Source organism: Neodiprion pinetum, chromosome 4, assembly GCF_021155775.2.
Source record: "Neodiprion pinetum isolate iyNeoPine1 chromosome 4, iyNeoPine1.2, whole genome shotgun sequence".
NCBI classification, from domain to species: Eukaryota; Metazoa; Arthropoda; class Insecta; order Hymenoptera; family Diprionidae; genus Neodiprion; species Neodiprion pinetum.
The window spans coordinates 42,442,456-42,684,869 of record NC_060235.2 but is presented as its reverse complement, the minus strand read 5'-3'; the positions used below and the strand labels follow the sequence as shown (position 1 = coordinate 42,684,869).

At 39.4% G+C, this 242,414-nt stretch overlaps 17 protein-coding genes and 2 long non-coding RNA genes across 55 annotated transcripts; 10 read left to right on the top strand and 9 right to left on the bottom strand.

Annotated features, from left to right (window-relative positions):
- The first annotated feature begins 7,089 nt into the window (after positions 1-7,089).
- On the top strand, positions 7,090-10,883 carry LOC124217815 (dnaJ homolog subfamily C member 11). 2 transcript variants are annotated; one of them, XM_046623896.1, is made up of 8 exons: positions 7,090-7,281; positions 7,760-7,889; positions 8,016-8,259; positions 8,341-8,654; positions 8,761-8,968; positions 9,084-9,645; positions 9,776-9,905; positions 10,008-10,883. In XM_046623896.1, the coding sequence occupies exons 1-8, from the start codon at positions 7,210-7,212 to the stop codon at positions 10,028-10,030; spliced, it is 1,683 nt and encodes a 560-aa protein (XP_046479852.1). In that variant the 5' UTR covers positions 7,090-7,209; the 3' UTR covers positions 10,031-10,883. The 2 variants fall into 2 exon arrangements, with proteins under 2 accessions (XP_046479852.1, XP_046479851.1); XM_046623895.2 differs by having other exon boundaries at positions 8,338-8,654.
- Positions 10,680-12,459, bottom strand: LOC124217819 (uncharacterized protein C1orf50 homolog). Of its 2 annotated transcripts, none has more exons than XM_046623907.2 (4): positions 12,189-12,459; positions 11,679-11,791; positions 11,267-11,485; positions 10,680-11,148 (listed from the first exon to the last, which is right to left on the bottom strand). In XM_046623907.2, exons 1-4 carry the CDS (start codon positions 12,199-12,201, stop codon positions 10,960-10,962), a joined length of 534 nt encoding a protein of 177 aa, XP_046479863.1. In that variant the 5' UTR covers positions 12,202-12,459; the 3' UTR covers positions 10,680-10,959. The 2 variants fall into 2 exon arrangements, with proteins under 2 accessions (XP_046479863.1, XP_046479862.1); XM_046623906.2 differs by having other exon boundaries at positions 11,906-12,448.
- Positions 12,445-13,494, top strand: LOC124217820 (transcription initiation factor TFIID subunit 10). The gene is made up of 3 exons (XM_046623908.2): positions 12,445-12,844; positions 12,910-12,974; positions 13,065-13,494. Exons 1-3 carry the CDS (start codon positions 12,725-12,727, stop codon positions 13,264-13,266), a joined length of 387 nt encoding a protein of 128 aa, XP_046479864.1. The 5' UTR covers positions 12,445-12,724; the 3' UTR covers positions 13,267-13,494.
- A 602-nt stretch (positions 13,495-14,096) lies between these two features.
- On the top strand, positions 14,097-28,027 carry LOC124217814 (GRB10-interacting GYF protein 2). 9 transcript variants are annotated; one of them, XM_046623894.2, is made up of 16 exons: positions 14,151-14,244; positions 14,917-14,961; positions 15,764-15,995; positions 17,747-17,920; positions 18,082-18,304; positions 19,150-19,363; positions 19,868-20,864; positions 20,989-21,330; positions 21,414-21,725; positions 21,826-21,918; positions 22,264-22,703; positions 22,819-23,017; positions 23,140-23,337; positions 23,561-23,999; positions 25,254-25,486; positions 25,658-28,027. In XM_046623894.2, exons 2-16 carry the CDS (start codon positions 14,930-14,932, stop codon positions 25,781-25,783), a joined length of 4,254 nt encoding a protein of 1,417 aa, XP_046479850.1. In that variant the 5' UTR covers positions 14,151-14,244; positions 14,917-14,929; the 3' UTR covers positions 25,784-28,027. The 9 variants fall into 9 exon arrangements, with proteins under 9 accessions (XP_068991774.1, XP_046479850.1, XP_046479848.1 ...); XM_046623892.2 differs by having other exon boundaries at positions 19,853-20,864; XM_069135670.1 differs by having other exon boundaries at positions 15,764-16,004.
- A 1,361-nt stretch (positions 28,028-29,388) lies between these two features.
- Positions 29,389-33,981, bottom strand: PIG-A (phosphatidylinositol glycan anchor biosynthesis class A). Of its 3 annotated transcripts, XM_046623903.2 has the most exons (7): positions 33,845-33,981; positions 33,383-33,539; positions 32,987-33,166; positions 32,604-32,838; positions 32,112-32,409; positions 31,675-32,035; positions 29,389-31,599 (listed from the first exon to the last, which is right to left on the bottom strand). In XM_046623903.2, exons 1-7 carry the CDS (start codon positions 33,868-33,870, stop codon positions 31,507-31,509), a joined length of 1,350 nt encoding a protein of 449 aa, XP_046479859.1. In that variant the 5' UTR covers positions 33,871-33,981; the 3' UTR covers positions 29,389-31,506. The 3 variants fall into 3 exon arrangements, with proteins under 3 accessions (XP_046479859.1, XP_046479861.1, XP_046479860.1); XM_046623905.2 differs by lacking the exon at positions 33,845-33,981 and having other exon boundaries at positions 33,405-33,540; XM_046623904.2 differs by lacking the exons at positions 33,383-33,539; positions 33,845-33,981 and adding an exon at positions 33,252-33,361.
- Positions 33,982-34,583: 602 nt separating this feature from the next.
- Neurl4 (neuralized E3 ubiquitin protein ligase 4) lies at positions 34,584-45,543 on the top strand. Of its 2 annotated transcripts, XM_046621867.2 has the most exons (18): positions 34,699-34,829; positions 34,934-35,069; positions 35,164-35,379; positions 36,212-36,652; positions 36,838-37,038; positions 37,121-37,346; positions 37,475-37,574; positions 37,709-37,885; positions 38,024-38,332; positions 38,510-38,703; positions 38,835-39,124; positions 39,213-39,606; positions 39,682-40,003; positions 40,134-40,327; positions 40,429-40,634; positions 40,716-42,184; positions 42,399-42,551; positions 42,641-45,543. In XM_046621867.2, exons 3-18 carry the CDS (start codon positions 35,164-35,166, stop codon positions 42,831-42,833), a joined length of 5,085 nt encoding a protein of 1,694 aa, XP_046477823.1. In that variant the 5' UTR covers positions 34,699-34,829; positions 34,934-35,069; the 3' UTR covers positions 42,834-45,543. The 2 variants fall into 2 exon arrangements, with proteins under 2 accessions (XP_046477822.1, XP_046477823.1); XM_046621866.2 differs by lacking the exon at positions 34,934-35,069 and having other exon boundaries at positions 34,584-34,829.
- Positions 45,544-46,171: 628 nt separating this feature from the next.
- Positions 46,172-49,555, bottom strand: Gbeta76C (guanine nucleotide-binding protein subunit beta-2). The gene is made up of 6 exons (XM_046621884.2): positions 49,344-49,555; positions 49,076-49,221; positions 47,996-48,295; positions 47,713-47,914; positions 47,112-47,328; positions 46,172-46,732 (listed from the first exon to the last, which is right to left on the bottom strand). Exons 1-6 carry the CDS (start codon positions 49,410-49,412, stop codon positions 46,626-46,628), a joined length of 1,041 nt encoding a protein of 346 aa, XP_046477840.1. The 5' UTR covers positions 49,413-49,555; the 3' UTR covers positions 46,172-46,625.
- Plod (procollagen lysyl hydroxylase) lies at positions 49,273-62,748 on the top strand. 5 transcript variants are annotated; one of them, XM_046621872.1, is made up of 9 exons: positions 49,273-49,306; positions 55,316-55,547; positions 55,627-55,967; positions 56,071-56,524; positions 56,837-57,064; positions 61,084-61,405; positions 61,572-61,676; positions 61,812-61,958; positions 62,361-62,748. In XM_046621872.1, the coding sequence occupies exons 1-9, from the start codon at positions 49,288-49,290 to the stop codon at positions 62,643-62,645; spliced, it is 2,133 nt and encodes a 710-aa protein (XP_046477828.1). In that variant the 5' UTR covers positions 49,273-49,287; the 3' UTR covers positions 62,646-62,748. The 5 variants fall into 5 exon arrangements, with proteins under 5 accessions (XP_046477828.1, XP_046477826.1, XP_046477825.1 ...); XM_046621870.1 differs by lacking the exon at positions 49,273-49,306 and adding an exon at positions 50,251-50,356; XM_046621869.2 differs by lacking the exons at positions 49,273-49,306; positions 61,812-61,958 and adding exons at positions 50,543-50,978; positions 61,993-62,139.
- Positions 57,181-58,413, bottom strand: LOC124216843 (immunoglobulin domain-containing protein oig-4). 2 transcript variants are annotated; one of them, XM_046621889.2, is made up of 4 exons: positions 58,277-58,413; positions 57,873-58,052; positions 57,592-57,741; positions 57,181-57,497 (listed from the first exon to the last, which is right to left on the bottom strand). In XM_046621889.2, the coding sequence occupies exons 2-4, from the start codon at positions 58,044-58,046 to the stop codon at positions 57,339-57,341; spliced, it is 483 nt and encodes a 160-aa protein (XP_046477845.1). In that variant the 5' UTR covers positions 58,047-58,052; positions 58,277-58,413; the 3' UTR covers positions 57,181-57,338. The 2 variants fall into 2 exon arrangements, with proteins under 2 accessions (XP_046477845.1, XP_046477844.1); XM_046621888.2 differs by having other exon boundaries at positions 58,199-58,306.
- LOC124216842 (immunoglobulin domain-containing protein oig-4) lies at positions 58,948-60,753 on the bottom strand. 2 transcript variants are annotated; one of them, XM_046621887.1, is made up of 5 exons: positions 60,616-60,753; positions 60,113-60,305; positions 59,900-60,049; positions 59,574-59,714; positions 58,948-59,293 (listed from the first exon to the last, which is right to left on the bottom strand). In XM_046621887.1, exons 2-5 carry the CDS (start codon positions 60,296-60,298, stop codon positions 59,291-59,293), a joined length of 480 nt encoding a protein of 159 aa, XP_046477843.1. In that variant the 5' UTR covers positions 60,299-60,305; positions 60,616-60,753; the 3' UTR covers positions 58,948-59,290. The 2 variants fall into 2 exon arrangements, with proteins under 2 accessions (XP_046477843.1, XP_046477842.1); XM_046621886.1 differs by lacking the exon at positions 58,948-59,293 and having other exon boundaries at positions 59,300-59,714.
- A 4-nt stretch (positions 62,749-62,752) lies between the features above and the next one.
- Positions 62,753-66,918, bottom strand: Vsp37A (Vacuolar protein sorting 37A). The gene is made up of 5 exons (XM_046621881.2): positions 66,556-66,918; positions 65,563-65,752; positions 65,360-65,477; positions 64,554-65,093; positions 62,753-64,459 (listed from the first exon to the last, which is right to left on the bottom strand). Exons 1-5 carry the CDS (start codon positions 66,642-66,644, stop codon positions 64,113-64,115), a joined length of 1,284 nt encoding a protein of 427 aa, XP_046477837.1. The 5' UTR covers positions 66,645-66,918; the 3' UTR covers positions 62,753-64,112.
- A 150-nt stretch (positions 66,919-67,068) lies between these two features.
- Positions 67,069-70,292, top strand: Arp8 (Actin-related protein 8). Of its 2 annotated transcripts, none has more exons than XM_046621876.2 (8): positions 67,069-67,309; positions 67,473-67,640; positions 67,983-68,474; positions 68,581-68,925; positions 69,031-69,177; positions 69,328-69,559; positions 69,645-69,773; positions 69,844-70,292. In XM_046621876.2, the coding sequence occupies exons 1-8, from the start codon at positions 67,280-67,282 to the stop codon at positions 70,014-70,016; spliced, it is 1,716 nt and encodes a 571-aa protein (XP_046477832.1). In that variant the 5' UTR covers positions 67,069-67,279; the 3' UTR covers positions 70,017-70,292. The 2 variants fall into 2 exon arrangements, with proteins under 2 accessions (XP_046477832.1, XP_046477833.1); XM_046621877.2 differs by having other exon boundaries at positions 67,080-67,309; positions 69,328-69,547.
- Positions 67,423-69,856, bottom strand: LOC138190811 (uncharacterized). The gene is made up of 3 exons (XR_011176899.1): positions 69,609-69,856; positions 69,319-69,525; positions 67,423-67,654 (listed from the first exon to the last, which is right to left on the bottom strand). It is a non-coding gene; the product is annotated as an uncharacterized lncRNA (long non-coding RNA).
- On the bottom strand, positions 70,268-71,971 carry LOC124216841 (uncharacterized). The gene is made up of 5 exons (XM_046621885.2): positions 71,710-71,971; positions 71,077-71,453; positions 70,831-70,966; positions 70,691-70,747; positions 70,268-70,606 (listed from the first exon to the last, which is right to left on the bottom strand). The coding sequence occupies exons 1-5, from the start codon at positions 71,710-71,712 to the stop codon at positions 70,346-70,348; spliced, it is 834 nt and encodes a 277-aa protein (XP_046477841.1). The 5' UTR covers positions 71,713-71,971; the 3' UTR covers positions 70,268-70,345.
- Dbp80 (putative ATP-dependent RNA helicase Dbp80) lies at positions 71,902-76,771 on the top strand. Of its 2 annotated transcripts, XM_069135238.1 has the most exons (9): positions 71,902-72,140; positions 72,451-72,580; positions 72,678-72,898; positions 73,073-73,165; positions 73,250-73,467; positions 73,551-73,728; positions 73,814-74,051; positions 74,234-74,396; positions 74,493-76,771. In XM_069135238.1, exons 2-9 carry the CDS (start codon positions 72,536-72,538, stop codon positions 74,744-74,746), a joined length of 1,410 nt encoding a protein of 469 aa, XP_068991339.1. In that variant the 5' UTR covers positions 71,902-72,140; positions 72,451-72,535; the 3' UTR covers positions 74,747-76,771. The 2 variants fall into 2 exon arrangements, with proteins under 2 accessions (XP_068991339.1, XP_046477835.1); XM_046621879.2 differs by lacking the exon at positions 72,451-72,580 and having other exon boundaries at positions 71,904-72,140.
- A 2,286-nt stretch (positions 76,772-79,057) lies between these two features.
- Positions 79,058-239,230, bottom strand: LOC124216831 (uncharacterized). 16 transcript variants are annotated; one of them, XM_069135232.1, is made up of 24 exons: positions 224,128-224,616; positions 214,151-219,945; positions 162,384-162,431; positions 141,161-141,459; positions 138,209-138,235; positions 137,513-137,684; positions 136,969-137,167; positions 136,688-136,883; positions 100,193-100,355; positions 96,393-96,518; positions 95,140-95,311; positions 94,342-94,482; positions 93,452-93,594; positions 92,597-92,650; positions 92,418-92,465; positions 91,725-91,814; positions 91,296-91,358; positions 90,563-90,788; positions 90,373-90,492; positions 90,144-90,251; positions 89,634-89,816; positions 89,339-89,525; positions 86,119-86,171; positions 81,833-82,112 (listed from the first exon to the last, which is right to left on the bottom strand). In XM_069135232.1, the coding sequence occupies exons 2-24, from the start codon at positions 219,912-219,914 to the stop codon at positions 81,983-81,985; spliced, it is 8,712 nt and encodes a 2,903-aa protein (XP_068991333.1). In that variant the 5' UTR covers positions 219,915-219,945; positions 224,128-224,616; the 3' UTR covers positions 81,833-81,982. The 16 variants fall into 16 exon arrangements, with proteins under 16 accessions (XP_068991323.1, XP_068991322.1, XP_068991327.1 ...); XM_069135234.1 differs by having other exon boundaries at positions 89,339-89,435; XM_069135235.1 differs by lacking the exon at positions 86,119-86,171 and adding an exon at positions 82,778-82,879 and having other exon boundaries at positions 81,979-82,112.
- LOC124216839 (uncharacterized) lies at positions 102,793-111,134 on the top strand. Its single transcript, XM_046621882.2, has 5 exons — positions 102,793-103,010; positions 107,058-107,902; positions 108,434-108,539; positions 109,495-109,703; positions 110,110-111,134. The coding sequence occupies exons 2-5, from the start codon at positions 107,711-107,713 to the stop codon at positions 110,803-110,805; spliced, it is 1,203 nt and encodes a 400-aa protein (XP_046477838.1). The 5' UTR covers positions 102,793-103,010; positions 107,058-107,710; the 3' UTR covers positions 110,806-111,134.
- On the top strand, positions 122,835-136,126 carry b6. Its single transcript, XM_046621878.2, has 8 exons — positions 122,835-122,965; positions 127,503-127,789; positions 131,732-131,837; positions 133,758-133,972; positions 134,042-134,141; positions 134,331-134,545; positions 134,645-135,031; positions 135,318-136,126. Exons 2-8 carry the CDS (start codon positions 127,526-127,528, stop codon positions 135,717-135,719), a joined length of 1,689 nt encoding a protein of 562 aa, XP_046477834.1. The 5' UTR covers positions 122,835-122,965; positions 127,503-127,525; the 3' UTR covers positions 135,720-136,126.
- On the top strand, positions 230,633-232,150 carry LOC138190833 (uncharacterized). Its single transcript, XR_011176932.1, has 3 exons — positions 230,633-230,647; positions 231,168-231,841; positions 232,040-232,150. It is a non-coding gene; the product is annotated as an uncharacterized lncRNA (long non-coding RNA).
- Positions 239,231-242,414: the final 3,184 nt, after the last annotated feature.

Sequence of the window (242,414 nt, the reverse complement as noted above, 5' to 3'; positions counted from 1 at the left end):
CCTGCACAGAATTTTGGTAAATTGAAGTTACTTTTTCTGGCTTTTTTCTCATAAATTTTAGTAAAATCAAAAATATTCATCGTAACGATTATCAACGTTATCGTCGCACAAGCATTAAATTTTCGCAACAGTTGCAAGAATATATAGCAACGGTGATCGTAATGAAAAAGAATAGCAACGGATATTAGAAAACTAATTTTCATTTTCTACCTAGAACTATATTTTTCGATTGTGGTAAAAAATGAAAATAGTTAAGGACCGAGCGGTGACCGGAACTGAAAATTTCTCTCAGTGCAAAGTCTTTTGTACGGTAAATACGCAATAATTTTTAACCGTGTGCATGTAATACCCTATATTATATACTTATATGATGTAATTAAGCGGCAATCGATACAAGCGTACACGTACAAGCCGCAAGCGGGTTATAATATATAGTAATATTGCTTACGGATGCAGTTGGCGCATAAAATTCCGGCGAATTGAAGTTGCGCTTGTTGTGCAACGAGTGTTTTCATTGGTAAATATACCTACGCGGCGCGGTACCCAGAATTTTGCAGAAAATTATTCAGGTCAAGAACGATTCGCTTTCGGTCTTTTGCATCGTGTACCTACTCCTGCAATCACATTATTACATGCCCATAGCGCCGATGGAATAAATTGCACAACGAAGCTCCGCGTGTTGTGCCTAAAACGATTCGTAATAACGACGAATGACGCAAACGATAAGCCGACGAAATTGAACCGCGCAAAGTAGATGCAAAAAATCGCGTTTTATTTCGGCGGAATTCGTTCTTTCCTCTCAATATCCGCACGCAGGCTTTACAGGAACCATTCCATACGTATAAATCGGGTCTTCCCTGCAACAGGGGTGAAAAAATTTCCGGATGAAACGAGCGGATTCGCAGCGACTCGGATACAACTGATTGTGAAATTAGAGATTCGTGCTACGGGGGTTGTGGGAATTACTATATCGAGAACCGGTTCGGATGGAGAAAGTGGGGAACGGAAACGGACGCCATGATGGGGCGGCGGCAAACTCGCCTCGGTTCCCAGGATTGGACGCACCTCCGATGCCCTCGACGACGGATTCGAAGCGACGCCTGCCTGCCCGCCCCCGCGACGCCCGGCGTCCAACTTTTCCCGATCCAATTCGCTTGGGTTCATCGGATATGGAACGACGCGGTTCGATCGCTGTAAAGATGCTTGATACGCGTAGCTTTAGGGCGCTCCTTGCTTACACCGAGAGAAATTTTTATTTCCGGTTACTTCGAATAATTAAAAAACAATTGTCAAATTTTTGTCACATTTTTACCTCAACCGTAAGACCGTAGCGCTTTGCGATCGAAGTTTTTTACGGAAATAATTAAAGAATAACTTTTTTTTTTTCAGTATATATTTTGCGGCGAGAGTTATAATGTTGGAATGAAATTCACGTCATCGTATCAGGCAAACTAAACGAATTGCACTTTTTCGGGATAACAAGAAAACTCAGATTTCGAGGGTGTGCAATTCGTCGAGACTGCCTGATACGATGATGTGAATTTTTTTTGAGATAGCATCACTAATTATCACTAAAACACAATAGGTAAAAATTTTTTTTCAACGTTATTGCTCGTACAATGAAATAGATACTGAGAAAAAAAAAGTTATTCTCATAGTAAACTTCGATCACAAAGCGGACTATCCTAAGAGTTGAGGTAAAAGTCTAAAAAAATTAGTCTTTGAAATGTTTGAAGTTGATTTTTGTGTCATTGTCAACGTATTCGTTTGGGATAAATCATAGCGAATTATAGTCTCAAGTTTACATACATATGTATACATGTGTATGTATGTAACGCATTCTGAAGATACATTATGCTGACAAAAGATAGAGAATTTTTTTTACAGTAAATCCTGTGGTGTTCTGATTGTGTTTTACGAGTTCCGTCAGAACCAAATTTGTCGGAACAGGATTTCGAAAATTTATTTTACGAGTTGAAGGTTCTTGTTTGCGAATATTGTACAGTCGCTAAAATACTAACAAAGAAACCTGCCGATCAGGTAGGTCCCTAACTTCGATATTTTGCAAAACTTTATTGCAGCACAAATGTTTCGGATCAGTTTAATTTCAAAACATGCTTCTTTCATCTTGATGAGACACCTTGTCCAACGAGAGTTACTAGAATTTATGCGCAAAATATACATATCGCATGAAACATCTTATTATTGACGCGCATTGCTCTGGGAAGGTCGGTTTGATGAGTTCTGACTTGGAAGTAGGAAGAAAAATGGGCAGTACGGAAGTCATTTATACTCTGCGATTCCAAAAATTACGAATCACTGCACCGAGATCTATAAATTCCTCTAAATTATCCGATTACTTGATCATTCGTCAGCCGTGTAAACAATCGTTTGTTCTCTTTCTAAAATTTTTATTCGACAAACAATTTAATATATATTTTATAATGACCGTTTCCTAGAACGAGATTATTAATACACTTTCTAAACTCGTATTTTAGGATAATGAGGAGTGTGAGTCAGTTCGAAAGGCGATAGTTTGGCAGTGCAGGGTTGAAAATGTTGACTGCAGAACAACGATCAGCTGAGGATCTGATTGCCTCTCCAGGCTTGACGTAAAAAAAAAAAAAAAAATAACAAGAGTGCAGATCGGCAAGCGTCAAGAGAAGGTAGAGAAGGAACCTGTACAATCGATATCTTATACCAAATATTCTTGGAAATGTTTTCAAAATATGTTATCCGGCACCTTGTCGCGGAACTCGAGGTTGTTGATTCGGTTTCGCGGATTGTAAGTAGCCGGACGATCAAACTACGAAACGAACTTACAGATGGTTGACATAAGACACCGACATCCCACACCGTGTTTACTATACCTACTAGAGTCAGATTCCTCCTGACAACGTACGTCATTGTAGTAAACTCTCATGGATTCTCAACCCTGGCATAACTGAAATATATTGCAGATTTGTTTGAAATAACCTTGAATGATTTTGGAGAAATTTTTTCACAACTTTTGCAAAGGCTTGTTTAAACTTCACGGAAGTATTTTCACCAGGGTTCCTGGTACAGTTGGTAACATGAACATTGTTAACGCGAACGTAAGTTTTTTCCTAAGGCTCGGCTGTTGAGATAAGGTGAGTTCACAAGTAAATGTCAGATTCCCCAAATCCGTTTAGATCATAGGTTCTCACGATCGGCAAATGAGAAGATTATTCTCCGGACATGGAACCGAGTTTTGCCGGGAACTTAAATTGTCTGCAATAACTTTTCCTTGTGAGAGAGATGCGACATCTAGCGGTGGTTCAAAAATAATATTTCGTACTTTCTCGTACATGTTCGTAATCTTACCGATCTAAATTGAATTCTAAAATTCTCGATCATCGAAATTATAAGTGAAAATTCATACTCCTTTATGAGAATACCTGAAGTTTACGAAAAGTTGTACTTTTCAACATTTCGAATTCCAAACTTAGATATTCGCAGATCGTCCCACTTTCTTCTGCTTAATCGAGCGAAACTATTCCGTTCGACTACGGAGGTAGTTTTTCGTAGACTTTCTATTTTATTTTCTCTAAATGTATGCGGAACTATTTGAAATTTTTTTTTTTATGTACAGTACAAATTATAGTTACGAACCTTCAGATGATGAATATCTAATCTCATTTGAGGGAGGCATTAAATAACTATCGTATGACTACGATTTTTTGATACATACAATATAATTTGTCATTTATAGTTTATAGTAAACGTAATTGGTACAGACATATATATACGTACATTAGGATGGTCCTCATTTAAAATGTTGACGAATTTATTCCGGATCACCGCACCAAATCAACTATAAATAATTCAAAAACAATTTACAATTTTTTTCAGATTTTTATATCAACTGAAACCCGTGCCTGTAAGAGAAAGGATTTCTGAAATTTAAAATACACGTGTTTCGCACACGTTCTCAGTATATATTTTACTGTAAGAGTAATAATGTTAGAAAAAATCCATGAATGTGAGGTTCTAATGAGCATTAGTGCTACTATCTGAGAAAAAATTCACATCATCATACCAGGTAATATAGACAATTGCATTTTTTTTAAATAAAAAGAAAAAGTCAAACTTCTAGGGTGTGCAATTCGTCGAGATTGGTTGGTACGATGATGTGAATTTTTTCTCAGATAGCAGCACTAATACTCGCTAAATCTTCGCAATTACAGATTGATTCGAACATCGTCACTCTTACGATAAATTACATGCTGAGAATGTATCTGAAACAGGTGTATTTTAAATGGCGATATCCCTCCATTTACAGGCACGGGTTAGAATTGATATAAAAATCTGAAAGAAATAGGAAAATGGTTTTTGAATTACTTGTAGTTGATTTGGGGGGTGGTCTGGAAAAAAATCATCAACACCCTAAGTAAGGATCACCCTAACTTACATGTAGTAGGGAAATTTCGATTCGTCATTTGATACGTAAATATTATGCGCAGTGGTAGAATATGGCGAGAGGCAGCAAGTCAGCGGCCAAGCCGGATATTTTTCAACACGGTCCGATAACTTGAAAGCTCGCAGATTGTTGACAAAAAAGCTGCAGTTACCCTCGGCAATGTTGGCAAGAACGAGGGGCATTGTTAGTCTCGCACAATGAGCGTGTTTTCCAACATGGCCACTCGATTGTTCGATTGTTTCTCTCCACCTTATATTTAACTTTATTGTTTATACGCTTCTGCACTCTCGGTTCATGCACGCACCAAGCCATTGTGTTTTACCCATACGGCAGCTTCAATCCGAACCTCTCATCTTTCTTGCCCATTTCTTATCCGTTCTGCAACCCTTTTCCTGAGATCATTATTTTCATTTTTTATTATAGCGTGTAATACGGAATTGAAAAGAATTCAGCAAGTGATCCACGCTACCTTTTACTTGATTGTTTTACGGTGAACTTTGCAAAATTGATGGATTTCATCGGCTTTTCACACCTTCTTACTCATGTTATTCAGAAAAATTACATTTCCCAGCGTTATTTATTCCTCCAGACTGAACCACTTATACCGGTAACCTATAATAAGCATGAAACGAAACACGATAAATAAACGCTGACAAAAAATTCGCCAGTGTTTAATACGCTGTTTAAAAACTGCCCTAAAGTGTTATTATTGCAATGCATTAGCTTGGCATGTAGTTCAAACAGACAACCGCAAGTTTCATAACATACTATATGTATCCCAACTTGATAAATCATTTAGCGGTATACGTGTACAAATATATTTTCACCCGTACACTTTGTTCCATCCATCCTTCCGCAATTTTTTTAAATGCTTGCTTGATTTCGTTTCGACTTACAGTTTTACGCGCATTATTTCCACGCTTACGCCGGTATATTGATTGGAATGAAATCATTAAATTATAATTCTTGGTTACCGGTTAGAAGGTCAACGAAACCGCGTGATACTAATTCCTTTCGAAATTTCATGTTTTAATTGTTCGTCTTCTGGTGTAATGGATTTGATACCCTACGGGATACACTTTTTTGTAAATCCAAGACCAAGAGCTACCGCATGGGTTTGAAAGTCGACGTGTAAGGCAATATCGTTCGATGGTCGGTCATTCGAGGAGAACCAAGAGCAAGAGCATTGTTAGCTGCTCGAATGCTCGATGTGGGTGTGGGTTTCATAAACGTGGCGACCTAAACAGCGGCGCCTTAATTTACGAGCGTTTTTAGCTAAGGCGGTCGTGCCGTATTAAGTTTTCGGTTTTAACTGCGGCATGTTCCGACTCGGGAGTCTAACGGAGACGGGATTAAGAAGAGTATAAAACGCGTATGTTGTACAAGAAAAATATAATGTATAATCCGCGTACGTTATAATGCATTATATAAAAAACGTTGTAAGAGTTAAAAAATTATACCCTGGACTAGAGAACACTGACTTGAAATATTGTGGTAGTTTGTCTTGGTTCACAGCGTTCAACCGTACGAAGACTTCTATAAAATATTTCATATTTCAGTAGATAGTAGAATGTTTTCCGAAATCATGTGACGGTTCGATGGCTGTACAATTTGGAAAGATCTGCGTGTAAAACCTTTCGCTGCAGCGAATTTATGATCCTCTGGTATAATCGCGCCTAATATAAGTACTATGGGAACAAACGAAGAACCATAAAATAGCGATAAAAAAAAATTACGTAGGGCAAAGAACAAAGAAGAGGATGAAGACGGGGTGAGAGAAAATATACATAGAGAAGGAGGATAAAGAGAGAACTCAGGACTCGGAAACGTAACGAGAGCAGCAGGACTATCACATTTTTAAATCAAAACAACTTTTTGCCGCGTTCGCGAAGTCTGATCACACGCTTGCTTTTTATTCTCGAGCTGAACTTTGTTCCCAGCTTTTGAGTGGAAAAGTTTTTTTCTTGTCTTATTTTTGCAGGATCTAATAGAGGTCAGTTTCTAAAATAAATATTATACCTAAAGTCGTCTCTGACATGGACAGTCCGGCAAACAAAAAATCTCAGTGACGTCTAAAAATACTTATCGAATAGACTTTGTAAGGAGCATCTTTGTAGATATTGATTCCAATATAATAAACAATAGATTTCGAGTACCGCCATTGCAATTTTTTTAAAACATCGTGAATTCAGCGGCAAAATGAGCTAAACGAGAAACTAACTTTCTTAATTTCCAAGACTTGAATTATAAATGAAGATGTTAGCCAAGATTGTTTAGTAGCGTAACGTCCTCTGTGATTTTTGCGCGGGTCAGTTGGTAAAGGAAAAATCATCACTGTCGATCATGCCGGTACTCCAGAATGCATCCTAACCGGCTCTCCTCTCTCAAGAGAGTCTTCCGACTCTGTGGGACTGTAGTTACTGAATGAATACCGTTCGTCAGTTACTGACCACAGTAGCTTTCGCTGCAAGATTTTCGAATAATCGAAAACGGCCATGCTGTATAAAATTTTGTGAATCGTTGTTAATCAGATGCATTTATTCAAGAATGGTTTCAGGAATCTGTAAGCTCGTCTACTTTGTCGGCATTGCAGTTAATCAGTAGCGCCACCTGTGCAGGAATTGTGAAACTCGGTATACCCGGCAGGCCCGGTCTCCGAATATTTCCGATTTCGTAACCTACGATACTCAGCAGAAGACTTGGAGATAGATAATACTTCTAGTGCCGTAAGAAATACTTGGGCTAATTGTAATTTTGAAAAGTTCAAAATGGATGACGACGGCGATCAAGATAATGTGATCGAAGAAGATTTTTACACTTTTCTGAACGTACCAAGAAATGTAAGAATTGATCATTTTACGTCTCCCAAGTCCTCGCTGGAGGCGAATCAATCTCTGCTCAAACCCCCACGTGATTTTCAGATTTATTGCATCAACCCGGGTAGTTTTACATATTTTCACTGGAATTTAAATTCCGAATTGAAATTAAAGCAGTCCTGATATCTTTTGGTGCTAATATACAATTAGGAATTTTTTTTTGAAATTTTAAACGTTTGACCGTTTATTCACGAAAACAACTCAGGCATTCCAAGCACCTGCAAGAAAAAGCCATAAGAATATTTAAAATGCAATGTTTCAAAGCTTGAGATTTTCTGTATGGGATAAAGTTTGCATTCATTTTACAGAATTTAGTATATAACAAGAATAATCACTCAAATTTTATTTCGTTGATGACCAGATCTTGAGATATGATTTTCATTGATCGTAAAAAAGGAATGCCTTGTTTAATTTTCTCGGATTTAATATGTAATATTCTCAGGCAACTGCCGAGGAAATCAATAATGCGTATCGCAGACAAAGCAGGCTTTATCATCCCGACAAGCACGTCGATCCAGTCCTGAAAAGAGAAGCCGAAACTCTCTTTACTCGTACGAAAAAAGCGTACGAAGGTCAGTGCTGCATATTATGATATTCTTAAATTACAAACAATTTAAAGAGAAGCAGTGGATAAAATTCCAGTGATGTATAGTTAAAATAAAATTGATATTAAAAAACATTCTACATTTTTAAAATAGTGCTCAGCGATGCGCATCAAAGAGCAATTTACGATTCCCTTGGTACGCGTGGTCTGGAAACTGAAGGTTGGGAAATAGTCCAAAGAGCTAAAACGCCCCAAGAAATAAGAGAAGAGTATGAACGTTTGGCGCGAGAAAGAGAGGAAAGGAGGCTTCAACAACGGACAAACCCAAAAGGAAATGTCACAGTCAACATCAATGCTACGGATATATTTAATAGATATGACGACGAATACGACGACATGTTTGTACTTACTTGAACATATTCACATTACTTATTAATTATCATTCATTTCACTTAACATCCTTCCATTTTCAACAGCAGTGACCGAATATTTCCAACAATCGAGGTCAGTGGGATGTCGTTCAGCCAGTCTATCGAGGCTCCTCTCACCCTTAGAGATACGGTGACTATGTCGGGCCAACTGGGTACACAGAATGGGACAGGAACAGGGTCTGTGAATGTTTCGGCAAGACGATTAATATCATCAAAGGGTTGGCTTGAGTTGGATGTTGGTGCGGGTAATGGGCCGATGTTATCTCTCAAGGGGTTCAGAACGTTAACAAAAAGGCTGTTCTGCAATGGCGCCACTATTCTCCAGTTCACGGCTCATGGGATAAGGCCCGGTCTTGTAGGAAGTGAGTCGATCAACTAGCGATACCCCAGTTATTTCACCCGTGTTATTTTCGATAATTCCGCGTAGGAATGAGGGTTTATTGTATGAGAATTGTTGTTTACTCGCAGCCTTAGCAATGCAATTGGATAAGCATGCCGTTGGATATCTCACGTATAGAGCTGGAATACAAAGCGCGATGAGCACAATGATTGTGAGAGACACGTCTATGTCTCATACATCATTTACAATGCAGTTTGGGATGGTTCACTCTTACATCAGTCTCAGTTATACTTATAAAATGGAAGAAAGACAGCTGAAACTACGTGGATGTGTTAAGTAAATGTCTATTCCTATTGTTCATTCATACGCTTCATTCATTACATGTGATACTTTTTTTGATAATGTCCAATGATGCAATGAACTGATCCGTACAAAATTGATAATTTTACAGAGCTGGTACCTTTGGGGCTTTTCTCGAGTATGGTGCTGAAAAAAAAGTGTCCCAGCACAGCTCTCTGTCAGCCTCTGTCTCAGTTGGCGTACCTACTGGAGTGATATTGAAAATAAAGCTGAGTCGAGCGTCACAAACATATTCATTTCCCATACATTTGTGCGAGGAAGTTGTACCTGCTCCAGTTTTTTACGCAACTGTCGTCCCGTTGATAACTTGGACTGTGATTAAAAAGCTAATTATAGATCCTGTTGTCCGAGAGCAAAAAGAACGAGACAAAGAGAAGCAGAAGGAATTGAACAAGACTAGGATGCTCGAAAAGCAACGCGAAGCCAAATCAGCTATAGATCTCATGAAGGCAACTTTTAGCAGAATTAGATCAGAGGAGGAAGCCAAACGGGGGCTTGTCATTACTAAAGCACTTTACGGAAGATTTGTCTACCCACAAGAACGCGCTCCAAGGGATGACGACAATGGGCCCAGAGACGAAGTCATAGATGTTACTATTCCTCTTCAATGTTTAGTCAAAGACTCTAAACTTGTACTACACAACGCGTCCAAGGTAAGATTTCGGTTTACTCTCGTTTGCCTGACAAACTTCGATAAGAAAAGAACAAACTATGACGATAATTAAGCCTGAAATTGAAATCCAAGGCCCATAATCGTGCTAACAAAACATGTCACTGCTACAGAGTCAGCTACCAGGATTCTACGATCCTTGTGTTGGAGAGGACAAACAGCTCTTGTTGCAATACTTATTCCACGCTCAAACACATGAGTGTATTATAAAAGATGCTGAGCCTCTCAGAATACCCAAACAATGTGAGTTAAAATAAGTTATGTTAACATGAAAGTATTTTCTCTTCTTTGTCCTACGTAGACAACTATTGTCACTGAAAAAAATAACAAATTTTTTTTCTACAGCGCACAGAGTGAACACCACATGACGCAAAAGACTCCAACACAGAGTCAAAAAAAGTGACTGTAAAGCTGGGTGGTAATGCACGTTAGTTTCTTGACATTTTGTTGATACTGACAGTTCAATTTGCGAGAAACAGAGTAGCGTCATTGAATATTTAGTAACGATTCATTAGTAACGCCTTGTATTATAATTCAACGTTCCTTTATTCAATTCGAAGATCTAATCTTATATTTGACGTTTACAAGCCTGGAAGATTAATTTTTTCTAATTTCGCTAGAGACAACTAACTTTGTTCACTGGCATATGAGGCGATGAAATAATATAAATTGTACTTCCATGAATGAATTGATCTTTCATCAAATTTTTATGCATATTTTACATAGTCATCACTTGTTCCCGAGTAAATGAATAGGAAAATATTTTTAGAAACTGTTAGCTTTAAATTCACACCAATGTGTGACAATTGCAGTGCTGTATAGTTGATCAACGACGCACGCGATTATCGAACACAAACTTCAGTTCACATTACAGGACATTGGTGTGTAAATTCTATAAATAGTTCTTTAGAGCAAGTTATAACGCATACATTGTTAGACTGCCACCAGGCAGAATGTTATGAAAGGAACACTTGTTACTATACAAAAACGACTGTTTCTTGAAATGAAAATACATAATTGTTAAAACATCAATCGATGCTGCATTGATGCCACATTGGCGGTGAGTGCATCATATATTTATACACAAATTAATATTTTACCGTCACATTTCATTGGTAATTGTAATAGCTGATTAAGAAGTCAAGCAGAGGTCGGTGCTTGTTCCAAGTACTGGAATATTCTCAAAGACGAACTCCGAGACTAACATTTTTTTCTGGTAAAGTATCAGGAAAAAAAGATTACCTTCGATAATCTTTACGTGAGGCTAGTTATGCTAAACGAGTACGTTTCTCCAAAATCAATTATCTATGTTCATTCTGTTAGGATCATCAGTTATTGAAAAGGTCTGATTTGCATCTAAAATTTTATGAATCATGTGCAGCTCGTCATCCTTGCTTTTCATCTTTGAAACCGGTGTCCATGACTGATCATGCTCCAATCTGTAAGATCCTTTGTAGGAATGTGGCGGACCGTCTCCACCCCATTCCTGGGAAAAAAAATTAGTTTAATTTAGACTACCAAATTAAATGAAATACAAACGATTAATAGAATCACAGTTCTTATAGAACTGCCATCAATCTTTGAAGTGAGGAAGTTTGTCCTACCTCTGGACTTAGCATAGAGAAATATGTCTGTTCAGATTCTCTCATATAAACGTGGTAAATGTGTCCTGGTTGCTTTCGAAAATTACAAGCTGCGTGATGCAAGTACGTATGCTGTTTCGCCTCCAATAAAACATTCTCGGCTTGCTTTTGAAGAAACTTCATTTGCTCAGCGATTATTTGTAACTTGTTGCAGGCGTTAGCCTTGACAAAATTGTCCGCCTGTTAATGACATACATAAATTATTACACAGAATCTTGATCGTATTCTAATTAGCGCCTTTTTTTGAATAATGTATCTTTAACATCGATGTGAAATGTAGTAAATATTCACTATTGTAATGCTAGACATATTTTGCAAAGCAAAATGATTCAACAACAAATTATGATGATATGACATGCATAGATTAAATTACTTTTTGTATCTCCAGAGCGAGCATCACTAAATCATTCGGTGCTTTTTTTGCAATAGCCGATGGATTAACCAATGTAACTCCTTGAGGCGTAACATTTCGTTCCACAAGACGAACTGCACAGTAAAGAATGACGCAGCTATAGAAAATATGATTCCCATGACTTGAAAAAACATATTTTTATATTATATATTACTGATGGAATTGATGTCATGTAAATATTTGCATACCTTTGGACGATGGAATGTTACTATAATTTTCTAGCTCCATCGCGGCGTGAACACGTTTCATGCGTTCAGCGGAATATAAAAATAGAAAAGATCATATAGAGTGATAATAACTATTGTGATTATTGTTCACGAAATAATTAAAAGCAAAAGTGGCGCGATAAATACGCAAAATTAACATGTGAAAAAAAAAAAACAATTTCCGGCCGCAAGTTCTCAGCGACTGATTTTTACCGCATGTGCTGAAAATCTTAACCTCAAATGAAAATATCTGTACTGAACGCACTCGCGTATTTCATAAAATGTCGGGGCCTTCCAACCACTGATTCCAACTAAGATGTGACAAATCTTATCTAATAAGATTCGTCGAACAACTCTTATTTTCATATATTCACTACGGATAAGTAATTATTTTGTGCTTGAGTCATCGGTAATGTCTTCATTCCCCCGATCGGTAATGTCGTGGTCGTCTGTTAAAGTGCTAAGTGCAGAAGTGCTTGCAGAGATTCGAGATGCGTTGATCTGCCGCCAACTTCACTCACTACCCACGAGCGACACTCAGTGTCGCCAATTTAGTGATTTTGTCGTTAGTCTGGAGTTTTCGAAGGTTTCTCTCTGCTTATTGTACTGCCAGAGAGAGGGATTGCAATATTTATTTACACTAAATTAACCTTTTTATCTATCCACGATAATCTTAACCTCTAGAAATAATTTCATGCTACTAAAGCCACAACTTGTAACCGTTTTTACGAGAAATCGAAACATCGTTCGTTACTAGAGAAATTGCAGCGGCTCAGATTTAACGAAATCTGAATTACGGAAATGGCAGAAGGTTACGGACGAGACACACCTCCGATATATTCGGGAACTAACGAAGAACCTCGATCAGCTGGGCAACCTTTATCCGATTTTCTACTGCAACTTGAAGATTATACTCCGACTGTACGTAAGTCGCTCTATGATATTGGAAGAAGTTATATCTTTGTAAAACAAGCAGTTTATTTCAGGTTCCAGATGCGATCAGCGCTCACTATCTCCATACAGCTGGTTTCAACACGACTGATCCAAGAATGTAAGAGTAAAACGAGAATTATTCGATAGATATTTTATTATTTATTGGTTTGTAATTGCTCATGGAACAATTCTATACTCCTTGTTTTAGTGTCAGGTTAGTTTCGTTAGCAGCTCAAAAGTTCATCTCTGAAATAGCTAACGATGCGTTACAGCACTGTAAGACGAGAGGAGCAAATCAAAATACTAAGACGAAAGGAAAGGATCGCCGCTACACGTTAACAATGGAAGACCTGACACCAGCTGTTGCTGAATATGGCATAGTGGTCAAGAAGCCGCACTACTTTGTCTGATTTATAATAATGAGTCCCTTTATCAGAGAGAAACTTAATTCTATACTGTATCTGAATGACTTCTCAAAGGTGTGGATTTCTAAAAAAATTCTTTCATGCAGTTTGCTTAAGCTCAAATGATTCACTGTTAAATAGCCGGTTGCACAGATCTGGAAAAAAGAACGTTTTATTGTTACTATTCTTTGTAACGACTTAAAATCCCTTTGAATAAACTGTCTTAAAATATAAGAGTCTCTTTCTTACCCTTTAGACACAATTGCAAAGAGAAATTAATTACCATTCAGATTTATAGTACTACAAATCGATACGATGAAAATAATAGCTGTTTTCGATTTCAAAACATAATCCGTAAATCTGTCGGTATCAGTTAAAACTTTCTTAAATTTTTCCTAATTTTTACAGCCAGCTTTAACCATATATGGCTTTAATCAGGAGTCGGTTAAGTCAAAGAGTCGGAACGGTAAAATAACTTGGTCGGTTGAAATGAATGTCTGTGTTGGAAAGTAATATATCAGACCGATATTTTCGTCACAGTTGTAACGTACATTAGGACATAAGTAAGTGGAAGGATTAAAATTGATGATATAATCTGTCAAAAAAAAATTGATAAACAAACCGGAGTTGGGTTGAAATGAGTTCCTATGTCTGGGTTTATTTTACTTGCCACATTTCGAAAACAAAAGAGTTGAAGAACTCGGTAACGACTCGGTATTCAAAGGTCAGCCAATCTGCAGTTTTTTCTTCAAAACTTTCGTTTAGGCAAATAAAAGGTACTTTTTAAAAGCAGGAAGCAAAAGATCTTCCGAGGTCTTCCACTTTCGTACAAGTGGCGCCTTGTACGGGGATTTGGGTTTGGCTTTAAATCTCTGATCACGTGACAAAAAACACTACGCATGCGTTCAGCGTTCTATCTCAAAAAACCCATCGGCCATATTGGTGTGTTGTTTCATTCGCCCAATAATTCCGAACCCCAATAAGGTATTTCAATAATTTATATAGCAAACTAGACGCTACTGGCAGTGAAATATTGCAACAAAAGCATTGGTGACAAACTTTTATCAAAGAATATGATGATCCGGTGGCATATCGTGATTTCTACAATCGAAAAAAGTTTGGTTAATATTGCCACCTTGGCTGCTGTGGGATACTACATGCATACATACCTACGTAGATTCTGCTCCGTCAAAAAATATGTCGTAAATAAACGGGAAGAATATTTCTGTTTTCGCGTCTTTCGATTCTGGTATTCGTTCCTTTCCGCGCAACGATATCGCAGTTTCATTTTCCGCTGCTCGACACTTTCGTGACGCTAATTTCGGCTCCTCTACGTTCTCCAGTCTGTTGCATCTATTGTGTATTCTAGGTATATTCTAAATCATCTGTTTCGTGTTCTAATTCATCAATCCTTTCAAACGCGAAATCATCCCAATACGCGAATTACTCGAGCTTTAACCGCGTTATCGAATGTCCAGGGTGTAAGTAAAACAGAAATTGAATAAAAATTCTCAAAACGTGAAGTAACAGTTAAATATTATATTTTTCAAATCCGGATAAAGACTGTTATTTATTATTTACTATTGTATTTTTTCTTTGCTGACCGTTTGTGCCAAACAAATACATGTATTCATGCTACTTTATTTAATTTTTCAGCTAACTTTGCGAGATGACGGAATCAATGAGATTTGGTCCAGAGTGGTAAGTTATTCCCTAAAAAAATTTCGCTGGCGTTATGATTGGGCAGCAGATTTTATCATTCAGAATCTAAATTTTCATTAAAATTTTGAGATACTATCATTTATACAATTTTAAGAAATAAATCCTGCAAACAGATTCTTTGGCATTTAAAAAATTTTGGTAATCTTGTGATTGGTATTTGATGAATCTAAGTGAAAAATTTCATTTTGAAGCGATGGTTTTATAACTATAAATGAATCTTTCTTTCACCATTGTCTGACATTTGCTTTCATTTATATGATGATTTTTAGATAAGACTATACTTTGTCATTATTGAAAAACCGAAAGTAAAGGTATTTACTCATCATAAAAAGATAGTGCATTTCACACTTGACATTTTTACTATGCTTAGTCAGTTAGAGACCGGACAAGTACTTTAAAACCCACTTCCACTAAAAACTAATAAAGCATAAAAAATTCGTAAGATACTCTGAAATTTTTAAATATTTACAATCAAAATTTTTGTGTACCATGAAAGACAACACGATCAAGTCAAAAAGTATATTCGGTCATTTGCTCAACAAAACGAGTTTCTTTTTTTCTTTAATCTTTTAGTCGCATCATTACGAACAACTGAATCTGAAAAATAATAAATAAAGTAGCTAAAGGATTAAAAGAGGAAGAAAGAATTGAATCTGGCACAATTTTATAATATATGTAGCGCATAAGTTATAGTTATCAATGTCTGCATGGTAAGCTATTCTCTGTTTCCCTGTTTTTTCCTTTCCTCACATCTCTCTGACAAAACTTTGCCATTGTACAGGTTGCGCAACTTGTCAGGAGACGGTTGCAATACCAGCGGAGGAGGGGGAGGGCCTAGTATCCTGACCACCCCTCGTTACCAGCTAGCTGAGCATAGATACGGTCGAGAAGAGATGTTAGCTCTGTTTGACCGGAATTATAAAGCACCCGAACCACTCGCTTCTTTTCCTGCCCTCTACATTATACAAGCTCAACAACCGCTGGCACTCACACCAATGACAGAAGAAGAGGCGGTAAATGTGGTTGTTATTACTATCATCATATTTTTGATAATTTCTGCCCGTTCCGCACATATACCTAACTTATTTCCTGCTCATCTTTTCTGTCCCAATGACTCGTTTCCTGTTAGAATCTCTTCTCGAAATTGAGAATCAGAAATGAAAAAAAAGTAAACACTAAGGTTACACACCATGCCAATGCATCTCATTGCAATATGCTTACTAGGAATATTTGCTTTGCTATCATTTTTGAAAATCTATCTTCGTTATGTTGTGTCTTTTGGAATGTACAAGTACAACTTGAATCGGTCTGATGGTTATAACTTTAGAAAAAATTTTACAAGTAAGCAACTAAACTTTACGGGTAAATAGTAGAATCTTCGTATAACTTTAACTTATGTTTCATTCAAAGTAAAACCTGGATTCATTATAATAAATAAAAGTAGATCTATTAACTTTTTTCATTATAGAAAAATGGTGATAATTATGGAAAATGTATATACATATATATGCGCACATTTTCCATATTTATCAACATGTTTCTGCAATGCAAAAAGTCAATATATCTACTAAATATATATACACCCACGCACACACACACACACACACACACACATATCATATACTATGAAATATTGCTGTGCTTGTGGAAAATTTGATAAAATCATTTACAGAAAACATCGAAATGACTTGTTCAAAAAAAAAAATAACAACAATGATACATGGCGTTAAATGGTAAGAAATGTAATGTTCAATGAGATTGAATTTGGTAAAAAGAATTCTTCTAATGCATATAATGATGTGTGACGTAATATTTAACATTCCATTTGCATATATATACGATGCTAAATATTTTCAAACTCGATATGACCTTGAACTTTGAATCACGGTATTTGTATTTGAGCAAACAAAATGTAGGTTGGATAAAATTGAAATTACGATTTTATGGATACTGCTACATGGCTTGGAAGATGTAAGAATATTTTTATTTCGAATAGATCGATATTTGACTAAAATGTAAGAAGAGATAGAATGCGATTCAATATGTGCACATACATATATTTTTGTATCGTCTTGTATTAGTGTCGTATCTTATATTGGGAACTGTGTCATTCTTGGTCGTGTTCTAAAAATATACAGCCACTCTCTGGAGCCCTTGCGCCAAACTTCCTGGCTTGTATAAGCCTCTGCACTTCAATTGCTTGGCCTTCCCTTGTCGTGAAAAAGATTCATCTCTATTGCGGTAATCGATATGTCCGTAGCCGAAGTTGATCAATTTTTATTCTGTAGCAACAAAGCGTTTGTAAGTTTATTACATAAAATCAGTGATAATGTGATAGTGAACCGCTGACTGCTACCGTTAAAGAGTTCACAGTTCTATATCGAAGACTCAGTATTATTAGAAACTTCTGCAACATACAGAGCTATAGGAAAAAATATTCAAATCGACTTTTTGAGACTATTCTATTTAAATACTTCATTGCAACAAAATCCTACTCAGTCTTACTCGGCCCCTTGTCGCTACTGGATCATGTTTCTGGATTAAAGAGTTTGAAAAACATAGGAACAAAACAAAAGTATATTATTAATCGCTTTCTCCAAAAAAAAAAAAAAAAATATTGCGTACATTCTACTCAACTCCGGTAGACTATCATGCAGCTAACAAAACCAATACCGAAAGTAAACCCTTTCGTTATTCTCACATTCTTTACCCAATTACCAAAATAGTGTTGGAATGCTCTGATAGACTGTATCCGTCATTTCAGCGCTCCTGGAATAGTGGTTTAACAAACAATGGGGGCAGAGGGAGAGGGGGCAGCGTTGATCGTGGAGGACGGGGCAGAGGTGGGAGAGGTGGCATTTATCCGACTCATTACTCCCGAGGAGCCATCTTTGACGAGCCAGGCGATGGACCGAGAATTGAGCCACAACCTTTTCCGGTAGATCTCAGTTTTATTCTTAACAGAATAAATGAAGATGTGTGACAATTCGGTAGCTGTGAACAAATGCCAATGATTTTGATAAGAGAATTTAATATCAAGTGCTTGCAACCTTCTAAGCTTCGAAGCAGTTTCATGCCACCGTTGATTTCAATTCTCAGGGGAGAACTAGACCATTCGACAGATCACAGAGTGAACGAGGTTGGTCGGAGAGAAATGGCGGACCTGAACCTGGAGATTGGAATGGTTCTACTAGTCCCAGAAAAGAATTGGGACGAGGTGGAGGCGGCGGGTCATTCGTGGAAGGGAACTGGCGACGGCAGCGTGCTGGCGAAGACGACGATGGATGGAGAGTGGCTTCTAGTAATCGTGGTGAAAAATGGGGTCAGTAGATATCTTATGCATTCAAATAGATTTCTGCAGTTCAAAATATTCTTCAAATTGATTAACGTTTTTGTATTTACTTGCGCTTGAACAAAATTGTGTACATCTGGAGTTATCTAATTATTTTCAACATATTTAATAACACGCGATAACAGTATTCATGTCTTATCTAATTTCGTTATCAGTTTTTCGATGATAATCTCTACGGAACTGTGTTATATTGACACCTTTGAACCTAATTGCAACACAAAAAGTAACATAGATCATACTAGGCTTTCGACCGCCAAGACTCACACTTTCTCAGGTTTACTCACTTATTTACCGATAATTATATTTTACTGTTTTTTACTTCCAAGAACAAAAAAACTTTACTTTTTTTTTTCGCTTATATCGAAAACCGTACTTATCGTTTTAAAATTTTATACTGTTACTAATTACACTGCCATTGGGAAATTAGTATTTAGTGTGTGAATAAAAAACAAAAATATAGATTTCAATTTCACTGTCTTAATACTCTCTATTCAAACACCACACTTTAGCGTTACTTTTTTTTTTTAAGAACCAGCTGAGAGTTCTGTGTCTGTAAGTATCGATCAAATCATAGCACTTGACAGACCAGAATACTGTATTGGGAAGGAAATCCTGCTCTTTGGTACAGCATCGCATTACAAAATTTGATCAATAAATAATGCTTCCAATACTCCTAAGAGTAACGCTTTCTTTTGAAATGTTCCGGAGGATCTTAGAAAAGGATCAGAACAGAGTCCAACAATTCTGGTTTACAGGTCGACTTGTGATCATGCAAACAAAGTAGATAAAAATAAATCATTTAATTACAATTTCAGTTAGAAGCAGTTGGCGTGATGGCGGTGGCTCGGAGAGGGGCGATCGATTGGAACGACCTGATGGCGTGGAGGGAGAAGAGGTGAGAAGTGGTACACGTTGGGAGCACAGGGCTAGCCACAGGTCCTCTCACGAATTATCTCATCATCCACCGACTCGAACTCTTCGGACTTGGGAACCTAACCATCACGACAACCATGACAACCTACCTGAGTGGTAATTATCAAGATATTCAAAATTATTCGGGGACTTGTTTCTTTGTTTCTGTATGAGACCAGCTAAGTAATTTGCAAAAAAAGCTCCTATCTGTGATGACTACTTAGCCAAAACTTAACATTCGGTTACCGGTTTGCAATTCTGCAAACTCAGTGCCTTGAGTGTTATGACTACAAAAGTAAACGAGAGCGATTCATTCTGTCTGAGATTATGGAACTTGGCAGTGTTGTTATAAATTGAATACGATATAAAAATAATTCACAATTTGCATGGTTTGCTTGGGTCTGGCGCAAAATGTCAACGTTTGTCTTCGGATCATTAAATGAAATGACTGTTATTTGAGATGTGCAATTATAATGTACATTGTACTTGAAGGTTTTTCATATCGTACAGTAAATCTCATCGAAGAGTCAAATTACGAAAGCTTTGTGATAGCAATTTGCCCTTAACAAATCGGTCCTAATGCAGCCTCATTTAGAAATGATGAAGGTCTTACTCTTGCAGGGCAACGGAGAATCCTAGCGAGAGCGGCGGAAGCTTCGACGCGTCGGGAGCATTTCACGGAGGGATGTATTCGGACGACGACGAAGACGGAATAATTAGCGCTGGGGGTAATCGAGAATCGAGGATCCGTCACATGTCAGAAGGAAATAATTTAAGCAATTCTAAACCATCCTCAAAACCCTTGCCTATTAACCACGGACAAACTCCCCAAACTTCCAATCGTCGTGCTAACATAACTGCCAGTAGTACTGGGATTAGAGAGCGACCAAAATCCCTTCAACCTTTTGAGGACAAAGAGAGTCCTGAGATGCAGGATAAACGTAGCGTATCACCCTCAAAACCACTGCCTACTCAAAGTAATACTCCGTTGAAAGGTTCATCGCCTGTGGTTAACTCGTTACCAAGAAAAGTTCAAAGTGCCACCAATTTAGACAAAGTTTCGGACAAGAATCCAGTTATGCAAAATACACGAAACTCTAACAAAATTCCTGGGGATACACCACTGGCCAAAGAGGCCAGAACGGACAATACGATAAACGAATCATCCGTTGTGGGTAACAATGACAAGCCAGTCTTACATTCCGGTTTAAAAAAGAGTAAAAGTACTTTAGGAATGATGTCTGTCACTAATGTTAGACAAAAGTCTGAGGACGATTTAGATAGGATGAAGGAAGAGGCAGACGCGTTAGTGGCTAAACTAATGGCTGATGAAGAAACCCACAAAGATCAACGATCCAATGTTCCACCTTCGGCGAACAACCCAGTTCCCGGTATCGCGTCGGCCACTCAAGAGAAATGGTTCTACCGAGACCCTCAAGGTGAAGTTCAGGGACCATTTTCGGCTAGCGAAATGTCGGAATGGTTAAAAGCTGGATACTTTAACGTTAATCTACTTGTAAGAAGAGCCTGCGACGAAAGGTATTCCATGCTCGGTGATCTCATCAAAATGTGGGGCAGAATACCATTCATACCTGGTCCACCCGTACCTCCTTTAAAGGTATTTAGAACTGGCTTTAAAAATTTTTGCTCTCATACATGACACGTGATAGCGACAGTATTAACAATTGATAGCGAGCGATGTTGCACTTTGGCCAATACAATTTACGTCGAATTTCACGTAGGTAACGGAACCAGTCGCAATTCCAGTACCCGTCGCAATTCCTGGTGCCCTTCCGAAAGCTGGAATGGAGGATCCGTCGGTCCTGTATCAGTACCAACAAATGTGTTTGCTTCAAAATCAACTGCTTTTCCGACACGTGCGCTCAGCAGTTATAAACAAGCTGTCACAGTCTGAACAATGGACTTCCATGAGTCCTGCAGACCAAAACCAATTAATACTCCAACACATGCTGCAGCAACCTGAGATGGCAGAAATATCCCCAATGACTGTTAATCCATTTGTACCTACGCTCACTGCCCAACCAGCAAATCCCATAATGCAATTATTCACACAGATGCAACAGGTAATGACGATTAATTTTCCAAATTGCGTTATAAATATACAAAACTTGATGAATCCACAAATGCCCACATTTCAAATGTTCAGGCAAAAACTCAATCTGAGAATCACCTCCCGCCAACTATGCATCCGACGACGCCAACCCATCCCGGAACGATAGACACCGTCCAACAACTTATGCAACAAATGAGAGGCATACAAAATTTACACGGCATTCAGCAGCCCAGCATGACACCTACCCCTGCCAGCACGCCTGAAGATAATCCCATCAAATCGTTGCTGCGACAGCTCAATGTTAATGGACACCCACAAGCCACACAAATCGAGTCTGTCTGGCCTCATCCCCCCCCACCGCAAATGGCACCACCTCAATTTGGCAATCCGAATTGGCAATCCCAGGTGAGGAACAAGTTATGCCCAAGCGAGTTTGCTAGTGGAATTCGAATTGTTTCGCTGTTAGCGGAAATGGACGTTTCTTTATCTCTGTAATGAATTTCAGATGGGCCCTATTCCTGCCATGCCCCCTGGCCAATTGCCTAATTCACTTTGGGATCTACATACTAAAGAAATGAAGACTGAACAACAGATACTAGTGAGTAAAGTCTACATGAGCTAATGAAAATTGATAACAAGAAAACTCCCTGGTTAACTATCACTCCACAAGTGCGCTTTTTTTTTTTTTTTTTCTTTTCTTTAAACTACTGACGATTTGGCGTTTGTGTCAATGCACCGAATGAATAATATGAACTTTTAGGTAGGTAGGTTTTTACACAGGCTCTATGAATGTGTACATGAGAAAAGTGTTGTCTTTGGTTAGTGATTTGCAGTGAAGCTCTAGCAGAGATGACTTCAATTTATTGTTTTGCATAACGATTTTCATTTTTGAAATGTACTGTCAAACTAAGGTCACACTAAGTGTAACTGCCGCGTGTTTCAGGAGGAGCAAAAACTTAAAATACAAGAGGAGAAAAAGAAAGCGCAACTCAAGAAACAGGAAGAATTGAAAAGACAAGCGGATGAAGAAAGCGCTAAGAGGAAACAAGACGAGGAGGCAGAGAAAGCAAGATTGGCTGAAGAGGCGGCAAAGCGTACGGAAGAGGAGAGAAAAAAGAAAGAAGAAGAGAAGAAACGAAAGGAGGAAGAGAAGCGCAAGCAAGAGGAGGAACTGAAGAAGAAGGAGGAGAAAAAGCGCAAAGAGGAGGAGAGAAAGCGGGAGGAAAAGAGAAAACAAGATGAGGAAAATAACCGTAAAAAACAGGAGGAAGAGAAGAGAAAGAGGGAAGAGGCTAAGAGACAAGAAGAGAAACAGAGAAAGGAGAAAGAGAAGAGAAAAAAGTTGGAAGAAGAACAAAAACGTGAAGAAGAAGAACGAATTAAGTACGATAGCCGTTTATAATCGAACTAGATTTAATTAGAAGTTCTAATTTATGCAGAATTCCCGAATGAAATTGATTCGTAAGTTAGTCAATTTAAGTGGTTATGATTATTGTAGGAAAGAGGAGGAGGCCCGCAGAAAGACAGAAGCCGAAGAGCAAGCAAAGCGAGCCGAGCAACGGAGGCGGGAAGCAGAGGCACTTAGAAAATTGCAAGAGCGCAGCAAGGCTCCTTGGGCTCAGACTCCTCACGCTCCAGCTCCATCTTCTCACGCGTCACTTGCTGAGATACAAAGGCTTGAACGAGAAAAGAAGGCTGTAAGTTTTTTCATTTTATGTCTCTGCATAAAACTCTTTACCACATAATTCGTTGAAAATAGTGATTACGATTTGTGCGAATATGTATGTTTACTACTTTTCTTACTTTCTGCTGTTTACAGGAAGAATTAAGGGTACAGCAACTGATGCAACAACAAATGGCACAGCAAAGAACTGCAGAAGTGGCCCAGGATGCAGCAATGGCAGAAATATCGAAAGGTCTGCAACTGAAATGGGCAGAAAAAGCAGCTCCCGTCTCAAAGCCAGTGGTAAAAAGTTTAGCGCAGATTCAACAAGAAGAGCAAGAGCGTCTCGCCAAGGTAAAAGTAGCTGTTGTGGCGAATTGTTTTTTTTTTTTTTTTTTTTTTTTTTTAAGCAGCTGCCATTACATACTAAACTGTTTAAATGTGGAATATTTTGGAACTTTACAGCAATCTATAAATTACGGAATTTGGATCTATCGGGACCAGCTAATCTTGCGAGGTTTAAATTCTCTTGATTTTCCGAAATATTACGTAGAATTAAGTCATTTCTGTATTTCAGCAGCAAGAAAGGGAAAGACAGGAAAAGGCTGCGCAAAAGGAACCGGTAGTGCCACTACAAAGCGCCGGCATCTGGGGCACTGCTGCCCAGTCTTTGAACTGGAACAGTGCTACGAACGCTAACAACCAGGCCTGGTCTAATAGCACGAATACCACCACTGGGGGTTTCTGGGATGATCCTATATCAGCGAAGATAAATCCAACACCAAAACACTCCGCTAAACAATTGGCAACCATCAAAGCCCCTGTAAATACCGTTCAGCAACCTCAACAACCACAACAACAACAGCAGCAGCAACAAAATAACAAACCCACCAAAAGTAAAAACAAAAAAGAAGGGGAATTGGTCAAGAAAATCTTCGAACAAAATACTGCCAAGCCAGACGACTTCACTCAGTGGTGTAACAAAGCCTTGGGCGGCCTTCAGGCGTCTGTTGATAGTAAGTTTTCTAATAGAATTACTAATTCTGTAGTTATATTATTTGTTCACGAGGCCCCGAATATCACGTGCATTATAATTGATGTTGTCATCCCAGTGAAAATTAGTAACAGGGATGTTGCAACATGGAAAAATATTGCAAATTTTCCCAAAACCAGGAACCTGGCGAACTTTACGATTTACACGGCGTATTAGTGGTTTGACAGTCTAAGTAGAGAACAATACGTTACTTTTGCTAGCTGGGAAAAGTCAGGCAAGTTTCAAAATACCTCTGTGAATTTTATAAGATTTTATACCTTTTCACAGATCTCGGTTACGTTAACATTGCGTAGATAATTTTTATATAGTGAAAGAAAAATTTGTGATTCTTATAGACTGATGTGTATCGAAGGATTTTTTCAGCAATACAATCTTACTACAGCAGCCTAGAGCTGAATGACAATCTTTTAAATGCCCTCCAGTAAAAATTTTGTAATCAAGAAACATCGCCTCACTAAAAATTATTCGAAATAAAATCAAACTGCCGTATCATTTAACACTTGCTACTTTCTGAAAAAATTCTATCGAAAGACACAGCGAATAAGAAATATCGCTGTTTAAAATATCTCGCATGGACTAATCATGGTGCTTAAGACAAAAAAATTAATTTTGAAAAAACAAGCAGTATTGAACGTTATTAACTCCCCCAATTTTGCATCACTAATAGCAATGGGCTGTCCTGGAAATAAGAATCGGTAATCCGTGTAAGATTCACCATGAGAGTGTTCGTTCTGTTTGGAAGCAGTTTCGTCTCACAGACACTTCGTCTTAGAAGTCTTTATCACAGGTGAAATACGAAGTTCCTCCACATGAATTATCGCGAGAATTGGACCATTTTATAACGTCTTACTCAGCCTCACCATCAGGCAATCCAGTGGTCAAAACTTCAGATACGAAACCCAGATTCGAAGTTTGGACAGCATTATATTTGCATTTACTTTTAAGGAATAAGAAAAAATTTAGTATACCATTTACTCTGGGTGAAACCAAGAATTAATAATTACCTAACCAGAATTAAAAACATGATGTAAATTCTAGAATTATTCTTGTGTATTGATCTTGAAATTGATTCTAACAGTGTTAATGAATAAGACGGGGACACAAAACGCTAAAATAATAATCTAATTTGTTTAATCGCTTATGAATTGTCAAATTTGTTCTTGCTAATTGTTCAAATATGTTTATTTAAAAGAAAAATCATTTTGAACATGCTTAGTTCCGACATTCGTTGGCTTCTTACGAGACATCGAGTCAGCTTACGAGGTGAAGGAATACGTTAGATTGTACCTGGGTGACAATAAGCAGTGCAGCGAATTTGCGAAACAATTTCTCGAGAAGCGTAGCAAGTGGAGATCTGCTCAACGTCCTCATCCTCAAGCTGATGATCTCTGCAAGCCTGCTCCTGCTGTCAACCCTAACGCGACAGCGACCGAATTTCAGGAAGTCAAGGTATATTCTTGGCTCATTGATTGGTATTAAAAATTACTTTAAAATTAACCATACAATTCTATTTCTATTCAATGTTTCCCTGTTGAAAACTAATATTCGCTTCTCGTTCCTGCTTTAACTACATGCTAACATGTCCACAAGTGTATGAAATTGTCCATATACATTTTGTAGGGAAAAGCAAAAAAGCCAAAAAAAGGAAAAATGTACAAAGTGGACAGCACGATCCTTGGTTTTAGCGTCACTGCTGCACCGGATCGCATCAATGTTGGTGATCGCGACTACGGGGAGGGCGTTTGAATACGACGTCATCTGAAATCTGCTAATTATCAATTTTATACAACTTGAGAGGAAATTATGCCGCACCTACAATTGTTCAGCAGACCGTTATTTATTTATTAAGTCCATCCAGTCGGCTTCTAGAGCATTCGTTAAAAAATATTTCGATTTATGTATAAATTAAAAAGGAAAGTTTTCTACGAAATTGATATGAGATTTTTGAAAAACGTCTCGGGTGATTTTACGTTTTTAACGAAAGTTTTAGAAACATTCATTCAACGTTGTGCAGCCTCGTTTTCTCTGTAGTTGATATATTCAGCTTGTATGAAAAAATACTTCTTGGGACAAAAGTGGATGTTGTAAAAACTGAGGAAAGTAAAGAAAAAAAAACGGTAGTGTGAAATTATGTCTTCTGAAAATATTGTAATCTTACGCAAACAGTTTCTTAAATCTATCAGTTCTTACTTATTGTACACTTGACGACTTGGATATAACTCTTGGATACGATTATTCCATTAAATATCGCTTACAGATATATAAATACATCGGGGGGGGTTATTTTTTTCTACTTTACAGTTCAAAGCGCAGAATAAGAACGACCTTTTCGGTTAGCATAATATTCTTCTGATCTTTGATACCTATAATTTATGAATCACTAAATCATTTCGTCTACTTGAACTTTCTTTGTACATTTTTTAAAAAATGGATTGTCCCATTGAAATGTATAAGAAAATACTCAATTTTTCGAAATCCTCGTTTCAAAGTAGCTGAGTTTTCGTCTTTTGAAAATGCTACGATTTTAGAAAATCTCTCGAACAGCGCCTTGCAAGTTTTTTATTTCCCAATAAGTTGATGACTCATGAATTGCGTCCCAAAAAATAATTCCTAGATTTTCTATGGTCGTTTAAGTTGTGATTTGCAAAATTGCACATTTTTCTAAACGTATTTTCTGCGTATGAAACTCATTTAGACGAATGTGCCCCTTTTGAGAATTTCACAGCTGCCAAATGTGAGTATACCCATTCGTGGAATATCTTAAGAAACGGTTGAAAACTCTTCATATCTGTAAATTAAAAGATGTGACTTTGTTTGACTATGATGGTTGAATGATACACATGAAAAATACAGTAAAATATATTGACTACGGTGTATTATAACATATATGTATTTGTGACCTTTTCTATATGCATTATTTCTTTTTCACAATCAATTCCCGACTGTCCGTGCTTATTTTCGTATCCGAGACACACAAATTTGAACAGATTGAAAAGGATTTGATACCTGATTTGACCAATGTCATTAAGAGCATGAAACACAACTCTGACAAGCTTTGATAAGGATAATAGCGCCGTCAGTTTCGATCGTTCATAATAATGTAAATGTTGTTAACCGAGGGTTGACGGACTCCAACTAACGTGTGAAGCAGCGAGAAAAATGTCGCTTTGGGAGGAAGTCCGATGGCTCTTATCTGAAAGATTTATATATAACTAGGAATTGTAAAATAATACAGTGATGATTAAAGAAGCGAAAAAAAACCAGAATGATTGATATTGTATTATTACTATTACAATTGTATCTAACGTACAACATAATAAAATAAACATTACTATATTTTCAATTCAGACTTTTTATTTTTTTTTCGGCTATAGTTGTTTTAATTATGTACTAAAAAATTCGGACGAAGTTGGATTCGGTTGCTTTCATTTCGATTCGCTTATTTCTTAAATGTTTCAAACACTTTTAAACAATATCAAATGTTGCTTTTAGAATCATCAAATGAATAAATTGTAAGATAAGTCATTAATCATAGCTGGGAGTGCTAAAAAACCTGTTATGTAGATCGACGTATATCGTAAAAACTTGTGAATATTCTTACTGTGTTTAGAAGTTTTCTTAGGCAATTCTCTTCGACATAGGTGACTATTCCACCATATAGCTTGGATGTGTAAATACGCGATTCACGATTTGCTTCTAGCATATTGTTACAAGTTGATTTTAGAGAGGATGTTTTTGTACTAAATTATGTAAACGCACTGTAACCGATCAGCGTTTCAACCGATGTATAGTAAGAGAAAATAAGCTCGTGAAAATGTATGAGGGAAATTGTCTTGGATCGATTATTCTTCTCACATTTTTCTAAAAATTATTCGGAAAAAGTGACACGAAAAACGAAACGGTTTTAACACGTGTCCATGCACTTGATGGATTGAAATAACATTATAGTGTTCTTGATACGAATTACAGAATTTTTAAATTTTTTAAAAACTTTTTACACCCAAAAATTTGTACGTGTTAGGAAATGTTACTACATCTTATTACTGATAGTATTACTAATATTACTATTACGTACATAGCATACGTATGATAATTTGCATTAAATGTGACACGTATTGTAAAACATATTTCGATACGTTATAGTGAAATTTTTGCGCAACCACTATATCTTGTAAGAAATATCCTCTCCCAAAATTCATTGCAATTCACATTATCTACTCGCATTATTGACGGTAAAATTTTCACAAATTCTAACTATGAATTGAACATGCTGATTGGAAATAGTAGTAACGTGTGGAATAGATTTGAAATTGAACACACAATAGGAAGTTTTGTAGTACGTACATAAAATTTTTGTAGCATTTTCGATGTCCAGTGGATTTCAGTGGTAGATACGTTATTTCCAACGTACTTACGTAAAGGTGATAATACGAGTTTATTATAATCACAATGTAATGCTGATAAACAGAGAGGCGATTTCAGTGAACCCAGAGTCAAGTGTATTTGTAATTTCGTATGAATTCTTGTGATGTATAATTCATTATCCATCGTTATGCATGAAGTGTTATATCGAGCTGTGAGTGTTCGGAAGAGCTGTACTCACCGCCAGCTGTTTCATACGCATAAAATACATGCGGGTAATTGGCGATCCAAAGATATACCTATGTATATTTAATTCATCGTTGACTGGTTGTTCTTAAGTGACCAATTAATCATATCGACAATGTAGGTCTACTGTTACACAAATTTTTCAAGGTAAAATACAAATATCCATGACAAAAGTGGAAAAAAAAGAATATCTTTGGTAGTTGCATCTATTTCGAAAGGTCATCTCCTGGTAAAAAGAAGAAGAGGAAGAAAAATTGTATTCGATACAGGACAATTTTTTTTATTTAGATATTAAATGTTGTGTTATAGTTGCCTGAAAGGTATAAATTACCGAGTTGTGAGATATAAATTAGTAGTAATAATAATAATAATAATAATAATAATATGCAATGAAATTGCATACACCAGAGAGCAAGTATCAACGGAACTGTGAGTTGATTCGTGTGAGAGTCTGCGATGTTGATGCTGTGCACGTTATAAATATTATAAATAATTGCTGATTCTCATGACTTGTATATAATAATAAAAAAAAACAAAAACAAAAACAAAAGAACCTACCAAATCAATGTAAATGGTTTTAAGTAATCTGTTATACCAGTGATGGAATAAAGTTCACGTTTTCTCAAATATATTTCAATAACAAATTGGATTCAGCATGGAAAAAATTACCACTGAGAGGTGGTTCTCTGATTTCGACACGAGAGCTGAAGCATAATAAATATTCTAATTTTTGTAAGGGGCGATAAGCAATAATTAGGTATTTAGGTTTCGATTAAAATATTGCTTTTAATTATAATTACATGACGTATACATGTATTTATTAATTGTACCTTAGAATCTCACGAATTTTGAAAATTCGCCGAGACTTTATAGACTTCTTAACACGTCAACAAAGTTATTTGTCTCTTATAGTAAAAATAAGCTATTGTTAATTGTACGTAGAATATCCAGACATTATAAAATTATATTCATTATATTCATGTATCATATTCATCTCATTCATTGTTATGTTGTTATATAATAATACCATCCCTATGTATAAACCTTTACACTAGAAGCTGGTTGTCAAGTTATGTGTAAAACTGTAATTGACTAGCGTTCTGTGAATCGGTGGGGCAAAGTTTCCTCGTCGACACCAGATCCAAGTGAACGACAACAATGAGCTTCTACTGTAGAAAAGAAATTGAATTAGAAAATCTTTAGCTGCTTTGAATTTGTACAAAGAATTTCTCTGGTTTTCTTAATAGTTCATGTTGACTGATGATTAATAATATCGCATTAAAGGGGTTGGTAGCAAAGCGCCAGTAATCATATTTCACGATACATTTTCTTGCTCATATTCTGTTTTCGCCGAATTTCATGGCATTCTGGAAAACTTCTGATGTGCGTTTCAGCTGCCCGAAAGCTAAGTTTATTCGATATGGTATGATCGTCAGAGCGCATACACATGCATGCACACCCTGTTCACATTCATAACATATCACAAAATAGTAATACAGACTGTTATAATAGTGAGACTACCTTACGCACACAGTTGATTTAATTTTGAAGAAAAGTGTTCAAAGTCTGATCCCTTCATAGACTCATAGTTGAACTTTGTATTTTCTTTACACAATTATCAAAATAAAAGTAACAGAAACATCCTTCAGGCTTGTTTGAAAATAAAAGTATTAAATTATAGTTACAAAATACTGTAAAGTCTACTTACAAGTTGGTATAACACAATAAAGTTCATCAAATACAAGCACTTAATAAATACTGTACTAGTTTGGCGCTTCGCAAATGACCAGTATTGTGTTTCAATAAATATTTGAATGAGAAATACTGAAAATAATCGAGTGTCACACTATTATGGTGTCACACACAAGTGACTATTAAATGTTACACATGATATGGTCTTATGAATAATTTGTTCGACAAAAACTTTGTATGTTCACTTCAACAATTATTGGTACGTATTAACAACATAGACACTATGCATTATTCATTATTTTGTATCACAATTACATAAGCTGCACATATTCTTGTTACCACACATTCTGTGTAAAAAAAAAAGGGAGAACAAGAAACTTTAAATTATATATTCCTGTTTCTGAATTCTTCTGCAAATGCTCGAAATCATTACCTAACTCACTATACAACATAGTTTTCTGTACTTCACTCATTGTCTAAATCAAGTCAATTGTACAAATAAATTAATCTAGTAGCTATAAAAAACAAAAATAAGAATCATTCTTTAAACTTGTAATTGAAGCAATGCCTCTGATATTCCAGAATTTAGCCACCAAATTCATATTATCAAAATTCACTGTAGACTACATTATACGAACATGTATCGCCAAAATGACTGTAAGGAACGAAGAATGATTAGCAGTAGTCAAATTTGCTATAAAAAAAAAAAAAGAACGAACAGTAAATGTATTCCTAAAACTATTTGTTGAATTTGTTTTTGGAAATAATTTAAATGAAAACAACATTGCAAGATACAAAAAGTCCAATTACATAAAGCGAGTAAAGTTTCGCAATAAAATTCAAGAACTCTTATGCAATCCTTCAACCTTTACAAAATCTTTAACACCGCCAAGTAACATTACAAAACCTTTTTCTCGCGATGAGCTAAAAATATCGAATATAAAATTTCAAACAAATATGCAAAACAATTCAGGCAATAGGAACTATACTTCATTTCTTTTTTTTTTTTTTTAAGGCTTAGCATGGTTCTGAAATCTGGATACTTCGATAATAAACTTGATAAGGCGAACGTTTACAAGTATAGAAATTTGTAATTTCTTTGGTAAACAATGGACACAACAATCAGTGTAAGCATACTGATTTTTAAGAATCAGAACATAATACTAGCGTCATGAATTGCTGCCTCTCTTCTTCCTTGGCACTTTGGTGTGAATATGTGGTTCGTTCTGTGATTGTCCGTAGTCTCGCGCCAAGTCGATGTACTAAAAAAAATGTATATATTGCATACGTGGTAACTGATACTTTTTTGGCACATGTTAAGTGACTGATGAACATACCTTTTTAGGCACAAGATACTCCAGAATGTAGAGAATAATATAGCACAGTGAAACAACTAGCAAATATGGCAAGACACCGGTTGGAATGTAGCTGCTCAGCTGTTGTCCAAGATTTTTCTGCTTCTCTTTTTCAACCAGCCCGTATACAACTTCCGTCCGTTTGGTAACGTCGAACCAGTTATAAAATGAAGCTATTTGCTTGTGCGCCTTGAAAGGACACATCTGTTTGCCAGTGACATAATCAGCTATCGCAGAATCAATGCCTTGTACCAAAGCAGGCACTGTTGGGTCCACCAAATATATCAAGTCGGGTGGTAAAACTTCTGGTATTCCTCCCACTCGTGTGGAAACAACTTGTAATCTTGAAGAAATTAAAGAAAACATTAACTTCCAATCTGAAAACTTGGCACAAGTAAATCTTTTGAAGGTTGCTTTACCCGCAAGAAGCAGCTTCCACGATTGCCATACAGTAGGCTTCTGTTAGGCTGGTGTTCAAAAATATGTGCCCTTTGTTTAAAACATGTCTCACTTGCGAATGTTCGAGACTACCGAGCAGCGTAACTCGGTGTTGGAGTAAATTCCGTTCTCTAATCTCTTCTATTAGCCACCGTTTTGGCCCGTCGCCTCCAATCAGGAACTGTACATTTTCATACTTTGCACAAATTTCAGGAATAATATGGGCTAGGAGATCCACCCCTTTTCGATAGACTAGCCGGGATACTATAACTATTGTAACTGCAAAAAAAGCTTTGATTCACTGCATGTGCAAGAAATTGAAAGATTCAAATAACCACCTTGCATAAAAGCATCTTGCAACTTGTATGAAGCCAAAGTGTTTTCATCTCTCGAGTGAAGTATCTAACAGCAAAGCGGACTAATGAATCAAGCAGCTAGACATTGCTTGTTATAATATCGAAAAATATATTCACTAAAATCATTGTTCCTCTTGCTAACATCAGGTGTAAATAGCGCAGTGTCAACTGCGTTTGGAATGACTGACACCCTTTCTATTTGTACTTTTGCTCTTAATACGGTATTTTCTTTTCCAGTGTGCGATACGCATATGCAGTGATTGCAATCTGACAGTGATATCTCTATGAATTTGTTGGTCAGGATAGCAGATGCGTCAGCAAAACCAAATAATGAATGGTCTGTGAATACAGTCTAGAACAGAATTCGTACAAGAGATTCAACATAATTCAAACTGTTTTCATTGCTAATTTCATTTATTGCTTTTCCAGGCCTCTCAGTTACGTGACATAGTATGTCCCACGAATATCTCAAGACACCTGGAAATGCGACCGCAGTTTACCTTCAGTCCCATCAGCCTCCCTATCAACATCCCTTCATGGGCTAAGGCAGAGAATGCCGAATGCCCATGGATTATCTGGATCTGTTCCCGTATGAAGATGTATCTGATCAATGGGAGAGAACAGATCATGGTGGGCAGCACACATTGATTGTAAAATACTTTTATCGGCAAGTAGTAGACCTGAAATGTATAAAAAGTAATATATTCAATGGTAGTGGTGAGTGGGAACACAAAAAGTTGATTTAACACTACAATAAGAAGTTACTCGTAGATTTTGATGAGCTGAGTGACTTGAAACAGTGTTTTTTCTATATTTTTGCAGAGGAATTAGACCCTGAATGAGCATCCAGGATTAAAAACAAAAAATTTGATCACTGGGCAAAGAAGAGTATGTACTTTCAAGCCATTCGTCATGTACCGTATTCCTACTCTATCACCATAAGAGTGCGTCAGCACTACGACTTTGTGTCCTCGACCCAATAGGCACTGGGACAAATTGAATATGTGCTCTTCCACCCCACCCATGTTCGGATAAAAGAAGTCGGAGACCATACTGAAAGAAAATATCAAGTTATGGCATTGTAACTTGCTAAAATATGAATAGGTAAGTTCATTCCAAAAGTTATCTCAGTTTGCTGTAGTCAAGGTAGGGTATGTTGCAAAAACAAGATGGATAACGAGTTGAAATAAAGGAAACAGATGTCACTTCTTAAGTACAAGTCATTTGCAAATAATTGATATAGTTCAGCTTGACGATAAACTTTGACTTTGCTTTGGTGTCGGAATTTATAGGTTAGAATAGTCGAAAGCAGTAGGCATTGATATAAGGATATTTTTACAAATAGAATTAATGCTCACCATATCTTATGCCGGGTTTGTCCCATCTTGACATCTGAAACCGAGTTGTTTTTTTTACACAATTACCTCGATTTGACCTGTTTCACCACCCCCGTGTTTATCAACGAGCGTCATTGTGGATTTTGACCAGATTATTGCAGACGATAACTGCCAAACTGAATTCCCTCAATTGGCTGATCATGTGATGACGTTGCGGTGGGATAGGTGAAATGAAGCCTTTTCATTGGCTTGAAATGATAAACCCCTCCTACAAGGTGGGACCTGGTACATCAGAACCAATCATTCGGGCGTATTTTTCTCGTCGCTAGCTGTCGCTAGCACCGAGTCTCATCCTATATGCTTCGATTAATCGAGTTCCAAAAAATAATCGAACATGACTCAATTGAATCGATAAATATTAATCGATTAATCGATTATTCCGTATTTTTTTTTTTTTTGAAACGATGCATATGAAATCAAAATGTTGTAAGTGAAAATATTCATATACGCCTTTCACTTATTATATCAAATTGGTAAGTAAGACAATGTCAATTGTTGATACTTTAATCATATAAATTGATATTGTATTGTAAGGTTTCTCTCTGTATTGTATCATTCATATGGGAGTAAAAATCAAAAACCGATTGTAAGGAAGAACAATCGAGTCGGTCGATTAATCGAGTTTAAGAAATAATCGATTATACTCGATTAATCGGGAAAAAATGATCGATTATTTTTATGATGGTTTGGTTGGATTTGGTACGCGAGACGACGTGATCGGATATCGGATACGGGGACCTCGGAGTACGAGGCCCTGCTGCTGCTGCTGTTGTGTATACATACACAAATGGCCGTTATGTTTCACCAAAGATGCGGGGAGCGTGTTAATTTAATAAATGACAACTGTACCGCCGTCCGAAATTTCTCTGTATATAATTACGGGCTCGTATTAAGCTCCGAACCGCTCAAGGATGACGAACTCTTCGAAGTTCGCATCGATAAAAAGGTAACGATGTGCACCACTCGACATGTTATGCTGCAGTTCTCCATACTCGTACCTGTCGCCCACTGCATCGACTCGCCGAACTGTCAAATCTCCGGGATTTACAGGTTTTCATCACGCTATCGTCGCCCACGACTTTTATGGACAAACCTCGGTTTTCCAATCCGTATCTTTCACGCAGTTTCTTAATTGTAACGCCGTTTTCTGCATGCCCCGTGCTTGCATAATGTCCTCCTCAACTAGGCAAGACAATATTCTTCGCTTCGTTACTTGTCTATCAACATATCGTTTCTGCTCTTTCTTTGCCTATTTGTTTCTTCACGGTAATTTCTTTCAGATGGTATCATGGAGCGGAAGCATTGAAATCGGAGTGACATCATGTGATCCGGAGAGTATGGAGTTACCGGCATGTGCCAATAAGCTTAGACTTGGATCATGGATAATGTCAGGTTCTGGGATTATTCGTGACGGACAACCAATTGTAGAACTGTACGGGACAGATCTTGAAACGTTAGAGGAAGGAGATTTTCTTGGTGTGATGAGGACCTCAAATGTTAGTCTTAACTGTGTATTTGGTTCATTTCTCTTTTTCTTGTCGATGACTTTTTTATGTGTAGCACCGAATCTTGAACCGAGCAGAATATGAAAAGGCCAAAATGTAGGATCATCTAACTGTTTGAACTTATTCTTTTTCTTCACCTACTTTATCATTGAAAATTGGTTAACTACACACATTTTAAGAGGATATGTTAAGAGGATTTTGTTACCAAACAAGAATTTTAATAACAAAATTAGATACTAATTGACGATTCATCGTATTTTCATTATACTTATTTCAAAATTTGAGATCAAAAGAACAAAGTAGGACAGCATTTTCTTCAAATTTCATCACTGGCTTCGTCTTGTGCACCAATTCTCTACGAATAGATGCACAAAAAAAAAGATAACTTAAATTTTATTGGATAATACAACTAGCTTAATCATTTAACAAGGTATGCACCTTTCATGAATTGCTTTTCCACCTGGAAATTATATTTAGAATTGTCTGATTTCCATGCATCCGTCACTTGTATGTTACATGAATAAACTTTAACATCTCTTGGAATGGAAGAATTATATTCCAATTAGGATTTTATAAAGTGATAAAAATAATGCAATGTTTTTTCAATACTGTCTCTGTCATTTTTGAGAATCGTTGAATAATAAACTCCCAACCGTCAATGTTTGTCAAAAATTGACCAGAGAAGATTTAATGAACTCCATTATTTTTTGATATTTATAATCCAGTCATTGAAATTATGACGACACATTTTAAAATTGGACAGACTGAAATTCATGTATTTGAAACAATTATTAGTCAAATAAATATTTTGTTTCATTTTCAGAGTGAACTAGTGTTCTATGTAAATGGAATGTCTCAAGGTGTAGCAGCTACAAATATCCCTTCACGAGTATTTGCAGTAATTGATATGTACGGTAACTGCGTCCAAGTAAGCGTCTCTCAGCCGAGGCCAACACTTTCCATAACAGACGTAACAAATGAGACAGAAATCAACAATGATCACGCACTTGCACAGACGTCAAATTCTTCAACGACAAACTTAGTTACCAATCTGAACGTTAACGTTAATGTAAATATCAACCTACCTAAGAATCCAAGCGCAGCTGCTATACGGGAGGACAGATTAAGGTTCCATGAGCGAGTCGGAACCCTCATTAAATTGTCTAACAATGCTAGAACGGCAGAGAGACGAAGACCACTTGATGAATTTAATAACGGTGTTGTAATGACGCACAGAGCATTAAGAGATAACGAGCTTTTTGAGGTAAGACTTTTCACACCTTGGCTTACCGCGATCTAATATTTTAAGTTTTCAAGTTGAAAAAGTATTTGATGTGTCATACACTGTGTTGAGTTATACTTTGCCTCGGCGAATCGATTGATTCATTAGCTTGAAGTTTGTGGTAAGGAATGTTTGCAATCTAAACAAATTTTTTAAATGTGAACCAGATTCGAATAGACAGATTAGTGGACAAATGGTCAGGAAGTATCGAAGTAGGTGTTACTACTCACAGTCCGACAGCACTAGAATTTCCCGCAACGATGACCAACATGCGATCTGGAACAACCATGATGTCTGGCTGTGGAATTCTGACCAATGGCAAGGGTACTCAGCGTGAGTACGGAGAGTTCAATTTAGACGAGTTGAGAGTAAGTTTAAATCCATGGCATAAAATGAATTCGGTGAAGCAAAATATTGCTTGCAAAGTTTGATATGGATTCCATATTACAGGAGGGTGACAGGGTGGGAATGATTAGGCGAAGTAACGGAAACCTTCATTACCTTATAAATGGTTTGGATCAAGGTATCGCCGCCAAGGTTCCCTCGGGTATTTGGGGTGTTATAGATCTTTACGGGATGACTGTTAAAGTAACCATCGTCGACCGGGATGAGAGAGAAGAACAAAATTTAGTCACTAGACGAAACACTCTGCATCTACAGGGATTAAATGGCGAAGGTAAAGTTCTTCTATTTTTCAGCATACTTTTTCTATCGACTGCTTCATCATTGTGTACTTTAATGCTAATTAAACTATATCCAGTTTTCATTATGACAAAGTAAATTTATCCTTTCATTTATCTGTAGAAATGATAGACGATGATGCGATAGATAGACTGATGTTTCACGTTTGTTGTGGGACACATGCGGATGTAATTAATAATGGAAGAACTGCTCATAGACCCAAGTAAGCGTATAAAATGAACAATAGTATGATTTCTCAGTGATGTTGCGAAACAAGAAAGGAAAAGAAAAATTTATTAATCCAGATCCATAATGGCATGAAAACAGACCATCATATTAATAAAAATACGTTTGCAGCGCTCTAGATGATTTCAACAATGGTGTTGTACTGACTTCTCGACCGTTGCGTCCAAATGAATTATTTGAAGTTAAGTTAGACAAGATAGTTACAAAGTGGGCTGGATCGATTGAAATTGGCGTCACTACTCATTCTCCGACTGAATTAGAATTTCCTTTCACAATGACTAATGTAAGGTATGTTGTCAGTAAAGAAGAATTAACTTCTACATACTTATTACTATATTCTATTCTTTCACTGCTGGGAGTGTAAAGTGCACCGTTTTAAATCAAATATACAAATTTCACTTGATGGTACACAATCGTTACTTTCAGGTCTGGTACATGGATGATGACGGGACAAGGCGTGATGCATAATGGCACAACGATCATAGATAAATATGGACAAAATCTGGATCAGTTACAAGTCGGCGATCGTGTCGGGGTAATGAGAAACGAGGATGGTTTGTTACACTTTTATATAAATGGAGCTGATCTTGGCACAGCTGCCACAGGAGTGCCAGAAAGAGTTTACGGGGTTATCGATTTATATGGGCAGGCAGCTCAAGCAACCATAGTCGATGGCACAGATTTTTACAGCCCGACAACAAATAATTCCAGCTTTAGCAACACAACGTTGTACAGGTTTGTTCAAGCAACCATATTACCTAATTTCAGGCACCTATTGTCATCTACAGAAATGCTTATAAGTAAATTTAAGTTTACATTTCACACATACATTGTAAACAAAACTGTATCAAAGTTTTTGGACTCACTATTTGCATTTATTACTTCAGTGACTAATAATTGATCTTCTAACAGTGATTTACGATTTCATCATATACATGGAAAAAATGCACGAATAATGAACAATGGCTTGACAGCTGCTAGGCCTCGTGCTTTAGGAGAGTTTAACGAAGCAATTGTAATTGCCAATAGGGCGTTACGCGATGGTGAAATGTTCGAAGTCTCTATTGATAAAATGGTTGATCGATGGTCAGGTGCGATTGAAGCAGGTATGCAAAACGGATTCACGATTTTGACTAAAACTTGCACCCATAAGAAGCTTCCTGTAACTCTTCATGAATTCTTTACGCATCCTCAATAAATATCTGTTGACGTTATGATTTAATTGACGAATTTACAGGTGTAACAGCAATAAGACCAGATGAACTTGAATTTCCCTCAACAATGACAGACATAGATCACGATACGTGGATGTTATCTGGTCCGAACGTAATGCGAGATGGTGTAACATTGCGCAATAATTATGCTTGCAACTTAGATACACTCGTAGAAGGAAATCGTATCGGTATAATGAGGCATGCCGATACGAGCTTACGCTATTACTTGGATGGAGTAGATCAGGGAATCGCATGCACTGGACTACCACTACATGTATATCCCGTTATTGATCTCTATGGTCGATGTGCGCAAGTAAGTAATTCAAATATTCTAAGATAAGTTTTACAATTGTAATGTTGTACGTGAAATTTATTTTCTAACATCAGTAAAAATTTTTTAGGTAACTATCGTCTTGCCTGAGCGCAGAGACACGGCGACACAGCAATATTTACCATCCGAGAATAGTACGAGCCAGCAACCTACCTCGGTAATTCAACCCCAAGCCCAGGTCGAGATAATTCACAAATTTCACGAGTCTGTCGGTGCAAATATTCAGCTGAATTCAGATCGAACTGTCGCTGCTCGTTGCCGAGAATATTGTAATGCAATATTGCTCAGCGAATGTCCCTTGGAAAGTAATGAAATTTTCGAAATTTCAATCCAAGAAGTTGCTCAAGAATGGTGCGGCTCGTTGAGAATCGGTGTAATGACCAACAACAATGGGAATTGGTTTACTTCGATGAATTTAGTTCCTGGCATGACTTCTATACCAGAGGATTCTTGGTATTTAATCGGTGAGTATAGGAAACTTGTACGAAATCTTGATGAAATTCAATACTACATTTAAATTGCTCTAATTATTATTAAAGGGAACCAAGTTCGACACAAGGGATACGTTTTGTCTTCAAATTACTGTCCGAGTTTGGACTGGCTTCGATCTGGTGATAAAATTGGTGTGAAACGAACGCATGATGGAAACTTGAAGTTTTATATAAATGGCGAAGATATGGGAGTAGCTGCTACAAATATTCCCGAGGCAGTGTATGTCGTCATAGAATTATTTGGCAGTACTCTTGCTGTCTGTGCAACGAGTAGTAAACAGCAAAACATAATCATATCGCCAAATGCTAGCCTCAGACTACAAGACTCCTTAGAATTACTCTTGGATCCAATGCCACCAATTATGAGAAAGTGAGTAGACAAATATATCTTCACTGAAACTGTCCTATAGTCAGAGTGTTCTCAAATCTGGTTGATATCGAAGTATTTGTTTCATGCAAGTACATATTTCACCTATCACCTGTTCAATGTATTCAAATAGTGATGCCGGGATGGATACCTCGATAGACGTTTCGGAGGGAAAGCTATTGAACGAAATGGTACTCACGCCGACACAGCCGATTACCACGTCCACGGGTGATTCGGATTGGAATTATGAGTTCCACGAAAATCGTGGAAGAAATATTGAACTTGAAAAAAAAACTACAGCTCGAAGAGTCGCCAGCTATAATCAAGGTAAGATTAAACAAGATAGATCTATTACTCGTATTGATAGGCAAACTTCGATCAACTCCGTTAATCGACTGTTAATCAATCATTGTCTTGTTAATATCTAGGTGTAGTAATGTCTCATCGCCCGCTAGTCAAAGGAAAACCGTTTCAAGTGAGAGTGGAAAAATTGAATGATCGCTGGGTATCGGGCATGCTATGCGGAGTGACTTGCATCTCTCCAGACAAAGTCAGTTTTCCATTAACTGCTCTAGGCTTCAAAAAACATTCCTGGATCATGTGTGGCGATTGGATATCGCATAACGGTGTGAAAGTAAGAGGAGAATTCCGAAATTGAGCATAATCAAACTTGCAATTCTTGTTCATGGATTGATTGAACAATTTTCTGTTTCAGGTAATAACGAGGTATGGAATGAATTTAGAAAACCTTCAGGTAGGAAGTATTGTAAGTTTATTGATAGACGAAGACTCAAGACTGCACTTATACATAAATGGCTCCGATCAAGGGATTGCAGCTACAGATTTACCTCCTTATGTTTACGCTGTCATAGACTTGTACGGCCAATGTGAACAAGTTTCCATAATTGGGCCAATTTCAGAGGCAGTGTCGTATGGTAATAACAATACAAATAACATGGCTATCTTAACAACCGTTGAACAACCAGAAACGGAGATAGAGGACATAGAGAATTCCAGAGAAAAGGCTGACTTGGAATGCCATGAAAAAGAAAATGCCATTCCTGCGACACCCTCGAACTTGTCGTTGAATATTCCAAGTCAGAGTAATCTTCATCCGGCAGAGAACGAGAGCGCTGTCAACATACTCAGCCCGATTTCATCTCAGAGCAACAATGATTCAGGTTTAGGGAGTAACACGATTCAGAGCAAACCAGGCATGTCGAGCAGCATCAACTCGGAAAGTAATAATTTAGAATCCTGTCCAGAAATAAGCAGTGAAGCGAGGACCAATCAGTTAGAAAATAGTAAGGTAAAGAATAACGCCGTTAATGCGAATAATGCAAATGAAATTAAAGCGGCGCCGAATCACTGTGTTCAAAGTATTGAGAATCTCACAAATGATGAAAATAATGATGGTGAAAGTAACGGCGTTACGAATATGCTCAGTATTACTAACGAATGTACAAACGTAGAAATAAACAATGCAACGAATATTAATATTAAAAATGGATGCGCCGCAAACTGCAGCCACATGTCTAATTTAAGCACCGCCATCACTTCTACAAATGCCAATAACGCAATAAATGAAAGCATCGCTTCCAACAGTTCGAACCAGAATAACGTGTCCAACAACGCCTTGAGTATGTCACAGAACAGCGTTACACCAACCTCTCAAAACCATCTCTCGTCAAGTTCGCAAGTTAACGTGTCGATGAGTTCCCAAGACAGTAACGCAAATCAAAATCGTAATAATCAAACGCAAAACAATATTGTAACGAATTCATTTGTCGCTAACACGCATAACGAAACTCATCATGTTGTTCACAATTCATCTTCATTTTCATCCTTACCAATCACATCTCTGCCGTCCAGTCCACTAGCGGTGCACATCACTTCGGCGAAGAAATGCGAGTACCTGAAGGCCTGCCTTAGGTTTAAAAAATCCCTCGTATTACCAGAGGAATTTTTTACTGGTGAAGACATTTCATGCTATTGCAGTTCGTGTTTTAAAGCCGAAGGCGACGGAGTGATATGCAGGAAAGGAGAACCGCCTTCCGAATTTGCCTTTCCAGTTGGATGGGTCAGATTTCCACTAAAGCCAACCATCAATGCCATCCAAATACCACAGAACACTCTGGATAAATGGCATGTCGCCTTCTACGGGACACGATTAGATGCTGTTAGGTGAGAAGCACATCTCAATCTATTCATTCGGCTGTAGAACTTTTAATGATCTATCAAAAGCCTGTGAGTCCTGTACGATATCGCCGGGTGTGATCTGATTTTCTAACGTTTTTGTTTTAAGCTTGTATTTTCAAAACTGCAACAACTCTCAGACATGCGATAAAAGTTATTCTCGACAACTCATTTCTAATGTAAATTTGTTAATTCTTTTTAGGTGGATACTGGATAGGGGAGAGCTGCTGACCAAAGAGCAATTAGACACAAGCAATCTAACTACGACTATAAATAGCGATGATCAAAATCCTCAAGTTGTTTTTTCACCAAATATTAAATACGCCGCTTCCAAGGAATTTGCAAGCAAATACGCGTGAGTATACAGCATTACTTGCAAGAATGTCACGGGCAAATTCAACTGCGTAGAAAAAGATATCACCGCGCCATGTTGATTTATTGTAGGTACATTGATACGCAATCGAATAAAAAACTGAACGCAACCACTGCATTCCAACTACTGGTCAGGCCCGGTTCCTATACAATGGGCCCAGGAAAAGATTGTTCCGAGCCACAGTTGGAATCGACAGAATGGGCAACCAAGGAGGGAGGTGCCACAGTGATCATAGCATTTCTTGTACACCTTGACGGATTTTAGAAACGGAAAGAATATTTCTATCTGATTTGTTATCATTTATTTATTTCATTTTCTGTCAATTTACGTTTGTTGTATATATATATATATATCATACATCCTCTATGCTTTTGCATTTTGTTCTTTGCATTATTTTTGTAATTAAAGGGTTTCTCGTTGCTGTTAATCCTTTTTAAAAAGTGGACGGTATATTTTGATACTCCCAGCTGAACCGTTACTCTTTAAAAGTTCATATGAAAAACTATAATCAGCTAATTTATCTTCATGTCACCCATTGATCGACGACAAAAATGAAAAATTGTATAATATTAAACAGTCAGTGCAACTAAAAGTTTTTTTTTGAAAAAAAGGAAAGAATTTCAGACAAAGCTTTCGTTAACTTTTGATAATTTTCTGAGAAAAGTAAACATTTTCGAATTTTTCTTTCCAAGCTACTTATAAATTTATTGTTGTACTGGATTTCTTCACGAAATGCCGGATATAGTACATAATTGTACATTAAAAATTTCGTTATTCATTTATGCAAGTATTGTATGTACCGCAGTAATAATCTTTACTGATTTATTATATTGATATCGACAAAAATTATACATATAATACTGATGCTTGAAAACATTGTACATAATATAATATAATACGTCTTTTGGAGTTCTGAGAAGCCTACTTATCTGTTAATATTTACGCATTTTCTGTGATACCTATACATATACGTTATTTACATTATATACATAAATTTTACTGCATTTTAGCACAACATGTTGGCCAACTTCCGTTATCATCACACCATCGAGTTACTTAAAGCTGTATTTTTACTCATGACTGCGATAGGAATACCTTGTTTTCTGTCTACTTGTTTAATTACCATTATTTTATTACTTTATTATCGATATTGATTTCTACAGTTTGCTAGAGTAATTATTCCAAATTTAGTTTTACACCTTATCATTACGTGCATGTGAAATTTAATCTTCAGTTGAGATGGCCTGCAAATTTTTTTAGATATTAATTGAAAGACTTATACAATTTAATTAGCGATATATTTAGACACTATACTAATTTGAATAGACTTGTGAAAGATATAGGTATGTAGCATAGATCACATCTAGTCATTACAAGTATGTATCAGAAATTGAAAAATTCATTCAAGCCATGGCAATTGCATGGACGTTTACATATTTCTCGGTGGATTTAATTCAATTGAAGAAGAAAAACGCAAAATAGGACAAAGTCGCTCGTCACACGTCTACTTTGTATTGAAATATTTAATGGTCGTTAGCGATTGCCTTGGCTAGATCCGCCCTTAATTATATTTATGTGTAGTGATTAGAAGAAAATATTATGCAAGAAAAGAAAATTAATAATTTATAGGATAGAACCACACATTGTCGATTTCCGTGCATACGATTAGTGCCGGAGTGCATTTAACAAGTGTTTACAATATGTCTATTCGATTTCGGCACAGATCTATGTTTCAGAAAGTGGCGTAATTCCAAAAATAAATTCGGCTTATGGAAATGGTTTTAGTTTGATATTCAAAATTAGTACTCGTAATCCTCATGAAATTAACTTAATTTTAACAGAATATGCCTAAATCGGATTGACAGTTACAATAGAACCTCGATCGTCGGAACTATGGCTCACTTCATTTCAAGGTTTTGTTATCGGAACGAAGACTTGATATTTTTCTAATAAACAATCACTCTGCTAGGAAAAAAAATGGAGACGGCCCATTCGCAGTCCCATGTCGAAATTATTAATATTTTATTCAACTTCGCACGTAAGGATAGTTGGAATGATGCGAAGTGTGCTAAAGCAACACATTATGCATGTGAAGGTGGCATAAAAATATTTGCGTTATGTTTATAATATTCTTTATCATGCAGCCTCATTTGATATGACATTACTGTTCCATTAATTGAACTAGGCTCAGTCCTGATCGATTCGAATAATCGAGGTTCTACTGTAACTATATAAACAAAAAATACTTTGAACAAGCCGTTTTATGGTCCAAATATAATAAAAGTAATATTTTTCGGAATTAGATGAATAGTTGTTACATTTACCGGCTAATAGAAAAGTACTAGAAGAAATGACAGAGGTCAACGTTGTTGACACAAAATAAAAAACATCAGAATTATTGTTTTAGTTAGATAATCGATTTTCAGGAAATGACAATTCAATTTATAAATTAGTGCAAATGCTTAATCCGGTATTGTTTCTAATATTGGAATCGAACATAAATTCAGCTCGCATTGATTTATATCATAGATAAAAAAAATTGTAGGTACATTGCTTAGGGGAATATATAAATTATTGTTCACCGTTATAGTGATTATGTGATATTATTGCAGAATATTATACCATTCGCATACAACTCACGGCATGTATGTATGTACGTATGCTGAATACACTATATGTATGCATAAAATTATTTAAATTCAATTTTTGGAATATCGCTGATGGGGAGAAAAAGGTAAAGATAAACAAAGACGGGGATATTTTTCCATAAGCTGACTAAACACAGAGTTCTATTATTATACGTGTCAGAAAATACTAGTTCGTGACTATGTCACGGCTGAATAAGATATATATTATGGTCGATATTAAATACGGAACTAGGAATATAATACAATTTTATAAATGAACGTGTGATTTGTAAAAAGTACATACGGATTGTATTGGAATATACTCGGGTCGTGTTAAGTTTAAGATTCATTCATAAAAAAAAAGTATCCCCCAACTAGAAATTTGATAATTATAAAATGGTTTGAAAATTGGGATCATTATAGTCTTGATTTGTTGTTGTTATACTTATATATTGTTAATGAAATGTGATCGTTGATGTAATAGCTATATCTTGTGACCATTATTATTATTATTATTATTATTATTATTATTATTATTATTATTATTTATTATTTATTATTATTATCGTCATCTTTGAAAAAGAAAAACTACTCTGATACCGATATAAAGGCCATGTCATTATTATACTAATTTGAACAACGCATTTGCATCGCTACATAGATATACCTAGTTCGTAATTCTATAAACAGCACTTATGTAACAATATGACACAATGATAGTTGGTATTCAGTAATAATGACGACCATTTCATCAATAACGAATTGTATAATAAAAGTTATTACAAGGGATACCGTAAAGTATTAAATCCGTCGTCGTATTTAATGGGATTACCTTAGGTCGGATATACGAGCAGGTATAAAAAGATCAAATTCAGCTGCCCGCATGCTTGTCTAGACAAAGATGTTTGTTTAGTACGTAAATTATATCATATGCGTGTAACACTGATCGATCAAATGCCCGCTATGTATTTTGCGTTATTTGTAGAAAAATGCTACGTATGTACGATCTATTTTATTTTTGTTTTTATTTATTTATTTTTTTTTTCGACTGCCATGGCGACGGCTAAAATAGTAATTTGTTCTATAACAACATTATATATGCTACAATTGAAAGGAAAGATGGGAAAAAGGTGAAGATTATTCATCATGAACGTAAAGTTAATAATTCGAAACTTATTTATCTCGGATCGAAAAACTAGTTTAATATTTCGGTCATGTGACGAATAATTTTGACTTTCTTACTTTATATACAATCCATTCTACTAATTATGTAATGATCGGAAACACGTCGATTTAATTGATTCATCACAAAATACTGACTACGAAATATCCTTTCAGGGTGAAGATCAGGGGATGATGCGATAGTAAAAATAGACGAAAATAAGAATTTGACATCTTGTGGGTAAAAGTCGTTCGGATCGAAATTTTTTTACACCCAAACTCTGACGTGCTGATCCCAAGAGCAGCTCGCTATGGCCATTCCACTTCCGGCAACGCTCAGCGATGTCACTCTGTTATCGTGTCCCGCCAAAACGCCTGTGAATATTACATTCATATTAATTAAGAATATTTTTTATTTTCCTGCCAATGATGCAAATTTCATATTCTCTTCGAATCCAACGTGCGGGAAGTCGCCATCTGGTGGCACAAGGTGCACTACTCCAAGTGAGTCGTATTTAACAACTAAATTCGTTTTTTCGAATATTCCTCACCCCGCATCATTTCAACGTCACAAAACAAACGAGTAACAACTTGCACGAGTTAATCTGTACCCTGATATTTGTGTGATGTGGTTAAAATGATCAGCTGAGAACCCAAGAAAGTTTCCGCGCTTTTTCACTCGAATCTGTGTTCTCTTTATTTGAAACTCGTTAAATTGTTATACGTGTGAAATTTTTCTTTTTTCTTTTCTTACCGTTGTGTTGAACCTTCAGGGTGTCCCATATGTGAATGGAATTGTCGTCGCTACCGCAGAATATGAACCTCCCACTCAGCGATAATCCGCAAGACGTGAAACCCGGATTAGTGTTTGGCGGTTTGAACGTTGCTAATTGTTGGTCCGAACGGAAGTCCCAAAGACGCGCAGTCTTGTCCTCGGATGCCGTCGCGAAGGCCTGTCCAGACGGATGGTACTGAAAATTCGTCACATGTTTAAGTATTTCAAGTATAAAAAACATCAGACCTAACAATTCTACCATCGTAGCATATTTGCTACAATGTCGAAACCAGAGCTATTTTTATAAATACCTTCTTCAATTTCAATTTAGATATCCTGGAATAATTTGAAAAATAGTAATGCACTCTGAAGAAAGTTTTCACTGAAAAATTTAATTTTAAAAACTTTTCTATTTAGGCGCGAAACAAACATCTTGATTGAGAAAAATGATTTTTTTTTTAACGGAAAAGAGGCTTGGTCGTTAAACGGTTAAGAACTATCGATAGTTTATTTGTTATCTAACCATTTTTCTTCGTTCACAACTGGACTTGTTCTTGCGAATGGTACATAGTATACTTACGCAAACGGAATTAACGTCAGCCTCGTGACCGAAGAAAGTTTGTCTCGCTTTTTCTTCCCGCATATCCCATAACTTGCAAGTTTTATCAACAGACCCGGTAACGTATGTCTGACCATCGGGTGCCAGGCTTATGCTAACCACGTCACCGTTATGGGCATTGAAATCTGTTGTCTTCTTTCCTGCTTCCAGATCCCACATACATCTGTAAAATACATTTATCATCGTTGTTGTATAATTTGACGGACGTTAATTGGTGATGTATATTTAGTTACTGTGTGATTACATTTTCATGTCCCCTGATCCAGTGATGATGGTTTTGTCGTCGAGAAATCTACAAGATGAAAGAAAACCTTCGTAGCCGAGAAGCTCGCGAACGATTTTCGCGGCCCCGGTAGCGTCGCGATTGTTGACGTCGTAAACGGTGCACATGTTGTCCATTCCTCCACAGGCTACGTAGTTACCCGAGGGTGCAAAGGCCACGGACATTACCCACGCAGAGCGCAACGGAATTACCTGCACCTTGTTTCCGGTCCAGGTATCCCATATTATCAATTTTCCATCCAACGATCCCGTCACGCAATGTCTTAGCGTTGCAAGGTGAGTGGAAGTCATAATAGGAGAAATATTTACGAAAATGTTATGACGCGTGTTACTAATTACACAGGTCAACGAGAAAAATGATTATTTTTTTGAGTTTCTATTGACAATGAAATGAATAAATTTCGATTCTATACATCGAATAGTAACCAAAACCTTTATTTGTTACTCATAAAGTTTGTTTTTGTCATTTTTACATTGATTAATAAGTCGTGACGTTTTTGGTTGATAGATAATACGGGTGCCTATTCGGAGGAAAGACGAAAACGTTTTCACCAAGATGTGATGGACTTTATCGTTATTAACGTTATCAGGGGCGGTATAATGAGGGCACGATGGAAGATTACGTTTGGGCTTTGATACGAGAAAGTTCTTACGAAAATGGAAGTACGAAAAATATTCTTTTTTTAAACTTTGTTTATCACTCTTTTACATTTTCAGTTTATTATTAATCATTACTTTTGAATAAAAGTTATTTAAATGCAAAACTGAAGTTTCTTTAATTGTTTTTAACAATAAGTGTGAGAAAATAGGTAATTTTTCTTAAAGTCCGAAACATCGTTCTGGTTTTCACAAAAACAAACTTTATCTAATAAAACTATTTGTTAATTTATTAGTTACGTATAAGAAATCAAAATTTCATATCTAGAACCCAAACCGAAAATTTGTGTTGACCGGTGTTATAATCATCGATTTCACTGTTATGACATTCGGTCAACTAATTATACTCGTAATATTCGCAGAGAAATTTTTTTCATCGACTGACCTGCTGTCTCCACTGAAATGGACAGAATTGACCTTGTTGATGTGACCTTTAAGCAGCTTCTTTGTGGTCAGCTTTACTTTTGGAGCGTCCGCCAATCCGCTGCAGGTCTCTTCTAGAGTTGCGTCTTGCTGTTTTTTTTGGTCTTCCTGCAGCGTATGAGAGGATGAGGAACCGTGTTTTTGAAGTGGTGCAGGTATATAATTTTGAAGCGTATGATTGACGTAATAAAGGGTGAGTGATAAACTTTTTTTTTTTTTGTGCAACCTACTTTGCATTTGTTGATCAAGTCCTCGAGTTCTTGCTTCAGTTTTGTAGTCTCTGCGTCATCTTTGCCCATTTTTTTAACGTTTCACAAATAAACTTTATGTAAAGCGACTTCTCTGAGGCACGTAAAAACTCGACTCGTTGGATTTGAAGAAATTGAAGAAGGACGGTCTGATGATTAACAGAGACTGACCGACAGTTTTTGCTGGAATGCGAAAGAAACCTCAGCAGAACTGCTGCTCTAGTAATCACATTAAACCTCGGGCTTGATCTTGTTTGCTTGGCATTAGCCCGATACCAGCCGGTATTCTTAATTTAATTATTCTCTTATTATAAAAATTCTATAACGTGAAACCGCGATTCGGGCAAACAGCCAATCGAAAATAGGCCAGATTTCGCTATGCAGCCCTAATGAGAAACCCAAATTTCGATTTGTACCGACCTTCAGTATTGAAAATAGGGCAAACGGAAGCCATGCTGCACCCGTCGATGCCTTCATTTAACTTTCCCTACCACAGTATTGGGGAAAAATTACTGCACGGTGTTTTTGCAATTTATACAGTTTAGCTACAAACCGCTCGTCTAATGCACCGATTAATTGTTATGTTTGATAAAGATCTATGCGACTAAAATGATTGTCTTAAGGGGGGTAAGAACAGCTTGGACGGTCTAAAATCGTACCTATTTTTAGAAGTTTTTTGTTTAAAGAAAATTAAAACACTTATATGCGCCATGTCGCCATTTTGTTATTAATTTCGAAACAAAAATTCTAAAATGTTCTTGAAACTATAAATAATAAATCCCTCAAACTCGAATTGCTATCAGTGTTTTCATTTTCTTTACAAAAAAAAACTCCTAAAAATAGGTATGATTTTAGGTACGATGTGGTGAAATTTTTACCACCGAATCAAATGTATCTTGCTCTGATGGAGCGTCAATTATACGCATTGATCCGTGAAATCCTCGCCGTTCAACGACGTTTGGTTTTGGTTTTGCTACGATTTCAGCGGAAACCAGGTACGCTATTTCTTGCATTATTAACAAAACGTTCCCTTCCACCTATTCTATTACAACTTTCACGTGCTTGATTCTTGACGTTTAAACGATCGAATTTCTCTGTAATGCCGTTATTGTTGTTTCGGGTTTCGACGAGTGCGCTGCATCTAGAAGCAAAGTTTAAGCGTGACAACGGTTTGAGTCTCATTTAAAAAACGAATGATACATTTACCGCGTAAAAGTATCCAAGTATTTTTGTGAAAGAATCTTCAAATCAAGGGTGTTTAATTTTGGCAAGATTCGAACCCGTTGTTTCTAATTTACGCTTGCTTTTACTCGCTGTAAGAAAACATGGGGGAAACCGTAAGAAAAATATTTCAACCAACAAATTGTAGGTGCAACTTGAGCGCCTATTTTAGCCTTTGCTTTTTACTACTGGGATTCACGGTTTCCTGGGTTGACGGCAAAGATCCTGAAGTATATACTGACGCCTGTGCGATTAAAGTGCAACGTTCGCGAAACATGTACCTGAGCAACTACTCGGAACATCCTGGCTGCGAATGTGATATCAGTTCAAAAATTGCCGCCCGAACGTATACCCAAAACCAAAGATGTAGAAGCACGGCGGACGTCGATGTCAATGGTACGCGTGCAATCCGTCGGTGTTTTTTCACATCACTAAAATATTATATGGGGGGAGGGGTGATCAAAATTAAACAAATATGTCATTAGAAAATTTTATTAACCGTTACTTACATGCTAAATTCGTACAATAGATGTATGCCTGCAGTGTCGCAACTTATTTGATAAAAATGCTCATCTGATTCGAACTTATTTGAGTTATGTATTTATAATTTCATTCTACGCATACGTGCAGATGAAGTGCGCGTGTTCGTTCCTCGACAATCTCACATATTTTGACACTCTGCGTGAGAAAGATTTTCGATCAAAAAAAAAGAAAACTTAAATGTCAATAATTGTAGCCGGGAAGCAGATCAATTTTCTTAAATGAGTTAATGATGGATTAGCCGATCAAGATTGTATAGTATCCGTCAAACTTCTTGGACAAACGACCTTGAATGCGCAAAAACGAAAAATAGGTCTCTTTGGTGGTGCGGTGCGGGACGCGGAGGCGGGGCGCGCTCTGATTGGTTGGTCAGTTGACGCTTGCCTCCAGCGCATCGTTAACGTCCCGCTGGTCTCTTGTGTACACTCGCGTTCAGTGATTATATTAGCTAACGCAATCATGAAAAATTGTGTTTTTCATTGATATATTATTTTTGCACGTAAGTGTACGATGCGCAAACTTTCCCCCACCACCTCGCGCGATGGCCAAGAAGTTTGACGGGTACTGTATCATCGCTTTTATGCAGAAAACTAAGAGCATGCGCGCTGGACTGCGTCTACGCGTCTTAACGTCTATTGTAAACCAGACTTTAAGCCGAACATGCTTTGTGGCCGAATGTTTGTAAGACGAGTAATAGTTCTGTTGCCCGAGATGCGTGGTTCTTCGTAGAGTAAACACGGCACGCAAGGAATAACCAGCTGAAGTCAGAGATGAATCTGATTGTAGCAAGTAGTCTCTCGTGGTACGTGAATCTCAGTCGGAGCTACATGCCGGTCGAAATCGCAGTGGTCCGGTGTTCGTTGTGAACAGCATATTATCTTATGCACGTTTCTCGAAAAAGTCGTTATTGAAATTTAAAGGAAAATGACCACGCTGCTCCAGTTCGTATTCCTATTTTATTTCCTTCTGGGTGCGGTCAGCTCGGCCGAAAAAGACGACGGTAAATTAATCGCACTTTCATTTGTATTACCGAATATTAATTGTAATGCAATTATCGAATCGCGACTATTCCATCGCTTATCCCGATCCCATTCCACAGAAGTTATGCGGCCTGGATTCTCGATACGTGCAACTCTAACAACAAACAGAATCTTATGAACAGTTTCGAAAAATTTAGGAATAAATTGTAAAGCACTAATTGTTAAATATACTTAACTATTTTGATTCGTCTGTCGCGCTTAAGTCAAAGACTTATGAGGTTGAAGTTAATAGTTACGTTACTTTAACGAAACATTGGGGAAAAATCACTACTTTCTTATTTTTACAATGATTTTGAACAAACTAAAATTGAAAAATATGAGTAGGTCTTGTTTTATTACGGTTTACTGAATTTCAAACTGTTCCAAAATCGCGACATAGCGGTTCTTCCTCACCATGAAATGATACAAGACTTGCGACTATTGTAATGAGCGCTTATCGTTTGATCGGAAAATTTGAATAGCTTATCAACGAGGATCATCGTTTTTTCCGGAAATTCCATGTTTACGGTATCTTACTTATTATACATGTATCAAACTCTATACCATTTAAGGCGAAAGTATCTGGACGCAGTCATCTAGAACTTGAATTTTCTCGTCGTTTTTGCGATCGATCACCAAGAAATTCGTGCAGCCACACAATGAATCAGTAATTCGTCGCGCGCTACCTACTCGTTTCCGGATTAAGAAAGTGAAATCGAAAGCGAGGAAACCAATTTCTAATACATAACAGAACAATCGAACGAGCGTGAAGTACGATTTTGCCCAAAAAGAAAAACAGATTTTTTGCGAATCTACAGGTGTTCGTAAGTCTTTCACTCTTGTCGGTTGCAAGTTTTGAACTCCTTGCGGGTATCTACGTGAAGCTAAAATATCCAAGTATTTCTTATTTCCTGATTTTGTACTCCATAGAAAAATCATTTTTCACATCATTATCGTGGGCTCGGTTCAAAAGTCGACACTGTCTGATTATACTATGACCGAAATACTGTAACGCGCGTAGATTAGTAATCGGACCGTAAAGTTGATTGATCTTTTCTGAAATAATCTTGTGGCTGTTTCTTCAAATATCTCATTTCCTATGTTATACCTCGACAATATCTCTTTCGAATCTGCGGTTTTATTATTCAAAATTACGATTATCGTGCCTTGATATTTCGCCTCCTAAGTATACGCCGTGCGCTCCGAGCAGCAAGAAATGATTGCCGATACGATTTTACGCATTACTCGACTCGAGCTTCGATTTCCCTAATATTACATCAAGTTTTATAAAATTATGGGGCTACAGAAAGGTGATGCTGGAACGTTCTCGCGCCATTCACGAACATCTCGCTTTCGACGTGTACACCAGACACAGCATAATGTAATCTTTCAATTCTTCCGGTCGTGATGCGCGATGCATAAGAGATAAAGAAATACACGCAGACCGCAGATAACTCAATTCATTCGAGAAGGATCGTCCGATAGCCAAAATCTGAATACTTTCGGTATTCGTATCTATACCGCTAATTATTATAAGAATTAAATGCAATTTGCTGTGTTTTCGAATTCATCGTATAAAATATCCGTAGCCCTGCTAGCATCATCAATTCGCTTCACCATTGACTTGGCATTCTTTCGTTTTCAAAGTACTTTCGCTGACTCGTAAATCGTAGGCGTAGTAATCTGCATTCGCATTATACAAGGTTGAAGTTAGTAACGTTGTCGTAACGAAACATCGGGGATAAAAAATCACTATTTTCCTGATTTTAAAACGCTTTTAAAGGAACTAGGATTTCTAAATATGAGTGTGTTTTGTTTTATAACGATTTACTGAATTTCAAATAATTCGAAAATCGTGAAATAACCGTTTTTCCTCGGCAAGAATCGTTACGATAACGTTACTAACTTCAATATGATCACATTATAGCTACCAGTTAATGTCAGCGTACCTTGTAGTTGGAATTAAGACGCGTGTCGATATAAGTAATCACAATATATGTGTAAGGAAAGCGCCGGGACGCAGAACGGCGCTGAGTCGTTCGGCGTTTGAACCGAGTCACAAGAGAGCCGCTGTATTCTTTCGCGGGATGACATAACGTTCACCACGTTTACAATATTATTCCTCCGCGTCTCGGTGCCCGGATGACGTCAGCATGCATTCTGGTCTTTGCATCAATAATTAACTGCTTTACCCTTTATGACGTGTAGCTCTTACAGCTCTGCGATTATCGCCATGCAGTTGATTGATGTAATAAATCGAATATAGTTTATCCCCTGTATATACGATATATAATTGTATAATTTTGGCATTATAATCCTGTACTTATATTACATGTTATCCACGTTACATATAATTGTTATATAGACACTATTCGTACGGTTGTTGTAATTCTAATTACCCTTAGTTGAAATAAACGTCTAGATTCGCATAGCAAAAATAGAAAACCATATTAAAAAGTACAGAAGCTTACACGATTTCAATGCAAATTTGTACGTTTCAATAGCATTTCTTCTACTTTCTATCCTAGTGTATATACGAAATTTTATAAAGGGATATGGTTAGTTCTGTTAAAACACAGGGTAGATACAGTAATATATCTTGGACACTTTTATCAATCATACATTATACTTTGTTCGCATTGCGTATAATACATACAATCACGACAAATCCGACAAATGTACGCGAACTATTTGAATATACAGTAATAATTACTGCAATCATGTTATACATACGATAATTTATTCATAAACTATAAATATTTACAAGTTTATCAACAATTTCTTATCCCCGATATCTGAATGAATATCCGTGCGTGGACTTACATCTACTATCATATTAATGTCCTCCTACACAAAATGCACGTGGATTTATTGCTATAGCTTGTGCATGTGCTGTTGTTGTTATTATTATTATTATTATTATTATTATTATTATTATTATTATTATTATTATTATTATTATTATTATTATTATCATTTCACTGAGGGTACATCTCAATCGTGATGCAATTACATTATTACAGCATCTGTTTTATTGAGTCGTTCACGACATTATGTCGTATTCGATTTTGTAAAAGTTCCCGACTAAACTTTCATACCTAGTAGGACACGCAAAATTGAATCTACCATATCGACAAGTTTTTTACTTTAACATATTTTAATGTATTCTTTCAGATGTCCTTGTATTTACTGTGGCAACTAATGAGACTGATGGTTACAAGAGGTATATTCGATCAGCCGTTGTCAACGGCTTTCGAGACAAGATCCATGTGCTTGGATTAGGTGAAACATGGAAAGGAGGCGATGTACATCGCACTGTCGGTGGAGGATTTAAGGTCAATTTATTTAAGGAACAGCTGCGCCCTTACAAGGATGATAAGGATAAAATAATTTTATTTACGGACGGGTAATTGTCAATGAAATTAAACAATTTACTCACCCTGTTAACAAACAAACGAATCAATCAGCCAGCATATTATTTCCAGGTATGACGTTATATTTCTCAGTAGTCTTGAAGCTATCGTGGAAAAATTCAGGACATTTGGTGCCAGAGTTCTCTTTTCTGCGGAGGAGTATTGCTGGCCTGATAAATCCGCCGAGTCAAGATATCCAAGTGTGGGTCGTGGTAAACGGTACTTAAATTCTGGTGGATTTATTGGCTACGCATCAGATATTTACGCAATTTTAACCAGCTCCAAGCTCAGCGACGGAGATGACGATCAAAGGTTTTATACCGAATTGTACCTAGATCGTGACTTCAGGGAAAAACATCAAATGAAATTGGATCACAGATCAGAAATATTCCAGAATCTGTTCGGTGGAGTTGGTGAGCGTCGAACTTAGCATTGTAACATTAGCTATCGTGAGAAACAAGCAAAAGACAGAATAATTGAAATGTTGAAAAATTATTCATCTAAATTATATTTCAGCTGACGTTGAGCTGAGATTCAAAGGAAATGACGCTTATCTACAGAACGTAGCTTACAACACTGTGCCGCTTATTCTTCATGGGAATGGTCGCAGTAAATTGGTATTAAATGCTCTTGGTAATTACTTAGCAAATGCTTGGAGTCCCGAAGAAGGGTGTTTAAACTGTTGGGACGAAATGATCGAATTAGACAAGGCAAAGGTTGAGAATTATCCTGTGATAATGATCTCTATATTCTTAGCCAACCCAACACCGTTTTTAGAGGAGTTTCTTGAGAAAATTTATAAACAGACCTACCCTAAGTCTAAGCTTCATTTGTTCATATACAACAATGTTCCTTATCATTCCGAACTTATTAACGAGTTCGTCGAATCTTACGCACACGAGTACAAAAGCGTAAAACAAATATTACCACAAGATGATATATCCGAAGTCAGAGCTAGAGATTTCGCTTTGTAAGTATGCATAAAATATCTCACTTCCAATATTCAATACTTTTTAATCTCTTTTTATTCGCCCAATTTATATTGATTTGCAAATGTAAGGGAATCACAAATTTAATTTACATTCAACTTATTTTTTGAAGAACCCGAATTTGCGAATTGACGAAAACAACCAATGATATTGTCGAGGCTCAATTTAATATCTTACAGAGTTATTTTTAGTAAAGTAAAATGAGACACAAATTTTGATAAGAATAAATGTTCTATTTTGCCATTTATGTGAAGAGATAAGCGTATTTAAATGCAATTTATTTTCTGGAATAGTGAACACTGCTTGCTTAAAAAATGTTCTGGATTACTTTCAATCGACTCGGAAGCTCACTTGGACAACCAGAATGCATTGAAATTATTGGTAGAACAACAGCGAGGAATAGTAGCGCCGCTACTCGTCAGGCCTTACAAAGCTTGGAGCAACTTTTGGGGCGCTCTTACAGACGATGGCTTTTATGCCAGGAGTTCGGATTACATGGAAATCGTACAGAACGAACGAAGGTAAGACTCACAATATACGCACATTTGATTGTAGCCGTGATAGAGGTGATGAAGAGGAAAGAGGAGATAAAGAATTACATTAATAGGAAATAAAATTTGATTAATTGGACAAGGGATGAAAATTAATCCTCGTACGTTAATATTGTTAAAAACTACGATACATTTGTATTTTTGCCACATTCTGCATACCGGTGAAGATCATTGAAAATATTTTCTTCAACGTAAAACGTGACGAGCAAGTGACACATTACATAATTCCACCTTACCCAAAACTTTAATCAAATGCAATAGAAAAGTCAGTCTTGAAGGATCGTCTGTCGATACTATACATGTTATCTGCTGTGCATTCGTAAACCCCGGCATCCATTTGCGTTGCTGGATCGATTTCCAGTTTTGATTTTACTCTGTCAGTTCCTGTTCGCCATTCGTGTATCTAAAAGTAGAAAAGTGTTGAACGAATAAAAATTTTCACTCCAACTTCAGTCGTCGTATTAATGTATAGAAGATGACAACTTCTTTATACTAACGTTCATGTATAGGTGAGTGTAAATTTCTGTACCATCCTTGAACCATGTAATGTGGGGGCGCGGAGTACCTCGAGCGGAACATACGAATGCGATTTTATGCCCCAAAACGTATTCATAGTCAAAATGCGATGACGATAAGATTTTGGCACCCTGAAATAACGACATTATGATCAATTCTTACTGCTGACATCGAATATACTGACGGCAGAGTATGCATCGATCCGATCGCTGTTGTGCTCGACAGCCTGTCAATTTGAGTGCGGATATATTCTAATACGCACATTGTTGTTGTTATAATATTCATCACTTTCTCGATCTCGGTATTTTCCGGTGATCGGCAGTCCAATTTGAACTCGCGATTTACTTCTGCCTCTTCCTCGACCTCTTCTTGCAGATATTTCATAACAATGTAGAAAAATGATTGCTAGTAATATTACAGCTTTTGAATAATTCATTGTATCCTGCAAAGTGATAATCGTAAGTTTTATGCGTGGCAGACTGCCGAATAAATTAACAGGATAAAGAAAATGGAAAATTACAATGGGCAAAAAGCAGTTTAAAAAATCCTATAATACGAGAGCAATTAATCATTAGAGCAAACTCTCACCCGCTTAGGTTGAATGTTACGATATTTTTTACACCACTTTATAGCAAATAGTTAGTGGGTCGGTAAATATCTACTCACTGTGCCAAAGAAACGTTTAGCGGTGGTACCGAACAGCAATGCAACTGACAGCCACTCACCTACTCATTACTCCCCTAGTGTCCTCTCCTATCTATTACAGACGTATTCCAGATAGTATCTAACTATATTATGTGCATAATCTCTGCTTTGGTCTTGCATAACATTCTTCTCAATTAATAATCATGGTAAAATTGAATGCGGCAGCGAAATTGACCGCATTCATTAATTCAGAATTGGTGAAATGATCTCTCATTACTGGGGGAAGAAAACTTTTGTCTACCCTAACTTTGAATCGCTCGATATCGCTCTAGGATATATCATTTTTCAATTACATATTCCACGACATTGTATTTTACAAAAATTTTGACTACTTTGTACGAATTGTTCGTCGCGGAACAAAAAATTGTTCTGGAAAATAACTGAAACAAATCGTCGGCAGCTATACTCGCTCAACTGTTCAAGTTGTAATGATATCATCCTCATCCAGGCCAATTATTTGTTAATAACATAGGAATAGGGGGACCTATCGAGCAACAGGAATTGGTGTGTCCTATAGCTACCGTTTGTAGAACTTGGAATTGTGAGAATAAATATTGATAGGATTATTTTTGTTTTTTACAGTAACTGCTTGAATTCTCAATGTCAATAAGGTCAAGAGAATAAAGTAACAATTGTTTGATTACAGTTTTAATTATTTAAAAGTAAACAAATGCAGCTGGTTTATAGTATTTGCAGTACCATATTTTTGAATTGTTTGAATAATGTACATTACATATAATTTTTGAATTTGAATAATGTTAACAGAGTTTAATCACATTAACCACAGAAAATACAAATTAACTGTAAATCAGATGAAACACTTTAAACACGAATAATCTAGTAATTGGAACGAATCAGTCTTACAAAATTCAATCATTCTCCACACGTCGCAATTCTGTATGCGCGTCTATCTCACGTAGGGCAATTTTTCTTCATTGTGCGAATTTTGAAACAATATGCATTTTGCCTCTTGGGTCACTGTAATGCAGAAATAATTTATTTTCTTCTCTTATACATAAATTTACTGTTTTTGAATATAAGCCAAAATGCACGTACAGATTCAGGAACAGAATGGAATATCGTCATTTGTACACATGTGTATGTATAATAATATATATAACTAAAATGACTAGGTTCCAAGAAGTATCGAAGTGAGCTATAAATTTCGAAAAGCATTGTCTCGGCGATATTCACAAATCTTTTTCACATAAATTGGCTTATACTCAATAAATAAATATATTTAGTAGGTGATCATAACATAGTCTGTTCTGAATCCACGTCTGTCAACGGCATACTGATTATCCGCTTGGCATTCGTAGTAACCGGCATCTTTCTGTGTCGTAGGATCAATTTCCATTTTTGACTTCATCGTGTCATTCCCCATTGGCCATTCGTGCACCTTAAACGGGATTCAGAAACAAATTACTCGTCAAAAACAACATTTTTCAAATAAACTCTCGCCTTATACAAACGCTCAGATATAATACAGCGTAATAATTGGTCAACGTATACTAACAGATCAAAAATTACATTAAATTTTAAGATTATGCGTACTACTGGAAAGAAAAAAAAGGTTCAAGTTACCTGGAAGAATTTGTGGTGATAGAGCTCGATACCATCTTTGAACCAAGTTATTTCTGGCCTTGGGAAACCCCTCGCCATGCAAAAGAAAGTTATTTTTCTTCCCAGCATGTAGTCCAGCTCGAAATGCGAAGCCTTCACAATTTTAGCCCCCTAAAATTCGAGCAGATTACTATTGTTCAAGATATTGCAACTTAGCTACTAGAAAATACCCACATCTTTGTTCTCGTAATAATTAGTACTGGCGGTGTTTTGGTGTGGAATTAGGATTGGCATACGCGAACCGTACAATCTTCCACGTCCCCTGCCGCCCCTTCTTCCACCACCACCTTTCGCCGCGTTCAAGCCTGGAGTACAGGCTGTCATTAATAGGAATAAATGGATCAACCACCATTTCCTCATTTGACTGCTGTAATTTGAATTACACAACTAAGTAACTTATTACGATAACCGACGTTGAATTTGAAATTGCTTCACTCCCCGACGTAAACATATTTTACCACCTTTACCAGTAACTGTTCTCGGAAAATATTATTATTAATTACATACACTCTTCAACTTCAAGTTCACAAAGTTTTATTTATTCAGCAGCATGCTTGATCGCATTTCAAAAGGAATATCCTATCGTAACAAGATATGAAAATTTTTTAAATTAATGGAATTAAGGGAACAATTAACCGTATGTAAATAATAATCAGATATACCGGAGATTTCCTTACCAGAAAATTTGGATACTTTTAAGCAGACTGTATGTTAATCCCTTTGGAGAAAGGTTCTCTCCGCCTCTCCAGCCAAAAATATGAATGAACCAGGCGCGATAGACTCGCGGTCACCGGAGTGTCAAGAGTTATGAATCTCAATTGGATAATTATGTATTAGTTATCACCAGTAACTCCATTGGCCAATCACGGTATCAGGGCTGCTGCCCGCCAAAACATTAAATAACGTCCTGTGAAAAACAGAGTAATAGCTGTCTGTACTTCTCCATATAAAAGCACTCTATGATCGCACGCACACACTGTTTATGACTATTTCTATTTTAAATCATATGGCAAACAAGCCTTGCAGATCCTCAGAATTTATGTCACGAGCATCCATCGCACATTCTCAACGAGTCTGTTGCCAGATTTTTTGAGGAACAACTTCAAAAGTAAATACTTTGACAGGGATTTTTTGTACGTTTTCAGAGGCTTGTGGAACGTACCTTTTGTCAGCAACTGCTACCTGATAAATGCTTCGCTTATAAATAATAAGGAGACGCGGCCATCATACTCCGTGGGAGATTTGGACGTGAGCATGTCCTTCGCTTACAGCAACAGGGAGAAAGATATCTTCATGTATGTTAGCAACAGAGTTGAATTCGGGCATCTAGTTAGTCCTGATAACTTTGATACCAAGCTGACAAACCCAGACCTATATCAAATATTCGATAACAAATTAGACTGGCAAAAGAGATACATTCATGAGAATTACACGGAAAATTTCAATCCCAATAAGACTCCAATCCAGGTAACACCAAAATTCTTCATGCTAGTATTTTTCGATAAATTGTAATCAAGATTAAAACATATTTCATTTAAACGTCTATTACGTCTAAACGTCTGAGGGTCAATTTGCTCTTCGAGTGAATAACTTGTACTCTTTTCTACTAATCAATTCTGTTTGTTACACATAGCCCTGTCCCGATGTATTCTGGTTTCCAATTGTTACGACTCGATTTACAAAAGAACTGATCGAAATAATGGAAGCATTTGGTCAATGGTCCGATGGTACAAATTCTGTAAGTTAAATCGGCTATTTATTTTACAATTACGTAAATAATATACTTACAATACTAGATTTATTCAATTTCCAGTATGCGAAAGTGAAGTTTACTTTCATTTTTCACTGATTATTGTTCTTGTATAAACTTTAGGATCCCAGATTATCAGGTGGTTATGAAAATGTACCGACAAGGGACATTCACACAAATCAAGTGAACCTTGAACCCCAATGGCTGTACTTCCTTAAGGAATATGTCAGGCCGTTACAGGAACTCATCTTTACAGGATACTTCCACGACGTAAGAATACGTTTAACATGTTACATATTTTTAGGACCCACGACTCGATGGGGGTTACGAGGCTGTGCCGACACGTGACATTCACGCAAGTCAAGTTGGTCTTGACGAGACGTGGCTAGAGTTTCTTAAGGAATATGTCAGTCCCCTCCAGAAAATGGTTTATCTGGGATATGAGGATTACGTAAGCGATAGGATATTAGGGACTTGCGGTTTTGGTTCTACTGGTGGAATGGATTCTGGGCTTCTTTGTTAATTGTGATTTAGTAGCTAGTTACGCATAGAATTCAAAGATTTTACTTTGTAGACACTTGTAGGATTAGTGAAAAACCTGGCACATGCACTCTATTGAAGCACCATTCCCTCTTTAGTGAATCTAATTACATTTTATCATGTAATATACAGCCACCGAGGTCCCTGATGAATTTCATGGTCAGATATCGTCCCGACGAGCAGCCGTCACTGCGTCCTCATCACGATTCTTCAACTTACACAATTAACATTGCTCTGAATAGAGCAGGAATCGATTACGAGGGAGGTGGCTGCAGATTCATTCGTTACAACTGTTCCGTAACAGACACAAAGCCTGGATGGATGTTGATGCATCCTGGAAGACTCACTCATTATCACGAAGGTTTGCTGGTAACTAAAGGTACAAGATATATTATGATATCTTTCGTCGATCCTTGAACATATCGAATTTCTATCATTATTAATTACGAAGTATGATTATTCATACCTATGGAAAAGATCTGGGAAAATGATGATATTAAAGGAAAACTTTTTTTCTGTTCGTGATAGTAACTAATTAAACCTTCGATTCTCAAGTATATCATCCTGGATGAGCAACGAATTGTATAGAAAAATATACGATTAATTATTTGATAGCTAAATAAAACGTGAAGAAAATACTCCACCTACGAATTGATATTACGGTAATAATATCAAGTATAAACTTGACCAGTCTCAATATATTATTTTTATATTTATATGCATTTTGTATCAAAATCTACAAATCTATTGACCCAAATAATTATACAATACAAACGTATATTGTAAATATTAAAGACACCAATAAATCTAAACCGAAAGATGCAAAATTTGGTTTTTTATAGTTCAAGTTGGGTGTCTGTTGAACCTACTTTTGTAAGAGAAATGAATACACTAGTGAGTATAAATAATCGTTTATATTTTCAGAAATCCTAGTATGATACAATTATCACTAAAGATTTTCAATCCTTATAGTAGACACAGCAATGCAAGACCAATGTGAAGCATAATGCGTGTTTCAAGAATGCACATTTTTCAACTCAACATAAGCTCACGAACCAGCAACTGGTGTTGAAAATTTTATTACTTTTGAACTATCAACACCACTTGACTGGCCCTATGACAGAATTTCGATTGCAGCATAATTCGTCTATATGAGTGCAAGTTATTTATAGACATATAATATGCAGTGCTGTTTTAAGTTCAAAAAAATAACTGAATACTATCAAATCTTTGGGATGATCATTATCAGTTCGATGTAAGTAATGAAGGAATGAGTCACCTGTTTTACGAGTTGATTAATTTCTCCGAGTCAATATCAATTAACTTCACTCGATAGACTAGATATGAAATGAGTATATTGGACGAATGAATGCTGCTATCAGAGCTCCGTGTCTTTTCTGTGTTTCATCTTGACGTCTGTCAAAGCAAGGTTTAGGTTTTTTTCAACCTACATGTTTTAACATTCTCGCATTAGCTAATACTATTACAATATTAGGAACATTTACAAAACCAGACGACACAGCGTGTAATGCAATAAAATTGACTGTATGTATTTCATGATATTTACGTAGTAAAAAATACATTGCAAGCCATCGCCAAATCACTTTTCAAATTAATTTGATGTTCAAATTGATGGTTATGACATTGAGTCAAATTAATTTGAAACCTATCACATAACATGATAACGTTCCTTCTGTAGCACATCGTGTGTTCGATAATTTTAGAATTATTTTCGATGCTAGTAGCAGCACTGACAAGTATGATGTATAGTATGTAAATGCACAATTTCAAATTCGCAATTATCATTTAATTTAACTAAATATTATGTACAGTTCATTGGGTTAGATAGAAAAACGGAATTTTACACTTTTGTTAATAACATTGTTAGTAACCAGCCCGTTTCAGTTCGTTCAATTGGTGAGCTAACTTTTCTTCCTTAGTTCGCCGTGCCTGTCCAAGCTTTCGACATTCTACGTAAGTGCTCAAAAAACGTTCGACATCAATTTTTCTGTTCAAAAAATCTTCCGCAATCGCTTCACTCTTTTCATGGCTTTCGTCAGCCGCATGTTTTAAGCAGTTCTTTATGTGATCTGGCGTGAACACTTCTGATAATTTATTGTACTTCTGATTAAGCTGGTCATATCTAGCTTTTAGAATCGTTACTCTTTCCGCTTTCTCCGCTACTTGATTTCTAAGTTCTTCGAGTTCAGATTCCTTCAGCAGATTTCCCCCTGAGTAACAATTCGACAGGTTATTAATATTGACAGTCTTTAATCCAAATACCTATAAGATATACCATTAACTGTATTATTCATTCCAACTTACTGGCTGTATTTTCGACCCAATCGATGGTGTCTTCTACTGTGGTATTGAGATCCTTTATCTGGGAATGCTTTTCCAAAAACTCGTCTAATCTATCGACATTACCACCGAGTTTTTGCAGTTCCTCTGTACTCAGATCGTTTAATTCTGGAAATTCCGAGCACTGAGGTGTTTTTGACCTGACGTTAGTCTGCGCCGTTTGTCCATAATTCGTGCCGCCATAATGCGAGTTGAGGTAAGGGGTGTTGGCATATTGATTGGAGGAATAACACGGAGCTTTAGTACTGTGCAAAGAATTGCTGGTAGAACTCGGCGAATAAGTAGAAAGATGGGAAGTCGAAGCAAAGGACTTAGCTTGACTCTCTATCGCATATGTGTTACCCGAGTTTTTGTAGTTATAATTGTAACCTGTGTTGTTCGTGTTTGTACTTGACGACGAATATTGCGGGTAGTGGGTGTTGTAATAAGAATTATACGAAGTCGACGGTATCTCAGGGTATTGTTGTTGCAGGGCATAGGACGGCGATACTCTATCATTCAAATCTGTAACAGTATTGTTTTTAAAGTTTCACAATTTATCACTGCCTTTAAAGATTAGACTACTTCATTTACTTTTGGCCTTTTTCTACACTATAAATAGAGACCTTTATCATACATGCATTGTTTGTTAATCTAATCAGTGCTTTAACGCTATTGTTTTTGATTAGGTACCAAAGAGTTGAATTGAAAGGGTAACAGTGGTGAATGCATTCATGCAAAGCAAATTCGTAACTTAGATTCCAAATTGGTGCTAAGACATGTATACAAACCTCTGTGGCATACGGAAGAGACTGACGGTGGACTATCTTCGATAAGCTTTGGTGGGTTTTTACTGAACTCTCTAATGATGGCTTGGACGACCCTGCCAAGGTCGCTGTGTACCGTAAACTGGATAAGAGACAGAAACAGTTTAATTGTATTCAAAGCTTAATTCTTAATATATTAGATGTAAAAGTAGCAGTTTATAATTTACATTTAATAGTCCCGGAGCATTGACGATTTCATTGTGCTCGTTGCACCATGGATGATTTATCGGAGGAGATACTCTGAGAACAGGTTTTTCTAGGGGAAATTCAGGCGAGAGCGAGACCATGATAGCCATTCGCTTATCCCCTGCATCAAACTGAACTTGGTACTCCACATCCTCTCTCAGTTCGACTACGCTGAAAATTCGCAATCTCAACAATTATCCCAACAACTTCAACCAAGGTTAAATATATATTTAGACTTTTATTCAATGAACTGAACTCAGCATGTGCTGATAGGCGAACTGATTACTTTAAGCAAACATTGTTTTTCGCTTATGATTAAACAATACAAGCTATGTGGACACAAAAAGATATTGATGATAAAATTCAATAATTCCACATACGAAAGAACAGGGACTAGAATTGAGAAGGTCGGATCCAATGCATGGATAGACTTTTTTGATCTAAAAACGAAATTCAGTGGTTTGACATTACTGCTCGTGGTCTATCCCTATGAAATTTTTAATGCCTGTAAATATAGTTGGACTGCTGAGAGAACCTTTTGTTTGGGTTTCAGTTACTTTTTATTTAATTATTTTCAACCATTTTTCGTAGGAGGTATGTCTATCAGGATAAGATCAATTTACAAAGAAACGGAATTAGAACAAGTTGAGCTAGATGCTGCAATATAATTCATAGTTGAAATCGATTGATGAATTGAAAATTTTTTAGCCAATTACTGAAACAATGAATCAATTGGAATGACGACTGGCAGGTAGGTGGGGACATGAAATATTATGGGAATTAAGCGATACTCGGAAAATGATATGACGAAGGAAATGGAAGTGTTGAAATAAAGTTATTTGGGTAATGATGGCAATATATCGTAATAAGAGGTTGCATTATATTGTTAACAAAACGTAGCGGATGATCGAAAAAAAATAATAGATGAGGTTAACCCGAGGTTACGTTATTTATCTAGTCAAGTTTTCTCTTACTTGTCGTTAAAAATTTTCAGGGTGTCAATTTGCCGCTTTCTCTTAACAGAGGCATTCTCATTTTCTCCACGGAATATTCGCGATAACATTTAAATGCTTTGATATCGGATAAATCATTCGCTTATCCGTCAATCCCACTGTCAAAACCGTCAAACCAACCATCCGGAACATATGTTTTGTAATGGTGACCAACTTCACCCCATTAGGGTCTGTCGAATATCGATATACACGTTTCGAGTTTCATGACATCAGGAGATATGGTTGACATTGGTTGACAAGGTTTCTCTCTGGTTGACACGGTTTCTCTCTGGTTGACAATGGTTGAGAGCAGAGATCATCTCTGCTTTTAACAGCGTGCTTCAGGGGGCTGGTTTACAGTCTGTTTACAGGTTTGTTACTCTGGCGGACGCATTTTCGTCCCGTTCTGCGCCGACCATACTAAAGCCATTTAGTAAATTATCCCGAATGTGATTGGTTCAAAATCCAAGATGGCCTTCATATGGTCGGTTCTTGGAGATTGGTTCTTGGAGATGGCTGCGCAGAAGCGCACCTTATGTCTCGAAATCACGGTTGCGGAGTTGGCGGCGTTCAAACGATCCAAACACAAACCAAAACATAACCTCACGAGAAGGTGATCACAATCAGCGAATGAACATTTTGAAACACTTATACAGAAATTATATTCCGTGTATGGACAATATTGGTTGAGCACCATACAACAGTTATGCCAGTTTTTCAGGAATCATGTGCTGAGGTAAGTCGTCTACATAACCGTTTACGTATTCGAATGTGCATGACGGTTTTGTTACAAATTTATTATTCCATAAGAGAAAAGTGTGAAGTTGATCGTTATATCAGAAGATGTTCTACTTATATAAATGAGAAAATACCAAAAAACCCATTTTTTATTGCCATAGCAAATACAGGCGCAGACGATAATAATTATCCATCCAGGATCGATGAATCTTCGCATGGGGCGAGCCTCTGATCTGAATCCCAATGTTCTCCTCAATGCTGTCGCGAGAAAGAGGCTCCAAGGAGGATTGGAATACATAGATCCCATTCTTCCATCTCAGGTTCCTAAAGTAAGTTATCAGCTCTGAAACAAATTACTAGAGTTAAGTTTATTTGTGCAAATTAAAATTTTGCCTTGATTACATCGTAAAAATGCTGTTTACATTCAAAGAGGCCTCGTGTATTTTGTTCCTCCTTGTTATATAACAATTTCTGTGACATCAACTAAAACTTCGCCTATCAATGTTGAATTAGAAATTAATGAATTAAATGTACATTATTGATTGTGTAGAATGTATTGATAACAGCCTCGACTTTACACTGTCTTGAATATATCTGTTATTTTGGAGCTATAAATTACTACCAAGACTATCAATAATCTATTTAGTATAAGCGTTGTCCATTTTTTGTAGACGAAAGAGCTCACGCAAGCAATGGAAGAATCTCGCCTTCAAGTTTCTCACACTTTACAATCCTGTTTGCAATCTGATGGAAGAAGAAGGTACGCAACACCTCCACAGCAAATAGCTGCTTTCAATCGAAGATCGAATCCGGAAACCCTCTCACCGTCCGGTGGAGAATGGATAAAAACTGATGAAGAAGTGGTTGTGGGTGATGATATATTATCCCTCAATCCAGAGGCAGATTTCAATATTCATTTCCCATACAAGAGAGGTGAATTAAATGTTCACTCGGGACCCGGAGGAAGTCTTAGAGCTGTTTTAGCAAATCTAAAGATAATCTGGGAACATGTTTTAACGAAAAAAATGAACGTCCTCTTGAAAGACCTACGCCATTATCGAGCAGTGCTCGTTGTGCCCGATATTTACAACAGACATTACTTGAAAGAACTGACAACCCTTCTGTTGTGTGAAATGGGCTTCGGAGGATGTTTTCTGTTACAGGTTCTTATAATTTCAGTTTGGCATATGATATGAAAACCCATTTATGTACGATTTTACGACTACTCAGAAGTTATTTCATCTTTTAAGAGCTTTCAAATGTTGCTAGGATCACGTAGCGGCTACGTTTGGCGCTGGTTTAGGATATGCTTGCGTTGTTGATGTTGGAGATCAGAAAACTTCAGTCTCCTGTGTAGAAGATGGAATTTCTCACAGAAATACACGAGTACGGATGGACTTTGGAGGCGCAGATATTACACAAACGTTCTTCTGGCTATTACAAAAGTGTGCATTTCCATATAAAACTTGCAATGCATCTAACAGACTCGATGCATTGCTTCTAGACCAATTGAAAAAGGACTTTTGTCACGTCGATTTGAATGTCTGTGGATCCCAAGAGAAGACATTCATTGTTCGACAACCTCAAATCCCAACCGAGAAGTACACATTGCAGGTAATATGCAAAAAAATGTTGGAAGAATGTATCATGTTATTGTTGTTTGCATGGTTAAAATTCCTTCTGAACAAATATTTAATCATTCCATAAATCACATTATAGGTTGGCGATGAATGCCTGGTGGCACCTTTGAGTTTATTTCAACCAGAGTTGTTTAAAGTTACTGGAATGCACACTGTTCATACACAAAAACGCTCGATGGGAGATCCAGAAGATCCGCATGATGAAAATTATTTACGAGAGACAAGCGTAAGCAAGTTGAAATGTCATATATATTGACGTGATTTGCTTGGCACAAATTGCAAGAATGTTTGAAGATAAGAGCCAATTTTCAAATAAAGTATAGAGTAGTACCATCCATTTACAAAATGTCTGTTTCAACATATTCACCTTATTTAGAGACGCGGAGCAAAGGAGAATTTGGAGCAGACATTAGAGCTGCCTGAGGAAGTTGCTACACCAGCTGTGACAGGCGAGGAAGAGGTAGTCGTTGATGCCGTTGATTCAGCACCCATCAGTTTGGGAATTCGCGACTTAGATACCCCACGCGATTTCGTTGTTGGTCCCCAGCAACTATTAGGGCTCGATCACGCTGTTCTGCAAAGTATCGATCGATGCCGTACGTCTATAAGTACTTGCCATAAAGCATATCTAGCAATTGATTTTTTTCAAAATAATACCAGTGTCTTTAATTTTTCGAAAAATTTCATTTGCAGCGACTGATGACTTGAAACGTAAAATGTACAGCTGCATATTGGTCGTTGGATCCGGAATGAAGTTCCAGGGAATAGGAATGTGGCTGCATAACAGAATATCCTTGCAAATTCCGTACATGTACAGGGCTGGTGAGTTACATTACAAACATTTGTCTTCGAATTTAAACATTTGGTTTCAATAATTGTTATTCTTTTGTAGAGCAACTGGACATTATAACACAACCCAAGGAAATGGATCCAGGGATGACAGCCTGGAAGGGTGCAGCAATATTGAGTTGTTTAGAATCAGCACAAGAGTTATGGATTGGTCGTCAAGAGTGGGAGCAAATTGGTGTCAGAATTTTAAGAGAGAGAGCCCCATTTATGTGGTGAAAACTTGTTACTGACCAATGGAGTTCGTTCTGGTAGAAAAAGTACCAAAACACGACACCCATACATCAGCTGAACAGTTATTCTGTTTGGATTCAACTAATTTGATTGAGTCTGTGATAAACATATTCGTTTTTATAAAACGTTGTAAATATTTACGCTAAGTTTATGTAAGCCTTCCACTTGTTACTGACCACTAGTTGTGTATAAATATTTGACATGCTAGGTTTACCCTTGGTACTTTTTTGTTGGAGTAATATTGGAATACGTAGGGATTGCAATTCTCTATAATTATGACTATAGTAATATTTGTTAGATCTAAGAAGTGAGCGTTACTGGCCATTTGAGTTGAGCGAAAATTTTGTATTTAAACTTTTGTGTTGAGTTGGAATATATACCAATGTATTAGGGGTTAATCGAAGATGAAAATAATTTAAGATCACATAGAGGTCAATAAGCCTAACTTTATTTTCATCATATCGATGACGTACAATTAAATCTGCTTCAAGCAGAAAATTAGCCGCATCTGCAACTTCAGGTAATAAATCTACATATACGTTGTCACCGCTGGAAAAATACGCGGAACACAATTCCTGAAACGTATAAAATCAGTATTATTCTTTCATGGTTAGATAATAAACTATATTGACATTATTTGATAAAGATGAGAATATTACTGCTAAAAAATTCTTCACATGGTCATTATCTGGAAAGATCTCTGCTACGACTCGTTGCTGTAATATAAAAAAATCGTCATTACTTGATAATACATCTGTGAGAGTTACAGAATGACTAATCTATTAGAAATTATGCTCACCGTTTCCTGTTTAACTTCCTTAAATATCTGCTGTGTTATACGAAGTTCTTCTGCCCAAGTTTTACTGGCTATGATGTTATTGGCTGCTAAACAGGAATTTTTCATTTTTTCAATACCTTGCTTCTTTTCCTTCAATCTGCAATTTTATAATTGATATTCTGTCTAATATATTTTATACATACATATGACACCCTATTGAAATATTGAAAACCTGAGTGAAATTGAAAAGACTGTAAAGCAGCTTACCGGCTAATTTCTTTCTCCGTACGTTCTAGGTTTTCAGTGAGAATTTTAACTTGTTCTTGCGCATTCTGGACTTCTTGAGTTAACGCTGCAACAGTGGTTGAAACCATATCCAAAGTATTTGGAATGGGATAATCGTCAGGTTTATCATTGGATATCTGTTTTATGAAACTCGATACGTATTGACGGCGTTTTTCTGAGATTTTCGATTCATCGATCGAATCGAAAAGCTTGTTATTTATTTGCACATCGTACAATTGTTCTAATTCCTGATCTCGTTCCGATTTCAAATCCATCAATACTCCCAACGTATCTTCCAAAGTAAAATCCTGGGGGTTTGCATTGTGTAATGAGAAATCCAACGAGCTACTTGATTCATCCTGCAGCAATACAAGTAAATTCATGATAATAAGTATATAATTCCGCTTTGTATTAAAGTTGTGGATAGTCAAACGCAGCAGCATTTCCAAGATATTCAATTATTATAATTCACTATAGGGTGGTTATGGTAAAAATATTATGGAATTGTATTGTTGTGCGTTCCATTTTGGGTTGCTGTGCGCTTACATTCTGAAAACACACGCTTTAGTTCGTTGCAATGTGGTTAGTAAGGTTATTTAATGAGTAATTTCATACCATGGCTTTATATGCGATCCTGTCAATCTAACGATTAATCTGGCGCATTCAATAATTTAACAATAAGTAAATTGGAGTAGCGTTATACAACTTGTGCGGTGTTCCCGCCAAATACACGCGAAATACGCATGGCGCTCACATTAAAACGGAACATTGAACGGAACATGGTCTTCTAGCCGTGGTCTGAACATTTTTGAACACGATACGCCATGAAACGATAGTATGGCGATAGGTCGAAATAGGTCGCTGTCTGGGCGATCTTTGCGGGCACGCTTGCAAGTGACAAAAAAAAAAGATAAAATAGGGCTTTTGAATTAAGAGAGAAGGAGGTAGATTTTTCCAAGCACTATTAACGATTTTTCCCAATTATGGCTTCCCCGAAAGTGGATTGGGCCAAATATACCGACGAGCAAGAAAGCCTTGCCTCCAAGGTAACGTACGAATATTTTCAATAACTCCGGCATAACCTAAAAACCCATTATTTTGCTTGACAAGGATTTCGTTCCGAAACCCGGCGAAGTAAACTTTCGCAACTAATGCATTTTTCCTGCAAATGCTTTTGATAATATTGTCTTTCGTACAAAATAGTTTCACAATGGGTATTCGCAATGTTTTATTCGCACAATTCCATGAGTCTGTTGCATATGAGCTATTTTTTGTCACTTTGTACTTTATACTTCGCCCATCCGGTCATCCAAGTATACAATTATTAACCACGATTCTAAATGCTTGAACTAGTAGGTGAGAAGGTCCGACGCACAAACCTTAGCTAATATCTGATGACAATCTAGCCGCTCAGTTGCCAGAGCTTCAGTGTCATACGAATATGCAAACTAAAGTGCTAAATGTTAAAGGAACTGACAATTTCACTGTTGAGTAATTTTACTTCTTGTCAGTTATTTGGAATAAAATGCTTTTTTTCTTTTAGCTTTATTTTATATATTAATCTTATTTTTCTTATCATCAAGGTGACAAATTTGGGTATATCCCAGCCTACTACAACACCACAGGATGGAAGCGAATCGTCGAAAAGCGATGAAACCGAGGATCAGATATCACCAGCAGAAAAATCACTGCTGCAGAAGATTATCAGAAAAGGGCTGGTTGAGACCACCAAGGATCTAGAGATTCAACGAAAAGATCCCACATCCCCTTTGTACAGCATTAAGACCTTCGAAGCACTCCATTTGTTAGTATTGTTTGGTATCCATCTCTTACATGTTGCAGTTGAGAATATGTACTACGTAGTAAAGTCGATTCTCACTATTAGAGTAGGTATAATGTCAAATGCCAAACTACCATGTTGAGTAGTTATACTCGCATACATGATACCGCAAACAACTGGTAACTTGTGGTTTTTCAGGAAGCCAGCACTCTTGAAAGGAGTTTACGCAATGGGGTTCAACGCGCCTTCAAAAATTCAGGAGACTGCTCTTCCAACACTACTTGCAGACCCGTAAGTTTCGATAAGTAGTCTAAACATGCGAACTGGTTTTTCAATGGAATAAAGAATTGATCAAGTTTTTCTTATGTTTCTTAGACCACAAAACATGATTGCGCAATCACAGTCTGGTACCGGCAAGACTGCAGCCTTTGTTCTAGCTATGCTAAGCCGAGTAGACCCCAACAAGGACTATCCCCAAGTTCTCTGTCTATCACCTACGTATGAATTGGCCATTCAAACTGGCGAAGTTGCAGCAAAAATGTCTCAATTTTGTCCAGAAATTAAGCTGAAATATGCTGTTCGAGGAGAAGAAAGTAATTTAGAATCTAGTATATTCTTGTTTCAACTTGGTCAGTGAATCTGCTAGTTACATGAAATCTCTACATTTTTATTTCAGTTGCTCGAGGTACGAAAATCACCGACCATATAATAATTGGAACTCCGGGAAAAGTTCTGGATTGGGCTATAAAGTTCAGATTTTTTGACCTGAGAAAAATCTCGGTCTTTGTTTTGGACGAGGCAGATGTAATGATTGCCACTCAAGGACACCAGGATCAATGCATCCGGATCCACAAGTAAGATGACTAGCCAGACCTAAAAGACATTCCATCTATTATTTTGACTAAGTTTATTAGCAGAATTCTCTCTTGTATATTTTAGGTTGCTTCCTCGCACTTGTCAGATGATGTTTTTCTCTGCGACGTATGAAACGGCAGTGATGGAATTTGCTGAGATAATCGTGAGCAATCCGTTGATAATACGTTTGCTGAAAGAGGAGGAAAGTTTGGACAACATCAAACAGTACTACGTCAAGTGCAAGAACATGGACGAAAAGTACACAGCTATCACCAATATTTATGGCGTGATCACCATTGGACAAGCTATCATTTTCTGTCACGTAAATACATTGTGTACACATTTGCATTTTACTTTTTTTTACGTTGGTTATGTACTATCTTTTCTAATCATGTTCCTCTCTTATCAAGAAATATTCACTCGACAATTAACTTCAGCTAAAATATTTTATATAAATATTCTCAAATTTAAATATATACTTGTATAACTTTGTATTTCATGCAGACGAGAAAAACAGCCGGCTGGCTAGCAGAAAAGATGAGTAAAGATGGTCACGCTGTGGCAGTTTTATCTGGTGACCTGACTGTCGAGCAACGCATTGCTGTTTTAGACAGGTTTCGAGCGGGTCTTGAAAAGGTTCTCATCACCACAAATGTCTTGGCTAGAGGTAAGAAAGTAGAAACGCCCGAAAAGTCGTCATATGTATTGCTTTTGATCATGGTAAGACTTTGTTTCATGTGAAAAATTGGTTTTCAATGTTCAGGAATTGATGTTGAGCAAGTAACAATCGTTGTGAACTTCGACCTACCAATTGACCAAGACCGCCAAGCAGATTGTGCAACTTATCTACACAGGATCGGGCGCACGGGCAGATTCGGAAAATCTGGTATCGCCATTAATCTAGTGGATTCATCGCACGCGATGCAAGTCTGTCAAGATATAGAGAAACACTTTGGAAAAAAGATACACTATTTGGATGCAGAAGATGCGGAGGAAATTGAAAAAATCGGTGCATAAAATATAGAATTACGTGTATAAGGTGTAATAGCTCATAAATATTGTCCTACTTGAAAGACTATGGTCGAAACTTTTACACTTTGATATCAGGACGGTACTTTGTTATAATTTGAGACTATTGAATGGTGAGGAATGTTTCAATTTTACCATTATAACATAACTATAGGTTACAAAAGAATTTCTAAACAGTAAATACTTACGATACGGCGATGTAACGTCACGGGCAACGTTTAATTTTGTGATAAGTTAGTTACGCTATAATTCAAACAGTTGATTCAGTTGATTGTGTGATATGTTGTGCGATACGAATAATGTAGGTGTATTGCACACACGTACGGGACATTAGGTTTATATTATTTATATTGTTTTTCCAAGTTATTACACTGATGTATTAAAATTTGAAAAACAAGCTGTGCTCCGGAATTATAGTTTTGTAAAAGTTATTCCAGCCTTAGCATGTCGGATCTTGCAAGCGGTATCATAAATTTATTTACATGAAGTGTGAATTCCGAATAAATGAATAAAGATATGTTTCGTAAACAATGTTTATTCCTGAGTTTTTTGAACAACAAATCAGTTACGATGAACAATGGGTCTACAACCCACAAGTAGCATTCGAGTAAATTAAAGGCACCAAAGATTTCTATGATTTTTACGTCTGAATTTGAAATGCAATAGATTCTTATCCACTGTACCATGTGTTTTCGTGGATGCGTACCATAAGGTCTAATCTGAGCATGTACTCTAAATTGGACCCTGAGGAATGCAAAAGCAAAACCAACAAGAGCGTAGGACCAACGGCAGAGGAATATTACGTTTATCGGTTGTAACTCTTGATACGTGCTCAATCGTTATACATGTAAAGCGTTGAATTGAATCAAGTATCGACATCTTTTTTATTATTGTTTATTGTCCAGAAGAAACGCTCTGGACACAACGAAATATTTTTAGTATGAACTATGCATTACGGTAATAAAAACGTATGAAAACGCATCTTAATTGTGTACGAGTGCACGATTCTGGAACAACGAGAATGAATTAGACTTTCTTACCTTGAAAAACTGCTACCATTTTATTCGATTTCCTTCTCACTTCTTCATTTTCTCAGTTTGTTCACACTTCCTCGATCAACAATCGTAGATTTTTCAATTCTTAGGATAAAAACCACGATTCATTTCAGCGAATGATCCAATTATGTCTTATCAGTCGTAGTTTATTGAAGGAAATGAATGACAAAATCATTGTTAAATTTGACAATGACACGATTTTCTTTATTCGTTGTATGTAAGGTGTGTTTTTAGTATTGATGACAGATGCGCATCAACAATGCAATGTAGTGGTTATTAATTGATTATTTTATTATATATTACTTACAAACATTTACAAATGTAACAAGTCAATTCATATTTGGCGTATATGATAGTCGGAAAAAATTACAATGCATATAATCATTATTAATTATACGATAGAAACAACAAATCAATACGAATATGAGCAAAATAAGCGAAAAGAAAAACCTTCTCTGCTTATTACGTAATGTTCGATCGCTTATTAATATTTAGCTAATTACTTGAAACTCACAGGTTCGTGTGAATACCTGCAATAATCTTCCGATAACCTGATGTCTCTACATAAAGTGTTTACCAATAAATAAACGAAATATAATTAAATACAATGGTTGGGGATTGGCCGTGTTTCGAGGAGCAAACAGGCATGCACCAGAAATTAGCTTTGTACAAGTTAAATATCAATGAATAACGAGTGTCTAAATTGAAATATTTTACAATTTTCATACAGAGAACCAAATTAATCAAATACCCATATTTTTTAGGTAGCTATTATTATACATATTAATACGCCGGATTTGTTCATCAATATTTGTTACAACTGCAGTCAACTTCTTCAAGTTGATGATTATGTTATCAACGATCTTAACGATTCAACGCCGATTGATACAGAGGGAAATTTCTGATAACGACGAATAACGATCAGAGAAACATGAAACATAAAACGTTCAGCTATGATCCTCAAAGTGAAAAATGAATGATTGTGCACTACGTATAGGCCTTTCAAATAAAATTAATCTTACTACGCTTGTACGTATGTATAATACGTTATTGTAAGTTCGGTGACGGTGTTCGTTTTTTCAAAAAGAAATAAATTCAATGTTTTGGCAATGTCAAATGCTTCGTTCTCGTTCTCCACTATGAAAAAAGACTTTGAAATGTAAATTAATTGTAAATAATATAAATCTCGAGACTTGGACAGCTTTAGATTTTGTCCTTTTTTCGATTCGTCGTACAAGTTTAAGCGCTTTTAAGTTGCTCAGGATTTATAATGAAACATACGTATTGTACATATAATAATTTGACAATTTTGTGTAACGTAACCGAATTGCATAACATTGCTAATAGTATTATAAATACCAAAATTAATAACGGTTGTAACAAATACTTTAAATCGTTAAAAGATGTTTAAAAATGTAAAATATGAATTTTCATTCGAATTAAACTTCTTACCTAAAAACGTTTTTAAATTCTGTAACCAGTATACTTGATTATATATTATCATGCGATTCATTGCATGTAATTAAAATGGCCTTTGAGAATTGAGCTAAAAATTTGCCTACATATATTTCTTATCCGTTTTTGTTTTTTCGTTTTTCTTTTTTTTTTTTTTTTTTTTTAAAGTTTTTTTAATTAATTTTTTTATCTTTATTATTATTTTGCTAAAAATTAATTTCGAGTAATTAATTGTTCTATGAAAATTTCATTCATATACATGTTATGTGTTTTTATGTATAATACAAATTAGTGCATTCAACGACAGTTAATAATTCTGTATATTCATGATACGTGATACTTGCGATTTCGCGGTGTGAAACTCTGATGTATACATAGTATAACTATACTTAATTTACCCGAAATGACGAAAGTTCATCCGGTAAATCTGCAGAGTTCACACATATATTAATTCGTCATTAAACATACATAATCAATAAATTCGACGAGCGATCTCAATCATACATACGTGTAGGGTAATTATATATTATTATAATACTTGCTGCGTTTCGGTTGTTACTTTTATTGAGCAAATGCAGTTTTGCCTATTTATATGCAATTTATTGTTTGACGCTCCCAGGACGACTCGTCATGAATTATAGATATCGTGTGATCGATCATGGTTTGCAATAGAAGTGTACGTGCTGGATGACAAATGTTATTTAAAGTCTAGCGATTAAAGAAAAAGAAGAAAAGAAAAAGAAGAACTAAATTAAACGGCTACAATATTGTTATTGTTTAAAAAGTATTTACAAGCTATACTAGCTATGACAAAACCATCATGAATTGTTCTTTATCCCACGTGTTCGTACAATTTCCATGCCTCATTCAACATTTGACAACTGTTATTAAAACGAAGACAACGCCTAAGTTTATATTACGATACAGTTAAAGCTAAATTTTCACTTTCTTTACTCATCAAATTTATTTATTAGTTAGGAAAATTTTCAATTTTTTCCCTATTGCCTTTGAGTAGATCCGACAGCAATAGTAATTAAGCTCATCGCCAAGATGCTTGGCTTTCGACCACGTTATTAAACAGTTGGAATTGATCTCTCTGACGATGAATTCCTTCGCAGAGTTCTTCTGTTATCCAAGATGATTTTCAACCTCCAGGTAGCAATAGTCAGGGAAATTTTACTGATTTATTTTCGAAGAAATGCTGTGAAAGATTTTATACTATAATACATGTATGTAAGTCCGGTTTGGCAAAATTTTTTCTCAAACGATTCGACGCACCCACAACGGTTTTCACGTAGTAGTCGTAAGTCTTTTCAAACAATCAGTAACGCACAAGTTAATAATATATTTCAATTTGCATGAAAAATGCATGTGTAAACCTAAACCGCGCTCAGTCATCAATTGTAATATGTAAATGTATATTATAAAGTCGCGATTTTGACAGTGTAATCTATATGTATAATTTGTTTTTATATTATATTTATAATATTTATCTTAATTGTCCTTAATTTAATATAATTATGTTCTCTATAACATAAAAAAAAAAAAATCGCGAATGTATCAGCAGTTTGTGATAACAGCTATAGAAGAACTTCGATAAACAAAAGAACAAAATTAAAACAAAAATATAGAATAATATTCTTGGCACAATAGGACTAACAAATGACGGTCAATATACTTAAGTGTATAGGTTTTCATAAAACTGCCGAAGAATTCTTTTCGATACATCGAAAGTGTGGTGTGTATAGATTTATAGGTATATATGTATATAATATATCTATAACTCTCGAATTGCGGTTGCGAGTTCACCGGTCTATAATTTTTTTTTTTTTTTATTTATTACCTAAATAAATATTTTTTTTCAAATATTATCTAACTGCGGATCAATTTTTTTTTCGTTTTTCATTCTTCTTTTTTTGAATTTACTTAAGTCAGTGGGATTTACTTTATCAAATATCTTCTTCTTTTTTTTTTCTTTTTTTTTAATAACTTTTAATAAATGTATAGAGTAATAATTGTAAACTTTTAATAAAATCTGTATATTTTTTTTTCTCTCATTTCTTTATTTTTTTTTTTTTTTCTATTCCTACCGAAGTGAGATTGTTGTTGAAATTAAATGTTGCGGATGTAGACAGAGTTTTTATCTTTTCTTTTAAATGTTTCATCATTACCTCGCAGCTCAGGTTGCGCAGTTATTATTTTATACGTCAACAAATACAATGAAGTCATTAAGTAATGTAGCATCTTTTAAACGTTCGTACCTTAAACTCAAATCACAATTAAGAAATGTACGAAAATTATACGCGGTTATTGTAATTTTTATTTATTTGGAAGTTGAACAAAATGTAATCTTTCTTTGATGCGTCGATGTTACGAGCAAGTCCATTCGCTTTAGCACTTGGAGAAATATTCTTGTAAGTATCCTCGTTGATATTAAGACACGGTATCATGAACTCATATGGGATAATGTTTTAAAAGAATCAACTCGTTAATATGAAACACGTTCTTTTCCGTTCATGACATATATTGTATCATATGTATCTAATAATATAACAGCCAAAACCGAGCAATATCTCTTTGCGATGGTTTACACTAAACACCTTACGTTTTTTTTTCTTTTTTGTTATTTTTTTGACTTCTTTTAAATTCGTTATTTAGAGTTACGATTACTGTGTATATTAAATATTTCTAACTTGTTTCAATTTCATTATTAAGCATGATCTGCTAATTTCTAGGGTAATTATAGAATTCTTGTGTATAATGTGTATGTGCTTTTATTATTTACGTGAGGAGTGTTTTGTATAATTAACATCAATATCAATTTGATATCGGAATTATTGATCGCGTATTTCAACGTGTTGGCTCATTATATATGTATAATATATATATTTATGTATTTATTATATTTATATATCATTGCATCAATTCCAAATCTTGAATCTCAGTATCCAGTCGTCTCTTTCAATTTTAATAATACTTCGCAATATCAGCTCGATCGCTATCGTAATGTAAACGCTTATCTCGTTTTATAAATTTAAAATACTCGTGCACAATTTTAATGTTATACTCGTAATAAAAATCGCAAGTCGACCATTTGGCATTCACCCAACTGTCAATATAATATTGCCTCATGCATTTCCACTCCGATTCTCACACAAAAGTTTTACGCCTCATTGTCAGTTTGAACAGCGTACAGCCATATTTCTCAACAGCGCGATGCCTAGTAATAAGCACATGAGATATATACATGTAAGTAAAAAATCAACTAATCATTGTTCCATAGATTTGAAAATTTACCTTCACGACCACAGTGTTCTGAATTAAAACCTTGGCACGGTAATATATTCAGTCATTGTTTTCCGCGGTATGGTTACCTGAAGATAACGGATACAGTGCGTTCCAGTTATCAATCTCCACTATTTTACATCGCCGTGTCAAAGAAGATCCGAGATAACACATTTTTTCACACCTCAAGACACTTTGAACCAAGCGTTGGGAAATAGTTTCAACCGATATCTAGGTCACGTATACATATGTTACATACGCGTGTACATAAATATATATAAATTTATATAAATAAATAAATAAGGACAACAACGTTGCCTCGTCGTTAACTGCAGGAATACCGTATTTTTCTTAAAAGAGAAACACAACATTATTACGCGAGAGAATTATTTAGTATAGCGATGTTAACTTGCAGCTGCTCCTCCCGAGAGTATACATTCAAGATTCTTTTCGAACGGAAATATCATATTTCTCGGTCACAGAATGTCTGTCTCGTAAATCTTGTTTGTTGTTGTCTGATTAGCAGATGCATTCGGTGCCGGAGCGGTGCTCAATTCTGGTCGGGTCGCCAGACTGGTTAGCGAGCCAGAACTGGCGGTGCTCAACCCAAGACCCATCTTAGCTAACAGATTACTTTCGGAGCCGGTTTTCTTGAGAAGATCAGGAGGCGCCGGTGGGACTGTCGTCAATCCCGATGCATTTCTCTGCAGTTGTTGCAACCTGGCGTATTGTTCTTGAAGCGCCTTTTGTTTTCTAAGGAGCTCTTGGTGGCGTTGTTCCAATTGTTCCTGCCTCCCCTTTTTGTTCTGCAAGCCCTCCTGGGAATTAATACTTTCGCAAGAGCTAGAATTGCTCGCCGATAATATGTTATTGGGAGCCATTGACGGAGGCTGTTCACCTTCATTCGCATTCGACGGCAGCGCCATAGGTGGTTTTCCGCTCTCCTTCAAGTTGCTCCGTCCTCTGCGCAACGTACCCGTAGGATTTCTCGGTGGCAATTGAGGACTCGTCGGACTCGCAAGAGGGGATCTTGAACTAGTTCTCGGAGGCGGCGGTGGAGGAACTCGTCTCGCAGTAGCCAGCTGAAGTAGTTCGGCGTTTCTCTCCGGCACTGGAGGCTTCTGAGACGGTGGCATCGAGCTGTCGGATACTTGTAGCCTGGCTATGGGCGGAGAGGTATCCGTGTCGGAACTGGAAGGATAGGAGTGTAGCCTCCTGAGGGTACTCGTGTGTCCAGGGGTCGTAGCGATGGATAAATTCGTCGACGAATCTATGCTGCCTTTCCTACCGATGTCCGACATGCTGGGGGTATGGCTCATCTGCGATATCTGGCTCGCCGATCGTCCGATATCGGTTAAATTTGGGGTAAAGCCGATGCTAGACGTTTGGCTAAGCTGCGACGCCGGCCTCGAAAATGTTTGGAGTTCATCTAGCAGAGCGTCGAGTGCGTTCTCCGGACGCTGCTGATAGGAGGCGGATGAGTCGAGAGCGTTGGACCCTCCCCCGACGACGCCCGCTGCCCCCATGACAGTGCGTTCCGCTGGCGTAGGGGTAGTTGTCTGTTTCACAAAAATCCAAAACGTTTTCCAATTTTTTCATACAAGAAAACTTATTATAACGATAAATCTGCATTAGCCTTCATTTTATTTGATCATTTTTATTTACCACCGTTAGAGGCAAAACATTTCAACAATTTGTCAGTTTCAATATATATATATATATATATATATATATATATATATATTGATAATAACTTTTTGTAATTTTATCCTCCTGTAATAGATTTAATTGTTACTTTGAACCAGTGCAAAACATATTATCGAAGATGTGCCTCGCTCTCTACTATCAGCAAACTTTTTACTACATATTTTGCCCCTGAGGTAATTTGTGTTTGCGATAAATAAAAGACTACGTTTTAAGGCAATTAATTTAGTGCTTATTCTTAGCAAGTTTCTCAAATATATTTTGCTTCGTGAAGTGAAATATTGACAACATCTTTTATGTATCGCGGATTTTTTTGTTTTTGTTATATGGCAACATTTTAATGACCATGCAAGAACAAATTGTGTGCAAACGCACATGCATCAAAAACGGAGGCAGAGTTAGAGAAATTAGATAAATTGTGAAATTAATGGTTTGCTTATATCGAAAGGAATGGAGAAAAAAAAAAAACAAAACAAAAAAAAAAACTATGCATGGAACAAAAAATCGGTTAGATAGTTACCTGTGGTACGTTATCATGTTTTGTGTGTTGTGCGTGTTACAAGTCAGTACTCATATGGTGCTCTTTTACTTTTGGCATCGATTGTTGTCCGGTATTAGTCAACTTAAAAAATGAAAAACCAAAAAACCAAAATTAGAATAACTCGAGTCGTTTTTAAAATATAATTGTAAATCCCCAATTTTCTATATTCAGTCATATTAAATTCAGCCCTACAATATTGTCAGTCGGTGGTTTTGTGAGGAATTAGGGGTTCTCATTTCCAGGGCATTAATGAAAGACGCACGATATAGTAATTAGCACACTTGTTAAATTTGCCTGGATTGAATCATTTCAACCGAGCGAATTACTAAATTGTTCTTCATCCTGACCTGCAATGTATAATTAAAATACGAGGTCAAAGATTAGATGCTATTATCTTGATAATTTGAATATCATAATCTCGCTGATCTTATAACAAAACATAAAGTAGCTAAGAGGTGAATTTGAATAGACGCATTGTATTAGTAGCAAAGAAGCTTGAAGACAGATGAAACTTAATTATAAATAGATGTGAATTGTCGAACAAGTGCGACGGATCAGATAATATTGAAAGAGTCTTCATTGATACCCTGTAAACATTGTTAGAACGAAACCAATATTCCTGTCATTAACTTTTACATGCTTTCGATACAAAAGATTTGCTTGAAAAACAGAATGATAGATATTATACGTTCATGCCGAGGTTATAACGTTCTATCACTTTTTCACAACACAACAAAGAATACTAATTCTAGGTAGAAAATACGACATGCTGTAACAGACATGCGCAAAGTTCGTCAATAACTGAATTAAATTGAAAAAAAAAGATTAATTGAAAAAAAAAATATTAAAAAAAAAAAAAAATTTGCCAACATAAAATACATAGACAAAACCTTCAGTCCAATCCTTATAGTAAGGCAGTAGTTATGGAATTAGAGAGAGAAAAAAAGGAGTATATAGTACATATTAATCGAAATAAAAGTGTTACAATGTATAAATACATATGCATACGAGTATATGCGTATGTATTATACAATTAATTATGTGAAATAACTATTACTTGTTGTTTGCGACAGTTACTTGAAAGACGAAAATGTTTATATATATATATATATACTGCGTAAATAAAAACTGACAAACTAATATACAGGTAGGTTTGTAATTATATATAAGAGTAAAATATACACAAGAGTTACAAGGAAAATTAAGTGACAGTAGTAGTACATAGATACTAACTGTAAATAAATGAACCACAGAGTGTGGATTATGGTGAAATAACTGAGACATGAGAAGCTATAAAAGAAACTTAAGGAAATAATAAAAATCATACAGGGAAATCAATCGATCAATTAACTTTACAAGATCAATTAAATTATTAATCATTAATCATTAATCACAATAATTTATACTATTACTCTACAGCTTTACAGTATTTATTCATATAATAATGTAGAATAGTTAGATACGTTTTCTTTTTGTAACAATTAGGGTGTGAACAGCAAGAAATATCATCGTTGGTCTACTTTTTTACCCGATGGCAAACGACGTTATTTCCATTAGCCACCCATTTGATACTTTCATGTTAATCATCAAGGTTGTATAATACGTCTAGTTAATAATGCCAATTTTTTCTTTCTTATTATTGTCTTTTTTTTTTGGTTTGTCAATGAGAGCACAGATATACAGAATGGATAGAAGAGAAGGAGGAATACGTAGTTTCGGTATGAGAGATTAAAACGCATCAATAATAATTGATAATGTAATAATAATAATGGGATTTTTGCCATTAACTTGGGAAATCCAATGTAAACCTTTAACGTCCTGGCACCTTACTATAAGAAGTGGATTGGAGCGTGTGTCTTAGTGAAAGAGCATAATATAATGTATACTGATTTTTGGGGGTGGAGGTTCTTCTGGATTGCTAAATGTGATAATATAATGAAGAATGTAAGAGATAATGGATATGCGTATAGAACTGCACAACCCATTATCCAAGTTCCAGCGATCAGTGACAATCCAGAACGACCCCATTTTCGGTTGATCGATAACAATGCTAGGTTATAGAAATCAGGTAAAGAATCGCCAACTAGCAAATTAATATCATAGAAGTAATAAAGGTGTGTGTAAAAAAAGTGTTGTAACTTGTATATAATCGCACGCACTGATCAAGATGTAACAGTTGACAGCGAAATGGAAGAGATAAATTGTGTTTTTTTTTTTTTTTTTTGTTGTAAACAGGCCAACCAGGAGAGATAGCAAAAAATTGAAGATGTTGCAAAGTATAGAATTTTGGTTTCTTTTTCTTATAGACATATATAAAGTATTGCGTGAAAGTAGATTATAAATAGCGAACATTTTTACCAAGAAATTTTATATGCACATTGGAAAAAAACTTTGAATCCAAGAATCAGCGCAAATGTTGCCATTTAATAAGTGTTTATCGCTAAATTCGACAAGTAGCTTCACAGTTCGACTGTTCCGTAATGCAATGTGTTACTATTCTAGTTATTCAGACAGTTTTTATTCAAACGGCAGCATTCGTCGCTGCGATATGATAAAATGCTTGTGTTCAGTAAACGAACTTTTCAGTATATATATATGTAGCAAAGCGATATCGAGAGGATATTAATTGATACAAAAGTTGAAACATTATTTGATTATTGGATAAATTGATAAGAAACAAGAAAGACCTTTAGAAAAGAAATTTTGGAACAAGCAGGAATAATAAATGTAAAGATATGAAAATAACTGCAGCATGTGTAATGTACAATTTATTGTAAAAAATGACTCAAATCATTCTGTTAAATGGGAGATGATGCTTAAGCTGATAATTTTTTTACTCGGACACTCAAATTTCAATTACGGATTTGATATTATATTCACAGCATTAGTTGCAAGTAAAGGAAATATTAAGTACGGTTCAATTTGTAATTTAAGCGTTTGTTTCGTGTTTTTTTTTTTTTTTTTTCATTGGAAATAATGACGGAAGCTGATTCGTCTTTTTTTTTTTTTTTTTTTTTAGCAACAGTAAAAATAATCAGACAACTACAGCTGAAGCTGATATTCATTTGCGATTTGCGATGAAGTAATTAAATCGAAGAGGTTCGAAAGTTCTTTGAAGTCAATTCTGTAAAGTATACTGCGAACTGGATTCAACCCATTAGCCAGAATGGTTTGTATATATGAGCTTACGAACGATGAATCATGATTTCGTATATGATTTATGAATCAGACATATCGAATGATGAGAAGTATATATATAATATATATAAAGAGTAGTATAGAGTAATAATAATAAATTAATATGAATTATTAAAGATTACTCGTGACTGGTCTGTATGGCCTCCTTGAAGTTAGTACTCCACATCCAGCCATACTACAAAAATTAACAAACGTTCATGTACCTCGTTTGTCTGCCATAATTGGATTGATTCGAGTTTATTAAATTATTACACACGTTAAGGTTTCTTTAACAATCCGGTATATGTATATATAATATTGTTTCATTACATCTCTGCATCATATAATTGCCATATTATACTGTAATACAGGCTGATCGATGATCGCAGCAATAGTGATTTTGCGTTATACAAAAGCGCTGTTGCTGTTGTTTTTGCTGCTGCTGCTGCCGACGATTAGGTCTTAGAATGTATTACAAAGATTAAATTTTCAGGGGGGGGGGGGGGGGGGCACAACTAACACAGACTGATTTGACAAAACATCCGGCTTGCTAGTCCGCAGTAATTAGTAATTACTCAAAATCGTTTTCGATGTAACAGAATCCGTATTTTTAACGTTGATTGATCTGAGGGAATCATATTTTTTTCAAACAATAAGCACCTAGACATAAATATTCTCTCTTACACTCAGATTTATCAATATGACAAAACAATTGATACAACATTAATGACGATGAATATCGTTTGAGGTGTGTATTATATTCAGAGTAGAGATAAGTTCCTTTCAATTAATACTAAATTTGATCGATGAAATATTTTGTCAAATCAAGGGCTCTCAGATAGCAAAAGCGGTCCCGTTATAAATACAATGGTCAAGAACTTTGAACGACTTTACGATGTCTTGGAGACATGAAATCTGTTTTGGGCGTCATAAAACGGGGCGGAATATCATGTGAAATCGTTGGCAGGACATTTTCTGATATTTTGCTATCTGGGCCAGGCGTAACATGTCTATTCTATCGGGGAGACAGCAAACACTGAAACTGGTACTCAGAGGTATGAGGGTGGGAAAGTTGACCGAGACACAAGTTGCAGGAATTATCGAGACACCAACTCCACTGGGTAATAATGAAAAAATAAGGTCTTGTATATTCTCTCCCGATATGTGGAGGTGTGTAAAAAAAAATCCTTAGATAGTATAACTGATGCAGAAAAGGTGTGAACGTTCATCGCAATTATTGTTTACGAATAACTTTTTGACCTAGAGCCAAGTACGCTACAATGTATAATATAAATAAGAACGGCTCCATTACGATATTAGTCACCTGTACACCAAACGTCAGTAATTTCTGGATTTTCAATTTCAATTGTGTATTCTACAGGGTTTGCTCATCTGCTGCAGATTAGATTAAATTAAGTGGTAGCAGGTTCATATTTACATGTAAACGCTATTATTCAGGATAGGCTTTACATAGATTTAATGGCGGGGCTAAGCGGCAGCCAGGTAATTAAATAAGATTTGAAGTAAAATATAATGTTAAAATCTAAATTTGAATGTAACGGATAATATAACTGTGCGTAATGTGCCCAATCTTTGCGATTTGATCTAATGGGGAGGGAAATGAAAATAAAAAATTCTTAATCACAGGGGATTTCATCTAAAAAGGTTTACATTAGATTTCGTATTTATGTATTATTTATGTTAAATAAGATAAAGTGCTGAATAATGCATGGGATAAAATTAAACTCAATCAATACACTATGAAGTTACTCGTCGTTTAGTTTTAAATTAACCAAGTATGAGGTAATAAACGTTCCATCAGAATCATAATTCAAATATTACCGAATATTTAATAAAAATGATTCAAGTACATATACATCTGATCCTAGTCTAACAGAATTATTATCTTTACGGGTTGCAGAGGTTCGATATATAATTCCTGCTTGTATGCGTCGCTTATTCATACCATAGATAATTTACACGCTTTGTCCAATTGCATAGAATAACAATATCTCCAATGTAAACCAAGCATTTTTTTCTTTTTCGCACTTTCTTCCCTTTCGTCGTGACGGATTTGAACTTGTTACGTTACTCGCAAGCAACAAAGACAATGAGGAAAGTTACAGGAAAATTCACCTTTAACTATTCATTTTACGAGTTACACTTTCAGGAAACTAGCTAGAGCTTACGGAATTTCTAATATTGGTAAATGCCAGGTGTTACATTGTGATACAAAATAGATACAGATCGGATTTACCCGCATTTTTATTTTTTTTTGTTTATAATTTAGATGCGAATCGTCGCGTAATATTTAATAAGGTATCATGCGAAAATAATCGGGGATCTCCTCATGATTACATTACGATAGTTTGTTTTATACGAATGTTGAAACTAGAAACGTGGATTAAATATGGATTCTGATGTATTGTACTGACAAAGACAAAGAACACACGTACAAAACGGAAATTTGGTTCCATTATTAATACTTTGGTTCAGGCTTATTATTATAATATGATCAACAGCTAAGCAGGGTGAAACAATCAGTGCTTCAGGCGGACTACTTCGGAAATGAAATGAAATGAAATCTGCGATTATGAAGATTACTGTACAATTTTGTAAGATTTGGGATATGCTATAAGAAAAGAATTATGGCTGGGAAAAGTTTGATACAACTTTCCTCATAATTTTCATTCAGTGATATGAAAGAGACAAGTTTCGTATTTTTGATTATTGCGAAAGTAGCCTTTAAAATTGTTGTAAAACTTGATGATCTAGGGTGCGATATTAATTGCAACTGCACGCGGCATTTTTGGCCGATATTTCGATAATATACGACAACTATAACATTGATAAAACGAGTATAATATATTGCTACGATTTTTACGGTTAAATTTTGATTAAAATTTAAGTTGATTGATGTAATGATAAGAATCCCAAGCGTGACAATGATAATAAAAATGTTCTCATATTTAACGATATGCGAGATACCTAATATTAGGTGTGTATAAAAGTTATGCGTGTAAGACGAAACGTAAAACATATACCTACTTGAAGAAGAATTACTTACGTATTAATAACTGTTTTAAAATACGCGATAATAATTATTGATTTATAGCATTATTTTGTACGTGATAATCATAAAACACGGTGACAATATACTTATTTACAATATAATATTAATGTGTCTACATAACTTTATCTGAAGCATCTTCATTAGATAATTATTAGTGAATAATTAAGTGTTACGCAAGCTATCGGAGACAGGATCATCATCATGCAACAAGGTTCTTGCACACAAGGAATTAGCGAGGCGTTGGGTGTGAATAGTGGGTTTTTAGGATAGCAAGCAGGGCTTTCGATTACCTTAGAATGTTGCCCCGATGTTGGTGTTATTGGCGGGGTTTCTTCAGCCTCCGCGCTCGCTGCGTTCGGTAATCGCTGCTCCTGCACCGACGCCAAGCTGGAGGGAAATGCAAGACATTCATTTTCACTCTGAAATTTCACCCTCAAGTATCCGTCAATTATTCTGCAATCGCTGAATGTTTTGTTACTAATGTTCAGAACAGAAGAATTCGTCAGCTGTATTATGGGAAAATGTATTAGTTGGAGGAAATGCAAAGAGATTTATGGGAAACATGGTTGTAAACAATTCTCCTACCGTTTGAGCGTGACGAGGGTTCCTGTAAGCTTCTTACAGCGCCTGAGTGCAGACTCTAGTCGTTCTGGTTCTTCCTTTAGGAACTTTTCTTCGCGTACAACTTTTTCCATTTCGGAACTCAGGAGGCCCTTCATGCCTTCCTGGAGACTCGGGAAGCGGACTTTTAGATCTGCCACTGTTTTACTAGAGCGTTGCAATGAAAAAAATATACGTATGTTAGTACAGCTGTCTCTGTTACGTCGTAATCAGACACAGAAATTTTGTAAGATAAAAAAACATAACAACAGAAACAAAAAGAGAAATAGCAGAAAAGTTCAGGAATATTATCAATTTTTGAGTAAACTCTGTTCAGGAAAAGTATCGGAGAGATGTTGATGAATCTTCACGTTAGATTACACAAATGTGATTTAACAGAACGATTACGCTCAGCTCACAAAACCTATCGCAATAGAATATCTGACGAATGATTACCTTTTTCCTAATTTATATTCAATAAATGCAGAACAGTACCTGGATTTGTTCAGTATAAGCGCCATATTTTCTACATCGGACATGTTTACTCTAGTTTTTCGGTTTATGACATTGCCCCGGAGCTCCTCTACTGTGCTCTCTAGCTCGCTGTGAACATTTAATTCAATTGAATGTATTTTGTATCCGCGTGAATTTAAATATACATATATTTGTAACAGATTACACGCATGACGCAACTCGTCTCGTGTAATTCAATATGCGCACTCACGTGAGATCTTTTTCCAGCCTAATCATTTCTTGCTTGTAGAGGTCTTCTTCGCGGTTCAATCTTGCTTTTTCTGTGTCTCCGGCAGCCCAGGCAGCGTCGCCGCCGGACAGCAGCACAGCCCTGGAAGAAGCGAGGCACTTGTAATGCAAAGAAAATAAATTCATGCGGATTGAAATCAATAATGAATTACCTGATGGTGATAAATGTATCCCTGATAGTCTCTCTGACTGTGTGCGCTTGAGCTTGGGACATGCGTCTAAGGTTTCGAACTTCTTGGCGTAGATCCTTTGCTTTTTTCTGCAGACCTCTAAGTTGATTATACATTTCAGGAGTGAGAGTCAAGTCTCTATAAACGTATTGACCAGCTGCCAGAGTAGCTGGTTTTGGCGGTGGCGTCGGCTTATGCCTTTCCCGTTCTGTAAATATATTTTTAAAAGGCAGTGAGATATGGGAACATTGTAAATTTCAATTCGCTACAAGAAGCAATTATTATCCCGTAAATTGTCTGCATTGTAAACCGTTTTGAAGTGCAGCATCAAGTGACTGTTATTAATTGTTTTTAAAATTCAAGTTTTCATCTCGTATAGTCATTGGAACGATATTTCGTGACGGTATAGACAAAAGCCCCGAGCATCCAGGAAGCATAAGAGAATGAATATGCATCAATTTGCAGAAATCCATTTTATACACATTCGAACTATTCCGATGGGTAATCGGTACCATTTGTAGCTCTATAGTTGTGAATTTTCTAGAAGTATTAAGGTGAAAGCAAACATTTGATCACGGATTTTTCTGCAGTCTTGGCGCAAGTCCCTGGCAGCTTAATTATTGTTTGAAGATGAATAGTGACGAGTGTTGGTACAAAATGTTGAGTGACGATAAATCAAAATGATGCTGTAACAAATTTGGTAAATACATGTTACCTTGTGATGACATCCTTGGCAGTGTGGATGATTTTATAGCTGGTTTTGTAGGCTTTGTGTCCGCTAGTGTGGTAGCATTGCACACAATCATACAACAGCGTGTTAAATATAAAATACAATTTACAATTGGCCGCGCGCAGTGCCACAACAAAATTTAATACATTTCAAAGGTTTTATACATAGTCATTTGTAGCATTTAATACGATTTCGATTACTACGGTTATGCAATAAGTGGAAAGTAGCAGATATTTGGAGAAATGAATCCATCCTCTTTAGTTAAAAAAGGAAAATATCTTTACCGATGATGGAAGGCTAACCGCAGGGATGGGAAAACTTGAACACAGGTTCCGAATAATGATTTGCTACTTTCCCATTGAAATGAAGGTGATTTAGACTAGTTAGCGATGAAAAGCCGGTCAGTTTTTTTACCTGCGTGTTGCGGGGAATGTTGTTTAGGAGAGTTCATATCTGGTGGCTCGTCACTGAAGGAGACTGACTTTTCAAATGACACCGACTTGTCTGGAATAAATTTTGAAGACTATTTTCTTTGGGAATCTTTCTCTTGCGCATTTTGCGATGGTTGATTATTCAATATAAAATCAACAACATCCATATTGTGCTTTGATTAATGTGCCATAAGATTATGAATCAAAGAAAAAAATCAGGTGTATGTCGACGTAGAGAAGCTGCAAGATGATCATGCAAAAAAAAAAAAACAAATGTATAACGAAAGAAAATCGATGTAATCAATGATCAATGAAAATGTTGAATTGTGCATTGTTCACATTGACGGTACGACAATTATGTCTGTAGTAACAGGATTTTTTAATTGTGGATTATAAGTCGTATAAGAATAAATCGATGCAAAGAAAAATTAGCTGTTTCTATTGCGTGGAAATTATATTAACTGGAAGAAAGAAACAAAATTTGAAACTCTGTCTGAAATTATACTATCGTCATGCTCAAGTAGAGGGCGTAATTCAATTAATTAAATAACATATCGAAACATGATCACATATATTTAAGCTGAACAGATCGGGGGGGTGGGAGGAAAAAAGTTGAAAAAAATGTTTGGATTTGGAAGAATGATCATGCTTACGCAGAAAAATTTTGTAAGCGAACCTTTGCCTAATTTTGGCGGCTTAACATCAGTCCTTAAGTATGAGTCATCTGTAATGCGATGTGAGACACACTTATTGACAAAAATACATGACGGTGATACTAATACGTATGTAATAAGGTAGCTATGATGATGATAAAGATATGGTGACAGAACAGTGTCTTAGAGATTAGAGACACACCTGGCAATGAGGCGGAGCTGGAGCTAGAATGTTTGTCGAACTCGTCTCCTGCGCCTGGTGTGCGTTAGTGGGAATAATAAAGCAGTTGTACAGCAGGGTATTAAGAAGGCTTCGCCCAAAGAGCCACACTATCGTACGCTGGGCAGTTATAGAGTGACAAATAAAAATATACCGTGTGTTAATGCCTCAGCTTAGTTAAGTTCAGCTCTTGGGAAGCTGAATAGTTTATAGCGAGGAAATTCCGTATCAATTATTACAGGCTGTGGAAATATCTAAGATATGCTATTAAATTAAATTGTGATCTGATTCGAAATTTAAAATGTCAATATTTCATTTTTGTACCTCTATCACATTCCCCTGTATTACTGAATTTCACATCGGCAAGTAATCACGACGAAATGCATTCTAGATTGTACAGTAAAATTTTTTCATACGTATGTCACTCGGTGTATTTACACGTCGATTATCGTTAACATTTTTTGTTTTCATTTCTAACTTTCTCACGTGCATGGTAAACAATGTTTGTATAATTTATATATTGAATTGCTTTGTGCTCAAGATGTGTAGAAGCGGCCATTGTCATTTTAAAATGCAAGCCAGGAGATATCATCTTACTAATTATGAGCTACTACTAATTACGAGTGTCTAATCTTGATATTGCAATGAGTGGGGTAGATTCAAATTATTCGACATGCTTTCTCATTCATCATCTTTCGCTTCGACGATCAGTTTGAAAGGATCGCGAGACTCGTGAAAAATTATCTTTGTTATCAGTTTTGTCAACAACTTTGCGCTATAGTAATAGTAATAGTTACAGTATGTATCGATACGAAATGATATCGAACGGACCCATACCTGCTGTTCTGTAGGGATCGCGAGGCGCGGGGACCTGCAAATAGTCCCTCGGCGAGGGGCTGGCGTGTGGAGCATGAGTCAAAGCTTTCTGCACAAGTCCGGTCAAATTAGCGAGTTGTCGTTCCATGTGCTCCACCCTTATCCTGTTGAAAATCGGACGTTGAATTACATAATTGCCTTTGCATAAAATGGCGGAAAACCTATTTTGTACATGCGTTTTCAAGTCACGTTGTAGCATCGTCCATGAATATTTTTTAACAATAAATTGTAGAACTGTAGCAAATTTAAGACATCGATCCGGGCAGTCATTATCACATTACATTATGTACAAATGCTTATCGTGGTACATGTGTGATTACATGTACGATGCACATAAATATTTTTTTGCAAGCTGGCTAAGCACACACTAAAGATGCAAACTCCCTCCTTTTCCATGTAGGCTAGTCAAGGTTTCGCTAAAGTTTCATACGTTTCGATCCATTGATGGTCGACGACGCACCTACACTTTGTAAGCTTCCAGATGATTTTTGCCAATTAATTTTACGCAATTTGGGAAAAGAACAACGTCTATAATGCACAACAGGCAAAGTTGAATTAAGTTCGCTGTGGAGTTACTTTGCGTAATTAGTTTTGCGATTTTTTTGTCGATGTTACGTGTATGCGTCGTCATATATCGTGAATAATAAGGAGGTAATTATTAACAGTAAAAAATAAATCCCATGCCATCTTCGAACGAAAAAAAAAAGAAATAAACCAACACAAGAGCAAAGCAAGACTATGCTTTTTTTTTGACGTAATAGAACAAGTAGAGGTAAATGTTAATATTATGCAACAGGCACAGACATCATAGGCATTGCATATAATGAGGTCATTTGTAAGAATCATTGTACCGGGTAGCGTCGTAAGGCTGTCCACCGGGGGTCAGAGCAGGTGCCCCGGGGGGAAATGGGGATCGTGGGGGGCCAGTCGGAGGGCGACCAGGTGGCTTCACACCGTAAAGGCTGTAAGAATCCTCCAACAGCTCCGTATCGCTGCACCACCCACAACAAACACACATCCATACTATCAGCTATCAAGAGTTCCAGAAGTAATCCGTTTTCCCTAATATTATGATCATCCAGGTGATGCAGAAAACTACTGGAGGTGATGGCTGTTGTTTCTTTTTTTTTTCTTCTTTCTTATTTGATCCTTTACCACCACGATTACCCGAGGGATATAGGATTAGATCTCGATATTATTCGTCGAAAATCTACTCGATTGTTGGATAAAAATAACGTCTTGCATATTTACTTCGGGATCCGATTACAGTAAGTTAATTTTGCCAATTTTCTAATTCTGAAAGAATTACTGGAGTGGTTTTAGCGAATGTTTCGATCCTCATGCATGTTTACTTTGTCTTTCTGAACACTTCGAACCCAGAGTAATAACGCCGTGGCTAACTTGGAGCGTGCAATTTTTGGGTGAAGCGAAAGCGAAAAGGTATGTGCATATGCATGCCTCGTATAGCCATACCGGACAGTTTTAATCAATGAACTTCAATACTAAAACAATGCGTCTGATATCGACGGTTGATTAAACATTTAAAGCCACTCGGCGCGGTGTGTTGTGCGTTATATGATGATAATCCAATATATAATGCTGTTTACTGTCAGTAAAATTGTGGTTAGTAGAAATTCGTATCAGCCTACCTAGCTTCTTCGTCAATAACTGGTGTTACGGTTCCAGAATACTGGGAGTAGTATGGGTCTTCATAGCTGCTACCTGTGCTGTACGGCCCCGCCGAATACCTTCCAGATCCAGCACCGACTACACCGGTCCTCTCCGGACTGCTCATGTATCCGCTTTCTCCATGGAGTCGATCTGCAGAAATATTTCATAATAGTAGTAAGAGGATGTTATTCGTTTTCTGATGGGTTGTTAATATTGATAAATTTCAACTATTTGTTTCCTCTCGATTTATTTTTAACCAGGTTTGTTGAAAGTGTCCGATTATGTACCAATTTTTGGCACTGTGGTATTGATTATAAGTATTTTGGAAAGTTTCAGATACTAGTTGTCCAAATACCGATGACTTTTACCTGTATCCCATTTGCCTGTTGATACGTGCCATGTCCGTGTACATGTTTAACGAAAGAATAATATGTTTGTTCAAACGTGTATTGAGTAATTATATCTAGGTATCGAATTATCTAAACGAAAAGCATGTACAGGAATTTTGGAAGACTTACAAAAAAATCTACGTTAACAAGTGTGTAAATATCACTACTGTCTATATTTATATATTTTTACCGACACCAAAACAATAATAATCATGATATAAATAATATCCATTGTGAACGTGCACAAAAAATAATAATGAATAAATTTCAATTATCACACAATGATATATACAATATACCAACAAATCATGAAGAATCAATTGAATGTATGAATTTTTTATATCAAATTATAACGTATGTCCTGATCGTTGAAGATGATATAAGATTTATTATATTAAATCGCGAATCTAATTTCTCGTTCTTTTTCAGATTGTTTCCTCATTTGAGCAAAAGTCAAAGACGGCAATTATACAGGATCTTAAATCCTATTAGTCGTTTGAAAATATCTCTCGGCAATATAAATTATACCCTGTTACACTATTACCGGCTGTTAATGTAGGTTGGCCAAGGAGATGAAGCTGTGCATGGTTTTTAGAATGTATTGAATTAGGTTGCTTGTAGCCTGTCCTTTGCCATCGGGATACAAATAAAAACTGGATAATATCAATTCATCATAGTCGCAGTCAGCGATAACTCATTTCCAATATCGAGCTTTGATTATAGATTATATTAGTGATCTGATGGGAATAGCATATCGGTAATTGAAATGTTAATTTTAATGGGCGTTAAGTCATAGGAACACTTCAAGCCGGTCGCTGTCCTAGGCTAAGGATTTCACTGACCTGGTATACTATAGAGGGAGACCGAGCTGTCTCTAGAGAAGCGTGCGGAGCCCCCAAGGCTGCCGAGGGGACTCTTACCACATTGGTAGCTGCGAAGCGGCTTTGCAGGTGGCACTCCGCCTCCACCTAGCCAACCCATCAAAACCAAAACCATTGTATCCAATAACCGTCACCCAAAGCTCAGTTATTTTCAATATCAGGACGGCTACATTCTGGTTAGTCAAGGATTTGTTACATCACAATCTGCTTTCCTTATAGGCGTGTACTTTTCAATCAATATTGTCATCGCCAAGAAAATGTCTGGCGTAGCCATAGATTTATATTGAAATTATGAACCTGGCATAACGGTTTTCACAACAAATTTTATCCAAGAATTCTGCAACCTGTACTAGAATTAAAAAAAATATCAAGCCTTACGGGAGAAATTCCGTAATTTCTTGCTTGGTAGATTATTTTGAAATGAGAATTTGGTATTTTTAACGAATCAAGATACACAAATTGTTGATGAATGTCGTAGTAGCCACATATGGCACAGTTTGTCGAAAAATATGTAGTTTATATGGCTTCAAAGTTCTTACGTACAAGGTATATATACAAATTCAAAACTCAAAATTATAATATACAGCTCAATGTAAGGGAAACAGCGGTGTCTAGGGATAATTTTGAAACAATATTGTTTATTCTTTATTCTAGACGTTGGCAGTCAATCGTAGGCAACCCTTACACACACGTACGTGCAAATTTTCAAAGTCGGATTCTCATTTTTTAAGTTCTCTGTGCAATTGAAATTTTAATGAAATTATCCTTGCCGCAATTTTGTTGCGCGTAAAATGTCGTTCATTGGCTGTTGAGCGCTGATAATGAAGTAATAGTGAAAATAAAGTCCGAAGCGGATCGCGATGGCGGCCATGTTGACTTTTGTGCCAGTATTTGAGTTCGTTTTTGAAATATTTCACGAACCTTGCTTCTTGTTCATAACGTTCGTCAAGTTTTCATTTAAATATTTAATTTCACTTCGTGTCACCAAGTTTTGAATAATGTGTATTTGTGTGTTGTGGGAAATTGAGTACATGGTTCACTCGGAATGAACCAAATGGTCCAGAATTCAGGTTTAAGATTGCTATACGATGTTCAATGAAAATTCTAAAACCGACTTTTCAGGTGATCCTTTCATGTCGCGGTTAATGGCCTGCAAATTATGATGTAAGTATGGGGAATATGAGCGAGAAAAAAAAATGGCAATAAAACTAAACATATGTTTAACATCGCGCGCTAGAAACTGAAAAAAAAGTCTAAACAAAATAAAAACAAGCGGGTATATTCCTCATATTTTTTTTATTTCTAGTGAACCTGCTCAACGTAAGGTTACATTCGATTACCAGGCATGCGTTTTGGGTCGTTTCATGCAAAACTGACTAGAATTAATTAACCAACTCGATCTACATAGGCACAAGACAGTAATTATCAGTAATAAAATGTTACGACTAATTTAGTTGCAACGTTTAGTATAACGGCGTTATTCGTGTTGGAACAAATCATTTAGATAGGCAATCACGCGTATTACGTTAATTGAAACCGTTATGAAATTCAGCTGAAAAGTGTTAAAATTCTTGCGTGTACTGCGTGTAGTGGATTAACACTCCTTTTGTTTCTACAAAATCACATATGTATGTACAAAGCTACATCATCTTTACGTAAGTGCAGAAGTAGGTAACTTCAGCTGAGTTACGCGTCATAACGAAAAGAATTCGTTATAGTTAACGTATTGAGGTCAACATTAAAACCGACGGAACATCAATCACTTCAATTTTGTGCTCTAATTGCACAGTGGGCTTTATATCGCAGTCTAAATGGCGTAAATAGGATTAACTTGACGTCAAAATCGTCTAGAAATTTCTCAAGAATTACTACAGACGCGATAAAGTGAATCATCATGCAGTTGAGAAAAAAAAAATTTTTACGATCTATTACGAAGTTTAAATTAAATTTTTCTACATCTTTGTTAATAGCTCAGAACAACTGCAAAGTTGGATGTTTGAATTTTTTTACATCCAATTAAAGTTAAGTAATTGCACTAAAGATAGTGTTTTGGGGTTTACAGCGGCAATAAGGTGACCGTACAATATCCTCGTTTCCAAATGAAACCGCGATAAAAATTATTGATAACGTCATACTCGGCGTAAATTCGTACGGAATTAACTGGGTGTAATAAGTGCCGCCGCATTAATTGCGTCACGAGTCTGTATTTCTCGCCACCGTAATATAAATTGCCTTACATGATCAACCTCCGTAATTTTCGACTGTATAAAAATTAGGTGTTCGTACAACACGTCATGCACACCGAATTGTTACCTTACACGTGGATTTAGGAACCCGCAATGAAACGATCAAGACCGTCACTTGATCATTGTGTAGCCTGAAATACCGAGCGGTCTAATTAGACCTTTCATTGAAAGTTTCAACAACCATCCCACCTGCCAAGATCAAACAAATTAGCGTAACGGTCTTGGTGAACCATCAATCTTTGCCACGGTCAGTCAACGGTTAATTATATTGTGCGTTTCAGTTTAGTTCAGCTAATTGGCGAATTACCGGCGTTAGCAAGGTCGATAAATCGTTAAATGTATAGCATATTACACGAACAATAAGATTGTTTATAAGCTATTATCGAACATAACTATCAAGAAAGAATACCCGTTCAATTGCGCAAAACTAGTTCAACGCCGTTACGGAACGAATTTCTAGTGAAAGTTAACGCTCAACTGCGCATGCGTAAGATGTTGAAATCCAGTTGGTGGTTCATTTGGCCAACGGGATGCGAGAAACGTGGCGACTGCGCACTAGAACGGTTTTCTCAACCCCTGAATTCAGCGTTGCCAACCTCTCAGATGGATATTTCTTTAAATGGCGCCAAAACTATTCTTTATATTTATTATTTAGATAGCCCCACAATAATTTTTCATATTTCTCAGTCTCAGTGATGTTTGACCGCATTGAAACTCAATAAGTACAGAAATACATAATATATTTCATCTTTTCGCTTTATAACATGGACCATTTTCATCGAAATATATAATGATAATTACCGATCGAGCTAACACAGACAGAATTATATTCTTGAATCTGAATTGTAAGTATAAAGATATTAGAAACTTTTATTTAAATAATATATCTTCATTTTTAATATTTAGGACCATCAGCTTGTCAAATAGGTGCGTTTGACAATTGCAGACGATAACTAATTGGTGCATATTTTCTCAGGAACCTCACAATGGATTGATTTTTAGTCTGCTGTCTCGATTTCACAGACCATATTTATTGATTTTGCTACCGGTTTTGAAATTTCGTCAGAAATTTTCAGACTTTCTTCATATTCCGGCTTAAATGACAAAATTTCTAATGAAAAAAAAAATAAGTTTTTCTCTTTCTTTGAACGGACTCTACTATCTTTAGATCCGAAGAAATTTCATTAGGGTTGGCAACGACGCGGTATTGACATAAGGTTTTTCGGCGGGTTCGTTACGTCAATTTTCCGAGTAAACATGATTGTATGATGTTTCGAGACGTTTCCTTTTTTTTTTTTTTTTTTTAAAAGCTGCCAGAAGTGAAACGGTGTTGACTATTATAATTGCTACACGTCATGGCAAATGTCATACAACCCGCATGCACGCACCATGGTTGTAATAATAATAAAAATATATAAATAATAAAACAGCAATATATGTACGTCGAAGCTTAGCTGCCAGCAACAAGATCACAAACGGCCTGTAATTTAATCCAAAATACGCGGATAATTATACCTGGAGTTCCTAGGGCCTTCGACTGCGTTGAATTCGCATTGGGGCCTGAGACAGCTGAAGAAGCAGCAGGGCTGTAGGCCCTCAGCAAGGGTCCCCCACGAGGCAGAGTGCTGCTGCCCCCCATGTAGTAGCCCCCGTTACCGGAAGTAGAATTTTTCGCAGTCTGAAACAAAGGAGGATAAATAAATGGCAGGTTAATTTGAAGTGACCAATTCCCAGAGAGATCGATGAATGGAATGCAGCTTTTTCTCTCCGCAAGGCTGCGTGCATGTAAAGCAACACGTTGTAAACAAATTATCATTGAACTAATTTGGTAACAGGATGTGGAATTTCGGAGGTGTGGTCCGTGTTCTCGCAATTTCGTGCGTATAACAAACATTGACGAATAATAAATACCCGGCTAATGTTTCACTAATTTCATAATCGTCAGTTCTGACGAGTCAAGGATTAATATCACGGTTGTGATTTGAGTTTATTGATAGGTTAGTCATTGACATTCTAGGTCAGACTTGTCATTAGTTACTAAAATTGACTTATTCCCACATTCCATCAGTCAGTCACTGTATGCATCCATCTGTAAGTAGTTCGCAATTGTTTAAACTTATTACGAAAAAGAATTATTATACTTTCAACCAATCAATAATCTGTTACATGATTTGTTGACTGATCTCGGCATAATTTTAATGGGCTGATAAAAAGGTAATCCGGGAAACGCGTGCTAACTTTCCATGCTTCAAGTATACACGCATTAATTCACAGTGTTTGCATTGCTGGCCTCAGACACGCGACTTACGTTCACTTGTTGTACGATACATTAGTTAATTAATACGTAGTCAGGGTCAGGGAGCAATTCAACGCGATAAAATCACGCCTGTGTATCAATAATAATTTGTCAACGTTAACAGCTCAAGCATATGATCGTTGTTGATGCTGCTCGACGATAAATCATACAGAAACACGAATACGAGTGATACTGGAGGGTAATAATTTATTTTCTGAAAGATTGGTATTAATAAATATGTGGTGGTATATGAATTATTGGTTCCCGTTATTCAAACTGTTCGAAATCCATCGCAGCACACTGGAGTTTTGACGTATATGCTATTAGTTAATTACATAAGAGTAAGCAGTTCCAGTACCTAATATATTATTCACCGTACTTTCTAACTCCGGCATTGAATAACTCCGAATCGCGCTAAAAAATTTTTTGTAGAATAAAACATACTTAGTGTAAATCCGGGTCAAAAACTCTTCCGAAGTTTTCCTTATTATTCATCGACGTCTGGCTTTTGTATTGCAATTTGCGATCATATCGCGTGGGCCTGAGACAATTTCTCACGCCAATGACAAACGCATTTTCTATTCAGATGAAATCTAAACTATTGTGCCACGTCGGTTAAGTTTTGCAATAAATTCGAGGCAGCATAATACGTATTCCTGGATAATGTTCTGATGGTTTGTTGCGCAAAAGTCAGTAGATCACGCCACTAATTGCGAGTCGACGATCTCCGAAAGCAAAAAAATTCCATCCCGGAGCGTATTTCTTCTTTTTTAATGCGCCGATTTTTGGCGAGTTCAGCATTGAAAATATTGAGCAATCGTTGAACTTGATAATAAACTTGGAAACATACGTTCGCAAGTGACGTTTGTTATGCCCTCGAAAGTCGAAATGGAAGAAAAGTCTGGTATTTTGGGTTTGTATTTTACAGGTCGATCTATACAGGCTCGTCAACACTTTCGTCTCTTACTCGAAACTTGGCTAATTGGTTTTTCCCCTTTTGCACTTCGTCAACCCTCCGCACTATGACCTGAGTCATAATTCGATCTTATGATCGCGTCACTGCATAGCTCAAGGGGTACATTATTTGCGATGCAATAACTCCTCGCGCAAGCAACGACCCACCCTTCGGGATTGAATTAGACCCAGAAAGCCTTTACTAAAATTCTCCATCAACATCTTTGAAAATATTTAAGCAAGTCAGCAGAGTTGTCGAGTTCCTTCGAATATTGACGGTACGGAATGTACGATCTTCGCGTTACAACAATGCTTTCGAAGCTTTCACAGCTACAGAATAATCTCAACGAGTGTCGAGAATGCTAAGACTAATAGAATGCGCGGAACGAAACGATTATGAAAAGTAATGTCACGTTCAGTAACTCTGAGACCAACAACTGGCGTAAGGAGTATACTGGATATGCACCCATCGGCATCATCATTTCACACCACTTCATAAAAGGCCGTTTCTCCAAAGTCAGACTCTTGCAGACAGTCGATGTAGACACACTCACATTACCATTTAGTTTTCTGTTAAATGACAGGACCATTCGGAAGAGCTGGAAGAGCTTGGCTCGCAACCACAGTTGTCCACTTGACAAGCTTTCAAAGTTACTCGTCACTCGTTAGTTTCGTTGTGCGTTTCGCGTGTTGTTACGTATTATCAGCAAATATCATCTCGTTCAAATTTTCTCCTTATTTTTTTTTTCACCATAGCACGTTTATAAGGCGAAGTGGTCGAACCCCACCACTCAAGTCGTTGGTCATCCCCGGCGAGATAGTCGCGGCTAATCCACGAAGTCTCGAACCTTGGAGTGTCAGACATGGCCTAGACTGTCGAGGTTGAACCACTCCTGTCTTAAAATTGAGCCGTTTAGTTGAAGAATAGCTCCGTTATTCGACGGAGGTAAAAATCGGGTGCTCCGAGTTAGTGCGTTCACGTGATCGCGGCTCTACTCGTCGTATGAACGAACGAATCCATTCATCGCGTCCGTTTGCCCACCGAGAAGAAAGCTGCACTGCGCATATATCGAGATTTGAAAGGTGAGATTATCCAGACAAATTGCATACCTTTTGGAATCGGGATCTACGGTTATTGATCAATATTTAATAGAGTTCAGTGTCATTGTCGCGCGGTCGGATATCTTTCTATCTGCATTCGCGACACCTCTCGATTCCATTGTCAATGTTCTCCGGTCGTTGATACTAGCTATCCGGTCGTACTCTGAATTCTATTTCACGTTTCAATAATTATTTTTAACTCCGCAGTTGACGTATTCGGTAAATATCATTCCAACAGAGAAACTATTATCATGTTTATTCTCTCTCTGACATACACGCTTGTACATATTTTTTACCTGCAACCTGTCAGTTTTAGCGATATTATAAGTATCATCAACCATTTACCGTGGAGCAGAAACGACGAAGATATTGTACTTGCAAACGAATTTTAAATAAGTGTAATGGTGTATTAAATTTGACCAGGAAATAAGATTATTATTATTATTATTATTCTTGTTTTTTATCATTTGTTACAACAGTAAGCTAAATTCTAATAATCCTAACACGAAAAATATTAGGCTACAAGTATATAAGGAGCAGGAAAAACGGCTCAACCATTGCGAAAATCGTATGTGGATAAATTTCTTATCACTTATTTCTTGTCTCTCGGCGAAACTGTGTAAGTGTAATAGATAAACATGAAAAAAAAGAATACGCTGCAAAGATTTTGTCGGCTTGAAGTGCGTTCGTCAATCTTTAAAACGGTCCATTTATTTTGTGCTTTCATTTTATTATTGTTACAAGTTACATATTTTTCTGAGAATTACGGAATATGGAGAGGAGATTTGGATGTTATAAGACAGATCAAGCGAGCGTGAATAAAAATTAAGGTATAAAAGTTGACGGCTGATTAATGCGGATTATGTGACGTGACGTTTTGATAATTCTCTGGCGTCACGCTCGCGAGTTTAAAACTCCCGCCGAATCGGGACGGCTGGATTTTGGCGCGAAAATGATTTTACCGACAGAGAATAAGAATATTATTGGAAGTTGGAAAGGAGCGGCAAGTTCAAAATTTTAAACAGTATTCGAAATAAAAAACACAGAATTACAATAGAAATTGTTTACTCGGCTAGGCGGAAGCGTCGTCATAGTTATATTATACTTTCTAACTGTATATAACAGAGAATAATAACGAGCCCGCGACGTTGCGTGAGTAGATAATTTTTGTTTCGAGAGCAAGAGCAAGGCTCGTTCAATTCAAGGACGAAGAGCAAAGTTTCGGAAGACCGTATAATCCAGGGTGTTACGCTTACGAGATCAAGCGGATAAAATTTCACTTTTTTCACGCTAATATGAGCTCCGCGGGGCATTCAGGTTTCATATAATTACACAATGTACGGCCCGCTGCATGCGGTCCCAGATTACGGGTTACCAGAACTTTACGTAGGTATGTATGTATGTACGAGTTGTTTGTACGAGCAGGCGGCTTGCCAATTTAACGCTCTTGTTAGGAAGGCGTAATTGCGATCGGCTCAATCGTGACGGAGAACCGAAGTCTGTTGCGATCGATGCCAATTATCAAATGATACAAACTACTATTCGCACAAATAGAACCCTTTGTGGATATACCGCCGTTTTAGAATTTCGTCACTCAGTTCGATTACAAATGTTGCAAAAACTTTTCGACATAATTATGGGGCATTCCACGTCAACTCAGTAATCGGTCGACCGTTAAAATTTTTTAATTCCACCACAAGGATTATTCCTACGTTAGTACGATCTCTGAAAACCTTTCAACAAAAATTTCAGTTGACACAAGTGATAAAAAATATTTGAAACTTTTTTTTGGAAGCTTTTAAGGGATCGCAGCAACGTAGGAAAAATCCCCTTTACGTACCCTGGTTTTTCTCACCGAAACACGGTAATTTGAAATAATATTTGTCATTTCCTCCGTGAGGCGGAGCGTTCCGATGATCGATAACCTCGTGATGAAGGGTCACCGCGTATATTCGCATACTCCCAAAGCGATACATTCAGGTTATTGCAAATCGATTACTTCCGTCCACTGATCTGTTGATGTCAGACCGATATTGCAATCTGGTCGAATCGATCGCCGTTTACAGGCATGTAATCACTCGGCCGTTGCAGCAGGTCTCGATTCTGCAGCCTCCGGCACTTTAGCCGCGAGTTATCGATTACGGCTTGGGACACGTCCCGCTTAAGTGGCTAATTTGCGATTAGAACGCCTCGATCTTGCCTTGTTCGATATACGCGTATCCCTTGTCATTCAAACTATTTCGGCAAGTATTTTCCACACCGAAATCGAAAACCGATCGAATCAGTGTCGAAGCAGCGTAATGGTGCAACAAAAAAAAAAAAAAAAAGTTGGAAATCAGCTGCATAACCCGGCACTCTGTAATAAAAATAAACAACAACACGGAGAAGAACGTATAAGTATGTATGCCTTCGGTTCGTTTTACTCGCAACTGGTTTTCACGCGAATCGAAGGTGCGAGTGAACCAACGGTGAAAAGTGGACTCACTTCAGACGCAGTGTGAAAACGTCTCTCGTTAAAGTAGGTAAACTTTCGTTTTAGGAAGACGGTTGAAACGGCATTTAAAAAAGTTTAAAACATTGTTTCATTTTTGTCAAAACAACGTATAACAGTCGTAGATATTAACGCGCGTTTGTATCGTAGACGGCATTTCGTCGTCGTTCACGATCAGAGACTGGGTCGAGGTGTTTAAGAGAGATTTAGAAAAATGTTGCGTAATATAGCAAAGGGTCGCGGCTTGATCGAACTGGGAAAGAAATCGCGCAGTATTACAAGCGCGAATCGAACAAGAGGAAACAGCAATGTCGAGTTGTTTTGCACCCGCGTTGCGCGAGAATCAAACGACTTTTCCGTGTTCCGAAACTGAACCTGGAATTCATCTGGCCCACTTTCGCCAACTTCGGAGGATTTGAAAATCCGTAAGAGATGTAAAGTCCCCGGTATTCGCCTCATTTCAACCCAATAAATCCTGACTAATTAGGGAAACTGCACAATCTTATACTGCAAGAGGTTCGCGATATATCACAAGATTTGGAAAGTTTAGGCGGATCGGTTAGGTTTCAAGAATTATCCGGTACATAATACATTGACTTTCTTTTTCTCCTCTTTTATGTCAAAACATTTCACCGCGCCTTCATTTCTTTATGCCAAAAATATGTCTGCGAATTTCGAATACAGGAAGAAATTTACCTGCAGCGGTTCACAAAGAAAAAGATCACAGCGATTAATTTATACTGGTTAAAAAATTGTCTCCAGATCCCAAATTGTATCCCGGACAGTTAGTTGATCATAAAAATCTGTCAGCGTTAGCAGGAAGAAATGTGAATAAAAAACTTGAAATAACATTGAGTCTAATTTCGATCCCCAAAGGTACTAGGGTGCTTAATTTTTTTTAATGGTACCACTGTAAAAAAATTTTCATAAAACCTGGAGGAGGTAGGAAAATATTTAGAGGTCGCTACCAATTATTGTAATATTTTTCATTTATTTTAGTATTTATCACAAACATTTCGCATGGCACCTTGAAAAAAAAAAGTTAAAAAAAGAACCGTTCTAATGAATAAGAATTTCGACATCAACGTACTCACGATTTGACCTACGACCCCTGTCGACCTCTCCCCAGTTCCCACGACCCCAATTCGGCCACGCCTTATAAAATTGCTCAATTTTCGAATCGATGGGATATTATCGAAAATCAAGGCGCCGTGATCAAATCCCCTCGATCGGTTTCTGACCACGGTCATTTTTCAAGGTCCAATAGTAAATGATCATCAGACGGGCTTCGCAGAGCTCTCGTAACCTTAGAAATTTGATCCCATACCAAAAAATTGTTAGGTTCGCAATTCGTTGGGGAGTTGTAAATCTCTTCGGTAAACCGTGAGACCGGAAACCGGCGCCTCGAGTTGCCGCAATTGACAAATCGACCAACATCCGATCCCGATTCGTAACATCCACCTCCTTAACATCCGTCACTCCAGACGTATTCACCATATCGTGACCGTGTCTCAGTTTTCAACTCAGTGTTCCAACAGGTGATCAACGGTTAACTTATGGACCGAATGACGGAGAGCGGAAATAATTGGCTGGCCTGACGTAACGTTCCGGAAAAGGAGTTGACGTGCCTCGAGAGTGAAACGAGAATATCCAGCGAAGATAAACAAGGCTTGGTTCGTGCGTTGCATACGTAAAAAAAAAAGAACTGGGACGTGAATCCGACTTGAACAGGACTAAAAATAAAACAAGGCCTTTGGATCCTGATTACGAAACGACACTGAGATAAATTCCATCGATTATTCTATAGAACCATCAACGAGGTGGACGATGGCCACTCGCGAGTGGATATACATTATATATCAATTATGAAGTAGATATTGACATATCGCCGTTGGTTTGTGAAAATATAAGGAAACGAATCTGGCGAAAATATAACGTCATAAATAAATCCGCGAGTTCAAATAAGAAGAAGGAAGAAAAAAAAGATAGACTTATTTTCACTATAGACTTTCTAGGCAATAGAGAATTGGTGATATTCGGCGATACACCGGGAGTTCCGGCCGCGATTATAACAGCCGACTCTCGAGCCCAGTTTTATTCGAAACTTGATTGGCCACGAGTGTTAACGGTGCTTCGTGTCGTCGATCCGCAATATTTAAAGTGGACAAAGGATCGAATCAACAGTGTAAAAATGCGAAAGTTTAGTATCGCCGGTTGGCTTCTGCGGTTGCAGACCTTGATCGTGATCGTCTCCTATCCAGCCGCGGGACAATTCGACCACATTTCCAGCCCGTCGGTAATCACCGACGTTTTCACGGTTGGCCTGACGAAGCGACAAACGCCTATGCACAAGGTGCTCTTCACCCAGAGGGGATACATACAGGTGAGCTGTTTGATATTCGTACGACGAAAAAGAAATAGCGGGAAATCCGTCGACGATGATGAGAGTAACTGCAGCGAGAGAGCCAACTGGGCATTATTCTCCGCACGATTTGAACGGAGTTAAATTGTGAAATTTGAATGACACCCACGTGTGTACTCGGTATACACGGAGAATACGGGTGCCGATTTTTATCTTTATAGATGTGGACTTGGTGTTTTGAAACGAAGCGAGAATCGTGCCCATCTACTCGAAACTCATTAATTGACTGTGCGAGGGCGTTTATCTGATTCAAAATACGCAACGGCTTATCCTTCTTATCTCCGGTCGAGTAAAAACGTTCATTACTCTCGCACGCTGAATTTTTCAGTGGAACAAAAGAATCCATTTGTTTTGTAACGCGATATCGAGGTACGAAAAGTACATAACTCAAATAATTTCATTTAGCAGTAATTATCTCCATCTGACATTTACGTGTTGACCATTTTGTATACTTTCATTGTATAAAGTAAACCAATTGTAATGTAATTGCAGTTCTTACGCTGGGAGCTTCCGGTACCAGAAATCGAAGAATTTACCTTTTGTTTGTGGGTCAAGTCCTTCAACTTGACGTACGCTCATTCGATATTTTCGTACTCAAGTAAGTGGTAAAATATATAACACATGTATCATTGGTTACTGTGAGTCACTAATCGCAAAGCCTACCAGCCGTTCGAATGGAAAACGAGTCGCAGCGGAAAAAACGCGTCGAGACAAGAGCAAAAGAAAAAAAAGAAAAATGATAGTATCAGGACTTAACGGTATTTGATTAGCTCTCCTTTTGCTCTATCGTTAATTCAAAAAGAGCAATTTGCCTGCGTCGAGTAAGCGATGGTACAGTTAGACAGCTGAGCTCATGAGCTTAGCGAGGAATTAGAGGGGGCCAAAACTAGATGACGAGATTTGCTCTGAGGTGATTAAAGAGAAGTAACTTACGCTCTGTTTCCAAGCCCTGACCTCGCGTGGGAGTCGGGCAGTATGTGGTAACAGTACCTTTTAAGTCCGGCTCGAAATTGCTTAATATAAGTGCAGCCTTGACTGACAATGGGCACGAACAAAAGGCCAGTCAAACATTTTTGGAGCACGGAGTTCGCGTTGTTGCAATTTCGTGAATCATTGACGAGGAAGGTATCGCGGGTCGGTATCTCCGATTTAATTTATTTTGTAATATGTTATAGTTGACTAAAAACTAACAATAAGTGATACGTATTTTTTTTTATCCGTCAATCAACACTTCAAGGGGGTGAAACCACCCGTCAAAGTAAGGCATGTCAAGAAGCGATTTGGCAGTTTCTTGGATTGTTTAAAAAATATTATGTTCTTTTAGGTGAAGCTGCCAAATCGTCCCTTGACAAGCCTTACTTTGGAAGGTGGTTTCACCCCCTTAAGGTCTTCAATCGCAGATAAAAGAAAAATACCAGTCGCTTGGTTTTTAGTCTACTATAACATATTGAAAAAGAAATGAAATCGGATAGATCGACCTGGGATACCCTTCCTTGCGAGAAGCATATTTATCTCCTCACTGTGTACACCTTGTATTTTCTCCGTCAAAACAGAGGACGAGTCAGAGCGGCTGGTGCGTTCTTGGATATCGCCGTTTGGTCGCAGCATCCACCTCGAGGTCGGGGGAGTCGAGATAATGGCGCATCCCACCCGCTTCGAGGAGCACCGATGGTACCACGTCTGTCAGAGCTGGGATAACCAGATCGGACGGTACGCGGTCTGGATCGATGGGCAGAAGGCGACCGAGGGCCAAGCCATTGAGGTCAGCAGACTCTCCGTCCATTCGGGTTAAGCTCTTCCTCCTTCGAGTCGTCGTTTTAGAACCCGGCGAACTTAGATCCTCACAGATCAGGGATCAAAGGATCAGTCGAGTGCGATGGTGTACTTCAGATCCGAAACTTTGACGCCGAGGCGTTAGGAGAAAAGCTTCGTCCCGCAGTTCCGAAGGGTCAGTTAACTGTCTCGGGATGCTTTTCGTCCTGATCTCTGTAGGCGTAAAAGTTGGTCGGGTTCGCAGACGTTCCCAAGAATCAATCTCTCGCTCAGCTGGTTGGTAAACTGGCATGACTTGGCAGTGTTTGTACCGACTGCACCTGCCCGGCGAGCGACAATGTCGGAAGTCCCATCATCGGATGATCTGGAAGTATAATGTTTTTCTGTTTTCGTAGCTGGCCGGCCGTGTGATACCCAGCGGCGGTGACATAGTCGTGGGTCAGGAGTACACCGACTTCGACAAGGGACTGGAAGAGGGAATCGAGGGCGCGGTGGTGGGCTTCAATCTTCTCCTGGTCTCGGCTTTCGACAGACTGAAGGGTTTTCACAACGGGCGAGACTCGATCCTGTCGTCTTCGGGTTATGGGATTGACGCAGGATCGTTGAACTCGAATTTCGCATTCAAGAGAAGTCCGGAAATCAATCACTTCCGGAGGACCGGAGGAACCGGTCAGACGCTGACCGCAAAACCGGCGGCAAACCGGTTTATCGACTATCCGAAGAAAATCGTCAACGAAAGACGCGAGGGGGCTTTCGAAAGCACTTTGAGGGAGTATCTCGGAGATCAGGGAGGGTTTGGTGGGACCCTCGTGAAGACGGGCGACGAGCAACGGCCAGTTCTGGCAGTGAAAATTGTTCACAGGAGTAAAAGGGACACGAGGCAAACGATGCGGAGACGAACAAAGCGACGTGGAGGAAAAGAGCCTCTCGGCTTACAGCTGATGCACTTGACTTATAGTCACTGCGAGATCGGCAGAGGTAGTCCCTTCATCGGAGGATCAAAGATGTTGATATCCTGGACCAGGACACCGGTCAAGGTTTTCGGAGGCGCGATTGTGAAAAACGCGAAGAGCTCCTGCGGGAACTTTTAACACGACACACCCAAAGGTGTTTTTGCAACTACCTCAAGAAATCGGCAATCATTTTCAGGCAATTGGAATAGTCACATGATCACTTTGACCGTTATAGTGGATGTAGTATTTATACCAGTGAACATTAGATTCTTTGCTTCTTTGTGCATCGTTAACGATGCCATAGATTTTGTACGCCTTGATAATTTATACCTCGTTATTTGAAAAACGATACGTTACATATTTGACGAATTGTTGTAAATAGTTAATTAAGGAATATAATTATTCTTGTACTTAGCATGTCAAACAGTACTAATATCTTAGCTGTAATAAAAGATTTTATACGAAGACTTCGTTGGTAGTAGTTAATTAATACAATCCACAAAATCCGGTTTCTTTTCATCGCATGCAGCGTCGAATCTGTGACAAATTTTTATTCAATCCCAGTTCTGCGAAAAATAAGAAAAACTCTGTGGAGTTTTCTTGATAGTTAGAAGACGGTATGAAGTTTGATATTTCGTACCAAAAAAGTGTAAGGTTAGTATTTAGAGAATTTTCCTTTACATTTTACTACGACACCGAAAATGTGGATTGTTCATGATATGCGAAAACGATTTGCATCACTCCGGTTCCGTTGAATTCCTCCATCGACATTGTACATATAATCATCACAGTGGGACACGTATGGTTATTTAATTACAGGCAGTTTGATACTTACTGCTTTAACGCCGAGTTTCACGTACGCGCCTGTCGTCATGAACCAGTGACTCAAGTTTATGCAATCGACGTGTAAAGAAAGTGTTTTATTTACGGAACAAGCGGGCATTGTCCTTATATCATCGAGCCTTTCTCGTTAGTTTGCCAATACTTTTCACACCCGTTCTTTTCGCTGTTACAGGCCGTTTGCTTGCCTTCGTTGGCTCATCTCAAGAGTTTATTGAGTTATATTTGATAATCATTACGCGGACAAGTGCGCAATCATTTTAATTAACACAGTTTGTGTTCTTTTTTTTACTGACGTAAGGTCCAGTGTAAACGAGGACTACATATTGGAGAATGGTAAAAGTATGATCTAAACGCCCCAAAAACACCATTGGTGCAAAAACCTTTTGCCAAGTACATCAAAAATGTCATTATCCACAAAAATACTTTTTCTGATTAAAAATGTATGCGCATAATCATTGCATACAAAAAAATATTCAAACCAGATGATACCGCCAAGTACATGTTTGTTAATTCACAATAATAGTATGATCGAAACTTGACCCTTAGCCTCCACATTTCTCTGGAATCACACTGCTGCCACACTGGGATCAGACTGACCCCAAACTTATTCAATTATAAATGATAATTAAGTATGAATAAAAAACATAATAACTCGTGCATTGATGAAAATGCATAAAAAAAAAAAAAAAAAATTCAATTAGTGCGTGGTACTTGAGGAATAAATCAAATTCTATTATCATCGTTTCATGTATGCATCATGCCTTGAAAGGGGCTCGCGAATTATCACTTACTAATTTGATTTTTTTTTTTTAGATTTTCATCAATGTATGAGTTGTTTTATTTTTTATTCATATTTAATTGTCACTTGTAATTGGATAAGTTTGGGGTCAGTCCGTTGTGTGACAGAATAATTTTTTGAGTTGAATCAATTTAAATGAATTCATGTAATCCAACTTAATTATGGTGTTTCAAATTATTTTTTCCAAATAAATTTTAATCAACATGACTTAATTTTCTAATTCAGTTATTTCTCAGTTAATACCGATTATTTCATTAAATTTTGCACTAACCAAGTCAATTCGCAGTTATTTTTTGGTAAATTTGGACACAAGGATCAAACATATCCAACCAAAAAAGGTCAATAACTGGGACTATCACCTTGCAGAATCTCAAAGCAACGAATTATTCTACAATCGGACCGATTACCGCTTCGACAAAACGAAAGAAAAAAGTTACGGACGATTTAGTGGACCGGATCGCGTAGTCACAGCAAGAACCGTGAACTAGAATCTCGATGTCTGGGACCAAATTTTTTAAACCCAGTGACGGGCGGATCGTCATCAATATAAATTGAGGCAAAAAGTTATGACGGAATTCCGCAAAGTCGTGAAAATTCTTTGTGGGTCAAGTCTGTTGAGGCACTGGCTTGAAGAACACTTCTGGCCATTGCGAAATCCCGTCAGTTTCTTTCGTGAATTTATTTTCGTATTGAATATTCATTTCAGAATTTAAAACACCTTTCAACTCCGGCATTGGCCGCCAGCACGAACCTTGGCCATTATTTCCATGTTCCAACCTGACCATCTAAACTTTCCAGAGCCAATCCAAGATCACGGTAAAGGTCAGACCGAACGTCGAGTCAGCGTCGAATCTTCACTCGGCGAAAGATCGGAACTTGAAACGAGAGGAAGCAGGTAGTGCTGTTAGTTTCGTAACGGATTAAGCAGTCAGGAAGAAGTCGTGAGAAAGGTTTTCCACACGCGAAATGCTTGTTAACGGTCAAATATTTTTCCCCAAAGACTCCGATAAACGTGAAACAGTTTTTACCGAGGAAAATGATAAACAGGCACATTCCTACGAGCACTCAACGCCATTCGAGTCTGCCGATGCGGAAACGGGAGTGAAAATTCGTTGAAGAGATGCTAATCGATGGGCGAGAAAGTGCTCGTAGATCGTATAAATAAAGATGCATGACATGAGCAAGAATATTAATACCTGTACTTAATGCTTGTTGGAATCGCTTGCCTGTGAAGCAGACAGCTTACCTCGCAACTATGAGCAATGTCTTTAACAGTCGACTTGTTGTTCAGACTTCACTTCACACTCCTCTGCATTTGCCCGAGAAGTTTGCCGTGAATTTTTCTTCTCCACGCGTTATTCCAAGGGAAAGAAATTTACCGACCAAACGATTTCACAGATATTTTGTTTCATCCAGGCCAAGGACAGGGACGGTTTTCTTTTTTTTTTTTTTTTGTTTTTTCTTTTTTTTAAAAACCTTAAAACTTTTTGATTTATTTTTATCGAAACTATGTTCCGTAGGTTGATAATACGTTGCGACGTAACATCCGGCAGAGCGGAGCTTCGATTTTCACTCACTTTGATTTCGGACAAAGTGGAGGAAGTGAATAACTCTGGGATGTCCGGGGTAGAGTCGAGTAATCTGAAGCAGCCAATGAATCTCTCGAAAAGACAAAAGATGCGCACTTCCGTTCAAAAGATTGGGGGCTGGTTGTTTTGGAGTTTCGGACGTTGTAACGGTGGAAGGAGCGCCGGACGCAACGGCGATTATGAATCCAATTTGCGTGACAAAGACAGTGAGAAAGAGATAGAGAGTGAGATGGGGGGAGGGGAGTAAGCTAAAAACAGCTGAAACAGCTGGACCTGATTGTGAAATATATGTATATAGTGTATTTGGAAGCGTCGAATAAAAACAAGTTTAGAACGGGTGATCGAGTCTCTGAATATCGTGATTAAACTCCGATCCATTCGGCGAGTGGGGACGGATGATCGAACGATCAATTAATATCGTGGAAAAAGCCGAAAGATCCACTTTCTCCCGACGCTCTGCGATTATTGGGTGTTGTCATTTTCTTCAACTCGTCTTCGAAGAAAATTCTCACGACGTGACAATCGCTGTCGCATACTTGTCGCTACGTTGACATTGTCCTTGAGAATATACCCCGGCGCTGGACGAAGAACTTGACATCGTTGCAAGGGTCGAAGTAACGTCCTATAGAGCGATGGTTCGTCATGGGCGATGACCCGTCCATCTCTTACTATGCGGTCATGGGGATAGGCCTCAATTTCACCGCAAGATGTTGCAGTCTGGTGGCCGGATGACTTTCACCAAAAAACATACCTCCGATTTATGGCACCTTCTTGTATACCGAACGTGCGATTTTGTTTTCGTGAATCTTGGATGAGATTCCTAACGAAAATTCTGTCTTCCGAATGGCTGGAACTTGTTGGGTTTTGGAAATATATTGCAGCTCTCGTTCGGGTGTAAAACGCTATTAACTTACCATGGAACTAGTAATTGTGGTCACACTTACAGAGCATGTCAGGTAATTCTTAAATATTTATGCAGGATCCACGATTCTCTGAAATAATTGCTTGGGAATTGAAGAAATCGTTTGGTCGATCAGCCCGGCTTATTATTATTTTTTTTTTTTGGGCCGATAAAGGATAAAGAGAATTTAGAAATCATCGCCTATGCGAACGACACTGAATTCCATCAGCACGATTATAGAGTTTCACCAACTTCTGAATGCAGCTTTTTAACGACCGCAACTTGCTCTCGGCTGCGAGTCGAGCCAACGATTCTCAACGGATGATATTATTGGCCGTCTATGATTATTAATCGCGGATATCTCGTGGTAAAGATGTCGGTTCAAGTTTTTCGAAAACGAAAGGTCACCGGTTGTGATCCGATCATTGCCGAACGTAAATAATTCAGTTACCAAGACTCACCGCGTACGTTTCCAATTCGACTTCCAAACCAAGATCATGTTCCACCTGTTCTCACTCTGTCTTATCTGGGGGATTTGAATTTCTGAGATTCGCGAATTGCGAAAAGCTTTGCTCGATTGCTTCTCTATCGTCTCTTCAACCCTTTCGACCAATCCCTTAAGACTGGAAATAAAATCGAAGCTACAAACGCATCGAGACGAAAATTACCGACTAATCGTCAGCTTCGCAGGCCTGTAAAGTGGCTCTGGATATACGTCGAAACATCATTAATAACAGTTAGGGTATACTCATAGATATTAGTTTACATAATCCACGGTTACGACGTCATTAAACCGTCCCGTGAACTGATCGGACCGATAAAATCGTCGGAGAGCGATTAATCGTGGTTGTTTTTATTTTTTTCACTCCCAACTGTCTTATCCAGATCTGAGGATCTCGCAACGACTCGACGGTTGTCATCGAGCTCATCGCCGACGCGTGCAAATGTTGAAACCGGCCTTAAATAAATTGCCCTGAAAGCTGGCTGAGCTGGTCGAGTTCTGTGTAAGTCGCAGGTGTACGTATAACGCGTAAATATCGATTATCAAAGTGTCAAGCGTTTGACTGCAGGCGGTTATAACGTGCCGGCATACACGCGAGAATGAATAAATCGATACAGGCGAACACGCGTTTCGGTCCGTTATGCAACACAAAGAAAGTTACGCGTGCACGAAACCGGGTTAAAAACGAACGGTTTGTCCGCGGGGTTTAAAGTTGAGCAACGAATTCAACCGCTCAGTTTCAGCGCCAAGCCAAGTGCATAATTTGACAGGTGCATTTAACGTCGAGTCAATGCGCGAATGAAAATCTGACGAAAAGCTGGAGGTACGAAGAGTCAGAGCATCTAACTACAGTCGTGTCGTTGTTGCGTGAGAACGGAATTTTTATGGTGGATGTATTTATCGGTTAGCCGAGAATCGATCATCACGTCATGAGAAACGCGTATCAGAGTCACGATTAATTACCGGATCGTACGGAAAGAATTGAACGAGTACATACACGACTCCAAGATCTCGGTGTTTTCAACGTCGTGCGGTTTATGACGAGGAGAGACTGTGAAGGCGATCGATCAAACGTGAATGAAATGTTTAATCGTCGAACCGTGAGTCAGAGCAAAGTAGTAGAAGTTTTTCCGTAAAGGGGATACATAAAAGCCGAGGGCTCGGGGTTGCGAAACTTTTTCAACGACCGTGGCAAACTCTTTTACCGAAGCAATTCGGGGATCGGACGTGGGATGAAGATATTAAGACACCGCAGTCAAGTACCATCTGTAAACGAAAACGCGATCGCTTCGTTGGTAGTTTTTGTTTTACGAGTTAAAAAAATGAAGGAAAAAGCAAAATTTCAATTTTTTTTCGCGGATACAGATTAGCTAAGCGATCATGATTATCCTAGTTCACGCTACAGATATAGGTATAATAAAGATGCTGCAAAAATTTTAGGAGAATCGGTCAAGTACTTTTTGAGATATCACGTCTACACTTTTTGTTACATACGTTCCTATCAGGCAGCATACATTAGGTTATTGTATTTGATATTTCGTCTGTATAATAAAATTCATATAGTTTGTTTAAATGCCGATAAATAAAGCGTAAAAATGACGAGAAATTTTATTTCAATAGTTTGTCTTAAAAAAATATTGAAAAAACCTTCAAAGAAACAGCCTTTACACTAGACGACCCCCTTAAGTGAGAACTTACAACGCGTTAAAACCGAGATACGACTTGAAGGAGATAAATGGTCTTACGTTTTTCACAGCGTATATCCCCTGGCGAAAGGGACAGTATTTCTGCGGAGGCGGACCGAAGTTCGAGCCTTTCTCATTCGGCCGCCTCAGAAACCGGTAATTGAAATGTTTGGAGCTCGGAGTGAGAATGAAGCAATTAAACTAGGAGCCAGAAGAAAGAATTCTAATCATTTTTCAACGACCCTTTTCCGGACTCTCCAGAGTAAACGAAAATTTTTTGCCGTTTTTGACAAGAGTCAGAGTATAGCAAAGTGTCCAAAGTTTTTGGGCAAGAAAATTACACGATCATAAAGCTTATTCCGATTTTAACTCCGGCCTTTCGTTCGCCGTTTGGTATTTTGTTGCTCTGCAGTTCGTTACACGACTTGAGCCTCGGGGAAACGAGAGTATTTATTAAATTATACGGATAGAGTCGGAGCTGTGCGGTGATTGTTCCTTACATTGTACGATTCGCAAAAGAGAGTAAATCAAGCCTGAAGTCAATGCGAGAAGCAAATCGGAGCGACGAGATGCTTGCGAGTCGTGAGTACAGGAAAAAGTGAAAGCCTCTTGGGAGTTTGATGTGTACGCGTGTACGCACAGTCGACACAGCGAATGGATGATCGCCTAATCCGATCAACGTGTTCGTCAACGTAGCTCGAATTAATACAATTTTGTCATTTAATCAGAGGATAAAAAAACAGGGCAGCGCCTCGAAGAAGTAAAAAAAAAAAAGGAAATAGAGAGAAAGAAGATACGCAAAAAAGTTATTTTAACCAAAGTTGCGCAATGTTGGGGAACTGTGACTGAACAGTTTTTTTTCTGATCGAATAATAATGCCGATAAATACGAAATGCTAGTGTTTGAATATCGAGATCTGCGATGAAACTGGTTTCAACGACTCGTTTGGCGGCCGGTTCGGAGTTCCGCTGCGTTTCTGGTGCATGAATATCAAGTGCAAGGTAACGTCAAGTTGTTAAGGCTTGGCGGTGTGGAATTACTACGGGTTGCTTATACAGCGTAGGCAAATATCGCGATCGCGGTTAAATTCAATTTTGCTACGACGCGGCGCAGTTCGTTAATAAAATGAACAAAGGCGTTAGCATCGGTTTCACGTATTCACCGAAATTCTTTTTTACGTTCTAACAAGGAAGGTATCACAGGTCGATGTTTCCGATTTCATTTCTTCTGTAATACGTTACAGTAGACTGAAAACTGAGTGAAAGATATTTATTTTATTTTTTTTCATCTGCCAGTAAACACTCAGAGGGAGTGAAACCCCACCCTTCAAAGTAAGGCAGGTCAAGAGGCGATTTGGCAGTTTCTTTTTATTATTTTTTAACTGAGAAAATGACATTTTTCATTTCTTGTTGTGAGAAAACTTTTCCAGTTGCATCGGTTAAAAAGTATTTCACGTTCTTGTGAGTTCAACGTGCCTTAATTGGAGGGTGGTTTTATCGTCTTGAAGTGGTTGATGGCAGATAAAAAAAAAAAAAAGACGTGTCGCTTAGTTCTTAGTCTACTATAACATATTACAAAAGAAATTGAATCGGAGAGATCGACCTGTGACAACTTCCTTGTCAGTCATCGGTTCGCGGAAACTGGACTTTCGATCTCACCAAGTGAGTTGAAAATTCGCGGCAATTAAGCGTTTTAAGTGCAGAAATCGCAACGACCGCAGGCTCTTGAATCAGAATGCGAGAGATCGAAATTCCGCGTACATAGTTGCGATATTTTTACCGTTATAAAAATCTCGTCGAACTAGTTGCAAAACATTTTCAAGCTGGATTAATTAATCAATGTTCGTCAGCGCTGCGTTACTCAACAATTTATAATTAGCCTGCGCAGCTCGAGCCGGGAAACGACTTGCGACGAAAGTCAAAATGTATAAAGCCGGAAACGGTTTTTATCTACATCGAATTCGCGAGCTTTGTAGAGCAAACGAACGTTGCGTCAAGTTGTTGTATTTTTTCAATACAATTTTTCGAATCTTTCAGTTCGTTCGAGGATGTAAAATCCGTGTGTAAATTGTGGATGTAAAATCCGTGTATATATCCAAGATGGACATACGTAACGGGATATCGACTATCATTGTCAGTTGGAAAGGTGATAAACGATAGAGGAAAAAGTGACTCGAGAAAATACTCACCTCGTCCGCAACAAGTAGTACAAAAATATCGACACGTGGTTGATAAGACTCACCTGAAAATCGAGAGAGAGAGAGCAATCAGAATTTTGCGAGAAATTCGCTGACATCTGGATCGGCAACGGGATTAAATTAAAATGCGGTTTTTCGTGACACTGCGCGTTATATTGACATTTTTTACAATGAAACTGAGCAAAAACGGGTAAAAAGTTTACAGACATCTTTGACACACGTCAGTTTACGTAATCGACAAAATTACATATTCCTCGGCTGGATATTGAGGCCTGATCAATCTGCCCTGTTACGTGATAGTCTCGTGATACAATTTAAATATTATTTTCCACATCGATTAGATAATAAGAGGTAACGCGAGCCGGTTAGATATACGTAAGAATTTCAAGCATTGCGTAAAGAATTGCAACGATCGAAATACGATCGGCGAGACATTGACGCGAGATTTAAAAATAATTTTAATTCCGCAGGGGAATCGATCCCTAACAGTGGAAAACTTGATTCCGTTCCTCGTATCGCCTTCGAGTTTGCGAGCGTAACACAAAATTATAATCGGTTTATCATTATCAGCCTTGCAATTGACAAGGCTATTCGATCCCCGAGGGGAATTTTGCCGATTGGCTAATTCAGCCGCCTGAATAGCCATTGGACAAAGGAAGCGAAAATCGCGTTGATAGCCACGTGCGCGGATTGGAGGACAATGCGATATTGATAAATTGTTCGAGTTTTAAAAAATGGTGAAACGGGCGTAAAAGAATCGTTAGAACCGAAGTAGAATCGGTCCGATACTTTTATCGGTCTGTTCGTTGAACGTCGAATTGTTTGGGGTTGGGCAACAATCCTCGATGCAGGTCAGCTTTTGAGCTACGACAATGTGGCGCCGAGATACGGTTGCATATCGTAATTCAGAAATGGTTCATACCTATAAGTATACCCGCCTGTCTACCTTGCGAAACATGTACCTCAAAATCCACGCATGGTTTCTTTCGAGCTGATACGCGGTTACGCCAAGTGCCAATCACAACGGCTGTATATATAAATCCGTTCCAACGTAAGCACGAAGAATTTTTTCCACTTCGTCAATCACGGACGAAGTTCAATTATTCGATCGATCGAGCTTGCAAATCAATGGCGAAGAGCCTCTGAGACAAAGACGCAACCCGATGAAATGCTGAGACTTTTTTATTCTTGGTCAATAAATTGTGGAAACTGATTATATTTCTTTGCTCTTTTTTTCTTATCTCATCACATTTCATAATCTCAGAAGAACGTGGCGAAGGATCGATCGAGTCGTTGTCTTTGTCACGACAGATCGTTGTAATAATTAAGTACACGGGTACCAGACTAAGATTTCCGTGGCTCGATTACCCGATTGCCGATTCTCGCGGTAATCGAATCCCCTTCACAAGGCTTATAGTGGTTAATTTGACGCCTCGGGTGAAAAAGGCACTACAAAGTTTTCAGTAAATCGAGGCGGAACAGTGACGCGATCGGATCAATCGCGTCGTCGACGAAACTGGGAATTAGTTTGCACGGTCAGGGTAGAAAGAAGTTGGAAATCCGCGTCCGTATTTGACTAATAAATCAGCCATGTGCCGGCTGTTGTTTAACCTTCGTCCGACAAACGGGAGCGCAAACTCTTTGATTCCGCCTTCCGCGGTCGGGGTGGGTAAAAAACGAAACTACGGGTACCAACGTGAACGAAAAATATGTCTGGGAGCGGCTTTCCTCGTCACGGACATGGTGGGGGTCACCTAACGCAGGCCTGAGAAATACAACTTTTAATTTCCCCCCAGAAGCAGTAATGCTTTTTTTAAGGTATTTAGGTATGTTGAATTAAAATGTAGCGCTAGTTTTTTCTACACCACATCGAGATTTATTCTTATGCCAGATACGCGTGTTTACAGATTTTTTTTAACAATTTTTATGGGAAAAAATATATATAATGAATACAAAACTGAATGCTTAGGTATAAAATGAACAGCATTAGTTTTAAACAAGACCTTAAGAGACTAGATAAATCAAAAAGACTTGTCATGTCTTTTTCCATTTTCTTCAAAAACCTTGTTCAATCTTTTTCTCTTTTAGTTACGTAGCTTTAAATATGCTTAAAATCTTCGTAAACAACACGTAGTGAGGGTAGATGTATATTTAAATATCAACACAGCCATTGATACACATAATTAACACAGAAATTGGATGTCAATTCTAGCAGTACTAAGAAAACAGAAAAAAAAAAAACACTTAGAAAATTGACGTGATGGAATTTTTTCAATATATTTTGTTCCATACATCCGTACCTAATACCTACAGAAATTGCTACTCGGTATTGCAAAGGGAAACCATATCAGGCCTGTCTAATCAGTGACACTTTCAAAAATCAAGATATCGAACAGTTCATCGATCTTCGTCATTTTACTTTCGCATGTTTAATATTTCGATATGTCGGCCATTGCAAGTTTTTACCCCGATCCACGGACATTCCCGCGAGCGATTGATCATCCAGAGTCGAACTTTTTCCTCCGGGGAGGGAATTAAATCCACGCGCAGGGTGCTCCTCGAGACTCCGACGATGATCGAGGGTTCCAATCGATTCCCAGGGTTGGATAAACAACCGGTAGAATTATACGCGATAAGACCTTGCAACGGCTTTCGATTTCGTTCGGCGTGCCGAGTGACTCTCGGCAACTCAACGACTCCGCATCGCGTTTTTCGAAACGCTGATCTTATAACAGCGTTAATTCCGCTCCAATTTAATCCCGATTATATCGCGTGGCTCTCGGCCGTTGTCATCAGCGGTTCGCCTTCGCCTTCGAGACTCTCCGAGCACGAGCTACCGAAGTGAAAGCATTTGCCTGTACGTAGTTACTCGGAGGAACTCGACGCACCGTCCAAAGTTGTTCCATCCGATGGAATAATCAGCCCGTGTTCGATTTGCAGCCTCGAATGTGTGCTGTAACAGTTTTTTTTTTTTTCTTTTTCTCTTCAGGAAATATCGATCAATAGTCATTTGCAAATAATTATGCGAATGGAATGCGGTTCTCACCAGTCTCCGGGCTTATTTATGTTGACAAAGTTAGCAGCGTTACCGTAACGATGCATGTTTGAGAAAAACCGCTACTCATAATCTTTATTAATGTCCGAGATTTTGGGTAAACCAGTTAGAAAAAAAAAAAAAAAAAAATACACTTCAATTAGGTTAAGCCAATTCCTTGACAGTCATTTTTGAATTGTGCGATACTGATGCTTTTCCACACCAGGGAAAAAGAGTAGGTAATATTTCCGCAGGGACGAGGATCCAATCTTTTGGCTTTGGTGGAATTGAAACAGTTACGTAATTACCGCCACATTTTGGGTTCACAGAAACGATCGGTGGTTTTATTCTCTTCGCGGTTAACGTTCACTTCTGGGAACCTTCGCCCGTCAGCGTCAACCTAATAATTAATTTACGCTATAAAAATTCCGGTTTTACTAGCCGACGGAGAATGCAGAATTGAAGATTGCAGGCTGCTGCTGGACCCCAAGGGTGGGTGGTAGGAGTAAATGAGAAAGGAGGGTGGAGTGGAGTGGAATGGAGTGGAGTGGAATGGAGTGGGTCGTTCGAAAGGAGGAGGGAGAAAGAGGTGTTCTCTGCTCTCCGAAGGAGCTTACGAGGCGTATGCTTAGCGAGGGGAATAGACAGTTGTATTTTCGTCCGGACATCGCGAGGACCTATCCTTAATATCGTATCGTGCTTACGTATTCATCGCCGACGTCGGTCTTGCGCCAATTATCAGTCCGGGGTAAGTTTCACGCCTTGTTGTTAGACTATCCGAAACAAGAATTTTCCCCTTCCTTCGTTGGGGTGTTTTTTTTTTTTTATTTTTTTTTATTTTTATTTTTTTTATTTCTTCGTCATTCAAAATTTCGTGATGAGGGTTCGAGTGGGGAGTTTTTACATTTTCACGTTACGTCGGGGATTAAATAACAATTGGAACAACTCTGAGTGGGGTAATTTATTTCTGGGGCGTAATAATAACGGTAATTGTTTTCGGTGTTCTTGTAACTCTAGGCTTGTATGGCAATTATGGAATATTTATGGTAATTATTATTATTAGTATTATTATTTGTTTTGATATCGAGTTTCATAGACGGTGAAAGCCGAGCTTGATTTTGTTATAAAATGGCAAAGTGAGAGTAGAACAATACGTATAGGTAATGATGATACCTAATACCAAAACCTCGGGGTATCCGGTGTACTAATTAACGATTGAATAAATTAGAGCCGCGTGCGAAGAACCGGAATACAACGAAGCGGGAGGAGGAGTTTTTTTTTCTTCGAGTTTAGTTGAAATATTTTTGACCAAAAATTTCGATTTTCAAATCACAAATGTGACAATCCACGAACGATCAGCGAAATTGTCTATCAATAAAATAGTATCGACGTAGATACGAAAAACCCAAAATGACGGCTATAATCTATATGTAATGTAATAAAGGAAGATGTAAAATTTGAGGGAATGATTCGACGTGCGAGCCAATTATAAACGAGTTTCATGAACCGTTGCGATGTTTACTCGAGTAAACCGCCCGATAACCCGGTGGAGGAAATTTGCTTTGTACATCGACTATCGATTTGTATGAGTTGCCGGATGTTCGCGCTCTCGAACTCCCTGCAGGTATGTACAATGTACATATGAAATCACGTTCCTTCGATCGATCGGAACGCCATTACGCCTCTGACAAATAAATACGTGCCGCGGGGTGTAAAGCAAATTTCAAACGGTTATTTGGCACCGAAATAAACGGGGTGCTCTCCCTCCCACCCCCGCCTTTAAATTCACACATCGAATCGAGCGTCCATTCGGAGACAACGGGGAGGATTCAGTTTGAAAGCGGAGATCTTGAATGGGGCGGATACGGGACGAGTTATGAGAAAAATTTGCATTGTATCTGCAGGATCTTCCGTAACAGCTCGACGGAGTAAACTGGCTTGAGGAAAATATTATCCGTGTATATCTGTCGCCTTTGTTCACGGTTCGCACATTTTTCACTGCTCTGGCATTATTATAACTGCATGATTACAGGCCGTTTAATCTATATCTATAATAAATCGAGCGTGAGATGCGCGAGAAAATAAAGGAAAAGTAAATGGCTTAAAAAAAAAAAAAAAAAAGAACCGGCAGTTACGCACGTATGTATCTATATGGTGGTAAAAAAAAAAAGCCAGGTTCGGTTATCTTCTCGAATATCATATCAAGATTGCGCGCCGAAAGTAACCCGGGCTTCGTTTCTCGATTCGCACTTCCGCCAGGCTCTTGGTTACGCAATACTTTTTGCCCTTTTGCGAAAACGAAAGTAAAGTGTTCTCAGTTGTACGTCGTACACACTCGGATCGGAAATAAAAAATGACAGACCGTGAAGTTGGTGTGAAAATTTCTTGAAATATTTTTCTCACAATTTCGATGTCGTTTATCGACAATTTTTGAATTTTTTCTAAATTTCTTATACATTCTTTGACACGTATAGTTGCTATTTTAACATCGTCGAGTTTCTCTCGGCACCTACACAGAAGAAGAAGAAGAGCCGAATGAGAATCCCGTCCGAAACGATCGTCTACATATCTATCTATGTAAATTCCTCTGAACGGTGTTGTGAATATCCAGAGAAAGTGTTGAGTTTTGTACGCAGCGTGGACGAGCAATTTATAACGCGTTTCAAGATTTGATTATCTCGACATAGCGTATATACGTCGGCGCATTTTCAAAACACTATTCATCATCGCTCAAGATGCTTTGATAACCTTTCGCCCGTTCATGGTAGTAACAATTTCCGCGGGTATAAAGTGATTCGATATACCTGCGGTCCATAAAATACGGATTTAATCCAGTATACTCGGAGTTTTTGCCTTTCTCATGAATATTTTCCTCGTCAATACCGCAGTTTCGTTTATGTATGCGTACAACGCGTATTCCTAAGGTGAAATTCGTCCGGTGAGATAAATCTACGGACGCAGTTATTCCCGAAATAAAATACCACTCTCAAGGTTGATTGTAGCACGCGTGTGATAATTAGCGCAAGGCAATTTAACGGCCGAATCGAGGCTTCGGTAAGTAAACTGACACGGCCGTAAACTGACGGTAAAGGACAGGAAGTGAGAAGAAAGGTGGAGACACTGCAGGAGAAAGAGCGTTGTAATCGCCGACGATTAGATTGGTAAAAAGTAAATGACGAAATGAAATATCCATTAGCATGAGAATAAAAGTAGAGCGAGACAGAGAGAGAGAGAGAGAGAGACGGAGATTGGAAGAGGGAAAGCATGATAGCGGAGTCGCAGGTATGATGCAAATGACGCAAGTAATCAGGCAGCCGAGTCGACTGAATTGTAGCCTGTTCGTGCCTTATAAGCGGTCTATATACACGCTAAATTCAATGAGCAACGCTCGGTTTGGTTACTATAACTCAAGTTTTTCCTCGGGTTACGATACGACGCGACAACGAAGTTGCGTTAAGTGAGATTTCACGCACCCCGAACCCATTGCGCAATAACACCATTGACTGCTTCAATTTGTTGCGTGTGAACTGCATAGTTGCAGCAGACACCTGTCTGTCTTTGCGTGAGCTCGAAATTTCGCAAATATATGATTGTGATACGATGTGAAGGCGAAGGGAAAAAGGAAAATAGAAAGAAGCTTGGAAAGAAGCGTGTAATACTAGGGTGGTTGATTGTTTGATTTGTTTTTTTTTTTTAAATCGCCTCTAGCAAAATTTGAGACAAACGATGAAAAAAAAAAAAAAAAAGAATTGTAATCAAATCTGGTAGAGGTGGAATAATATTTAGAGGACGCTACCGATCATGGTATTATTTTTTTGTTTTTTTTTTTTATGTGTACACCTTACGGACTTATATATATATAATTGTTTATTCTTTTTGTATCGTGGTTCGATTAATCGTTCGTCAATCAACAGCAAACTACGCCTAACAATTCCGCATTAACGGCCGATTTCGTCTTTTATCCGAAAGATTAATCGTCTCGGAGAAATTTGGATAACAGTTTTCTTTTTTGTAACGAAAGAGAAGTATCACATCACCTTAACGTTCCCGTTTCGTTTTCAGTATTGATTTTTAAGAACAATGATTAATTGGATCACGATGCGAAAAAAATAAACTAATATATTTATACAAGTACGCGAGGTGTACACGTAAAAATAAATGAGAAATATTACAATAATTTTTAGCGACCTCTAAATATTTTCCTACCTCCTCCAGGTTTTACGACGAGTTTTTTTTCAATATTTGTCACAAATTTTTCGAGTAGCGACTCAAAAAAAAAAAAGAAGTTACAAAATGAACCATCCTAATGTATCAGGGTTCGTACGCATTTTGCAATTCGAAATTCCCGGTAACTTTTCCCTCAGTTTTCCCAGTTTTTCTTGTGCGCACTGTTCGCGTTCTCGCGTCTTTCACATGCATTTTTAATGACACGTTTCTTGCCAAGTTGTGCAAATTGCGGATGAAAATGTTATTTCCGATTCTGTATGGACAAGCAGGTGGCTTGTGACTCAGCGAATTGGCGGGCACTGTATTTACGGAACGGTTTCCACGCAACTCGGAGCGTAAAATCTTGCAGACATACCTGCAGGTTTTCAAAGATGGAAAGCGATCGTCGATACCCGATCGGCAAGAAGGTTATCCAGTCGTTGCATGATCCGAGCAAAGACTTTCCTCTGTAACAGGAGCTAACTTAGTAGATTTTCTAATCGCGAAACCGGCCGCTTTGCTAATCCGTATAATAATAAGATAATAAGAATTTCCTGTAAGTATGCTGGAAACGGACAACTGGGAGAAAATGCGGCTCTGATTTCTGTAGCCTGTAATTTGGTGTCAATCCAACTTCCGAGTTGACGACAACGATTTAAACGCGACAATTTTTTACATCATTGTCCGGCAAAGAAAATTCAAAGGTACATATATAAGAATCTTTTTTTTTCTTTTTTGGACATAACGGTTACCGTCAGGTGAAATTTATCGTTAATCCTTTCAGTCGCACATTTTTTCACCAAGTATTTTTTGCCCGCATTTTGTTACTCGCGGGATTTTGGGGTCGCTGATCACGAATCTGAAGTCTGAATTTGATGATTTCCGAATCTGAGATGTTGAATCCAATATGGCGGATATAAAATCGAAAAAAAAACGAGCATGATTCGATGATTCAGGACGAAACTTGTTACGCGGGGGTTTTTGGGGTTATACGAAGCAACAATGATAGTTTCGACGTGAGGCGCCGTGTATTCCACTGTGACTGAAAGGGTTAATACTTGTCACGCTTCGCTTTTCAGATCCGCTCCGCATCTGGATCGACATGAAAAGGAACAGGATGCTGTTTCTCATGTGCGCCCTCTTCTCCGGCTCAATGGCCATATCCAATTCCTGGACTCCGGTCGTTCCGTCTCACGGAGGCGGAGGCATTCTGCAGCAGGAGGCTGCGATCTACAACAACGAGTCACCCTTTCTCCAATATCCCCTGAGCCAGGACTCTGAGCCAGTTTCGCATCCCTTGGCCCAGCAGGAACAGGACCAGTGCGCCTTGTACAAGGTCTCGATGAATCAACAGCTCTACTTCGAGGTAAGCGTCACTTTTCCGACGATCCTCGCCACGCGAGGAACGCAAGATCTGAAACTGCTTCGACTTATTTTAGGGATGAAAAGAGCGATACGTGATAATTGATTTTCCGGGCAACTAATTTATTTTCATGCCATCACCAGCTAAAGGACAGGTTCAGAGTTGCTTCTTCTTTGTTAACGCGTGAAATGACCGCACAGCTTTGTTCCGATGTATAGTTAATTAGTATTCGCGGTTGGTTCAACTTTGGGGTGACAATGCGACGCTTCTATTGAAATAATTGACAGAACTCTGGGTGAATCTGTTGCGAGACCTCTTCCATCGGCATTTCGCAAGGATTTAATAAATGTATCTACGTTTGGTGCGTGAGAATTACCACAGCGAGATATCGACTCGCCAGATGGATCATTGAAGGAAAATGATTGACGATACGTCACACATAGGTATATTCGATTCTCGGTGCGTCGAAGACGAGATTGTCCGAAGAAGCAAATTACAGTATTACGAATCCGTGCAGCTAATATTATACCTCTTGACTTAACGTCACGCGCAAAACGTAGACTTATCCATCTTTCCATCTTGCGTAACGAAATTCCGTGATTCACACGAGCTCGTATATCCTGCAGTGCTGCAGCCTACGCAAAACGAGACCTCTTTTTCTTCTCGTATCTCGATTTAGGTCAGGCTTCTCTTGCTCGCCCGGTTTCGCCACACCCGTTATTCAGACAAAGGATTAGATCCATGTTCACTTTAGACTCGTGGTAAATTTTTTAAACACAAGTATCTGTATTTTCCAAACAACGTACCATCGTATTTTGGACACTCTTTTGCACCGAAGTGATTGAACAACCTGAGCAGTCGTTATTGAGAGTGACCTAGTCTTTATACAGTCCTCGGATTTTACTACCACATAAAAGTAACGGCTTGATCACCGAAAGTGCTGCAATCAAGTTTAGGGACAAGAAATATATTTCATTGAAGCAATACAGCTACCGGACGATATTACCTGGAACATACAATGACGCGCATAACTTAAGCACTTCCCGAAGATGTTGCTTGTTTTTGTAAACGAATCCGCATTTTTCTAACTACGGTATAATTGAATGATTTGACGCGTCTTTTGCAGTGTTTGAAGATATTTTTTACAAGAAACTCGAGCGAGACTTCTCGGCCGGGATAATAATAACAACAATAAGAAAACACGCATAATCGACGCACGTCGAAAACGAAAGTTGAACAACAACGGAACGTTTGAAATCCTGACATGGATTTATGTCCCGTTTCATGTTATTCTGCGATGCTTTCGATGTAACTTAAAAGTGCATAGACAGGTACTGCAAAAGTAAGAGTTTAGAATTAAGGCAGTGGCCGCTTTGTGTGTTCGGCTTGGAATCGGCGAAGATTCGAAGAGCTCGACGCGAAACGGATGGCAAAAAGCCAGCTGTTAATGAAAGTCGGAGAAAACACAGGCTATCACACCTATGCGGTCGACCCGTCGTACATCGTACGGAAACAACTCCTGCGTGCTTTGCAAAACGATAAATATATCCGACTAGGTTCCTACATGTATAATGCATCAACGTGCGTGCCGGTCGCGTTAAACGTTGGGAGTGAAATCCAGCTATGAAAACCGTAATTTGGTTTACTGCAGAGTAAAACACGACGCTTTAAAAGTCTTTGAGGGATAGATTAGATCGTCATGGGCGAGCAGTAGAATTTCTTATCGAGAAAACCTGGTGCCGTAATTTAATTTCGAAATAGTTACATACTTTGTCGCGATTGCGAAGAATTTTTTAAAACTAAACGATGAACCAATCGTGACTGCAAATGACACTGACGCGCGTACAGTTTCGTTATCGCTGTACCAAAAACGAGGTTAAAAAGGAACGTGTCGCTTGGCACAAGTGACCTGAACTCGTCGTTCAACTAATTAGCCAATTTGTTAGTGCAGCCGAATACACGGTGTTATTATAGCTAAAAGCAAATCACTTGTACAAGCAGATTAAGAATTTTATTTTTGGAGGTTATACTTGAGACGCGCGAGATGCAGGTTGGCCAACCGTCATCCTCGAAACATTCTTTTTTTAGAGAGGCACCGTGTGCGATCTACGTCCCGTTTAACCTTATACGAAACCGTAGCCCATCAATCACTCGGTGGCTGCACGCGTGAAACGTGAACGCGAGCGATCGTAAATAATTTGAAAACATACCCACCGAGGCGTTTGAAATATGGGACTAACGGAATGAAGTATGAAGTAGAATCCATGCGGAGCCACCGTCAAGGCTTATGCATCGTAAATTCGTATAATCGGCTCAGTTACACTGGTTCTTCACATGCATTCCATATATTTATCCGATTCGGGGAGGATAGATATGAGATTATTGCCAAGGCCAAGTCCTTGTGTATCACGGTATAGCACACGTGGCGTGACGAGGCATCAACTGGGCTCGTGTAAAATCAGCGGTGAAAACGTTCAGCTAGAGAAGAGAAAAAGTTAGCCCTCGATAAAAGAGAGAAGGAAAAAAAATACATAAATAAATAAACAACAACCAAGAAAAAACAGAAAAAATAATGGCATACGAGGCGAAAGTCCGTTCCCGGCTAGATCGATAGTAAATCAGGGAAATTTTAGTAGAATTTACCAGGCATTTCTGACCGTGGGACGAGAGGCTGACGATAAGTATTAATGTACACATACTTCGTTTACTCCGTGTGTATGGGTTGTAAGGAAGAAATTGCAGGAGTTCCAGAATAAGCAGGTAGGCACATCGTAATTTGCGCTGACGTGATTCTCCTTGTACGGGTATAATGGCGTAAAGGTATACAGGATGGAACGAGGCAAGTGCTCGTTGCACGCTGCCGGGCATCAAGCGTGTGTTCGCGTAATCACAAGTCTCACTTTCTTTCTCAAGTTCAACGCTCGCTTCCGGAATCCACGAAGCTTCTTCCATCTCTTTTGACTTACTTCTCGCAGCCCGTTGATATTCCTCAATGAAATAGGCGATAATTAAGCCTTATTGCAGTCATAATTAATAACCAGTGACTAATACACGAGGCAGCCATATACGACTGTGCGTTATATTAACGATAATTATTTGAGAACTAAATGTTCATCAAATTGATTGAACGCTTTCCGATGGCTTCATGATTTACCTGATGACCGCGTAGATGAGAATTATGCAAAACACAAGGAGCTCCCGACCCTCGCGGCGGTTTCAGCACTCGCCTTGCAATTACACAATCAAGTGGGTAAAAAATTATACCGGAATACAACATATAAACTCGGCCAACCGAACGATTATAATCACGCGATCCTCCTCAGCGGCTATAGGCATGTTGATTACGAGTAGTAGGAGAAATGTTCACTACACACTTGAATGTAACAAACGAAACACAACACGCGACAGTTTTTTCCCCCCCTTCATTTTTCAATTCTTTTTTTTCAACACCATTTCTTGGCCAACGTACGACGTTAATGCTAATCGGAATACTAGACATAGGCCGCCTTATAAACTCGTAAAGCACGCACATTAACGGCAATGCGCAACCTTAACGATACGGTTTTACAATTAACGAACGAACCGTGGCAATAAGTCACGTGAGCACGTGCAGTCAGTAAATTTCGCAAGGTAAATTCTCGGTTCTCTGAATTTTTTCGAAACTGAAATCATGGTTGAATTGTTCTTGCCGTAATTATCTGTGGCGTGTTATGTCACTCGATTACTAGAAAATCCCGAAACAAACTGTACAGTAAGAATTAAATCCGAAGCGCGCAAAGGGTAGCCATGTTGATTTTCCAACAGATGTTGAAAAATTCAGATTTCAGGAACAACGGAAATGAACCGTCAACAGAAATTTTGCATAGCTATTCAGTGTTCAGCAGTAAAGACTGTGAATCAAGTAATTCGTTTGAATTCTAACAATTTTATTTTATCTGTTTGCAGTATATCCACTACAAAATCGATCTACCAGACATGAAAGAGTTCACGTTGTGCGCATGGACGAAATTCCACAACCACACCAACGACCATCCGATCTTTTCCTACGCAGGTATGATTATCGTCTAAACAAAATATCGTTGTAAACTATTTGCATGTTGGAAGTGCCAACATTTCATGTATCTAAAAGCTACCGAATATCAACGGAAACGGTTTTCCGTCCTTCTGAGTATATCTAAAAGAATTTCACGAGATAAACGGTCTAAATTCAAATAAGATTCAATGGGACGCGTCATTTGCAATGCGTCTAGGTTCATACATATCTGAGCGTGTAATGAAATGCGGTTTGTTGCTACTGGAAAGTGTTTCCTCTTAGGTAAACGTTACAGCCGAGAGACACGTGCTCAATACTCATGCGTCAAGCGTCAAGTTACCAGGACGGTTCCCGGCAGCAGCAAGCTGCCTAAAATAGTGAAAGAGTAAACACGGCAAATGGCATGACTCGGTATTCTCGCATGGGACAAATCTCCATAATGTGTTATACAACGAGTTCCCAACAGTTTCTGCAATCCGTGCATAAATTATACGTCACGTATGTACGTACTTGCAATGATATATTTGCGCATGAAAAAAAAAAAATAAACAAAAAAAAAAAAAAATGAGAAAATTGCAAGGAAGGGGTGATGTTAGAATGTGAACGAAGAGAGGTGCAATAGCAAAATTGAAAGCTCGTCAAGGCCGCGTTTTACTGTGACACTATAAGCTTGTTTTTTCAAACAAGCTGGTCATTTTCGGGGCTGGCCCGGAACGGGGGATTTTCTACTTCGTCGTGAGTCGTTAGAGCTTATAACGCTGTACCTACGCGTGTCCGGGTTCTTTTGAAATTAATCGTTTCGGACGATTTATTTTCAGATTAATGGTCATGGCCAAGCGCGGTAAAAAGGTTCGGACACAACTTAGAACTCCAGGGTTTTAGAAAAAGAATGACCATCCTACGCGGAGATATTACACAAATATAATTCAGTTTACGGGCTATTAGACAAACGCCGCTGGGGTAGTTGAATGATAAAAACATGTATATTATGCACAGGCAATATTCACACAATTTCAATTTAATTATAGATACACGTGTAGCTCGAGCTGGTTAATTATCGATCGTTAATATAGTTAGGCACAAGACATGTATAATTAACGATTAAACGTCGACGTTGCAGGCTGCGGCCTCCTTCGAGATTATCGTTGGAGTGAAATTTAACGCATGCACCATAGGGACATAGGTACATGCGGTTATATCCCTCGGCTGGAACTAACTAACGAGTGAAATTGTATCCGCATTTTTTCCGGCGCTTGTTATTACCATTTTATTTAATAAATTGGCAAGGCTTGTTTTGCTCTGTTTTGTTTTTAGAAATTCTCGTTTTACCGAGAGTTTCGTCTACTCCTGTCTGATACTTTGATTTGGAGGAGAGCGAGGGTAACATAAAAGAAAGCAAGTCTCGTAACTAAATTCCACGGAGAGTTGAATATATGCGCAGAAATGGAACCGATACTAATCAATGAAAACTAATATCGGTTGAACATGAATTTGACATGGAGAGAGTCGCGAGTCTTCAAACTTGTCACCGAGAACTTCCCTTCAATTTCATACACATACTTTGCATAAAAATCTGTCAAGATAAATTATCGCACGCCTTTTCATTTCTCTGGATCACCAATGGCTGCGAGCAGTGTAGGAACAGTACGAAACCAAGCATACATCATGCGTTCCACTCGAGAGTTAATATAGCATACAGAGTACCTATACAGCGTTTTTGTGCGACAGTAGAAAGTTGTTCACTATGCACGGTCCATTATATTCATTCTTTGTCGCAGCACTTTTTTCCATCCAAGTTGTATATTTTTTTTTTTGTCGTAACACTTCAGTTTGTTGTCAGCGGTGAAGGGAGTGGGTATAAACATGATTGATTCCGAGATAATCTTTACATGCACGAGGATTACGAGCGTTCGAATGAAAGTCCGTTATAAATTACAGTCGATGGTCAGCCACGCGGTATACTGATCTGGATCGCGAACACTGCGAGGAGTTCGTACTTCATGATGAACATAGACGGTCACAATTTGTTCCGACTGAACTATCCTCTCAGATTGAACAAGTGGTATCACAGTTGTCAGAGCTGGAACGGTGTCACCGGCGAGTGGCAAATATGGGTAAACGACGAACGCGTTGGACGAGGATTCAACAACAGGGTAAGTCGAAGTTGTAAGCCCCACTTCATTTGATCCAAGTAGAAGCTAACGAAACTTTTGTACGTAAAGTTGGTAGGGCACGTCATCAAAGGAGGTGGAATCGCTATTTCCGGACAGGAACAGCGCCAACTTGGTGGTGGATTTCTGGAGGGCGCTGATGCACCGGAAGGTGGGTTGAGAGGACATCGATTTAACTCAATTGAACTTAACGAACCGAAGTCGCAATCGGCGAACTCTTTCGTTTGGCCTGACATTGAGGGTTCAAACAAGAAATGCATTCCCTGGCAAATGTTTTTTTCAATAGTGTTAAAGTTCCAAAACTGAGCGATGATCGGTTTAATGGTTTCACCGTTCGCAGGGTCCGGTGGATTTTTGGGTGAGCTGACGATGCTTCAGCTTTACAGCGTCGCTCTGACGGCCGGAAAGGCGCACAAGGATCACAAACATCATCACGCCCATCACTGGGAGCACGATACTAGCAACAACACCCCGAGACCGACGACTCAAGCGCCAGTTACTGGACGGCCGCTTCCCCAGAGCCCGTTCCTCACCGCAGGGCAAATAAACCACCAGGTAGGGGTTGATTTTAGACTTCAGAGAGGCCTGATGGCCGGAACTCCCTGTTAACTGTGGCTAAAGTGCAAGCATAAAGGTGTCGGCTTTATTTGACAGGTGAAAATCAATACCGGAACGCCACTTCAGATCAATCAGAACGGAGTGACCTTGAGGCATCCGAACATCGTTCAGTCGCAGACATCCTTCCAGCCACTTCCTCCCGTAAATCAGGATGCGGCTGGAGTTTCCGGCGGTTTTGCTTCCGCCCTGGACGCATCCCAGCTCCGTAGGACCACTCAGTATTTCGGTAATCAAATCCCGCAGGTCTCCCAACTGTCCCAAATTCAGGCACAACCGGAAGCTGGATTTTCTTACGTCGACGAACAGTATCCGACGATTTATAAACGGGCGGCGAAAGTGAGCAACGAGGAATCGGAAGGGACGAGATTCGAGGACATTCAGAAGACTGTCGCTAAAAGGGAGGCTCAAATCCCCGACGACAAGGTGAGTGAATAATTTTTATACGAGAGCGAAAATGTTCGGTCAAAAGCTATCGTTCTGCGTCTTTAACGCTGCATCGAAGTGTCGATAAATTTCGATTTCGATTTAATTGGGAAAGCTGAAATCCGCGAGGGGTTTTTATACAGGATCTAAAAAAACAAGATTGTCGCAGCTTGATATGGAGAGAGAGAGAGCGAAAAAAAAACTTGTTCGCATAACGGATGACAAGATTCGTTTGAGGAATTCACAGCCGTGTTATAATGAAGTCTTTTTCTCCCTCTTTTGAAAGGTCTCCTTTGTCACGGCGAAAGGCGAGGCGAGTCTCTCGCCGTCATCAACGTCGACGGTTCGAAAGGCGCTACGAAAACGCGATTCCGAAAAGAGGAAGCGAGGTCTGATTCAGCTGGCTGACGGATCGATTTTAGACGATGCTTTGCTCGGCGATCAGGGATTGGAGAATAATTATTTCTCCGGGTTAACGAGCTTTGGGATTCAGCTTCCGGTTCACCACACCAAAGACGAGGAGCGCGAACCGGCCGAAGGGGAAGTCAGACAGGTGATGAACGTTTGCGACGGTTGCGCCGATGATCCCTTCGAGAAGGTCCTAATCCTTGGGTGGAGATCGGTGCCGAAAAAGCTCTACTCCGGCGCTCTGTATCTGCCCGCTGCCCAGACGTGCAAAGCATTCTAGATCCTTTTGCAATTTGACGACGGTTCTTCCCTAGATTTCCTTATTCTCATCGTCAGAAGGTTAATACAAGAGAGAAGAAAGAAAGAGGGCAATAAAAATGGGGTCCGAAGAATGGAACGGGAAGTCGAAAGATATTAGATGTTTCTCAATATACTCTCTCGATTCATTGCGAGCGAAAACCTCGAGATAAAGACAAACGGAGAAGGTAGTTAATCAATACTTTCGCCAAAAACTTCCGTTACACCTGACGAGTGACTTTTTGATGTCGAGAATATATATTAATACTCATACAAGTTCGCGATGACGTTTTTTACCACTGTTATAAATTTTCGTCACTGAAATATTCTCTGTCGAGAAAAAAAAAAAAAAAAAAAAACAATAAAAAACAACGAAAAGAAAAAAGAAAACAGACGTCGCCGCGGACCGCAAGCTCAAAAATCAATAGTTATTATTTATATGAATTATTATCGTTCATCATCCGCCGTTTTATATTGTGTAAAGATAATTATATCATACTTCGAGTCATGCGCACGATTAATCATCCATCTATGCAATTGTAACCAGTGTAATATAAGATAATTCATGAATAAATTTATATGTACATGTTACCAGAGTCTTCGCAGTGCGACCACGCGTAATCATTTTTGCCGAAAGCCTCAACTCCGAGGTGACTTTTATGTTTCTGAGCTGACGTTTCGACAAAAATCGAGATGCTTCGTTGCGTTTTCATTCAGTATCAATACCGTACCGAAGAGCCCGTCACACCGGATGACCGATTAGCGAGTCGAGGGTTCTCCAAATTTTAAGTAGACAACTACTCAACATCGAAGAGAGCCCCTGACATTGCGTGTCTTCGGTTAGAGTTTCCGACGAGTAAAACTTTGCCGTCCCAAAATCTTCCCCGTTTACTCTAAACAACGAATAATTTTCGACACGAGGCCATTCTATTACCCTAATTATTCACCCACCTTGCTTTTGTGGATGTGCTGATGCTGGTACTCGCTGTCAAACTCCGGCTCGCTGAAGTAGCTCTGATCCTCCCAGTGGGGCGGGAGTCCTCCCCCACCTCCAGGAGCTCCCAGAGGTCCCGGCATCCCGGCGACCCCGTCGGTGCTCTCGAACAGTCGAAGAACGCTCCTGTCTCTGATGTCTCTGAGGTGTGACCTGGAGGAATAAACGCGTTCCGACGTTTAGACGGGGCTTTTCCTCATCCCGTCTTCGTTTCTAAGTCACGTACAGCAGTACTCACCGCATGTCTTCCAGCTCGTAGAACATGTCCTTGTTGCTATCGTGGATGTAGACCTTGACCAGCGGACTGTCGAGATACTCCATCGTCAGCTGCTTGGGAAAGCTCCTGACGAAGAGAGCTTTCACGGTATCTATGCTCGTTATCTCGTTCGGAAGCAGGGCTCGCTTTGTCTCGTTCCTGTACTGCAGGAAGACCAGTCCTAGGGATGCGCCCACAGAAATTCATTGTTTTGTCAGAGATCAAACATCTCGGTATCGCTTCGGGTCACTACGCATACTCAAGGGACTACACTACGACCGGAAGACAGGGCGAATCCGAGTCCAGCGGTTGGGAAACCAAGAGTTTAAAACCGGCAGTGTCTGCTTGTTTTCAGGGGGAGTAAACAAGAGGGACTTTAATGAGTAGAGTATTTTAATGAAATCGAGACCTTTGTCAATCCGTACAAACCCGTTTCCCTCACCGGGCCACGAAGCTTTCCAAAATTTCAGTCAACGTATCGCATGAATTAAAGGACGCGTAAGTAATACGATCGATCGTAAGTTACCTAGTGGACGCTCCAGGGTCTTGCTTGGTGTTCTGACGACGGGGAGACTGCTTCGCTGTTTCCCACCGCGACGGAATCCTGTGCTGGACGTTTCCACCTCGGACATGATGCCCGGGTCGTCGTCGAAGAGCATGGCCGTTGACGGGGGAGGATATCCTCGTGGCAGAGGCGACTGAAAAAGCCGATCGTCAAGAATGCAACGCTCGTGAAATGCGAAGAAGCGTGAAAAAGATATTCCACGAAATATAAAGCCGAAGCTAGCAGCCAAGACGTTTAAAATTTTTGGAATTGAACAAAGTGTAGTTCAGTTTTATCCTGATAATTCTATGAAAGTGTCGGGGTTCAAGGTATTTCACAAAATTTGGATTTTAGGACTTCACTACCTTATACTCGAATGCACTTTATAACTTTTGGCAGTCAATTATTGCTGCTACCTTCAGCCTTGCGGACAAAATTTATCCGAATATTGGTATAAAGAGTCTGGGAAATATTCGGTTTTATTTCGACATATACGTAAAGAAAAATTTGCACAGCATCAGTAAATTGTTCAAAATTCTTTGACGAGTGTTACGTGCACCGTTTGTTTCACAAATATTTATTTGACTAAGAATCGGAAAGTAACTCGAAGGAATTGTAAATATAAGGAAATTAAGGCATTCTATAATTAGTAAAAAGATCGTAGAACCTCAGGGTTACCTTTCTCTGGCGCGACTTGGTCCCCATCTGTTAGCGTGGATCACGAAAACACACACAAATAAATTGGTTAGAGTTTGCATTAGCAGAGAGGCGGTGATCAAAGCTGACAAAACATACGCGGAGTTAGAGTGAGCGTGAGGAAATCACAAACGGGAATTTTCAAGCCGTAGTTAAATCGAAGTTTAATGTTACCCCCATATGTACATTAATAAATTGAAATGTCTCTTCGTAAAAAATCCATAAAAAATTGCTTTCTTTCAGCCTCCTCACTAGATATAACCACATAAAGTCGTTTCAACGGCTGTCGTACCTTAAATTATTTTAACTGCTATCGCAATTGAGCCGAAGCGAAGCTGTGTGCACACAGGTTTTACGAATGTCACATCATAAAACTGGGCCATTCTCGTATTCGCTGGCGCGAAATTTCCCAGCCGCTGAATAATTGCATAATTGCTGAATTGTGTCATCCGTATAATTTCAGATCCCGCTCAGGGATTCGCGTTAATATCGTTACAACGCCCGGGCAAAGTTTTCTAAAAATTGTCTAAACGAAAACTCGAAGTTATTCAATTTGAAGAATCAGAGCTATTAAACCGGCGCAGGGTGACTCTTCCAACTCCTTTCCATAACGCGCTTAGTATGTCTCGTACCGTAAAAGATGTCGGAGCGTGCGGAGGATCACAGATGGTTTAAGTTTATTTAGCTTTGCGGGTAAACATTCTACCTCCTCGAAGCGCCGACTTCTGCATGATAAGTATAAATCAGCCCTGCGCGTTTCTCGCCTCCGCCCTCCTGGACGCACCGTGCAACCTGCACTGCACGGGGTTGCAGGTAATGAGATTTCCGCCCAGCTTCACTTTCCTCGTCCAACAGTTTGACCCACTTAACATGCTCGATTGCTCGATTATCGACGAGCCATATTATGCCTGGAGGGCTGAACCAATCACATTGCGAACAATCTCTTCTCGCCTTCCTTTACGTGCGCTTTTCATCACAGATACTTGGACATCGGGCTCGTCGGAATTGTAATTTAACAAACCGGGGTATAAAAATTTTCAATCCAATGAACGCGGTAGGTGAGAAAATCGGACGATGCCAATTCCGCATCGAAGAATATCTAAGAGTAAAAAAAATTGTAAAGTAGAAAAAAAGCAGATACAAAAAAAAAAAAAAAAAAAAACTGATGGGAATAAATTGAGAGCTGAAAGTGTCTTTCGTGGCTTCTTTTCGCCCCAGTGAATGCTAGGGTGAACGGTAACCCAGTTTTCCTTCGTTGAATTTCATTTGTCGGAGTAAAGTAGTGTAGAAATGAGAAGAGAAAAAGAGACATGGGTATATACATATTTTTCTCCGTCGCAGTTTTCTGGATAATGTATGGAGACCGGTGAATCGAGTGTAAACATGAGAGAAAAAAATATTTGTTTCTCGTTTGTCAGCCGAGAATTTTATGCACGGAGGAAATATTTCAGTGTGTACGGAGTTTAGAAAGAGTTTAGTTACGTAAATTATATACCCATATCTACGACTGTGAAATGAATTTTGTTCAACAGTTTTAGTTTAATTAAATCAACTCGCGCGGAAGGATGCGATGGAATTGCTGTTGGTTTAAATTGCGAAATTCTGTAAATACTTTTAGACAGCTTAGCGTATGTTCAAAACAAGCATTAATATGATAAATTTAAACAGTTAATTTTTCTCTCTATTTATTCCCCCCTGTATTGGCTACGACAGCTTATGGATGAAAAATGAATAACCAGTTCTTGCTGAAAGCGCGGATCAAAGAATTTCGGCGGAGGAATATCGGATTTGCAGGGTTTAAAATTACACGTAGATACCCGGAATAATGAAATGAAGATGGCGTATCGTTTTCGGTTATGGTAGATTGAAGACCGGAAGGTCAGAGTTTGCTCACCAAGCGAATACGAAAATGTTTTCCCAGAATGATTTATTTACATATCTATACTCATCCGAGAAGCATCCCAAACCTACGTTTCGTGGTTCGAAAATCTGAACGCGAGCTTTCTGTAATCCCGTCGGTTATATTACTACGCGAAATAATCAAGTCATGCTATTTAATTTGCTAAACATCAGGGATATTCTAATTGTGCTACTTAAGGAGTAACACGACTCTACGATTTTGCAAATTTCAATTGTTTTTTAGGCTTAAGCAATATTTTAGGATCATAAAAACGATATTCAGTTGGTCCTACGGTGAAAGAAAATGCGAAAAGTGAAAATGCTCCAATTTGAACAGACCGAAAATTTCACGGATTTAAGTACTCGTAAAACTTTAAATGCATTTTTCTTGAAATCACTTTTTTCAAATTGGATGGACAGATTAGTTGAACACCGTCGCATGGATAAATTTGAAATTTTTCCAGTAGCTTCGCAATTACATTCTCTCTGAGAGTGCGTAGCCGTTTTTGTTTTTATCAAATGTAAACTTTTGTTTCATAAACAATTTACTACTTGTTCTTTGGCCAGAAATCGATTCATTCTTTGAAAGTGCACCATTTCTACAAAATTTGATTGAAAAAAAAACCCTACGCAGTTCAATAGGTAATATAGTATATAGATTATAAAAAATCTTCATTTTTTGTTCCAGGTCCTACACATTACGAGAAATCCGTCCTCCGGTGAAGGAGTTTTAAAAAAAGGCATACTTCAATATGTGTTAAATAAACCATCCGAATAAAATCCTATTCCTCTTTCCATACTCCGCAAATAAATGGTAAAAGTTTGGCCTTTTTTCGGCCATTATTCGTGGTGTTGCCACTTAAATCAAAACACAGTCTTACACTTAACGAGAGTTGAAAAATGGTGAACGTTTTCGACGATTCGTCAGGTCAACGTTGTACCGACTTGAACGTAATTTTTTCTAATAGTGAACATGACGTCGCAGCGTGAATAAAGGATAAGGAGTGTAAATTGTTTTCGACCAATTTATCGTACCTCGAGGTCCATGGTGGTCGCGTGTCGATTCGAGGGCCCGTATTGGCCGTGAGGTGGAGGCAGATGATGAGGATGAAGCGGGTGAAGCTGAGAGTTGAACTGCTGGTGATGGAGGGACGGCTGATGGTCGCCGCTGAGAGTGTGGCGACGAGGTTCGTCTCGCGAACGGCCGCCGCCGCCTCCGCCGCCCCCTCGGGCGACGCCTCCGCCGACCCCGGCGACGCCGAGACGCCTGCCGCCGCCTCCCGAACCCGGAAGGTCACCGGCACCTCCCTCACCTTCGCCCCTTCCGGAACCACCTGTAAAATCGAGACGTTGTTAGTTCGCAGAGCCGCGAGGTGAGAAGACAGCGAAGGCGCTGCCGATCAGCGAGTGAATCCTTCTGGAAATTGGCAGGATTTTCAATATGTTACGGTACACATCCTCCCGATCAAAGGTTGTCATGGACACATGAACACAAGATACAGGCTTCGGAGGAAAGGTGTAGAGATTTTTTTGGTGTCCGTGGATTTCGTGATTTTCATGAATTATAAAGCTTCAAGGGTACTTGAGATCAAACAAATCATTCGCAAAACTGCACGGTTGATTCTCAAAGATAGGCAGGAAGCTGTGACTGATTCCATCGATGCATCGATTTCATCCATTAACTCGCTGGTTTACCGGAAGGAGGTGCAACGTCGGATTTTGCGTGAAGAACGAGACCCTCCGACTCTCGCAATAACCGACTTGTCTTGTTTTTCACGCGTCTGCGGAGTCTCTGCGAATCGGCTGCGCAGTTTTTGAGTGACATATTTGATTGAAGCTTTGTAATTCATGAAAATCAAGAAATTCATTGATGTAAAAAATCTGGACACCTCTTTTCCGAAGCCTGTATCTCGGAAACTAGTGATTTTTGAGACTTGTTTTCATGACAACTTCTTCGTCTAATTTGCGATTACTACTCATTTATTTCTTTATCTACTTAGACTAGATAATTTATCCTGAATTTTGTGCGATTGAAAAGGTTATCAAGATCAGTGATGTATGAAGGTCGTTCATTTATACAGCTGCAAGAATTTGGAAGATCGTATTTTGAAAAACCATAACCATTGTTATAAATTTCACGCTCAGGAAAATGTCTGGCAGTTGGAAAACTGTTCACTAAATTCTTGGGTTAACCACGTTAGTTTTTCACTGTATGGAAAACCGAATGTTTGTCATAAACAAATTGATTGATCAATGACTTGTTGTTGAAGAAAACAAATCGTTCGTTGATTCCAAGATAGGTGTAATGTTGTATTCCAACGAATGTTTTGTTCGGTCAAATACGGTAATTTCGTAGAATTCGTTTTAAATGTATTTGGTTTTATACCTGACGGCATTATATGTACAAGCAAATAATTTACACGAGCCAAACATCGCATTCTTAATGTAAATAAAACATCCATTCGATTTCGAATGGTTCAATGAATTTCGGTAAAATAAACGCATTAAAACGTAACGTTTCATTCGAGATTAAACGAACAAGTTGTGTTGTACCATAAGAATAAAGAGATGATCGCTCATAATCAAAGGTTGTAAAGTGATAGGAATATCCGCGAATCCTTCCACGTACACGTATAAAGATTCGGAAGTAATAAAAAAAAAGAATTTCAAAAATAAACACCGAATAAAAATGCCGGTGGTATAACTACGTCGACACTTCCGGTTCTAAAATGAAACCACGCGTTAGTTACACTGACGGTAAGCTGCACTTTAGCCGACTTATGGAAGACAGACTTTAGGCTAGTGAGCAGCTCGGCCTATTTGGCAGAAGGCTTACCCAGTCGTCCAGAAATAAACCCTTCGCGGAAGGAGAATACTGAAATAGGTTTGTCGATTGTGTGTTGACTGGTTTGTTTACGCCATTCCTATATTTACTTGTAATGCTCTGCCGGTTTGTAGATACCTACATGCCTAAGTTCAACCCCCGGAAACTGAGAACAGCAATAAAGACAACTGGCAGACAGAGACAAGCCAGAAAGAAAATAATAACTTTGCGAAGGTTGGTTTGCTCAAGGAAGTTGATCGTGGTCAAGGCAACTAAAAGGACAAAACATTTTGAGGAAGTTTCTGTTTCTGTTTCCGATCATATTCTGTCGCAGCTTTAAGCACCAAGTTTAAATATTTTTTTGTAAAAAAACTTCCCAGAGTTTGACATCTGATCAATTTCGGTACACTTTTAAAATAAAGTGTGAATTTGTGACCAGAGTTGGGTGTCGGAAACAGCAGGAACGTTGACTTAATCTAGACTTGACAGATTCGGTGTCAGTAAAGAAGAACAGCCACCACCGATTCTGGTTCTAAAAATAAGCGACTTACTCCGCTCCTGACGTCTATATGGTTCAGATGATAGCATACGGGTTAAACACACCAAGAGGCACTGGATTTAGGGGTTTGAGGGTCAGAGTATCAGCAGCAACTCCAAGAACCCTCCCGATTTCATTACCGATCGAGTCAAGATTCAGATGCGCAAATGACGGCAATTGACCTCTCGAGCCATGGAGAGTGAGTGGAGATTCACGAGTTCGAGACGTTTGGAAAGCGAGGAGGAATCCATTCCCGGCAGAATGGAAGTTCCTGACGATTGCGCGAGGGATGACGTTCGATCGATTAGCCTGACCAAGAAGCTGCGGGTAGATAAAATCAACCTCCTTGACGAATCTAGGAACGACTCTCAAGTGTATCTCTTCTACAGTTGCCACATGTCGATCAGTCGTTGACCCCAATAGTCGACGATTGCTTCGTTTGATTGCTTGGAATGGAAAAAGAGCTATCTGCAAGGAAGCGCCAATTCGAGAAACACAATCATGGTCCGAAATTGTTGCATATAGAAGCTCTTTTTTCTTCCGCAATTCCCTTTCATGTCCTAGCGTTTCACCATCGAATGAACACCCCTGCAATTGCGGCCCTCTAATCTCGGCCTCGAAATACGTCTGGTCGTTTGTCATTTCCGGGTAGGTATCAAGTTTTAGGCGCGGAACACGTCAAAAGGTGAAAATGTGAGTACCTACGGAGAGTAAATCAAGTTTTCAACACCCTGGATGAAATTCGGTCAACCTATTCCGAGGCTAATTCCAGGCAGGCGTTAGCCGATAATTTCCGGCGCTCATCTCGTTAAAAATGAGCGTTAATTAAACGAGCATGTGCCAGCTATTCATACAAGCGGGGTCACAACAATGCAGGGGAACAGAAGGCTCGACTCGACTGGCGTTGGTATCGGGGCTGCTGACCTACTTCTGGCATCGCATTCAGGGTAATATTAGATCGCATAGATCCAGTATCATCAAGCCATTGAAAATACTCTGGTCAGCGTAGCAGCTGATCCGACTGGTCTAATATTAGAGAAGACAGTGTGACGTGAAACCTGCACGTCGCACTAAAATATAAAACTGGAATCGTCGTGAAATCATCGCCAAGCCTTCGCAATTTTGTGAGGAGTGAAAAATGTTCCAGCTATGTTCTGACCCGTCTATCTCACAGGTTCCTTTGGTGTTTCTCCTCTTCATACTCGGGGCGTGGATTAACCAGTCCAAGAAAAGTAATCGCGGCTTGGTTTTGTTTTTTTCATCTCCATTGCCTGCAACGTTTTAATCTTTCAAGTTTCAGGGCAGAGCCGAGGATCGAGCATGGCGCATTCCGCACGGTGCCTGAAGGGTGTGAAAAATATAAATATACCTACACCGTTCCTTTTCCATCTCGCTCTCTGGGCCACAAGCCTCTCTCTAGCGGCTCTTCTCGCATTTTTCACTTGAGATAAGACGATAGAAAATTGATTGCGTTTTACGATCCACCAATCCCTTCTCATCCTCCTTCCCATCTACCCCAGAAAGTTCTGCGGGCCTGCGTGTGCTCTGTTCCTAATAACGACTCTCGGGTTGAATCAAGTTCAGTGTGTGGATTCTTAAAACTTATTTACGATCCTCTTGCGTCATCGTCGTACGTTTCATCGATTACCGAATTACGAGAGAATTGCTCCACCCACCGCGTACTGTTTTACATATTCCTTACTTTTCGACCCGTTCCATCTTTTCGTAGAATGTAATAAACGATGTGCTGCGGTGAGCGATTTACCGCCTGGCGCTTTCAAAAAAATGGCGCTGGATTAAACTAACAGCTTTCGCATGATCGTGCGGGTGAACGTCTGCTAAAGTGATTTAAAAATATCGTTCGCACTTGTAAATATCTGGTAATTGTTTTGTAAAGAGAGCTTCCTGGATTGTACATTCGTGTGAAAAACCGCTGAAAACTTTTTTTTCTCTGAAACCATTACCGCGTAAGCTCGCCTTCAAGATTTAGCTATAAGCATATAAACGCCAAGAGGGCGTTCTTCACGGTCTTCGGAATGAATCACAAGTCAGAAAGTATTTTAGTTCGATGGTTGAGTTTATTTAAGTTTTAAGATCGGACGCAGGCATGTAGAATGCAGGGTATTCACGCGGATTTAGAACTAGTTCGCAACGTACGGTTAGGTACTATACGAGGCATTCCATACCACTGCAACCTGGGTCTGACCCCTGACCTCTCGGATTGGGCCCGCGATTTTGTATATGATTGCTCTCACTTTGGAAGGTACTCATTTTTTTTTTAAAGATTTTTTCGATTCGACTTGTATTTTTTATGGTTTTTCAAAAGGATTTTATTGATCGACACAATTTAAAAGTCTGAAAAAATTAAGTGGTGATCATCAATAAAATCGGTATTAAAAAATTATAGAAAATTCAAATAAAGTTCAAAAAATCTAAAGCAAAAAACCGAGTGCTTTTCAAAGTTAGAACAATCATATAAAAAAATCGCAGGCTCAATCCGAGAGGTCAACGGTCAGACCCAGGTCGAAGTGGTATGGAAGGCCCCATACATATACGCTGTAAAAATGCTTAAGGTGGAATTCCCGGACCGATGCATAAGCCGGACGAAGCTCTCTGTGAGGTTCTAAAGCGCATTGCGAAGAAGGAGCGGCCCGTGGCTTCTTGTCAGATTGAATTTCTTTTCCATGCAAGGCGTTGAGCGGTAATTACAGTTTCCACTTTCATCTCAGAATCAATTCCAGTATACTTTTCTCCCTGAACTCGTTCTCACCCTACTCGAGAGGGATGTGATTCGCCAAGGTAGATCAGTGCAGTTCAGCTGAGGCAACGGGTACGTATCGTTGGGTTCGTCGAACCGTGACTAACGCAAATTCGAATAATTGCTGTGCTAAGAAGATTAACGAATTAACAGACGGCAAAGACAAACGCAAAATCCGGAAGGCAAATCCTAATCAACTCGGACCAGTAGCTACGCCGAGTCAATCAAGCTGCCGTCGTAATGAACCTCGTGTTTGCACATACTGCCACAATTCCACATATGTATGTCAATTTACTGCGTTCACGTATGACATGGATGACACTGAGTCCAGACACTGCTCGATCTAGTCATGTTGCTAATGAATCTGCATAACTGCTAGGCAATAAGTTGACTGATAAGCGTAAATTACAGCAAAAATTGCAGTACTTGAGATTTTTGTAAGGCTCGAGACGCACACTGATCAACTGAAAAGTTACAAACTAAGGTAAGTGTATCAGTTATAGACACATTGAGATCCAATTATTGATACTTTGTTTTTGAAATATTAAAAGTTGACGGTACAAATTGGGAACTTCTCGACGACTAAAACCAATTGCTGTAGGGTTAGACACTGAAAATTTATTCTTTGGTAATTTTAGAACTAAGGATCAAACGGATGCAACCAAAAACGATAAATAATTGGGATTGGGTCAATAAGTGGTGCATTTACCTTGGAGGATTTTTGTAGATAGTTCTACCTTTTCTCCGATTCAAACTTTGCCAAGACAATGAAATATAATCAGTGAAGGCAAATCCTGTTAGAGGATCGAAAGTTAACCGGGACTGTTATCAATCGGATCGTGGTCCTGGGATAAGTTCTCCTTGATTCATAAATGCGTGGTTTCGTCTCTCTCGATAAGACTTGAACCGTAAGTAGGTTTAGTCTTGGAATTTTTTACTCTCGGGGTGCAAAGTTGAATTCTGCGAATCGAGTATGAGCAAGACTTGATTTCATGCCAACGATATAGTTCGGAGGATCGTTTAACCTAAGCATAGTCACATCTCTACGTGTATGCGAAGAACCTTGCGGCCCTTCTGAAAAATGAATTCCACACTGGGCCTCCTCTTTCTCACAAAAGAAGATAAGACGCAACCGTCAAAGTGTATACATACGGACGTGTACATAATCATCGATAACGCTTATCGAACCAGCTCTACGGCACAGACTATTCACTATTCCATGCGAGTGATCGAACAGGCGATAAAGACGAGAATTGAAAAGTGGTTCGGTTCATGATCTGGACGTACGTATAGTGAAACGCTTTTCAGATATCGGACCATTATATGATCGGAGCTACAAGCAGAAATATGCGCAGATAAACATCCAAGAATTTTACTGTTTCAGAGAAAATTATCCGATATGTCTGCGTCTTCTATGATTTGAACCACTTGATGACACCGGTACAAGAATCACGAGGGTGAAAAGTCAGGTTGTCTAAAGCTTAACTCGGTTTGTTCTCGTCATTTTTACCACATTCAACAAGAAGCATCTCAGGCAACTTTGCACTCTTCTTTAATATAGACGCCGTGTTCGTATTGTACACAACGTGACGTTGGGTATTGAAGAAGTGTCGAAATCTGCACCGTCAAGGTCACGACAGAATTTTCCCTCTGCATCTGTTCGAGCCGCATGCATATGCCAACTACGCGAATTCAGCATCTGGATGACAACCAGTGTAAACAAAGCAGTCTTAGGTCATAGCCGATGATCGTCAGCACTCCTAGTTATAAGAGAACCAAGGGTAAGTTCTCTTATAACCAGATAGTACTGTAGAAAAATATATTCAATCGGTTAGTCTGAGTGAGAATAATGGTGAGGGTCTCCTCTTCGTCGTTTAAATCAATGTCGATGGCCATGCGTCGGATAGTAGGAGAGCCGAATTGATATTGGCTTGGTTCCCGCAAAATTTGAATGGGCAATACGGTCGACGGCCCGTTTCCCTGCAGGGTATACATATTGCATTAGATGCAGAATGCGCGTCTTCCAGCAGTTCAATTCCGATTCTTCCTGTTATTTGCAGAGCCGTTACCGTCAGAGCGTCAAAAGCTGCACCGTGTGACGCGTTGGCAAAGCGAGGTACGCGGTTTTTACTCGTTTGCCAAATTGTCGTTAAGGGTGCTATAATTAGATTGGCAATTCACCGTCAACAAAACCTAGACGTTGCGATGAGCGCTGCTCGGTTCTTGGACCACTCCGTGTAACAAGCACCAACGAAGAAAGGTCACTGGCACGATGAGTCAGGCAATTACACATGCACGCTTTGCTGAGAATCCCGGTTAATATTCCTCCAGTTAAACGATCACAAGTTATACCACTTACGCTCGAACGTACAGCTGCTCTCCCGCAGTTTTACGGACCATCAAGTTTCAGGTCGTAGTGGATCGACTATCCCTGAAATACGGATGAGACTTTATCTCCAACGATAAGATATATCCCGATTCAATTCACTATCCGCACCGACTCGAGGCTCGATTCTCCTCGTCATCGAGCTTTGAGCATCACCAGCCGCGCATTTTTCATCCTTACACTGACGGGGTCACTGCGGCCGGAGAAGAGCTCTGCTGATAAAAATGGGTAAAAAAACGTAGGAAAGTGGAAGAAACACTTCCCCTTGCCTTGTGCTCTTCGTACACGCTTCGTCATCGTTTTCTGTCCTGCCCGTATCTCCTCTTCGGTGAGACGATTGGACTCGAAAGACGTTCATGGTAGGTAACGCAACAATCTGTACCAGACGTTTTACCGAATCAGCGGGAACCTTTCTCCTCGACTTTGCTGCGGTGGCGTGAAAGGACGTCTTTTCTTTCTTCACATGAAGGAGGTAGGGTGAATATTCGGATCCCTTTTATCCCGGCGAGAGTTGATGTCGGGTATCACATATGCCTGGTTACAAGTGTTGTGTCCACACGGAACACAGGTCGAGTTGTCGTGGCGCATTCGGTCTGGGACAAAGCGAGGCTAGCACACCCTCTGTGCAAACGCGGTGCTCCGGAAGATTGCTTTTCCGGATGCCACGAGGGCTCAATAGAATTATAATAACAACAATAACACTCTCAAGCATCATCCAGATACTTTATTCATGGAGGAGTGCGCGTCTCGCCGGTATGTCCCGAGACGCGACGGTCAGTTGTTACTCCTCTCTGTGAGAAAAACGTGGCATATGGCTGATGCTGCGTATTAATCTACCTAACAAGCCAACGCCGCCGCCTCGGTGAGGGCGCGGTCGACGTTAAACAATTGTCCGAATCCCCCTCGAAAGAGGTGCTGGCTCTTCCGACGGTTGCTCCGCACGTCGTCCTGCCGCGTTCATTCGATCGTTTAAGTATTGTCGGATTCGGCTGGGACATCGGGGGGAATTCTAATTGGACTATTGTTTTCGAACTGACACTAAATTGTCTCAATGGGCCTTGCAACGCGATTATCGATTCGGTTGATTCAGTGCAGCAGTTTCTCTCTCTCTCTCTCTCTCTCGGCTTTTCAGCCCTCCTGCCACTTCCGACTTCACTCCAGCAGAATTCTGCCTCTACAGCTATAACGATATATTGACTATCGACTATCGGCGCGTCTAACGTCAATGACACATAAATTGACATTCCCTGACATTTCCCGATTTTCCAGACGCGAATAGACATTTTCCAGAACTCGTTTCAACCTAACTTGACTAAAAAAAAAAAAAAAACAAACTCACTTTCTTTTCATGGAAATTAGTTAACAATTAGACGTTAGATAACGTTTTCATCGTGAGTTAAAATACTTGGTACAATTTTTCTTTCACTTAAATTTTGCTTAAACTCGATTATCGAAAACACATCAATAGACACTCCAATTTTAAGAAACTAACGGAAGATTAGGATTAGCCATTATTTCGAAACATGAAGGTGGAAACATTAAACTTAGAGTATCAACTGTTTTTCGTAATTGTTTATATTTTTCACATATTTTACACAGTGGTCAACAGCAATTCATAGATTCTTAAAATTTCTCCGAAAACAATATTATTCGTCGCTTATACCCTTTTCACACTAACCTCCTCAATTGTTTCAGCGAGAATAATTTTCTACGTTTCAAAAAATCGTTCACTAGCGAGGAAAAAAAAAAAAAAAAATCTGGCAAATGCCCGAATTCCCTGACATTTTCCGGTTCTTTCAGACGCGTGCAAATTTCCTGACAATTTCCGCTTTTCCAGATTTCTGAAAAGTACCTACTCGATTTACCGTTCGTTAGACTAATTGTAGAAAAATAATACTCAAATGTATTTACAGGCCTGGCAGAAACATTCCAAATCTCTCTTTATATACTTTATTTTATAACGAATTCATAATTATCATTTTTTCCGACCATGAGGTGGGACGACAATTTGAATGAGGAAGAAGAAAGGGACATCCAGCGACTGCCGAATTATTCATGTATACGTAAAATGTATATGTAAAATGGTTCTTTGCAGTGGAATAAATTTTCACGACTGAGGACTAAAAAGTGTTTGGTGTTTTTATTTTAATTTTCCCCGAGATTCGCAGAGTGGCTGAACTAAACCCATTCACATCTCTCTTTCACATTCATTTCATAATTCCTCAGAATTTTGGTGTCAAACTTTTTTTTTTCCTTTCCTTACTCTTTCCTCAAGTCAAATTAAATTTGTGTACCGAAAAAGGAAGGCCGAAAAAAAAGAACAGCAAGTTGGCTGTAAAACGGAACTGGACGTGACTGAAACCGGGGGGTGAAAATTAAGAGCATAGAACGAACCGTAAAGTTGGTACCACTTGCAACGGAACGAATCAATTTACCGAAGGTTTGAAAATACACTCGGTTGTACGAAAGCTCGTTTAAAGTGGCAATGACATATAGAGTTCAATTGTTCACACCGAATAATAGTTTCAGCTGCACCGGCACGAAATTCTCGGCATAAAATCGTTGGGGGAAATAAATCGCAAGACACGAGAGGAAACCGGGGACTTAGAAGCGGGAGTCGAATGGAAGGAGAAAGAAATCCACTCGCGTTAAAGTGATTACCGAATCTTTTGAAAGGCAAGGTAAAACGTATAATATACGGGTATAAAAAGCAAACTTTCTATTAGCTTCAATTTTCCTTCCGTAGGATTCGACTGTTTAATTTTGTTGAATCACAGATTTCTGATTCGGTTGGTAAAAGCAGCAGGTGATGAGGAATTTCCGGTGCCTCGCAAAATCTGAAGAAGCTTATTTTTATTCAAACTGTTTTAAACTCGGGAAATTCGATGGGGCGAAAAAAGTAAACGTAAAACACGAAATATCCGGGCTGACATTTGGGAGAGAAAACCTCGTACGTCGGGCGAAACGAGGCGAGACGAATTTGCTGGTTCGACGGGACGGTTCGAGGGAGGAAAACTTGAAGGGACCGAATTATTGGATGAAAATCAAGGGTGAAGCCACGGGGCGGCTGGCAAATTGAAATGACGAGAGAGAGAGAGAGAGAGAGACACAAGATTCTGTTAGTTCTCCTGCTGCAATCGCCGTCAGAGAAGAAACAGGCGTACGGTTTTTTAAATCTCCATTAAACCGTGTTTAAAAAAAAACACGACACGAATTTTTTTTTTTTGTTTCTTTTTTACAACTTGTAAGAAATAGTCACGCACGTGAGAAAAATGAAGCATTGAATTCGAGAAGATTATTGTATTTTTAGATTATTGCGGTAGGTTGAAAAAAAAAAAAAAATCAGGATTCAACTCGCGTTTTTCCGTTTCCCTCAGAAATGTATATTGAATGTAAAATTAGCGTGAGTCTTAAAAGTCCGCAGTTTATAATTACTCGGATATTTCGCCGCTTACAACGATCTCTTTGCTCCCTTGCTCCGAGAAACGAGGATGTCGATAAGGGCTTGCTGCGCGAACTCAAAGGACGAGTGATGGACGCTGAAGAGATGCTATTTATTGTTGCCTGTACGATTTACAACCCTCGATAACGGAGGAACTTATTTCGGACGCTTTGCAACGTCGTCGAAGGAAACCGAGATACGTTTTATCAGAACTGAAGTTCCAGAGGCTTTGTAAGGCACGTGTGATTCTTGAAAGCGTGTTTTTTACAGGATAGCGGTAATTGTTTGAAAAAAACTCCCCTTTGCTTACTTCACTAATAATATTTATTTCGAGTTTTCTTTTGCATTCGATTTATAATCGATTTGCACGGAGTTAAGAATAAATTGACGAGGAGAGCGATATTCCTTGTTCGAATATCAATACAACATTTTACCAACTCGCAATCAGTTTGTCATTATATTTGTCGCGGATTTCTGAATTTATCAGCACTTTGAAATTTTTCAAAATCAATTATTCAACGAGAATCGGAGTAATATTTATATTTGTATAAAATTTGTATTCATTTATGGCATAAAGTTGACAGTTTGAGATTTAATCGTTCATGGATTTTTAGTAATAAAATTAAAATAAAACACATGTATTATCTATAATTCTATATATATATATATATATATATATCTATTTCTCACAGAGAGAGTCTCGAAGGTAGAAAAATCGTTACGCCGAAGATGCTTCTCGTGAAATATTTATACACACATTTATATACTGCAGGGAGTAAAAGCGTCGGGGATAGACATGATTCTATCAATACTTATAGGTCAGTACCACCGTCGGAAGAAGTGTAGACACATATAATATAATCGATCGCTGTGATAGATCATTAGTAATTCAAACGGTTTCGACGAAAAAGGCGAACGCTGCTACGGCTCGTCCGCTCTAAGCTACGCTGTAATCGTTCAAATTAAAACTCAAGGTGTATAAGGAAGAGAAAATCGAACCTGCAATATTTTGCTTAGGAGTGAAGGAATCACCATTTTTTAACAAAAATTCGAACAAAATTTAATATCGAATTTATTCATTCGATTCACCTCATGTTTGACTATGAACCATATTTTAAACCAGATAGCAAATACGATGAATTAGTAAATCTGTGACGTAGGTTTGAATTATACACCTTCGTCAAATTCGATAATATAGAGTGGAAAATTAGCTGATGTCAGTCTTATAAGTCCGATAATTTTTATCTTTACTTGCGACATTTCGGTATCAAACAGTGCACGATATATGCAAAATGATACCCCAAAAAAGGCAAAGAGCGAAACGTAATGAGGCTGAAGTTAGTAACGTTAACGTGACGGACCATTGAGAGGAATGATTACTATTTTGCAAGTTTACAGTGGCTCTGAAGTACTCAAGTCTTCAAAATCCTCCCTGCAAGTCTGAAATAACGATTTTTCCCAAAAAGTAGATCACTACGATAACGTCGCAAGCTTCAGCCGCATGAAAAGTAAGCAAGTCAGCAAACAAACATAACAAGCAGACAAAAATAAGCGGGAAGAATGAAAGGAGAAGGAGGAAAAAAGCGTGGAACACAAGTGAGGCACAAGATGGAAGAAAGGAATCGGTCCTCGATTGGCAGTTTGCCACTCTCGCGAAATCGGGATGTGAATTACGACCCCGAGGAGGGAGTCGAAGGGCATGACGTATCGCTGAGCGAAGGCATTCGGATCAGTCAGACCACGGCTACAGCCACAGCCACAATTACTCGCAAATTATCGGCAGGAACAACCCGAGCAGCGAGTCCCCTTTCCTTCCCGTTGCGAACAAAATCCGCTCTCGAGCCTTGGGAAGGTCTCCGAATTATTTTACCCCCGTGTCCCCGGGGGTCGCAGGCCTGGGTCGAAATCGGAGCGGGTCGTCACCCTTAGCGCTACACGCATCCATCCATCCACGCGCGAGAAAGAAGACCGCGAAATTCCATCGAAGAAATTCGAGGATCGTGAGCTGATTTTTTTTTTTTCGTTTTTTTACCCCAGCTTTCATCCGCGAAATCTCCACCTTGCCCCGTGGTTCTTTTTTTTTGCCTCATTTTCTTTCATCTTCTTTCATTGCCGAATAATGAGAGAAATACATACACTGTGTGATTTTTGACGGACGACAATTTTTGATTTTGCAATTAGTAGTACGATTACAGACTTCAACGTTCACCTTGTTACATATAATAATCAGTTAATTAAACATGGTTGCGAATTGATAGGTGTCTATATATATATATATGTATAGTAAAGTTGTTTATATACTCACATTGAAAGGGAAGAGGGTGGTTTATTCCAGTGATAATAAGTAGTAATCTAAGAGTACCGTCGTGAAATAGAAGCCGTCGAAACGAATCGACGAATTGAAACAAACAATTCTAAGGAAGAAAGAAAGAAAGAAAGAAACTAACAGCTCCGAGTATCGGGGATCGAGGTTCAAACGAGCGACACTTGTGCCTGTGATGATGATCCACTGACCGGAAACGCGATTATAATTCCACCGAGGAGAGAAGAACCGAACTACCGAGCGGAAAGCAGCCGCGTGCACTGCCGCCGCCGGGTAGAGAGTGAAAAAAAAAGCACCTCACGGTTTTATAATCAATATTAGTCAGGCTAAGATCCGTCTGGTGTCGCTGCCGGTATCGGGAAAATATCGTCTGCTATCGAAGCTCTCCACGAGATGGGTTCCGGGAGAGCGAGCGTCGCCGGTTATACTTGTTCGACGATTAAAAAACTATCCCCGATTCCCTCGAGTCGTTGTTCCCTCCACCGCGATTTTTTTCCTCCATTCTATTCAGATTTACTCCGTTCTTTCGCCCGAGCTTTTTCCTCCTCGAATCCTTTCCGCGTTTCTCGGGGCGACGCGACGCTGGGTGTGGCGGCCTCGGACTTTAAAAACACACCCGAGTACCGCCGGCGTCCGCCAGAGGCTGATTCCGCGAGGCGCTGGCGACATCTGACACCGGAGCTTTCAACCGACGTCGCCCTTCGACACCTGGTTAAATATTGACCAGCCGGGCGAGACTCGCGCCCTTCGCCACTCGGCCGGGTTCACTTTTCACGACAAAACATGTTCGAACCGGTCGGAGCTTTTCACTCGCTTGCACGCGATTCCTGAAGGTTGCCTCCGCGTGGGGAAACGTCGAGTAGTGAAGGACTGTGCGTGTCGGACGGCCCGTGGAGTGGATACGGTCACAGAGGCGGTTTATTGCAGGGTGTTTAATTATCGATCGAGAGTAAAGGGGGCTGCTGAGTTCGAAGTCACTTCTTTTTCAAATTTTATTTACAACAAATTGTCGCGTATTCAGTACCTTCGCTGAGAATCGAGTTCATTTACTTTCAACGAACGTGTATATTTGGATGCGGGGTAATAAGTGTTTCCTTATTATTATTATCCAATTTTACTTGGGCGAAATTATGATCGATAGAATTTTGTTAATGTTTAGCAAATCGTATTTGGTTGAACTGGAATTTGTTGATACATAATGACGAAAAATTTATTTCCAAATATACGTTTGTTCGCAGTAAATAAACTCTTTTCTCAGTGGATTTCCAATATAAATATATTTGTGTGATACGATAGTTCTTCTGAGAATGCGTAAAAAATAAAGGAAAACATTCAAATAAACAACCAGAGTTAATACATTGATTTTTCATTTCAAGTCACTTTAAAATGGTTAAAAATCTTGCAGATGTGGTTCAATGAACTCGGATGGTAGTTTCTTTCGGAGAGGAAACTATTTTCCACAAATTTATTGAAATGCATTTTTTTTTTTTTTAAACTCGATTCAATTTCACGATGTATTGATCAAAACTAATATTAGTGCCATATTGAAAAATTAAATCATCCACGATACCAAGGTGATGAGAATAAATATTTTGCTGAGATTGTAGAGCATTAGGGTCTTCTAAATAAAGTGAGTAATTGCAAAACGAAATCTAACAAAAGTATAGAACTATGTTTTTTGTCGTTTTAGAACGAACTTGAAATGACACATGGATATTTAAGCTCTTGTTTATATTATTTTATTGTTTATTTTTCATGCATTTTTAGAAAAACCAACGTGGTTTACGAACACGTTATTTTGAAAGATACTCAATGTGCGATTACCTCGTGATGAAATTGATAAGAAATGATTAATTTTAATGCGCCAATATCTTTAAGTAGGAAGAAACAACACCTTATTAATCCTAATTTATCATTGATATTTTTGAAGCTCCAATCGTGTTATTTCATAAGTTTACGGGTCTGAATGAAAAACAAAGTAAAAATTACATTTCAGAAAAGATTCAGCACAGTCGCCTTTGAAGCTTCCAATATCTCCGGTATCAAAACGTGCAAACCATTTGAACTTTTGCACAATTGATTTGATTATTTTTTCGATCAACATCGGACATTGTCGAAGAAATTTATTTCGGTAAATTTTTTCTTAAGCCACAGAATTTTCCCTACTTACAAGTAAGAATAAACGCTTTTCGAGATGCTTTCGTTTCAGATATGCTGAAATTTAATATATTGAAGTAACAACTTGGCAATTGTTCATGCGAGTTTTTTTTCAAATCTATGTGAAACATGTTTATAACCTACTCCAACATTTCAAAAAATTCAAAATTAACCGTCATATCACGCAAGAAGAATAGTTTGCGATCGAGAATTTGAAAAAATAAATCTCTTCCTAACTAACAATAAGTTGCTTCCGCGGCATGTGCTGCAGGACCAGAGTATAAATAATGCTATCGCGTGGAGTCGCGGGAGTAAAAAAAGGGACAAGCAATCCGTGGCACGTGTACATTTACCATATATAACGCACATGCGGTGCGCTGTGAGTAATACAAAAAATTTATAGGTCGCGCATGATAGGCGGCATCCGCATATTTCGGCGTATTAAATAAAACCGGGTGCCTAACGTCCATAAATCCGATAAAACGTCGGGATAAGCTTGACAATATTGTCTTGTTTTTAGCCGGTACGAAAAGACTAGGAGAGAAGAACCGCGGCGCATAGATCATCATGCGAGAAAAGTTTTCATCACGCACACCGACATATTATATGAATACGCATAGGCAGAGGTACTACGGAGAAAAATTGTTCTCATAAACAACACACTTTAATCTAGTATAGAAATTTTATCCACATAAACTAAATCTATGAAATTTACAAGTAACAATTTAGTTCAAATCATATTATTCTCATCACTTTCTTCCTTCTCGTCAATTTTTATCACTAAAGAAAAAATGGTAAAACAGTACGTCTGTAATGTTGTCCGTTACCGATCTCTTTCCGTGCGTAAGATTCGTTGATTTTTCATCTCTCTCTATATTTCGGGGTCGTTGATTTAATCTGATTCAATTTTACAAAGAGCAAAGTTTAATTCGTTTAGTGTTGATCTTGCGATTCTTTCGATCGAACAAATGCTTTCGTTCGGGCATTGTTTCGACTGGACTTTAAGGATGGTGAAAGTAAGCAACTTCACTTTTAGACCCGTCGAAATCTGAGATGGTAAGGAAGTCCGCATCCTCCCGAGGTACACGATCGACAGAGCACGCGAAGCGTAGAAAAGCTCAACAAGAGATGGCGGCACGCTGTCATTCATTCATCATCCCTGCAACCGGACACCGGGTCCGGATATTACGCTACTCTGTGCCCCAGGATCTCGGAGACTGGAACGGAAGTCGCGATCCCGCCTCCGAAGCGCGAACGATCGGTTCTGATTGAGCAGGATTCCGGGATTCGAGGAATTCGGGAGTCAAAGGTGATCAAGAGAGCTGAAAAATGCCGAGGAAACTTGAACGGATAGCGGAGATTCCGATGTAGAAAACGATTTTCCTTACCTTCAGACGGTAAGGCGAGACATGGGCTGAGCGATAATGAGCATAAATTTCTTCTCACGGCGAGAGAAATTTAAGCTGCTACTAGAATTGCAACCGTGCAAATGTACCGTGAATACGTGAAGAATTCTAAGGAGCAATCGAGCTTCCGATACGGAAAACAATTTTCTTTACCATCAGACGGTAAGGCGAGACACGAACCGATCGATAATGAGCATAAATTTCTTCTCACGTCGAGTGAAATTTGATCTGCCGCCGTAATTGCGAGCACACGAATGTACCGCGAATACACGAAGCTCCTGCATACTAGTAGGGCAGGTTTAGCTTGGTGCCGGAAATTACACGCAAAGAGGTAAATCACGGGGATGATGTTATTGATTGCATCGGCGGGAGACAATTTTGGGCTGGCGGTAACCGAAGCGAGCATAAACGGAAGTGGAAGTGTAAGAGGAGAGTGGCCGTGTGCAGGTTTGAGGAAGAGTTCGAACTTCGGATTCTGTCGTGATTTACATCGCGCGGTGTGTAAACTTCCCACGGGGCGTGATACACAGCCCTGTCAAATCAGCTAGACTTTGACGCGAGATCAGCCCACCGTGATATAACGTATTATGCGGAACGGCCGAAAAACTCATTCGACATTTTTCATCAATATCCGACAAAACCGAGAGCCCAACTTAGTTTTCTTATTCCATACTTGAAATTCCGACGGGTTCTGCCTTCAAGTCGTTTTCACCCGACGCTTCGAACTTTGAGAATTCAAATCAGGCTCTCGGTCAGTCATGGAAAAACTTGGATAATTCTTTGCGAGACTGAACTTGTAAAATTCATCCGAAACCAGATGAAATTGTTTGATTCAAATATTGACTTTGGTTCTGGTTAAATATTTTGTCTGAAATTCAATTTTCGGGTTTACAAAAGAAGGTTCCTCTCTGTTTCTCCTGATTTTCCAAAGGAATTTCAAGTGCCCCTATCATTGATACCGATGATTTCTAGATTTTCCATCCTCAAAGGACGAAATTCCGCGACAAAGCAAAGGCGAGGCGAGGTGACACAGAGGCCAGAGTGCTGGAAGGAATTCATAGCGTTCGGAGGAAGGGATTATCGAGGGGGATGTAAGGGCTCGTGGATGTCGCACGGTATCAATTACCTACCTGAGAGGGGGCGAAATTTAACCCTCGAAACCCTGCAACGACCTCGCTGATTCGAGGGGTTAAGTTAAGCTCATAATAAGTAAGTTCCTACGCGTATACACATGCATATAGGCACGTGTATGTTTTCTTGAAAAATAAAAAAATAAGGAAAAAAAAGGGTAGCCGTAGTTGTTAGTTACACTAAACATTGCGACACTCGACACCCTGCAGACGGCTCGACGACTTATCCCCACTTTTCGTCGCGACGATATCGATAAAATATTCCGATTCCGTTTCACTGACGCGTGTCATATCATAATTTCTATGACTGGAATGATTGAATAGGTCTGAAGTTGCGTTCGAATTTTCGCTTGGGTCCTAATTCATGGTTCATTACTCGGATGATATTGAGAGGAAGAAAATGAAGAGGTACGAAATAAAAGAAGCGGGAAAAGTCAATTGGACTAAAAGCACCCCCGCTTTATGCTCTCCGCTATTCCCCGTGTTTGCAAAATTTTGATCATTTTCAGCAAACAATATTTAATATTCCCGCGAAAAACTCGAGAGATTGTGCGAAATTGCTTGGCCGATTTTTTTGAAAATCTGACCAGCTCCGAGTTTGAACGAAGACAATTAAAGTGGGCAAAGTTTCCCGTAATATTGTCAGACAAATAAATTAACATTTCTATAAATAATTCAGGAGCGAGCAACCCGGGGAAATTCGTTAAAAATGATGAAAATCCGTTTATACGTTCTGTGGAAATGACCGGAGATGATTTTCCGTACCTTGAAACGTCGAGATCCAGCGAAAGCTTGAATTTTAATTTCCGGAGTGATTAAGTACAGCAACTTCCCGTCTTGTCCGAATACAGTTCATAAGCGATAAGTTAACGGGCATGTAAGTTGAGAACGTTGAACGACCGGCTGCAGGAAGTGAAACGGTAATTTTCGAAGTTAATAACCAAGCTTCTTCCGCGGTTTTAGTCCGCGAGGTTTTACGACGAAAAAAAACGAAAGAGAAGATGAAAAAAGCGGAGATAAGTGAAAGACACCAAAAAACCCGGAAGCGCGAGCTTCCTTTCCTGACAATAAAAACGACGAAGGCCATAAATCGATAGTCGATTAAATTCGCGTGGGAAAAAGATAGAATAAAAACAAAAAAAAAAAATCTACCGAGTTGTTTTTTCTCCCTCTCTGTTGCATCTCTCCCTTATTCATTCTCTTCACCAGAGTTCACACAGCTACGTCCGTTGGGTAAAATGTCAGCGTTTCACCTGCGGATTTCGTACGGCGTTACTGGTGGTGCAAACTCGGTCGGTTTTTCCGTCAATTCCAAACCATTTGCTATTGAATTAGTTCCGACCGAACGGTGAACACTGTTTATTCGATAAAACACGCCTCGGCAGATTTGAAAAGCCCGTAATTCGCGGTGAGGATAATAATCGTAGGAGTTTAAGTGAAACGAGCGTGGGTAAAATAAAACGAGCACAATCGCTTTGGCGAACCGTGAAAGCTGTGTACGGAAACGATAATTTTAATGTTATTAAAGATGATTATCACGTGTTACATCCCGAGTGAACGAATGTAATCAATAAAGTGCTATACATTCGTTAGATCCGTCTTTCAATGATCCTCTGAAACGATCGATATAGAATAGGAGACAAGAGGCGGTTGACAAAGTATAAATTCGAAAGTCGTAGATGTCTGAAATCAAAGCGATAAAGTAAACGGGGCAACAAGCCAAAGAAGGGATCCAGAAGCCTGACAACGGCTCGTTTTGCGGTAAGATCGACGGGATGAAAAATCAACGGTCGATTCGCGGTGTAACAAGCAGAAATCGAATCACGAATCGGGTAGGCGGTATGCAATTCGAATCGCAGGCGTGATTCACGTCGTCGCGTCGTCTAGCTTGTATATATACATATATATATATATATGTATGTATATATACACATAGTAATATATATATATATCCAGCCTCGACGCGACGAAGAAACGCGAAAATGCGGAAAGCGGCAAATATTCCGGCAAGGGATGCGGGCTCGAGAAATTGATTAAAATTATCAGGCGTAATAAACGGCATGGCACGGGGTCCAATAATTTTTACACCTCGTAACCCCGAGTCCCTCAATTCCCCGGCTGACGTGCAGGTTTGCCGATTAATAAGACCGTCTTTTCCCCGTTTTTAATTATAATTTTCACCCTTTTCGCCCTTCGCCCTCTGTGATTAGGGCCTTCATCTTACAGCCCTGCGGCCGTAGCGATAAGCAGATGTTCCTACGTCTCGCCCTCACTTCCGGATTAACCGCGAATTCTTTATCCGAGGGTGTGAGAAGCCGGCGTTAGCCGTAATCTTACCGGGCCGTAAAACGAGAGCAGCCCACGGACGAGGTAAATGAAGAAAAATAACCGCGCGAGGAAGGCGAAACGAAAAACAAGGAGGGAATAATCGCCACCTGGAGTCTAGACGACGTTTCTGCAGTCTAACGAGCTCAAATTTCTCACACGCCTAATCCCCCATGGATCAAGCTCAGCCTCTCCTAATCGCGATGCGTCTGCGGTTCTACGAATTTCTCAAAACCCATCAAATTTACACTTTAATGCGAGGGAAGAAACGAAGGACGGAATTGCGGAATACTCCGATGTTATCTCTTCCTGTTTAATATAATTAACCCTTTGAAGCACATATATTTTTCCTTGCAGTCAAGTTCCTTGAAACTGGTATGTAAAGGTTCTCAAGGTCACCGATTTCAAAAATGGCGTCGGATCTGAGAAATTTACAAAATTCAAAAATTCGGACTGAAAATGCGAAATTGATCGAAATGGCTCGAAAATGCACACTCAGGGGTTTTTTGGGCCACCAAATACGACCCCGAAAACCCCCAAGTAACAAATTTCAAGCGAGTAGGATCTATTTTTAAATATTCAGTCCGCCATATTGCATCTGCTATTTTGAATTTCAAAATTTTTACGTAAGATTCGTTTTTAGCGACCGAAAAACCCCAAGATTACCGAGTTCCACTTTTTTAGTCCCCCCATAAACCTTTCGACAATTACATTTATTCTCTAAACACAAGCATTTTCAACACTTCGTTTATTTATATCGTTCACTATAGTTGCAAAATCATCATGATCCCTTTTAAAACATGAAAATCAACATCTTAGGATTCTTGTTATGCAAAAAAAAAAAGAAAATTTGAATGTAAATTTGGAACAACCGATTCAAAAAAGGTGTCTCATATGAGACGGTGTTTCGCAAAGGGTTTAAACGTTTTTGCATACGACGTGAATATGAGCTTTTTTCACTTCACTCACCCGTGTCGTTCGATTGCCGTCCTTTGCCATCGGGGTTCCACTCTTCTTCTGTAACAGAAAAAAGCAGAAAAAAAAATGTTTAGAGATCATTCGGACACACATTTCTGGATCTAGATGGTAAATTGAGATAAATGTTGGTGTTGTTGTTTTTTTTTTTTTTTATTTTTTACTGTACTGCACGTCTCGTACACCGTAAGAAATCCGACTTCGAGTCCCCAACTTTTTCTTCGCCCCCCCCCCCCATCTCCGACCCCTTCAGGCAAACGGTTCAATTCACAAGCAGAAAATCGTGAAACTTTAGTGCAGGACGCGGGTGCAATGTACACGCTTGAGATACATTAAACTCTGCTAATTGTCGGTTTTCAAAGACACTGCGTAACTCGTTTAATACTGAGTTTTTACCTTACGGAAAGAAAAATTAACGGTCTGAACCGTCCGGAAGGTACTTTACAAACGGGCGTGTTTAATTAAGAAACGAAGCAGCGCCGTCGGTAAAATACACCGTTTCGAAAGCGAAAAGTATCGCGATTAAATCTAACCAGCTAGCTCTGCACGACTCTTAACCAGTTGAAGTTTTCGATCCTGGCTGTTGTGCTTTTCCGGTTTTCGAAATCATTCCCAAATTCCGCTGGAAAATTCTCGAATTTGTTAAATTCGTTCCGTCGCTACCGACAGATGTTGAAAAATGCGGTTACTGATCGAGCGAATAGATCGAAAGCAGGACAGTCCCTCTGGCCCGCTCTACTATTGATAAAAAAATGTGAGATTCCTCTACATTCAACCGATCGAAACAAGTTCCCGCGGGAAATTTCCCTCGGCATGGTGCAATATCTGCAGCAGCATTGTTCCGGGAAGCGTTGAAACTTGCGATTCTCGCACGAGGGAAATCCGAATGAATAATTTTTTAAATTATACCAGTTTCGATTACTCTATACATACATACACATATCTATCAGAGTGTTTCAAATGAAAATAATTTTTCATTTTTCTACGAGCAGATGAAGAAAATATTTTCTCCCAGTGTCCAGTATTTTCGAGGCTTATTTTTATACTGGGATCAAGCATATTCCTTCATCTGGTTGTAGGAAAATTGAAATTTTTCTTTCATTTGAAACACCAGAATATGCATACATGTGCTACATAAGTTTAAAATATTGTTGGATTGTAGCAAAAGACGTGATACAAGTATCTCATTGTTGCGATTACAGTTGTCAATACTAGATTTTCTGGCTATCACAACACGTTAATGTTGTCCGTTTGTCAAGTTTGCATTTTCCCAGTCAAAAAAAGTTTCAGCTTCACTTTGTTGTTGCACAAACGTCGAATTAAAATTAAAAAAAAAAAAGAAAAGAATTTAGTAACCCAATATTATTGCAAAGAATCATATTTTTTTTTTTGTTTATGAGGAAGGAAACGAAAAATAATTAAAGACTGTATCTAGTAACTTACAGACTACTAAGAATTATTCTGAACGTAGAGCGATGAAAAGCTGAAATTAAAAGATTATCGAGGCGTGCAACTCATATGGGTTCGTTAAAAGCTCGCGGTGATTATCTGACGTGAAGGCGAAGGGCTCGGAGGGAAGTAGGCTCCGTTAAAGGGCGAAATAGGCACAGATTGACGGTGCATCGGACGTGTACGGTGAAAAGTGATGGCTTGTACGAAAAGAGGAGATAAAAATGACGAATTGTAAGGGAAAAATTCCCGGTTCCGTTCTCGGTCCCGAAATCTGCGACAAAAGAAAATCTCTCTAATGGCGGATATCATATCTGCCGCGCATCTTTTTTGAGGGATCAATTCGGTTCCTGCGGGAATAAATTTCTCGAAAAAAGATATTACTACATTTTATTCGCTATTGACGTGAAACCGAGTCCTCGTTATTCCGCGGCATGCTCTCTCTCTCTCAAACGCTGTAAGATATAAGCTGAGACACCTGCTTTTTTTTATCAACTTGCATGCGATGAAGTGGAATTATTTGAACACTGGTGACGATTTTTCTATAATCGAGTTATAGATTATAGATTCCTCAGTTAAACGGAATCGTATACGGTTCAAGAAATCGCAGTTTCGAATAACCCTACGATTACCTAACGATTTTGGTATCCAGAAAACATCCCACAAGGCAAGAAGTTCGTTATTTCAAAAATATTTCACAAGTTTTCAAATCGTGTGGATTATTTTTTTTTTTTTCAGTCGACATTGGGAATCCTACGATCGACTCACAAAGGTAATTATTCAACCGTACAGTCAAATATCCCATAAATAATTACATCGAATCACGACAGTCGTTCAATACAATACATCGAATGCTCGAAAAAATATTCAGGGACCAAGCAATTCGCTAATATTAAATGAAAATTTGCCCGATACAGCAATGTGCTTAACAGTTGATTAAAATTTTTTCCGATCACATTCTATCCTCTGGACGGTCTCGTTCTCGTTCCCATTAACCGTTACGAAACCGAGCCGAAGAGACAAACCGGAAAGGGTTTACTCGGAGCACCGTGGAGAATAACTTGATACAAGTGAATAGGAGAGGTGCGTGAAGCTGGGTTGTTCCCCGATATGCAAGGAAGGCAAGCAGGCAGGCAGGCAGAGGAACGTGATCCGGTTAAATAACCGGAATCAAGTTACAGGAACGCGGCTTGGCGCAGCGATTGTTTCGTATTAATTACCTGAAGGGTCAGAATCGGAGCCGGGCGTAGGACTGGCATCCACGCTATGCCTAGAGCCTTGGCAACACTCGCTGCACTTGCTGCACATTTTTTATCTTTTATTATTTTGTCAGTCTACACACGCCTCGGGTTTTCTCACCTCACGGTAAAAACCAGCTCGACGTTTGATCTCAGCAGAGTTTCCGCCAGTTTCTAAGAATTTATTTTTCTTTCGATTTTAGATCGTTGAATAAATATCGTTATTTTGATTTTGTACCACAAATTAATCACCAGTTTATTATAATTGATTAGACTGCTAATTTTTTCACCACAGTTTATTGTCACTTGATTACTTTCTTCGTGTTTATTATACTTATACAGTCTTTATTAACGTTACATTAGTTTTTACAATGATTCATTGCTTTTGTTCGGAGTTTTGCCTGGAAATGGGAAAGAAAAGACGGGAAGAAGTTAGAAAAGAACTACTCTCCTGGAATCGCAGATGCACCAATCCATAATACCATAGGTGCACAAAGTATGCGGTGACTAATTGGACTAGAAGTAAAAAAGTAGAGTCGAGTTCGCCCGCAGCGTGATGTGGAATGGAAATGGAAGCGGATCCCGGTAGTGTTGACGCGAAACGACATAGAAAAGTAATATACACAATCCCCTGAGGATAGCAGCCAGCCTGCAAACACGGCCTTTTATTTTTGCACGCATGAATGCGTGCAGCTGCTGCTTTTTGATGAAAAAATAAGGAAGACTCGGTTGCGGAGAAACAATGGGATAGAAAATGCCTCGCGTTTGAACTTTGAACCAATTGAACTTAAAGTTGTCCGTAACGCAATATTCTCTACAGTTTCCTAAGCTGCATAATTTTTATCGTCACTCGCGAATTGAGAGTAGGTAGTTAGCCATGAGTGGGATGAAAGGAAAACGGCAAACCGTGTCGATGAAAATATACTCCCATTTATTGTTAGATGAAAAAGATTCGGCATGTCGAGATCAAGGGATAAACAGGGACTGATTTAGATCGGTGGTGAAAAGGCACGGAGAGATCGTTTCGTAAAATTACCTGTACCTGTGGGTACGGGTGGTTAGATATTTTTCGATAAGGGTATTTTCTACGATATTCAGCGTTGACGTTACAACGACAGGATGAAAATGTGGATCGCTGCCGCCTGAGTTACTCGTCCGATACTCTTCGAATGATCGCTATAAAGCGTCGAATTGCGGTATCGGGAAAACTGATCATTGAACAGAATTATGGAGTTCGTAAAAAGGTAAAAATTCTCTAAAGGAGGATTCTAGCCAGAGGGGAAAACGGTGAACGTCTTCCGTGTTTGAACGAGAAACTGACACGGTCATCGAGCAAGGCCAGGGCCAGCAGAGGGCTTTGAACTAATTGCAATTACGCTTAAGCGAAAAGTCACTCGGCATTAGACGACGGTCAATGGGCTTCTGACCCGTGGAAGAGCAGCAGCCTGACCTGGCGCGACGGAACGGAAAAACGAAGCAATAAAGGAACGAAGGAATAAAGGAACGAAGGAATAACGGAACTAAGCAACGAAACAACGAAGCAACGAAGAAAAGAAGGAACGATCGAATGAAGGAACGAAGAAATAAAAGAACGAAGGAACGAACGAACGAAGGAACGAAGTAACGAAGGAATGCAGGAACACAGGAACGAAGGAACGAACGAACGAAGGAACGAAGTAACGAAGGAATGCAGGAACACAGGAACGAAGGAACGAAAGAACGAAGCTTCGCTTCAACTGTAGAGTTCGCAATTCGCTTCATTCGCCGAATATCCACAGGGGCGAATCTCGATTGTTCGCCTTTGGCGATACGCAAGCTTTTGCCCACCCAACCATCCCCAGCTAAAACGTACTTTATATGCGTGCACTGGTAATGTAACGAACGTAAATTTTCAAGTAATCAAGAATTCGGATACCGATGCGAATATTTGTCATCGATATTCGCCAATGCGAATACAAATTTTAAAATCTGGTGACATTTCTCTATGGCTTAAAGTCGACAATTGATTAACTGACAGGTACATCATGCAAGTCGTAGGCGCACATTAGCGCTGTTTGCATCTTGATTCGAACTAATCTCGAATGTTTGTTTGATTATATAACAACAAATTGATAGCAGAAACAAATTAATTTTGAGGTTAGAGTGTGAGTCAAACGTGAGGACAAACTTTTTTAATAAAAATTTGTTATCAAACTAACGTTTTTTTTTGTATTATTTCATATTATTTTCCCAATTTTTATGAGCAGAATATGAAGTATTTGTGACAATTACATTCGTAAAATATTCGCACGATTTTTCCGAATGTGGAAGCGAATGTCATGAAATATGCGAATGCGAACGCGAACATCACTGGTCTAGAAACCCGTGGAGGATCCGACCGCAAATATTTTCGAATGGTTTTTGTGGCAAAACTATTAGACACAGCCATATGCTTTCCCAAACTTTTTTCCAGAGGTTATCGAGACCTTGGAAACTCTTGAGCATAACTTTCCTCCGTCTGTAAGAGTTTAGTCAGCGTTCGCTTAAGCGTGTCATCTCGTTCTGACTTGGCTTACAAATATCGTTGTGACACCAAATCTATTAAGCTGGTTGCAAAGAAATATTGCCTAAAACCTAGCCAGACCTTCTTTCTAGCTACCCTTAGAAAAAAAAAAAAGAATCCAAATCGATTCAGTAGTTCTGGAGTTGTAAGCGAACATACGGACAGACAGACAGAGAAAGGTTGAGTTTTATACACGTATGTATAATAGAGGAGAAGAAAAGCAGAGGGAGAAAATAAACGCTAGGAGAAAAATGTTTCCGACGACTTGCAGGAATTTAATTTATTGTAATGAAAAATTAGGTAATTTTTTATTTAGAATCGGACTGACTATACGAATTATTCTTCGAAAAGAAAACAAAATTTTTGTCATTTCTCTGACTTTGTTAAAACTAAATTATTCACAGTCGGGATTGGGCGTATAAAATTTTTTTCTGAGGATCACAGAGCCATTTTTTAAAATTAAATTCAACTTGATTCTTCTACACGTTTAAAAGGTCCGTTTTGTCGCGTTTTTGTTTCGACGCATGTTTGATCAGGCTGTACGTCCATAAAGCATTTCATTCCACGTTTTCACCTTTCGCTGTATTCGCCTGACGATAATGTTTCAGGGTAAGATTGAAAAAAAAAGAAAGAAAATAATTCTGAAATTCATTCTTTTCTTTTACACATAACTAAAAATCTATCGGTGAATTCGTTTACAAATGATCGCGACGAGAATAGAAAGAATCAATAATAAAATGTCCGACAATTAAATTTCGGGTGAATGTATAATAAGTAATTAATTAATTAATTAATTAATAACTCTCATGTCAGTAACCGCGCGTGGGAGTCGCGACTGCCGGATCCAATGATCGCCTTGAAGTTGGCCTCCCACGTTTGAAATCTCCCTCAGCTGCGGTTATCCCAAACACGTAGAATATACATACACGTATATTATACCTATCCTAGATTTCCAAATTTCCAAAGCTTCTATTTAAGCTCCCCTAGGGATGCTTCGGCGGCTTTGCCCCGCCCGGCTGCAGAACTGTTAACTAAACGACCGATAGCCGGAATGCGGGGGTCGATAAAGCTCCCGTTCAACCCACGGCTATTTGAATCTATCAGCGAACGGTCATCCGCCAATTTGGTCGTTCCATCCATCCATCCAGCCCCAATCGCTTTGGCGAGATGGTCAATGGTACGGATTTTATAAGATCGTTCCGCAGCATTTCGAAGCTTTTCGTTGAGAAAAATTTGCAACTGAACGTAACCGTCCGTGAAAATTGCAAAAGGGGAGTTACAAAATGGGGTGTTAAAACTGTTTTAAAAAAATGTATACGGAGCAAATGGATCTTCGAAAGCAGTATTCGTCGTAAATTGCAAATCAAATATTATACGTCAAACTGCCGTCGCAAGAAACATCGCGCTGAAGAATAAAAAGGTGACAAGATTTGAAATGGGTAGAAAAAAAAAAAATAAATAAATATTATTATGCGCGGAGATAACTTGTCAATCTGGAATTGGATCGTCGCGAGAAGCGACGAGAAATGTTCAGCCACGCCATATTCTATGTAATACTGAATATTTGCATACCGCAATCGCAGGTCATTCAACGTATTGCAAAAGTATAAGCTTTGGGTCATGAAAGTATTTTCTCATAATTCGCAACCACACAGCGGAAAGAGTTGGAATCGCAACGAATCGGTGGATCCTCTTTTGCGAAAATTTTCACCCATGACGGGCGAATTCCGAAAGTTTGATTAAAGCGAATATTTCAGGTTGAATACTTCGAGTCCTGGATCAACGGCGGCAGTTTTAATCCTGATCCGATAATGCAACTCGTCCTTCGACTGAAAAAGGAGCGGCCAAGTTATTCCGCGCCTGCAGCTCGATACGGCTCATTTCTATTATCCTTTTGTCAATGAGAACTCGGATGACGGGACAAGAGAGAATTAATTAAACTTTCCGAGTTGAACTGTTTGACACCGAGCCTTTCAATATAATTCACCCCACGAATGAACGGCGTATTGGCTTCGCGGCCCGGGAACGTTCAACATTATTGGAGAGTGCGAAACGAAGCGAAATTGAACCACTCTCGCAAATTGTTCATTTTCCGATCCTCCGTTTTCTCTCCTTTTCAGTTTTATGCCACACTTTTCCGACATATTTGTCCTCAATTTCTCGACAGCTTCATCGGCTCAGACCGTGTACACGCTTAATAATTGAAGAATTGCAGTACTATCTGACTCGTATCTTGTTTATTAATTCAGTCGATTCGCGTCGAATCGATAGCCTCAATCCAGTGAAAATCATCGGGTTTCAACAGTTGCAGAAAAATTTCCTCTTCCGCAAAGTTACAATCCCGAAACATTTGAATCGGACCAACATTTCAACATGGAATGCCATTTTCCTAAAGAAAAAAAAAAAAGAAGAAAAAACAAACGATCACGCGCGACACTGTATAATTAATTCGACCGTTTAAAGTCTGCAAATCTCGGTTAAATTGGTAACAATAAAATTATCGTTGCAAAAGGTACCGGGAGGGTGGTAAAAACGAAGGAAAAGCTCAAGCTTAGGCAGTGAAATCTTTTCCAATTGACGCCGGCAAGACGTACGGAGCTCCGTTGAAGTCAACGCAGCTCAGCTTTTGTCGTATAGTCGTCATGACTTTGGTGAAAAAGGTGAAAATAGTGGTGAAAAGAATCGCGCATAATATGCTACCTACCGCACGTCGAGCAGCGGGTTATTTGTACGGGTGTAAGTAGGTTAAGTCCGTCGAGGCCGTCCCGTCGCGAATTGAGGTTTAATTAACATTATTAAAGCATTTCTAATTAGAGAACCTTGCAAGATTGCCCCCCTCCTCCCTCCCTCCCTCCCTCTCTCACTCTCTCTCTCTCTTTCTCTCGACGTCAAGCTCTGCCGAGCTAATATTTACTATCATAACGTAACGGGGGACGAACTTTTGTTGTTTCTCGACAACAGTTTACGTGTAGGTACCTATGCATATGCATCCGCGCGTTTTCCTGAACATTAGCTTACAGGAGGCGGTGGATCCGCAGGTGCGCAATGCCTTGGAAGCAGGAGGAGGGCGTATCTTCCTTAGGGAACTTAGCAAACAAGACGCGTATGAATATATGTATATATGTAACTCGGTTATTGTACATTATGTACTATGCCCCACGGACTTCTTCAAGTTTCCCTGCTTGCTCGGGTAAAGGAAAACGTCCGCGAGTCTTGTTACGGGGTTTGAGGATCATCGGTTAGTCCTTCTTAGTTTACCGATCGCTGTTCCATTACGGTTGGTAAGGCAGACCGCGAATTTACTAGTGTTTTCGCATTTCCAGCGATGCCAGGAAATTTTCAAAAATCCTCGATCAAATAATGCAAATCAGTAACTATACGATCGGGCGATATTTCTCATAATCTAACCGAAAATAATCGGAGTTCAATGGTTTTAAAGCATTTCGGAACACCGCTGGACTATGCGAGGAAAGGAACGTTGATAATTCCGGTCGCGGCATCACCGACAATTAAGGGCGTCGGTAAAACAGGTGATGGATATAGATCATGGCGTCATAGACTGCGTTTCCTATACGTGCTGCGAGTGCAGAGAAAAAGAGAGAGAGAGGTGGTGTAAATGGAAGATGCATCGTCCGTCGCACAGCGTACGTCGTACGTGCCTTGAGCCCGGGATTCTATCCTTCGTCGCGAAATGTACACGCCTTTATGGGAAGCGGGTGGCTTTGAGAAAGTGTGTGCAAGTATTATACGTGGTATGTACATGTGTACATATCGGTTAACACGGCGTACATTCTACGCCCACAGCTAGGATCGTAATTTCTCAAGCGAGAACCTGTACCGACATTATACACCTATAGGTATATGCCTACGTGTGTGTGTAACATCTACACTTTGCGCCTCGCCTACTTAGCTCGAATTTCCAAGCTTTTCATTCAATTTTACAGCGAAATTTACCGTCGCTCTGCATTCTGCACAAATCACGTTACAGGTATACATGAGCGTAATCATTTGCTTGCACTTGCTGACGGAATTGTTTATGATTATGTGTACAATAACGTTGTTGTGTATAATGTACCGAGATTGATGACGGGGTCAAATTTTACTCTCGTTATTAATTTTCCTCATGGTTTGTAATTAGTAATTAGCACAATATTCACCACGAAAAGGATGAGATATATGGTATGCGTTTAGAAGGCGTTCAAATTTTTTTCTTGTCAAGGTTTTCGAGAAAAGCCTGTGCTATGTATAACCCTGACTTACAGGGACGAAATTTCTGGCATTTTCATCCCGAAGATGCTGACAGGTCGAAGCAAGCAAACGCGTTGACGGTGGATCGAGGCGCATTGGCTTGTCCTCATTTATTTGAGGTGGCGTGGCTTTCTACGTGTTCTAGATTTCGGAATAATGTTCGAAATTTATTCGACATCACGGTTCCGTCCGTGTTACATCAGAATAGCATCCCTTTAAAGTTGCACGGTACTGTGCAAAGCTGCTTCTAGCGCAGATTCATCCATGAGCAAACACCGGAGAGCAGAGGTACAAACGTAGAACGTCCAACGATTGAAAGGTCACAATATTGAAAATTTATAGAACAATTCAAAACGTTTTGTGCCGAATTTTTACTTCTCTTTTTATTAGACGTCGTACGGTTGAAAAATAAAGACAAGTAAGCACAAAGAAATTGTAGGTTGATTTTTGCATTCCTATGTTTTTCTCTACTTCTACGTTTATATTTTGCACATAGATTTTAGCCATTTTTTAATACTGCCAATTTGATTTCCGCGTGTTTTAAAATTCCCCCTTGTATCAGCTCACTTTTCGATATCCGCTCACAATCAGACTCCTCGAAACAACTTCAAGCAGAACGCATCGCTGATTGCTGTTCAATTTTTTCCTCAAACGTCGTTTCGAAGTATTTCAAACACCGTTTGGCTCGGCTGTAGAGGCCAAGAAAGAAAAACCTTCGTTAAACTTGCAGGAGATGTTCGTTGAGCCGACCGAGGTATATTCATTACTTCTCCCCGCAGCGCGAAGAGTTTGTGAAAACGAAGCATACAATAAACAAAAAGAATCCAATTCGAAGACTGTACACGGAGAGAAAAATCTAAGAAAAATTACCCTGCTGTTACTATAGTCGTGATGTAAAAGACATCTAATGCGGTTTTTACCGTGCTGCATCAGAAAAATGCGTCGTCACATTTTAAATTTTGCGCTGCCGAAATACATAGTTTCTAAGCAAGGTAGTAATTTTTTTCATAAAAACCCATAATTTTTGTAACATGCATCAATAAAAACTGCATCGGGTGTCTTTTACATCGCGATTAGTAACAGCAGGGTAATTTTTCTCAGATTTTTCTCTCCGTGTACGGGAAAAAGCTAATCCGAATCTGAAAGGCTCGCAATAAATAAAATTCGAATGCAGCGTAGATCGGATGTGAATCAATCTCGTTGTCGGGGTTCCAGGCCGACATAAGCAGCGTCTTTTTAGAAGCATCTTCCTCGTCGAAATTAGAAATAAGAGTATCGGGATTGTTCGAAAAGCTCGTCACGCGTGGTAATGCATGGCGTTCGAGGGGCTGACAAGACCGGGATAGATTTTGCCCCGACGTCTCCTTTTCATCCCCGGGGATTCGGGGAGGATGGCGCGTGGACCGTTGCATTATTTACCAGGTTCGCCCTCGCGAAAGCTCCGCGCAAGCTCCAAGGTAACCCGGAAGAAGCCAGGGCTCGGTGCTGCCTTGCAGCACTCCACTATTTCAAACTGTGTTTCAAACTGCTTCCTATTCGAGGCTCGATCCCGCGTCAACATTCGGCTAAAGTGTAAATGTTTAACTAGCGCCTGATGACCCGGTCGTGGCGAACCCGCCTCGGGATCGTAGGAGAGCCAATTTAACCCAGCTATAATAATACGATGCTTCCGCGAGGTCCAGAATTTTCGAAACAAGGAAAAGCCGCGCGGCACAAGAACATTTTTTTTCAAAGAATAAAGAAATAAGGGACGTTATTGTGATTATCCCAGAAAATGAAAGTTGGGTTTTTACTGGATTCCGACGTCTCAAGGTCAATATGAAAGTCAATGTTATTTTGAACATGGAAGAATGATAATCAACGAATTTGATAACGAATATAACAGTGCATAAAACACAATGAAGAAAAAAAAAAATTGAAATTTACACTTAAAATTTTTTATCCTCTACTTATATTTGGCCAATATGCGGGGATTGGTGAAAATTTGCTCAGCTATCGCAAAGGTAGCTGCTTAGGAAGCAATGTTTAATTTATACATTTTTCTCTCTTTCCATCTCGTCATTCCGTAACAACTCGGGACCGTTCAATTTCCGAGCTATATTTTTATCTCAAATCCTCGCCTCGGGATGAATAAATTGACGACAAATTTCACCGGCGTATTAGCGGCTGTTTCTGGGGACTCCTTCCTCCTTAAATGGCGATTAAAACGCGGAGCAATTCAGTTATTCGAGTCAGCAACACCGACGGCATTTTCCTACATCTAAGAAGCTTCACCCGGTAGTTTCATTGGCTGGGCGATCTGACGAGGATCAACGGAGAAATCAGCCCACGGCGTTTCGACAAGGACCAACTCCTTGGAACCCTCGAAACTCCCGAGAGATACGGTTGGTTGTATCGACTGAACAATCCTTCGCTGGAAGAGGAGAGGAGATAAAAGAATATAAAAGAAAAAAAAAGTTAAGAGGTGAAGTAGACGAAGAATTGGCTTATGGTTTGCGAGCGACGAATACCTGCAAGACATCGGTATACAAAAAACGCGCACAATGTATGGCACGAAATGTATAACGATACGACAACGAAGATCCAATTAAAAGTTTTCTTTTTTGATGGATTGAAGCTTACATACATATACGTAGATATCAAGAAGAAGAAGAAGAAGAAGAAGAAGAAGAAGAAGAAGAAGAAAAAGACCCGTCACGCAATGCTTGACGGCAGAGGAGAAAGGACGAAATAATCCTGGTGGAACGGATAATTTTAACAAGATTTTGCTGAAAGAAATATCCTGTTTCGAATCGGTTACCGAACGCCCGCACCACATTACGGAAAGGAAGACAAGCAGTGAGGGATCCTTTCACTCGGTTAAATTACCGCATCCAGAGTTGCAAGTTTCAATGCCGAATCGTGCCGGCGGTTCGTTAAAGGTAAAAAGCCAAAAAAATAAAGGAAAAAAAATATGGAAATGAAGATAAAAGAAAAGGGAAAAAAGAAATTCGGAAAAAGCAAAAGCGCGGAGAGAAAGGGAGAGCACTTTGATCCTGACGTTTCACACCCCTGAAGCAAACTTCGCAGCACCTCTGGCTAAATAAGGTTTTACTGACTCGGGTGAATCCGAGGTGGTGTGCAAAGATAAAACGAGCAATATTATTCCGGCAGAGTGTTTTTCAAGCCCTCCCCCAACCACGAAAGTTTTTCACCACTAATTCTTTTCTCCGGTCCGCGCGCGTTATTTCGTTATTATGTACAATCCTCGACTGTAACGGCTGCGGTTGTTCAATACACGAAGCCGACAACAGGGATTGACGATAAAGGTTGACGAAAGCCTTTTTTCTCTCCGCAGGGTATCCTGGATCACCCTCTCCCCAGATATTTCTCTACAAGATGCCTGTAGGAGCCGGAGGAAAGGCCAAATCGACCCGGACTAGGGGCGTAAATGGGATCTGTTTGAAGACCATTAGTCGAGTACAACTTTGAGGGCGACGGACTGCGCAGCCTTGCTCCTCTTTTTCGCAACATTCTGTACAGGACATGTATATTATACACTTCCACGCTCCCAGAAAGCACATCTCACGCGACTTCTAACGATGAAATCACCACACGAAACTCGACTGCTGGCTACCATTAGTTTATAATTAGCAACGAGGAGCTAATCACGTAATAGTTATAGTTGTGGCAACGAGCCGCGAAGCCACGAGTCTGACCGTATTGCAAAACATATTGAATTTCGCAACAGAATACAGTGAAACTCCTCTTAACGGAGAGTGTAAAAGTCTCCAGCACCAAAATTTACACGTTAACGTTGTTCTGAATAACGGACACTCCTCAATGAGAGAGAATATTATTAGTCCTGAAGGTGTCCGATATTGGGAAGTCTCACTGTAAACAAGTGAAATTTCAACGAAGTTACGATGAAGCAGCTAGAAAATGGGAGTAGTAAAAGTCTTGGGCTGCACGTTTTCGCACTCTGACAAGGCGATCGGTCTTCATCAGAGCTGGTCTCACTTCAACCGGTGGTGAAAAAAGACGACGAAGAAGAAGCTCGCGTATCTATCCCATCGGTTTTCGAGACGTGTAAGTTGGTCAGAATGTTCTCGATGTTACGGTTCCACGAAAACGGCGGACCATTCGGTTCGTCAAGTCAGGGTGGCCTCCCCAAAACCGAGTGGAGATAAGCAAACTGGGTTGCCGATAGGCGTGTATGCGAAGAGCAAAGGAAACTCCCCGTTCCATTCATTCCCCAGTCACCGTATCCTCTCTCCCATAGAGTGGATCCTAAAGAAACATCGATCAGGTTCTAGCTTTCGTTAAGCTCGGGCAACAAGAATCGACGAAAAATCGGCGTCCTCTTCGTCTCGGACTAAGGATAAGGGATGAGAGGAACATTGTGGACCAAGTAATTGCCGTGTATCCCTTCTGCCTGGATCACGATCGACGGAGGAAAGAACGGACCACCTTCTTATGTCTCAGGGATAATTTCCTCTCTCTCTGTTTTATCGGTTATCATTATCCAGGGAATACGACCCAGCGATTCAGACGAAATACAAGAATTCTGCTCAACGCGCTGAATCAAGGTACCAGTTATTGACCCTGTCCCAATTATTGACCTTTTTCTGGTTGTATCAGTTTGATCCTTAGTTGTAAAATTATCAAATAATAAATTTGTAGCGTTTAGCCTTCCGGCAATTGGGTTTAGTCATCGAGAAATTCAGAATTAGTGCCGTCAATTTATAATTTTTGAAAATTGAAGGGTCAATGATTGGGTCTAAACGTGTCGATAACTGGTACACTTACCTTAAATGATCTGATAAAATGCGATCGCGTTATCAGTTGGCATGTATCGATATTCGCCCGGTTCTATTTCGGAGCATTCGTCGTTTCTCCGGAAGCCAATGAAAGCCGGAAAAAAGGTCCGTGAGAGCCATGACCTATTTTCGTGGTAGGAGATGAAGCTTGAAGTTACGTTCGCTTCTCCTATCGTCGAATAGCGGAGCGTCATTTTACTTGGTGATTCGGTCGACGAATGAAATACAAAGAAGAAGAAGAAGAATCCAAAGGACATGAGAATGAAAGGATCTCTGTCCGCAACATTTGCGTCCTCTTACATGCAACTTCGGGTCGATTTAGCCCGATGCGATATCAAATCCGGATGAACCGTGATAATCGACGCTCGAATATTCCGCCGCAGGCTGCAAGACTAATTCTCATATAAGCCCGAGTCACGTAACTTTCTCCCCACTACTTAAGGCGGGGGTCTTATATCTTAACCATATCATTCATTCCAGCCCCAACTTTCCTAGTCCTTACGCATCATGCCATCAGGAGCAGAGCGCGATTCTCTCGATTCTACGAGCTCGAGACAAATTGGTCGCGTAATTTCAAGAGAAATAAGAAAGGAGACGAGGCGAACAGCAAACAAGACGCTTCTCTAAACAGGTTGAATAAAAGCGTTTCTTTAACAAATCCGGCACACGTGTCACGAGCTTTCATGATTGTTTGTTCCTTTCTTTTTTATTTTATTTTATTTTTCTTTTTGGCGGAAAAAGAAAATCTAATCACGCATATGTACATGATATAAAACATTCAAATCTCGACAGCTGTAACGCGAGACTAAATATTCAAAAGCTCAATTAGGAAGTGAGGCAAATAATTCCAGCAGGGCGGACAATTACTTCTTGTACCGTTAACGTTTCCTTCTTTCTTTCTTGTCGTGTTTCTTTGAATAATTTACTCTCTTGGTGATTTTTCTTTCTTTCTTTTTTCTTTTTTTTTTCTTTCTCTTCTTTCATCCCGTACCTGGAAGCGACAGGAAGAGCAGGTGAATTGTGCAACTGAAGCGGGCGACTGTTTCGTTTCCAGGAAGAAGAAGCCGTAGGTCAGTGTGGCAACGGAAGCTATTACGGAGCTTACCTACACGTTTTCGTTCCGCTCTCGTCGTACAACACACACAGGTATGTATATATATATATATAGAGTGTATATAAATGGTTTATACATTATGTACAAGTGTATATAGAGTTTAGAGGAGAGTCGCGACCCGCGCTGTATGAGTTATTGCTCGAGGGGTCAAAGGTCACCGGTTTTACCCCCGCTGATACGGGTATAGCACGTTTGCCAGCTTGCTTCACTGCACACTCGATGCAAGCAATATTACGATACGTGGTATTCATATTCATATACATATATATATATAGGTATATTGAGTTTTAATTTAGTTTGTAAAATGACAATATCGAATAATTTGCAGTCATGTTCGGTCTGTAATCGCACTCGTTGTGTATAATTAATAATATATACCGAAGAACTCGAGATTCGGATAGTTTAGCGATATTTTTGAGTAATTGGTACAGAATTTTTTACGAACCAAGGTAATCATTCGGTTCATGCTATCGTTCATCGGACATTGGGATATATCGTATAGTTCTGTAATGAAAATATCGTTATATTTCAACTTTTGCATCAAGTGTTTGAAATTTCGGAGAGAAAGAAAAAAAGTGTTTTCTCGCAGAGAAAATTTAATCGGACAATTTGACAGCGGAATTCTCAACTTCATTCGCAACCCAGCAAAAATCTTAAGGCCTTTGAGGCATCCGCGATTGGATTCTGAACAAGACGCAGCTCCATCCCGGTTAGACAGATACCAATTCTCTTGTTGAGCAAAAAAATTTCTTCTAACAGATCAGTTTATTTCTGTGTCTGATGATTAATTATTAAAATATCGATTTTGCATTTGTGCATCAAGGACGTTAAATCGACGACGACAATTAATCACCCCAAATACGCAGGCACAAAAAAATAAAAAATAAAAAATAAACGCAGATGCGTTATAATAATATACATGATATATGTGACGCGTAAAAAATGCGACGTTATCGTTTCATCTCGCAATCTCGATCATTTCTGATATGCGTATATTTTTTCTGTTATAATTTCCTTCTCGTCAAGGATTCCAACAGGAGTTGCGAAAAACACTGGATGGCGAACACTTCCTCCACACTTAAATAACGAATGGTTCACTTTCAGGCACGCCGATACCTCGATGACCGTCGCGTCTTTATTATCTGCAGGCGACCAGCGCCCCTCGTCACCTTCGACGCGTAGCGACGTCGAGTCTTCCTAGCAGACTGCCCGCCCTTTTGGTCTCGGCGAGCACTGCGGCTCCCCCCCCCCCCCTCCGCCCCCCCCCCCCCCCTCCGCCCCCACCCCCACGCCCGCTCTTGACGTTGCACGCCAGCGCCGTAAAGCGAGACCCGACGGCGAGCGGCGTAAGTTGGGGATTCCTCGGAATATACGCGACACCTGCACGGGGTTGCCTCCTCTGCCTTCCTCCCCCCCCGCTCCCAGGACCCTTCATCCCTCTTATGGCTTCTGCTCGTTTTACCCTTTGCACCGAGCTTCGTTAATTTCCCGGTTTCAGAGTTGCGAATTTCATTTTATTATAGTGCAGGGATACTCTGTTATATCGAATTCGCTTCTTCTTCGGTGGGAAAAATTTATTTACATAAACGCGAGCACGTTTTACTTTTACACGATTTTCCCACGAGTGTTTTGCGTGAACGGAGTATCCGTTTCTACGACGGTAGAGTGAGTGGGCGAATTCGCATGCGCGGAGTACTGAAAAAACCAGTTTCAAGTCCTGGAAGTTGAAAGTGGTCTTTTCTGTACACCGCGCATGCGCAGTCGCGAAACAATCGGACATTGCGCGACCCTAACCTCAATTTCGTGCTTCGTGAAAAAACGCGCGACATAATCCTGTTGTATGGGGAATCGTGTGCGACAAGGAGGCAAAGGTCTTTTCGCCTCGCGTATTTCCAATATTCGTCCTCGACCCACCTACGACTCGCATTGCAAACTTACGCTCGGTCCGAAAAGACCGAGTTTTCCTCCTTGTTACACAATGTACTATTCATACAGGTCAAGAGTTCCATGCAGTCGGAAACAATGTTCGGACTAAGTACCGAACAAATGTTGCTCAGGTTTATTTAGTCAAGTTGAATAAAAGAGATTTCCTGTTCCCTAAATTTGGTGAAATGACCAGAAAAAACTAAATAATTATAACGGATTTGAACGGAAATAGCTTAGTTATCAATAACTGTTTATGCATCGTACCAACGGAAAAACTAACTTGTGTAACATCGTGTCTCACACTGACCTATTTCGATAAGAATTCGTGGTTTTTAAATCTTTTCCGTACCGAGGCGATAGTTTCCCGATCAAACTTATCAGAATTCAATTCAGCGCTTACTTCTAAGCTTCCGTTGCGTGATTTCTTTAATTTGACACGTTTACGAATAAACTGTACACCCGATAAATCTCACTTAAATCTATCTATTTATCCAGTGACGGTAACTTGAACTCGAAAAAAATTGAAGATGAATTTCTATCAGACTTGATTAGTACAAAAATAATTGAGGTTTGTTTACCCAGCGTTTTTTGTTTCCTCTTTGCCGCTATTTCAATCGTCTTTCTCTGTTATTTTTATCTCCAGGTTTGATATTTCGCGGAATACATCAAGCTTCTCAATAACGATCAAAAAATATCGATAACGAGGGATTAGCCAGTATCAAAACTCTTTGTCAGTGTAAACCAGAGTCAGTGGAACGCTTCTGACGTCATTTGGAATCCCGAAAATCTTTTAAATCGTTTAATCTTTTGCCAGAAGTCATCTACAATTCGTTTGGGGATCTTTCGCAATCGTCTAACAATATCGTCCTTAGCTGCGGTAGATATCTGCATCTGCGACGATAAAAAATAAACACAGAGCAATAATAATAATAATCAGTCCCCATAAAGTCGAACGAACTTTGACCGTTTAAAAAAAAATCGAGGACCCTATTAACTGATATATCGCTGCTTGGTTTGCGATCTGTACCGAAGAGCTTTTCGGCGCTGCGAAAATTAGAAGCTTTCATCACCGCGATTTATATTACTTTCGCGGTTAAGGAATGTCGTTTTTCCTCAATTTAGTTTTCCCCTCATTCCGAAACTGGTACTGGATGATAGGATCCCGACAATTTTTGGAATCGCAAGCTGGTGATTGGGGCGAGCAATTAGATCGATTTAATTGAAATCCAAGCGAGGGGTTGACTCGCGGGAATTGCGGATTCACCCTCCGAAATCATCTGACCAAACTTTGGTGCCATTCACAGTTTCGCCACTTTGAAACTCGCAAGTTGACCAGGTTATCCAGGCACCCAATAAACCAGCTATTTTCACCTGCGTTCGCTGGCAAAAAACCATACTACGAATAAAGTAATACCAATTTTGCAGGAATATTCTGTATCGAAAATTGTCCCCGTAATACGATGGAAATATTGGGAATTTACTTTGTTGCGTCGACCTGTATTGCAGCGCTGCAGAGAACAATCGAAAAAGTGCAATTTAATCGAGAGGTGAATTGAAAATTTGGCTACCTAATAAACGTCGAGAGACTCGAGCAGCTCTTGCAAATGTCTGGTATAAACGATAATCGATGGGGAGGTCGATCGCCGAAGGGTAATATACCCGAGCAGGTCTTCGGGGTGAGAAGCAGTTGGGGTTCATTTTCTTCTCGAGCCCTGCACGTGCATCGGAGTTTATAAAATCATCCCCTGCACTGAACAAGTTTTTCAATTTCTAAGGTGAGGGTGAAAATGCAGAAATATCAAAGTATACGGTAGAAAACCATAATATAGAAACGTCGGAGTGACTTAGAATACATCAGAATTTTGACGATTCTATGTTCTGATTTTCCGTACTTCATCGTTCTACGTTTCGTCTGTTCTATAATATTTCAGTATCCTGTATTTGAAACATTATACAAAACAGATTGACAGGTTTTTATGAATTCTACAATGTGACTATTCTACTTGTCAGTATTTCTACATTCTTAATGATAAATTTTTCCAGGTGAGTACAAAGTTCAGATTACACCGATCACGACACAAATTTTGAGCCTGGGTTCTGGATGTGAAATTTTGATTTCTTCTGAATAATTGATGGATGAAAAAATATTTTTATTACATAAGTTTGTTTTTGTCGAAAAGAGAACGATATTTCAGATTTTAAGAATAATTATCTATTTTCTCAAGCATTTACTGATACGAAATAACAAAGAAACTTCAGTTTTGCACTTGAATCACTCATATTCAAAAACAATCATTAATAATAAACTACGAATGTGAAAAAATTGATAAACAAAGTTCAAGAATGAATATTTTTCTTACTTCTTCTATTTTCGTACAGACTTTCTCGTGTCAAACCTTAAACGTAATCTCTCATCATTCTCTCATTACACCGTCCCTGATAATGTTAATAGCGATAAAGTCGATCACATCTTGGTGAAAACGTGTTCGTTTTTCTTCCAAACAGGCACCCATATTATCCATCAACCAAAAACTTCACGATTTATTCATCGACGTAAAAATGACAAAAACAAACTTTATAAGTGACAAATAAAGGTTTTTTTTTTTCCACTTTAAATTTATTTATCCGAATAAAAAAAAAAAAAAAAAATCTTTGTCGTTGACTTGTGTTATATGTGCCGGAAAAGGCGAGCTTCGGTGTTTTGTCGACTTTCCGACCAGTTTTTGCTGCGGGCTTTTTTGGCCGGCTCAATTTGCCCAGGCGGGGTAATAATTGGGAATTCGCCTTAGTGACAGACTTGTCGACGACGACGACGACGACGGCAACGTTCTTGCCAGGGAACGAGGAGGAGGCGGGATCCTCGAGACGTCGAGACTCACTTCCTGGGGAATGCGCCGTCACTCACCCCTGCATCCCCCGCCTATCCAGCAGCCCCTCTTGCAGCTTGTAGAACGTGCGAACATTATAACATTTTTTACGCTTAATAAAAACTCCCTGCAGGAGCCGAGGAAACCGACAATTATTATACACGCGTGAATTAACGTCGCGCACAGACGACGACGATTTTTTACTTTAATAATGTAATTGATACGTAACATGCGTGACGAATTGAAATATTCGCTACGTTGCAATACGCATACTTTCAAAAATACAATCCGATAAAAAATGTCTGTAACTCCGCAGGTCGAATTTAGCTTGGACAAGTTGTAATTGGTTCATTTATTACCGCTTATAATATATCGCTACCCCGAAACGTTTTCTTTCTTTTTTCTTTTTTTTTTTTTTTCTTCACACAGCGCAGAAATTTTTCGTGCTGAGTATAAGTATCACATGTTATACGAACTGTGAAATAAAATATATTATGTCAGGGTGTAACGAGACGCGGACAAACTGTTTCGGTGAATAAATTTCGTGAAGAAGCTTGAAATAGAAAAATAAGCCGGACGATAAGAAGAATAAAGATAAAACCTGTTTCAACCGTGGCAGATAGACGTCTACGGTACTAAGGTGAAATCCAGTTGGAAAAATAAATCGGAAAAAAGGATGAAGAAGATAGGAAGAGATGTAAAAATAAGAAAAGAGGGGGCGAGCTTTTTCCTGCTCTCGGTCTGATTTTAGCGTCAACTAACTCTCACATCGGCGTTGCACTTGGTGCTCGTAAATTTTCTCGCTGCGAGGGAATATCGTAATAGTAGTAGCTGCGGAGGAAGAGGAAAAGGAGAATGACGACGAGGAGGGGGTGAAGAAAGAGGCGCGGAATGGGGTGTCGGTGCGTAAGTGGCGCTGTGACGTCACTACGCGTATAAGGATTCCATTACGCCCGGAGGCAAACGAGGGAAGAAACACCGAGGCTGTACATTTTTTCGCGAGATAAGGGAAAGGGAGAAGTGTTACGTAGGAAGAAGCGAGAGAGCAATAAAAAAAAAAAAAAAAAAAAAAAAACTTCGACGACGTGAATTTCGAAATAAAATTTGCCGGTTAATTCTTTTTCCTTTTTTTCGCTCTAGTGCAGAAATCGAATTTTGTCGATGAGGGTATATCCGAGAATTCTCTGGTTTTTGTACAATATAATGCGAGGGAAAAAAAACGAAAAAACGAAAACACAACGCCAGCGTGTCATTTTCCAAAAATCGAAAAAATTGCAAGTCAATTCCGTAACTTAAGATGAATGAGATTTTAAAACAATTTCATACGATTCGTTATATTAAATTTTAATTAAAGGCTTTATGAGTTGAAATTTACTCTAATCGATAGAATCATTCTACACCATAATACCAAGTGTGTGATGTAATTCCAATTTAGAGGTATATTTTTCTCTCTCGACAACCAAACGTTTGAAGATTCGACTGTGTGGAAATTTGCGTATAAAAAATAATTTCTTTGTTATACAGGTACCGGGGCAGAGAATAATATGCAAAATTATGGGAAAAAAGTAATGCGGGAGAAAATTTAATAATAAAAAAAAAAAAAAAAAAAAACAAGGGGAAAAAGATGTTTATCCACGTTTAAAAATCTACGAAAGTCTTCGCGTTCAAGATCGCCGTTAGTATGGGAAAAACGAAGGGCGACATTTGAGTTTTCGTATTTCTGGCGTCAGCCATTTTACGCGAGGACATCAAAACTCGGTGGTGGTGGTCCCTGATCCGGCGAATAACGAAGAAAACTAACAACGCGATGGGCAGAGAGATTTCCAGAGTGGTTCCTACGGCTGCAGAGATTCTCGAGCGCGTTTGGTATTAACTCGAAAGTTGGATGCGGGCCAACTTCCGCCGGTGGATTGGGTATCTCTTCCTTCTCCATTCTCGCCTTTCTCTCTCTACGCCTTCCGCCCACTTTTGTCCGATTCTTTGCTTCTTGGTCCGCGCCCAACGCGTGCAGCCGACAACGCAGAGAACGAAGAAACGCAACGAACGTAAAATATTAAATGTTCCCATACGTGTTTAGTACCGTGTATACAACGTACGTGTAACGTGATCCAGAGGAAATGCGGACGCCGAAAGGTTCCCTGGCACGGCATCCGCACGACACCCTGTTTAAGGATGTATAATAATGCGGTGAACAGTCAGCTCGAAAAACTCGAAAAACCGAAAGGTAATGAAAGAATCCTACGAAAAGTCTCACGAAGCTTATCTAGTTACGTTCAAAATTCAACTTGATTATCTTCATTTGTGCACGTTTCAACCCTTTCAGGGGCATATTTATTTACTCAACAAATTTATAAAATCGTAGGTGATCTATAGAGTTTCGGGGTCGCTGACTACGATTCTGGAGATCGATTCTGTAATTTCACTTTTCACATTTCCCACAATCCAAGCATTCTGATTGGTTGACTAAAATTTGCAGACGAATCGTAATGCTTGGATGGTAGGAAATGTGAAAAGTGAAATTACAGAATCGATCCCCCGAAGTAAGAATTACGAAATTGAAAATGGCGGTTTCAATATGGTCACTGCGTTGGGCTAACTTTGCGTTTTTTGCGTAATTTACAAAAAAAAAATTGAAATTTCCTTTTCCGAAACTTCCGAATTTTTTTTTTTTTTTTAACTAGTGTACGGACAGTTCCGTACAAATATGTATATTATAAAAGTGTACATGGAGAATATATAAAAAAAATTTCAAAGCCTCAGCTATATACATTACAAAAAAAAAAAATGGTTTTTGTTAGACAAAAACGAGCTGTTTCACGATAATTTTTTATAAAAAAAACATACAAATAAATAAATTCTTGCAATTTTGCATAAAATTTCAATGACTCAGGCACTCAAGAGCCTAAAAACTGTTTATGCGCATATAAAAAGTGCAAAAATATACACGTATACGTCCCACTGCCCTTCAAAGGATTAAACTTCTGTTTCCTTGTTTTTTTTTGTTTTGTTTTTACAAATTTTTGGCTTGACTGTACGTCCCGTGCGTCCTTAATGCTCCTCGCCTACTCGGCGCCAACGAAGGACGGTGTTTCTTTCTCTTTTTCGGCAAAATCGCAATACGAAGTGCCCGTTAGTAGATTTGTCAAGCAGGACAACTTCGTATTGGTGAGGAAAAAAAAAAAAAAACGCATTTCACGAATGACAAGTTTGTTTTCCATCGTACAACCATTTTCAAAAACACATGCTGTACGATTAGCGAAATCTGTAACGTCTGAGGTGAATTCTCCGCGTGCAAGACGAAATTTTCGTAGACTAGTCAAATTAGTGTCTCTGATTTGAAAAGAAGACCGTCGTTTTGACGCTGAAAGGAGAAAAGGATCACGAAAGGACGGCGATCGAGTAAATTTCCCCGCTTTTCTTCCCAGCGTCTTCAATACCGCTCCGGAAGTTTCGGTCGGCGTCAAAACTGGTAAGAATCGAACCAAGGCTGGAGTCACGTCTCGAGGCTCACGGGGGGCACCGACTTTCTACTTTTGGAAGCCAGGGGCGGAGGGGAGGAAGGCTCAGGGTCTGCGTCGTCGTAACTTTTATCGCGATTTGTCAAGCGAGCTGCAGGAGCCGAGCTTCGGTGCGACTTGAATGAAACTTTGGTGAAATAAATCCTCACACCCTCCGTGAAAATCGTCCTGTTAAATCGGTCGCGATGATGTAGATCTATATAACGCGTTACGGACTCAAGTGACTCGGCGTCTGTAATAGGCACACAAATTGCCGATAAATTTCCTGTCTATCTATCGTTCTCCTTATTATATTACACCTACTCTCGTCTGTTTCGTTTACGAAAAATCGGAGAAGAATCTTGTTGTTACATATTTCATAAATTTGGTAGAGTGGCCATCATCCTGAACAATCAAAGATCAACTTGCAAGTACGACTGGTCATGTTCCGATAAGACGAAGAAGAATTAAATTTTATCAACATCTTGTATTACGATGAATAGTTCTGGATGTAAAAAATAAAATGCCGTCAACAATCTGTAATCGATAACATAAATTGTGAATTGTATAAAATCGTTTTATATTTTGTCCTAAATCGTGTTTGTGGGCTAAGATTTCCCATGATTAGAATCGAGTCACTTGATGCTTCCAAGACGAAAATTGATTATTATTCGGGATAAAGTAACGTTTTTTCCGAATGGGTGACAGGATGAGTCGTTTATGCTCAAGAGTAATAGCTTGGTAGGGTTTTAAAGCTGGGACGGTCTAAATGCATACCCGTTTTTACGAGTTTTTTTTTTTTTTTTCTCAAGAAAATGAAGACACTTGAAGCAATTTCAGTTTGTGGGCTTTATTGTTTATAGTTTCAAAAACAGTATAGAATTTGTCCAAGCTTGTACCTGATAGAAGAATTTTTTGAGTTAAAAGAACCTTCTCGGGTTCAGGCTCGTAGTCCAAATATTGAATTTTTTTTTTTTCAAATATATACGATTATGAACAAGAAATTTCATTTGTCGACTACAAAATTGTAAAAAAAACTTTATAAAATTTTGTGACGTGAAATTCAAAAATCTAGTTACGAGCTCGAATCGATAGACAAGTTTTGAAGATTGTGTCCAAATTTCAAGTCGATCAGATAAAAATTGACGGCGGAATCTACGCCACCACATCGAGAACGTGGTCGTTCGCTACTTACTTGCGCGATTCCACCATGTTGTTATTTACTTCAATGTAATAACTCTACAGTGTTCTTGAAAATATAAATTACAAAGCCCTCAAACTCAAATTGCTTTAAGTGTTTCCAAAAATTCCTAAAATTAGGGATTATTTTATTCCGTTCAAGCTGTATCCCCCCCTTTAAGGGTGGAATGACGGTGACCGTAAGTAACCGAATCGTCCTGAATTCCGAGTCAACCTTCTTCTTTATTTTTCCGCATCTTTATTCCTGTCTAATCGTAGATAACGCGGGTTGTTTCCCGTTCGGCAAGCAACGATAATTGGAAGATGGTTTCCCGTATCTATTCGGGTCTGCAGTCTTCCTCCTCCTCTTTCGCTGCTGCAGAAATCGCAGCGATTGTTATCGCCCTTCTTATTTCTCCTGCTCTTGTTTCTGTCATATATCCGCTCGGTCGTATGAGAAAACGAGAAAAATTCCGTGCAGGACTGGAGGCGGAAATCAGACATACATGAAAGGAGAGGATTCTATGAAGCATTGCATGCCTGCTCGACCAGGTTTAAGCCTTGTGTCATTTTCAGTTTGATATAAAAATTTTTCGAAACCCGATTGAAAAAAGTGACAAATTTATTTTCTCATTTTACATAATTTTATCATGCTTGATTATGTGAATTTCAAAATACCTGGCGACACTGTGAAAGAATATTTGAATATTCGTGACTCAAAACCGGCCGTACGAAAAAATGTGAAATAAAATAATCGGGGATTTTACGACCTGTTTAAGTTTCAACTTATACAAAAATGGTGAGGTCGAATCCTGGTCGACTTGGCACGGAATGCCTCATATGCGGAGGAAAGCCGTCGTTTCGTCCCGAAAAACTAGGGATTCACCGAAGCCCCGAGCCTTGCGAGAATTGCAACCAGAAATTGGTAATCCTCGCGGAAATTCGCGGAGATTAATCAATCCTCCGACCCATCTGCACATCGTGCACGTTATATACATGTATAAAATATATCTACGTGTATACAGGCATATACATACGTGCGGACGTAGATATTGAGGGTGGTCCGGGCGTATCGAGTTTTTTGGATCTGGCGAAAATTTCAGTTTGTTGTATTTACATACCTGAAGCGTTAACGATGACGAGGACGAACAGAATTTCCGGAGTAAAGTTTTCGACAAACTTTTATAATGGAATAAAGCTTCCATCAGTATGTAGGTATGAGGAAGGCATGTTGTAGTTATAATGTAGGCGGGAAAGTGCGGGTAACGCGAATGAGAGAGCCGGAACGCGGAAATAATGCAAAGTTGAAATTAAGTTCTTCGACTTGCAACGAGAGAAAAATATACATACACAAGACTCTCCGTAATTTCATGCTCGTCGACCCAATTTTTTATCGAAGTTTTTACGGACGTATTTCATTATCGTCACTCCTCTATACTCTAGCCAGATAGTAATATACGATTATAATTATCAATGGACAGGAGAACCGCAGGGATATGGCGTAATATCAGAAATATCAAAGGAGTTGAAACGGGGAGCGATATTATAAAAATAAAGAAACAGGGCAAAAGCACTGCGGCTGACAATCGAAGCTGAAGTTTATTAAACCAGCGTCTATAGATAACTTCGGGAAATTTATCTGTACAGAGTCAGAAGTCGGATCGAGGATGGCGCTCGTGCAGCCAGGCAACAATAACAGAACCGAGAAGCATTCATCCCGGTAGACAAAAGTTCGTTTTGTGCTCGGCTGTAGCAGCTGAGTGAAAATAGGTATAACGGGTCGAACCTCGCGGGTAATGCAAGTAAAACTTTTCCCGCGTCTCGAACTGCGCAGTCACGAAAAATTGACAATAGCGGCAAAGAAAGCCGCAGTTAATCTCCTGAGCAGCCTGCAGGGAGAAATGAGGGAATCAAACCCCACCAACCGTAATGCAGACTGAATAAATACTCCCGAGGGATTTGAAGAATGTGAGGGGGGAGGGGAAGGAAGGAGGGGGGGGGGGGGCGGCAAAAAAGTTGCCAAGTAATTTCGTGGAATTAAAAACTGTACAAATTGAACCGCCGTTCGAGAGCCGATCCCCTCCTGACCTCCATCGCTGACCGAAATGGAACTTGGTTTATCTAGGATGAGGAGCTCGGCTCGAAACAAACTGACATCACGGGTCGCGGCTTGCCGTTTGCACTGGTGACCCAATTCTTTCACAGTGCGGAAAAGCTTCGAATCAGTTCTTGGCTACGGCAGGCAATAAGACGACGAGTATACTCGTATTCGAAAAGCAGGATCGGATCGCGAAACGTGGCGTGAAATTTGAAAATTATAGAAATTTAGAATTGGGTTTCGAATCCTGTTGGAACTTGAGGAATTAATTAATCAATCAAAACTCAGTCTAATTCTTGGATGTCTGGAATGCTTATCGAATTGCTTGATTATTTATTGATTCGCAAGCTGGAGAAATTGACGTGAAACAAAAATTAAATCGTGTCTTTTTTGGCCACCCTAGTCGGAAGTCATGGATTTGATTAGAATGGAGTTAAAAGACCCGCTAGACACCTCTGCGTCAGTTTAACAGGTGGCCGGATCGGGGTTAGAACCGATAAGCTTCGGAGAAGATAGAGTGATGAAAAAGCATTGAAACTGACGAGGGTCAAGACGTTTGGACTGCAGTAAAAACGTGATCATTTTTTCTTCACGATGCGACAGGTTGAGTGATAAAATGAAAAAAGGTACCTACAAGAAAAATCGAGAAGCCATTCTTTCGCAGCATAAAATCAAGGAAAACGAACCAAAGTAGAAAAAGGCAAGACGCAGACGTCGCACTTCCGCCAATTACAGCTGCTCGAACGAGAGCCTGAACAAAAGCATCCGACTGACTCTTCTGCAGCTCGAGAATTATCGTGTCGTGCAGGGATTCTGGATGACGCCTACTTCTGCACGGCCGTGTCTCATATAGCGAGCGGGCGCATCGACGCTGAACTCGCGACTCCGGGTTCCTGGATGGCGGGCTAGGAGGTCGATAGCTGGTGGGCGTGGCTCGGCCGCGAGCCCCAGCGTCACGTGACCGCCGAACCTCGCCGAGTGCCGGCGAGCTGACCCGAGTCTGCGCCGAGTTGGTTGCGCACTCGTTGAAAACGCGCACGATGCGCGCATTCCGGGGAGCAACGCGGGGTAGACTGCAGGTACAAACTTCGCGCGGCGGAGTTATGAACTACCAAATCAAGATGCTCCGGCGAGATATTTGCGATTAAGTTCAGGGGTCTTACATTAAATTCGGAGGAACTGGACTCCTACAAATAAAACACATGTTGTATCCTTCCCGAAAAAAAATGTCGGACTTTGTCCTCTCGTATATTTAGCTTACTTTAAATATCGTAGATTGAAACTTGAGGATTTACTACACACGATAGTACATAAAAGCACTTCATCTACGGTCGTTATTGTTATAGATGCAAATGAATGTTTTATGAGTTTGAATCAAATTTTCCACATTTTTTGCCTTTGTGGTTACTGTGTAATCCGCAATAATTTCTCGTTTGAAATGGAGCCTTGATGTAGATCCCAAATGGGCGAGCGGCTTCGGTTCGCTGAAAATAAAGTTTAAATGGCGAAATAATAGGAAAGAAAAAGGTTGGAAAAAGTAGTCTGGTATAGGCACATATGCACAGCCTACAGGTGTGCAATTCCCGGCAGGTAATATAACGCTTTGAATGCGTTTTAACGGGGTCAGAGTTTTGCATATACGTCTGTATGTTATATTTACGTACCGAACAGTGTGTGCTATGCATACTTGCAAACTAAAACGGGTGCGCTGCATCATTGCGCTTGACATGTTATTTTATTCTCTCAGAGCAAATGTGTTCAACGATCTGTCGAGCCGATAGATTTGACCCGTCCAAATAGCTGTTCGTGTCAGTATCAGGTATATGTAATATGGTCACTGAAATTTCATTCGCAGTAGCTAGATATATGTCGGTTTTGATTTTTCAGAACAATTGCGCTCATACAGTAAATAAAGTTGAGGTGAATCACGTCTGTTGTAGAACCTAACCGAACTTCAATACTTTTAGTTGATTTCATTGGATGATAAACCCACGATGAGTATTTATGAAATTGATTTATTCGTAAAAGCGAGAAGAATAAAAATACTGAATTTATGAACAAGAGCTGGGATTTAGAATTTCATCTCTAATCGCTTTTGATGGTAAAAAATCCAGCAGATTCGTTTGAGTTACTTCACGATGATTTATGTGTTTGAGATAACGATTTTTCACAGATTCACTAACCCAGTTTTTTAATTTTAATACAACCAATTTCTATAATTGCTTATTGTTGTTTAAAATCAATACTAGGGCAACCTTTGAATATTGAACATTCAACGACATCAACGTGATAAAGTAAAAGTGACTTAGTGAGATTGTGACAAATAGTTTTCTGAGCAAAATTAGTCACTGCAAAGTGAGATCAAACGAATATATTACACTCACAAGCATTTTAAATCGATCGAAATAGAAAAATCGATATTTGGGACTGTGGTTAAAATTTTAGAATTTGTTATTCTTGAACTTTTTTAAAAATTGACCGTGGTTTAAGAATGTATAAATTTGTCGTATACCTACTCAACGAACGTGTTGCACAATAAAATTATTCAAAGAATGTATTGATTCATCATTCACCACCTTTCTCAATCTAAAACTACCACATACAGCAGAAGCAGTTTTCTGAAGCAGGGAAAACTTTTTTGCAGATATTGTTTGATAACTCCTGAAAGTAAGCCTTATATTGGATGCGTAAAAATGCCACGATTTGTTCGGTCAAGTAGAATATTCAGCACTAGTCAGACCCGCGTGGCTGCGCGGAGCCGCTGAATCTAGTGAAAAATGATGATTCGTATTCGGACAGCAGTAGTAGCGGCCGAGCTGTCAGACAGATGAACAGCAGTAGAAGCAGAGCGACAGGCGCGCGCCCTGCTTGTCAGACTCTAGTAGTTGCGTTCAGTGAGAGTCAGACGAAAATTGCAGTCGGCAGGCGGACGCCCGCAGCCCGTTTACGTCATTTTATGTGGCGTATCAGATTTCCTGACGTTTATAGATTTCACTTTTCTCCACGATACTTTTCAAACCGTTGAATTCAACTACTTTTATACATACTTATCGATCAAGGTAATTGAAGTATCATTTTTTTAAGGTCTTATTTGACGGATATTCCTATACAAAAGTGAGTCTCGGTGAGAATATTGAACACTGCGCGATGAGATAAAAATCTAATGAAAATCAATCATAAACAAGTTGCTAAGATAAGTCGTTTTGAATAATAATAATGCCAAAAAGTTGTTTATAAACTGTTTCAACAAAAATTCGTGTAACAAATATGTAGTGAAATTTTCTTAATTTTATGTCAAATGAATTCATTCTGTACGAAATAAACAAATTTCACTAGAGATTACTGATACAAATTTTTGTTTAAACAATTCATTGACTTTTCGGCATTATTATTATTGTTCAAAACGAATTATTTTACCAACTTGGTTATGATTGATTTTTTTCAAATTTTTATCTCATCGCGAAGTGTTCAATATTCTCACTGAAACCCACTTTTGGTTGGGAACATCCGTCTAATAAGGCCTTAAAGAGTAAATACAAATATTCTCTTTACAGGCATTGATTGTTATAACTTTGAACTGTTCAATTCCAAAACAAAAATACATTCTCTTCCTATTATCCAGCAATGAATCACAATGGTATAAATTATGAAATGTATTGAAGTAATTTGACATTCCAGGGTCCCCCAGATTTTGACATATTCCACCTTATTTTTACCTTCCTCGTTAATAAATGAATCCATCAGAATGATGGACTTTGTCAAAACATCGATTTACATATGTCACAATGATTTTTCCTTCTCTGTATATAAAACTTTCCTTTCTCCGTAGCATAAAATTTTTGAACTTTTCCAGGATTCTAACTTCCAAGGCTCCGATGAATTTATTCAGCGACATGTGTGGTGAAATATGAAAATTCGCAATAGGCCAAGAACCAGTAGTGAAAGCAGGGTTTGGTCAGCCGTTCATCTCGCGTCGCGTTGAAAGCTGTGCTTCGAACTACCGGCGCCCGGCGGCGGTGCCGTCGGTAATGTAGGTGTCCTGTACTTACCACAAGAGGGATCTACCTTACCGATCCGCCTGCTGGCAGTTTCTAACGCGTACCTACTTCTTGTTCTTGCGGTATTTCGTCGCGACAGCGAAACGACTCCTCTGGGGATTCGTTGTTTATTACCATTGGTGTGATCCTCGGCTTCTTGCCAGCGTGCATCAGCGCTGTTCCGTGTAAAATATTCAACCGGAAAAACGATGCGCACACCTCTCCCGACCGAAGCTTGGCCCAACCCTTTTTCGTGGGAATAACGGGTCCGAGTCAAAACATTCTTGAAACATTTTTGAGTCCATCAACGTCTCAACGAGCGGACGAATGTATCATAGAACTTTACGGGTTTGAGGATTTAATTTACAAGGGTAAATCCATCGCGAGTGAACCGCGCTGAGGATGAACGCGAGGAAGTTCACCGCGAAAGAGATTTCGTACTTCGTATACCGTAATTCTTCCACGACACGCAGCGTCCGAATCTCCACGTTAATTCTCATTGTTAGAGAATAAAATTGATGGGCAAATAGAGTAACAATAGAAAGGCGACACACAAAAGAAAATACGACCGTACAGAACGCGGTTGGGTTCTTTTTTTCCGATTTGATATTCTCTGCAGCCTGTGAGGTATCAACGGAGATAATGAATATTTTTCTACTTTAATTCTGCAGCGCTGTTTTGGTAGATTCCGTAGTTGTTATTTATTTTTCCAAGAAAAAGCTTGAGTAAAATCATCACAGAATCGTGTCACGCTGATCAACTGCTCCGTCGATTTAGCATGTTTCATAGTGAAATTTGATTTGATAGGGGTTCGATAGATCTGTTCGAAAACTTTTAAACCCCGATTCCGCACAATGGATCTCAAACTGAAACGTGTTCTTCGAAGATCCATATGTTTCTTGAAAATCAGGAACTAACTTTGTTCGCCGTAATCACATGGCTCAGTTTCGTTCAAATTCAACCCTTGGCGCTATTGGCAGTTGCTAAAGGTTCATTCAAGGATATGATTCAGTTAACAGCATTATCAATCATTACCGGGAAGATAAGAACGTGTCAAGTGAGGTGGGCGAAGTTTGTTCGTCGGAGAAAATAATATCACATGGTCGATGTTCGATGAACGCATCGGTGACAAAATTGTTTACAGGCACGTGCGTAGCTGCTTGCCATCAAAAGGATCGTGGATTTCAGGTTAATTACAGTCTGAGGCTAAAGGCGTAGCCGTGTAGGATTCGTAGACAATCTGCTTGGTGGGCGCACTCGAACCTACGTATAGCCTGCGAACTGACTGGGATTAGGAAAACAAGTTTACCGCCTCCATAACAGGCAGCTGTGCTCTGATGCGGAAATGTTTTCGCGAGGCTGGTAGCTTCTGCTTCAGGGGCGGATCGCCTAGCTCCTTAATCTCGTGACTTCTGGCCTCGCCTAACTTCCTATTCATCCTAATTGAAAATGTTCATCGAAACTTTCCGCGTATATCCCCGGCGTGCTTCCACCCTTGAGTTAGTTTTACCGTCACTTATAGTTTCGTCGAATATATATATATATATATATATATATATATATACGGGGCATTTCATCACGAATCGGCTAAGACCGGTGAATGATATTTTAGCTGTTATGTAATATTTCCCATAAAATTTCACTTTCTGAACTATCGAGTCCCAGGATATTTGAGGATTTTTTTCACCATGCGTACTTGAGATATAATCAAATTTTGTACACCCTAAAACAAACGCTCGTTTGAGAAACGATATTTTGAAGCATTACTCGAAAACGACGATTTCGTAACAGCGAAACTAAAATAATTGGATTCTAATGAGAATAATCAATTTTTTCGGATATAAAAGATTGCAGAAATAGTTTAGTGAATCTAAAATCTAGAAGATAGATCATAATATTTAATTAATCTACATTATTTTCGAAATTGATATTTTACTTCTATGAATTTTCTATCATCGAATAGCGCTCCGGTATTTCGTTCTACTTTTTTTTAAATAATTTTCTTAAATTTCCTCAGATTTTACGTAGTGGATGTTTTTAAGTCAACAAGTTTAATTATACTTCATAACCACTTGATGATCGGAATCTAAAAAATAAAATGGTACTTTGGTTTTAAACAGTCATTATTCTGCACAATTTTTCTGGACAAAATCTAAACCCAAGTCGATCCATTTTGATCGTGATATCATGGAATGCCCCGTACACAATAAACGTTGAAAAATAGTGAAAGGGAGACCCGAAATATTACCGTATCGAATTGACCTCGGCAAAATTTCACTTACTAACTAAATTCCATTACCTCATTTTTTCCCACCGAAAATCCTCTTGCAGGCTGCGCAAGTTTCGTCACCCTAATTGAATAAAAATCGATACTCTTCCGCGTTCCCTCATTAGTGCCACAAAAAACTCATCCCTACGTTCCGCCCCGCCGCCCACAAACTCATTGGAGACCATGGGGTGAGTCGACGCTGACAAATGGGTAAAATCGGACGACACTAAAGAAGATCATTTGCTTATTTCCTATGTCCGCGAAACTATGGTCGTAAATGAAAAAATCAGGATGGCCGCAAATTTTTGGGGAAAAAAAATTCCATGACGTTTCCAAACTTTCCAGGACCTAACATCTAGTTTTCCCTGACATTTCCCAGTTCTAGTAAGTTACTACTGCATACTCTGTTCATATTCAATTTGATTTGAAGAAAAATATAATTTACAAAAAATCAGTTTAAGCCAATTTGTTTTCTCCATGAAAAAAAGTAAACTTTTTACCTGAATAAATCATTTCTAAATCCCTTGATAGAAAACTCGTATTTTCAGTTTTATCCGTGACCAAATAAAAAATCGCCAGCCAATATCAGGTTTTCAAAAAGATCACCGGCACCTACAATGATCTGAGAAATACTTAAATTTTTGAAAACGCAATAAGTACACATTTTCTCCCCATACGTTCCGCAAATGCCGACTCCCCGCACCGCAATATTCCCTCCACGATGTTCCGTTCACCCCGTGACGTAAGCAGGTTGCGAAATGGAGCAGAAACTACGTGTGGGATGCAAAAGAGGGAGAATCGAGCGTCGATGTTCCCGCAGGATCGCGCCGCGACTTCACGCCGACAACCTTGTAAACCAGGAGTGAAGAGGAGCTTCGGGAAGCCGAAGATCATCGAGGAGAACGCGGTTCGTATCGTGTTTCAGGTGCACCAGGATACGCGAAAGCAAATCGGAAGCGTAGGGTGGTTTCCTTTCCGCGTGTACGCGGCCTGATTACCCGTTACTACAAACATCCGGCTTCTGCTTGACGGGCTCGATCAATTACACTTTAAAGTTCTTACGTGAGGCTGAAGTTGGTAACGTTAGCATGACAAAACGTTGGGAGAAGCAAAATGAGCAAGCATGATTGTCCCAGTTCACGCTATAGGAATAGGTATAATTGAGATGCTGTAAAAATTTGAGCAGAATCGATCCAGTGCTTTTTTAGATATCACGTCTACACTTTTTTTTTTACACACGTCCCTATCAGGCGGTATGCATTATAAATACTTCGTCTCCGAAAAATTCACAAAGTTTGTTTAAATATCAATAAATATAATGTGAAAATTTTCAGAAATTGTATTTCAATGGTTGGCGTTAAAAAAAAAAAAAGAAAAAATACCCCAAAAACCTTTGAAAAACAGCATCAACAAACTCAGATTTTGTAAATTCAACTTCTTCAGTTATTTAAAAAGTGCAAAACAGTGATTTTCGTTGCAATGTTTCGATAAATTAACGTTACTAACTTCAGCCTCGTGTTCTTACTCTTATCTTCTCTCCACTTCATCCCGATTCATTTTCAGAATTATGCTTTCTGTGATCGAAATATCGAGGGTAATTCTTACCGGACATTTTCGAATGACCTCCAGGAGCTTCAGGCTCGATTCTTCGCCTCGTTTCGATGATAAATCTTGCTATCACCGTACAAATGAATAATGTTTCTCTCGTTGTCGAGGATTTGAAATTTCACAAAGCCTGTTATTGTTATAATATACTGCGCCATACAGCAACAACGCGGCGGATGTGTATGAAACATTTACCGGGGAAGAAAGCACTTTGGAAAATTATATCCCAGGGGAGGAGAACATTTAAATATTTAGGCAGATTTCACTCCTTCTTCTCCTCACCTGGCAACGGCCGCACACTCCAGGTGAAGCGGAAAACGTATTTCGTAAATACATCAGGCCTGATCCTCGTTTTCGGCCCAGGCTTCCAAACTCCGCAAGAATTAATTTCTCAACATATATGCATATACGTACAAACACGGTCGTATTATAGCCATGCGTTGTACGATAAAAAAAATAAAAAAATATACACGCATATTATTCTATGCAGCTGATGAAGAGGCGCGAAAATTTGACGCACTGTTAAAGGCAAATATATGCTTAGAATGTATACCTACATGATACGAACAAGGTCAATTGTATTTAGATGAGACGAGCTTTTATTTTTCATTTCCATTATTCATCCAATTCTCTTAAAAGAATCGTTTCCGCATTTTCTTTGCAAGTTTCGATCTTGCGACGTTGTGAAAGCTAGCAATTCAACTTTTCCAAGTTTGCTTAATGAAACACAGCGAACGAGTTTCTTTTTGAATCGTTACCTGCGAGCCGACTTCTCCCCCTCTTTTTCCTCCTCCGCCCTCTCACCCACTGTACAGGGAGGCTTTCGATGGCAAAACGAGAAGAAAAGAGACGAGTAAAAAAGGGGAAAAGCTTTGTTGAAGAATTTGAATAATATAGCCTCACAACATGCAGCGAGGAATATTCATTATTCGAAACTATAATACCGCGTATAAAACTTTCTCGAGTTTGTTCGAGTTTCGCAAAAATTTCACCGTCTAACTATCGGTAAGATTCGATTTTTTTTTTTAAATAAGGATACAAGAATCACGATTGAAATATTTGACACATGAAATCATAACATATTGCATGCATTGTAATTGGAGTAAAAAATGAGGAGATAAACAAATTACAACAAGAAAGAAAAATCGATTGGTATAAATAAAGCAGTCCTAAGGCTTCGAGCTATTCTCTTTATGCACGAAGATAAGAATTTTTTACAGATAGATTTAAACCTTGGAAGAAAATGAGCGATTTCGGTCAAAATTTGATAACTTTTCAGTTGAACGAGGTAACACGGTAAGAATCGAAGTTTAAATTTTCGCAAACAACTGGTAAATAGCTCAACGAATCTTAAGATTCATAGAAATCTATTGATTCGTTGTCCAGCCATCGTAGGACAAAAATTGAATCGCACTCTAACCTCAAAATTGATTTGTTTTCGTTATTACTTTGTCATTAAATAACCGCACAAGCAATCGGCTTGGTTCGGATCAGCTCGGCAATTTCCGGTACAAGATGCAAACGGCGGTTAATGTGTGCCTGCTACTTGCATGGTGTACCTGTCAGTCAATCAATCGTCGACTTCTAGCCACAGAGAAGTGGCGCCAGATTTAAAAATGTATATACGCGTTCGCGAATACTTAAAAATTTACATCACTAGTAACTTCTAGCAAAAATTGCGTCATCGTATAAGCGATCGGGCCAACGATGCAGGTGAAAGGCCATTGTGGTCAGGAACATCCATCGAATGACGTTGCGCGGAGGCAGCGACAAAGTTTCACACGGCGAAATGGGGGGTGGTCTACTCCGCGAAAATAGAACGAGCTTTCCGCCACGTGGGCATTATGGGTACCGCGTCATTGCAGAGTGGTGCTTCATTAGTCTCTTGTTTTGAACCTCCCTCAAAAACTTTGCCCTGACGCACCAGGAAGGGTGCGTCTCACTTTTAGGGTTAAATTTAACGCCCGACTAATTTCCAACACCATCGGCACGCCGTGGCGAAACATCACCATTGCACGAACGCGGTATGGAAAATATCGGTTATTCAAATTCCGGAGTCTGGAGGGTTGTTGCTTTACCGGCAATTTGCGGGTTCATAGAAAAACTACACCCCGCTCCATAAACCGAGGACAGGAAGTTGCGGAGAGTTTGTTGCAATCGCTTTCGTGCAATGCGTTTTCTGAGTTTTCAGGACATCAAGGACATCAAGCGATAGGCGATACTGATTGATGTTTCAAAGGGATACGTAATTTACGGGTTTGTTCGATTTCTTCATTACGATGTCCATTCAAAGGCCGATCATCGAGTATCCGTCAGAGGCAGATCGCAGATTCTGCTTGACCCTCGCAATCGCATCGACATCCATTTCGGTCTCGTACTAGTAATTCGCATTTTCACCGATTCTTTGAAGTATGTCATTTATTGGAAATTGAGGTAGGTGCCTTATTGTTAGGGTGGTGATTGATAGGGTTGTTTTATTTTATTTTTTTTCTAATTTAATGCTTAAACACTTTTAAATTGATGAAAAAAAAATACCTCAACATTCGATCTCTCTATATAAACTCTAAGATAGTTGATAGATACTTTGATCACAATGCGGACTATCTCAGAGTTGATATAAAGAACTAAAATTTTCGGGAAAGTTTTGTCGATTTAATTTCAATCAACTTCAAAGCGTTTAAACCCCTGAGACTATAGAAATTCAAAAACATCTCTGTTAAGTCAAAAAGATAGAATGAACAAAGTGCAGAAGGAGATAAACCAGAATAAGGGATAATCAAATGGTAAAAATCAGCAGCTAATAGATAACGCAGGACGTCAAAGTACATGAAATCGAAACGAACGAAGCTTTTATTTCTCCATTATACAGACGAGGCTGCAGTGCAAAAGAAGAGGGGTGGTTTTCCTGATTAGCTCCATGTTTCGTCCGGTTTTCCCACGCGCGTGTAGTGTAGAAACCCCGAGGCGTTATACCTGTACCTACGTTATACCTTGCTAAATGTTTTAATCATTTAATTCCGCACCGCTTTCTTGCAGGGGTTGTTTTCCACTTCTTGCATTCCCACATCCCTTGATAGCACTTTCTTTTCCCTTGAGCTTTTACCATTCTTCATATCTCCCCTACATCAGAGCTTAAGAATTTAAGGATCTATCAGGTGTACAGTCAGACCGAAAATAATGTCCAAGCGAAAGAAGCGCAAAGTGCAACCTGGGTTAGTGAAGTCGAAATATGTTTACGCTATCAAAAATCCGTATCTGATTATTTTTCCGAAATTTATTTGCGAACGAAATAAGCTATTGCACAGGTCTGCAACAAAAAACGGCACAGTTATTTTTATACTGTTTCTTGTTGATTTTTGCTCACTGAAACCAGGAAAAATAATCAAAAAGTTTCATCGCGTCAGGTATTGTCTTGAACTCGCGTTTGTAGTGTAAAGCTCCCGTTTAACACGAAACCTGGTATCTTATTTTTGATTTTGAAAATCCTATGCAAAATTGATTTCTTCTTCTCATGTAATATGTATTAGAGTGCGACTCAAGAATAAATACAAACAGGGAAACAGAAAATGGAAAACAGAAGCGTGTCCGGAGAAGTATCAAAGGGAAAAAGAAAAGGTTTCATGGGCGAAAAGAATGAACACGAAATGTTAAGTACATTTCATAAAGAAATTGCTTGTTTAATTTTATAAGAAATATTGTAATGAACTGGTAGTTTTTTTCATTATTGCTATGATTTTTTCATGCAAACACCTTGTATTTACCTTGAAAACGTAATACTTACCAAAAACATTCCATGCAGGTGTAATAAAATATTTTTTGCAAACCTGTATTAAATTCGTTAGAATCGGACGAGTTAAAAAAAAAAATTTCACGGACAAACGCTGGTCTATAATTTTCCAATTCACCTGAGATTATAATTAAACTATCGCGCTCAAAATTCACGGTTTTCACTTGTCTTATATGTAGAAGTGATATTTTTGCTTTGCCGCTTATCAGAGCTTGATTCAATTATTACACGTAAGCCTGTGTATAGCAATGTTTCTCTTTTGACACTTTCTCGACTGGAATGTACACCTGATATGTATCAGCACTAAAGGATCATTAGAATTGATGTAATGAATAAGAGCATTCGAAACAAGCGAAGTTGAGGAAAAAAACGTAACAGTTGAGTCCGTCAATCACGCCCACGTTCGTATTTTCTCTGAAAATTGAGTCCCGGAACTGTGAATGCCAAAGATTTACCCAAATAGATAGATCGACCGGAATTTCGGGTGGTATCGGATTCAATGAAACAACGACGAGCAGAACTTGATCAACAATCGCTCGAATTCGGCAAAACCCTGATAAATATAAACAGAAGTTAGAACGTAACTCGCGACGGATGATCAAGAGATAATTGCGTTGGCTTTTAACCATCGTTCCACTTTCTGAGAATTACAGAATATCTTTACCATAAATAGATCGACGAACGCAGAACCGCGTTTTTCAGGAAACTGAAGCAAGGAAAAAGTTACGGCAGATGATTTTTATTCCTCAATTATTCAAGCCATTGCCAGTATCACTAACAATAATAATAACAATGACAACAATAATAACAGCACAATTATCGAAAATGCAGAAAAATCTCCGCGAGTAACAACAGTTTCAGGATAATTGATACTCTGATCGAACGAACAGTTTTTGATACTCGACTTGCAGAGCAGAAATAACACATGTAAACAAATGGTCGAAATTTGTACTTTTCCACAAAAAAAGAAAAGTATTTTTTGCCAATCTGCCATGAAAATCCGAATGCCAATTTTTACCCAAACTTGATACACATGAAAATATTTTACAGAATTATTTTAAAATTTTTCTTGTTTTTCCCGGTACACCATATTGGATCCGCCATTTTGAAGTTTCGAATTTCGAGTTCATACTCGTAATCAGCGTCTCGAAAAGTCGACGTTTGCAAAATTTCAAGTCAAATCACATGTAAGGAAAAAATGTACGCACGAAAAGGTTAACCGAAGACGACTAAAACAAACTTTCGGCATAAAAAGAAGAGCCTGGAAAAGTCTAGCGATTTCTTGAATGAGGCAGTTGCCTTTGTTTTCCATCCTCTGCCATCGAGGTTTGTTTTAGTACCCTCTTATTTCCATTTCACTTTTACCATATACATGTACATATATTCGTGGAAATTTTAGGTATGCAGGATTTGACTCTGAATATTCACACATTGGTTTTTATCTCTTTTTCACCTCCTCGCGGGATGGAATTACAAGGAAAAAAAAAAAAAATCAATAAAGAAAATTAGGAAAAGTGTCACGGGGAGAAACGCGTGGGAATGAAAAAATGAAAGGTCTAGAGAAAAATATAAAAAAAAAAAGAAAAAAAAAACTTAATATAAATTGGACAATTGAATTGTAAAGGAGACTTTGCTCCGCGTAATGTTACCCGAGGCATCGGGCTTAACTCGGGATATTTTCGCGGAAGCCCCCCGGCGGGGCTCGAGTGAAATTTCGGGGAAAAAAATACCGGTATAACCAACGAAAATAGACCTGTAGCCAATTCGGGGAAAGAGTCGTGGGCATCAAATATTTAAGACAGGTGGCAAACCCCTCCCCTCCCTCCTCTTCCCTTTCGTTCCCGCGGGAGAAGCTCGTACGGAAAACGACTGGTCGTCGAAAGTATCTATTCTCCATGTTTCGACCCGGGGTTTTTTACTCCCACACCCTCCGCGGTTTTTTTGTAAAAATACGTGAAGGCAGGCACATACGTACGTACATACATACATTATATATGTATATACATATAAGGGCTATGGTCGTATAAAACGCGCGTGTAATACGCAATACTCAAAGGGTTGACGCCCACCGCGGTAGATACTTTTGGGAAAGAGAGATTAGCATGCAGAGTCCTTCCCTAAGACTTGGTACGCAAACATTTTCGGGCCGATTGATATGTTCGATTTCGCATTTATTGGAAACAGCGCGGAGTTGTTGGGTTAATTTTTTGGATCAATAATTCGACGATATTTTTAAGAGTAAAAAAAATATAACCGTCTAATAGGTAACTTATTAACCGAATATAATGTCCTTATTGGGACAAGTCATTTTCATTTTCTTCTTTACAATTGTCTTCTTGATAAAAAAAAAAAATATGTGAAAGATCGTTCGAATTGTGTATTACAGGTCTCAGGACTTTTTTCTTTAACCGTCTTTAATCATCTCGGCAAATATTCAAATGATACCCATGCGTGCATAATACAAACATAATTGATGGACATATGTTATAATGTAAGACAATTTCTCTTACCGTCTAGCGAAACGCAGTGTCTCCACACAAACATTCGCATTATTATTATTATTATTATTATTATTACTATTATTGTTATTAATATGTTTTCAATTCTCTTGCACGATACAAATACGTGTATATAAATTTTTCAAAGCGGTAGTTGCGTGTAATATTTTTAGCAGGTATACTTGAATTCTAACAGCGCGTTAATACCATTTAACAGGTCGACTGATATCACAGTATTTATACATGGGTATACGTATCAAACAATTAATCGATTTAGGTTGTTATTTTATACATTAAGTACGTTACACGGCAAAGCTTTGATAGTATTATTATTATTACTATTATTTCACTTACTAATTATTATTTATCACTTACTCGTAGATCATTTGATTTATAAATTGGTCCCCGGGACGAAATTCGCACCATTTAAACGATATTACGTATTACGTAATGTTAACTTATTTATATATTATCTACACGGATTGAGCATTTATTCAGGTATGTGTGTTTTCGGAGAACCTTAAGCTATACATATATACTTATGATACAATCTCAATTATTATATCATCAATTATTACGCGTTACACGATTATTACACAACCGATCTGTGATGAATATATATATACATATATATATTTACGATAAAATGAACGTTCCATCAACTGTTAAAATGTAGATGTATTATAAATATATATACAGATATAATTATATGTTATATATACATATATATATATATATTAAATTTGCAATATTACTTTAGTTACGATATACAAGTATGTATAATTTGTTTTCACTTCAACGTTCGTTTCCTTTCGCTTGCATGTTTTTATTTTATTTAAATACATTATTCACCAAAATTCCACGCGACTCACTGGGCGTTGAATGACGAGATAGCACTTCTATAATTCACAATTTGACAATTCGTATTCGTAGTTTACGCGTATCACACTTTCTCGCGTATCAATTTCCCGCCATACACGAATTACGTGCGAATGCACGCGCGCGAATTATAGAACAACCATAAGAGTTGGCGAAATAAAAATTATCGATATGTGTGCAACAGACGTAAAATGTACACAAAGCGTTGCTGGATAATGAAAAGAACAAGAACAAAAATAATAATAATAATCAAACAGGAATCGTCGATGTTGAAACGAGGTCGATTGAACAGGCGGAGAGATTTACTCACGGATATCGCGCCGGACGAACAATAACTAATTAATCACAAATTGCACCGTAGCTTCTGCACAACAACTTACTCGACGCTTTGTTCATTTTTAAAAATATTTCTCTTCTTTACATAGTTAGAAAATATAAATATATATTTACTACGTGTGTAAAATTTTCACCGTTCTTCACAAGACTCTATATTCGTTTACTCCACTTCGTACGTGTTTCTTTATAATACGTTATACTCTACGTCGTATAGTTCAAAATTCCCATGCCTGTAAGTATATGCAGAAGAAAGGATGTTAAGATCGACTATCGGAACAAATTGGTACTGTTTGAAAAAAAAAAAAAAATATATATATATCTTTCGGTCCGATATCGTTGATCCCGTTAATTATCTTAATTGTTCTCATCCCCGTCAAAAAAGGGTCACCTCGAGAACACTGCGTGTAAACAACGAGAAAGACAAAAAAAAAAGGGAACAGAACTGCAGCGATGATATAAAGTATAATTGTGCGAAAAAATGAGGCAGGAGAACGCTTTCACCGATCCATCATACTACGAGATGAGATGAAGAGGCGGAATAGGATTACTTAAGGGGGATGAGAGAAGCGTTAAAACCGACGTTACCACGCGTTAAAATTGACGGTCGGACACGCGCAAACATACACGTATGCATGTATGTATATTTACATATGCATGCGATATACATGCGTACATACGTATATACATATATGTGGGTGTGCGTACGTGTATATGTACAAGTATGCAGGAGGGTTAAAACGATAATGATCTGTCGCGGTGGGGTGTTTTGTTGGTACTGTGTGTCCCAACAGAAGGGTGGTTTTGCCACGGTGTCGCCGCGTAGCGTCGCGTCGTCCGCGCATGCCTCGAGGAGGACTCAGCTCAGGCTGTGCTGCCCTGGTCCCTGGCCGCCCCATCCACGCCCTCCGAAAGACACCCTTCCTCGGCATCCCTGCACCATCCTCGCCGTCAGGCTCTATCATCGAAATGCATTTTTTTGCCCCCCGGGCAGTTGGGTTAAGTAGGTACTCCTGTATACCCCGATGCGCGGCTGAGTTCAGTCAAGTTTATAACCGGCTATGGGAACGAAGGTCGTAGTTTTTGCTGCTTTTCAATTACCGATAAACATTCTTTTCGTCGCAGGTTTAATTCAAACAACCGCGGGGATGATTTTCGTCTCGTGATATTGTTGTACCGGTGTATTGTTGCGAAGGGTGAAATCACCCTTTTGTAATCATCTGGCAGTCATCGTAGATAAAATGTGCATCAAGCTTTCATGTGTTAAAATAAAAGTAAGGTCGCTGCGCCAGGAAACATTATTGTAAAAACAGTCTTGTTTCAGAGTTTGAACTGTAAACGCGCATTTTGACATTTGATCATTTTTTCAAACACATAATTTTGCTTAATAAGCTCATGGAACCTAATTATTTTTTTCTGTAACGCCTGGTCCGTTATAGTACCTATTATAAAACGGGAATTCAAACGCGTGGTATACCTCGTTAATTTGTGAAAGGACAGTTTGTAAAAAATGGGGATTAGGTTGACATCGGTAAGGTTAATATGACGGAATGTTCGAAGATAATCATATTTCATAACTTCGGAATCTATTTTAAGCAATTCAATTTGCAATGGATAATAAGTTTGAGAAAAACAAATAGAAATGATGGAATGTCCACTTATCGACAGAATTATTTCAACTTGATTATTCCTTCAAAAGGTTAAAAATATACTACAATGTAACAGCGAGACAAATTTCCTGGTATTTGAATAAGAAAACTTAGCAATTCTTTATGTTGACGGTCGGCTTTTACCGTTCGCATGGAATGAAAAATCGAACAGCTCTCACTGGTTGAAAGGCTTTTTTGCGATGTTTATATCGACACAATTCTACAAACCTCTGTGCAAACATATTCACGAAGTTTTGCAGAAACGTGTCCGTGTACCCTAAATATCCCATAATTCCCGCAGCCTCAACCCAAAGGCTGTCCCTTGAGTGTTGAACACAACGTCCGCAGAGTTAACACAGAAAGCACATTAGCAGTCAGATTTGTAAATAAATATTCGTCGACACGTCCCGAGATTGGAACTCGTCGCGACCACACGCCCGTCGTCAAGGGTCATTAAATTCGATAGTAGGTACCTAAGCAGGCCATGCGATTGATGGATGCGGAAAAAGGGAGGTTGAGAATCCCAACCAATTTTAGTTAGCGTATATAGTCGAAGTTAGAACTGTCTCCCGGCCTCGCTGAGAGTCAGTTTTAATTACTGAGTCGGTACACTTCTACCATCTCAGTGGAATCCTAGCGTTGGAAAGCATATCGAAAATTTATAGAGTCAGCCATTACCGATAACAAACCGAGGAATCATTAAACGTATAACGAAGTGGTCCGAGGAGGAAGCTGATCGCGAGAACCTGGCCTCGAAGGTGGGGTTTGATGAAAAATATACGAGGCTCTTCTCCACTGGTTGTTCTTCTTCTGATGGTTTCGAGCCCCAATGGGCAACTAGCCCAGACTTCTCCTTTCCTCTTGTCTCCCTATCCCCGAATCGACTTGAAGAAGCAGGCACCCTCTCCTGCGATTCCAAATCAACTGGGAAAATAATGGCCCCAGCAGGTATCAGACCCGGCTCTAAAAGCACTGGGACAGAACGAAGGTGGTCCTCGCCGAAACCTACCGGCGCGGCACTTGAAAACTGTCGAATGATATTCAACTTTTGAACTTTCAAAGTACAGTACAACCACGTTTATCCGAGGTAACAAGGGAAGGGCATAACCTCGGATGAGTGAAATCTGGGATGATACGGAAAACATTACAATCAAAGCCATTACGATATTCTCCGCTTGGCTCCGGAATCGGAACTCTCACGTTTGTATCTCCCAATGTACTTAAAAATTGCAAGAATGTTTCACAAGTCTATACGTGTTCAAACAACGTAGCGACGCAAAACTATTTTGTACATTTAAGGTAAAACGGATTATTCCGTTTTGTCCAAGATTCTCCGTATTATCCGAAGATACACCTCGGCCAATGCAAAGTGCTGGAATGAGATGGGCGTCTCGGATAATGCGGGAACATCGGTTGATCGACGGTTGGATAAGCGAGGTTCTACTGTACAGATTTCGGTTCGGTTTTTATTTTTTCCTTCACTTCTTTGAAATTTGGCTCCACTACAATCTCAGGACGCTCCCGGATGTATGTGGGATGTATGTGTTCCAAATGAACCTGAACAAGGTTTGACCATGACCCCCATCGAATGGGTCGCCAACTTATTTCCCACTTCTGCTCCACCAAATATACATTTTCTGATTTTTTCAAATTTTTTCCACCTGTCGTATGGGAGTAGGTATTTTAGATCTCATCTTCCATGACTCGAAAACTGTGCATTTCAGAAAAAGTTGGAAACGGGGAAAAAATTGCGTTTTTTTCTAAATTGGTCGAAAATAATTATTTTACAATTTTATGGAGATCGGAAGTAATCGTTTTCAATGAAAAACGCAAAAAATCGGGTTTTCTCCAAAACTGCGTTTTCGAAAAATTTTTTACTTTTTGTGAATTTTACTCAATGTGTAAATCGAGTATCACCTCTTATTGATCAATTCTTTTTTTCTAATTTTTCTGTTTCAAAAAATTTCAATTTCTAACACGTAATCTGATAGAACTGTAAGCAGTTGCTGCAAGACCGACTGCACTGCAAATTTTACGTGACCTAGAGTTTGATTAAGCACGTGACATAATTATGTATAAAGCTTTCGAGTGTAACGTTCAAATTTAAGCCCCTAAACTGGGGGTAACAATCCTCTGGTCAACAGATGCAGGTGTTGTTTTTCGAGTTTACACGAGATTTGTGTTCATTTCATTGGTCTAATTACAGAAAACACATTGCGTAATATTTCAATGGCAAGTTTCAGTTATAGGATTGAATTTAATAGCTACGAGAAATTTTTTTCGTAAAGTGAAAATATAGCAAAGAAGAGAGAAAATGGTAAAGTAAGCTCTTTATGTGGTTTATAACCACGCGTTTAATATCCTAGCAATACCGATCGATTCGGAGAGGAAATTTCAAGAATTTCGTTTTCTATGTTACTGACAGAGATCGGGTAACGACCGCCGTTGACAACCGATATCGGTAAAACAGGGTGATACGGAGCGATCAATTTCTCCAGAGGATAAAAATGTTTGGGAGCGTCAAGGTAAGAAGCAATTAGGATGAAAATGTGCTACCATCAGGGAGTTACCGTGTCTTCTTAAATGAATTTCAATTACGTCTTTATAAAAGACTCGGGTAATCTGTGCCGATTAAATTTCGGGTCAGTCGGTATTTGAGTACAAAAAATTTAACTTTGACAGCTTGTATAACTGATGAACAATTAATCACTGTTTCATTAGATGGTGTACAAATTATGTCGGCAGAGGGGAAGGGGGGGGGGGGGGGGGTGGCTTAATTCATTGTTTTATCCCCGTTTCTATAAACTTGAGGGAAGATTATAACACCGGAGAACGGTACTTTAGTCCTTGTCTATCTATAGGCGCGGTACTTGTTCCGCATTATAGTGGTCCGGTCCATTGTCTGAACTGCATTAGCGCAAATCGCCTAGAAAAAATTCGTTGAATGACCGCTAATGACGCCTCTGTCAAGGAGCCGCTTGACCGTTCTTGAAACTACGATTTTTTTCCGGTCTCTCTATTTATTCAAAGATATTGATTGATTTCTTCTCACCTTCTCGGCCAAACTTCCGCTTCTTTTTGCTGCCACTCCCGCTCCCAGATGAACTCTTGCCGGAACTTTTGTCCTTGCTTTTCCACCGGATAAGCATCTTTCGAGTAAAATTCGTTGATCAATATTCCTACCGTATCATTTCAGCGACAATCTAGACCACCGTAATCGTTATTAGAACACCCTTCTCAATCCTGATCCCGCACGCTGTTTTCAAAACACTTTCATATCGTCGCTGTGACAACTGTCCTAGTCAAACTGATCATCGTATAATTAGTCTGAAACTAGAAATCAAAATTCACGTTTCGATCAACTTTACGGACGAGAAATTTCGCCCTCGGCATCAAGGAGGGAGCATAAGGTAAGGAAAACTCTTGAAAATTGTCAATCATCCGCCGCAGAGCGTAATTGGGTCGTTGATACTCTCGTAACAAAGATTAAAAATGGTGCCAAGGGGGAGACGGATAAGGAGAAGAGACACTTGGAGTGACCGTAAGAAGATTAGTTGATATCAGGGTAAGCTTAACACCGTTAATGGGTTAAAAATGTTCAAATTTTGTTTCTACGAGGGAATAGAATCCGCGGACAGAATAGCGCAGCGCTTACGCCGCCATCTCCCAGCCGTGGCCTCAACGAACGCCTCGCCCCTCAAGGAAGGACTGAATGAAGGTGGATCAGGACTGAATGGGGGCTCGAATCGACCTCAAGCATCTACACGGAGTCTCAGGATTAAAATTCGCTCGAGGAGGGGAAATTAGATCATATTTTTTTTTTTTTTGAATAGAGAAACTAGGTTTCAATTTCTGGAGGATTCACCACCTCTGATAAGATGGCGAGGAATACGCCTGAATCGTTATTGCCGCGTGTAAAAACAATCCGTTGTTGTAATGCAATCAAGGTTGTGAATATTCATTAAGATTAATGTTTATTAACTCCAGACGCCAATAACTATTTTCGAGTTCACGACCGAGATCCACGTTACCGATGCATACCCACTTTGGGGGACAACAATATATTGAAAACTGTGGTGCACTAATTAGATTGATAAGAATAGGAGTAAATATAAAATCGCTGCTCCTTTCCGCGAGGCAGTTTCCTCTCATTGTACACAGCTTGGTTGATTATTAAGAAGTGAGAAACGGGGCGCGATGCTCGATTCATTAAATTAATCAGCTCTTGATTAACCAATATCTCCGAATCTGAGATTTCGGGGATGTCGTCACTGACCGTTGACTGAATCACTCATCGCTACTTACTGTAACCAGTCTTGGATTTAAAGGAATAACGTTCAAACTGTTCCAATCACCCTGTAAAATATAACCGTGAGGATACGGAGGGAGAGTGTGAGAGATGAAAGGGCGGGAGTTGGGCTGTGGTTTGGGGTGGGATGGAGGTCGGTGATTGTTCTGGGGAGCGATATAGTGGGGTGGGAACATTGTGCGTAATCTTTTGATCCTAATTTATAGCTTTCAATGTCCGTGGTTAATACATATCGTATCCAGAAAAAAAAAAACAATTTAAAGCAGAGAGTTTTTATCAATCTTGACGTCTCGCTCTCCGATCGGCTCAGCTTTAGTCTATTCCAATTAACCTTATAGGGCAATGATCGAAATCAAACTTGTTAAACGCAGTTAGGTTTACCAGGTACTATTTATGATTCTACCGCTTTGGCCAGAAAATATCTATTGTCACCGGTCAAACCCTTAATTATTTTGATATTCAATGTAATCACGAGAATGGCAGAACTGTCTCCGTTAGCACGTGATTCCCGACTTCATCAAAAACCATTAATCATAGAAATGCAGCCTGAGCACTAGTTCAAACCGTGTTTAGTAAGGCAAATGCGATTGCCCAAACAAGAGCGGAGAAAGCTGAAGAGACTAGTTCGAGAATCAACTCGACGTTTTCACTCGTCACAGAATGCACTGTCAGTAGGTGAATCAGAAAGTGAAATGAACCTCATCTCGTCAGCTGGTACCATTTGTTAGACTGAAGACGAATCCTTATTCGAATGACCGTGAATCTCGAGACACTCGACAAAGATAACATCTCGAGAAAGTGACACTCGACCCCGGAAATCAGGATGCAAATCGCGACTGTGTTGGGGGTGGTTGCGAGTTTCTCATCAAGTAGTGATTGCTACTTGAATTGATTGGCACTTCAACAGCGAGGGGATGGGAAAAAAGTCAACTGAGAAACACAAGCATGAAACCGAAAGCAAATCCTCAACGGGGCTACACGAAATAGCTCGTATGAGACACGAAAATTGAACGAAGAGACCGAAGTGGACGGATTTACGGAGGTGCGAAATTACCCCGTCTATAAATAAGTCACGCGTCATTCTCGAATCCTCTCACTTATAGTTTTTCACCACTGAGCGCGAAATGGAGGAATCCTAAAGCGCGGTCAGACTCGATCGTCGCTTCTAACAAGTAAAAATATCGCGGCCGTTTCACAGACATTTTGCGGTAAACTTTACGATGACCGGAGGACAGCAGCACCGGGTCCAGGAGGAACTTTTCGAGAGCGCGAGGTGCGCGCCGCGTCGTGCCGGTGCTTGTAGAAGCCGTGTCCCGGTCCGTGACGTCACGGGAGTCGGGGATCGATCCCCGAACATCCTCGTGCCTACTAACCGTTCACCAGACATAGCCTCTCCTACCTGGACCAACCTATTCTCTCCTCGGATAACATTTGCTCGAAGATTCGCGCGGGCGCGGACCAAAGCAAAGCCTTGTCTATACCAAGTGATTTTCACTTTTTCCTTTTTTATACACCACAATATTCCTGCCTTGTATCGCTGATCTGAATTTTTTCATTCTATTTTCTAAACTCTTTTATTTGTTTCCTCACAAGTACTACTTAGTTACCAATGAGTTCAGCTACAAACTAAAAATTGAGAATACGAGAAGGAGAACAAACTTGTATCATCAAAAAAGCACTTTAAGCTGAATGAGCTTGTTTTTGCCGATTTATGGAATGATCTGCCATGTTGGATAGAGTTGATTTTTCTTCAGCTCATTTATCCTTCTACCTAATGGTGCGATTGACTATGGCAGTCTATAAGTGAAAAATACTTAGCCGAGTGTTCGGACACCCCATAGATAAATGGATGAACCTGCATAAGTTGCCTGAAAGTGCGTGTATCCTCGATGCAAAAGCGCACGATCGTATGGTGTGTGTATTAGATGTCACATAAGCAAACTGCAAAGGTTCTTTGAAGAAAAAGGTATATCTACTGTGCAAGCTCTTCGCGCCTAGCGCTCCTTCGTGCCCCCCTTCCCAGCACCCTAGAAACCGCCAGGTGGAGATATACAGTGGCGTAGGCATCTTTGAGTTTTAACATTGCAGCTATACCAGAATCGAATTTTTGATTCGTCATTTTGTCCAGAAAATTGACCGGCAATCAGCAATCAGTAGTCACAATCATAATCGAGGGAGAATGAGATTTGTTCGAAAAAAAAAATGAGTACTGCACGCAGTAACACAAACTAAATGTTCAGGTGCTAGAGCTTTTGTCGAATGCCGCATGTCTCGAAGTTCAATCTGAACAGTGATCGGAATTTCTTGTCAACTAATGGTCGAGAGGGCTGTGTTTTTCACTGTGCTCTCGACAACCAGGTTGACCTTTCTCTAGAGGCGCTCAGAGGGATGAGTGAGCTGCCAAGTGGCAAGATCCAAGAGGCAAGCGTTGTGTATCTAGATACTTTTCAACTATATTGAAAATGCTTTTGAGATGCGGTGCAAAGAATGCCCGTTAAGAGTCGAGCTTACACTTAGAGCCACGGCCAAAAAGTATCCATGAAAAGAGAAGTAGAAACTGCTATTTGCACGAGATCAAGTTTCATATGAGTAACGAAAAATACAAATGGTTAAAAGGTTGCAATCCAGTTTTTTTGCAATGCCAGATATCGAATGATCAAAGATGTGTGAATCAGCAGGAACAATTTGTCATGCGAATCCAAGAGAAACAGAGAATGGAAGCTGGGCGAATCACAGAACAAATATTTACGATAGAGAGATTTGGCCGTCAGTGTTCATCCTAAGGGCCAAAGTCACTCGTAAATGTTTGGACCAGGGCCATCCGGTTGTTAGGTGAGGTGTTGCTCATTGCTATGGTTTACTTGTATGTGTTGGCACGCCGTTGAAGGTAATGAAGCAGGGCAAGAAGGAGCGAGCGCATGTGATGCCCAGGGGTGCGGTGGAGGAGAGTACCGCGACAGTCTGTTTGCGCCTTGTTTAGCTTGCAAGGTGCAAGAGGAGCTTCCAGACGCTTGGGCAAGAAGCTCATTGGAATGCGGTGGCATACGCTGCCACCGTGTTTGCACAGTGATACGTAAATTGTGCAGGGAAACATGAGGTAAATACGGGATGAAACGATACTTCGATATCGGCTTCATTTACCGTTGATTCTACACTAGCTCAATATTTTAAGCAAAGAGTCATCTACTCATTGTTCTGTGCATACAACAACTTTGTGATTGCAACATTTAGTAGCATGTAATTATCTGTGGTCTTCATTTTTGACCGTGAACATTTTTCATATTCCGGTTTTTGATTAGCTATCGCTTAAACTCTAATCGAAAAACGAATAAAACTTCAAAGGCACGATTCGAGCTCGACTTCGAATTCGTATTTGTAGTTTTATAAATAGACACAATATCCGAATGCTGCAAAAATGAGAGATAAAAGAAAACTCACCGTTTCGGCGTCTGAGTATCCGTTGAATTTCGCTGGCTTCACTTCCGCTCTCGCTTTCGCTGACAGCTGGCCATCTGCGTTGATTAATACCGTATTTACCACGAGCATCTGGAGGATAGTCGACCTTGGAGTTGGCTGGGCTTACTCTGGGTTGATCTCTGACACTGTTGCTCCGCCGTAGAAATCTTAGTGGTTCTCGTGGTGGGGGCGGTAAAGGTCTGTCGGCATCGTATTCTGCCGCGTTTGTGTCAAAGGAGGCACGCGTTTTGGAATTGGGATAAAACGATTCGCCGGTCTGAGATATCGAGCGGGCCAAGACGTTTCCGTATACGTTCGCGTTCGAGTTGTTCTGATTCTCCACATCGTGAAGAAACACCGAGTCACTTTCCGATGTTGTCGAGGCTCTATCGAGCCGGTGCTGTCTCGTCGGAGGTTCGGGTGCCATACCATGTTTCGTGGGCCAGATACCAGTGCCGATATCAGTGTTGGTGGTTTGATTCGAAAAGCTGACTCTTTTCTGCCCGGTTCCATAGTCAACAGAATTGCTGGAATTGCTGATTAAACTCCCCCTTTTGAAAATCGGCGGCGGTTTCTTGTCACCTTCGTTATCTTCTTCGTATATCGGCGGTGTCTCGGGCTTGCGCAAAGCCGCAACGCTACTTCTTTCCCTGCCCCCTCTCAAAAAGCCGCCGTCATCAGTCTCCGACTTTCTGGGTAGACTGAGACTACGGCGTTCATCACCCCTCGCGAATAGGGGCGAGGCACTCTTCGACCTGGGCGGCGGATTTCGCTTCAAATCCCTATGTCCGGTGTAAATTTCGCGGTTATCAAAATCCTTTTCTTGATGAACAGGCTGTGGCCTGACAACGAGAACTGGCTGGTTCTGACCCTTTTGTCCCATTATTGGCGGCTTGTTAATTACTGCCGCTTTCGGCTGCTGAATTTTACTCCGCCAGTAAATATTCTCCGATATTTCAGCGGGGGAGCCTTGAGAATATTCGTTTGGATGATTCGGGTTAGGAGTACTCTTGGATGGAGCTATGACAGTAGAAGGCGAGGTCGGGGGACTTTGAAGTTTCCTACGCCAGTAAAGGGGGTCGTTTCTTTCGTCACGAACATTTTGCTCATATATTTTCCGCTGCTGTTCTTCATCCAGCTTCTTAAGCTGCTGCCAGTAGATCGCCTCTCGCATTTTGGGATGATCGATCCTGGGCTCGGCTTGTCGCGAGCCAGTCGACGGAGACGAGTTTGACTTCCTTTGAGACTCAAGGGCCTTCTGCTGCCAGTAAAAAGCCTCCAAATGCTGCATGGTCTGTTTCTTCGAAGGCGAAGGTTGCCTGTTAGTTCCAGGGGAATAAACAGGCTCTGAACCCAACGTTTGCCTAGCGGAATATATGGACTGTTGACTCTCTGACAAACTCTCTGATGCAGTCGAATACATAGGTAGTTGGGATCTTGGCACCGACGTTTGCTCGGGAGTACCTTGCCTCGAACTTTGAATTGGAGATATGAATTGACTGTCCGGAGTCTTCGGCGAAGGAACTCCGCTTTTCTGGTCATCTCCGTCGCTGTAAGCTTCCTGTCTCTTTGCAGGCGAAAGAGCACGTTGTCCGTAGATGTGCGTCCTAGACGGCGAAACTGTTCTCTGCCCGTAAACCGGCTCCGGTCTTTGAATTCTGACAGGATGGCCCGGGAGTTGTATCTGATCATCACTCAGCGATCCGCTAGGAATCACCACGGGAGAAGTTGTTCTACTATCGGTTGCATTGTAGACTGCCAAATCCGAAACTCCAGATGTGACAGTGGCTTGTACTATGATGGTTGGAGAGTCGGTCATGGGCACGGGGGACGCCGGGTAATCAGTAATCTTAGCATTGGTCGGACGCCGGATTTGCGGTTCGTAGAATGCGTCTCTCTTCGGGGAGGCTATAAGAATCTGCTCACTCGGTTGGGAGCGTCGCGAGGCCATTGGGACGTAGGGCCCGCTTACGGGGCCTCGTTGCCTAGTTTCGTTCATGCGAGGCGAGGTCGTCGGTGTCCTGAGGTGGTCAGACTCTTTGCCAGCAGTTCCGGCACTCGGGGACATGGGCCTGGCAAGCGGAGAAAGCGGTGGCCTGGCTTGGACGGCGGGAGAATTCGGGGCTGATCGGGAACCGGAATTGTTCAACGGCAGGACGTTAAGAGGTGACGCCATCCTCTGCGTCGGAGAAGCCGCGGCTTGTTCAGATCCGCAGTAGGATCGCGTAGCGGTTGACTGGGGTGAAGCCGGCGAGTGATTTCGCACTGGAGACATCGTCCGGCTCCTGGGAGATGAGTCCAAGCTTCTAGCGGGCGAATTTAGATTCGGTGATCTTGAGGTTGGCGTGTTCTCAGCGTAAGCATTGAGCTTTTCAAGATTAGCTGATAGTGGAATGTTCGGTGAGCCTCTGCGCACGTAGATTGGCTCTGGAGTGTTAGAAGTGGCGTGGAGTGGAAGGACGGTGAGAGACCCTGGTTTCAAGTTCCTGGAAATCGTTGGCGCACGGTCATCGTACGTCACCGGTGACCTGGCTCTGTCCAGCGGGTTTCTTGCTCGCTCTGGCGTCAAGGTGACGTCATAGACCAGGTCCATCTGGTTGGCAGTTTTAACGCCAGGTGAGACAACCGGGTACGGAATTTGTGGGGACTGGCGATTGTTTTCGTATATCTGTTCTCTCTTCTCGGTCAAGCTGTCGTTCGGAGACGTCTGCACGCTGGTTTGTGGTGAGCTTAGGTAGTACTCGCCACTTTTTGAACTACTCGGTGAGAACTCACTCTTCTGGCTGGAGTTCGGCGTGTAACTCGAATCCGCGTAGTCACCGGACTTCTGACTCGAGCTCGGTGAGTACTTTGGTGAGCGTCTCACAAGCGGAGCCTTCTGATTTTGGTTTATGACCGGCTGACGAGTGATCTTGACCTGCGCCGATACTGGGGTTAGATTGAAGCCTGAGTCAATGCTATGATTTCTTTTCTGCTCAGACTTGTCCAAGTTGCTTGTATCGTCGTAGAGCCGACCGACGTCCTGCGGATGGTTCTGCACTTGGCGAGGATACTGCGCGCGCGAGTAACTTTCGGCGTCAGGATGTCGTTCGGGATAATTATGAAGTCCGTGGTGATTTTCGTAGTCTGAAAACTCGACCTTTTGAGGTATCGCCGGAAGTGGTCTGTCCACCGGATGCACGGCTCTCGGTCTGATGAGAAACCGCTCGTTTGGTGGTGCTGAGATTCTGCCGGATGGCCCATGGTTCCTGAAGAATTTTGCTTGACTCGCCGGCTCCTGAAGACTATGTTTTCTCTCCAGGCTGCATTTCGGGTCGGCTGTTGGCCTTTGCTTGAGTTTTCGCATGTCCGGGGAACCACTTATGATATTTTGATCGATCCACTTATCCTCAGGTGCGATCGAGCTCAATGATGAATTGGCAGTGTAGAATCGTTGGTTCCTGCTATTTCGTGGCATATTGATCCGATCAGCTTGCAGAAAATGATCCGGAGTGCTCGTCGTTAGGCCTTGTTCTGGAAATAATTCCTGCTTTATTTCGTTTAATCGTTCCTCGATTATGGAACTGTTCAAACTCGTGTTTAGCTTCACATTTCGCTTGATGTCTTCGTTGAGGTTCATCGTGTCGGGGGATCGTGTGTAGTTTCCGTTTTGCTGGTACTGGCCAAACTGTTTCTCCTCTCGCTTCTTTCGCTCTTTTTGCTCCTTCTTGTACTCTTTGCGCGAGTCTTTCGGCGAGAAGAGACCTGGAAGTAGCCGACGCAGCCCTTTGCGTTTTTTCTCATCTTTCGGGGGTTTCGACGTACCAGCGTCCATTGTGAAGGTTTTGATGAAGTCCGCGTAGCCGTCTTTATCGAAAATTTGACGATCGAAAGTTGTGACTTTATTGGGTAGTCGATTTCGTACGCCGATTTCGGTAACTTCTTTGTGCGCAACCTTTTTATTGATAGATTGATCTACTTCAGGATGTAGCTGCGAATTGACATTGTTATTCTCGTTGTCGTCAAGTTCTTCAACGGCCTCAGAGACGTTTTCGTTTTTCACGTTTTTCAAACGTTCTAAGATTCTGCCGATGGTCGTATCCTTGATGTTTAATGGCACCAGTTTGTCTGAGGTTGTATGCTTCGGAGTACTGGAATGGTTGCTCGTAACTGTTGACGAAGAAGAATTCTTCAGCGTGCTATCTTTCGATTCATTGGACTCTTCGTTCTTTGCAATCACCGCATCGACATCACCGTCGATGTCCTTGATCCTGTCCTCGACACAAGAGTTCGAGCCAACAGTACTGTTAGTGTCTTCGATAACCTCCTCGGAGTTTGATTTGAATGAAGATTTTTTAGCCACCCCAGGAAGTTCCTCCGATCGTTTTCTTATCTCTTCGATAAACTTTGCATTGTTGTCGTCTACCAAGTCTTCGTGGGAAGATATGCTGCCGAGTTCTTCGATGTACGAAGATTTGGACGATTCCGACGAGTTGAGATCGAGATGATCCTCGAGAAATTCACCTGACCATCTTTTCTCAATTTCTGAGACAGTTTTACTGTATCGTCTTTTTTCAGTTTCGTATTTGCCTTGAGTTGTTTCAGATTTCGAGCAAAGTTCAGCTTTTTCAGTGTCAGAAACGTAATCCAAATCCGTTTCCAATACCCGTTTTTCCTCGATCTTAAGCTGCTTGTCAAAATTATGCTTCTTTAAAAATTCCTCGTCAAACTTCTCGCGGCTCACGTTTTCATTAAGATCCAAGCTTTTTACCAGACGACTTTGAACCCCAAAAGATTGGGAGTTCGAAAGTCGTTGCTTGTAGGTTGCAGAGGTCGCGGCGTTTATCTTCGTTCGCAAACCCTGTTGGAGCTCTTCGATTTTTGACTGACTTTTTCGTAGATGGGCCTGTGCTGCTAAATAAGCCGCGTTAGCTTCCGCGGTATCATTCGTCGAACATATCTCCTTGACCAGTCCATCAACCGACTTGGGCCTCTGAGGCAGAGACGTGTCTACGCCTGAGGTAGATTTCGGATTAGAAAGTTTCGAACCTTTTGAGTTCCTGGTGGCAGCTGATTTCGCGGCATCTGTAATCGCGATCCGAGTTCCTGAGCTCAAAACTTTCGTCACTGGTGAAGTGGGGGCCGAAGAAATAGATCCTGAAGAGGCTCCTGAGCCGACGGTAGAAGCTTGCCGCTTTACTTTCGGTTTCGCCGGCACCTTGGGTGGAACTTTAGAAACTTTCGGCGGGTTCGAGAGTCTAGGGTTTCTGGTTTCTTTGTTAATACTAGTAATGGAAGAACTTTTGGTCAGCTTGACCGGGTTGTTTCGCTTCTCTACTAGCGACGAGACGCTGCCACTTTTTCTTGCCTTCAACACTGGTAATTGAGAATTTCTTTGCCCAGAATTCAGCTTCGTTTTCGAACGCGAAAGACCATTGAGTAGCGACCCCTTAGCTGTGGTCTTCGACTTTTCAGACTTCTCTCCCTTTTCATTGGTGTTTTTCAAAATCACCTTAGCCCCAATCACAGCCTTATTCTCGCTCTTGGAGGCAGAGCTTTTTCTCAAACTTGCGGTCTCTGTCAACAGGTCTTCTCTCGGACCATCTTCCGCAAATACTATTTTTTCGATGGTTACTTTATCTACGAAATCAACTCTCACCCCGGCATTCGGCTGAACAATCTCTTCTCGATTATCAACTGACACTTCTCTCTCTTCTGTGCTCGTCGTTGAGGTATCCTTACCCTCAGGCATGGGCGAATCCTCCATACTCGCACCGTGGCGTTTTCCTCAGGGTCGCCTGTAAATACAAAGAGACATCATTGTACGACAATTTCTTCGGGTTCTCTATCGATTGTCGAAAAAAATAAATAAATAAATAAAGTTCTTCACTCTATCATTTTACTCGTCATCTCTCGTTCAGTTATTCGTACAATTGCATGGTGCAGCGAGTTGCATTACCGACAGCGTTCTGAGAACCAGGCGGCAAACGAACGGGTCAGGGCCACGTTAACAAGTTCTTCAGGACCGAAAATGAATTAGAATGTAAATATGCATGTATTTTATAAAGTAAAAGTATGTTTCGCAAGGAGTTGGAAGTAGGTAGATACCTTCGAGGCCAAGATAAGTATTGGCCCGTTCTATTGTGACAAAGTGGCGTCGAGTGAAACTGACATTCGATCCATCCGTCCGTCGGGATCTGTGCTGAATGTGCCGATACGGGATACGTTTGTATGTACCTACGCGAAATCACGCAGTAGAAGGTAAACGACCCCTGCATGATCTCAGACACTCCTACGTGGCTCCATCTGTGGGAACAACCGAGAAGCCCGCTGCTCTACCAGCGAATCACCGGTACAAATCAGACACGTGAAACAAATACGAGAGAGCAATTACGCTCAATTGACCTTGCGCCAGCGATGAGCGGTTTTTGTCTCTTCGTTGATAATTAAACTCCAGCTGCTCCAGCTTGACATATCGCATGATTCAAAATCCGATTGTAGATCCATCCTGATAATTAATAATTACCGTCGCTCTTAGATGGATTAGAATTTAGCTATTTGAAGAATCTCCAGCACCGATTTCTGTTTTTTTCAATATCTGAAATCTAATGCGATCCGAGTCAGACCTTATCATCTTTATCATCGCTCATTCATTTATCGGTCTTCGGTTAGATGGAACCTACTAATATATTTCATTATAAAATTTTCTACACAATCTCATTTCGTGAACGTTTCAATTAGACATTTTGTCCCTCTCATCGTAGTATTCATTGCAAGCCTATATGCTGTATCATGTTTACATAAGCATACGTGTGTAGATGCCTAGATATATGTATATGTATAATGTATTCCTCGTGAACGTGTTATCTCTAGTGCGTGGTTTCTGTCAGCCTTTTTCTGAACTCAGATTATCGTCGGATATTTATTTCTCATAAAAGAATGAAATAAATGTGTTATAAAATGCGTGCAGCGTATCTCCTACGATGCGAGAACTCAACGTAATACCACAATATTGAATCCACCGATCTGATAATCTTCATTAATAAAAGCATTGGTACAATGGAGAGTTTGTTCAATTCCTCGAAATCGACCCACTGCCACTCAGTGCATTACACGCTGACTACCGTTAATCTGATTAAATTCTACTGGGCTGAGCTAACCATCAAGTAAATAAGCCATACGCATAATGTAAGGCTTCATTTCTCCTGCAGGCACGGCGTCATTTTCATCATCTAAATTTCTCCACTTAAAACCGGAATTATCACGGTACTACGCCTCTTCTAACATGACAGATGAACACTCTCGGTAGCGCACCTCACTTTCTGTAAGAGTACAGTATTAAGTGTTCGTCCATATATGTCTGAACATGATTTTAAATCCATTCTCAGAAATAAAGATAAGAAATAATGAATTGTTAGTACTCCTATAACCACAGATATCGATTCGAACTATTTTTCCGGGAATCATTTCTGTTCTACGAGTACATACACACGACTTATGCTATATTTTTACACGAGAATCGATTGAGGAATTATGGTGAAATTATTTATTTTCCCGAATATGTTTCAATGCAAGAAATTCTTCGAACTGGAAGGATGTAGTTGGGAAAAAATCTGTCGTGTCTATCTATCTCGTTTCCTCTTTCATCATAGCGATGAGCTTATGAAGTGTGGTCACTCATTTTGCGTCCAGTCAAGCACGCAATATTCGCTCGTAGTTCGATTGCAATTAAGCGGACGATTGCTTCTGAAAAAGTAGATACAGGACGAAGCTGTGCTACACCGACAAAGAGTTCGAACAAATTTACCACTGGTCGACGATCATGGTCGTGTGTAGATGCATGAAGATCTCTTTGACAATTGCACAACACGAACTGTGCGCATTTGTGGGGTGTTCGTTTCCTTCAAGAGAGTGCTGATCTTATTCATACTTGCGACACTTGCAGAGGACGCGATGCCTACATCCAACAGATTCAAGCACTATACGTCAGACAAAGGATCCACAGTTTCTTGAATAAATCAAACCATTATCGGATTATACCACGTAGTTGCCTACAGCCCACAGACTGCGCCTATAAATCAGCCGGTATTAATAATAATTCACACTGTCATGCGGCCAAACTCGCGGTGCGATTGAACCTGATATTAAAGTTTGCACCAACAAATAGCTGAAATACCGAAGCCATGATGCGAAGGTTTGAATTTTTTCTCAACCTGTTCTCATCCACCGTTGCAACCTCTTCTTATTTTCTCTTGTCTCACCGGTCGACGTTATTTTAAAGAGGAACGCAATCATAAAGAAAGGAGGCGCGCGATTAACGGTACATCGCGTATCCCAGACGCTGCTTGCGGTTCGTCCACGTGTATGGGACGCGTTGTAATCGGGGAGTTCATGAAGGTGGACAAAAGGCGAGATGGATAGAGAGAAACAGACGCGGCGTGGACAGATTAGAAAGCATTGCGTCACCGCAATCGTAGCTCTATAGCTGCCGCCCAACGTTGTGCCGCGTTACACCTTATAGATAGTGACGTTGACATTGCCGGTGCAGGTTACTTTGTTTGCTGGGAGCCGATCTGATCGTGACAAGACGATAGCGGGACTGGTGAAGGTAATTTGAACACGGTAAATACTTGGCTGCGAGGTCCGTTTTTCTCTCCGTTTCTTTTTCTTCCCTTGGGTTTTTCACAGAAGGTTAAAATTGCGTCTGCTGGCAGAAACAGAGAAAAGTATAGAGAGCGAGAGAGAGAGGATAAAGTGGCTGGAAACTGGATATCTATTGTTAAATATAGGTACGCACACGCATGCGGTACCACCTACCGAACGATCACCCCGAAAACCGAAAATGATTTTGACGGAACCGTTGAGACGACCGTTTTATGAAGCCACTGAAGCTGGTACGTGACTTAAACGGTGCAACAGACCGAGCCTGTACGATACATGGGTAATAAAGCAACAACGATTTTACGGACTACAGTAGCCCATGGTAAAATTTTAGCTTCGACAAAAAACTTGATTCTTGTTATACTTGGTGTACAGTCAAGGGGAACAGTTTTGTCGAGGATTATGAGTAAGTCTCATTTCACCTTATAATATTACTAATATAAGTTGATTCAATTCCAATACTCCCTTCGACGAAGTCGGAATATTCTCGAGCGAAAGTGAATCTATAATTTCCGTAATTGCAGCAATGCGTTCACCTAAATCTTAGTAGACAAGAAGAAAAAAAAAAAAAAAACAAATCGAGACTACCTATAATGTGCTCCATAAGTCATCGAAACGAAGATTGTATTGTTTTCAAAATGATTCCTATCTAACAGTCGAGTACAAAAGTACGCTAAGGAGTAAGAAATGAAAAGACTGATTTGCTTTCAACTAAAATCTGTTCAAGCCGATCAATCCTACTGTTCAAGTTTAACATAAAGTACTTGCGAAGGATCAAACGAATTGTGACAGTATAATCTTCAAAGTGCTCTTTCGAACGAGTTCTTAATTCCTGAGAAGAATAATAAAAATTTACTTCCATAATCATATTGAAATTCAACAAATTCAACAAATTAAACTCAACAATCAATACAATTCTAAGCGCAATTCACTGATTTTTTTGTTAAAACTACAGGGATTGCTTGACTGTTAGAGTGGTCTGACCAATGATAACAGTTGAGGTACGTTACCGCTTTGATGAATATCGCTACAACTGACAGCAATATGACTTATGGTTAGTCCGTAGTCAAAAGTTTTTCATTCACTGGGTTAGACGACTCCGCAAAGTAGGAATAAGAACTGACCGTGGGATGCCAAAATGAAACCGGAAGCATGAGAGTTATCAGGTTGACGGATCTTCAAAGTGTTAAAAAAAACTCAGTGTAAATGATTACGATGCGTCAAAAGTGTAATCACGTCTTTTTGCCAAAGTTCCAGCGACACGGCGTATCACTAAGACTTCAGACGGTGTAGTTAACAAATGAATCTGATTTCAATACCTCGTCGATCAGGATGGATGGCAGGACGACGATGTCAGTCGACGATTGACCAAATAATCCTCAACAGCATTATCTTCAGGAGTGAGACAACCTACACCAGAGCACTTCAAACCGAAAAAACTCAAAATCGGCCGAACAGAAACTCTCGTCCTGCTGTCGATTTCACAGACTTGGCTGACCGCACATCATACAACGTTAAATTACAGCACACCACCGTACACAGCGAGGAGCCCGAACACAATACCGCAAGGCAGGGCACGCACGCGAGAATGAGAGCCGAGTCTCCTCTTGAGTATCCTCCACTCCTGCTGCAAGTCAGTCAGTCAGTCAGTATGGATGGGCGGACGTAGACTCTCACCGAACCTCCAACGCAAATGAGCCCACATGCATACATCACAAGCGCATTGGCAGCAGGGCTCCGTCTCCTCCAGTCCATGAGACAAAGTTACGAGCACACGCGTGAAAATGCGGAAAGCGTTGAACAGAACCGTGAAGAGTGCTGGTCCCGCGTCGGGTTGAATAAGACTGATAAGAACTGGCGTCGTCACAGGTGAACCCCCACCTCTCCATGCCCCCTTCCAGAGATTCCAACTCCCTCCATCGCGTTCACTCGCCTCTCACCTCTCAGGTGGTTTGATGCAGGCATACGTGAACCCCTATCAATCCGTGTAGCTGTTGCTGTTGCTGTTACTGCTGCTGCTGCTGCTGCATGCTCTTGCACTATCATGAACATCGTATAAGTAGTACATATTTATAGTCTGCCTGTGTTTATGTTCCCGCGTCTGGTTCGTTACTTCATTGTCCGTGTGCCGTTGCACCGTTGTAGCGTTACACAATGTGTGAAGCTGACTGACCCTGTGCCGATTGGGGCAGAGAAACAATGACAGGCAATCTTGTCCGTCTTCCCTTTTTTTCTGATTAAACTCATCTTTTACTTACATCCAGAAACGATGTATCCCCAGTTTCGTTGATGCGATATTTTGTAACGATTTCCGAAACTCGCTTTACCTAATTAACTTCTGGAATAACATAAACTGACGAGGAAATAATTCTTTCGGTACAGATTAAGAGGTGGGTGACCCGACTGTACGTGCGTGGAAATGATGTGGACTTGACTTCTAACATGATATGTAACTTCAGAAAATGTGTCTATAGATTTTACGAATCTACTATATGTAACAGGGAACGATGAAGTTGTCTTGTGCGGCGTTTATCATCTTGTCTCTGGCCTTATCATATACCTTATGTCGACTATCACGGTTATCATGGTAAAACGCATAATTGTTTCGTTAGTTGTAATTGGTCTGGAGACGATAAAAAGCATTGTGAGCGATAAAACTAAGTCGAATAGGATGTCAAAAAATTTGTTTTTCATGTACTCTTCAATTGTGATGATGGATGTTGGCCATGGTTGGAACGACTATAATTTGAATGGATTGTAGGCAACAAACCCACAATTCACATTTCCATATTACACCGATATTTGCTGATTATACGGTTAGAAAGGCGAATGATATAAAGAATACTATCATAAATTCATTGCAAGGCAAACTGCGTATTATGTAATGGACTGAAATAAACGTTGATGAGTCCGGCGTATAAAAATGCACGTGTAGAATACTTTAGTACATGAGCGAAACACGGTGGGGATGTCTCGGCCAAGGTTCTAGAGGTTAATTATGAAAAAAGGCACATCGACGTTCCATGCGTTGATCTGTATCAGGAATTCCGAGTTGGTTCAAAACCGATTAAACCGAAAGATACCGTGTTGTCGGAATTACTTCAAATCAACGCCATAATCACAATTGAAATCAATATAATGTGAAAAAAAAGTAAATCTAACCTCGTTCAACGAATGCTACATTCTCGGTCTAATTGTAACACTAATTCTTTTTTTTCTTCCTAATCCGGTGCAATTGATGAGGATGTAAACATTGAATAACATTAAGAATGGTGAATCTATGGTACAGCAAACACTTACGTTTTTTTTATATACAACTTTGCATTCGGAAAACTTGAAAGAATCAAGTTTGGAGTGTGCACGTTGCGAGGAAAGTATGATATATCCTGCAAATTTACCTAGATAAATTCTTTACTTTGAGGTAAGCATCATATCACGATAAGGAGACATGTGCCTCATTCTATCTGGCTAGCGTAACGTGATTGTATAGGCACAAACATACACATCGATACGGATGGCTCTTGATAACGATAACTTATCGGAATGAAACGAAGGTAGGCATCTGTTATTTTAACTGTGACGTACACTACGTGAAAATAAGTACGCACATCGTGCGTAGAATGGTTAACGTAAGAAGAATTCGTCCACGACAAGGCTAAACCTCAAGAAAAGCTTGATCGCGCGACAGAAAAAAAAATTGAGATGTTCATATTCGATGAGCTTCTAGATCAGAGAGGTGAAGAAGTTTGAAATTGTAGGCGACCAAATAAAAAACGTAATTATATAAGAAGGAAAAAGCTAAAAGAATACTGAAAAGCTTTTTTCCGAAGATAGCTATTGCAGGAAAATTGTCGTTGACTCGGCAGACACTTAAGAATCATTTCTTACAAGAGTTGTGAAAGACAATTACAGCAGCGCGGTGTATCAGATGCGGGGATTATTGATGCATTGATTGGCCAAAAATTGAGGTTAAATGAATGTCGATATAATGATTACAGAGCACGCCCACGGAGATTTTATTCAATCTTAGCATCAAGCAGTTGTTTTTTATTTTTTTCGACCGTACTGCGGATAGCCACCGGATTAAATTAACGTTCGAACGGTATCGACCATGGAATGGTAAAAGTTGGATGTTGTTTCGGCTTGAGAAACTAAGCAAGAAGACGTGAAAGTGAGAAGTCGATATATTTTCCTGTTCAAATAGTGGGTGTGACGATATGTCGAAGAGACGGCTTTAATTTCGGTAAATGTATAACGGAGCAGGCATTAGTATGCATGTAGGACTCGGTCACAATTGGATGGATCAGAGTCTGGCCATCGAAGCCCCTTCTCTCTTCTGTGTCATCGCGTGAAGCTTTGTCACTCCTTTTTGAGTGGTGCAGTTTTTCAGTAAGTCACGACTCAGGGGAGCTACGAATCACGACATCTTTCATACCGGTCTTTCGGCTCAACGCTGAATACACGGGGCCGACGTCCGGTCGCATCGTCAGGGAACAAAAGATAATCAAGAAAGTGAGAAACTGTGACACCGAAAACGCGCCGACGTTTACTCTCGTCTGATATCCGCAAGGACGAAGAACGGAGAGAAACAGAGATGCGAAACGGTTTCAATGATTAGTGAAATGCACGTAACTGTATGGACATCAAAAACAAGGTGCAACACCAGGGTTTCTACGTTACACATGGCGTGTCGGATTTCGCTAGCCCAGCGAGTCTCGATTTCTACAAGATTCATTCTATATTCCATCACATTACAGCCTTGATCACGTGACTGACGCATGACGGCTGCAGTTTGTTACCTAACCATCACCTCGCGATTCCCCGTAACCATCAGATTTCATCAAATTGTGTGTACAAACCCTAGTGGAGAAATTTTTCTGTGAAGCTTCAGTCTCTGGCTATTCTATATGTATATCCGGCGGTTCACAGGTGATCATTGAACGCTTCAGTAGAAGTGCAAGATGGTCTTGAATGACGGCCTCATCTTCTTTCTCTTTCTTCGAGCCAAGAAGAGAGCGCAAGCAGGAAGCTTTGAGTTTGTAGACGGAACGGGTTAACCTGACTTGAACTTCTCCAGTGCATTTCTCTTCGTTCCTCTGTGTTCTTTCGCTGAGTCATCGAAGGAGCTGAAAGAGCCGTGGTATACAACTCGTGATTGAAACTATTTCTCGTTCAACGTCGTAGTGAATTGAACCAGAGGACTGGAACGCGGTTCCAGCATATAACATGGAAGAAACCCCGGCGAATGAAGAAGAAGTATAAAGTCAAAGAATAAAGAAATAATATTTTTATCACTTTCGGCTAAGATTACATATGTGAGAAGCTCACGGCCATGATGTAACAAGTCAGACTTCATTCTTTGTTTCTTTAATCAACGGGATTTCACATCCGATCGTTGCATCGAATTAATTAATTTTTGTCTGCTTTATTCTGGCTCAGAACGCTAATCGTTATACAAAATTTGCCAGTAAATTTAGAATTTTCCTTTACATTTCTTTCTTCTTCAATTCAAAAGTTATTCAACTTCCTTCGTGACCAGAGTTGAATAGGGTTATTAAAATAGTGATTTCGAAATATATCTCAGCTAAGTTTTACAGATCTTCTTTGGTTTATCCTTATCAATGTTCGGTATCAATAAAGAATGCTTCAATCCAGTAACTCCAATCCGTTCAAATCTCAATTCTGCAGATCGCTTTGAAACCCAATACTTTAAAATTAGAGTTGTGTGGCAGAGTGGTTTGGACCTCTGGTGGTGTGTATGCGATCAGAATGAGCGATACCTCATACTGTAGTACCAAATTTGAAATTGTCCACGTCTCTAGATGGTATACCGAGTAGAAACGGTCGGCTTTATTTGAATTTTATCCTTTATCGCATCAATCTATCGATTCATCTCTTATACTTATACGTGGTATGAAACTCTTCCGCATCGGTGGCGTGCAAGAAATATTTTCCAAGCGTTCTTCTCGTGCTGGTTGGTATTCCGATCACGGCTGGTCTTTGTGCAGTGTTGATGGCACGTGAAGTTACGAGATTGCCAGGTTAGAAAGGCTTACCTACGAACAGAAGTTCGGCTAGGGAAGTTTTGTTGTAGTACATGTGTAGGAGCGCTAAGCGAGACAAACGCGATGATACTGAGTGGAGCATTACAACGCAGCTACACACTTGACCGTCATTGTTAGCGATACCTCGTCAAATGGTGAAATAGAAATATTGGCAGAATTTAAAATTACAATATGAGTAACACCAATTGTATACTTGCTCAGTACGGTTTGATTGAGAAAGAAATGGGACAAACGAAGAAAAACTGCTTCTATACTAAATGGGAAAATCTATGGGATATTCGCAGAAAGACACGATACGTGCAAACTGAAAAACCACACATAACCGCCTCAAGAATACGAGATAATTACTACAGTATCGAAAGGCAGAAAAGAATGAGTTTCCTTAGGAGAAGCAACGCGGTGAAAAAAGAGCAGAGAAATAAATCTACGATCGAGATTAGTTCAGAGACGAGAGCTACTCGAGATGTTTGTTCAATTATTCATTAAACCTGACCCTGAACTTGGTTGCTCTTTAGTTACGCTCGACCTCGATGACAGAATGGAATGGCTCTTCTTCTTGAACAAAGCTTCGTCGAAGAAAAGGAAAAAAGTGAATGTGGAGATAGTATTACAACTGCCACGTGGCTTGAAGAAGAAAAGAGGCCTCGGTTTCACGCTGCGATTCTGATCTACGATACGAGGTTGGGCGTATAATGCATTTCACACATACTTTGCATATTTTGTTTACGGTTCTACAGCGAGAATAATGGTCAACAGCACTGTAGGGATTAATCTTGTGCATAAACTAGCATTCATATATGGATCTTCGAGATTAACACAACTGTCTTCAATTTCCTTCCTACTTCTCTATCTCGATCTTTCCTTATCTTTCCCTCGCTAGTTTTATTTTCATCTCTGCGGGAGGTGGAGAAATCAACTGACAGACCGACGATGATAACGAAACTCAGGATTCACGGTTGGGCGTCGTTGGTAAAGTAGAGCAGAGCACCGAGCTCTGAAGATCGTTGATCCTGACAGTCAATTAGGCGGCAAAATTAATCTAGAACAAACAAGGAGTCTCAAAAACGTGTGTAATACGATGTAGAATTCATCGGATACACAATAGCACTGGCATAATATAACGCAGTAGACATTTTACTTTTCTGGACGTTATGAAAAGAGATCTAGATTTTTAATTACTCTTTTGGCAATTGATCTTGAAAGCTGCAAAGTTTGCAAGCAGAATCTCAAGAACAGAATGAATTTACTTCAGGGTTTCATCTGTTTTTAGATGAATGTGAATTCCAAAGTTGGTTATTCGATTAAACTTGTGCATAACGTGATTCAACGTCGTGTATTCAGAAGGAGGGCGTTTCCAGAGTCGTAAAACCAGACACAGCGAAAGAATCAATTTACATTTTTCAAAAATCTAACCGCGGTGCTTCAGTCCCGTTGTTATTGCTGTATGCTGAGTATAACCGGCAGGGAGTGACTATTCTTATCGACGCAGTTCTGCATGAATTGGCTCTTCAGTCGGTCGTTGCAGCGAGCTGGGGCGCACCGAATGGACGTCATAAACACGACGTTCACGACGTACACATACGTACGTTGTATGTGCACTCTGGAAGATAGTAAATGGTTCATAGAAACTGCTCGACAGTTTCACGATACGCGGAATAATCATGCAGCAACGCGCTCCACTTTTCGAACAAAAGAACGACGATAACAAATCCAAGAACTTTATGTGCTCTCTCTGTAATCCTTTGAATTACACAAATTCGAATGGTCGGTGCAGGTGCGGAAGTCATAATAGTGTAAAGTAAATAGTGTTATATCGTATAAACACAACAATTCCACAATGGTTATTGCAGGGATATAAACATAGAGAATTATTTACACAATGGTAAGATTGGATATACCGTGTAATTACGTAAGATCATGCAGATTGAATCAGAGACATACCGAGGCGATTGCGTTTTAACACAGTTTTCGCTACCGCAGAATATCCATAAGCTGATTAATGGATCTCGCATTACATCGTCGAAGACTTAATAGAATAGAAAGGCATTTCAAAACTTTGGTTTTAGACAGAAGCCCTAGTTGACTTCGGAATGTTATTATTTTTTAACGCTGGATATTCACGATGCAGTACTAAATTATTTTCGTTCACTGTTTCTCTTTGCTTCGCTTATCTTGATATTCTTCTTTTTTAGTACTTGGACTGAAGTTGCTTTGTTCGAACAGTTTCCAAGAAGTTTGTCGGCTTTCACAAATGAAACAAAACCTAACACAAACGGTTCGTTCCCTTTTCTCAGACGCTGGCTGACGTCATAATTGTCAAGACAACAATTTGGGCTCGGTCGTCTGACAAGGTTCCGGATAACCGGGCCAGCAAGTCAAAATCTCGGTTAATATTCATGGGCCAAGAGACCGTGAAATGGATGCAAACAATTCTCAGAAAATATGCCAAGACACCTCTCGATCATTGTACTTCCAAGAACACTGAAAGGTGAATATGGATCGCGGCACGACGCAATGCTTTCACCGAAGAAACACTTGCGGGTGAATCCGAAGCCTGAAACATCCGGTAGCAGCTGGACGGTTGTGACATTTCAAAGTCTGAGCTTGGTGACTCGTTTATGCTGTGTATAAATTACGAGTTGTCACGCATTCGATTGTTGGCGCGCTTGTGGAGCGCCAGACTTGTACGAAAAGATACGTAATCCTGCCGCGTCAGTTACTGTGTAGATACACTTAGAATACTATTGATACAGTTGGCCGATAATTGGTGGTTCGGAGTTCGTTCATTTGGCATGGCATGGAAGACCCGATCGATGAGGATAAATTGTTGAGAACACGGGCACCAGCTACTCATCGTCGCGACTACTATTCGATTGGTAAGAGAGGAAAGTAGTAACCTAATATGAAGGAACTGTTGTTTAGAACTTGTCGATGATTTAGATCATGCATATAAGGATCTTCGAAAAAGGTATTATAAGATCGGCTAGATTTTTGAATTACGATCCCATAGTCTTATTATAACATTTTTTAAATAATTATTTGAATCAAAAATGAAATTTTTTCTTCATAATCGTATATATTCGAAAAAAAGAATTTTTTTAACATTTGGATTACGAACTCGAGCCCGAAAAGGTGTATAACTCCAGAATTTTTTCTGTCTTACAAGTTGGACAGTGACGTCAGGAGATGCACCACCAGGAAAACCCTCGAGTTCGGGGTCGTTCGCTACTCATATGCACCATGCCACCATTTTGTTATTAATTTCACTGAAAAAATTCTAAAACGTTCTTGAAACTATAAATAATAAAGCCCTCAAGCTCGAATTGCTCTGTGTTTTCATTTTCTTAAAAAAAAAAAAAAACTTCTAAAAATAGGTAAGATTTTAGACCGTCCAAGCTGTGCCTTCCTTCCTCCTAAATACTCAAACGACGATTGCAATGGTACCCGCAGCGCGAGTATCGAACGAATCTGAACTACCTGAGCCTCCTCTACCTTGGTGACACAAAGAAGGTCTAGAACCTGTCTGGAAGATAATAATCCAATTCGTGGAGGAAGTTCAATTTTCTTAGAAACGTGTATTTAAAAACGACGTTTTGGTCAAGCACCCGCCAACCATCTTCAAGTTAATCTTAACAACTTTTTGCCCTAGGTGTCGCTAGTCACGCCATTTGGGAAGGAAATCTTATTACTAAACTACCATGGTCTCGAATTTGTGAACAACAACTGGAAGATATCAACACCCTCCAACTGCTGCGAACCGCACGAATAGAGAGAAAACAGGTATACGTTGTTCTCACGACAATAGCTAAGCAAGTCTAAGCCAGGAACTTGCTGGAACCCGCCGAGGAATAATGCCCAAGCTCGTCGTTTGAATATATTATTACGAACCGCAACTATCGATTCCACGCGTCAAACTCTATTAATCTCGACGATCTTCTCCGAGGTCGAATAACTTTATGTTGCAGAAGAGGTACTGTAGACGATACCTGTCTTCTCGAGTGAAAAGTCATTGACCTTAATTTGGGTTTGAAGTAATCCTTGGATAAATCATCTTGGTCAGGAGTTTGGTCAAGACACGACTCGAACTAGGCAAATTGTATCAAAATTCACATCCAAATGATTCGCGTGGGAAGTTGGTTGGAAGCTGGGATTATGATGAAATTTTCCAGCGATGAGAACAGGTCTCATCCTGCCCGTCCGCTCGTTCGTGATCCTTTGTCCACAAAGATTTGACCTGCATACCGCTCGCCAGATGTTTCACTAGCTCCTTCTTTTCCTTTTTCCCCAGTTTTCCTTTCAAGGAAATTACCCGGTCCAACTCTCGGAAATTCGTGCAAGGTTTTGTCCCGTTCACACAAGATGTCTCGTATAACATGCTACATCCAAGGATCATATTCTTCCCACTTCATTCATCATTTTGAGAATTGGTCACTGGTTAATTTTTTAGATTCTCCGTAATCCTGTCTAAAGCTTTCATTTCGATTGCAAAGAATTCGTGTATTTCGGAAAAAAATTCAATGCCATCCAATCTTTCCTGCTCATTTCAATTCTTGACTTTGCCTAGGCTGGAAATCGAGAATTTGTCTATCTGCACAATCAATTCATGTATTTTCGCTCCCATGCAAATGTAGTGATTTCTTTTCAACACACGCAGTGTCGAAAATGGACTCGGTAGCCTTACAGATGCGGTGATGAAGTGGTTTGATTTAAATCCGGCGAACAGAAGAACCGGCGTAAAGAAGCGCACGTGTACTCCGAGCGCGCTGCGTGTCTTGCGCGTCGTTCGTGTATATGAAAATCACTGCGCAGCAAAACGGTGACTATTTTTGGCCGCCCTTTCCCGACTTCTGCCCATATGGCAGTCATGTCACGATTTATGTAAACGCAGCTTCCGCGCGCTTCCATCTTCACTTTGCTTTCTTTTATACCCTCGTGCAGCTAACTTCCGATACCTTTAAAAAGTATTAATATCGGGCCACCGTTGTACAAGCGCGCGACTTCTAGATCTTATGCATGAAAAATTATATCTAACCAGGGTACGAAATTAACCGACTCACGTTATAAAACCATTGATTCATCCTTTATCAGAGATCAGATAGACTTGTACCGCGGATCAATGTTTCCTGTCCTGAAATCTTGGTTGTAGAATTTTTTCAATGTATAAAAAATCTCATGAATTTTAGCTGGCTTAGAAAACCGTTTTAACAGCGAAGGCTGTTCATACTTTTCTGAAAAAGTTCACACATATTTTCAGTTGATGTCATAATTTATCGTTCCTCGCACATTTCTTTACCGAAATGATGAACAATCTTTCGAAATATCCGTGCATCAAAAATTGACCACGTTATACTAAAAGTAGAAGTAATAACCGCGTTGACCGAACGAAGACGGGGATAGGAAGGCTTTTCATTTTCAGTCCAACACGGAGTCTCGGTATGTGTGCAGTTATGGGAAAGGGAGGGTTGTGTTATGGGCTCGTATACACCACAGCATGCTTGCCTGCCCAACACCTGCCGGGTAGTTGGTCCAAAATTCTAGCACCCGAATTATGGCACGGGACTAATGGTGCCCGAGAAGGAGGGATGGCTACCTGCACATTATGGCCAGGGTCCTTAGGGAGCGACGAAACTGCGGCCATCAGACCTTGGTGGCTCGGTTCATGAAAGAGTTAACACGTTATTTACGAAGTAGGCAGGATAATTAACGCATATCTATACGACACAGTCGGTCGTGGCGTTGATTTCAGCCAGCGCGACGACCTACCGCCAGCTTTTAGATCTTTCGGACAACCGTCGTGTATCGCAGGTGGCAAGACATTAGGCACGGAGTGACAGAATACGAGATAATTATTGCAGGTATCATACCTGGCCTAGTGCAGGTATAAATCGTCCGACGGTTTAGACGTGGTCTCGGCTAGACGAGCATAATACGAAACAAGTGGAAAAAATCGACTTGGCTAAGAGGATCATACCCAGGATTTTATGGGGGATATGAAAGAAAAAGATTTTTATTTGCATGAAAAACTTGAGAGCAGGTCGTCTCATTTCACAAAAAATTTTATCATTTTTAATTTAGGCAGTGCCGCGTTAATTGAGATGAAAATAACATGAATGGAAGAAAAAACAAAATCTAAAAATCGGTTGAATACCTAGAAGGAAACCTAAATTTTTATATCAAGGCTGGTTATAATAACCACAGAGAAGCGCAAGTTGTAACGAGGCTACAGATCAAATTCGGTCGGAATTAAAGAGCGCTATTTTCTCCAAATTATACGGATTTTCATTGGAATTATTATTGAAAAATGTAATTTTTCAGATCGACGAAAATAATATCAGTTTACTTTTCAGCGGCCGTTATGAAAGTTAACGATAGTTGTAAAATTATGAAGAGAACAAATTTCGCAACACTTTTCATCACAATTGATAATTATGATAATTGATCTGATTTCAAATGATGTTAGAATCTTCTTCGAAAAGAAACTTCCAGTCTTTGAACACATAGCAACATCGACGTCTATTTCCTCAATGACAAGTTTGCCAAATTTTCGCTAAGCCCAATTGTACCAATGTACCCATTGTATTACCGACAACGAATCCGCGAGATATAATAAGAAGTTGTTCACGAGGCGTTGAGGAGCCTCCAGCACCTCTTTCACTATGGATATCCCTTTGTGAATGGGGGAGCGACGAATCGATCCCCGGGGAAGGCCGAAAGAAGCGAAGCTTGCGAGAAGGTGCGCCGATCTTCTTAGTTCGCTATTTCGGTCCGCGTGTAGGTCGACAGAGTTTCCCTATGCTGTTCTCTTTATAAAGCGCCTTTGCCTGCCGTCTCTACGTCTTCAGTTCCAGCCTCCAGACCGGGGAGAAAGCATTATTTCCGTCGTAGGTGGCGGAGGCCCGAAGTCTTTTATTAACGATTCCGTCCCTTCCTTTAGCTCTGAGAAAAGCTGCGGTACGGACTATTGGATACACGCAGTCTAGTATTTAGTATTTGCAGCACGAAGCAGACGAATAAATAGATAATAATGGCGTGATACGAAGGGTCGAGTTATAAAGGCGAAAAGAACGCGAAATCCTCTTCGTCCTGGGAACCATTTTAGCGAGACAACATTCTTTTTTGTCGCGATGATGAATAATTATTAGAGATTTGCTGATGTTGTGAGACAACGTATAGGTTGTGGAATAAAAAAAAAAACGGATCGCGGTTCTGTTTGTTGATTACCTCGTTCTCGTTCTCAAGATGAAACACGAGCAGCTCACTGCTATCATATTATGACGTATCACATACGGGCATTGCGAGAATGTAGGTGTAGGATGGAAATACAGACTCGCGTGGTTTGGTAATTCGCGCCAACGCGACGCTTTCGGGAAGCAAAATGTGAATATGTGACGGACATCAATCGCCTATATTCGACTTGATAGAAATTCTCGACGCACAAACGCTCTGGCAGGATGTTTAAACGGATAAAAAGAAAAAAAAGACCTTACTGTACCTATATATAAGTATATCTCAGAGATGTGTTGTAATAAACTCACAGGACACAAAACCGGCCCAAAAGCTCCAGGGTATACCGGACGTACAGTTAGGTTAAAAATATGTGACAAGAATAAGATTCGAAATATGCAATTAAAGCTAAACAAGTTCAATCTAAGAGTATGAAAAAGATTTTAAATGACAAACAACAGTTACGGATTTTTTTGTAAGAGACTGTTCATCATAGTGACTTCTACGATGTTGTTGATACACCGAAGTGTGGAGAATTGAATTTCAGTGTTTTAAAAACTTTTTCCTGTGTCACGGTACTTTCTCAATTATTTACGTAACAGCGGATTAGCTTCTTCGGTACTTTTCAAACCTTCGTTTCATCATCAAAGTCTCCAGTAATAAATCCGTAAAAAATTCAAGGACATTTCCAGGACATTTTCAGGTTATTAAAGAACATTAAGAATAGAATATTTCCAGGATACAAGTAAAAATCAAGTATAGTTTCCAGGACTTTTGAAAGACACGGAAAATTCGAGGACATTTTCAGGACAAATAGGCACCGTCATCACGTTTCATTTAAAAAAAATTTTATACCGACTGTACGACCCGAGCACTGAATAGAATTCGCGAAGTGTACCTCGATACAGGTACAGCAACACGTCGGAAGGTCAGGTATGAGCCAGGGAGCAAAGAAGGCCCCTTGGAGCGGAGAAGCAGCCTCCGCCTACGGACGACGAAGACTCGAAGAATCGCATTGTGCTGCGTGCGCAAAGAAAACAGTGAGCCAGACGAGTCTCACGTTTGTGCTCTAACACAGGTGACGATATATATACGTCGACAAATCGATTCATCGTTGCGATCCGGTTCCGCAAGTTGCCGATCAAAAGCTTAGCGTAAAACTTACAACGAGTGTCTCAAATATCGAAGCCTTTGGCTCGCTGTCATCCTACAGCTGTGAAATATGTGGCGCTTTTTTTCTCTCGTTGCTTTAGCTTTAGGTTTTTGGTTCATTCGTCAATTGTTGCCGAGAGATAAAATAAAGTACAGGATGTTATTACACATGTGCGACGAGTACTTGTGTACACTTCTCATATACGTTTGGGCGTATAGACCTACCACCCACTGTCTATATGCTTTACAGACATTGTTTGATCAGGTTTGTACCGTTAAATGGTCGTTAATTATTCAGCCTCTCTGTTTGTTTTTCATTATTCCGACAATTATCGGGCTGTAAGGCGAGTTTCCGTAAGCCGTGATGTCAATGCAAACAACCTTCACCCTTCGCTTATTTCGCGGCTTCTTATTGTTTTACCGTAATAATCATCTTTTTTTTTCGACTGTTCTATTTTTCCCCTCTTAATTTCTGTACCAGCGACCATCAACCCATCGCTACGCAGTTGGTGCCTTTTATAACCTAAGAAGGATTTATACATCGCGCCAAATATTATTAAATAATAAGCGTACTCATTCGATCATATCTCATTTTAGATGATTTGAATGGTCATGAAATCGCAGATGATGCTCAAATTTGTAAGAAGAATCATTTTTCGTAACTTTTGGAGTTTTTGAAATTGAGCAAACCGTAACATAGCGAAAACATGCTCAAATTTTGCACACTGAGTTCCTTCAAAATCATCCTAAATCTGCAGAGTAGTAGTTTGTCCGTCAATGTTTTGTCCAGTCACCAACTTCAATCTTGTAATTATTGAACATATTGATTGTATGAGAAATCGGGAGAGCGAGGATCGCGTTATGTTTGTTTCTAATTCTTTGATATTAGGGATCGAAGGAAAGTTTAGAAACCTCGATGCTTGTAGCACGTGATCCGAGCTTGACATGACCGTACGTTTTATTTACAATTCAAGTCGTGCAGTGTAGCTCCGATAAGAGGTTGAAACTGACCATCGCCAACCGGCTCGCATATCAATTCATTAATGACCGATACATGCAACGCATCTTCGACTTCCCGATGCTACGACTGTTTTTTTTCCCCTTCTTGTTTTAGTTTTCGTCTAAATGAGTATTTTTCCACCCTTCCGCTCTCTTATCTCCACACGCGAAGTAATCTATCTTCTTTCTGGTCCTCATTACGTCTATATTTCATTCTTGCGTTATCGAAAGTGAGATACTTAATCACATCTCCTCCATGGGTTGGTAATTAAAAGATTACCCCACGATGACACTTTCATGCTGTCACGAAAGTATCGGGATCACCATGTGTGCAGCAGGTCAAAGTGAAGTTGAAAACTACTTGATCTGCAGATCCCGAGGAATACAACACGGTGTACGAAACAAGCGTATGGTTTGATGAACAGTCTCATCGAATTTCACCGTGCGGTGAAAAAGTAGTCTCAAGGTACAAGAGACAAACAAAAACATATGCGGAAGCAGAGAAGGGCATACCGCAAGCTGTTCTTGATGCCAATATAATAAACACCCGGTATCACAGCCTAACGGGATACATCAACCTCAAAGGGTTGTGCCTGAGTGTATAAACAAGACCCCATAACACCCTAACTCATAGGGGTCTTAATTGTGAGTCGCGGTAAGTAAATCACAAGAGTATACTGGTTAGATGCTAAGAGCAGCTCACCATTGTTCTGCCGGCGGCGACGATCCGAAGACGAAGAAAACAAATCTCTGTCAGGGTAAGGGGGGGTAAGGGTATCTCCTCGGTCACAAAACTCTGGTTAATAATCACAGAAATCACAGAGCACACGTCATCTTGAAGCGGTTCGTCGGCCGTTTACCGTGACTTCGAGCCGCGGCGGCGAAGCGACGTTGCGCTGACTTCCGACATTCGAAGTTCGAACGCGGCTGGAGAGTTGCGTGAACTTAAAGCGTAGAATCTTGGCGCGCTGTTCCGCTGAGCCGAGCGACTGCTGCTACACGGCGACGCAACAAGTGACTGACGACGTCACGAACTGCTCGGTAGTTCTCCGATTTCCCGTCGGCGCCACCCGCCGACAGCTCCTTTGTCGCATTCTGTACACCGCAGCCCAAACCTCCAACCTCCAACCTCCAGCCACGGATTCGAAGAATGCCTGCTGCGCGGCTGCCGCGCTGCTCGTGCCGTTGAGATTCCTCTCGATCCTCTCTAACCGGCTGGCTGAGGCGAGAAGATCTCGAGGCTGAAGGTGCTGGATCAGTTATGCCAAGCTGCTCAGAGATCTCGACACCGAGGCTGATTTTTCTCGGATATGAGATCTCACCTTTATCGTCTGATATGCCGCGCGGAATTGTTCATAACAGATTGATTACACAGCCAATAGAAATATAACTTTTAATTTTACCTTAAAATCATAATACTTTTTTTTTAGGTATTTAGGTATGTTGAATTAAAATATAGCGCTGGGTTTTTTTACAGCGTATGGACATATCTTTTTATGCAGGATGCGCATATTTACAGATTTTTTTAACAATTTTTATGAAAAATAATGTATCATGAATGTAAAACTGAATGTTTAGTTATAAAGTGAACAGCATTCGTTTTAAACAAGACTTAATTAAGAGATTAGATAAATCAAAAAGACTTGTGATATCTTTTTCTAATTTCTTCAAAACTCGTGTTCAATCTTTTTCTCTTTTACTTACGTAGCTCTAAGTATGCTTAAAATCCTCATAAACAACAATTAGTGAGGATAGATGAATATTTAAATATCAACACTACCATTGATACGTATATTTACCGCAGAAATTGGAAGTTACCTCTAGTAGTACTAAGAAAACAGAAAAAAAATTGTCAGAAAATTTACAAGATAGAATTTAAAAATTTTTCTTTTTAAACAACCATACCGATTACTTACGGAAATTACTATTCAGTTTTGTCAAGGAAAAACCATCGCAGGCCTGTGTTATTAGATTCGATTTCTTTCATTCCAATTTAAGAGCGACCCAAAATTGTACACATTTTCATCATTCTATCGATTTAAATTGAGTTGTTGGCAAATCTGTGCTATTTTATTGCAGAAGCTATAAATTTTTTGCAAACTAATCATTTCAAGGCTGCTGTCTTGCCTCATTTTTCTTCAACTTCGTGGTATAACCGAATGGGGATAACTACGTATTTTATAATCAGAATCCGAATCTTTGCGTTTCATTTACTCATCTTTTCGAACCCCTAAAGTGGCTTACTTCAAAATAGGACTCAGTTCCTTATCTTCCGGTAACGTTCGACCAATGAAAAACCATGTATTAAAAATAATTTGAAGATCTTATAAAATTGGCTCAGAACAGAGCCTGCTAGAGAACGAATTTTAAATTTTTACTTTTTGAAAATGTTTCTGATTACTGAATATTATATTATCGATCATAATCTACGTTGGTGGAGTAATGATAGGTATATATAATTTCAATATTGAAAATCAGGAAGAAAATTATTCTCAACTCCTTTCCGCTCACGTGCTTTCAATTCTCAACAAAATGTGACCCAAGCGTGTAGTAACACGCCATGATTTGAATATTACTTTCATCATGCTCGGGTATCAATATCGATCGCCTTTCTTTCAAATAAACAAACTTGAAACCAATTCCATCGCCTGTGATATCAGTTGTTATGCAAGTTCTTACGCGTTAATCGAATATCAATACAGGCCGTACGTATTATACAACACTGCTCTGTGTGGCTTGTACATAGATGTGTACGTAAATACACACATACATACATACATACAGTCAAGATAGCAGCGTTATATACTTCAGTATTATAGGTATATTGTAATATACAGTAACTTTCGCTGCAAGCTGTGCGTATAGGTCCAACATATCAATACTGTTAGACGCAACTGACTGTATTTACCAGACGGTTCCTGCCAATCTCACTCGCTCCTAATACCCGTAATCAACCCTTCGTCGGCTTTCAAGAACTTGCGCTTTGAAACCGTTTGTACACCTTCAATAATCGACTGCATCTACTCAGGATTCATACTTTGTTAAATGGTATAAACTGTTGAAGAACATTCTGCAAGAGAATCGTAGCATCTTCATGGTCATGAAATAAGTAAGCGTAATATAAAATTGACTAGGATTTAGAAAATGTTAGTGCAACTGTACAGGCATTAAGCTCGGAAGCAAACAACAGGTACCAATTCATCAACTTCTTATATACAACAATTTTAAGTTATTTGCTGAGGAAATTTATTTTTGGTCGAATTCGTTAGAACAAATTCAAAACTAAATCTAAATTTTTAAGAATCTTGGAAAGATATCAAAACCATAACTGAACCGACTTTGACCAAAGATATCGCTCGATTACTGCTGGAGTAAATGCGTCCATGCCTTATTTTCTGGAAATGGCGAAACAATATTTCAAAACACAATATTTTCGATAGCTATTTACAATCCCGATAAATTTGGCGTTCGTTTGTAGCCCTCGCTACTTGGCCAGAGAAATTGAACCTGACCTTATTGAAGTACCGTGTGTGTGGACCGGCCACTCCCTGGCAAACGGAGAGACTCACGGACAGTTGGACAGGGCGAAATAAGCAAGGAGAGCCGGAATCGAGGACTTTCTTTTCGGGGCCCGCAGATAAATCTGATGAGAATACCGGCGTTCATTGCTGGGTATGTCGGACTCGCAGATAACAATTCGTGCTATACGGCTGATAATTTAAATCTCCGTCAGCTTCGAAGCTGCGATTCAATTGGTCGTGGCAATTCGGCTCCCGTCAGGAATGGCGCCTGAGAGGTCCACCTCGGTAGGAATGCGGTCCCGTTGAATTTAAGGCAAAGCAACCCAGAGGCTGTTCTGCTAAGGATTACGCAAACGGTGCCGTGCTGACATACCACGGCAGTTGCCACTTCTGTAGATGTAGCGGCTCATGCACGTGTGACACAGGCAAGTCCCAGCATTCCCGGGACCCAAAGACGCCTTGCGTCATGGAGAGCAATTAAATAGGTACGCATTTGTTCGCTACGCCCAACGCCTCTGACCCCATCATCCCCCTTGCCATAGCGAGTCTTTTTTGCAAAAAAAGAAAAACAAAAAAAATGGTTTCCCTTCGTTGGAGGTATTATCAAGGCATCGTCGTTACAGTGTCCCGACAAGTTTCAGGCAG

What these genes read in the sequence shown, in the direction of transcription:
- LOC124217815 (XM_046623895.2), top strand. Translation starts at nt 7,210, where the DNA reads ATGGATGACGACGGCGATCAAGATAATGTGATCGAAGAAGATTTTTAC. An exon ending in TACGAAAAAAGCGTACGAAG is followed by an intron (nt 7,890 to 8,015) that starts GTCAGTGCTGCA and finishes TTTTTAAAATAG; the next exon opens with TGCTCAGCGATGCGCATCAA. An exon ending in TCTCAGAATACCCAAACAAT is followed by an intron (nt 9,906 to 10,007) that starts GTGAGTTAAAAT and finishes TTTTTTCTACAG; the next exon opens with CGCACAGAGTGAACACCACA.
- LOC124217819 (XM_046623906.2), bottom strand. Translation starts at nt 11,966, where the DNA reads ATGAAACGTGTTCACGCCGCGATGGAGCTAGAAAATTATAGTAACATT. An exon ending in TCGCTCTGGAGATACAAAAA is followed by an intron (nt 11,486 to 11,678) that starts GTAATTTAATCT and finishes TGTCATTAACAG; the next exon opens with GCGGACAATTTTGTCAAGGC. An exon ending in TCTCTATGCTAAGTCCAGAG is followed by an intron (nt 11,149 to 11,266) that starts GTAGGACAAACT and finishes TTTTTTTCCCAG; the next exon opens with GAATGGGGTGGAGACGGTCC.
- LOC124217820 (XM_046623908.2), top strand. Translation starts at nt 12,725, where the DNA reads ATGGCAGAAGGTTACGGACGAGACACACCTCCGATATATTCGGGAACT. An exon ending in TTGAAGATTATACTCCGACT is followed by an intron (nt 12,845 to 12,909) that starts GTACGTAAGTCG and finishes AGTTTATTTCAG; the next exon opens with GTTCCAGATGCGATCAGCGC. An exon ending in AACACGACTGATCCAAGAAT is followed by an intron (nt 12,975 to 13,064) that starts GTAAGAGTAAAA and finishes TCCTTGTTTTAG; the next exon opens with TGTCAGGTTAGTTTCGTTAG.
- LOC124217814 (XM_046623891.2), top strand. Translation starts at nt 14,930, where the DNA reads ATGACGGAATCAATGAGATTTGGTCCAGAGTG. An exon ending in TTGAACGAGAAAAGAAGGCT is followed by an intron (nt 23,018 to 23,139) that starts GTAAGTTTTTTC and finishes TGCTGTTTACAG; the next exon opens with GAAGAATTAAGGGTACAGCA. An exon ending in AGCAAGAGCGTCTCGCCAAG is followed by an intron (nt 23,338 to 23,560) that starts GTAAAAGTAGCT and finishes TCTGTATTTCAG; the next exon opens with CAGCAAGAAAGGGAAAGACA.
- PIG-A (XM_046623903.2), bottom strand. Translation starts at nt 33,870, where the DNA reads ATGGGACAAACCCGGCATAAGATATG. An exon ending in CAAACCCGGCATAAGATATG is followed by an intron (nt 33,540 to 33,844) that starts GTGAGCATTAAT and finishes ATTTTCTTTCAG; the next exon opens with TATGGTCTCCGACTTCTTTT. An exon ending in CAAGAGGAACAATGATTTTA is followed by an intron (nt 32,410 to 32,603) that starts GTGAATATATTT and finishes CTTTTTTTGCAG; the next exon opens with TTACAATAGTTATAGTATCC.
- Neurl4 (XM_046621866.2), top strand. Translation starts at nt 34,671, where the DNA reads ATGGCCGTTATGTTTCACCAAAGATGCGGGGAGCGTGTTAATTTAATA. An exon ending in AGCAACACAACGTTGTACAG is followed by an intron (nt 38,333 to 38,509) that starts GTTTGTTCAAGC and finishes ATCTTCTAACAG; the next exon opens with TGATTTACGATTTCATCATA. An exon ending in AGTCGCCAGCTATAATCAAG is followed by an intron (nt 40,328 to 40,428) that starts GTAAGATTAAAC and finishes GTTAATATCTAG; the next exon opens with GTGTAGTAATGTCTCATCGC.
- Gbeta76C (XM_046621884.2), bottom strand. Translation starts at nt 49,412, where the DNA reads ATGGGCAAAGATGACGCAGAGACTACAAAACTGAAGCAAGAACTCGAG. An exon ending in ACTTGATCAACAAATGCAAA is followed by an intron (nt 49,222 to 49,343) that starts GTAGGTTGCACA and finishes CATACGCTGCAG; the next exon opens with GAAGACCAAAAAAAACAGCA. An exon ending in GGATCAGGGGACATGAAAAT is followed by an intron (nt 47,915 to 47,995) that starts GTAATCACACAG and finishes TGTATTTTACAG; the next exon opens with ATGTATGTGGGATCTGGAAG.
- Plod (XM_046621869.2), top strand. Translation starts at nt 50,687, where the DNA reads ATGGGGGAAACCGTAAGAAAAATATTTCAACCAACAAATTGTAGGTGC. An exon ending in ATAATTTTATTTACGGACGG is followed by an intron (nt 55,548 to 55,626) that starts GTAATTGTCAAT and finishes TATTATTTCCAG; the next exon opens with GTATGACGTTATATTTCTCA. An exon ending in GAATCTGTTCGGTGGAGTTG is followed by an intron (nt 55,968 to 56,070) that starts GTGAGCGTCGAA and finishes ATTATATTTCAG; the next exon opens with CTGACGTTGAGCTGAGATTC.
- LOC124216843 (XM_046621889.2), bottom strand. Translation starts at nt 58,046, where the DNA reads ATGAATTATTCAAAAGCTGTAATATTACTAGCAATCATTTTTCTACAT. An exon ending in AATATTATAACAACAACAAT is followed by an intron (nt 57,742 to 57,872) that starts GTGCGTATTAGA and finishes TCGTTATTTCAG; the next exon opens with GGTGCCAAAATCTTATCGTC. An exon ending in ACACTCACCTATACATGAAC is followed by an intron (nt 57,498 to 57,591) that starts GTTAGTATAAAG and finishes TTCTACTTTTAG; the next exon opens with ATACACGAATGGCGAACAGG.
- LOC124216842 (XM_046621886.1), bottom strand. Translation starts at nt 60,298, where the DNA reads ATGAGGAAATGGTGGTTGATCCATTTATTCCTATTAATGACAGCCTGT. An exon ending in ATTATTACGAGAACAAAGAT is followed by an intron (nt 60,050 to 60,112) that starts GTGGGTATTTTC and finishes CTCGAATTTTAG; the next exon opens with GGGGCTAAAATTGTGAAGGC. An exon ending in ATCACCACAAATTCTTCCAG is followed by an intron (nt 59,715 to 59,899) that starts GTAACTTGAACC and finishes ATCCCGTTTAAG; the next exon opens with GTGCACGAATGGCCAATGGG.
- Vsp37A (XM_046621881.2), bottom strand. Translation starts at nt 66,644, where the DNA reads ATGTTATCGCGAATATTCCGTGGAGAAAATGAGAATGCCTCTGTTAAG. An exon ending in CTCTTCCGTATGCCACAGAG is followed by an intron (nt 65,094 to 65,359) that starts GTTTGTATACAT and finishes ATACTGTTACAG; the next exon opens with ATTTGAATGATAGAGTATCG. An exon ending in TTGGGTCGAAAATACAGCCA is followed by an intron (nt 64,460 to 64,553) that starts GTAAGTTGGAAT and finishes ATTGTTACTCAG; the next exon opens with GGGGAAATCTGCTGAAGGAA.
- Arp8 (XM_046621876.2), top strand. Translation starts at nt 67,280, where the DNA reads ATGCCAGTTTTTCAGGAATCATGTGCTGAG. An exon ending in GAGGATGTTTTCTGTTACAG is followed by an intron (nt 68,475 to 68,580) that starts GTTCTTATAATT and finishes AAATGTTGCTAG; the next exon opens with GATCACGTAGCGGCTACGTT. An exon ending in TCGATGCCGTACGTCTATAA is followed by an intron (nt 69,560 to 69,644) that starts GTACTTGCCATA and finishes TTTCATTTGCAG; the next exon opens with CGACTGATGACTTGAAACGT.
- LOC124216841 (XM_046621885.2), bottom strand. An exon ending in ACGGAGAAAGAAATTAGCCG is followed by an intron (nt 70,967 to 71,076) that starts GTAAGCTGCTTT and finishes ATAAAATTGCAG; the next exon opens with ATTGAAGGAAAAGAAGCAAG. An exon ending in AGGAAGTTAAACAGGAAACG is followed by an intron (nt 70,748 to 70,830) that starts GTGAGCATAATT and finishes TTTATATTACAG; the next exon opens with CAACGAGTCGTAGCAGAGAT.
- Dbp80 (XM_046621879.2), top strand. Translation starts at nt 72,078, where the DNA reads ATGGCTTCCCCGAAAGTGGATTGGGCCAAATATACCGACGAGCAAGAA. An exon ending in ACCTTCGAAGCACTCCATTT is followed by an intron (nt 72,899 to 73,072) that starts GTTAGTATTGTT and finishes GTGGTTTTTCAG; the next exon opens with GAAGCCAGCACTCTTGAAAG. An exon ending in CCAACACTACTTGCAGACCC is followed by an intron (nt 73,166 to 73,249) that starts GTAAGTTTCGAT and finishes TATGTTTCTTAG; the next exon opens with ACCACAAAACATGATTGCGC.
- LOC124216839 (XM_046621882.2), top strand. Translation starts at nt 107,711, where the DNA reads ATGCGAAAGTTTAGTATCGCCGGTTGGCTTCTGCGGTTGCAGACCTTG. An exon ending in TTCGATATTTTCGTACTCAA is followed by an intron (nt 108,540 to 109,494) that starts GTAAGTGGTAAA and finishes CCGTCAAAACAG; the next exon opens with AGGACGAGTCAGAGCGGCTG. An exon ending in CCGAGGGCCAAGCCATTGAG is followed by an intron (nt 109,704 to 110,109) that starts GTCAGCAGACTC and finishes CTGTTTTCGTAG; the next exon opens with CTGGCCGGCCGTGTGATACC.
- b6 (XM_046621878.2), top strand. Translation starts at nt 127,526, where the DNA reads ATGAAAAGGAACAGGATGCTGTTTCTCATGTGCGCCCTCTTCTCCGGC. An exon ending in ATCAACAGCTCTACTTCGAG is followed by an intron (nt 127,790 to 131,731) that starts GTAAGCGTCACT and finishes ATCTGTTTGCAG; the next exon opens with TATATCCACTACAAAATCGA. An exon ending in TCCGATCTTTTCCTACGCAG is followed by an intron (nt 131,838 to 133,757) that starts GTATGATTATCG and finishes TATAAATTACAG; the next exon opens with TCGATGGTCAGCCACGCGGT.
- LOC124216831 (XM_069135222.1), bottom strand. Translation starts at nt 219,914, where the DNA reads ATGGAGGATTCGCCCATGCCTGAGGGTAAGGATACCTCAACGACGAGC. An exon ending in CGACCACCATGGACCTCGAG is followed by an intron (nt 138,236 to 141,160) that starts GTACGATAAATT and finishes CCACGCTAACAG; the next exon opens with ATGGGGACCAAGTCGCGCCA. An exon ending in TACGAGCTGGAAGACATGCG is followed by an intron (nt 136,884 to 136,968) that starts GTGAGTACTGCT and finishes TTATTCCTCCAG; the next exon opens with GTCACACCTCAGAGACATCA.